Source organism: Eretmochelys imbricata, chromosome 1, assembly GCF_965152235.1.
Source record: "Eretmochelys imbricata isolate rEreImb1 chromosome 1, rEreImb1.hap1, whole genome shotgun sequence".
Classification (NCBI taxonomy): Eukaryota; Metazoa; Chordata; order Testudines; family Cheloniidae; genus Eretmochelys; species Eretmochelys imbricata.
In genome coordinates this window covers 109,458,429-109,746,786 of record NC_135572.1, presented here as the reverse complement: position 1 = coordinate 109,746,786, position 288,358 = coordinate 109,458,429, and the positions used below count along the sequence as shown (strand labels likewise).

Genomic DNA, 288,358 nt, shown 5'->3' with positions numbered 1-288,358 from the left:
AGTGTATGAATCAATGGCTAATTCTCATACTGGATAAGGTTAATATTGGGTTGGCTCAGAGATCAGTACAGTGAAAAATTTCTGTTGTGCTGTCACCAAGCAAAGCCAATAAGAGGTAGCAAATTAATGATAAAAAGATGTCAGAAAATATTACAGTTCATTACCAAAAAGGTACAGATCCTAAAACTTGTTGGAAATTGGTGATTAGCACTTATTCTCCCCCCCACCCACTCAAACCTTAATGTCGTTCTACCATGCTGCAAAACCATTCAACAGTGTTATGCAATTATTTTATTCAAAGTTCTCATAATGTGAGAAAGGGTCCAGTTACCATCTTCACCTCCCTGGAATAAATCCACTTGCCATGGTCCAGACTGTGCATCTACCTATGCAAAAGGTGATATGCGACTGGGCACAATTGCTCTCTGTTCATGCCCCCTAGAGCGCAAAAGGATGGGAAGTGAGGGAATAAGTTGGGCTGAGTATTTGGCCAGTGGCATACAAAGCACAAACCCAAATCCCTGGCAACAGAACTCAGACCCAAATTACTGTTAATACTGTAGCAGTAACAAACGAACAAATGAATTTATAAGTAAGTTAGCAAAACTTTATAACATGCTAAAAATCTCAACTCCACAATAAAGTCTCATGTCAGTCTCTAGACTCCTGCATGAGACTGGAGAGGTTGGAGAGGACCCCAATTCACCTTCCAGCTATCTGTGTGGGCCTCTAGCAATGAAGCCTACCAGGGTTGTAAAGTGCGTGGCTATTCACCAGACACCTGCCCAGGCCAGGCTGTACTGGGAGCTTGGCAGGAAGCCCAGAGAACTCCCTTCTTTATTCTCTAGACCCCTATAAAAGGCCAGGAAGCAACAAGATCCTGGTGAAGAGGACAGGAAAAGCTCCCTTTTTCATTTGCTGGGAGGTGAGGGCACTGTGAGATAAATGCTCAGGTCTTTCCCAGAAGGCACTGTTACAAACATGGCTTGGTATATAGGTTTGACTAAACAAACTTAGAAGACATATTGCTGTATTGTGGGAAAAACGTTGCTGAGTGGAGACACAATTCAATTGTGTTTGTTGTAATTCACTTAGATGAGAGTGTCACAAACTGGCTACAAAAAGTCAGTTGTACTTGTTGTACTGACAGGCCCTAAAATGAGGCCAAACAATATGAAAACTATGTTTAAACATGACCCACGGTGGCTGGCTAAACCAGGTTAAAAATCAGTTTAGCTGGAACCTTAACTCATTTTGATAGTTTCTTAACTTCGTCTGAGTCCTGATAGGGATATGCACGCTTCCGTCCTTCAAAACTTGGGAACACGACAATTTCCTGGACAAGAGCTGTTTTCTATAGCTGAGGGAAGGAAGGCAAACTATGTGCTCTGTGAGGAGAGTCTCTGATTTTTAAACATATTAACATTTCAGAGCTATATTCTGCTTCATTAACACATTCTCAAAAGAACTATAAATGCATGCACGTATAATTTATGGCATGTGATGGTCTTTTGTTAGTTTCTTGTGTCACTTATATTGTCAGATAACTCTCTGAAGATCAGGGCTTTATTATTCCCTTTACATGAGACAACTGAAGTAAGAAACAATTAGAGAATATGAATAATAAGCATGAAGAAACCTGGTCCCAGGGTCTTAGTCACAAATTGATGTTTCTGAAGAAATAATGGAGACTTTGCAATAACATTTTTTTGCCTTCATCTCAAAATGCCAAATGAATGAATTAAAATAAGGAGTGCCCCCAGTGGCAGATTAATTGGCCCCGGCCAATTTGGGGGCACCCAGCAGGAGCACCAAAGCCTGGGTAGAAGTGTGGGGGTGGACGAGGCCCCACCCTCTCCATGGCCCAGCTCCCTGCTCTTCCTCTTTCCCCCAAGGCCCGGCCCCCTGGCCAGGCCGGAAGCTGGAGTTGGGCCATAGTAAGAGCCACCCAGGGAGCACAGCCACTGTGGGGAGCCCCAGACCATCCATCTGCCCTGGGCTGGGGGCCAGGGTGCCAGAGAGGAACCTTTGGCCCATGTCCCTGCCACCTGGGGGTGCACCACCCATGGGAGGTAGAGATTCTGGGGCTCCATATATAGCGGCCTGGGCTCCCTGGGTGGCTCTTACCATGGCCTGGCGCCGGCTCTTGGCCTGGCCATGGGGTGGGCCTCAGAAGGGAAGAGGAAAAGCAGGGGCCAGGCCACTGAGACGGACCGGGCCTCATGGTGAGGGGGAACTCAACCCACCCCCCACCCCAGCTGTCCACCAGGAAGAGGCTGGCACTCCTGGCAGGTGCTGTGCTTCCTGGTGGGGTAACTTTGTATTAATGCATTTTGGTACATTTGTGTTTTAATGGGATGTGGGGAGGCTAAATGTTCTTTGTGCCCAGGACCCCCATGCATTTTAATTTTCCTCTGAGCAGAGCAAGAAAGAATATATAGAACTGCTCCTGCTAAAATTATTAGAGACATTCTGGGACTCTGTCTCAAAGACATGAATGGGTTTCTGACCTGAACTGTCATGCATTTGTTATACAGTAACTCCCCGCTTAACATCCTGTCGCTCAACATTGTTTCGATCTTACGTCCCTGTTCAATTACAGAACATGCTCCATTTAAAGTTGTGCAATGCTTTGCTATAACGTTGTTTGGCTGACTGCTTTGTCCACAGCTGGCAGGCCACCTATCAGCTCCCCTACCCTCCCCCACAAACAGTGCCTTCCACCAGCCAGCAGACCCCATGGATCAGCGCCTTCCCCCGCCTCCCCCCGCCTCCTGCCCGCAGCAATCAGCTGGCTTGTGGCATTCCGGAGGGAGGGGGGAGGAGCGAGGACTCGGCACGCAGGCTCCCCCTCCCTCCCCTGCCTCTTGAACGCTGCAAACCAGCTGACTGTCACGGGCAGAAGGCAGTGGATGGAGGGGGAAGGCTGCGCGCCGAGTCCTCACTCCTCCCTCCTGCCCTTGAACGCTACAAGCCAGCTGATTGCCGTGGGCAGGAGGGAGGGGGAAGGAGCGAGCATGCGGCGCACCTTGCCCCTCCCTCCCTTGCCTCCTGCCCGCGGCAATCAGCTGGCTTGCAGCATTCAGGGGGCAGGGGAGGGAGGGGGAGCCTGCATGCCATGTCCTTGCTCCTCCCCCCTTCCTCCTGAATGCCACAAAGCAGGGGGGGAGGGAAGAAGAGACAGGTTAAGGGTGGGGGCTTGGGGGAAGGAGTGGAGTGGGCGGGCCGAGGGTTGAGCCCCCGCCCCTGGTGCTTGCAGAGTAGGAGAAGCTGCCACTGCTGCTGCACAATGTGCTTCTCCTAGCCTACAGCACCTTCAGCCTCCTTGCCTGCCTCATTTCCAGTGCCAGTGGGCTGTGCCTGTGTGGGGTAAGGTGGGGGCACCTCCCAACTAGAGTACTGTACTGTATGGCAAAAAAACTTTTTTCCTGGAACCTAACCCCCCCTATTTACATTCATTCTTATGGGGGAATTGGATTCGCTTAACGTCGTTTCGCTTAAAGTCGCATGTTTCAGGAACAGAACTACAAGTTACTGTATATGTAGCTTTGGGTAATTTAACAAGACAGACTAGATAGAAAACTATGGGAGAAATGAAAAAAATTAAATATGTTAGTTACAGCATATATCAGTTGCACTCTGGAATTGATGAGATCAATTTGCTTACACTCACATAAAACAGTTTTGTAGAGCAGTATGAATTGTAGCGACCCATAGGACCAATTTCTGCCCTGATACATACTCTCTGTGACCTCATGAAAGGCTCAGATTGCACAAGGTTTGATCATGGCTCAAATTTTACTGGGGGCAGATTTTTCCTTTATAGCCCTGCTGTGGTTCTAAGAATAAGAGTCCCCTGATAAAACTCCCTTCTAAAGAAACCCCCCTTCATTTTTCCTCTGTTTTTATTCCTCTCCTCATCATGCATTGCAACTGTTAAATGACTTTAAAGCCCATCGTCCTGCTTTTTAATCACCCTAGGAACCCGCATCAGTGTAGCAAGCAAGAAACCAGAACAAGAAATTGAATAATCAAGCCAGAGTCTACTGTAGAATACTACCACCAGGCTAGTCCGAAGGAAAATGTTTTTGATATCCTCACAGCAATTAGAAATTGGAAGGAATCTATTATGCCATCTCCCACAATAGGAGCTCAGTGTGTGCCCAGTATCGCTAAAAATCAAGTCACCTGTTTAGGTGCTCACCCTTAGGTATCCAAGTTTGAAAATTTTGGCCTAGGTTACTATTTCTTATGATGGTTTTTTTAAAAAAACCTTTAAAATGTGAACAGAATTGAAATTGATGTAGTGTTGTCTTCTTGAGTTTGTAAATTGACAGCTTAAAACAAGAGCTTGAAAGTACTCCATGTGTGTTGACTCTGAAGCCTAATGGCAACACATACTTTAAATGTCAACATTAACTCCTTTAGTGTTGATCATTTTAGCAGAAACATCCTGCTAATGTGCTTGTTTTCTGTTGTTGGATGCAGTGGTGGATAATAAGGATGGAGGTGGTGGGACAACCGTTTGGGCAGATGGAAATTTAGCACTTCAAGATCCCTCCCAAAATTTCAAATCACTTCAGATCCTACTCACAGTGAGGTGGGAATGAGGAGAGTCATTCCCTTTCCCTTGCCAAAGGCATTATCCTGTGTCCTGACTTCCTGGGTGCCCAAATCTCTAATTATCTCTTATCCACATGCAAAACCACCTGCTATTTTTCTTCTCTGCCCTGACAATTTCTCTAGTGCATTATATATTGTAAATATAAACATCTGCAGTCCATTGAAAACTGAAAATGGGGGCCTCACAAAATAAATTGGAGTTTAATATTCAAATAAATACCACAAGGGACACTTGTGTTATTCATTTTCATATCTGATTCAATAAAACAATTTTTTAATTTACCTGAAGTTGATGCTGTCAAGATTCCTTCCCCACTCTGAACTCTAGGGTAGAGATGTGGGGACCTGCATGAAAGACCCCCTAAGCTTATTCTTACCAGCTTAGGTTAAAAACTTCCCCAAGGTATAAACTTTGCCTTGTCCTTGAACCCTATGCTGCCACTACCAAGCGTTTTAAACAAAGAACAGGGAAAGAGCCCACTTGGAGACGTCTTCCCCCAAAATATCCCACCCAAGCCCTACACTCCCTTTCCTGGGGAAGGCTTGATAAGAATCCTCACCAATTTGTACAGGTGAACACAGACCCAAACCCTTGGATCTTAAGAACAATGAAAAATCAATCAGATTCTTAAAAGAAGAATTTTAATTAAAGAAAAGGTAAAAGAGTCACCTCTGTAAAATCAGGATGGTAAATACCTTACAGGGTAATAAGATTCAAAACATAGAGAATCCCTCTAGGCAAAACCTTAAGTTACAAAAGACACAAAAACAGGAATATACACTCCCTCCAGCACAGCTTATTTTACAAGCCATTAAACAAAAGAAAATCTAACGCATTTTCTAGCGAGATTACTTACTAACTTTATAGGAGTTGTAAGGCTGCGTTCCTGATCTGTTCCCAGCAAAAGGATGACACAGACAGTCAGAACCCTTTGGTTCAACCCCCCACCCCCCGACCTCCAGCTTTGAAAGTATCTTGTCCCCTCATTGGTCATTTTGGTCAGGTGCCAGCGAGGTTATCTTAGCTTCTTAACCCTTTACAGGTGAAAGGGTTTTTCCTCTGGCCAGGAGGAATTTTATAGCACTGTTTCCAGAAAGGTGGTTACCCTTCCCTTTATATTTATGACAGATGCCTAATTTTTTTTTGCCACAAATTCTTCACTGGTCTCACACTAAACTCACATAGACTGATGTTATAATGGTGTAACTCCACTAGCATTAAAATGACTGGTTTAAAGATGATTTTTACCTTCTGAGGGCTTTATTTTGATATTTACTTACACTGATATAAATAAAGTGTCAATAAAGTTATATAACATTTATAATAGTTTAAGTAATCAGAATCAGGCCCTTAAAAATAAAATATCTTTCGATCTCACCATTTCACCACTTTACTGCCTACTGCTTACTTTCAGATACTTTATACCTACTAGTATGTTCACCAAAGCTGTAATTCTAGGTTTATTGTCACACTTGAACTGCAACTTCTGGTTCCAAGTCCTCATTCTCTGGCCTTTTCAGTTATATTCCTAAAGCCTCCAAGAGGTCTCTGTATTTAGATACAGAACTGCTTTTTTGCCTTTTAGTTTGCTTTACATGGTTTTGCTATGCCTCCATGTCACCTGGGAACTCTCTGCATTTCACCCAGCATTTTCTGCCAGGCACTACATTTCCATTTTCTTGACAGTAGTGTTTTACACTGAAAAGTACACTCTCAGCTACTTTTAAAAATAGTTTGTGATTTCTTTTCATGAACTTAAAAATATTTCCCCAATACTCATATTCAGTCAAACCCTGCTCGTTCTGTTCACAAGAGCAGTCAAAGTGAAATCACCATGTAAGGCCAACAGTGTTTGGCCAGAATTCTTTTCTGTTTACCTGACACCGATTTTTGTTTTCATCTTCCAAATCTGTCATGTGACAGAAACATGTTAGACTATAACCACTGATGTTGGTGAGGAAAAATATAAATTTTGAGGAAGAGCAGGGGCAAATAAAAAAAAAGACTGCTTAGTCTGGGGACACACATGTCTTGTAACAGTCCAACTCATGATCCCAGCACACAGCCAAGGGAGGTGGGCTATGTGTTGGAATAATACGTAAAAACATCTTCCTCCCAAGGCTGTGGAGTATCACCGGAGCTACTCTGAGGCCATTACTGCCACCTAAAGGATGCACTAGTCCGTGCAGCAGATGTGTCCCCTTTCACGGGGGATGCCTGGTGAATCCATGTAGTCCTGGACCCCCAAGGCTGGATTTTTCTGTTCCTGCATGGCCATTTTGCACAGCTTGGACCATGGCAAATAGTTGTATTCTGTCCAGAGGTGGTCAGCAGAGAATTCCCTTTGTGGAAGGGAGCCCTCCACTGGCATGAAGCTTGCATAGGCATTCTAGCCACCTTCTGCACCAGCTACCCCACACACATCTAGGGTCGGGAGCAGGGCCATCCCTAGCTATTTTGGGGCCCTATGCAGCCCCCATTCGGGGGGGGGTGTGTGGGGGCAGGCCCAGGCCTCTGTGGGGGGGGGGGAAGCGGGAGGGCTGGCCTCAGGCCTCCGCAGGGGGGCAGGGCTGGCTTGGGGGACAGGAAGGAACCACCCCCCAGCACTCACCGGCGGCATGGCTGGGACCGGGTCATTGCAGTTCCCGCCGCCAGTGAGTGCAGGTCCAGCCCTGCTGCAGAGCTCAGGGGAGTAGGGGCGGGGCTGGGGCGGGAAAGAGGCAGGGCAGGGCTCGGGCCGTGGGGTGCCCCAAATTTCCTGGTACCTTACGCAGCTGCATACTTTGCATATGGGTAAGGACAGCCTTGGTCAGGGGCATGTTGAGAGAGGAAAGGAACATGCTGGATCAGGTTCAGATGGGGGAAGGGTCATGACAGAGCAGAGCTCCACTATGCCTATCCTCCACTGGCATAAAGTCACTTCATAGATTTTAAGGCCAGAGGGACCATCATGATCATCTAGTCTGACCTCCTGCATAGTTTAAGACTCTTACACCAGTGCCATAAAACAGAGCAACTCCTTGGTTGCTATAATTTACTATGAGACTAGGCAACACAAGATCATGGAGCTCTGAGATTCTGCTCAGCCAGCTCCCTGATGCCCCCCACCCCAGGGCCAAGCAGAATCTCTTCTCTCCACAGGAGAAAATTTACCCTTCAACCCCAAATTCCCCTCCGTGCTGGGATGCAGACAGTCCCTGAAGAACATAAGGGTGCATACGTCCTGCTCGGCCTTCCAGGATCCAACACTCATTGCCCTGTACAGCAGTACCTCATTGGTTGTACTACTGTTGATGGAGTGGGGAAGAATTTATCCTCTGTGGGTAACAAAAGAGAAAACACAGCATAAACAGTGGTCCCAGAATAGCAGGGTGAAAGCAAACAATCTGAACAGAATGACTCAGACATTTGGGTCTGGCAGCTCTGCTCAGGGCAGGAATAGAGGAAGGAGGAAGAGTGGGTTCTTCTTTCCCCCATCCTGGGGCAGTGAGGGTCAGGTTCAGCCCCTGACATAGGCTAGACAACCTCACAGTTACTCTAAAATATGTCAGCTTTTAATGGGCCCGTAGATGCCTTTATGCAAATCAGAGATTGTCAGACCCTCATGCTTCTTGTATACCCCAACAAACCCCTGTGCCAGTCAGTTATGCCAGCTGTATGCCTGGCAGGAAAACCCTTACACAAGAGGAATCCCCAGCTGCCCTTTTGTGGCTGCTATCCATGGTGCAAAGGTACATATTGGGGCCAAGAAACAGGTCAAATATCTGGAGTGATTTTTGTGTTGAATGAATTGCAGCAGGGCATTCACTGCTTGAATGTCAGGGTAGTAGATGCCTTAGCAACACAAGCCTCCATGAGAATATAAGGAGAGAAAATGTGATTTAACAGAAGTTATTTGCTCTCACATCCTTAAGGGATATTGTCAACCTCTATGCTTATCAGAAACCAACAGCAAACACATTTTCCAGGACAGGAAATATGATCTTAACAACATCTGACTAGACATGTATTTATTGAACACAGTGCCACTTTGTTGCATTTTATGTAAAATGCCCTTGTAAAGAGTGCTCCAGTAACTAAAAGAACTCCCTGCATGGGTCTCACAGGAAGAGATGACTGAAAAACGACTGCAGCATCTAGTCTGTGCAAGAAGCGACTAGTTTCACTGCCATAAACATATGGGACAAGATCCTCAGCTGGTTTCATGCAGTGTCAATTGCAAGAGGTCTCTCACTCGAAACTTGTTAAATCTAATAGAGTGTGTCCATCTCGACTGAGTTAAGACAGGACTGATCATAGAATCATAGGACTGGAAGGCTGATAGCTTCTTAACGAAGCTTTAATCCCTAAACCCTTTAGCACTCATCAACCCTTAACCAAGGGGCAGGGCTACTCAGGAAGACTAGGGCTTTAAAAAGCCCTCTCCTAAGTGACCAGAGGAGCTAGCGAACAGGAGTGACTAACAGGGGAGTTTTGCGAGGGAGTGTGTGTGTGTGGGGGGGCTAGATACACTTAACATTCTTTAAACTTAAAGCCCCAAACACCCCCTGATAAAAACAAAACATCAGCAAAGGAATGAGCTGCAGGAGTTAAAAAGAGAATGCAGGCAGAAGTCCAGCAACAGAGTGTGGGCTATCCAGTTTATTGCACCCAATACAGCACGTATGATTACCTGCCCTGTGGGCAGATGGTGTATCGGTGCTTTCGGGGGGGGAGGGATAGCTCAGTGGTTTGAGCATTGGCCTGCTAAACCCAGGGTTGTGAGTTCAATCCTTGAGGGGGCCATTTAGGGAACTGGGGCAAAAATTGGGGATTGGTCCTGCTTTGAGTAGGGGGTTGGACTAGATGACCTCCTGAGGTCCCTTCCAACCCTGATATTGTACGATTCCTGTCCCTCAGAGATCATGTATGGGCTTTGGAGACCAGAGTGCCTGAACTGGAGGAGCTAAGGGAGACAGAGAGGTACATAGATGAGACTTTCCGGGACACAGAGGAATGGTCCCACCCCCGGTTTAAGAGCCTCTGTGCTGTTGATGAAGATGAAAGTCTCAGGGAAGGAGAACATCCAACTGGAGAAGAGGGAAACGATCCCATAGTTGGATACCTGTCCGGGGGAGGGAACTCCAGTTATTAGGAAGAGACAGGTAATAATTATGGGGGATTCGATCATTAGAAACATAGATAGCTGGGTATGCAATTACCAAGAGAACCGCATGGTGACTTGCCTGCCTGGTACAAAGGTTTCAGATCTCTCAAGACATCTAGACAGACTTATGTGCAGTGGTGGAGAGGAGCCAGCGGTCGTGTTACGTGTAGTACCTATGACACAGTCAAGGATAGGAGGGAGATCCTGGAGGCCAAATTTAGGTTGCTAGGTAAGAGATTGAAGTCCAGAACTTCCATGGTAGCATTCTCTGAAATGCTTCCAGTTCCATGTGCAGGGCATTAGACAGGCAGAACTGCTGGGTCTCAATGAGATGACAGTGTAGGGAGGTGGGGTTTAGATTTATTAGGAACTGGGGAAAATTTTGGAAAGGGGGATCCTATACAGGAAGGATGTGCTCCACCTAAATCGAAATGGAACCAGATTGCTGGCACTTAAAATTAAAAAGGTCATAAAGCAGTTCTTAAACTAAGGGCTGGGGGAAAGCTGACAGGTGCGGAGGAGCACGTGGTTTGGACAGAGGCATCCCTTAGGGGAGGATCTATTAATAGACATTCTGTATGTCCTAGTAAAGAGGAGAGGATGGAAGATGATATAATATGGGTAGGATCTGATCAGAAACAGTCAAATGAAAAAGAGTCCCATTCAATTACCTTATGTAATAGCAGACAGCTAAAAAGTGACAAGTTTTTAAAGTGCTTATATACAAATGCTAGAAATCTAAATGAAGATGGGTGAACTCGAATGCTTTGTATTAAATGAGGATATTGATATAATAGTCAATGACATCACAAACTTGGTGGAATGGGGATAATCAATGGGACACAGTAATAGCAGGGTACAAAATATATCGGAAGGACAGAACAGGTCGTGCTGGAGGGGGTGTGGCACTATATGTGAAAGAAAGTGTAGAATCAAATGAAGTAAAAATCTTAAATGAACCAAACTGTACCACAGAATCTCTATGGATAGTAATTCCATGCTCTAATAATAAGAATAGAGCAATATGGGATATATTACCGACCACCTGACCAGGATGGTGATAGTGACTGTGAAATGCTCAGAGAGATTAGAGAGGCTATAAAAATTAAAAAAAAAATGGGGGATTTCAACTATCCCGATATTGACTTGGTACATGTCACCTCAGGACGGGATGCAGAAATAAAGTTTCTTGACACTTTAAATGACTGCTTCTTGGAGCAGCTAGTCCTGGAACCCACAAGAGGAGAGGCAATTCTTGATTTAGTCCTAAGTGCAGCACAGGATCTGGTCCAAGAGGTGAATATAGCTGGACGGCTTGGTAATAGTGACCATAATATACTTAAATTTATCATCGCTGTGGCAGGAAATACACCACAGCAGCCCAACACTGTAGCATTTAATTTCAGAAATGGGGACTACACAAAATTGAGGAAGTAGTTAAACAGAAATTAAAAGGTACAGTGCCAAAAGTGAAAGCCCTGCAAGCTGCAAGGAATCTTTTTAAAGACATCATAATAGAGGCTCAAGTTAAAGTATACCCCAAATTGAAAAACATAGTAAGAGAACCAAAAAAGTGCAACCATGGCTAAACAACAAAGTAAAAAGCAGTGAGAGGCAAAAAGGGATGTTTTAAATAGCGACGGTTAAATCCTATTGAGTAAAATAGAAAGGAGCATAAACTCTGGCAAATTAATTGTAAAAATATAATCTGAAGATTATAGTTAGCCAAGGACAGTTAGCCAAGGACTCAAAAAGTAATAGCAATTTTTTTTTAAGTACATCAGAAGCAGGAAGCTAAACAACCAGTGGGGCCACTGGGACAATCAAGATGTTAAAGGAGCACTCAAGGACAATAAGGCCATTGCAGAGAAACTAAATGAATTCTTTGCATCAGTCTTCACGGCTGAGGATGTGAGGGGAATTCCCAAATCTGAGCCATTCTTTTTAGGTGACAAATTTGAGGAACTGTCGCAGATTGAAGTGTCAGAGGAGGTTTTGGAAAAAAATGATAAACGAAACAGTAATAAGTCACCAGGACCAGATGGTATTCACTCAAGAGTTCTGAGGAACTGAAAGTGAAACTGCAGAACTTCTAACTGTAGTTTGTAACCTATCATTTAAATCAGCCTCTGTACCAAATGACTGGAGGATAGCTAATGTGATGCCAATTTTTAAAAAGGGCTCCAGAGGTGATCCCGGCAATTACAGGCCGATAAGCTTGACTTCAGTACTGGGCAAACTGGTTGAAACTATAGTAAAGAACAAAATTGTCAGACACATAGATGAACATAATTTGTTGGGGGAAGAGTCAACATGGTTTTTGTAAAGGGAAATCATGCCTCACCAATCTACTAGAATTTGTTGAGTGGGTCAGCAAGCATGTGGACGAGGGGGATCCAGTGGATATAGTGTACTTAAATTTTCAGAAAGCCTTTGAAAAGGCCCCTCACCAAAGGCTCTTAAGCAAAATAAGGTGTCGGGATAGAAGCATAGAAGATTAGGGTTGGAAGAGACCTCAGGAGGTCATCTAGACCAACCCCCTGCTCAAAGCAGGACCAACACCAATCAAATCATCCCAGTCAGGGCTTTGTCAAGCCGGGCCTTAAAAACCTCTTTAAGGATGGAGATTCCACCACCTCCCTAGGTAACCCATATCCAGTGGGATAAGAGGGAAGGTCCTCTCATGGATTGGTAACTGGTTAAAAGATAGGAAACAAAGGGTAGGAATAAATGGTTAGTTTTCAGAATGGAGAGAGGTAAATAGTGGAGTCTGTACTGGGACTAGTCCTATTCAACATATTCATAAATGATCTGGAAAAAGGGGTAAACAGTGAAGTGGCAGAATTTGCAGATGATACAAAACTACTCAAGATAGCTAAGTCCCAAGCAAATTGCAAAGAGCTACAAAAGGATCTCACAAAACTGGGTGACTGGGCAACAAAATGGCAAATGAAATTCAGTGTTGATAAATGCAAAGGAATGCACATTGGAAAACATAATCCCAACTATACATATAAAATGATGGGGTTTAAATTAGCTATTACCACTCAAGAAAGAGATCTTGGAGTCATTGTGGATAGTTCTCTGAAAACATCCACTCAATGTGCAGCGGCAGTCAAAAAAAGCAAACAGAATGTTGAGAATCATTAAGGAAGGGATAGATAATAAGACAGAAAATATCATATTGCCTTTATATCAATCCATGGTACACCAACATCTTGAATACTGCATGCAGATATGGTCGCCACATCACAAAAAATATATATTGGAATTGGTAAAGGTTCAGAAAAGCCACAAAAATGATTAGGGGTATGGAACAGCTTCCGTATGAGGAGAGATTAATAAAACTGGGACTTTTCAGCTTGGAAAAGAGATGCCTAAGGGGGGGATATGATAGAGGTCTATAAAATCACGACTGGTGTGGAGAAAGTAAATAAGGAAGTGTTATTTACTCCTTCTCATAACACAAGAAGTAAGGCTCAACAAATGAAATTAATAGGCAGCAGGTTTAAAACAAACAAAAGGAAGTATTTCTTCACACAACGCACAGTCAACCTCTGGAACGCCTTGCCAGAGGATGTTGCGAAGGCCAAGACTATAATAGGGTTAAAAAAAGAACTAGATAAGTTCATGGAGGATAGGTCCATCAACGGCTATTAGCCAGGATGGGCAGGGATGGTGTCCCCAGCCTCTGTTTGCCAGAAGCTGAGAATAGGAGAGAGGGGATGGATCACTTGATGATTACCTGTTCTGTTTATTCCCTCTGGGGCACCTGACATTGTCCACTGTCAGAAGACAGGATACTGGGCTAGATGGACCTTTGTTTTGACCCAGTATGGCCGTTCTTATGAAGGGACCTTGAGGGGTCTTCTAGTTCAGTCCCGTGCACTCATGGCAGGACTAAATATTATCTAGACCATCCCTGACAGGTGTTTGTCTAACCTGCTGTTAAAAATCTCCATGATGTAGATTCCACAGCCTCTCTAGGCAATTTATTCCAGTGCTTAACCAGCTATTAGGTGGCTCTCAGTACTGAGAACTTGGACCAACTGTAAATGCAAATGTCTTTTCCAGTTTTCCGATTTTCATCAAGGTCAATAGAGATCTCCCCACTAATGCATAGAACATTCCCTCAAATTTTGCATTGTGTGGCTGCGCTGTTCAAAATTTCTTACATTAGATCTGGACAGACAATCAAACAGAGAAACGCCATCAGATTGAGTGTAGGCCAATGTTCCCTCTAATTTTTCCCGCACGTGTATGGAATGAATTCTCCCATCGACCCAGCACAGTGTAGACACCAAAATAAATTGACCTAAGCTATGTCGACTCCAGCTACATTATTCATGTAGTTGGAGTTGCATAACTTAAGTCAATTTAACCCCGTAGTGTAGACCTGCACTAAGTAATAACTAGACTGTTCCTGAAAGGTGTTTATCCAACCTGTTCTTGAAAACGTTCAGTGATGGAGATTCCACAACTTCCCTGGCAATTTGTTCCAATGCTTAACCACCCTGACAGTTAAGAAGTTTTTCCTAATGTCCAACCTAAATCATGCTCACTGCAATTTAAGCCCATTGCTTCTTGTCCTACCCTCCGAGGTTAAGGAGAACAATTTTTCTCCCTCCACATTGTAACAACCTTTTATGTACTTGAAAACCGTTATCATGTCCCCCGCTCAGTCATCTCTTCTCCAGACTAAACAAACCCATTTTTTTCAATCTTCCTCATAGGTCATGTTTTCTAGACCTTTAATAATTTTTGTTGCTCTTCTCTAGACTTTCTCCAATTTATCCACATCTTTCCTGAAATGTGGTGCCCAGAACTGGAAACAATACTCTAATCGAGGCCTAATCAGCATGGAGTACAGCGGAAGAATTACTTCTTGTGTCTTGCTTACAACACTCCTGTTAATACATCCCAGACCTTCACGTTCACCATGACGTTCACTTTTTTTGCAACAGTGTTACACTGTTGACTCATATTTAGCTGGTGATCCATTATGACCCCCAGATATCTTTCTGTGATACACCTCCCTAGGCAGTAATTTCCCATTTTGTATGTGTGCAATTAATTGTTCCTTCCTAAATGGAGTACTTTGCGTTTGTCCTTATTGAATTTCATCCTATTTACTTCAGACCATTTCTCCATTTTGTCCAGATCATTTTGAATTTTAATCCTATCCTCCAAAGCACTTGCAACCCCTCCCAGCTTGGTATTGTCTGCAAACTTTATTTGTGTACTTTCTATGCCATTATTTAAATCATTGATGAAGATATGGAACAGAACTGGACCCAGAACTGATCCCTGCAGGACCCCACTTGATATGCCCTTCCAGCTTGACTGTAAACCACTGATAACTACTCTCTGGGAATGGTTTTCCAACTAGTTTTGCACCTACCTTGTAGTAGCTCCATCTAGGTTGTATTTCCCTAGTTTGTTTAAGAGAAGGTCATGTGAGACAGTATCAAAAGCCTAACTAAAGTCAAGATATACCACATCTACCTCTTCCCCCGTATCCACAATGCTTGTTACCTTGTCAAAGAAGCTATTGATTTGACACGATTTGTTCTTGACAAATCCATGCTGACTATTACTTATCACCTTATTATCTTCTAGATGTTTACAAACTGATTGCTTAATTATTTGCTCAATTGTCTTTCCGGGTACTGAAGTTAAGCTGATTGGTCTGTAATTCCCCAGGTTGTCCTTATTTACCTTTTCATAGATGGGCACTATATTTGCCCTTTTCTAGTCCTCTGGAATCACTCTCATCTTCCATGAATTTTCGAAGATAATTGCTAATGGCTCAGATATCTCCTCAGTCAGCTCTAGGATGTATTTCATCAGGCCCTGGTGACTTGAAGACATCTAACATGTCTAGGTAATTTTTAACTTGTTCTTTCCCTATTTTAGCTTCTGAGCCTGCCTCATTTTCACTGGCATTCACTGTGTTAGATGTCCAATCGCTACTAATCTTTTCAGTGAAAACTGAAACAAAAAAGTCATTTAGCACTTCTGCCATTTCCACATTTTCTGTTATTGTTCCCCTGTCATTGAGTAATGGGCCTACCCTATCCTTGGTCTTCCTCTTGCTTCTAATGCATTTGTAGAATGTTTTCTTGTTACCCTTTGTCTCTAGCTAGTTTAATCTCATTTTATGCCTTGGCCTTTCTAATTTTGCCCCTACATACTTGTGTTATTTGTTTATATTAATCCTTCGTAATTTGACGTCGTTTCCACTTTTTGTAGGACTCCTTTTTGAATTTCAGATCATTAAGATCTCCTGGTTAAGCCAGGGTGGGATTGCCATTCTTCCTATCTTTCCTATACAATGGGATAGTTTGCTCTTGTGCTCTTAAAAATGTCTCTTTGAAAAACTGCCAAGTCTCTTGAATTGTTATTCTCCTTAGACTTGCTGCCCATAGAATCTTACCTACCAACTCCCTGAGTTAGCTAAAGTCTGCCTTCTTGAAATCCATTATCTTTATTGTGCTGCTTTACTGTCTACCATTCCATAGAATCATGAACTCTACCATTTCATGATCACTTTCACCTGAGCTACCTTCACGTTCAAATTCTCAGCCAGTTCCTCTCCATTTGTCAAAATCAAATCTAGAACAGCCTCTCCCCAGTAGCTTTCTCCACCTTCTGAAATAAAAAATTGTCTTCCACACATTCTAAGAATTTGCTGGATAATCTGTACCCTGCTGTGTTATTTTCCCAACAGGTGTTTGGGTCATTGAAGTCCCCCATCACCACCAAGTCCTGTGCTCTGAATGATTTTGTATAAAAAAAAAAAAACTCATCCACCTCTTCTTCCTGGTTAGGTGGTCTGTAGTGGACCCCTACCATGACATCACCCTTGTTTTTTACTGCTTTTATCCTTACCCAGGGACTAACTCTGTCTCCTATTTCCATCTCAACCTCAGTTCAAGTGTACTGTATACATTTTTAATATATAAGGCAACACCTCCTCCTTTTTCTCCCTGTCTGTCCTTTCTGAGTAAGCTGTGCCCTACTGTACCAATATTCCAATCACGCGTACTAGCCCACCAGGTGACGGCATGCAATGCCAACTATGTCATAGCTGTGTTTATTAACTAACATTTCAAGTTCTTCCTGCTTATTCCCATACTTCTTGCATTAGTATATAGACATATAAGATACTTATTTTATTTCCCCCCTATGTTTGCTCATCTCTATCTTATCCCTGCTATAATGGCCCATGCTCCCCGCAGATTCCGACCCTTCTCCCAGGTCTCCATTTCTTAGATTTACCTGTGGGCTTTTGTCACCTTCCCCCATCGAACCTAGTTTAAAGCCCTACTCACTAGATTAACCAGTCTGTAACCAAATATGCTCTTCCCCTTCCTTGATAGTCTTTGCTTTCTTTGCTGTCTTTGCTTAGCAGTCCTTCTTCCAGGAACAGTATCTCATGGTAAAGGAAGCCGAAGTCCTCCTGGCGACACCATCCTCACAGCCAGGCATTCACCTCCAGGATGCATCTGTCTCTGCCTGGGCCCCTACCCTTGACTGAGGGATGGAAGAGAACACCACCTGTGGTCCCAACTCCTTCACCTGTACTCCCAGAGCCCTGTCATCACTTTTGATCTGCTGAGGGTCGTACCTCACAGTATCATGGATGAGTAGCATGGGGTAGTAGTCAGAGGACTAGATGATCCTCGACAATCCCTCCATAACATCTCAGATACAGGCCCCTGACAGACAGCATACCTCCCAGGATGCCATGTCCAGCCGACAGATGGATACCTCGGTCCCCCTCAGAAGAGAGTCACCAACCACCACTACCCTATGATGTTGATATATAGATCACCATGTAGAACCAGTGGGTCTCTTGGTTGCCATGACAACCATGGGACTGTCCCAGGTAGCTCTGGACTCAGCATATTTAGCTGAGCACACAATATATCTTGGTTTAGGGCTGGTTTAGGGTGGTGGTTACTCCTCTGTCATTGACTGACTATTGCCTCCTTCAGCTTCCTCCTCTGACTGAGGTCAGGATGAATCTCTTTTCTCAGGGTCAATGATCTGCTATTAGTTTGCCCTCCAAGGTTAATGGGACCAGTTGGGGACCAGTTTGATTCCACATAACCGTGGGGAAGGACATTGTATGAACTGACTACTCTGTTAATAGCCTAGAACAACATTTAGAATAATCTTTTGTCTGTTACTCTCAATACTGTGACCCCTACACTATTTCCCGGTCCACCTAGGTTATTATAATGGGAATATGATGGCAGGCAACATGGCAAGACACTCTAATGCCAGTACTGGAAATCCCAGTCCAGTCTGCCTACAACATGCATTGTTTTTGGATTCATATGCCATGGCTATACTATATCCCATCTCCATCATAGCCTCCGCAAAGTTCTGCTCAGTAGAACTTTTCCAGCTGGTGAACAACCTTGTTAATCTGAACTGTCTGCATCAGTAATAATTGTCAAGTGTTTCTTGCTGTGATAAGAATTCAGTTTAATTTGTGAATAGGACCAGTGGTGAGCTGGAGCCGGTTCGCACCGGTTCACTTGGACCGGTTGTTAAATTTAGAAGCCCTTTTAGAACTGGTTGTCCTGCAAGGGACAAACGGTTCTAAAAGGGCTTGTAAATTTAACAACCGGCCAAAAGTGGCCCAGGGAGGCGGAGGTGAGCTGGGGCAGGGGGGTGCAAGGAGGGCCGCCTGCGCTGCAGTAGGTAACTCAGGGGGCATGCAGGGGAACCACTCCCCGCCCCAGCTCACCTCCACCTCCCTGGGCCTGAGTGGGAAGCCACCGCTTGCTTCTCAGCCCTCCCAGGCTTCTCGCGTGAACAGCTGATTCATGGGAAGCGGGGGGAGGGGGCAGAGAAGCAGAGCAGGGCGGCACGTTCAGGGGAGGTGGCAGAGCGAAGGTGAGCTGGGGCTGGGTGCGGGGCAGAGAGCTGCCGGTGGGTGCTCTGCACCCACCAAATTTTTCCCGTGGGTGCTCCAGTCCCAGAGCACCCATGGAGTCGGTGCCTAAGGCGACACTTTTGATGTGATCAGTGGGGGGAGCAGGCGCTCCCCCTGCTCCTGCCCTAGCTATGCTACCCTGCCTCTAGGAGCCAGAGGGACCCGCTGGATGCTTCCCGGAAGCTGCCCCAGGTAAGCACCACCAGGACTCCCCACCTCGCTCCCCAGCAGGTCCCTCTGGCTCTTAGGCATGGTAGGCACCCACTACGGTGGCCCATGAGACCCTCCTGCCCGGTTCTGGGGGCAGTCAGGGGACAGGGGAGTGGGGTGGATGGGGCAGGGGTCCCGGGGGGGCCGTCAAGGAATGCGGGGGGTTGGATGGGGCAGGAGTCCCGGGGGGTGGGGGCAGGCCACGACCCCCTCGTGGGGTGAGGAGGGAACCAGTTGTTAAGATTTTGGTAGCTCATCATTGGATAGGACCACTCAGATTTAGACTGCACTGTGATAGCAGAGCCATATCTTGAAAGGACAGAGGCACCACTGCGTTACTGCAATTGGATGATGAAATCACACTGGTCTAAAACAGAAGTAATGCAGTAGTGAATCAGGCCTACAGAGTCTTCTCTGCTCGAGTTTTAGCTGGTGTCCCGCACTAAAGTGATGGGGGACATGTACGCTGTGACTCACATGTCAGATTGATGCTCCTTCACACCCGATGAAGACTATGTGGGAGGTACTGAGGTCATTGTTGAAGATGATTTTCAGTTCCTTCCTCTGTTAGTGCAAGAGGTCAGTTTTCTTAAAAAACAGATTATCTCTTGTTGCCCCAATCCTTTCCAGTTGTTGCCAAGTGTTCATTCTTCCTTCTTGGGAAAAGGTTATTGGAAAAAAGTGTAGTCAGACAATATGCTGAGTTCTCAGGTCTCCTTGGTCCCAGTCGATTTGGATTTAGGGCTTCACATAGTACCAAAGGTGCAGTGGTTTTATTGGATGATAATTGGCTGTCAGTGCTGCCTTTTGGATCTGTCAGCTTCCTTCTATACTACAGTAGAATCTCGGAGATACGGACACCAGAGTTACAACCTGACCAGTCAACTGCACACCTCATTTGTAAGCAGAAATGTGCAGTCAGGCAGCAGCAGAGACCACACACACACACACACACACACAAAAAAGCAAACATTGTATGACTAAGCAAAATGTCAAACAGTGGAAGTGCAAACGTGTCACACTTTCAGTTGACCCAAAGCTAGAAATATTTTTAAAAACCTCAACAACGGTGTTAGCCTCAGCAACATAGCAGTAGAATATGGTATCGGGAAATCAACCATCATCGATATCGGAAAAAGCCAGGAAAAAATAAAGCAATTTGCAAAAGGAGCCAAAGACATTGGAACAGTAAAAAAGCAGGTGTATTGTACGCATAGCTGCTGCTGGTGCTGCTGATTCTGATAAGGCCGTGTATCTGTGGTTAGCACAAGGGAGATCAAAAGGCACTCTTACAAACCGTGCGATGGTTACAGAAAAGGCAAAGTTACTCTGCTGAGAAATGTATCCACACAAAGGGGTGGGCCATTTTAAAGCAAGCATAGGGTGGCTCTGCCGGTTCAAAAATCGGGATGGAATATGGCAATTGGGGATGCAAGGAGAGTCTCTGACAGCTGACTCAAATGCCATGTGTGAATTTAAAAACACTTTCAAATCTTTTATTGAACAGCATAAATTTACCCGGGACCAAGTGTTTAACTGTGCCAAGATGGGCCTGTACCAGTGCCTGCTTCCAAGCAAGACTCTGGCAGACAGTTCAGGAAAACTTGTGAAGAATTTAAAGCCAGTAAAGATTGGGTCATGCTGATGGCTACTGCTAATGCAAGTGCGGATTTCCGTCTCCCTTTAGTTTTCATTCACAAAAGTGTGGAACCTCGCTGCTTTGCAAACATCACTATGTTAGCTCTACCTGTCCTAGGGTGACCAGATTGCAAGAGTAAAATATCAGAACACATGAGGGGTGGGGGGAACAGCCACAGGCCCGACCTGAGCCATGGGAGTGGGAGGTGCACAGTCCTAGGAAGATGTGAGGGGGGTGTGCTGTGAGGGGGCAGGGCGTGGGGGAATGAGAGTCTGAGAGGTCTGTGGGGGGATGTTGGGCTGTGAGGAGGTGGAAGATGCTGGGGAGTAGGGGTGCTAGGCAGTGGGGGGCCTGTTGGGGGGCGCTGGGCAGTGCGGGAGATCTGCGTGTGTCAGGGTGCTGGGCATTCAGGATCTGTGTGGGGCACTGTGTAGTGGTGATAGTAGGGCTGTGGGAAGGGCACTGGGTAGTGCGGGAGATCTGTGTGTGTTGGGGAACTAGGGACTGGGGGTTCTGTGTGGGGTGCTGGGAAGTTGTGGTGGGGCTGTGGATGTGGTGGGCGCTGGGCATAGCGGGTCCGGGGGGTGCCGGGTGGGGGAGCTATGTGATGCAGCATGGGCCCCAACAGGACATTTAAATTGGTGGGCTTTTGTGTTGGCATTTTTTTTCATCGATAATGAACACTAAAAAAGAAGCAAGAGAAATTACTTAAAATTGAAAAACAGTACTGTGTTAAATGTAAAATACTAAAAAATAAAGGGAAAGTTTAAAAAAAGATTTGACAAGGTAAGGAAACTATTTCTGTGCTTGTTTCATTTAAACTAATGGTTAGAAGCAGAATTTTTCTTCTGCATAGTACAGTTTCAAATTTTTAAATCAATGTTCAGTTGTAAACTTTTGAAAGAACAATCATAATGTTTCGTTCAGAGTCACAAACAACCTCCATTCCCGAGGCGTTTGTAACTCTGAAATTCTAGGTTTCAGAGTAGCAGTCGTGTTAGCCTGTATTCTCAAAAAGAAAAGGAGTACTTGTGGCACCTTAGAGACTAACCAATTTAAATAAATAAATTTTAAATCCTTTTCTTTTTTCTGAAGTTCTACAGTATTGTCCACTAGGTGGTGCTAACACACCTGCAGACCCCAGAAGTAGATCAAGGCATTTTTCAATAGTTCCACCGCTTTCTGCTGAAGGCAGTTTCTGTTCCTTTATAGTGATACCGGTGCCAAAGTGATATTTCAACACAATGGATCACTGTTATGTGCTCTACACCAGATTATGCCCTAAAACCATTGGAAAACTGCAGTTAGTGCAGAACACAGTGAGCCATTTATTAAGTGGCTTATCTGTAGGATATCCATTGCATCGGGGTCCATTGCCAGAATTACCAGGCGGCTGACTGAGGCAGGAGCAGATGCAGGCTGGAGCACGGTCTGACTAGCATGGAAACAGGCCTTGCTAGAGCAGGAGCAGTCTTTTGAAACTACTGGCAATGGGAGCGCTCCCAGCAGGTAGTGATATTGAGCAGACATGGGGTATGTCTATACATCAAAGAAAAACCCAGGGCTGGCCCACGCCAGCCAACTCAGGCTGCGGGGCTGTTTCACTGCAATGTAAACATCCGGGCTCGGGCTGGAGCTCGAGCTCTGGGATCCTCCCACCTCACAGGGTCCTAGAGCCTGGAAGTGTATACAGCAATGAAACAGCCCTGCAGTCCAAGCCCCCTGAGCGTGAATCGGCTGGCACGGGCCAGCAGCAAGTTTTTCATTGCTGTGTAGACGTACCCTAGAGAGACTGGTTCCATTAGGAGCCTATACACACTCCTTGTGATCAACTGAGAGGGGCTGAACCCAAGTTTGGCTGAACCCAGCTTGAATGGCATGGGGCCTATCACAAGCCGTGCAGGTAATTGTCACACTCTCTGGCTCAGGGATAACTCCTCAGACTTAAGCGGGCTCAGACACAGGTAACTCAGGGTTGACTCACCCAGTTTAAGTAGGCTGAGGCTCAGAGATAACTCGGGTTTAGGCAGGCTCAGAGATACCACATCCATAGCATGCACCAGTTTTCGCTGCCAATTGATTTGAATGTGACGTTTATAGTTTGAGTCCCCGTGTGGTTTGGGTGCTGGCTACCTTAAAGACCGTCTTTCTCAATGCATCACAACATGGTAACTGTAATCAGCAGAGTCACTCAAGCTAACAGCCTGCTGGTTTGGGGGTCTTCATCTCTAGAACTTGTTTTTCCCTTTGGTCCAACAGTCCAGATGTAAAAACTTTCAGGACACGCTGTAAGGCTCATCAGTTTCCCAAAGCTTTTCTGGGAGTGTCAGCTGAATAGGCTCATAGAGGGGGCAGCAAGTGAGTTTATTTGTGTGGCACAAACTATCCCCAAAGTATTCAAAGTTAGGAGCTTGTAGGGGCCTTGAGAATCATTCTGTGAGGAGGAACATAGGAAAATTACAGGCAGGTTGTCTGAGTCTCCTTCATGATAACGTTGTGCACAGTCATGAGGCTACAGGGAATCGAAAAGTTGTTCACAGGCACTTCTAATAAGCAGAACGAGTGATCAAAAGAATCACTTACTGCTTTCAGATGACTGCACGAAAGTACATATGTAACTAACTGCTGAAAGGGTTCTCAGTAAACATGTTTAAATGTCTCTTTCATCCCATACTACTCCATGCAGCAACCTAACCTGTTTAGTGTGGTTCTTCAAACTAGCTAACTTCCCACAAGTTCAAGGGGCCAAATTCTGCTCTTGGTTACACTGGTGCTATCTCAATGAAGTTGCATTGATGTAAAAGCAGAATTTGGTCTATGTTCTCTCAGTCCAGACGATAAGGCCTGATGGAGCAGAACTCCAAAATATTTAAGGACCAGCACAAGTTCTAACTGAAGGTTCTTCACAAGTTCTGGCAGAGAAGCAAACTCCTATATTTAATTATTAGTTTCCCACAACAAAACCACATGCCTGTATTGAGAAACGATGAGGTTTATAGGATTCTCAGAAACATATAGGAAAATGCTTGCTGCCACCTTGTGGGGCTTTAACTGAAACAAATATTGAGTATGCAAAGCTGATACTTGTGTCTATGTGAAACTTGGGAATAAAACAAGAAACACACACTCAAAGGACCAGAAAACACCAGGAGTGCCAACTCATGGAATTCCCTCGGAGCAGGTGAGTTTGCCTCCCTTGTGGAACAGGCAGTGGGCCTGAACTTCCTAACCTGCTAATGTTCTGAGATTTGCAGGGAGATCCTGCAGATCACAGTGCACCCACAGAGACCAGAGGCCCAGGGCATCCTCAGTACACTCTGCTATTCCCCCATCGCTCAAACAAAAGCTATGCTCTCATTGGCTCCCCCTGGCTACTACCCCAAAATTCCCATCAAAGGGTTTCAATATGTTGAGAAGGAATCAGTATAAGATAAAGATGACAGATTCAGCTAATTCCTGATATTGTAACTTTACAGTTCAGCTGCTCTGAGACTGTGGGAAGGGGTCAGGTGAGACCATAAAGATTTTTCTCCAGCACCCCCAAAACCACATGCCAGTATCTTTGACAAGTTAGACAGTGGTATTTGGTACTGCAGGAGGTATCTCCTGATTATCTAGTTCTGTTTGAGACCAGGACTGTCTTCCTATGTGTCTGTACAGTATCTAGCACATCTTGGGTACCACTTTAATATAAATAATATATAAAATAATACACACAACCTCTGGTTGATGAATATAGTTTTCTAGGAATGACTGCCAAAAAGTCATTAAAATATAAGATAGATACTTTTTCTGTGTGTGACCATGTTTCAGTATTAATTCCATGGGAGTCTTGATGTCCATATTACCTTTGACCAATGAATGTTTTAAGACATTATTTAACATACATTAAAAGATTACTGCCTGTTGCATAAGACTTTGTACCAGTTAAAATCATGTATTAGGCACAAAGCATATCCTCTTGGGAGAATTTGGAAATGCCCAAAATTTCAGCTAGTGGAATTTCATCTGAACCATCTCATTGCATGATTCCATCCCTAACAGAGCAGGCAGGGAGCATGGCTTTCTTCATTTATGGGTGCCCAAGGTCCATGGGAAAAATTCTGTAGATTTTAAGACAAATATGCAAGATTGGTACATTTGACTGGAGGCCCAGTGCTTCCATGCTACTCCTAAGGGAGCCATGATCACAACAGCTCTGTGCCTGCTAAAATTCCCAAAGTCTTCAAATAGTGGACATTCAAGAATCGAGTGGGAGTCTGCGTAAAAAATTGCCGACAGTAGGCCAGATTATTATCCTGCGGAGGGGATAAAAGGGTCAGAAAAAGCCTTTAGTACAATTTTAGGGAGGTGGTTGATCCTATACATACAGATCTCAATCCCTTCGCCTAAGTAGAAACATGTGATCCTTCCGTGTGTGTGTCTCTCTCCAGGGGCGATGCTGGGGTGGGAGGTGGCAGCGGGGGTCAGGGCCATGGCGAGGTGGGGGTGAACCCGGAGCCGGAGCCTGAGGTCCCACTGCATGGCTGGGGACTGGAGGAGGCAGCAGGGGGAGGGGTGACATGGGACAGGGGGGTGAGCCCGGGACTGGATCCCCAGTGCCGGAGCCCAAAGCCCTGTGGCTGGGGGCCAGAGCCTGCCACCGCATGGCCAGAGCCTGCTGCCTGCCACCCCAGAACCGAAGCCTGAGCCCCACTGCCCCTGGAAAGGTGGGGAACTCACACTGCTCCTACAGTGTTCGTGGCTCCAGAAGGGGGCATGGACCAGACCCTGCTGGCCGTCCTGGGGGAGGGGCCACTGCTTTGTCCCTCTTCCCCCAGTCATCACCCAGGAGGCTGTGGCTGCAAGAAAAGATCCTGGTCACCGCATGCGGCCACAATGCCTGCATCTGAGAAATGCTGGATTAGGATGAGACCTTCATTTGCCCACTGTGGGGTTTCTTGCCCTGACTTCTGACACATCTGAAGCCGATCACTGTTGGAGATAGGATACTGGACTTCTTACCCATTCATGTTGTTGGAAATAATTTTCCTACTAAGTTTATTAAGGTTTACCATGACTCAGTTTCCACACAAGGATTCCTTGATTTAGTCCAAAGACCCCTTGGTATTACATTCAAAATATCAATATAAACATATACATCCTCATATTCTTTATCTTAGTAACAATACAGTGATAAGCACTGACCAACATATTGACAACAGTGAGGTGTCCTGGGAGGTATCTTCAGTCCTGGGAGGTATCTTCCCATCCTGTCATGATTGCAGGGGAGTAAGGAAAGCTCAGACAAAGAAGAGAACATTTGCTTTTTGTACGCTATAATAAACAAGTGATGCTATTGTTAGTCCTTGGATCTTAGCCAAAGTCAGCTGAAGCAATTTAGGGCTGCACTTTGCTCTCTTCAGGGTTTTCTTTTTATCTTATTTTGCTGCATTTTTTCCAACTACTGAACTAAGCATTTCTAACCAAGTAATTATTGCACTTGCTGCCCAATTAACCATGTTTTCTTTATTTCTTTTGCTTAGCCCAAACCTTAAATAAGCTAGCACTGGTATTTCCAAGGGTATTACAAGTTTAACACAAACAATTCCTTTTTCTCACAAGTTTTTCTTTTTGGTCACGTGTTTTGGGCCTATTACTTATGTTAAAATCTATACAATTTAACACTGTAAAACCTGGGCCTATATTCCTACAGATGTCAATGGGAGTTGTCTGCACTTAGCACCTCCCAAGAGGTGCTCAGCAACTTGCAAAATTGCAACCTTTGTGAAGCTAAAAAAAGATTTAAAAAACCATGACTACTGTTAATTGCCTGCAGAATAAATAAAGGAAGGTGTAACTGGACAAGTTCAGTCTTATTAAGGATTTTTACAGATTTAATAATATAAAAATTTGCATCAAGTAATAGAAAAGGTGCTTTTTTGCTTCAGTTTTATTTAAATCACTTAGAATCCATTAATAAACAACAGCACAATTAATGCAACCATTAGGAATATCTGTTACAAAATGAAAGTCTTTATGTTGTGAAAGAATCAGAAATATGCTACTCACTTCTTCATCAGCTGTGGTCATCCAGTCATATAATGAAAGACCATTGTGGCTTGTCACAAGTCAAAAGGAAATTATCTCAGTTCAAGGAAAATCTAAGAGCTAGATCTGTGCCACTATTACTCCCGTTTGTGAGCACTTACAGTAGTAGTCCCAGTGACTTCAGTGTTACTGCTACAGCCAGTAAATGCTCACCAATATGAGTTCAAGTTGTTCTAAGTCTGCTAGAGGTACAAAGCAGTTTCAATTCTGAGGGGTGTGAAATGTCAACAAAATAGCTGTCATTATTAACATACAGCTGTCATATATTAACATAATGAAACATATTTTACAGAAGCTGAAGAAGGTGGTCTAAAGCAGTGGCTCTCAACCTCTCCAGATTACTGTACCCTTCACAGGAGTCTGATTTGTTTTGCATACTCCCAGGTTACACATCACTTAAAAACAACTGGCTTACAAAATCAGACATAAAAATACAAAAGTGACGCAGTACATTATAACTGACAAATTGCTTACTTTCTCATTTTTACCATACAATTATAAAATAAATCAATTTGAATATAAATATTGTGCTTACATTTCAGTGTATAGTATATAGAGCAGTATAAACAAGTCATTTTCTGTATGAAATTTTAGTTTGTACTGACTTCACTAATGCTTTTTATGTAGCCTGTTGTGAAACTAGGCAAATATCTAGTTGAGTTGATGTACCCCCGAAAGACCTTTGTGTACCCCCAGGGGTACGTGTACCCCTGGTTGAGAACCACTGGTCTAAAGGGACTTTTATTATGTTACGTTGTCTATAAAAATGGAATCGTAATCAAGACTCAAATGTAATATTGTCAGTTCATCCAAACAAAAGTTAGAGCCAAAACTAAGGGCAAGAATGTGAGCTCCTTCACACACATTGGCAAGCAGTGACTCTCACAAGCAGTTACTGTCTCCCATAATTGTAATGTTATATTCTTATACATTACATTAACTCAAAATAAGGGAAACCTTAAGGACTGTAAACAGTTACCAAAATAATAACCTTTTATAAAGAGAAAAAGTAACTCTTTCTTCCTTCTTTCCAACCCCTTTTGGTTCCAGTCACAAACTCAGTGGTGTCAAAGTTGCAAATCAAGTTCACTCTTACGCAATATCCTTTCTCAAAAAACGACCAGGGTTCAGCCTTCTGGTTAACAGTTAACAAAGCTTATTTCAAGTACTTGATATTACGGGGTAAAACATTTGAGAGCTCTGAGTTAATGTTTATTTTAGCCCTTTGAAATATGAATCACTTATTCCAGCTCATGCAGCCTTCTGTGATTTTTACTTGCAAGTGTGAAAACAAGTGGGACAGAAAGAGCCACCCTGGCTTACCCGAGATATCTAAATAAAGAGCTGAACAGAAAAATCTTTATAAATATAGAAAAGCAGACGGAAGAAAGTAATAAAGACTATGATCAATAAACATTATTAGGTTACTGTTATAAAAATTAATGATGGAAAACACATACAGTATTAACCCATCTAATCTGTTCCCCTGTTGGTGCGAGGTTGTTCCCGACAGCATATTCATAACTGCTTTGTCTGATCTAGTTTTAAAGGACCAAATCAACAAGGTTTCTCCAAATTGAAACTTCATCCCACTAATTCAGTCATTGGCCTCTGCTGAAATTGCTAGCGAGGATACTAGCTGCTGGTGTTAATCTGAGAATTGGAATTGTGCCTATAAATGTCTTCCCAGTAGAAAGTGGACAAAGGAGACCTCAACTCATTTGAGAGGCTTAAGTCACAGAAGAGCTGACATGTAGATGAATGTTGTTCTTACCTGCCTGTGTTTTGACTGAATTTGTTTTTTTCAGAATTTGCTCAGTTCCTTGATCTTTAAAACCTCCCCTCTGCATTTCTCTGTTTAAATTCAGTTTGCATTACATTGCCTCTGAAAACCGCCATTGTTTAGATTTGATTCACTTTCATTGGCTAATTGGATCATAATGATACCACCAACATAATGATCCCACAATATAGCACCCTGATGTGCTGTCAAATGTAACTATATTTGGCTGTTGGCAGTTAGTATAGATTACAATAGCCTGAGGGCTGTTCTAGTTTATGGTAGAGACAGATGGGGACAATATCCAGGGAGCAGGCAGTGGAAACAAAGGGTACCTGCTCCCCCTGCTCCTCAGTCCCCTCCTGAGCCATGCTGTTTGCCCCTGGGTTTCCTACCTCTGGACTGAGAGCTCTGCCACCAAGCTATAGAATCATTCTCATGCATGTGCTTTCTCTTACACACACTCTCTCTCTGGCCCAACTGACTGAATGAGAATGAGAGAGAGAGAGAGAGAGAGAGAGAGTGTGTGTGTGTGTGTGAGAGAGAGAGAGAGAGGGAGAGCGCACACCATGAGAATGACTCTATGACCTGATGGTTAGAGCACTCAGTCTGGAGATGGGAGACTAGGAGCCAATCCTCCTACTCCAATGACTCTTTAACTATTTAACCAGAGTGCAACAGCTTCAACAGGAGAGCTCGAGGGAGCCCCTCACATCAAAATATCCCATAACCCAATGGTTAGAGGGCTCACCTCCAGAGGTGAAAGTAAAAGTGAAAACTTACCAGTACGGGGGCTGGCTCTGGCCCCCCAGAAGGGGCGGGGCCTCGGGCAGAAGGGGCGAGGTTGGGGGGGTCAGCGTCCCCCAGCCAGCCCTTCTAGATTGCCTGGCTCGCACCACCTGGGGCTCCAGCAGCAATTTAAAGGGCCCGGGGCTCTGCCCGCTGCTGCTGCTACCACAGCAGCGGCCGGAGCCCCCGGGCCCTTTTAAATCACCGGCCCCGGGGCAGCTGCTCCGTTTCCCCCCCCACTCACGTTGGCAGCCTGGGGGAGCAAAAGGGGCAGGGACGATAAAGCGCTGCCCCTTTTGCGCTCCCCTGTCAGCGGCCCTGCTGCTAGGGACTGGCAGCGCTTTACAGTAAGGCGGTAGGGGCTGGTACCGGAAGCCACTTTTTACCGGTATGCCGTACTGGCCCGTACCACCTTACTTTCACCCCTGCTCACCTCAGAGGTAGTAGATCCCTCTTCAAATTCCCACTCACACAGAAGGGGATTTGAACCAGGGGTCTCCTACATCCCAGCTGAGTACCAAAACCAATGAGCTAAAAGTGATGAGGGAAGCTAGTCTTCTTCCCATGCATCTTGCTCACGCTGTTGTTGTTTACTGCCAAGAGAGAGTTTGCAGCTGAGACTCCCAAGCAGAGATAGATGTCTCCCTGCAGCCCAGACACCTATCTCTGAGACAGGGTCAGGGCAAGGACATCGGAGCCTTCCCAAAAATGGGGGGGCCAGGGCCCCCTGTTCTCTTGAGGCCCCACCCCTCCTCATCCCCCCAAGGCCCTGCCCCCAGCCAAGCCAGAGTGGAGCTGGGGAGTCCTCATGGTAGGGTGGGGCTGAAAGCAGCCCCCTGCCTGTGTCCCCGCTCCCTGGGCCCCCCACGCAGGGCAGGTCGAGGGACCCACTTCCCACTGCTGCCCACACAGCTCTGTTCCTGACCTGGCTCCGGCCAGGGGGGGCCTCAGAGCCACAACCCGGCCATGATAAGAGTTGCTTGGGGCTGGGCAGCTGTAAGGAGCTGTGGCAGACTCTCCATGAGTAGCCCCCGGTGGAGGTGGAGGGTCCGCAGCTCCTTACAGCTGCCTGCGCTGCTCTTACCATGATCGGGCTGCGGCTCTGAGCCCCGCCTGCAGTCAGAGCTGGGTCAGGGAGAGCCGCATGGGCAGCTGTGGGGAACCATCGTGGAGTCACAGACCCGCCACCTGCCCTGGGCCGGGTGGGGAGTCAGGAGGGTGGGGACATGGCCCGGGGCTGCTCGGGCCCCCCGCACCCTGCGGGCAGGTGGTGAGTCTGCAACATGGCTCTCCACATCTGCCTGGGCTCCCGAGTGGCCTGGCCAGGGAGTTGGGCCTCAGGGGGAAGAGGAGGGGAAGGGAGCAGGGTCCACCCTGGCAAAAAGTGGACGGTCCCGGCCTGTCCACTTTCAAAAAGTAGGAGAGCCATGGCCCCCTGGCCCTCCCTGTTCTGGCACCGCTGGGCAGGGCTTACCACACAGCCCTCTAGTTGGCATTTCCCATGGGCTAGCTTAGGCAGCATCCTGCCCAGTAGGCTGGCTTTTGTGAATTGCAGTTTAAAGTGTCTGCCTCTCCCCATTTATAGGAGCTTAGGCGCCTAACTCAGGCCATGTCTACAATACCATTTATGCTGGCAAAACTTATGTCGCTCAGGGGTGTGAACCCATGTGCCCCTCATCGACATAAGTTTTGCCGTCATAAGTGCTCTTGTGCACAGCACTATGTTGGCAGGAGAGCTTCTCCCACCAACGCAGCTACCACCGCTTGTTTAGGTGGTTTTATTATGTTGATGGGAGAGCTCTCTCCCGTCAGCATACAGCGACTACACAAGCGATCTGACAGTAGTGCAGCAGTGTATTGTTACCACTGTGCTGACGTAAGTTCCCTAATGTAGACATGGCCTCAGTCTTTGTGAATGGTAGTGATTTTCTAGGCCCCTAAAAGTTAGACAGTGTGATGCTCAGTGTCCCAGTGCATAACTCCTTTTGTGCCTCCATGCCCAAGTGTCCACATTACAAAGTTCATGGGCATAATTTGTTCTAACTGACATCCTTGTTGGCAGTCTCGAAACAGGAGTAATAGACTGACTGACGGAGAGAATGAAATCCATTCTTATTCCCTAGACCAGTGTTTCCCAAACTTGGGACACTGCTTGTTCAGGGAAAGCCCCTGGCGGGCCGGGCCGGTTTGTTTACCTGCCACGTCTGCAGGTTCGGCCGATCGCGGCTCCCACTGACCGCGGTTTGCTGCTGCAGGCCAAACTGGGGCTACGGGAAGCGGCACGGGCCGAGGGATGTACTGGCCGCCGCTTCCCGCAGCCCCCATTGGCCTGCAGTAGCGAACCGCGGTCAGTGGGAGCCGCGATTGGCCAAACCTGCAGATGTGGCAGGTAAACAAACCGGCCCGGCCCGCCAGGGGCTTTCCCTGAACAAGCGGCGTCCCAAGTTTGGGAAACACTGCCTAGAGGGTTCCTCCAGGTTACAGAAGCCTTCATTTTATAAGCGCTGTGAATCTGTTATCTCTCATGATCACTAAATTCCTTGATAATTTTTTAAAGTACTTTGTGAATTCATATGTAATCTTTCGTTCCTCGCAACATAGAACCTGATCCAAATGCCACTGAAATCAATGGGATTTTCCCCAATGACTTCAATTGATTTTGGATCAGGCTCATTATCTGAAATCCACAAGTGTTCTTTATGATGTAAGAATTATTATAAAGATCCAATCAAACCTCACTATAAATATATTTCAAAGCTTTATGTGATGGAGAAAAAAGTGATTGGTTGGATGTAAGTTATGGTATGCCACTTTAGCGCCTGATCTCTGAATCTCAAATCTTAATGAGACTAATCAGCACCTTCTGGTTTGAGTTACATGGCTAATTTCAGGGATCATGTGCATCTATGTACCCAAAGATGATTTTTTTTCCTTTCTAGTTGCCTCTAAAACTCTGCTTCTATTTGAAGCTGCATTAAGAGCAATTATCATTATTTCTCCATTCCCATTTGTGAAAACAGGATTATTTTCTACTCCCTTTTCTTGCTGTCAATATTCTGTATAACCAGAAATTGTACTAGGCCCAAATTCAGCAAAGTATTTAAGCGCATTCTCAAGTCCACTCCTGTGGACTTTAACATATACTTAAGTCCCATTGATGTTAATAAGACTTAAGCACATGCTTAAGTGCTTCACTGAATAGGGTCTGGCTGCTGAAACGGGGCCCTAGATCACACTCTCTGTCTCATGGAGAATGGAACTATTTCTGAGAACTCGCTGATGCCCTTACTGCTGCAATGTATATTCACAGTTTCTTTCCTTTCACCCTCTTCCCTATTCCTGCAATTAAGATTTAACTTCCCTCTTTTTATGCTTTGCATCCTGTCATCTGTTTGGTAAAAGAAGTTTGTTTCACTCTTTAATTTCATTTGTTGCCTCCATTTAGTTTCATTTGCCCATATTAAATTAATTTTCTCGTTTCTCCCTTTGTTATTCTAAATGACATCAGAAAATCTTGATATTTTATTCTGTAGTAATCTGTTCTCTGAGCTTTTGAGATTTACAAGCTTTTTTATTAAATAGGAATAAGCTCAATTCAATAATAATATCTTGTTCTAACATCTCCAAAATGTTAAGAACAGCCATACGAGTCAGACCAAAGGTCCATCTAGCCCAGTATCCTGCCTTCTGACAGTGCCAGGTGCCCCAGAGGGAATGAACAGAACAGGTAATCATCAAGTGATCCATTCCCTGTCGCCCATTCCCAGCTTCTGGCAAACAGAGGCTAGGGATACCAGCCCTGCCCATCCTGGCTAATAGCCATTGATGGACCTATCCTCCATGAATTATCTCGCTCTTTTTTGAACCCTGTTATAGTCTTGGCCTTCACAACATCCTCTGGCAAAGAGTTCCATAGGTTGACTGTGGGTTGTGTGAAGAAATACTTCCTTTTGTTTGTTTTAAACCTGCTGCCTATTCATTTCATTTGGTGACCCCTAGTTCGTGTGCTATGAGAAGGAGTAAATAACACTACAAAAATGTTCTTGATGGTTATTTATTTTTACCTTTTAAACATACCAGATCAAATCCTGTCTTGATGTAAACACGTTTAAAGTCAATCAGGTTATACACTTTTTACTTCAGGGCTGAATCTGTTTTTAAGTTATAGATTTAGATCAAATAGCCACAAGTATTAATAATTCTCTACCTGAGAATTCCTCTACCTGAGATAGATACAGAAAAGCCTGCATTTTATGTATCTTTTATCGTTCAAATTGATTTGAAAAACCTCCTGTTATTCTGGAACAATTTTCATAGTGCTCTCTTTTTCCATGCTAATCCTTTACAGAGCAATCCTATTTAACAGCTACTTTCCATGTGAGTGACATAAGGCTACCACTCATGTCCATGGCCATTTGTACTGATTAATAAGCTATTGGACCAAACATGACACTGACTTACAACCTCAGCAATTTCACTGACTTCAGTGAGGTCAGAATAAGTGTAATTCAGCCCAGAATTTGGTTCAATTTTTGTATAATGCTTTGAAGATGTAAAGTCCCACATAAATGCTAAATATTATTAATTACTACTAAATGGAAAAAGAAAATTGATAAGTAACTTAGCATCCTGTTTTCCTGCCCCACCCCAGCCTTTGCATTCCAAATGGAAGAAAGAATACAAACTTCAATAGTCTTGTCAGTGCATCGCCAGCACAGAAGCAACCGAGGCAATTATCTCAGCAACTTATTTTTAATAAGGGCAACACATTCATGACAGGTTTCCTTTCGAGACATCTTTCCAGGCTTCCAAGACACCCAGTAGCATCAGTACCCTGATGTCAAATGGTGTCAAAATAGTAGCATGTTTCACAGCAACTCAGAAGTAAATTATCATGAAAAAATAGCACGAGCAATCACAACTTGAAGTTGCATCAGATTTTCTCATGAAGGAGCTACATAAAGGATACTTTTACCATAAGGGGGGAAAAATGTGGAATTCCTGTTTCAGCAAGGGATCAGCTGTAAATGTTTGGTTACTTTTGTCTTAACAGATTTTTTTAAAGTGGGGTTTCACCTTAAACTTAGAAAAAGATCATACATGTATAGGTATATGGGGAAAGTTTTTGAACTGGTTAAGGGCCAGATTCTGCCACTCTTACTCAAGCTGAGTAGCACTTTGCTCTGTAAATAGCTCACTGATGTCAATATGGCTACTTGTGGAGTAAAGTACTACTAAACATGAGCAACAGTGGAAGAATTGGTTAAGAAAGAAAGGGTAAAAGCAAAGCAGAGAGGTTTTATAAAATTCATTACCCGTGCATTTCTACATCCTCAAATTGAAAATGCACTTGAAAGGAAGAGAGAGAAATATGTTCTTGGGAACTTTTTTGTTTAATATGCTGAAATTTGGAAGACTCAGAAAAAGAGGAGATTCTGAATGTAACATCATCATGTAGAACACTCTGCATGTATCACAGTATCACAACAGGTCAGATGCAATGATGTTAGTCTTACATTATGCTTGGAATTGGTATAATAAACCTCAGGTTTTTTAGTAGGGTTTTTTAACGTGTATGTATATACAGTTTCTCTCTGCCTGTCTAGTATATTCTTTTGGCAATTAATCAAAGCGGTACTGATTAATTGTTGTTCAAAATCTGAAATACCACTTCTCTTCCCTGTCATCTTCCAGAACTCTGTATATAATATGGACAGTAACTAGGAATTTCTCTTCCACATTTCAGGGAAAATAAAGATTTGTGTATGGCAGAACTAAAACCACTGTAACATACTACAGTAACAGGATCATTGTATCTGCTTTGAAGGCTAATCTAGAATAAGGCATGAAAAATTGCCACCATATTTTCTCGTCTGAAGACTAGGCCTACTAGTTTAAGTCAAAAGTACCAGTTCTGCTACCTCTTCCCAAAAGCCAAGCCTATTTCATTGATGTTTGTACAATTGAAATCCCCCCCTAAATCATTCACCCTCACTAATAAATAAGTTATGCCACTTCTCACACATCATTAAGCCACCACCACTACCTCTGTTCACTCCAATAAATCAATTCTACCTCTTCAGTTAAATTCTGCACCTTGTTTAGGGACCACCACGATCTGGTGCAGACAGTCCAAAGGCAGACTCATGAATAGCCCTAGATTTTTCAGGAAAAAGGCATTGTGATAAACTGTAAGTCACTGTGGTCAGTTTACATTTTGAAGGTTCTAAAGTTATCTTTGAATTGAAAAGGGACAGAAGTTTCTTTTGTTTAAAAGTGAAAATGGAAATTATCACTTACATTTACAGGGGTCTGAAACTCCGAGGGCACCTAACTGCTGGCTTGGCATATTGCAGACGTGGACAATGCTTATTGGAGGAATGAAGAAGAAAATAATGGGGATCTGAGTGGATTTTCCCTCCCTGCAAAAAACACTTGAAGCGTGGCCAGTCTAGCCACACTGCTATGTGCAGGCCACAATTTGATTCCTGTCTGGACTTCGGCTCTTATTCCTAGCCCAGGACTAACCTTTGTGATTCAGCAGAGATTGATAAGGAACAATATGAGGTGCTTGGCTCCACAGAAAGAAAAGGAGTACTTGTGGCACCTTAGAAACTAACCAGCTTATTTGAGCATAAGCTTTTGTGAGCTACAGCTCACTTCATCGGATGCACGAAAGCTTATGCTCAAATAAATTGGTTAGTCTCTAAGGTGCCACAAGTACTTCTTTTCTTTTTGCGAATACAGACTAACATGGCTGTTATTCTGAAACTTGGCTCCAGAGGAATTTCCTCACCTGGAAGGGTGATGGCTGCAGCTCCAGAGCCTTGATGCAAGGTTTAAAGTTGGAAAAAAGAAAAAAAAATAGTTCCTCAAGGTTTTGACAGGAATGACTTCATGAGGGGGGCAGGGCTCCTTGAAAGTGCAGTTCTGCTCTGAAAAATGACTCTTGTAAACATGGCATCTTAGATTTCCATGTTTATTTTAATGATTTACAGAATGAATTTACAAATAAAATTATGGTTTGTCTAACTGCCAGTGCTGCAAACTCAACCTGGGATTTAAAAGTCAAGCTGTGTTCTTTCTGGCTCACGCATCGGCAATGAAGCTTCTGGCATCAGAACTTAAGCCCCAAACCTGCAATCAGATTCCCATGGTTGAACCCCTGTATGCAACTAGAGCTCATAGGACTTCGCATGGGAGCAAAGATTTGCTGACAATGGCCCCAGTTGCAGGATTAGGATGTTAGTTAACCATTCTCCTGATGATATGTGAGCCAGGTCAGACTCTAGCTCACTCTCATATCATTAAATATGCCTTGCAGTGCCAACAGGAATGAAAAAATAATAAAACGTAGTGTAGGCACCAATCCTGCAAATTCTGTGCAGGCTGCTGTATCCACACAGAGCCCAATAACTTCAATGAACATCCATACAAAAATATTGGAAACATGTGTAATCTTTAACAGCAATGGAAGCTGGAAAATTCACAAGGGAGGCAGCTATGTGGACCTTAACATATCCCATTGTACCTAACAAACACAGAGTCATCTGACATTCCTTGTGCTGGAATACCATGAAAACTAGATGAGATAAGGAGGAAGCAAGAGCCCTAATGAATTTTGTTGTTTGTCAGTCTCCTAAAATGTGATTGCAGTTTGGGAGGGGAGGTCTATGTACAGCTCACACTTCCTCACTGAGGCTATGTCTACACTGCATTTTTGTTAGTAAAACTTTCGTCAGGCAGGGGTGTGAAAAAAAACATCCCAACCGACAAAAGTTTTACCAACGAAAAGCGCTGGTGTGGTCAGCACCTTGTCGGTGGGAGACGCTCTCCTGACACCACTTGTTGGGGGTGGTTTTATTGTATCAGTAGGAGAGCTTTCTGCTGCCGACAAAGAGCGGCTACGCGGTGTGCTTTACAGTGGCATGGCTGTAGCAGCACAGTTATGCCACTGTAAGGTGTTCAGTGTAGACATAATCTTAGAGAGACGGGTGAGGTAATATCTTTTATTGGACCAACTTCTGTTGGTGAGAGAGACAGGCTTTCGAGCTTACATAGAGCTCTTCTTCAGGTCATTTCACCTACCTCGTCTTTCTAATATCCTGGGACCCATATGACTTACAACAGCACTGCCTACTTACTTAACAGAACTGCTACTCTGTGTATTGAGTCATATCTGCTTACTTTAGTGATTAAGGCACTTATCCAGCAATTTCTTTGATGTCAGTAGACTGTTCCATGCCCCCAGAGCTCCATAAACTCTATGCAGCTGTTCTTCTGTGGTTCACTTTTGCAGCCTAAATACTTTCTTTTAACATCTTTTTTTGGTAGTAATTACAGCAATCAGCCTAAAAAAGGTAGCAAAGAGCTGACTCGCTCATATACCACAATGATGGATGCAGCATAAGAACCAGTGTTACCAACTCTTGTGATCTGATCACATCTCTGGATTTTTGGTGAATTTCTTATAGTCCCAGCTCCTGAAATCAAGAGACTGCATGACAATTTCAGCTTTCACTTAAAAAATGTAAGTTTTTAGTCCTCTTAGTTGTGAAAATGTGAAGTGAGTGTACCCGAAAAAGGTTCAGAAATCAAAAGCCAATAAAAAGAACTCCACATTTATTAAATAAAAATCTCATGGTTTTTTTCAGCCAGTCATGTGATTTGGGGGGGGCCTGACAAGATTTTTGAAGGCTTGGGGCTGGCAATGCTGAGAACTTTAATAAAACAGGAAAAGTAGGGCAATTTGTACACTATGGGCAGAGATCTTGTGCGGAGAGAGTTGAGACCGCAGCCCATTTATGACATCACTCCCTTGTTGTTTTTAGGGCCTGATCCAGCACCCATTGGATTCAGTAGCTGTCTTTCCATTGGCCTCTATGAATGACACAGTGATAAAATTAATTTTTTTAAATTTAAATATAAAATAGTTAGTTAAGCAATCAGGCATTACAATAGAATCACACACTGTATTGACACATTCTAAGATGAAATGATATTTGTAGGGATGATCAGTTCCTAAATGAACAGAGTGGGTATAACCCTTTCTCTAATGTTTCCTTGATGGTGGATGGGCCCTAAAATTAGCAGGCTACTCTTTTTATAATCTATTATAATAACACTCCTTAATTAACAATAAATCCACCTTTTTACCATGATTAAATATTTTCTACTTTTTCATTGGCTGTTTAAGATTAAACGTCATCTTAATTAACATCTGCAGAAATATCATGCCAAGAACTATCAATACAGACCATATTTTCCTAAACATTAACAACATATCTAAAACAATTGTAAAAAACAGTTAGGACCAAAACAGGTTTACAATATGACCTGGGAGTTATGTCCTCACTTATCTCTCTAACTTGCCTCTGAGCTGTCTCACTTTACTTCACTCATATTTTACCAGGCCTCACTTGACTATTGTCAAGCATATTTTTTAGGAATTAGATTTTTGGGCCTACTTACATTTCAACATATGTCTATATAACATAAGCAAGCATCATCTTTATAGGCTACAGTCTCCACCTTTGACCAAAAAGTCAACTGCTTTACAAAGAGAGACAGGACATTTGTAGAGACTTGTTTGGAAATGAACTGGTGAAGGGGTTTCTATGTTAAAGATTCAACAGTGAAATTCTGAAGTGCTTTGGGAGCCCTCTGGTTGCAAGGTTGCCAATTCTCAGAATATTTGTTGTTTTTCTTACAGTCCCAGCTCCTGGAGTCAAGTGATTTTATGAGAATCTCAGCTTTCATTAAAAAGTAAACTTGTATCCTTTGTGGTAGTGAAAAAAAGTAATAGACATGCAGAAGTATACCCTAAAGATTCAGATTTTGAAACCAGAAGGCAAATATAATAAATTTATTATTTTAAAAATCATGATTTTTAAGCTAATCTTATGATTTTTGAGCACTTTGGGTTGGCCACATGGCAGATGAAAGGTGCTCTACATAAATGTAAGATCCACACTGGCAGTACAATGCTTATGTGCAACCGTACATTAATAAACTAGTGTGCAAAGGCCACATTGATGGGACTGAGCAAAACCCTAAAAAAGCAATCCGATGTGTGCATAGACCATATGCACCAATTATCCTTATGATAAAGTAGCCAAGATACACTACCATTGCACACCAACTCATATCTGACATTTCTTGGGCCCCTGATCACTGTAATTCCTCTCCCCAGATACAGGTCACCCATGACCTTGGGAAACTCTGTATTACAACAGCTTAGTTCCCTGGGTTTCTACATCTGAAAGCAATTTACAGGCTCTTGTTGTCTTCCAGAGTTTTTTCAGATGAGCTCTGTAATTATTTTAATGGTCCTTATTTTGTTATACAGCATCCTGAGGTTCTGGGTGTAGAGAAGAGAAGGGCAAACATCCTGTGCTGTGCATGATGAACCTGATCTCCTGAAGTCAACAGGAACTGAAGGTACTTAACACTTCACAGGATCGAGTCTTTTGTTTACCTGAGCGATGCTACCACACATTACTGTTTTTGTGAGGGCCTTCCTTTTTCCCATGGTTACCACTTACCTCTACTGTTGTGTGTCCTCACAACCATCTTCATATACAGCCAGCCATCCCTTCCCACACCTACTCCATTGTTAATGATTGATGATCACAGAGGAGTGAAAATGCTTTTAAATGACAGTAGGGGATAGAGGGTATAAAGAAATTTAAAAACTCACCCCACTGCCTGAATCAGCCTGTAGTGCTAGTATCAAGGTCCAGCTGAACTGGATATTGGATCAGAGGGATCTACAATCTAATTGCAAAGTGCCAAGGTTATGGTTGGCGTGATGCATGAGAAACATCTAAAGAGCTGAGTTACAGGGACTATTTGTGATGTTGCACCCCATAATGTTGCACTCCTTGGCTATGAGGAGAGGCTGAGGGAGCTGGGATTGTTTAGCCTGCAGAAGAGAAGAATGAGGGGGGATTTGATAGCTGCTTTCAACTACCTGAAAGGGGGTTCCAAAGAGGATGGCTCTAGACTGTTCTCAATGGTAGCAGATGACAGAACGAGGAGTAATGGCTTCAAGTTGCAGTGGGGGAGGTTTAGATTGGATATTAGGAAAAACTTTTTCACTAAGAGGGTGGTGAAACACTGGAATGCGTTGCCTAGGGAGGTGGTGGAATCTCCTTCCTTGGAAGTTTTTAAGGTCAGGCTTGACAAAGCCCTGGCTGGGATGATTTAACTGGGAATTGGTCCTGCTTCGAGCAGGGGGTTGGACTAGATGACCTTCAGGGGTCCCTTCCAACCCTGATATTCTATGATTCTATGATTCTATGATAATGCTTTATAGAAATGTGCTTATGAGTATAAATATGACATAATTGGAATATGTTTTATGCTAGATATGCCATGTAACATATATTTGCAAAGGTTATGTTCTACTGAATGTATTCATCCCACTTGTATGCATGTATCATTTTTATATCTGAAGTTATGAGTGTTGGCTCTATGCTTGTATTTAAAGTGTTTGATGGAGAAGGCACCTAAGGCAGATTTGATCAACATAGTGTGAAGGGGTTATTCAAGTAAATGGAAGTACTTGGCTAACAATGGACATTGATAGACGCCAATCGACAACTGAGCTTTCCTGGGAACGTGTGGGCAATGGCTCGGCCAGTAGAGAACTGAGTTATGCATGGACATGTGACTTGCCCATGTGACTCCAATACTCCATCTTGTAGCTGTGATTCTACACAGGGGGAGAGAGGGGTTTCCACCCACAAGAGAGAGACTATATAAGCCCCTGGAAATCCCTCTATTTTGTCTTCAGCTGGCTCAAGAGATAGCTTCTCCACCCCAAAGAGACTCCTGAAAGAAACTGGAACAAAGGACAGTAACTACAGGGGTGTGAGTGATTGCTGGACCCTGACTAGGAAGGAGTCTAGTCTGGCAAAGAAGCTTATTGGAACATCTCTGAGGGTGAGATTTACCTGCATTTAGTTTCTTACTGTATTAGGCTTAGACGTGCGTGTTTTATTTTATTTTGCTTAGTAATTCACTTTGTTCTGTCTGTTATTACTTGGAACAACTTAAATCCTACTTTTTATATTTAATAAAATCACTTTTTACTTATTAATTAACCTAGAGCAAGTATTAATTCCTTGGGGAGCAAACAGCTGTGCATATCTCTCTATCAGTGTTACAGAGGGCAAACAATGTATGAGTTTACCCTGTATAAGCTTTATAAAGAGTAAAACGGATTTATTTGGGGTTTGGATCCCATTGGAAACTGGGTATCTGGATGTTGGAGACAGGGGCACTTCTTAAGCTGTTTTCAGTTAAGCCTGCAGCTTTTGGGGGACGTGGTTCAGACCTGGGTCTGTGTTTGTAGCAGGCTACCATGTCTGGCACAACCAGGCAAGGCACTGAAGTCCCAAGCTGCCAGGGAAAATGGGCTCAGAAGTAGTCCCAGCACATCAGGAGGCAGTTCCAAAGGGGGTTTCTGTAACCCAATCCGTCACACTATTCACTGTCAGTAAAAATTTGTTGATGTCACTTCTCCCTGATCTCCCTGAATTGCTGTGACAGGTTGAAATACATGAAGTGCTGAGATATTGGTATCAGTTTCACACAACCACAGAAGCTTGTTGCAGATACAGCATTTAACTACTTGGCTGCATGTGATCTCTCCACCCAACATCGATATCAAAGGCATAGTATCATAGTGATATCTCCTTTTATAGTTTACTTTATTTGTTAAAACATAAAATCCCCACTATGGTTTCAGATGCATATGGTATTCCAACCACTTTCTGCCCTAACTTCTGAGCAGCATTGTAAAAAGTCTGTGTTAAACATCTGCACTATCCTACCCCAGAGGCATCTGCATTTCAGTAGTAGGTAAAAAGATCTCCATGTGCAGCAGAATCTCACTAAGCTGCAAAAAATAATCTCACAAAAACACCCAAAACACATTGGTTTCACTCCAATTAGCAGTCATGATTTAAGGGCAGAGACATCAGTTACTCAGGACTCTTACTTTTCATTACATAGGCAGTAAGTGAATAGGACAACATGCATGAGTAAGGATATGTGCTGCGGATCCCTTTACAGATTCAAGATCTCAGAGTATGGGATCCTTGGGGAAGGCACCTTTGTTTTCTTACCTGTCTGCAAATAACCTATCACTTCAATGATATACAACTGTATATTGTATACTGTGGTTTGAATAAAGTCAAAACAAAGAGGACTCACTCAGTATGTACAAGACTAAGTGGGTGGTATATTTTAAAGGGGAACAGGTACAGTTACAGTCTGGTCCAAAATGATCTGTCATTATTTCGCAAGGAAGAAAAAGTGTGAGAGTTACTATACAGGTTAACAAGCATCCATCCATGCAGAACTAAGACCGAAGAGAGAAAAAGTGGGGAAGAAGGGGGATAACAGAGAAAGAAAGAGATTAAGGCACAGCATAGAAAGCAAGTGTGAGAGAAGAATAAAAAAGTGAAAGGATACAAACTATAGCAATACAGTACTCTTGGGTTCTGCTTACCCCGGCTCTGCCAATGACTCACTGTGTGATTTTGGGCTAAGTCATTTCCCTACTCTGCACCTCAGTTTCCCAATATGTAACACAGGAATACTGACTTACGTACTAGGGTGGGCGTGAAGATTTCACAGACCTCCTAATACAAATTAAACATTCTACTGTACATAGGCTACAGTTTAGTACAGGTGTTTTTAATAAAAGTCATGAACAGGTCACGGGCAATAAACAAAAATTCACGCCCCGTGACCTGTGCATGATTTATACTAAAAATGCCTATGATTAAATCTTGGAGGTGGGGTGCTGGGGGGAGACACTAGGGGAGGCACTACTGAGGGGCGCCAGAGCCAGGGGCACCAGCTGCCATCAGCGGTGATTGCTCCGGGCAGCTGGCCACCGCCACGGACCGCAGCAGCTCTGGCTGGCCACCCAGGGACCACGGCCTGGGGCCACGGACTGCAGCTGTTCTGGTCAGCCTGGGATAGCTTCCCGGGGCCACGGACCGCAGCTGCTCCAGCTGGGCAGGGACAGCTGCTCAGGGCTGCACCTGCTTTGGCTGGCCAGCCGGGCAGGGACTGCTGCCTGGGGCCGCGGACCATAGCTGCTCCAGTCAGCCAGGTGGGGTCCTCTGCCTGGGGCTGCAGACCGTGGCTGCCCTGGCCGCCCGCCCACACGGGGGCCATTGCTGGGGGCTGTAGACTGCGGCTGCTCTGGCTGTCCCGGGACTGCTGCCAGGGGCCACCGGAGCAACAGCTGGTGTGGCTGTCCCGGGTGACACCTAAGCAGCTGGCCCCGGAGCCAGCTATTTGGGCAGCCCTGGGGTCAGCCACACTGGCCCCTGCAGAAGTCATGGAGGTCAAGGAAAGTCACTGAATGAGCTTCCTAGTAATGAGCTTTGTGTAACCAGGGGAATGGTCCCACTATCATGGGGAACTTTCCTGGCTTATGCAATACCCCAGTGGAATTGGCTAAGGAATGGATCTGAGTCCTTGTTCTCACTCCCTTTACCCAGAAGCCTGCCTGACCTTGAGGGCTCTCCTTCCACTCCCCTGTGCAACAGAGTCCTTGTAATCCCAAAAAGGCTGGGCCCAGGATTCCTGGGGGTTAGACCCCCAATCTTGTTGTGGTCACTTAGGACAGGGGTATTCTCTCTGCTCTGGATGCTTCCCTGACCCACTAATCATTGTGTATAGTTCAAAGCAAATACGATTTATTAAACAGCAACTAATTAAAAAAATAAGGAAAAATGGGAAAGGTTAAAGGAAAACAAATAACCCTGCTCTGTGGACATGGGTGAACCACAAATAGCCATCTCTGGAATATGAAGGAAGTTCAGTCTTCTCCTCATACATCCTTGGCCCTCTGCCCAGGCCCCGGCTGTGTTCCAGGGATGCAGTGGGTCACACACTTGCTCTGGCAGTGGCCATATGCCCTCAGGCTCCAGGGAGGAGGATACTTCCCCCTGTCAGATGGGGTTACAATCCCTCTCCAAGTCTGGCCTGCGAGGCCTCTTGGCTGGTGGCATCTCCCTGACCTGGGCTCACTGCCCAGGGTCCCCTCGCTCTCCCTAGCTGCTCACCACATTGAGCTCCGGCCTGCTCCAGCACTGGTGCTGCTGTTCTGCCTCCAGCACAACCCCCTGGGCACCTCTGCTCCAGCACTGGTGCTGCTGTTCTGCCTCCAGCACAACCCCCTGGGCACCTCCTCTGGCCCCTCTACTTCTGGCTGCTGCGGCTCTACTCAGCTCAGGCTGCTCCTCTCTAACTCTGGCCAGCACAGCTCTGCTCCTCAGCTCGGGCTCCTGCTCTCCCCTTACCTCTGCTCGCGCTCTGGACCTGGCAGCTCCAGCTCACGTAGTGAAAAAGTGAAACTGTTCGAGCAGCATATTCCAGAAGTCTTGAGGTCTTTCTGAGTGTAGCCTTCATTGATTTGAGATCTACCATACCATTCTCTCACTAGAAGGGAAAACCTATAATGGCAGCAGGCCGTAAAAAAGACCCAGTTTGGGAATAAGAACCATTCAAGAAATATATGTTAGCTGATGATGTTTTAAAGAAAGTCACACCAGTGAACTGGTGGAAGTCACTTAAGCACTTGGATACAAAGACTGTTGAAGTGATAATCTCACTTTTAACAGCAGTAGCTTCTTCTGCCGATGTAGAAAGAATAGTTTCTTCCTTTGGACTAATTCATTCCAAATTGAGAAATTGTTTGGGACCTGAAAAAGCAGGAAAGCTTGTTTTTCTTTTCCAGATTATGAACAAACAGGAAAATGAAGGTGAAGATGATTGAGTTAGGTGCAGAAGCCAATATTTTAAGTTTCTTATGTTGACCTGGCTGACATAGTCGATTTAATTTTTGTTTTGTTTTTTAAATATTTCTTTTAACTATTTTAGTTAAAAATAATTTTAACAAAAACAAACCTGATTTTAAAAACTTTAATGTTTAACTAAATTCAAAAATTCATATGCTTGTTTTGTTAAAATATTATATGTTTGCTGTTGAAGAAAAAAAATCCAGAATACATAACATTGTTGTTTTAGTTAAATAAAATAATTTAAATGTCTGTCTGGTGACATTCTCCCTCCTAATACAGCATGGCAAGAAAATCCTCCAAATATTAATAATTAACCTGTTGAATTGGAGATCGTTAACCTCCCAATGACTTCATAAATATCTGCTTCTATTACCTTTGGTAAATGAAATAACCAAACAATCATTCATTTTCTGATATAGCTGTAAAACTAATCTGAAAAGTTTTCAAAATAAATCACTTAAAAATGAAACCTACATCTATCTCTGAGTTGTGAAGAATATGTATTAAGGTTATAACAACCACCAAGAATGCACTTTTGTGTAGAAACCCATGATTAAATTGAGTCTTCCTGACTAGTGATTTAAATCAATTTGATTTAAATCAAATCTACTCTGCCGCCTGCCCTATCAATCAGGCTGACCTGGAGCTTTGGCCTCTCCCCATTGCTCCTGGGGACTGTCAGTCTCAGGGTCCTGATTTCTCAGCAGTCCTTCCCCTTTCTTTTGTTACTGGGAAATGGCCAACCAGAAAACCCCACTAAGTAAGGGCCAACTGTTCCCTTATATTTGGGCAAGTTTGTGAGGAAGGTGCTCTATATCCAAATGCATTTTCCAGAAGTCACAAGACCCACAAACAGTTCACTCCTCCTGCAAGCAACATGAGAATGGCAGGGCCTCAGTTGTGTAAATCAGTGTGCAATTCCAGGGTTGTTGAAAATGGTTCAACTGCTAGTGGAGACGAGACAAAACCATTCTGAGCACTGTTATGGAAAGCACAGTTGAGACCATGTTCCACCAGTTCTGACTGGTGATTCTGTGTATTAACACTGGAAATAGTTTTGTCATGTCCACGCGAGCAGCTGAACCATGTTCAGGGGGAATCCTATTGCTGACAACCAGGCAGCTGTGGGTCATTTCCTTGTGTAGACAGACCCTATGTCTTTCTGAAAGAATCCAGACCATGCAGAATGAAGCCATAGAATCCTAACACAGTATAAAAGTTCCTGTCTCAGCGTGAATCCTTGCTTATTTCATTATTTCAGATATAAGAAGAACACAGGCTAGCTTTCCAAACAACTCATTAGTTTGCCATTGTGTATTCTGACTAGCTGGCAGATTCCTGTGTTAATCCATCACTAATACAACATTAATAGCATGCTGCCTTGCACACTTTCCTTGTAAGTTGATTTAAAAAAAATCTCTGATTCCATTCTTCCCACACTTTCACCTTGGAGCTACCAGACAAAAAGCAACCACATTATGCTGCTTGGAAAAAGCACATGATTCAGTGAATTACCCTTTCCAAAGACAAGCTGATAGAATCTGGGCAGGAAATGGGAACCAGTCGGGAAGGTTATTTTCTTCATAGCAACCCCAACCCCCAATATTAATCAAAATGAAAACAAAAATCCACTGCATATTTCACACATAGCCTTGAGTCACATTCCACATTAAGGACCTCCTGAATAAGTTTTTAAAGTTCTTTAGCCCACTTTCCCTCTTCCTTGGGTATTGGTATGTCCCGGGGACAAATGTCTTCAGATCTTCAGTATTAGGGATGTAGCTAATACCTAAGTTAAATTGTGTATCTCTGGGGGGAAACTTTGCAAGACCAAGAGTCTGGGGGTAGCATAAGCAAAGTTCCTTGTTAGTGATAACAAACAAATAAACAAAAAAACCACCAGCCATGGAACTATTTCCTTTTTAATAGGGAAGGTAAGTGAAAAATCAAAACTTTCTGTAAACATGAAATCTAATCTTCTAGCTAGAAGAATGCTAGCAATTTCAACAAGAAACATGTGACTGTGTACATGGGATCCCTTGTTATTAAAGAGGTTGCTGTTTTCACTTGTGCTAGGGAGAGAAAGAAATTAGCAACTAGCAAGTTACCTTTTAAAAACATTGTTGCTTTCCCCCGATGATTTAAAAAAACCTGAACATACCCTAAGTTTCAAGAAAATATTGATGATCTTTTGAAATGTGCTTTTGAAATTGCTTAACCTTAGGACTGCAAGAGAGATAATCAAAGATGATGAGCCAGAGCCTCAGGTAAATTAGTGTAATTTAACTCCACTAATTTAAATGGTGCTAGGCTAATTTACACCAGCTGCGATCTGGCTAAATGGCTCTGAAAATTTAAAATTTGCTACTTGGAGGCCCATCTAAGAGGAATACAAAAATCTGTCACTTAAATAAGGTGGAAGGCTCCTCCTAAACTGATACCCACAACTCCACCTGGAAATTCCTAATTCAAGCTAACTCTCTTCTCTTTAGTTTCCACACTGCAGAGGAACAAAAGGAGGAGGAGTTTGGATAGTGTTAGCCTGATTTCCAATTTGCTACCTAGAGGCTGGTGGCAAAGGAAAAAGTTCCTCAGTTGTGTGAGCACAAGAAAAGCTCTGAAGTAGGTTAAGCCCGCCCACCCCTCCATTTCTAATTTTAGCCTTTATTCTTTAATGACTTAATGTGTGTAAAGCCTCTGAAAACCTCAGGGACAGATCTTATTTAATTAAATGCCCCCATACTATTGTTTCTACTCCCAGCCTCAGCGCAGCACACAGGATAGCCAGTGGTGCTTACTGAGTAGTTAGGTTTCAGAGTAGCAGCGGTGTTAGTCTGTATCCGCAAAAAGAAAAGGAGTACTTGTGGCACCTTAGAGACTAACAAATTTATTTGAGCATAAGCTTTCATGAGCGATGAAGTGGGCTGTAGCTCACCAAAGCTTATGCTCAGATAAATTGGTTAGTCTCTAAGGTGCCACAAGTCCTCCTTTTCTTTTTACTGAGTAGTTAATCGATATTTCTTTTTATGCTCATTATTCAATACGGGGCCTTATTTACTGCCCATCGTCCAGACTCTGGCCTGAGCACAGAATTGCCAGCTTCTTCGTGGGTCTTGGGAACATCCCAAGCCATGGTGATGAGCGAGAGACGGAGATCGAGCGAGACGGGAAGAGCAGGGGGCTGGAGCCTGAGCGGGACCCCGCGGATGGCCGCTGGGTAGTGCTCCCTGCTTAGGTTCCGCCTCAGAGGCAGCCACCGTGGCGGGGTAGCTGAGGGGCCTCGGCGGCAGCAGAACTAGTCCTGCCGGCCAGAAGGAGGGGCTGACTCTGGGCTGCGGGCAGCCCCACGTGGCCGGCTGGGCTGGATCCCTGCTCCGGCTCCTCCTGGCTTCCTCTTCCGTCCGGCCCGGAGCCTGCCGCGGGGGACGGGGCCAGGCGGGAGCCTCTCCACTGTGGGCGAGCCCGCCCCCTCGCTCGCGGCTCCGCTCGGCCGGGCAGGCATGGGCCGGGCGGCTGGCTGCCCGCAGTAGCTCGGAGCGGGGGCAGGGGGCGGCCCGGGATGCGGGCGCAGAGCCGAGGCCGCTGAGCTCCGAGCGGGGTTTGCGGCGGAGGCTCCCCGCAGGATGAAGCCCGACGGGAAGGTGGTGCTGCTGGGGGACATGAACGTGGGCAAGACCTCCCTGCTGCACCGCTACATGGAGAGGCGCTTCGAGGACACGACCAGCACGGTCGGGGGCGCCTTCTACCTCAAACAGTGGGGGCCCTACAACATCTCCATCTGGGACACTGCAGGTAACCCCCCCCCCCTCCGTCCCACCCCCTTTCTGCGGGCCACGCGCCTGGGGCAGAGGCTGCCGGGGTGTCCTGAGCCGAGCTGCGCCGCGCGGGGGATTCCTGGAGCCCCGGCACCCTGGCCGCTCCGGGCTGTTGCAGTGCTGTGGCGTCAACCAGACGGAAAAGTGAGGTGTCTCCCGCCGCCCCCCCCCCGCCACCCCATGGACGAGCGGCTGGAGAGGATGTGTAGCCCGGAGCTGGCTCGGCTCGGCTCCCGAGGCTGGGTTCAGGGACAGAAATCCGGCGTGTGGTGGAGATGGGGTGTGGGTGGGTTGTGTTTCTGCAGAGCGCCCTTTGGTGCGATGGGAGGGAGAGCAGCTGCATGAAAGCCTGTGGGCAGCGTTTGCCGGCTAACCGACTGCTCCCCCGCGGCTGAGCTTGGCCCAGGTTTTCAAGCGGCCGCCACATGATGTAGTCTCATGTCTCAGATGGGGGAACTTTCTCATGGCTTTAAGAAAAAAAAAGGGGGGGGTCGATGTCTTCGTGGCACGAGTGGCTGTTGTACGTGTTACGTTGTTGTAACTTTAAAAAACACTTCAAAGGGGCGGAGGGAGGGAGGGGAATGCCTGTAACATAGTCTAGTACAGCGCTTCTCAAACTGTGTGAGTGGGGGCCCCGAGGTGGGGCGCAACCCCATTTGAATGAGGTCACCGGGGCTGGTGTTAGATTTGCGGGGCCTAAGCCTGAACCCCACCAGCTGGGGCCGAAGTCCAAGGGCTTCAGCTCTGGGCAGAGGGGCTCCAGTTACAGGCCCCCCAGGGCAGCGGGTCTTGGATTTGGCTTTGCCCCGCCTCCCCCATCTGGGGCAGCAGGGCTCTGGCAGGCTCAGGCTTCGGTCCCCACCCCGGTCATGCAGTAATTTTTGTTGTCAGAAGAGGATCAGGCGGCACAGGAGTTTGAGTTAATTCTTCTCCGCTAAGTTCCAGGACTCCAAACGGGGGCACGACAGTGGGGAGAGGCCCTGATGTGTTCATTCTGTTGCCATGTTCAGTAGGGTAGCTTCCCCCCAGTTTTGGAACAGGAATGTTTTTTCCCCTATATGTCTGATGCCTAGCCCATTTGCACACTCAAGTCATATAAAAACTTAAAATAAGTAGTAAGTCTAAAATGAGATGTATTTATGATTGACTTATATGCATTTGTAAGGTGCTTGTCACTGATATTTGGGGCACTCTTTACAAAATTTAGATGAAAATTAGGGGGGGTGGCGAATCTCCTCACTTTTGTCTAGCTGTAGTAGTGGTCAGAACACTTTTCCTGAAATGCCAGTGCCAGACACTTACCCATCCACGGTAGGAATTACAAAGACATTAAAATACTCCTAGCTAGTTAGAAGCTGGGGCAAATTTTTATGTTCTGTAGCATGCTCCAGGATCAGATATATGCACCCTATGGATAGTAGTGGAGAGATCTGGTTTGAAAAATGACTCTCAAGTTCAGTGAACACTCTTGTATGTTTAATATTGAATCATTCTTTAGAACAACTTGTGCAGGATTCAAGAACTTCTGACAACATCATCACTGAAGCAAGACCAAGGTTTTATATTTAATTGAATAGTGTCCAAGGAGGAAAAAAAAAATGAAAACCTCTAGTACGGTTCATGCTTGCAAAACTTTGCCAGAAATGGAGAACTACATAGCATGTAATGCCCTAGTTTCCATTTGGTGACGCTTAGGCATTAACAGGAAAGTCTAGTGACTTTCCGCATGTTTCATCAATACCAGTGCAATAAATATACTGTCCAGCTGACACAGACTTAATTATTTCATCAAGTCCTATAAAGTGGCTTTTGCTGAACTGTGTGTGGAGAAGAAACTACTGAAATTTCTTAAGGAAAAATATTTATTTGGATAAGTGATCAAACATTGTCTGATTTATTTGTTTTTTCTACATTTGTGTTTCTAATTTTACGTAGCAAAATGCAGTTAAATAAAGATGATTCCATACCAATAGCTTCATGTATTTGAAGCTCCTTATCTCTCCTTTTTGGAGTTTACTCTTCTCCCGCTCCTTTCCTTTCTTCCCTTCCCTCCCCCCCCCCCCAAAAAAAAACAAACAAAAAAACAAAAACCCAAAACACCTTATGAAACTTAAGAGCCAGTTACTGAACTGCTTTTCTTAATGTGGTAGTGAGGAGTATGTGGTGTTGGGGGTAGCTGATTGTCTCTGCTGTGACAGACCCATGTAAATGTAGGTAATTGATAGATGGAATTTGTTTCAACAGAAGAAATACTAGTTATAGCTTCAGTAAGACAGTCTCCACTTATTTTTCTCAGTTTTCTTCTGCATCCCTGTCCTTGAGAGGAATTTTGTTTTTAAATAAAGATCCCATCTAGCCCTACACTTCTATCACTCCCTCCCACCCTTGTCTTTTCTAGATTTTCATAATCTCCACACCTAGTTTTAGTCCCACATTGTATCCACTAGTTTTGTTAATTGAGGAATGGGAAGAACTTTTTTTTGGGAGCTTGGTTAAAGCCCCAATACCACCCCTTTAAATATGTATACAGTAGGAAAGGCAACTCTTGAGCGACTCAAGGCAATTCCTTCTTTTTCTGCTCATGGACTGTTTTTCACCTTTGCAACACTTGCAATTCCTGCTGGCCTACAAATGGAATTGGGTTAGTCCACTAGTAGGTTCCATCTCAGTTGCTGCATAAGCAAGCCCCTGGACTGAAGTCTCCAGCTGATATGATTCTAGGAAAAAGTTGAAACACATTTATAGTGACAGGTTTCAGAGGAGCAGCCGTGTTAGTCTGTGTCCGCAAAAAGAACAGGAGGACTTGTGGCACCTTAGAGACTAACCAATTTATTTGAGCATAAGCTTTCGTGGGCTACTGTGGTGGCTGAAGTTGCTCTAACGTAGATATATCTATATGTTCCATTCTGTGCATCCGATGAAGTGGGCTGTAATCCACGAAAGCTTATGCTCTCATACGTTTGTTAGTCTCTAAGGTGCCACAAGTCCTCCCCTATTTATAGTGAGTTAGCTTCCTGTATAGCATCACTGATTTTACCTCTACCAGGTGAATGTTGAATGAGCTTTAAATCTGTGTCGTGAAGATGTGTTTAAAACTCCCTTTGGCAGTCTATTCCATTACTTACCTGATCTAAGAAGTTGCTTGTTGCACGCTGAACTCATATATCTTATTTTAGGAGTCAGAAATCAACTAGCAGTAAATATATTTGCAAATATGCACATATCTGGAAAAAGACAAAGCAGAAATAGATGTTGGATGACATTCCTAGGAAGGCCTCAGAAATTAGTACTCAGGCTTGGTCTACGCTACCCAGCTAGATTGACGTAAAGCAGCTTACATCGACCTAATTATGTCAGGGTACACACTACAGCCTTGCTCCCACTGATGTAAGTGCCCTATTCCACCCCCTTGAGAGGCGTAGGGCTTATGTCGGTGTAGTTAGGGCGACACAGTGTCCGTGTAGACACTGCGTTACTTACATCGACTGGCGGCTGTCGTTCTTGTCAATTTCACAGCTCCATGCTGGAGCTGTGAAATTGATAAGAAACCTCTGGCTCGCGGTTGGCTCCAGCTAGAGCTTGGGTGCCCGTCATCCCAGCTCTCTGATTCCAGTCAGGCTGCTGCCTGTGCTTACCTCTGGGAGCCGTGCTGCCCCGGGCTCTTCACTCCCAGATGGGCTGATGCTTGGGCTCCCCGAGAAGCCCAGGCGGTTGCCCCTCCTCTCCTGGCAGGGAGATGTGCGAAGCTGAGAGCCCTGGCTCTCAGCCTGCTACACTGCCCCTCTTCAGTCAGTGGAAGTGCTCCTTGTGTGGACGCACACCACTGACAAAAGGAGCGTAGTATGGACATACAACCACTGAATTAATAACTGTGGTGGCTGAAGTCGATCTAACATAGGTCGACTTAAGTTTGTAGTGTAGACATGCCATACGTTTTTGTTTTTTTTGTTTTAAATGGAATCTGGTTTCTGGAGCATGCACTGAGCAGAGCACTTGCTTGGTTGTCTTGTCTTTGGGTATGTCTACACTGCACACTAAACCCAGACTCTGACTCAGCTTTGAGCTCAAGTCCCTCTTCCATCTACCGTTGGATCAGTCTGAGTTGGGTCAGCAAGCCCTCAGGACCCTAGTATGGATGTGGGTCAGAACCCAAGTTCCACTGTGACTCAGGTCCAAGCCTTGTCATTTTGCAACGTGGATGCAGGCCAAGCTGCAGAAGGTCTGTGTGGTGTGGTATGGATACATTAGCACAGCTGAGAGACCCTGGTCCAGCAGTTGTATACCCAGGCTTACATTGCAGAGTGGACGCTCAAGCACTGTCTTGGAAGCACCAAGTCCACAGGCCCGGGTCCCACAACCTAGTGTGCAGCGTAGACATTTTCCAGTGTTGCCAAGTAGATGGGCTGTTGCTTCCTGGATCAACTGAAGCTTTAAGGTTGGAATTATCATCACTAAGGATAGTGAGTGACAGCAATCCTGTCTAGAGGTCACACAAACTTGAACCACTGTGGCCGAGACAGAGTCACATTAGGATGGCATAGGTCTCCTAGCCAGCCACAGATTGATGTTTTTAGCAGCTGTAGCTATTTGTGTGTCCAGCAGCACTGAGGTGCTAGAACAGAGGAGAGCAAACTATGGCCTGCTGGCCACATCCAGCCCGCGGGACTGTCCTGCCTGGCCCTTGAGCTCCAGGCCGGGGAGTCTAGCCCCCGGCACCTCCTCCACTGTCCCCCCTCTCCCGCAGCCTCAGCGTGCTGTGCTGCCAGCGCTCTGGCCCACTGCTCTTCCCGGGCGGCGGGGCTGGCTCTGGCAGGGCTGTGAGCACCTGCTGCTCTGAGCAGCATGGTAAGGGGGTGGGGAGTGGAGGGGTTGGATAAGGGGCAGGGGGTTCTGGGGGGCAGTCAGGGGACAGGGAGCGGGGGAGTTGGATGGGTCAGGGGTTCTAGGGGGGGCGTGGTCAGGGGATGGGGAACGGGGTGGGGTTGGATAGGCGTGGGAGTCCTGGGGGGTCTGTCAGGGGGCAGGGGTGTGGATAGGGGTCGGGGGGGACAGGGAGCAGGGGGGGTTGGATACGGGGCGGGGTCCCGGGGGGGCGGTTAGGGTCGGGGGGGAGTCCCGGGAGGGGGCAGTCAGGGGACAAGGAGCAGGGGGGGTTGGATGGGTCGGAGGTTCTGAGGGGGGCAGTCAGGGGGAGGGGGCGGTTAGGGGGTGAGGGCCAGGCTGTTTGGGGAGGCACAGCCTTCCCTACCTGGCCCTCCATACAGTTTTGCACCCTGATGTGGCCCTCTGGCCAAAAAGCTTGCTCACACCTGTGCTAGAAGGACTCTGGAAAAGCTCCCTTTCATAGACCAGTAGAATTCATGGGAATTGTTTATCTGAAATCGTCTTTAGCTAACTTTGAATTCTGTAGCTTTGTTAAACCCTGGCATACAAATGTCAAACACCATAAAATCTTGCCATTGTTTTTATAATAGTATTTTTAAATGAGCAGTATTGTGTGGTGACAGCAAGTATTTTTAATGTTTAAAGCAATATACACACTGCATATCACTACAGTCTATGAGTTTGAGATGGGAGTCAAATTTAATAACTATATGATAAAACAAATACCAGGAAAAAAAAGAAAATAGAGGGAATAGTGGGAAAAGGTGAAGGGATCCTCTTGGCAGTATCACTGCTCATGGCAAAACTGTGGAATTTCACACTTACACCTCCATGTTAATATTTGAGTACAAATAATATACTGCATGTACCTATAGAATCTGTAGACTATCCCAGAGGTTCTCAAAACAAATTTTTTGGTGGCCTCAGAGTGCAGCCACCAACTCTTGCTGGTGGTCACTCTGACAATTTTTGCTAAAATACTTAATTAACTTTAGGAAAAATAAACAAATATGCAAATATCCATGTCCAAATCATTGTCATTTATTTATGTAGGGTTTTTTTTTTTGCAGACTCAATAATAAAAGTAATGTACAGTTGTCTCTATTCACTATTAGACCTAAACAGACTAGAAACACAAATAAGGCGCTTTGCATGTTTTGCTTTTTTTGGTTGGTTTTTTTTTTTTTTAGATGTGCTAGGTAGTAAATCTGCTACTGTGAAAAGTGATATTTGTGTATTTGTTAATATCACTTTTCACAGGAGACTTAATTTGTCCCCCAGCTTGCCGGGGATGAGTAAGCCCTAGGTGGGGAGGGAGGCAGGGAGGACCAGGGACGATGTGGGAGTGAGCCTGGAGCCCTGCGGCTGGGGGATGGAGTCTGCTGCCACATGGCCAAAGCCTGCCACCCAGGGTCAAAGCCTGAGCCCCACTGCCCCCAGGAAGGTTGCCTGGTCCTACAGTGTTTGTGGCTCCAGCAGGAGGCAAGGACCAGCCCCTGCTGGTGGTTTTGGGGAGGGGTGGCTGCTTTGTCCCACTTTCCCCCCATCACCACCCAGGGTGCTGTGGCCACAAGAAGAGCCCCTTGTGGTCGCATGTGAGAAACGCTGGACTATCCTAATATGTAGTTTAAAAAAAAAAAACACCCAACAACCAACCTAAGGAAGTTTTGGGTTATGAAACAAGAGGGACGAGAAAGTAAATTGACTGATCACTCTGACCGCAAGAGTAACACAGATGTGAAAAGTACATACTGCTGCCATGTCAAGTTTATCACTGATCTCCTGAGTCCCTTAAAATATGTTTCATGTTGATCAGGCAAACCTGCACATCCTGCATTGTTACTAAAGCATACTTTGGCACAGAACTAATCAAAATATCTGTTTCCAGGAAAGAGCTGAATTTTCATGACAGACAACTAATGATAACAGAACATTGAGTCAAACCTCTAAAATGTGACACTATCAGTCTTGTATATAGCATCATCGCAGCCTACCGAGTACAGGTACCTTGTTTTACATGAATCTTTAAAAGCTGTTGGCTAGAAACGCTGAAACTCTAGTTTGAAAAATTCCAACAGTCAAAGGAAGTTTTACTGAAAAATACACCAGTTCTTACCTTCTCTTGCTGTACTCACTAATCTCTTTGGCAGGTTCAGCCTGAGAGGTCATGGACCTAATTCAGCACTCCCATAGACTTTAAGGTCAGAAGGGACCATCATGATCATCTAGTCTGACCTCCTGCACATTGCAGGCCACAGAACCTCATCCACCCACTCCTGTAATAGACCCCTAACCTCTGGCTGAGTTACTGAAGTCCTCAAATCATGGTTTAAAGACATCACGTAACAGAGAAACCACAATTTACACTTCATGTGACCCAGGTCCCATGCTGTGGAGGAAGGGGAAAATCCCCAGGGTTTCTGCCAATCTGACTAGTGGAGAAATTCCTTCCCGACTCCAAATATGGTGACCTGTTAGACCCTGAGTATGTGGGCAAGATCCAGCAGCTAGTCACCTGGGAAAGAATTTTCTGTAGTAACTCAGAGCCCTCCCCATCTAGTGCCCTGTCTCCAGAGACTGGGGAGCCTTGCTACTGGCAGTTGCTAATGGGCCACATGCCATTGTATCCTGTCCCATCATACCATCCCTTCCATAACCTTTTCAAGCTGAGTCTTGAAGCCTGTTAGGTTTTTTGCCCCCACTGCTCTCCTTGGAAGGCTGTTCCAGAACTTCTAACCGTCAGAGAATGAAATCTTCATCTAATTTCAAGCCTAAAACTTGTTGATGGCCAGTTTATATCCATTTGTTTTTCTGTCTACATTGGTGCTTAACTTAAGTCATTCCTCTCTCTCCCTGGTATTTATCCCTCTGATGTATTTCGAGAGAGCAATCATATCTCCCCTCAGCTTTCTTTTGGTTAGGCTAACCAAGCCAAGCTCTTTGACTCTCCTCTCATAAGGTAACTTTTCCATTTCTTGAATCGTCCTAGTAGCCGTTCTCTGCACCTGTTCTAGTTTGAATTAATCTTTTTTAAACATGGGAGACCAGAATTGCACACAGTATTCCAGGTGAGGTCTCACCAATGCCTTGTATAATGGTACTAACGCTTCCCTGTCTCTATTGGAAATACCTCGCCTGCCTGATGCATCCTAGTACTGCATTAGCCTTTTTCACGGCCGCATCACATTGGTGGCTTGTAGTTATCCTGTGATCAACCAATACACCCAGGTCTTTCTCCTCCTCTGTCTCTTCCAACTAATAAGTCTCCAGTTTATAGCAAAAACTCTTGTTATTAGTCCCTAAATGCATGATTTTGCACTATTAAATTTTATCTATTTCTATTACTGCAGTTTTCAAGATCCTCCATATCTTCTTGTATGATATTCTGGTCCTCCTCCATATTGGTAATACCTCCCAACTTTGTCACCTGCAAATTTTATTAGCACAGTCTCCCGCTTTATGCCAAAGTCAGTAATACAAATGATTGGTCCTAAGGCTGATCCCTGAGGAACTGCACTAGTAACCTTCCTCCAGCCTGATGGTTCATCTTTCAGTATGACCTGGTGTAGTCTCCTCTTTAACCAGTTCCTTATCCACCTTTTAATTCTCATATTAATCCCCATCTTCTCCAATTTAACTAGTATTTTCCCATGTGGAACTGTATCAAGTGCCTTACTGAAATCCAGGTGGGTTTGTCTAAATAAATCAGTTATCTTCTCAAGGGGGAGATCAGGTTGGTCTGGCTGGTGCAATGTGCCAATCAATCAGTCAGTCCCTATGCGTACACTTTAGTTTACCATGATTCAGCACAACACTTAAGTACATGCATAAATGCTGTGCTAGACTGGGGCCTAAGAGCAGGCCAGGTGATTCTGGGTGAGGCTCTGCTGCTCCCATCCCTCTCCAGTCCTTTGCACTCTCATTCTTACCTCAGAAAGATCAATTGCTAAGTTAAGTCCACATCTCTTATGTTTTTCTTTGTACATGCACTTTAAGATGGGAGAATAGAAACTGGAAGAAAGCTGGGGAAAAATTTTTTTTTCATATAGGATTTTTCACAGTAAATAACCTTTTACTGTTGAACTCATATGTCTGCTAAAATAATTAGGCTTTGCTCTATATAGGTAATTGAATATTTGTGTTTTAACAATATTAAAATATCAAAAAACAGAATTACTTTACTATTAAAACCTAACTCCATGCATTAATTTTTAAAAAGACTCTTTAACTCATGAGAATTTTCTTCCTGAAGCTAGTAACTAAAGTGTGAACTGTATGTCTACAAAGTATTACACTATTTAAAAGGTAATACATTGCTGGATTGGAATTTTATTTTCAAAACACGTAGGCCCAGATTTTTAAAAGTATTTAGGCATTGCAGCGCTCAGTAACACCTAACTCAGTGGTTCTCAAACTTTTTTTTACTGGTGACCCCTTTCACATAGCAAGCCCCTGAGTGTGCCCTCCCCTTATAAATAAAACATACGTTTTTATATATTTAACACCATTATAAATGCTGGAGGCAAAGTGGGGTTTGGGGTGGAGGTTGACAGGTCGCGACCCCTCCCATGTAATAACCTCATGACTTTCTGAGGGGTCCCAACCCCCAATTTGAGAACTGATTTAGGAGCCTAAGACCTCCTTTAGAATGAGATTTAGGCTGCTAAACTAGGTAGGCATTGGAATGCTGAGTGCTGCAATGCCTAAATACCTTTAAAAATCTGGACTTTAAGCATGTACTGTGTTGAGACCTCCTTGGTAGTTTGTGCAAAAAAAAAAAACAACAAAAAAAACCAAGCAACAGAAGTGAGATCCTCAGCAAAAGGATCTTTCTCTGTCAAAATGGTTGTAGAATCAAAGGCTGGAGAATGAAGGATGTTAATATATATTAAAATATAATTTTTTTTTCTGGCAGCTGACAGCAGTCATGGAATATAATGAGTTCTTCCTGTTGTGAGTAGGCCGTGCGCTGCTTTGAGTTAGAGCCCATACCCTTTCGTCTTCTCCAGGCTGGAGTTCAAATGCAGATTGAAATTCTGGTGGCCTTACAGGAGCCCGGCTTGTTTAAATGGAAAATTACCATCTGGTTTGTGAATTAGTGTTTTAGCGGCTGCTAATTTCTTTGTGGAATTTTGTCTCTATGGTAAATTTAAATGACTTGCATTTGTACCGTTGGCAGATTAGAAGGAATGTTCAGCAACAACAAAACTTCTCAATTACTAGCTGTCTCTTCTAGACGTTTTGTCTAATGCTGGCTCATTGTCAAAGTAACAGACTTGCAAGTTAATGGAAAGTATTTCACAAACTGTATTTGCTGAGGCAATAATAGTATTTTACAAAAGGGGCTGGCTAATGAATTTACCACCAGACAGTCATGTGTTTGCATAGGAATGACAAGGTGTGATGGTTAGAACTGCCGCCCTCCCACCCCCGTTTGGTTTAGCTGTGTGCATATGAGAACAGACTCCCCCACAGCAAAAAATAATTAGCTATGAACCAGTTGTAATGCTTTCCTTCAGCATCTGCAGATTTCTTCCATGATGGGGAGGGGGAATCATAAACATGCCCTGAATTGCAATGTATCCTCTTTATTTTGACAACAAAGCTGACTTTTCTCTGAAGAATGAGCTCACTGCATCTGAGCGCTCTCTCTCTCATGATGATCATGGGGGTGGGAAATGGAGGCAAGAACAGAAAGTTTGCTTTAAAAAAAAATCCATGGAAACATGGTTTTTCTATGATTATAAATCTTTTCATCTCCGAGATTTGTCTGCCTGGGCACAGTACAGACAGTGGGCTGGTCTAAACTACAGCTTAATTTGGTGTAACTTAAATCACTCGGGGTGTGAAAAAGACATCCCCCTGAGCAAAGCAAGTTACGTTGACTTAAGCGCTGTCCACAATGGCGCTATGTCTGTGGGAAACGCTTAAGGAATGGGATGGAAAATACTGTGTGCCCTACTGGTCACCACATCTCAGAAGAGATATTGCAGAATTAAAGGCAGTTCACAGAAGAATATCCAAAAATGATTAGGGAAATGGAAGTTGTCTTCTATAGATAGGAAGCTTCTGCTTTCCCTGTCCCGTAACTTGAGGACATTCAGGTAAATTAAAAGCTTGCGAATTCAGAACTGATAAAAGGAAATACTTTTGCGCACTGTGTGTAATTAGAATGTAGAAACTAATTACAACAGTAAGTTGTCGGGGCCAGGAATTTAGAAAGATCCAAAAGGGATTGGATGCTTACATGGATAATGAGAACATCCAATTAATGGTAACAAATTTTGGAAGAGATGCTAAAACTCATGTTTAAGGGATTAAGCCAACATTTACTAGAGATCAGGACGAGCGCTGATGTGGGGGCCATGTTACCCCACATCTGCCTACTTTGTGGTTCTTACACTTTCCTGTGAAGTATCTGGAACTGGTCACTGTGAGAGACAGGAGACTGCTTTAGATAGATCTTGTTGGATCCAGTATGGCAATTCCTGTTTTCCCAACTCTGAGTTTAAATCCATACTTGGTTTGAGGTATTTAAGAATACAGTGTAAAAAAAAAAAAAAAAAAAGAAAACCCAGCACTGTTCTAGCATACACTCACTGAACTATCATGTTATTTCTCATGTCTCTCTCGACTTGTTCGTGACTGAAACTTTCCAGAACCAGTAAGTCAATATTTCACAAAAGTCATAACCAAGGGAAACCGCTTAGTGTCCACACACAGTTCAACTTCAGTAATTGAAGACTCCTTCCTTTTTGGGTTTCTAATTTTGAGAGGAGGCAGGAGGAGATTTGTGAAGATACTCTGTCATACTCAGACGATTATAGGGGTTAATTTTGATTGAGATGTCCTTGAAAGAGGGGGAAAATACACTTGTTCAGTCTTTGGAGAACAATGTTTTAATTTGGAAACCTGCTATTTAGTATAGAGGAGTTTGAAAAAGTCTGAGATTAACCTTGGATTGAGTGAAGATGTATAGTTTAAGACTTATTCTTTCTCTGGTTGAGTACCAAACTGAGGTTGAGGAAGGTCTGGAAAAAATAGCACGCTCTTCCCTATGCTATGTCTGCAGTGTACCCTTCCGCCCTTCCCCAAGAATGAATAAAGTATTTAAAGAACTTGACTAATTTAACAATTTACAAATGGTCAATAAAATTTCAATTCAGTGTCTAATAACCTTGTAAGCTTTCTATAGCTAGTGGTGAAATATCAAGGGACTGTGTGTGTGTATTGTGGGTTTGTTTGGTGTGGTGTTTTTTGTTTTTAACTACAGTGAAAACTTTTTGGTGGGGACAGGACTTGCGGGAGAGAAACTGATGGACTGTGGGATACGCAATGAGGTATGGAGTCTTTCATTTCAAAGTCACTGATTTATAATTTGGCTCAGTTTCATCACAAGCAGAAGCTGATTGTTTCACTAGTTGTCCAATTGCCATATGAAAAGTATAAAAAATTGTCACCCTTGTTGGCATTCTCAGGAAATGGGCCAAAGACTGATTTACCCTCCTTGGCAAGGTTGAGGATGTATTAACTGGGCAGTGTGGGGAAGCTTACACAGCTGTTGCCTGTACTGTACTTGTTCTGTTCAGGAATGCAAAACGTCAGCCTCCTGGACCGCCTTTCACAAACATAAAACTCAAAGTTAAAATGTCTGTTGCAGCTTTGTAAGATATTTTTCTTTTGTTCCTGTGCGAACAATACTTTCTCTACTTGAATATTCTCTCCATTCTTCTGTGTTGAAAACCTTGTGAAGAACAGTGAATTTAGCTTAATTAACTGCAGCATAAAGAAGAGTATGTAAACCTGACTTCACATTTTATGTGCCCAATAGTAATTCTAGTTGTCTAAGTTTTATGCTAATTGGATACCAATTTGAGAATGGATGCCAGATATTTACTTAAATGACTTGGCTATCCTATGTGATATTCCCATTGAACTAAAAGCAAAGTGCAGTGCATTCATTTTTATGTTCAAAGGACATGGTATTTTCCAGCAGTAGTGTCTTTGAGTGCTCAGGAAGAACAAGTACTCTGCTTATTGTACATTGTATACGGTTCATGGTCAGTGAGCCTCCCTCTTGAGGACAGCTGTCTAATACAATAATTAGTTCATCTTCTAGGTGAGCTGATGTTTCATTCACTGCAAGTGCCACATCTCTGCAAGTTTTACCAAGTGATTGATGTATGTTGTAAGAAATTGAAACAAGCCCTTAAATGTAGTTTACGAAACAACCACTAACTGCCACTTTTCTAAACTTCTCCTTTTAAGTGACTTAAGGGCCTGATGCAGGATGATATCATACCCTAGAGCCGTATGAACTTTCAAGCAATTCTAGCAGTGCCAGCATTTCACCTTCAGTTGAAATTGTAAATGTAGTAATTCCTTGTTTGAGTCACCCTGGACTAGTGCAATATATTAAAGACGACATTCTTTGTACGGCGTTTCATAAGAAAAGGCATTGATTCAACAATAAAGAAAAATATAGTATTTGCTCTCATTATAGAAAATGTTGGGAATGAAAGGATCCTATTTCTTTTCCCTGAGTCCCAGTGACCACCTGTGTTTTCAGGGAGTGCTGAATGGGATTCTCTTGGGATTTGATCAAAGCTTTTTCTATAAATCCTATGTTAAGATTCTTTCTCCCACTGCTGTGGCTGTAAGATTCATCTGCAGTGACTGAACGATTACAAGTCTGGGAAGCAAGACTTGGACAGGGTGATTAACTTTAGGTCTTGCATGTGGCACTGCAGAGCTGGCCAAAGGAAGTGGTTTTTTTTATTTTTTAATTTGAGTGAACTTTAGCGCACATGCAATTTGGAGACCTGCAGACTGAAATTTTTAATAGCAGGCCAAACTAGGCAGTGGGAGTGCAAGCTTTTCCTACCCTGCCTCATCAGTACTTCTCTCCTGATTTGGAAAAAGCAATTCCAGAAGTGAAAATATTAAGTCTCCATGTCTCTTTTGAAGTTTGGGCTCTCTCTGCCTGTTAGAGGCTGGGACTGAATGACAGGATGGATTACTGGATAAATTACCCTGTTCTTTTCACTCCCTCTGAAGCATCTGGCACCAGCCACTGTTGGAAGACAGGGTACTGGGCTAGATGGGCCTCATATACTTATTACAATAGAGCCAAATGTGGTAGTGCATCTTACAATGTAGACAACTTGCTTCACATAGGCCATCATATGTCTTGTGTGTGAAGAGCTTTGGCTGCTAGTTACTAATTTGGACCGTATTCTAACTAGTGACCTGAAGGTGGGCTCCAATATATGCGTCTTGTGACATAAATGTGAACTAGGATGCACTCAACAAGTCTGAGCTCTTCACTTTGATTTTACATTCTTTTTGCAGATAAAAGGGAAGTTCACAGTATATTGCAAATTACTGTTAGAGCCCTGTGAGAATTTTAATAGGACCCTATACAGGAACAGAAATTTAGAATCCATTAATTTCATATCACTAAAACAGACTAAAGACTGTACAAATACTTTACAGCGAACCAAAATTTCTGTATTTCTGAGTTCTTTCTTCTGTCTTCTTTCATATTCAAAAGGAGTCATATCTCGGAGAAGCAAGTACCCATCTTGGATTTTTCATGAGCTTTTCCATCTTGAAAACACCCCATTAATCTCTTGCGCCACATCGTGTTTTCAGACAGATTCCTTCCTCTTCCAAAGTTCTGCCAGCCCATAGTTTGATGCTGTCAGAAGATGAGAGCAGCTTTGTTTAATGGAGTAGATAAGATTCTATCAGAGGGACCCAAAAGCACTTCCAATGGATGGATTAATATATCCTTTTAGGGGGGGAAAAAACCCCATTGAGACTTAAAATGTAATGAATATTCCTGTGCTTTGGGACTGACTTTCCTACCAAATATGGATAGTATGCCTTTCATACTATATGCTGTCCAGCAGTCATCCAACACACTCTTGTACAGTTTTTCCAAAAATAGTGATGTAGGGTACTGCTGAAATAGGAAGTTATGTTTTTATTTACTGTTAACATGTCTCTCCAGTATTTGAGTTCTCCATTATGTGTGGCAATGTGTCAAAAAATTAAGAAGTAAAATAAAATCCCAGCTATTTCATTTCACTAAATCATTGTGTCTGAAATAAAGGTCCGGGTTGGTGAGAACTGCCGATGAATGCCTTACCCTCAGAGTTGTCATTATAGGACTCAGTGAAGCATGTTGCTAGCAGGAGCAAGGGAGATTAATCTGTAGGTCACCTTGAACAAGGGAACTCTTAAATTTTGTTGTGCAGTAATAGCCTTCAAAATGGAATGTAAATGTATATCTGACTTACGCTATATAATAGCTGTTTACTTGGACACCATCCAAGTTTCACAGTTACTTAAACTTGCCAAATCCACTATCCTTCCATATAGAGGAATTAAACCACGTGTGGGCTTTGTGTCTGGGCTGACTAGACCAAAGCACAGTTGTGGCAGGTAAGACCTCCTGGCCTAAGGTTAGGAATGGGGCAGGTGAGGCTCCCTGGCCTAGGGCCATTGTCTGCTGGTTGCTCTGCTCAGACTGCTTGATGAAAGAATTGTCAGGATCAGTGCTGCAAATTTTTCCTGCTTTTCTATGGTCGGTTAAAAGTGCCAAACAAACCAATAACGAAGACTCTATTTGAATGACAACTTGACACTTTATGACTGTCTGGGATTGAATAAAGCAGTTGTTTGTCTCTTCAAAGACAAATGAGGTTAGAATAAATTATTTGTATATCTGTCTGCACTCCCAATTCAGAGTCATCACATAGCATATTTTTAAACGGTTTACTTTGTCATGAATCCATTTGGGTGTCTTTATAAATTTAATGGCTCCAAGGTTTTACCCCACTTTACTGGTTTGTGTTGGCCTCCAAAAATAAAAAGTAGAGACTTATTCCCTTCACTCTACTCATGTCCATGTTGCAAGGCTGCAGCCATATTTCAGGACTCATTAAGAACTGTTTAAAATGGACCCAAAAGGGAAACCAGCTTATGCCTTATTTATCTGACCTTAACAGCAGAGTTTCATAATCTAGTTAAAAAGGAAAGGAGGACTTGTGGCACCTCAGAGACTAACAAATTTATTTGAGCATAAGTTTTCGTGAGCTACAGCTCACTTCATTGGATGCATGCAGTGGAAAATACAGTGGGGAGATTTTACATACACAGAGAACATGAAACAATGGGTGTTACCATACACACTGTAACAAGAGTGATCAGGTAAGGTGAGCTATTACTAATGGGGAGGGGGCACCTTTTGTAGTGATAATCAAGGTGGGCCATTTCCAGCAGTTGACCGGAACGTGTGAGGAACAGTGTGTGTGTGTGGGGGGGAGGAGTAAACATGGGGAAATAGTTTTACTTTGAGTAATGACACATCCACTCCCAGTCTTTATTCAAGCCTAAGTTAATTGTATCCAGTTTGCAAATTAATTCCAATTCAGCAGTCTCTCGTTGGAGTCTGTTTTTGAAGTTTTTTTGTTGAAGAATTGTCACTTTTAGGTCAGTAATCGAGTGACCAAAGAGATTGAAGTGTTCTCTGACTGACATCTCTTGATGTCTGATTTGTGTCCATTTATTCTTTTACATAGAGACTGTCAGATTTGGCCAGCGTACATGGCAGAGGGGCATTACTGGCACATGATGGTATATATCACATTGGTAGATGTGCAGGTGAACGAGCCTCTGATATTCTGTCTGATGTGATTAGGCCCGATGATGATGTCCCCTGAATAGATATGTGGACACAGTTGGCAACGGGCTTTGTTGCAAGGATAGGTTCCTGGGTTAGTGGTTCTGTGGTGTGGTGTGTGGTTGCTGGTGAGTATTTGCTTCAGGTTGGGGGGCTGTCTGTAAGCGAGGACTGGCCTGTCTCCCAAGATCTGTGAGAGTGATTGGTCATCCTTTAGGATAGGTTGTAGATCCCTGATGATGCGTTGGAGAGGTTTTAGTTGGGGACTGAAGGTGATGGCTAGTGGCATTCTGTTCTTTTCTTTGTTGGGCCTGTCCTGTAGTAGGTAACTTCTGGGTACTCTTCTGGCTCTGTCAATCTGTTTCTTCACTTCAGCAGGTGGGTACTGTAGTTGTAAGAACACTTGATAGAGAGCTTGTAGGTATTTGTCTGAGGGGTTGGAGCGAATGCGGTTGTATCGTAGAGCTTGGCTGTAGACAATGGATCGTGTGGTGTGGTCTGGATGAAAGCTGGAGGCATGTAGGTAAGCATAGCGGTCAGTAGGTTTCCGGTATAGGGTGGTGTTTATATGACCATTGCTTATTAGCACTGTAGTGTCCAGGAAGTGGATCTCTTGTGTGGACTGGTCCAGGCTAAGGTTGATGTATGACCATCGCTTATTAGCACCGTAGTGTCCAGTATGACACTACGGTGCTAATAAGCGATGGTCATAGCCAGAAGAGTACTGCTGGAAATGGCCCACCCTGATTATCACTATAAAAGGTTCCCGCCCCCCACCCCCACTGGTAATAACTCACCTTACCTGATCACTCTTGTTACAGTGTGTATGGTAACACCCATTGTTTCATGTTCTCTATGTATATAAAATCTCCCCACTGTATTTTCCACTGCATGCATCTGATGAAGTGAGCTGTAGCTCACGAAAGCTTCTGCTCTAATAAATTGGTTAGTCTCTAAGGGTGTGTCTGCACTACGAAATTAGGTTTAATTTATAGAAGCCATTTTTTTAGAAATCATTTTTATATAGTCGATCGTGTGTGTCCCCACACAAAATGCTCTGAGTGCATTAACTCGGCGGGGTGCTTCCACAGTACCGAGGCTAGTGTCGACTTCTGGAGGGTAGCTATCCCACCGTCCCGCAGTCTCCGCTGCCCATTGGAATTCTGGGTTGAGATCCCAATGCCTGATGGGGCAAAAAACATTGTCGTGGGTGGTTCTGGGTACATGTCATCAGGCCCTCCCTCTGTGAAAGCAATGGCAGACAATCATTTTGCGCCTTTTTTCCTGAGTTACCTGTGCAGACGCCATACCACGGCAAGCATGGAGCCCGCTCAGCTCACTGTCACCGTATGTCTCCTGGGTGCTGGCAGACGTGGTACTGCATTGCTACACAGCAGCAACAACCCATTGCCTTGTGGCAGCAGACGGTGCAATAGGCCTGAAAACCATCCTCATCGTGTCCAAGGTGCTCCTGGCTGCCTTGGTAAGGTCGGTCAGGAGCGCCTGGGCAGACATGGGCACAGGGACTCAATTAGGAATGACTCGACCAGGTCATTCTCTTTAGTCCTGCAGGCAGTCCTATTGCACCCTCTTATGGTGAGCAAGCAGGAGATGTGGATGGCTTGCAGTCCTACTGTACCGTCTGCTGCCAGCCAAAGATGTAAAAGATAGATGGAGTGGATCAAAACAAGAAATAGACCAGATTTGTTTTGTATTCATTTGCTCTCCCTCCCTCCCTTCCTCCGTGAAATCAACGGCCGACAATCGTTTTGGTGAGGTCTGTCAGGGGCACCTTGAAAACTTCAATGGAGATTCAGTCCTGCCTGAAATACCAGAGGGAGGGATAGCTTAGTGGGTTGAGCATTGGCCTGCTAAACCCAGGGTTTTGAGTTCAATCCTTGAGGGGGCCATTCTGTGTGACAGTTGTTTTTGTTTCTCCTGGATGTAAAGCCACCCGCTTTGTTGATTTTAATTCCCTGTAAGCCAACCCCGTAAGCCATGTCATCAGTTGCCCCTCCCTCCGTCAGAGCAATGGCAGACAATCGTTCCACGCCTTTTTTCTCTGCAGGCGCCATACCATGGCAAGCATGGAGCCCGCTCAGATCACTTTGGCAATTAGGAGCACATTAAACACCACGCGCATTATCCAGCAGCATATGCAGCACCAGAACCTGGCAAAGCGAAACTGGGCAAGTAGGCGACGTCAGCACGGTGACAAGAGTGATGAGGACATGGACACAGACTTCTCTCAAGGCATGGGCCCTGACAATGTGCGCATCATGGTGCTATTGGGGCAGGTTCATGCTGTGGAACGCCGATTCTGGGCCCAGGAAACCAAGCACAGACTGGTGGGACCGCATAGTGTTGCAGGTCTGGGACGATTCCCAGTGGCTTTGAAACTTTCGCATGCATAAGGGCACTTTCATGGAACTTTGTGACTTGGTTTCCCCTACCCTGAAGCGCATGAATACCAAGATGAGAGCAGCCCTCACAGCTGAGAAGCGAGTGGCGATAGCCCTGTGGAAGCTTGCAACACCAGACAGCTACCGGTCAGTCGGGAATCAATTTGGAGTGGGCAAATCTACTGTGGGGGCTGCTGTGATGCAAACTATTTGTTTCTTCTTGATGAAACCCCCCGTCCCTTGGTTCGTTCTACTTCCCTGTAAGCTAACCACCCTCCCCTCCTCCCTTCGATCGCCACTTGCAGAGGCAATAAAGTCATTGTTGCTTCACATTCGTGCATTCTTTATTCATTCATCACACAAATAGGGGGATAACTACCAAGGTAGCCCAGGAGGGGTAGTGGAGGAGAGAAGCACCAGGAGGGGTGGTAGAGGAGGGAAGGACAAGGCCACACAGCACATATGCTGGAGCATATTAGTTTGATCTTCCAGCAGCCTCAGCATTGAATCCTGCCTCCTCTCATCAAGCTGCCGCCACCTTTTCAGCTTCAGCCCTCTCTCCAGCCCGCCACTTACTCTCCTCAGTCCGCCACCTCTCCTCCCGGTCATTTTGTTCTTTCCTGCACTCTGACATTGTCTGCCTCCACGCATTCATCTGTGCTCTGTCAGTGTGGGAGGACAGCATGAGCTCAGAGAACATTTCATCACGAGTGCGTTTTTTTCGCCTTCTAATCTTCACTAGCCTCTGGGAAGGAGAAGATCCTTGAAACACATGCAGTTGGTGGAGAGAAAAAAAAAAAGGGAGAGTGGTATTTAAAAAGACACATTTTATGGAACAATGGGTACTCTCTTTCACAGTAAACCTTGCTGTTAACATTACATACATAGCAGCACATGTTCTTTCATTCCAAGATCGCTTTTTGCCTCCCCCACCATGTGGCTAGCCCCTCCCCACTCCCCGTGGCTAACAGCGGGGAACATTTCTGTTCAGCCACGGGCAAACAGCCCAGCAGGAACGGGCACCTCTGAGTGTCCCCTGAAGAAAAGCACCTTATTTCAACCAGGTGACCATGAATGATATCTCACTCTCCTGAGGATAACGCAGAGAGATAAAGAACGGATGTTGTTTGAACACCAGCAAACATACACTGCAATGCTTTGTTCTACAATGATTCCCGAGTACGTGCTACTGGCCTGGTGTGGTAAAGTGTCCTATCATGGTGGACGGAATAAGGCTGCCCTCCCCAGAAACCTTTTGCAAAGGCTTTGGGAGTACGTCCAGGAGAGCTGCAAATGCCAGGGCAAATTAATCATTAAACATGTTTGCTTTTAAACCATGTATACTATTTTAAAAGGTACACTCACCCGAGGTCCCTTCTCCACCTGGCGGGTCCGGGAGGCAGCCTTGGGTGGGTTCGGGGGGTACTGGCTCCAGGTCCAGGGCGAGAAACAATTCCTGGCTGTTGGGAAAACCGGTTTCTCTGCTTGCTTGCTGTGAGCGATCTACAACTTCATCTTCATCATCTTCCTCGTCCGCAAAACCTGCTTCTATGTTGCCTCCATCTCCATTGAAGGAATCAGACAACACGGCTGGGGTAGTGGTGGCTGAACCCCCTAAAATGGCATGCAGCTCATCATAGAAGCGGCATGTTTGGGGCTCTGACCCGGAGCGGCCATTTGCCTCTCTGGTTTTCTGGTAGGCTTGCTTCAGCTCCTTAAGTTTCACGCGGCACTGCTTCGGGTCCCTGTTATGGCCTCTGTCCTTCATGCCCTGGGAGATTTTGACAAATGTTTTGGCATTTCAGAAACTGGAACAGAGTTCTGATAGTACGGATTCCTCTCCCCATTCAGCAATCAGATCCCATACCTCCCGTTCGGTCCATGCTGGAGCTCTTTTACGATTCTGGGACTCCAGCATCATCACCTCTGCTGATGAGCTCTGCATGGTCACCTCTGCTGATGAGCTCTGCACTCACCTGCAGCTTGCCACGCTGGCCAAACAGGAAATTGAAATTCAAAGGTTCACAGGCCTTTTCCTGTCTACCTGGCCAGTGCGTCTGAGTTGAGAGTGCTGTCCAGAGCAGTCACAATGGAGCACTCTGGGATAGCTCCCGGAGGCCAATACTGTGTAATTGCGTCCACAGTACCCCAAATTTGACCCAGCAAGGCCGATTTCAGCGCTAATCCCCTTGTCAGGGGTGGAGTAAGGAAATTGATTTTAAGAGCCCTTTAAGTGTTTAAAAAAAAAAGGGCTTTGTCGTGTGGATGGGTGCAGGGTTAAATTGATTTAACGCTGCTAAATTCGACCTCAACTCCTAGTGTAGACCAGGGCTAAGGTGCCACAAGTACTCCTTTTCTTTTTTGCAGATACAGACTAACACGGCTGCTACTCTGACACCTGTCATAATCTAGTTGTAACTTTAGAGAAGTCACTTGCAGCTGTTATTTGTCCAGCCAGCCCATCAGCCTGTGCTCAGTATTGATTCTTTTATCTTCTTTCTATATATATCTCTATAAATAAAAGTCTATATTACAAGTTAACTTGCAAGACTCACTTCTTGGTTTTTAATACAACTGAGACAGGTCACTTGTGACACCAACTACCATGATGCCATCAACTGATAGCAATCTCTCTAGCTGTTCCTGCCAGATATAGCCTCTTGGTTTGTCCAGTGATTAATCACTGGGGGAAGAGGAAGGACTATGGTTTGTTTGTATTTTTAGGTTTTTTTTTTTTTTGGTGTGGTTTATTCTTCTGTATTTGTACAGCTATCAGTATTTGCTGACCAGCTTTCTTGCCCCCTGGCTCTTTATGGTCTAATTCCTTGATAACTTTTAAAAGAGGCAATTCAATTTGAAACACTGCCTTCCCACTCCTGTAAAAATGGAAAGTGACTGCACTGCTAAATACTTACTTTGTTACTTTAAATGGTGTGCACCTATTGGTGTAGCAATGTACTTTATTTCACCTTGTTTGCTTTGGCTTGCAATTCATACTCTTCCAATGGAAACATGACCAATTTTTAAAATGTAAGCTCTTTAGGACTGCCTTCCTATGTGCGTACAATACCCAGTGAATAGGGCCTTGATCCTCATACTAAATATTTAATTTTGTCATGCGCAAGGGTAGGGGAAGTTTGATAGTGTCACTGCTGTATTAAAGAAGTGTGGCAAAGGGAAGCCTAAAATGAACTTTATATGTGTTCACGTGGCTTTAAAATTCAGTGATGCAAGCCAATTTCTGATAGATGAAGGTGGAAAAATAGTGCATTGTAAGGGTGGATGCTACCTCTGTGCCATGGCACATATATCCTGTCCTTTCAGTGACATTTCTGAAGATTGATTGTGTGTTTTAAATACCTAGTACTGAGCTCAGATGCCCATTCCCTTGTCTAGGGAGGACTAATATAGATGGAACTGTGGTAGGAGCATTACAGGATATATGTACAAGTCAGTGCTCATTTCCTTAGTTTTCAGTATTGGTACTGATTGTAGGAGAGTAAGAAGTTTTACCCATAAGGGGATGGTGGAAAATAAAGCAGGGTATTACAAGAAAACAAACTGGTGGTGGGTGGGTAAGTTGAAAGAGGAAATGGTTTTATTCAAGTTCCTATATGGTAGTGCTTACCATTGTGCTTTCTAGAAGTTACTCAAATACATTAAACTGTGTGGCTAACCATGGCTTTGTGTGGCTCTCTTTCTCTTCCTCTTCCCAAGGGGAAATTGTGTGGGAATTTTTAAAATCTATTTATATTATACAGTACAGAATATACATGCAGTTGTGCAAGCAAAAGCAAGGTCATAGAAATACGTCTTGTGTGTGGAGTGGAAGGTGATGTTTGTAGTGGTTCTTAGACCCTGCAAGAGTTGGTTGAACAGTCTTGAACTGGCTCCTGAGAAAGCTGTGTGTCCTGCACAGGTGACTTTCATCCTTGTGCCTGAGGAGCAGAATTGTTGATCACAGACTTCATCCCAGAACTATTAGGTGATCTTTAGGTATCCTGGGCCCAAACTGTTGAGTGCTTTGAATATAAGAACGGAGACTTTGAATTTGACCCTGTATTCTACAGGGAGCTAGTATAGAGAGCAGAGGACAGGTCTGAAGGGGTTACTGTAGGGCTTTGATGGGCTCCTGTTTCTGTGAGACTCACTACTTCATTCTTGACTAATTGGAGTTCCCTGAGAACTGACTGCCTCATGAGTGTAGTCCAGTCAGAGGGTGGCAAAGTTGTGTGGTACTTGATTGTCTACCAGAGTGGGATGCATTCTCCTAACCAGCCATAGATGGTAGACTGCATTGATTGCAGATGCCGCTATGTGAAAGCTTAGCATCAATAAGGACTCCAGGGATACTGCTAAACTCAACTGACCAGTTGTTGTGCATCTTCGAGCAATGGAGAGTACACTGGCTGCTGAAAACTCCTCCAAGTGTCTTCCGCTACTAATTGGAACAACCTGTTTCGTGCTTTGGTTCAGCTTCAGCCAGCTGTTCTTCACTATGAGCTGATCTCAGTCAGTCATGGGAACAGCTTAGTGATGATGTTGGTTGTTGTGAAGGGTAGACAGAGCTATGGATCAACTGCATATTGTTGCCACTCAGGTCCATGATAACTCTCCAGTTTTCTTAGTGGATGTGTGTAGAGGTTGAATAGTACCAGAGCCACTAAGGAAGTAACCATGAATGCAGTGGTGTTGTAGTCATGTTAGTCCCAGGATATTAGAGAGACAAGGTGGGCAGGGGCGGCAGGCTTGTAGAAATTTTGGTGGTGCCCATAGACTGCCCCCCCCAAACTCCGCCCACCACCTGCCTAAGGCTCTGGGAGGGAGTTTGGGTTGGGGAAGGAGGTCTGGGGTGCGGGCTCTGGGAGGGAGTTTGAGGGCAGGAGGGAGTGTGTGGGAAGGGGGTGGGGGTGCAGGCTCTGGGAGGGGTGGAGGGGTTCGGCACTTACTTGGGGCTCCTAGGCAGGGCGGGCCGGGGGTCTCAGCACGCTGCTACCCCCAGCCACTGTCCCCGCAGCTTCCCATGGGGCGCTTGGGGCGGGACACAGACTCACCCTGCCCAGGGGCTGCAGGGAGGGGCCGGCAGCCCTGTGGAATGAGCAGGCAGGAAGCTGTTCCGCTCTGCTGCGCTATTGGTGGTGAGTGGGGGGGCCCTGGGCTGTTTTAAATGGCCCGGGGGCAGCGCTGAGGGAGAGACCAGTGCTGGAGCCTGGCCCGTGGTGCCTGGGCAGCAGGAATATTCCTGGTGCCCAGGCACCACCGGCCCATAGAACTCGCCACCCATGAAGGTGGGTGAGGTAATATCTTTTATTGCACCAAGTTCTGCTGGTGTGTGTGTGTGTGAGAGAGAGAAGCTTTCACACTTGCACAGAGCTCTTCTTCAGGTCTGGGAACCCTACTCAGAAAGTCACAGCTAAAAACAAGGTGGAACAGATTGTTCAGCATAAGTAGTTAACACTTATTTCAAGAGGAGATTCATAATGAAATGGCAACAAAAATCAAATGGTTGCTCTTTACTTTCTAGAATGCAGTCTCTTCTTGGTGTTCTTGCCAGGCTGATAAAACTGTCTGGATATGAATAACTCAGTGTGAATATGTTACAAACAAGATTAGTATCTCGTGTAAAGCATTTCATCTCAGAAGCTTGAAAGGTGTTTCACAACTTTCAACAAAATACTTCGGGATCTCTTAATTCGCTACAGAAGCGTCACCACTTCTGGGGTGAAACACTTCCCCTGTGCGACAGCCATCCCCACAGCCTCCAGGCTAGAGGAAGTGAAGAGGGCTGCATCAAACCATTACAGGGGAAATTTTAATAGGCGGAAAGTCACTTCTACATTTAGAATGTTCAGGATACAGGTGCCACCGCCTCTACTAAGTGTTGTCAGATACTCAATGCTTATCTGAGGTGAGACTGCCACATCTCTTTTTAATGTTTATGCCAAAAGATGGACCCTTTGACAGCACAATTCCCCCCCCCCCCTTCTCCCCCTCCAGCCCACCATTCTGGACTGTTAGTGGGTACAGAGTTAGAGAAAAGAATGCTACCTACTGAATCATCAACATCACTTCCTAGGGCACCTAGGGACTTGGTGGAGATTCTGCCTTGGGTACTGTTTTGGGTTATCCCTGTTTAGACTGACAAGGTGGGTGAGGTAATATCTTTTAAAGGACCAACTTCTGTTTGGTGAGAGAGACAGGCTTTCGAGTTTACACAGAGCTCTTCTTCACGTCTGACAGGGACCTCAAAATAAGGTTGAATACTTCACCATGTCTCAGGAAGTTCACCATGTACAAGAAGTATGCACAGGACACTTTTTGGAGCCAGAGGAAGGGAAAGAGGATAATGAATAATGAATAATGAAAAGAAAATAAACTAGGTTTTAATTTAGACCTCCTTTCTGATTGACATTATCCATCTGTTAATTTGGTGTGGGTTACTTAATTTAGCTACTGAAAACACAATAGTGTCTTCCACTATCTTTTTTTTTCCCCCGACCCAATTCTATTCTAAATTAGTCTGATTATATAAATATTGGGGTCATTTACCCCATTTAACTAAGGAATTATCACTAGAATCTTGAATTCTCTTATACCTTCTGTTTCATTGTCAAAATGAAGATGGACTGTAGTTAGCCTTTAGTTTAGGAAGCTTCCTAAATCATTAGGAATCATAGGAAAGTAGTCTCCCTAACAAAGACTCTTAAAAACATAGGCGCCAACTCCATGGGTGTTCCAGGGCTGGAGCACCCATAGAAAAAAAAATTAGCGGGTGCTTAGCACCCACAGGCAGTCAAGTTCTCCCCCTCCCCCCATGAGTGCCTCCCTCCTGCCAGTGGCCCTGTCGATCAACTCTTCCCTCTCTGTGCCTCCTGCCCACTGTGATCAGCTGTTCTGTGGTGTGCAGGAGTTGCTGGGAAGGAGGGGGAGGAGCGGGGATGGGGCACACTCAGAGGAAGGAGAGGAACTGGGCGGGAAGAGGTGGAGCGGGGGTTTGGGGGAAGGGGTAGAATGTGGGCGGAGCCTCGGGCTAAGTGGGTGTTGAGCGTACCCCAGGGGAAATTGGAAGATGGTGCCTGTGCCTAAAAAGCAAACTATTTAATCCAGATGCTGAAAATTAAAACTAAAATAGGAAGGATCCTTAATCTGTGAGGCAGCTGATGTTAACTGATTTGCTAAATCTTTTAACTGTAGTAACACGAGAGCAGTAACAACAAGATAATTTCTGCTATACTGACTGAGTAGAGAGAGGGATTTAAGAATGGCTATTTATTAAAAGAAGAAATGATGTCTTGTAAAGTGACTGCCCCCGAAGAATGTTAGTATCTGTGTGGGTGATTGAGCAGGCAAAGTTCAGATTGCTAGTTACTTGTTTGTTGTCCAACATACTACTGTACTAACTAGTGAGTGTTCTTTTGTGTCCTCTGAATTAATGCTAATCTAACTGAGCTGATCTTGGGTTGCAAGTTTATTTTGAGCAGAAGTAGGAATTTCTAAATTTAAAAGTAGACAAGTGAAGCAGATCTCCCCTACTGAGCAACTTGAATGGAAACAAGTTAGCCCAGGAAGGTTTTGTTAGCAGGATCTTTGCTGCTACTGGTCACTCTTTAAGGGTGGAAACATCAGAAGTGTCTGTCCTTCTCTAAAGCAGACCAAAAGATAATTTGAGGTAGAAGAATCTGTTTCCAAGCACATATTCACACTATTGCAAAGGAAAGCAAACTTTAAAAACTCAAAAAGAAAAGGAGTACTTGTGGCACCCTAGAGACTAACAAATTTATTTGCATCTGAATGCATCCGATGAAGTGAGCTGTAGTTCATGAAAGCTTATGCTCAAATAAATTTGTTAGTCTCTAAGGTGCCACAAGTACTCCTTTTCTTTTTGCGAATACAAACTAACATGGCTGCTACTCTGAAACAAATTTATTTGAGCATAAGCTTTTGTGAGCTACAGTAAAAAACTCAGTATTTTAATTAAAAGAACATTTCGTCGTTTCATATTGCTGGTTTCTCTTCAAAGAATTGGATCAATATTCCAGAGGACATTGAGTGTTTATGGTTAAAGCATGAGTAGGAACAACACAGACTTGGCTGAAGTGTCTTATGCAGACTATGATTTCATCAGTCTAAAAGAGGACTGTCAAGTGATTAAAAAAAATTAATCACACGATTAGTCGCACTGTTAAACAATAATAGAATACCGTTTATTTAAGTATTTTGGATGTTTTCTACATTTTCTAATATATTGATTTCAGTTACAACACAGAATACAAAGTATACAGTGCTCGCTCATATTTTTATTACAAGTATTTGCACTGTAAAAAAACAGAAGAAATAGTATTTTTTCAATTCATCTAATACAAGTACTGTAATGCAATCTCTTTATCATGAAAGTTGAACTTAGAAATGTAGAATTATGTACAAAAAAAGCTGAATTCAAAAATAAAACAATGTAAAATTTAGAGCCTGCAAGTCCACTCAATCCTACTTCTTGTCCAGCCAATCGCTTAGACAAACAAGTTTATTTACATTTCCAGGAGATAATGCTGCCCACTTCTTGTTTACAATGTTATCTGAAAGTGAGGACATGTTCTCATGGCAATGGTGGCTACAACAGTGCAAGATATTTACATGCCAGATGCGCTAAAGATTCATATGTCTCTTCATGCTTCAACCACCATTTCAGGGGACATGCATCCGTGCTGATGGGTTCTGCTCGATAACCATCCAAAGTAGAGCGGACTGATGCATGTTCATTTTCAGTCTTCTGCTGGTGACATCTGAATCATGATGATGATTTTCTTTTTTGGTGGTTCGGGTTCTGTAGTTTCTGCATTGGAGTATTGTTCTTTTAAGACATCTGAAAGCATGCTCTACATCTTGTCCCTCTCAAATTTTGGAAGGCACTTCAAATTCTTAAGCCTTGGGTCGAGTGTTGTAGCTATCTTTAGAAATATTACATTGATATCTTTGAGTTTTGTCAAATCTGCAGTGAAAGTGTTCTTAAAAGGAACAACATGTGCTGGGTCATCATCTGAGACTGCCTATAACATGAAATATATGGCAGAATGTGGGTAAAACAGAGCAGGGGACATGCAGTTTTCCCCCAAGGAGTTCAGTCACAAATTTAATTAACACGTTACTTTTTTAATGAGCATCATCAGCATGGAAGCAAGTTCTCTGGAATGGTGGCTGAAGCATGAAAAGGCATACAAATGTTTGTCTGGCATGTAAATAATTTGAAATGCCGGCTACAAAAGTGCCATGCAAATGGCTGTTCTCACTTTCTGGTGACATTGTAAATAAGAAGTGGGCAGCAGTATCTCCTATAAATGTAAACAAACTTGTTTGTCATTGGTGATTGACTGAACAAGAAGTAGGCCTGAGTGGACTTGTAGGCTTTGAAGTTTTTGCATTGTTGTCTTTTTGAGTGCAGTTATATATAACCAAAAAAAAAAAAATCTACATTTGTAGGTTGCACTTTCATGACGAAGATTGCAATACAGTACTTGTATGAGATTAATTGAAAAATACTATTTCTTTATCATTTTTACAGTGCAAATATTTGTAATAAAAATATACACTTCGTTTTCAATTACAACACAGAATACTATATATATATGAAAATGTAGAAAAAGATCCAAAATATTTAATAATTTCAGTTAGTATTCTATTGTTTAACAGTGGCGATTAAAACTGTGATTAATCGTGATTAATTTTTTAAATCCTGATTAATCGCAGTTTTAATCGCCACTGTTAAACAATAGAATACTAATTGAAATTATTAATCGCCACTGTTAATCACATTAGTTAACTACGATTAATTGACAGCCCTAGTCTAAAGATAAAAGTATGACTCTGTAACTAGCTTCTTTGTATGTGAACCAACAGTTAATATTTGAGCGTTCAGTCAAATTGCCTGTTACAATAAGTTCTTGGGTTCTGCCTGAAGTTGCAGCTCTGATCAGAAATAAGTTCTGCTGTTTCATCTATATTGGTTTAAACAGCATTCTGTTCCAAAACGTGTGTATCAAGGTCATCGGGCTAACGCCTCTGGATTTAGGCACAACTTGTTTAAGCAGTCAGTATTCTGTCAAAGAAAAAACGTTGGTAGTTTTTGCTCTACAGCAGTTAAAATGTAAGCATCAGTGTAACATTCTTCTGCAATTATTTGTTTCTAAAACATAATCTCTGAATGTTCTCAACCTACCCTGGGAACTACAGGCCAGTCAGCCTCACCTCAGTCCCTGGAAAAATCATGGAGCAGGTCCTCAAGGAATCTATCGTGAAGCACTTACATGAGAGGAAAGTGATCAGGAACAGTCAGCATGGATTCACCAAGGGAAGGTCATGCCTGACTAATCTAATCGCCTTCTATGATGAGATTACTGGTTCTGTGGATGAAGGGAAAGCAGTGGATGTATTGTTTCTTGTCTTTAGCAAAGCTTTCGACACGGTCTCCCACAGTATTTGTCAGCAAATTAAAGAAGTATGGGCTGGATGACTGCACTATAAGGTGGGTAGAAAGTTGGCTAGATTGTCAGGCTTAACGGGTAGTGATCAATGGCTCCATGTCTAGTTGGCAGCCAGTATCAAGTGGAGTGCCCCAAGGGTCGGTCCTGGGGCTGGTTTTGTTCAATATCTTCATAAATGATCTGGAGGATGGTGTGGATTGCACTCTCAGCAAATTTGCAGATGATACTAAACTAGGAGGAGTGGTAGATACGGTGGCAAGTAGGGATAGGATACAGAGGGACCTAGACAAATTGAAAGATTGGGCCAAAAGAAATCTGATGAGGTTCAACAAGGATAAGTGCAGGGTCCTGCACTTAGGATGGAAGAATCCAATGCACCGCTACAGACTAGGGACCGAATGGCTAGGCAGCAGTTCTGCGGAAAAGGACCTAGGGGTGACAGTGGACGAGAAGCTGGATATGAGTCAACAGTGTGCCCTTGCTGCCAAGAAGGCCAATGGCATTTTGGGATGTATAAGTAGGGGCATTGCCAGCAGATCGAGGGACGTGATCGTTCCCCTCTATTCGACATTGGTGAGGCCTCATCTGGAGTACTGTGTCCAGTTTTGGGCTCCACACTACAAGAAGGATGTGGATAAATTGGAAAACATCCAGCGAAGGGCAACAAAAATGATTAGAGGTCTGGAACACATGACTTATGAGGAGAGGCTGAGGGAACTGGGATTGTTTAGTTTGCAGAAGAGAAGAATGAGGGGGGATTTGATAGCTGCTTTCAACTACCTGAGAGGTGGTTCCAAAGAGTATGGTTCTAGACTATTCTCAGTGATAGAAGATGACGGGACAAGGAGTAATGGTCTCAAGTTGCAGTGGGGGAGGTTTAGGTTGGATATTAAGAAAAACTTTTTCACTAGGAGGGTGGTGAAACACTGGAATGCGTTACCTAGGGAGGTGGTAGAATCTCCTTCCTTAGAAGTTTTTTAAGGACAAAGCTCTGGCTGGGATGATTTAATTGGGGATTGGTCCTGCTTTGGGCAGGGGGTTGGACTAGATGACCTCCTGAGGTCCCTTCCAATCCTGATATTCTATGATTCTATCTGAAATCCCTACTTGCTACGTTTTTTAATCAACTGAATGGCTTGAATAAAACAGTTCTCTGATTTCTTGCAGTGATTTTTTTTTTAAATTTGATTTAGAACCAACATCTGTGCAGTGTTTCATATAAAGTCCCGATGGTGTAGTTTTTTAAAAAGCATAGGAATGCTCTGTGAAGTTGGGATCCTGTCGTTTCATTCTACACTAGTTGCTTTCACCAGACTTCAGTGTTAAGATAACATTTCTTCATTCATCTGAAACCTCACTGTGGGTCTCGTAGGTGGGGTATGTAAATATTAGTTTCTTTCTCTCAGTTTGTACTGTAAATAAACTACAAATAGAACTGTCCTCTCCACTGCCAGAGATGTAGGTTTAAGATTATCACTCTCCATTGGCTATTGCTATATTTTTCCAATACCTGGGGGTCCTGGAGCCTCCAGAAGGAAAGGGAAACTTGAGTCTGAAGTCTCTCAGATGCTTCCTTCCATTTTAGAACCTGCTTTTACAACTAAGGCAGCAGCCCATGAAAGCTACTTGTCAAAATGGGTAGCTTGGGACAACGTAAACACATTACCATGCTAAATAAAAGCGACTTTTTCAGAATGGTGTAAGGGTCAGTTGGAACTTTGGCAGCAAATGCAGTTTTCTACTGCTTTATCCTAAGTCTTCACTGGCTGGAAAGATGCCATGGAGGGAGAGGGTAGGAATATTTGCTGAGTAGTAGGTCACATTACCTCCCGTCATACCATATAATTAAAGACTCATCATAATGCGTACACGGAAAAAGTGGAAGTAGAATTAAAGTTTCTGTGGGCACTTAGACTTTTTGAACTCAGTGGTATTTGTGTGTTTAATAGCTCAGAACTTAATATTTCATTAGTGTAACCTTAAGCCTACCTTTACACTCTTGAACAGGAAATTATTTTGGTGTGTTCAGCAAAATAGTTGACTGATGCTTCTACATCTTAGAATGCGGAAAAACACTCTTCTTGTCAGGTTCCTTGGTGAGCAGACTTCTGGGAATAGCAGTCTTCTTTTGTGTCTGTAACCATGCTTGCTGTTCATCCTGTTTTCTCTTCTCTATCTGTGGCCACAGTGTCCTCTTAGCACACTTTACAGAGGATCTTTGCAGTTCCCTTGTCCAATGAGTAGAGTCCCTTGGGTTTGTTTTTGGCCCAGTGCTATTCAGTATGTTGATCACTGAACTGGAGGAAAACACCAATTCATTGCTGGAAAAATTTGCAGATTACACAAACTAGTGGAGTTGTAAATAATAGTGTAATAATATAATAAATAAAAAATAAGTGTAATAATAAGAAGAGTGATCTGGATCACATGGTAAAATGGGTTCCCTTGGGTGACATGCCTTTTTAAAAAATACAGGTAAATGCAAGGCTGTACATCTAGGAACCAAGACTATAGGTCACACTTACAGGATGGGGGGCTGTAGTTTGGAAAGCAGTGACTCTGAAAAGGGTGTCAGGGTCATGGTGAATAACAAGCTGAACAAGAGCTCTGTGTGGTGCAGTGGCTAAGAGATCAACTGTTGTTCTTGGAAGTATAAGCAAGGGGTTATGCAGTAGAAGTTTATACAGCAGAAGAAATGTAATGAACATCAGTATAGCCAGTGAAGAAAAAATGTGGAAAACACACAATGGTTATTTAAATAGGCCCTACTGAAGAACATTTTCATTGGGCTTGGTTGGGAGGGTCGATTAAACATTTTCTGGGATTACTTTTAATTATTCTACAGTTGAATAATTCAAGATATGAAAATATCTTGAGCTGTATTTGCTAAACCTGAGACAAGAGTGTGTGTGTGTACTCCAGAGAGAGATTTGCTGAACTGCTGTAAGGTTTAACTATAATTAAGCTTTTCTGTGTAAACGCTGCAATGTGGCTAACTCTTTTCTAGTTTGCCATCGTAAATGATATCCTTGTACACCCTGTGACCTATCTCTGTATTTGAGTCTTTATATATTTCAGTTTTTGATAGCTGCTGTGCTGTGACATTGCACACTTTGAAGGTGGTGCTAATGGATCGCTCCATTAGCAGATTCTAGCTAGCTCTGTGTGCGTGCACCCACACTTTAATTTAGCAGTCTCATGGTTTAAAAAATAGTGACCCCAGTTGCTATCTGGAGAAACAAAACCAATTTTAAACAAATTCACATTGCGTTAATGATTACTCTTTAAAAAGCTAAGCTGCGTGTTCAAAATGTATGCGATCTCAGTTGTAATGTTCTTCAGTGTGGACTTTGATCTAGGTGTTTGTGTCTTGACAGTTCTTTCTCTGGAACAGCAGAATATTGTTATGGATCAATTGAGAGGGGGCTTCTGCCAGCATTTGTCCTTAAAAGAAAATCATTCCTGAGTGAATCTGAAATAGAACGGGTTTCAGAGTAGCAGCCGTGTTAGTCTGTATTCGCAAAAAGAAAAGGAGTACTTGTGACACCGATGAAGTGAGCTGTAGCTCACGAAAGCTTATGCTCAAATAAATTTGTTAGTCTCTAAGGTGCCACAAGTCCTCCTTTTCTTTTTTTGAAATATAACTGCAGCCCTGTAGCAATATATCTTAAAGCAACTGCTCAGTAAACCAGATCTTTGAGAAAGTAAGTGGATAAAGAAAAATAACTGATACTCGGAAGCTTTTGGGCTGCACTGTCGGTTGTATGACAGCCCTAGCATGTGCTGTGCAGATGTAATTTTTTTTTTATTAATTGTGGGGAAAAAAGATTTTCTGAAGAAAGCACAAAACGAGATAAACTAGGATGCACAAATTTAGCCTTGAGGAGCTCATATGTCACTATCCTTGTCTACTAGTGTGTGGCATATGGCTCTTAGTACAGCATATCTACATTAATTTTGCATGTGGCTCAATACTAGCAGTTTTAAGAATTAATCCATTCAAATTGGTTATTTTATACAAACATTTTGTATTAATCTTGCCAAAATATGGCTTATTTTGCACCTCTTGAGTGGTTGTTCTATAGCAATTGTTGAACAGATGTTAGTTGCGCCAGTTGATTGAACTGTCTTACCCAAATGTACACAGTTGTTTGACAATAGAGTGCTGGCCTCTGAAAAGGCGGAAGGACCAATGAGGCGACATGGGTAGGGCAGTCTGATAGTCCCCTCTGCATAAAAGGGAAGAATACAATTCTATCTTAGTAAAACAGAGTTCAGTTGTGGCCATAATAAAAATGTTTGGTTTTGTTTTAAACTGAAGAAAGGGGAAGCAAAGCTAAGGACACTTGCTATCATCCACTTTTTGTTGTTGCTTTGCAATTAACTCTATTGCTTTATTTTTCTTTTAAAAACAAAAACAAACTGAGAATAAACAGCCATGCTTCTATAAGGAACTACATTGGAACACTTCTGTTTTTTTGTGACTTTGCTCTAATTCTGTTATGTTTAGACTGAAGAAGTCTCATGATACTTCTGTTAACGGGGAGCTTTATTTATTTATTTAAAGTTCCAGCCAATCTCTTCACCCACCCACATCCATACAAAGTACAGAATCTTCTCCGTGCTCCCCGTTTGACAATCTCACTTGTAACAAATCCTACAAATCTTATTGATAACATGTCAATCATTTAGCTTAGTAACGTTTATATTGGGGCTTTGGAATCAGAATATATTAGTCTCGGCTATATTTGAGTCTTCTAAGGCCACTGAGTAAACTCTCTTTTTTTCCTTTGTGCTCTGTCTCTTCTGTCTAGTAGTTATATGCTGACATATTATGGTGGCTCTTTGGTAATGTACATTAGTAAATTCTGGCTCCTTCTCAGGCTCAGGTTGGCCACCCCTGAACTAAAGGAACTTTGGGTAGTGTGCATTTTATTGGCGGTTGAATCTGTTACCTATTTTTTTATTAACCAATATTCCTAAGGTGGGCAAACTATGGCCCTGCCTAGCCCTTGAGCTCCTGGCCTGGGAGGCTAGCCCCCGGCCCCTCCCCCACTGTTCCCTCTCCCCCACAACCTCCGCTCGCTGCGCTGCCCACACTCTGGCCTGCTGCTCCTCTCGGGCTGGCTCCGGCCAGGCAGCGTGGCTGCGAGCTCCTGCTGCTCTGAGCAGCATGGTAAGGGGGTGGGGAGGGGGGGGGGTTCGATGGGGCGGAGGTTGGGGGGGCAGTTGGGGGACAGGGCGCAGGAGGCAGTTGGATAGGCATGGGAGTCCTGGGGGGGGGGGCTGTCAGGGGGCGGGGGTGTGGATAGGGGTCAGGGTAGTCAGGGGACAGGGAGCCGGGGGGGTTGGATAGGGAGTGGAGTCCTGGGGGGCGGTTACGGGGCAGAGGGAGATTGGGGAGCAGGGGGAGGTTGGATGGGGCGGAGGTTTGGGGGGGCGGGGAGGGGAACGGGGGGGTTGGATAGGCTTGGGGGTCCCGGGGGTCCTGTCAGGGGACAGGGAGCGGGGGGGGGGTTGGATGGGGGGGGGTCCCGGGAGGGCGTGGTTAGGGGACAAGGAGCAGGGGGGTTGGATGGGTTGGGGGTTCTGAGGGGGGCAGTCAGGGAGCAGGAAGCGGGAGGGGACAGATGGGGGCGGGGGCTAGGCTGTTTGGGGAGGCACAGCCTTCCCTACCCGGCCCTCCATACATTTTGGAAACCCCGATGTGGCCCTTGGGCCAAAAAGTTTGCCCACCCCTGCAATATTCCTAAATGACGCTATCTTTCTTCCTATAATTTTGCCAGCTGATATCTCTGTAGAGGTATGTATTTTCCTTTCCTCCTCCTCCTCTTTCCTCCTACATCAGATACTACCGATGTGGTGTCTTGTAGTAGTTTCTTGGAAGTTGTCAGGCCCTATAGCTATATTTTTGATGATCTCTGTGAAAAATAAACACACATACATACCAAGTACATTGTATGACGGGTCTCTAAAAATTTGTAGATGTTAGAAATTCTTTTTTTTTTTTAATTATTATTATTCTATAACTAAGGGATTTTTACATACCAGCTCCCTTTCAGAATTTAGCTAATTCAATATTTACAGATTAGACTAAATTCTAAAGAATGAATGAGAATTCCTAAATTTATATTTAATCTCTGTAAAACTTCTCAAGTATCTCCTCCCAGGAGCTGAGAAAACCATATTAATTAACTTGACATGGGATGTTTGTATTAACTCTGCAATGAGTACCAGCAGAGTTTTGGGGGGAAAATGATAATCTTAGCAGGCTAATCAGTTCACTGTATCTATGCTGCTCAACTAAGAGCTGGCGTACTCTAAAATGATGTAGAGCTTGTCTACACAGCACCTCAAAGCGCATCACAGGGGTGTGATTTGTAAAGTGCTCTAACATATTACGCTCTATAAGTGCCTCGTATAGACCCTGCTGCACACTCTAAATGGTACCTAGTTTGAGTTAACATAGTCCTGTTAACACAAACTGATACCTTTTTAGAGCATTATCCAAAAGATTGCATAAAGATGTTTATAATAGTTTCTGTGTTCTCTTTCTTTTGAGAGGAGAGAGTATTCGATTTGACTTCCTGAATTCCTAACTTGGGCAGGGGTGGGATTCAGATGATGTAGATTCACTGCATTAATGTAAAGATCCCTAATATCAGGCCCATAGCTAATAATATGATATAAGGGTTTGTTCAAACCCATTTCCATGAGTAGATTCTAGTGGATAGATGGATTGGTGGTGGGTTTTGCAGCTTCTGTTCAACTTGTTTGATGGTTGTTTGAGGTGGGAGTTCTACTGATAGACATCTCATCATCACTTCCCTTGCATTCCTTAAAGCTCATTGGGATAATACCTTTGTCTGTCATATTATTGGGTAGTGGTCTAAATTATCATGTCTGGGTCATGTCATGTGGACAGTTTAGTCTAGCTTTCTGTTGAGAGCTCTCTTTTTTGTTTTTTGTTTTGTTCAAATAAACTATTACTTCAGTTGAAGCATGATGTGACCGTGTGATATTACCATGTGGTGTTTGTAGTCTGTCAAAGGAGATGATGATAGATTTAATTATTATTACTATTTCAGAAAGTTTAAGTGAATGCACTTTTTATTCAGGTGCAGCTGTTTCAGTCCAACAGTCCTCATGCTTATAGAGATAACCAATGTCCTGGGTTTGTATCCCTCTCACTTAGCATCTGCAGTAAGAAGCTTTAGACTCTAGAGTTCCAGACACCTTCAGAGTGTTTGTTTTAAAAACAAACTTTGGTTTTTTACTTTGGTTGGGGCCATAGACTGTTTGTAACTTTCCTACCATCAAAATCCCCTTTTATGATAAGATAGGTGTGTTTGACTTGGTTTATCAATTAAAAGCTAGTGTGTTTGGAAAAGAAATTGGTTGAGAGATAATGGCCTGTTACTCTTCAGTGCTAGAGACTTGTCCCAAACATTTTTTCCTTAAGGTCACTTTTTCTTGTCCCTGTTTCAAAGTGTTTCCTATGGACATATATATAGTAGGGTCTTCTTTGGTTTTGTATTGACTTTTTTTGTGTTTTTAATCCTATTTAGTCCTTTGAGTTAAACTTCATATCTTCTACTGTAGGTTTTTACCTCTTTTCACATAGATAAAAGTAAACCCTTTTGGGTATTAAGATAAGTTTTTAATACTAAATTCTAATGCAGCCAAAGTACACTCTGCTATATTAATTTGAATTGATTTAAAACAAAGATAATATTTTCTGAAACCACTTCATAATGACTATTGTCACTGAGTAATAAGTAACTCCTTGATTTAATAGGATTTAAAATTTTGAGATGTCAGAACTTCCCGCACAATGGAAATTCCATCTTCTGACCAGTTCTAATTATACTATCTAATAAGAGACAACTATTATTGAATAATTCATCTAACTGTTGATTCATTCATTTGTCTTCATTCATTCTTTTCCCCCTTCTCCTCTCATTTTAATCTTTCTGTGTTGTCTTTTACATATTTCTGTCCCCAAACTACCAAAACTATGTACCTAACCTTGCCGTTGTAGACTTCCCACTACTAAAGTGCCTGCCTTCTTGTGACAGGTGTAGGGAAGTGGAAGAGAACCCTTAGAACGGGTGGGCAAACTATTTGGCCTGAGGGCCACATCGGGGTTCCGAAACTGTATGGAGGGCCGGGTAGGGAAGGCTGTGCCTCCCCAAACCGTAACCCTATCCGTCCCGTCCCACTTCCCGCCTCCTGACTGTCCCCCTCAGAACTCCTGACCCATCTAACCCCCCCCCCCACTCCTTGTCCCCTGACCACCCTCTCCTGGGACGCCCTGCCCCTAACTGACCCCCCACGACCCCCGCCAGCTCCCTGACTGCCCTGACCCCTATCCACACCCCCACCCTCTGGCAGGCCCCCCGGGACCCACCCCCTATCCAACCCCCCCTCTAAAGCCCCTTTCAGAATGCAGCCCTGTGAACATGGGCTGAGGACTCAAGAGGAGCAGGGGCAGCTGCGCAGCCAGAGAGAAGCGGCGGTTTCCCCTTCAAAGCATCGCTTCTCTCCGGCTGGCGGCGCGGCCGTCCAGTGCTCCTCCTGAGTCCTCTGCCCATGCTCCCACACTGCCCACCTGATCCCCTGTGGCTGCAAGGGAGTCTCCCTTCCTGCTTTCCCCTGCCTCCGCAGTGCAGCCTCCTCCCGCGCCGGCAGCACAGCGAGCTGAGACTGCGGGGGAGGGGGGACAGCGGGGAAGGGGCTGGGGGCTAGCCTCCCCGGCTGGGAGCTTAAGAGCCGAGCAGGACGATCCCGTGGGCCAGTTGTGGCCGGTGGGCCGTAGTTTGCCCACCTCTGCCTTAGAACAAATAAACTCCCACCTTTTGATAGGCAACTAAACACCTCTGACCTCTTAGAAGTCAATGGCAGAACTCCCAGTGATGTCAGTGAGGCCAAGATTTAATCCTCTGAGTCACGCTATGGGGAGGGGAACATGGGGGTAGAGACTATCAAAGAACAGTATCTATATTTCTTGTGTGCTTATGCAAACAAAAATCAATGTTGTCAGTCCCCTCATTTGTTTCCCCATGGTGTCACAAATGCATTTATTACTTCACTGGTTGTCCTCACACAATTAATGAACAACATTCTGTTGAATCATAGGAGATTAAGGTTGAAAGAGATCTCAGGAGGTCATCTGGTCCAACCTCCTGTTCAAAGGAGGACCAACCCCAACTAAATCATCCCAGCCAGGGCTTTGTCAAGCCAGGCCTTAAAAACCGCTAAGGATGGAGATTCCACCGCCTCTCTAGGTAACCCATTCCAGTGCTTCACCACCCTCCTAGTGAAATAGTGTTTCCCAATATCCAACCTAGACCTCCCTGACTGCAACTTTAGACCATTATTCCTTGTTCTGTCATCTGCCACCACTGAGAACAGCCTAGCTCCATCCTCTTTGGAACCCCCCTAAAGGTAGTTGAAGGCTACTATCAAATCCCCCTTCACTCTTCTTTTCCGCAGACTAAATAAGCCCAGTTCCCTCAGACTGTCCTCATAAGTCATGTGCCCCAGCTCCCTAATACTTTTGGTTGTCCTCCACTGGACCCTCTCCAATTTGTCCACATCCTTTCTGTAGTGAGGGGGTCCAAAACTGGATGCAATACTCCAGATGTGGCCTCACCAGTGCTGAATAGAGGGGAATAATCACTTCCCTCAGTCTGCTGGCAATGCTGTACTAATGCAGCCCAAAATACCATTCGCCTTCTTGGCAACAAGGGCACATGGTTGACTCTCATTCAGCTTCTCGTTCACTGTAATCCCCAGTTTCTTTTCTGCAGAACTTCCGCTTAGCCAGTGGTCCCCAGCCTGTAGCAGTGCATTTACTTCCTAAGTACAGGACTCAACACTTGTCCTTGTTGAACCTCATCAGATTTCCTTTAGCCCAATCCTCCAATTTGTCTAGGTCACTCTGGACCCTATCCCTACCCTCCATCATATCTACCTCTTCCCCCAGCTTAGTGTCATCTGTGAACTTGATGAGGGTGCAATCCATCCCATCATCCAGATCATTAATGAAGATGTGGAACAAAACAGGCCCCAGGACCATCCCCGGGGCACTCTGCTTGATACTGGCTACAAAATAGCAGTGAGCCATTGATGATCACTACCCATTGGGCCAGACGATCTAGCCAGCTTTCTATCCACCTTATAGTCTATTCATCCAATCCATACTTTCTTAACTTGCTGGTAAGACTGCTGTGGGAGGCTGTATCAAAAGCTTTGCTAAAGTCAGGGTATCTTGCATCTACCGCTTTCCCCATATCCACAGAGCCAGTTATCTCATCATAGAAGGCAATCAGGTTGGTCAGGTGTGACATGACCTTGGTGAATCCATGTTGACTGTTCCTGATGACCTTCCTCTCCTCCAAGTGCTTCAAAATCGATTCCTTGAGGACTTGCTCCATGATTTTTCTGGGGAATGAGGTGAGGCTGACCGGTCTATAGTTCCCTGAATTCTCCTTCTTTCCTTTTTTAAATAAGGGCACTATATTTGCCTTTTTCCAATCGTCCGGGACCTCCCTCAATCGCCACGAGTTTTCAAAGATAGTGGCCAATGGCTCTGCAATCACATCAGCCAACTCCGTCAGCACCCTTGGATGCATTAGATCTAGACCTATGGACTTGTGCATGTCCAGCTTTTTGAAATAGTCCTTAACCTGTTCTTTCACCACTGAGGGCTGCTCATCTCCTCCCCATACTGTGCTGCCCAGTGCAGCAGTCTGGGAGCTGACTTTGTCTGTGAAGACCGAGGCAAAAAAAGCATTGAGTACTTCAGCTTTTTCCACATCATCTGTTACTAGGTTGCCTCCTCCATTCAGTAAGGGTCTCCTATTCTTTCCCTAACCACCTTCTTGTTGCTAACATACCTGTAGAAACCCTTCTTGTTACCCTTCATATCCCTTGCTAGCTGCAACTCCAATTGTGTTTTGGCCTTCCTGCGCCCTCAATAAGGCTTCTTTAAAATAAAGCCTGCTCTCCTTAGCCTCCCATGTGATCCTGCCCATCAGTTCCCTGAGGGAGTCAAAGTCTGCTTTTCTGATGTCCAGGGTCTGTATTCTCCTGCTCTCCTTTCTTTGTTTTGTCAGGATCCTGAACTCGACCATCTCATGATCTCTTGCCACCCACTTCTACTTCCCTACCAATTCTTTCCTGTTCGTGAGCAGCAGGTCGAGAGGAGCACGGCCCCTAGTTGGTTTCTACAGCACTTGCACCAGGAAGTTGTCCCCAAACACTTCCTGGATTGTCTGTACTGCTGTATTGCTCTCCCAACAGATGTCAGGGTGATTGAAGTCCCCCATGAGAAGTTGAGAAGTAATTTACTGAACTACTCATATCCATAGCCTGCCCGGCTTTAGTTATATCTACAGATCTTTAGTTATATCTGTGATGGTGCCCCCCATAAGGCTTTATGGAGATATGTTTATCAATGTATATATGACATAGCTAAATATGTTTTATGCTACATATGCCATGTAACATATCTCTGTAGAGGTTATGATCTACTGAATCTATTAATCCTTTTTGTATGCATGTGTCATTTTTGTATTCGAAGTTATGAATATTGGCTGTGTACTGGCTTGATTTTTAAGTAACCTTTGTAAAGCATTTGGTCAGCTTCTTGAGAAAGGAATGTGCAAATCAAGAAGCACTAAAAATACAATGGATCTTGGAATGCTCCAATCCACATAAGAAGTCTACTTGAGGAGGTTCAAGGAAGCATGTGACCCATGGCTGCTACCTGGTAAGAAACTGAGTGTCATGCATGGATATGTGACTTGCCCAGGTGACTCCAGAACTCCATCTTGGAGCTGGACTTTGCATCGGAGAGAGGAGGGGGTCTCTACCCACAAGAGAGAGTCTATTTAAGCCTGTGGGAGATCCCTCCATTTTGTCTAAAGAGAGAGAGCCTCTCCACCCCCAAGAAAGAAACTGGAACGAAGGACAGTATCTACAGGGGGTGTGAGTGATTGCTGGACCCGGACTAGGAGATTAGTCTGTAAAAGGAGGCTTACTGGAACTGGTGAGGTTTTGTCTGTATTCAGTTTTATTAGACAGAGACTTGCAGGTTTTATTTTATTTTGCTTGGTAATTCACTTTGTTCTGTCTGTCACTACTTGGAACCATTTAAATCCTACTTTCTGTACTTAATAAAAACACTTTTTTTTCTTATTAATTAACTCCGAGTATGTATTAATACTTGGCGGGGGGAGGGGAGGCAAACAGCTGTGCATATCTCTCTATCAGTGTTATAGAGGGCGAACAATTTGAGTTTACCCTGTATAAGCTTTATACAGGGTAAAACGGATTTATTCAGGGTTTGGGAGTTGGGTATCTGAGTGTTAAAGACAGGAACACTTCTGTAAGCTGCTTTCAGTTAAGCCTACAGCTGTTAGGGGTCATGGTTCAGACCTGGGTCTGGGTTTGTAGCAGGCTAGCGGGTCTGGCTCAAACCAGGCAGGGCACTGAAATCCTAAGCTGACAGGCCAGGAAAGCAGGAGCAGAAGTAGTCTTGGCACATCAGGTGGCAGCTCCCAGGGGGTTTCTGTGATCCAACCCATCACAATATCTATAGTCTTTTATGATGTGTCTAATATTGTCCATTTGAAGCTCAGTCTCACTGCAGCAGAATTCTTAGGGGATTTCCCCCCTGTGAATGGTTTCTTTTATGAGCTTGACTAGATGCCAGGGGCTGGCTACAAGTGTAGTGCTGCAGCCTTTTCCTTTTTCAGATTCTTCCTCTCATTCACTTAGGATACAAGGTGGTACTTTCAGAGTAGCAGCCGTGTTAGTCTGTATTCGCAAAAAGAGAAGGGGTACTTGTGGCACCTTAGAGACTAACAGATTTATATGAGCATAAGCTTTCATGAGCTACAGCTCACTTCATCGGATGCAAGGTACTTCTTGCCTCTCACAGATCTGAGAATTAAGATGCTGATAAAAAAATTGTATCTGAAGAGAGCACTCTAGTGATATTTTATGTTCCCCTTTCTTAATTCCTCGCTAATACACCATCTGTGTCTCCTTTGTTTCAGAATTGCAGTGGAAAAGTCTTGGACAATCAGTATATGAAAGACAAGTCAGCTACATAGATTCTTTCTTTAGAAAATTTCCGGACCTCTTTCTTGTGTGTTACATTACAGTCAAAAAGCACTATTTTTATCTGGTTCTTCCTCCTCCTACTGAAAAGTTACAAAACCCTATATGCTTTCCTCTATTATTATTTCTTCATGGGCCTCCAGATTAAAGACTTCCTTTCCTAAAACTGGCACCAGCATGGTGTTACTTTTTGCAAGGTTTTCTGGAAGACTTTTCCTTCTTAGGCTGTGTGTCCCCTGTCTTTTGTTTTTAAATTTTTTTTCCTGACAGCTTTGCAACAGCTTTTTAACTTGCTCTGCCGGAGTATGATTGCTCTGGAAGTTCCTCGGAGACCCGCCTCTTATGGACACACCAATTTCTGTGACTTTTAATTTTTGTTTTTGTTTTAATCTCTGATGATTATGGGTATTATCAGAATAATATGTTTCATATAAAAATGGGTTTGCCGTTAGTTTAACCTACTGCTTGAAAAGCTGTGTGTTTGGGTAGGGGTCAGATGATTTGTTACTTTCCCTAGGCTCTAAATGGTCACAGACTAGTAATGTTCATGTCTGTGAAAAACTTGCTTTTAGTAGTTGGATGCTTTTTTGTTGGTGCTGGGACCCTCTCAGTGGCATCCTGTAGAACAGTGGTTCGCAGACCACTTGAAAATTGCTGAGGGTCTCGGTGGACCACTTAATAAGCTTTCCAAATGTTCTTTGTACCATTAGCTAACTATTGTAAAGCGCGTTGGATAAAAGCGCTATATAAAAAAATCCCTTCATCATCATCATCATTTTTTTTGTTCTACAAATAAAAGCACCCAACTCATATTTTAATATCAGTAGTCTTACCTTTCCAATGCAATGGATGTGCCCCCTCTCCCCCGCTGCGGCAGCCCCCGAGCTTAGGCTGGGAAGGAGGGCCATCTCTCTCCCTGGCAGCACAGCCCTGGAGCTGGAGAAAGTCACCTCTTTCTCTGGCTGCCGCAGCCCTGCATGTCCCAAATTCCCCCACCCCCTATTCTCCCCAAAGCCACCACCTCACCTTACATGTGCATCTTTTCCAGGGTCCAGGCACCTAATTAGTGGAGTCATACCTGCATGGCTCTACTAATTAGGTAAGTGGCCCTTCAGTCTCTTGTGTGCGGCCGTTCAGGTGCGCACCTTAGAGGGAACTATCTGCAGACCACCTGAATGGAGCTCTCGGACCACTGGTGGTCCATGGACCACAGTCTGAGAACCTCTGCTGTAGGATAAGTCAGATTTGTTTGATTAAATTATTTGTCTATACTCTATTTCTCAAATCAGGATTGGTGTAATTTTAAGTAGTTAATATTGAAGAAATGTGGCAAATGTCAGGAAGCAACAGATGGTACAACCCAACTAGAAATCAGACATTTTTGCTGTATGTTTAAGTAGATTATGTTGTGGGCTGACTTGCTTTGCCTGTTTTCCATTCCATAGGCATATTTAATGCAAAGAAGGAGAAAAGGAAAGTTACAATAAACTTGCCAGTTCCATTCTGAGTTCTAATTTGAAGATTGGTTGCAATCAACTTCTGGAATTTAACTAAGAAAGTCATGGTTCATGTTCTGCTATACAAGAGAATAGATTAGATTTGCTTATGTATGCCATGGAACAAATACCTGTATTGTTTCAGTGTCGAATGGTTGGAGGTAACAATTTTGAGGCTGAATTTTCTGGCTTAGATAGATGAAGTGGGAAAAGCAGAAATATTTGTGTTCTGTTGTATTTTACAGGCCACGTCGTAAAGTAAGGGTTCTAATGAAAATGATGTGATTATTTTAAAGTGTGGAAAGCAAAACTGGAAATCTAGATCTCTGCAGATATTTCCAGTCTAAACACACTCCAGTTGGTCTGTCTTTCAAATACACATGAGCAAAGAAGTGCACAGCGCACCTTTTAAGCATGAATTTGCTGCTTCTGAAGATTGAAGTCTTGTGAAATACCTTCATTTGTCTTCCTAAATTGGCACATATTGCCTTGTAACCTGGGACATGAAAGTATTAATCTGTGTCCGTGATCATCTCTTTGTAAAGTTCTCATCCCTGAAGGACTGTGGACTTGATTCAAGACCTTTAAAAAGAGATTAGGTGAACTAATGTTTTAGCTGGGGATCCTTCTGTCAGACAAGCTTCCCATCAAAGTATACTGGCTTCTTCCCTTTTTCTTTGTTTAGGTGTTTGAATTGAATAGTTCTGGAAATCATCTAAACTTAACCAGCCCAGTTAATTACTTCATAAATCATCCTTTTTCAGTTAAAATATCTTCTTGGCAACACTTGTATTGCCTGACGCTGGCTGAAGCTACACAAAAATTAAGCACGATCAAGGTATCTTCAATAAAATCTTAGTGTTGCTTTCTCTGGACTTCTATTAAAGATCCTGACTTTTTCTTTCTGTCTGGCCCAAGTACACTGTCGGGTCTCCGTGGAAAGTTTAGACTATATCTAAGATCATCTTGGGCAAATGGTAATGTGAGCATGGAAGATCTTCTCTCTGTTGTTTAATGGAAGGCCCTGATTTTGGGGATGGTACCAGAATTGGTAGGTCATATTATACATAAATCAATGTTGAAAAAGCTAGGGTTGAGGTGACATCCCTCTCTTATTTGAGGGCCTTGGTTGGCATGTCTTGTTTTTTATCCTTGATTGGTAAATAGGTCCACAAGATTGTTTATCCACAATTCCATTTTGTAGCAATTTAAGTTAATGCCTAGATGCTACATTGAGTCAAATGTGTTTGTACAAGTCTGTAAAGCAGTCTAATATCTGACTTTGTACTTTTCACATGATTATGCATCTATGGGACTAAATATGGGGTCCAGTGGGCCAGGTAAAAATTTTAAGAGTGACACACTGAGTGAGGAGACAATGTTCTTTCCTACTAATTACTGAGATTGTATTAAAACTGTGCCACTTGATGGTGGCTGTGGGCAGTATACTAAACGGGGTAATGGTGACAAAACTGGGGCAGGCATCTAAATCCTATAGTAGTAGGTGTCTTACAGATTTTTATAGTGTGTTTATGGAGGGTACCTTGGCATATAGGTTCTGATATCTGGGTGTTAAAAGCTCTTGTCTTGTTAAGGTAACTGTTGGAATACTCATTGAGCTGAAAGCTGTGAAGATGTACAATAAGATTAATTTTGTTTTGCACTATTCTTCTAGAGTCACTGACTTCAGAGGCCAGAATTTCAGAACTGCATGTGTTCAGAAAGCTTGTGTGCCTGGGCTGAATTTGCACACTCAGTCAATTATAGCTGAGTATGAAATCATGGTATCTGCAAACATAAATAGTCAATTAGATGCAACTGGCCAATTACACATACAGAGCCTAGCTCTGATGCTGTGTCCTTTTTGATTTTTGCTTTTGAAGTTTGCTTGTGATAGTATGAAATTTTTATCAGTAGTTTAGTTCAGAGTTCATTATAACTGATTACTTAGCTTAAATGAACTAATATGCACACATTTTTGCTTTTACAACATGCATACAGTTTCTGAAAACATAGCGTCAAAAGCCTTGTTTAATAGCCCATTAGTAAAAGTCACTAGTGCATAAGGCAAGCAGCCTGTGGACTTGGCAATTTGTGTTCCCTGCAATATTATTGCACTTATTAGCAAAAGTATAGAAAAGTTGACAATACTGTAAATGGTAGGCTTTCCCCTTGGGCGCTGTATCCTTTTGATTTTTGTTTTTGAAGCATGCTTGTGAAACTAGGCTTTTTGTTGTTAATGGTTTAGTTCAATTTATTAATTTTATTTTTTTTCTTTGCCAGGACGGGAGCAATTTCATGGCCTTGGCTCTATGTACTGTAGAGGAGCAGCTGCTGTTATCCTTACATATGATGTAAACAACTTGCAAAGCCTGATAGAACTGGAAGACCGATTCTTGGCACTGACCGACACTGCTAGCACTGACTGTATCTTTGCTATTGTTGGAAACAAAGTTGACCTCACAAATGAATATGCTTTATTACAAGAAACAGAAGATGAAAATAGACCTGAAAAGCCTGTCACCAGTTGCATCTCTACCAAGGTCCAAAAACAAGTCTACCTGGATGATGCTGTTGCACTCTACAAAAAGATACTAAAATACAAAATGTTGGATGAGAAGGATGTTCCAGCAGCTGAGAAAATGTGCTTTGAGACCAGTGCAAAAACAGGATATAAGGTGGACTACCTCTTTGAAACCATATTTGATATGGTAGTACCAATAATTTTACGGCAGCAAGCTGAGGGGCCACTACAAACTGTAGACATAACCAATTACAAGTCGGCAAAAAGGACAAAATCTGGTTGTTGTGCCTAAAATACTGATGATGTGGGGAGTGAGGGGATTGTGCCTGTATGTTGTGCTAGTGATCATGAAGCTAGAGATGCTTATAGTTTGAGCAGAAAAGGAAAATCAAGGAATAAATGATCTTGAATGAAGTATGCAGAACAACAAATCCTTTGAAGATTAAAGTCTAATTTATTTATAAAAACAAAAATCTGAATGGAATCATAGGGGAAGACTTGTAACTTTCATACGGCCCTTGGGGTGGAGGAGAGATTATAATGAATGTACAGAAGTGGGAATCGGTGCTATGGTACTGTTTCCATACAGATTGGTACTGACAATCAGTTAAGCACTCTCAAAGGAGTCCTGCTTTATTGTTTAGAATGCATTATTTTCTCCACATTTAGTATGCTACATCTAAACTGTCACTGGATGTAACTTTCACTTTTGTACTGGATATGACTTTCACTTTAAAAAAAATCATTCATTTTCTTCTGGGGAATATTTAGATGCTGGGTACTTTTTTAAGCTTTACACATTATTTTTTTTCCAGAATATAAATTATGTAGAAAAGTCACTAATCAAGCAAATCATTTATCCTTTTGTACCAGATACCACAATATAAGATGTACTATTAAAGTTACTTTGGAAATGAATTGCTCATTCTGAGGATTTATTAATGTACATCCTGCTACCTTAGCAGTCATGCGTTCTCTACATTAACCAGGGACAACGCTGTCCTGTGTTACTTGGAGCTAAAACCTGCAAAGGGTGGTAGGAAAAAATATATTGGTACTTACACTCCTGCTTCATTATGTAGGCGCATTTGTCCCCCACATAAAGATTTGATACACCTCCATGTCCCTATTCCCACTCAGCTGGGGTCAGGAAAAATTGCAGTTCTAATTTTGGCAGGGTGTGATTTTATCATACAAGTTCCACAACCAGGAGGGAAGTGAAGAATTGAGTTTTCTGATGTGAAACCAGCAAGATGACGGTTTTTGGAGGGGAGTGTACAAAAGCCTTTATACATCCTAAAGGAGCAGTAAAGTAAAGTGCACTGATGGGCTCTTTTTTTTTTGGTTGTCATTGCCGTTAAGAGGACTGGTAAGATTTTAATACTGTTCTTAGAGTGTTATAGCACTGTCAAGAACAGTGACGGGTGTAGTCATCCAGTATCTCATACGGAGTCATGACAGGGATAGGCAGGGCCGCACAGAGGATTTTGGAGGCCCAGTAACATCTGAAACTGAGGCCCCTGCCCTTCTAAAAACTTACAAATGAGGGGGGCCCTGGGGGCGTTGGAGAGGCATTCACCCCACAGTGGCAGATCCTGTCCTGGTGGGCTGGGCTCAACTCCCCACTCAGGCTGTTGCAACCTGGTGCGCAGGGTCACAGTGCCACTTAGATTTGGTTTGTCCACCACTGTGTCATGAGAGAGGGGCCTCTGGGCCAAACCTGAGTGGTGCTGTGCCAGGTTGCAATGCTACCCTATTTGGGGGCTGTCTCATATAGGGGGGGCCACAGCAAACTGTCCCTCACCATCCCCACCCCCGAGCAACTCTGGAAATAGGCAATAACAAATGTAGACCCCAATTCTTGAAGTCGTGTGTGTGTGTGACTCCCATGGATTTCAACAGGAGTTCTGTACATGGAGCAGTTGTACAATCGGTCCCCAAAACAGAGATTTGGACACCTACCCACTCACCCACACCAAACCAAGGTTATCCAACACCGATAGAGACAATTTCTGAGTAGCTAAGTGTTAAAAGCTGTTTCCAGATAGTAATTGGTTTCAGAGTAGCAGCCGTGTTAGTCTGTATTCGCAAAAAGAAAAGGAGTACTTGTGGCACCTTAGAGACTAACCAATTTATTTGAGCATAAGCTTTCGTGAGCTACAGCTCACTTCATCGGATGCAGATAGTAATTAAAACCTCTGTAAACATCTGTCCCGCTGAGAAATGTTTTGCAAAGGGGCTAATCTGAAAGTTCAAAGCAGCGTCCATTATTCCCATTACAATGATTTAAAGTCTATGACACATGATGAGGTGAAATACGGTGGCTACATTGACCATTTTAAAAGTTCTGGTCTTGGGTCTGCTGGTCTCCTCCATTACATGTTTTGGAAGTATTTGTCAAACTAGCAGAAACATTAAGTACAGCCGCAGTATATTAAAACCCCGTGCTTTCTTTGCTTACCCACCAAGTTCAAGTGATTCTCTGCTGTCTCCCTCCTCTTGTCCCCCTCCTCCTCCCACAACCTGGAGGGGTTTGTCAGGAGTCTCCATAGCACTGATCACTTGGTGCTGCTTCAGGCTGAAGAGCAGACCATAGGACTTTGCTGGTCTCCGCAACAATGGCTGAAAGCTCCCCCTCCCCAAGGCTGCATAATCTGCAATGCACTGCCTGAAGACTCTCAAAGCAGAGCTAGTGTCTTGTTGTAGGTAGCTGTGAGGTCAGACTTGCAGGAGGTAAGTGAAGTGGAAACACTTTAATTGTACATTTTAAATATACCACGTTATGTAAATAGGCTCTCACTTTTGGGGGCTGTCTGTATTTGGTTCATTTGAGATCTTAAGCAACACACACAAATCTTTCCCAAAAGCTTCAACTGCTCAAACCCGCCCTCACCTGCCTATTGTGTTCGAGTCTACTCTGAAAAGGATTATGTCAAAATCAGTCTTGGATTTCAGGTCTGCTCCATGTGTGGAGTCAGAGCTTCACTTGGTGACTGTTGGGACATAAAAAGCACGTACTGCTTTTTCTTTCTACTCTTTCTCAGTATTGCTGGCTGGATTCTTTACGCTCCAATTGGCTGACCCTGCACAAACCCGCAGCAGACAGTAGGGTAGCAGAGGTGTAACTAAGGCTCATTAGTCATGCAGAACCCTTATTACTGATGGTGAGGGATGAGAAGCAAAGATTAGGCTGACTTGCAGGGCTAGTTGTTTTGTGGGGGAGGGAGCAGAGCGCCACTTGTTAATTTGAGCCCATCTGATCTGAAGTCGCTGAGGCACAAACCTGAAATCCTAATGTGGTTTTTTTAAACCTTCTACAGTTTAGAGTAGAATTAGACTTTTAAAGCAAAGTTCAGAGTATTTTTAAGTTAATTGTTGTGGTAAAGACTTTAATGTTCTTGAGCTTTGAGGCTTTAAGTTCCTGTCTATACTTAACCGCTGTGTTGAGGGATCAGCACTATTCAAAATAGGCAGATGGCCCCAGCCTCATTTCAACTGTACCTTGGGCTTCCTCAAGCCCTTTGCATGACTGAGGAGATGCAGTTCAACCTTCTCCACGGCAAGTCAGAAACATATGGTTTAACAGCAAGAACCCATGTTACATCCTGTCCCCCAATATGGTACCTTTTAATGTTTCTGTGATCAAACATTTTGGGTTTGTGTTTAAGTGCTCTCGCACTTATCAATTCTCCAGTTGCGGGGGACCCCAATCTCTTGTCACTAGTGCGAGCATCAGTCTTTCCGGAAAGCCCTTCATGGACTATATTTTGCTTACTGAGGGGGAGGAAGAGTGAAGCTGTAGCACAGCGACTCGCGGCAAAAGACTTGGCGCTAGTGACCGCTAGCGGGTGTTATGGAAGTAAATGCTTTAATTTCTGTGTGTCCTGAACAAAGCCTTAAACTGACGCACTTGCTGTGAAATAGCATAAGTGCACCTGAGGACTGTGCGGCAAAACTGCTCGGGCTGAGTTCCATATCCGGTTTGGATTCTGCAGGCTTACAGTGGCAAACTGCACCCGTCTCTCTTCCTCCTCTGCTATCAGTAATTCATGGGACACATTGCGCTAAATGTCTTCTGAAAACCGTTTTTCAGAAGCACAGGAGCACTGATCACTTTTCAGAAGTGACTTTGGCTTGGAGGGGAAGTTGTGAAGAAATTGAACCATCTAGTAGAATTATTGCACTTGTTTCCGAGTAGCTGACCCTGTAGGCAGGGACCACCACCACATGGATACTGTAGTAAGATCTGCTTTAGAGAAATAACAGTTATCAGTAGCTAGTCTCGCTTTCTCTCCATACAGTCACTGAGACTGTCTTCACAATATAGCTCAAGTTACTTCCCTTGAGGTAGCCTAGCTCAGGTGAGAGTAGCCAGGCTGCAGAATAAGAGTTGAGCTTCTGTGTCCACAGTGGGGCTGCACTTGCGTGTGGTGTTAGGACTTCTGCGGGCATTGCTCATGGTTCTTTGCGCAACAGTACGCTGAGCCACTCTATAAATTCTTCCCAGTGAATTACAGGAGAACTTGTCTGTCCTGGGCAGGTCGGGGGGGAGAACACATTGGAGGTCTGGGGGCAGTCAAGAGGCACTAGCCTGCATCCACACTGCAGATTGATGGTAGTAGTGGCTGCGTTTGGTTCACTTGAGTGTTAGTTAGCCTATACCCCCCGGCAGGCTAGCCCACTTGAGTTATAACGTAGCTCTACAGTGGAGACAAGCCCTCAGAAGTCTACTATATTCAAACCAGATCTTTAGCTCCAAGACCCAACTTTGTGTTTGGTGAGCAAAGCAGTAGCCCCCATTTGCTCTCCTAGCAGCAGAGCGAACTACTTTATGCACAAGGAGGTCACGTTTATTGCTTAAAATCTGCTAAAAGTTAGTTCTTCCTGTCTGCTTTCAACAAGTCCAGTGACACATTTACCAGATAATTGAACTCGGCGGATTTGGGGAACGCAGCCAAGCTCTCAATCTCCAGTTTCAATAGAGTGCTGCACTAAAGCCCAGAAGAGAGAGATGTTCTCTTGTTTCATTCTTCCAGGCACAGAAGCACGAAGCTAGGTAGGATTATTTTAAAAGGCAGAGTGTAGGACAAACAGCATGTTTGTTTGAAGCAAAGGGTTTCTTAATCTTTAATAAAAGACAGGCTTGTAGCGTGAATAGTCATGTCTACACTCATCAGAAAGACTAGATTATATTATAAGAATTATGTAGAAAAATTGAAAGCCGTCAAAGACATTTGAGTTGTATACCTATGGCTGATGGGAGCCTATGTATTGGAACATTCTTCTATTGGGTGGTTTGTAGCACCTTAAACCCATGGGTGACTGTTAAAACTCTAACTTTGAGGTACCATAGCTGCTTCAAGTATCCTGAGTGACTTTAAGTGTGCAGAAGTTGAAGTTTCCTTAACACAAACCAAGAAAACTAACTACAAAATCTAGCATTCATACAATGGTGAGGCTTAAAAATCAAGTACACAGAACTGAGGATGCACAAAAGTTCAAGGTCTTTATGGCTGTTCACTTTTGGATTCCTTGAAATGTGAACCCGACTTCTCAATTTTAACATGGTCATGCAAATATTTGCATTTAACAGACTTAAGCACAGAATATCTAAAACTGGAGGAAGTTAATATCTGATGTGATGGTTTCTAACCATCAAGGAGATGAGATTCTGGAACAACCTCCCAACTGGAGTTGTCAGAGCAAACAGTTTAATTAGTTTTAAGAGAGAGTTAGGTGAATTTGAGTGCAAGTGTAAGATGGGGTTGTTTGTGATGGTGGGGGGAGGGGCAGGGATAAACAGCCCCGCCGCTCACTCCTGTTTGTTTTATCTTCCTGAAGTGCAAGCTTGAAGAACATTTCAGCTGGCCACCCGCAAGGGTCAGGAAGGGATTTTCTCTCCCCAGTGTATTCTGAGAGGTTATTTTAAATCTCCTTCCTCTGAAAAATCAGGGATGGCCAGGGCTGAAGATGGGACATTGGATTGGGAGAGCCAGGGCTCTGAGGTGGCTCTGAGCATTCACTGTCTCAGGTGCTTGGCTGGATGGTTTGTGCTCACATGCTCAGGGACTAACTGATGGCCATGTGCGGGGTGAGGATGGAATTTTCCCTCAGGTTGGATTGGCAGTGACCTTGGGGGTTTTTCACCTTCCTCTGCAGCGTGTGGGTGCAGATCACTTGGTAATAGAGGTCCTTTTCTTTGCTAACAACTCCCACCTCAGACTTGACAAACTCACTACAGCAAACACGTCTTCCAGGATATTTATCTATAAAGAGTAACATGTAAGATATCTACAGAAAACCTGTGACTTGTCAAAATTCATAATCATTGTATGAATGGGGGTAATTATGGAATAATGTATTTATATCAAAAGTATGCTTTATGGACTGGGGATAAAAATTAGGTACTGGGGATAGTGTGTCTTGGTGACTGCCCATTCGGGCAGGGGGGAGTTGTCACCCTTCCCTGTTTAGTCAGAGTTTAGCCTTGCACAATGCTAAGGCTTTCAATGGGAAAACATCAGAAGCAACAGCAAACACTTGAAACTACTAGAAAGTAAAAAAGAAAAAAAAAAAAAAGAGATTTACAAGGAGACTGGGGTTTGCTTTGGCTGTAAATAGAAACAAAATACTGTTTCAGTATCACAGGGGAGAGGGAAAGAGCCTCTCTAGTCATCCACAGAAGGAGCCCCTTGTGGATAGGGGGAGAATTTCATGAATGTTTGGATCCCAGTTCTTTGAAAACCGCCATCACTGCAACAGCCTTGGGTGGGGGGAACTTACTTTACTAGATAGGAAAGGTAAATATTAATAGGAGTAGATCCAAGTTCGTTTAGTGATTTTTGTTTTCTATTGTAACTTTTATTTCAACCACTCTTATTTCTAGTTAAATCTTTATTCTTTTTAAAATAAATCTACTTTTACAAGTGCTGTGTGCTATATGGGACCAGTGGTTTAAGGTAGAACTAGTGAGCTGGGGTACATGGCTCCTTAGAGGGCAGGGGATCTGGAATTTCAATGAGTAGCCAGTGTCAGGGGCTGATATCACAGGGGAATGATGCAAAGAGACTCGGGGAACTGAGGTGCACCCATCGTTAACCTGCAAGGTGAAAACAGGGCTGGCATAGCCCGAAGGCGAATGCTTGAGTGGCTGAAAGGCTGGTGGTGTTAGATGGTGCCAGGCACAGGTGAATCTCCCTCATGCTAGAGGCAGGGGCTAACCAGGTGATTCTCAGTTCTGTGTATTGTCGCAGTAACTTGCCAGGATTATCTGGGTATATCTCACTTAATCATTTCCCTGCCACAGCAGGGGCTTTGGTCCCTCCTATTATCTACCTCTGGCACATGCTTCTAGTCTCGCATGGGCTGTAATGCTTTGGTTGAATTTCAGCTGATCGGGTTAGTGTGCGGATGATGGGTGGTGCTGGCAGTCCGGGCTATACAGGAGGTCAGACTAGATGATCAGGTGGTCCCTTCTGGCCTTAAAGTCTATGGCTCTATAAATCAACTGACAAATAAATGCTTCTCAGCTACAGTTTCACAGGCCTAAAAACATTCCCTTGTATTGCAAAATTCACTGCAGGCAAAATTCAGGTGAAATTTCTGCCAACACAAAGAAACCGAAGTGGATTTGGTAGCTGATTTTAATAAATATATTAGAGCATCTGTAAACAAATTGATACTATTCCCTGTTGCCTACTCTTTAGTTAGATTCTCTTAAAGCTGTTGGAATAAGCTCTCGCATTAATTGCACACTGCAAAATTCAGAAGTGAGGAGTATTTAGTTAGTTCAGCAGTTATAGTTATTTGCCAAATACTTGAAGAGGTACGTTGATTCAGGGGTGGAACTGCAATATGTAACTTATGGTAATTGTCAGGCATGAGACAGCTTTGGGTGATATTGCCTACGCTGTGTTTACCGTCCTAATGGCTTAATTTAGCTGAAACAAATATTAGGTGGCGTTGTCTGTTGGGGAGATTGGCTCTTGTAGCTGAGTCACCAAAATGGACAGAGGTTGGATACTGGGCTCTGCCATGACTTGGGCAAGTTACTTAATCTGTGTCCTCAGCCCTTGCCTTTCAGATAGGGATAATGCTCTCTTATCTCACAGGGATGTTGAGGATATACCCACAATGAGTAACTTTATCTAAAATAAGAAAATACGTCATTGCAGAAAACACACTAGCTGAGAATTCTTTAAATACACCTATATGTCTACTCTTTTCATCAAGGCGAGGCTCCTCTGCTCTGTAATTTTACAGACCATTATAGATTCTAGGGTTAATCTCCATCCCAGGATTCCACTGAGAGCTTGTCTACATTGTGAAATGCTGCAATGGAAGAATTCTTCTATTGACCTAGAGCTGTCTACCCCAAGGGTTAGGTCACCTTAACTACCTTGTTCAGGGGTGTGGATTTTTCACATAGCTGGGGCAACCAATTTTTTAGTGTAGACCAAATCTCAGAGCTGCATTGCCTAAGATGATAATAGGCAACTGAGGAACTGGTTAAATTCTCTCTCCTTGTAACAATGGATGGAATAGCATCTTACTTAGCATCCTCTCTCTGAAACGGCTTGTGTGTCTCCAGCTGACACACTGAGCAGACCCCTGCTTGGTTAAATGGTTTGAATTTAGATTGAGGAAGCTTATTTGGCCACCTTTTGATACTTCTGCTGACATCCAATTAACATTGTCTCTAATTTTTTTTTTTTAAACAAGCCAAACAAATCCAAGCCCCCAAACTAACATCTATGAAAGTAATCTGCAAATGTAATAGGAGAGCCTGGCATATGTTTAGAGAATTGAAACAATCAACAAGTAGATGTGTAGAAAAAACAAACTTTATTTAAGATAATTACAGCAATGAGGGACCATAATTACAAAACCCAACAATCAGTGCAGCAGGGGGAAGGTGAACTGCATAAGGAGAAGTTAAAACTGATGTGGAGGAGATAACTACCGATTATTTTAAAGCCAGCGCAGTAAGCGTACATAGTGCTTTTCACCCATGCTAGTAAATGTAGCTCCCCTCCCCACAAAAAATCTTGCTGGAAACATTTAAGTGTCATGGTATTTATCATGCTTTTTACCATGCTGCATAAGAGACTCACAAGAAAATAAGCAAGGGGTTTATCATCACGTGGTTCATTCTTCTCTCCCAGGGTCATGCGGGACAGCTTACCCCTGGGCCTAATGTTTTCTTTCTACAGAAAAAGCAGTTAATCTCTGTCGGTGACCATGTAGCAAACCCAGCAGATCTTTTGCAGGAGTCAGGGGCTACCCATCATAGACTCTGTGGATCCTCAGCAAATCTTGCACCCAATTTCCAGGGCCTTTGAAGATAAACTGTGCAAGAAACCCCCTCTGAGTGACTTCTAGCCCCTCTACATGCCCTTCCTAGCGGTACAGCTGACTAGTTATGCTACCATCATCCCTCTGCCCTCCAGTTGTGCACTTCTTCACAGATGAAGTAGACAGCTTGAAGGTTTTGGATCTGAAGATAAGGCTGTATTGAGTAATAATAACTTTAGCTGGGAAATCTGTGCACATAGCACGGGTTTTTCAGGGGCGTATGTTGTATAGTGGCTGCTCCACAACCATATAACCAAATTCATATGGAGCCCTAACCACACAATGTTATTAAGCACATTGCATGGTGGTTAAAGGAAGCATGATGCTCTCTCCCTCTTGTGGTCCCATGTGTCTAGTGGGCATTTGCTCCTTTCTGTTGTGTGGCACAGAATAAAGACCCACTGTAGTTTATCCTGTGATGTGGGGTATAGCTGGAAAAGTGTGATAAGTTTGTGAAGTAACATGCTGCCATTAGTAATGAACTGTTCTCATCGCAAGAAGAAGAGAGTAACACTAAATGTGGCTACCTGAGCTAATTCAGAATGTTTATAAACTCTCTGGTGGTGAAAGTGGTAGGACAAAAAGCATGGCAAAGGCATGGGGAGTTTAAAACAACCTATCTTTCCATTGTAAGTACCCAGGTATAAACTTTTATTACAGTAAAAGGTAAGTTCAAAGGCTGGGCGTGGGGCTCAGATCTAGGAGTACTTCCCAGAGGTTAGCCCCCTGCTGTGCTAACACTTACATTTTACTGTTGTATGTTACCACTTAATTAACATGAACTACACCTGTTAACAATAAACTAAGACAAGACGTACATTTCATTGAATGTTTACATCAGACATGTTAGAGAACAGATCTGCCCAAGAGAATTGATAGATTAGTAACTGGATGGTTTTTTGTGGGTTTTTTTTTTTCATGTTTCAAGGTTGAATATTTGACTCAATTAGCAAATAACATGGTGTTAGACTAGCAAAATATACTGTATGGTAGGAGAAGCAGTCAGCATTTGGTATAAGCCTTTGTGCTTTTACAGAAACTTAACTTTTCATTCAGCTTTTGAGGTAATAAGTTAAATAAGCACCACTGTGATAGGTCTAGAACACTGTAGAAACATTTTCCTTTTACTACTAGGGATATATAATATATTTTACAAATTTTTCATGCACACTTGACATCTGCTGATATGAGTTCGGATGAGACCTGCCTTGAGCGTATCTGCTGAGGGCAAGCTCTGGAATTGCTGGTTAATAGTGGTAAGCCAGAAGCTATACTTGTTTGCATAGTAGTGGCAGGTTCCTCGGGCACCATTGCATTCAATGAAAGGAGTAGCTCTGAAGTCTTCCAGACAGCTCCCAGGAGAAACCAGTGACTGTCCTCCACCTTCATCACCAGCTCCAGTGTGCTATGAGACACAAAGAAGGCAGTGTTCAGATACAGGACAGGGCTACACAAATCACTGCCCTAGATCAATACTGTCAATAATCAACAGGTAGGGGAGGGAGGAGACCAAGGCTAAAATGACTTCTAAATCTGTTACCTGAAGAGTTCTCACTGTAGGACATTCCTACTGAGGCATACATAGGGCCAATCTTGCAAACCTCACCCCCATGTTTAAGACTTATGGGAGTACTATTGTTGATTACTCACAGTAAAGTTTGTAGGAGTAGATTCTTCAACTATCTGGTTTATCTACATTTTCCATTTTAACCCTATCTCCTCTTCTTTACTCCAGACATTTAAGATTTCATATTTTCATGGCAATAATGATACATTAAGACATGTATAATTCACACTCTTTAAATGACATCTCTAAGCAAAACTGACACACAATCATTATTGTACCCCTTTAAGAACTAAATCCCTCCCTTTTAATGGTGTGCTGCTGAAACAAGCACGTAGCAGTGAATATCCCAACAGACTTCTCTCTAGTTTTCCAAAAACATTTAACATTTATTCTCCTATCGCCTTTTTCTCCCATCCCTCAAAACCCTTCAATTTTTAATGTAAAAGGAGAAACCAAATCAACAGGTTTGTTTTTTAATTCATATGAAAACATAGTAAGAATAAACCCTCATTTCTTGCCTTTCACTGCACAGACCAACTGTTGTTCAGCTTGCAAAGCTGTCCACAGATCAGTAACAAAAGTAGAAACTGAGCTTTTACCACTAAATGCTAAATAGGTATGGTATGAATTCCTCTCCTTGCACCGTTCTCTCACTCAGATTGCCATACGGTACCTATGATTCTGGGTAACAGCACCAAAGCTTTAATCTCTGAGGTGTTAAACACTGTTCAGTTTCAGGTCTAGTGCAATACTTAAAATCAGTGTGGTGTCACCAGGGATGAACTTGGCCCTCTTCTCCTTTATATGGGCGGAAATGGGGTGGGCACCAAACCACAATGTCTTAGTGTAACAACGCTCTTAGCTCCCAGACTTAACTCATTTGCCTCCAGACAAATGATGGCCTCCCATTTACATTTTGTTAAGTAGCCTTCAAATCTTTTCACTCACAGCTGAAGCTCATGACACTTCACGTATACTTTAAGTACCATTTGAACAGTGATTCCAGGTTATCCTGAACAGAATCACACAACAGAGTATTTTCAGCTATCTTAATGACCTACCAACTGCTAATGCGCTCAAAAGAAATCTAATTTCTACTCACCAGGGCTCTGAGCCTGCAACAGGATCTGGCCAGGCATGCCCTGTTCTTCTGCATGAAGTCCCATTGACTTCAGCAGGACGCTGGGTGACCCATTCTGATCTCTTTGCAGGACTGGCCCCTAACTCTAACACCCAAGAAGAGTACCATTTTACTGAAACCAAGGAAGTTGTAGTGAAACACTATTGAACTGAATATGCTTTTCTTGAGATTATCAGGAACATCATGTATAACAAATCTTATTCTTCAGTGTTCAAAATCCCACCCTGTATCCTAACCAGCCACTTCACTAGCCTCTGCTTAATTGCTAATGCTGTGGTGCACACACACATCAAAAAACTGAAGCTTTCCTCCTGTAAACACTTGTAGTTTTTGGCACTTTCCTTGGTAGCAAAGGACTTCGTACAGGGAAATCTACCTCTTGTTGCCAAGGCTGCAGCTCTCTCCTTACAAATGCTTAGTATTTAGACAAGGTATTTACAAACAAGCACTCCTACGAGGTGTTCTGTTCTATATAGGTTTTAATACCAGGCTCGTCACCACAGTACCTGAGCATCTTCCAGTAAATGGATTCAGCAAGATGACTAACTCCTGTCACAGGTTGTTTGTTCACTCACCCTCTCCCCAGCTAGGTGTCTTGTTTTGGTAGCAACAGCCATCTTTATATATATAAAAAGATACTATGTGTGTGTTAGAGAAAGCAAGGTCAAAGAAATGTGCCTTGAACCTGGAGCAGAAAGTGGTGAGGTTTGTGATCGTTCTTAGTTACTGGGGAAGTTCCTTCCAGTCTGGGATCAGACCCTGGAGAAAGTTCTATCTGCCACCCAGATGAGCTTTACCCTTGGTGGGAGTTCCATCAGGTCAGAGGAGCAAAGTTGTACACCAGGGTCTATTCGTCCTGAGCTCTACAGAGTCTTTTAGATATACTGGGCCCAGGCCATGGAGTCCTTTGAAGATAAAGAGTGAGACCTTGAACCAGAGGTAACACATGGAGAGGACGTTGGATCACGTCCCACCTCCCCCAGATTTGCTGCTTGGCTTGTACTGAGCACGTTCAGTAACACTGCTGAAGCTGGCAGCCCTCACTTTGTCCTCCTCCCCTCGCTCCCAGCAGGCACGGGTCATCTTTGCCTTGAACTTGATTTGATATTCTATCTGAAGCCAGTGTACAGAGCAGACGTCAGTTCTGACACATTCCCGGTAGCGTGTGTGGCTGAGGAGATGCACTGCAGAGTTTCCTACATATTGACTGTTTCATGCCCAGGTATATTGCATTGCTGGAGTCCAGCTAAGCGGTGACAGGCATGAATAACTGAGGCCAGGTTTTCTTTGTCAGGCTGGGACACAAGTGGAGGTGGTAGAAAGTGTTACTCTCCGAGGCTGCTAGATGAGAGCTCTGTGTCAGCAAGAAATCCAAGAGTACTCCTAGACAACAGACTAAACTAATTTTGGTTGTGCTTCTTCAACCCCTGGAGACTGCACCACAGCTGCAAGCTCTTCAATATATTTTCCTCTGCCCCGCCCCCCAGCATCACCTCTGTCTTGCTCAGGTTCAGCTGCCACCCGCTATTCTTCAGCCAAGCACTGGGCCATCTTGGTGGTAGTGTCTTATGTGATGAAGGATAGATCTGCATATTGCTGGTACTTGAGTCTGTGTCATCTAACCAGTTCACTTACTGGTTGACTGTAGATGTTGAAAAGGATCAGAGAGAGCACTGATCCTTGTGAACTCCACAAGTGAGGGGTCTAGTGGGGGAGGGAAGTTTCTTATCACTACGCATTGGGAGTGGTCATCCAGGAAGAACTGACTATTTTAATGCATTATCCCAGACTACTGCCACCTCTCTCAGGTGAGAGAGCAGAATCTCTTTATCAACAGTACTGAATGCAGAGAGGTTGAGCAGGATGAGAATGGGTTTCTGTCCTCTATCTGTTTACTGGAGGAAATCATTCATTAGTGCCACTAAAGTGGTTTCTTCAGTTTTTTAAATTTTAGGTTTGTAGTTTGAATTTTTTGTTTTGGTTGGTGATTGTTTAATAGTCAACATTTGCTGTGGAAAATGTCAATGAAAGTGAGAGTTTTTTTTGTTTTGGTGACGTTTCCTGTGGGAGGAAAATCCATTTTCTGACCAGGTCTACTTAAATAACCTTCAGAAGGCCAGAAACAAAAACAGTACTAGGAGCTGAGATTAGAATCTAGGTGTTCCTGTCTACACAAGTTCTCATACAGGTTCTCATACAGTACGAGTCACTATGCTTAGCCGAGTGCCTGTGTAGTTCCCTAAGCCTTGGTCAGACATACCTCTCTCTAACTTATCGTACACACCTAGTGGGATATTACTTATTCTAGGGAGAATTCTGCATTCCGTCGTTGTTACTTCTTGGTACTTCCTGCAATGCACATATATTCTCTGTAATTTTATTTTTTCAAAGGGCTGTTATTCTAGTTTTTTCACTGGTTTTTGCATTTCATAATTTTATTTCTCTCTTATGCTTAAATTTAATTCTTTGAGTAGTGAGTTCTAAAATGCCTAACCTATCCTGCCTGGGTTAATTATCCCTATGGTAACTTTTAAAAAAAACAATTATATCTAGGTTTTTTGTTTCTACTGGTGGCGCATATCCGCACATTACCTCGATATCGATGCACATAACAAAATTCATTCTGCACATGGATGGAAAAAATTAGAGGGAACATGTGTCTTAAGGATGAATAATTTTCAATTTGAAAGCTGGGACAAACCAAAAACATCATGAAATGTCAAGTTGCTTAAATACAGCTTTTGTTTGTTGAAAATAAAGTAATCTTCACTCTACTACTTAGTATTTTTGACTGACAGTCTAATTCTCCCTTTTTGTGCAGGTCAGTGATTTTGTCAGATCAATTACTTACCATTGTTCCTGAAAGACCTATTACCTACTCCTCAGCCTCTCTCTCGCTGACAATGGCTTAGTGGGCCGCCCTCCCCACCTCCGTGCATAAACTCTAGCTGACATTTTATTCTTAGCTCAAACGTCTTTTTTGTTTGGAGGGTCCATTTTCTCTACAACATAAAGTGGATCATATCTTCTGCTGTCAGGTACAATTTGTCACTTGGAGCATAGTCACTCGAACCTCCACGTACTAATCTGGTTGGAGAGAAACTGTTGTCCCAGCCCTTCATGTAACTTTAATTGGCCTCCATGATGAGGGAGAGAGCAGTTTTCCCCACACATTTCTCCTCCCTGCTTCTATGGGAAGGTTCAGCGCGTTTGGATTTTTAGCAAACCTGAACCTAAACCTGAACAACTTGGCCAATAGGTGGGAGCCCAGCTTAATGTAACTTTGTGCGATACTGTCAGCAAATGTTGAAAAGGACAAATACCATGAGGAAGGAATATCCAATCCATAAACTGCGCCACCCTTCAGGGCAGTGCGGAATAGAAACATCTTGACTATGGACAGCAATTGCAACAGCTGGGGCTTCACAGACGGAACAACGACTGATATATGGTCTAATTTCTTCTTCTGCCACGGGCATCATTGGAAGAGGTGCTGTGGTTGAGAGCCAGTAGGATTTATCATTTCTGTTTGCATAATAACAGACATCCCCAGGGTTACAGTAGAGGAAAGGCATGGTACTAAAACGAGCCAAACAGGATCCAGCCAGCCCTGTAAAAAATAAACCATCACAAATCTTTAGCATGTGCACATTCAAGTAATGATTTTTTTTAAGCTTAGTGTGCATACCTGCATAATTCAGTAACATTTATATTTGTATTACAGTTCCACTCAAACTTCAGTAATGATCTGGAGAAACCACCTCCAGAGGGAGATGAAAGAAAGATATTTAGTTCCAATCTGCTGTCATTTCTAGGCATCCTAGCCTAATATGCACCGAAGCCCAAATTTTCTATAGAAATGGTCTATAATTTTGTGTGCCTCTAGTTTTGAGTGGCAAAATCAGATTGAAAGTGTCAGATGTTGAGATGTTAAAGAGCCATGTACATACCAAGGTCCTGGTTATGTGCTTTTTCCTGTCCTTCAAAATACAGTAGACTGTAGCCACTCCAGAGTTTGTTCATACCAACTGGGCACATTGGCTCTTGTTCAGACTGGCTATGCTTCACCAGAAGGTACCCAATGTTAACACTGCGACCTGGCATACCTGGTAGCCCAGGGTTACCTGGACGGCCTGGTTCACCTTGGGGAAAAATGGAAAGAGACAATAAACAGTAACTGGGAAATAGCCATTTTAGACTTGATTCTGACCAACAGGGTGGAATTGGTAGTGAATCTGAAGATGGAAGGCAATTTGGGTGACAGTGATCATGAAATGCTAGGATTTCATGATTCTAAGGAAAGGAAGGAGTGAGGGCAGCAGAATAAGGACAGTGGACTTCAAAAAAGCAGAGCTGGTCGGTAAGGTCCTGTGGAAAGAAAAATCTAAGGAGGAATTCAGGAAAGCTGGCAGTTCCTCAAGGAGACAATATTAAAGGCGCAACTGCAAACTATTCCAATGCAGAAGAAAGATCGGAAGAATAGTAAGGGGCCAATATGGCTCCCTCAGGAGCTCTTTAATGACCTAAAATAAAAAATGAATAATCCAAAACATGGTCAACTTGATAAGGAAGAGCACAAAAGAACAGCCCAAGTATGTAGGGACAAACTCAGACAGTCTAAGGCACAAAATGTGTAACATCTGGCAACGGTTATAAAAGGGAATGAGAAAAGATTCCTTAAATACGTTAAGATCAAGAGAAAGACAAAGGGAAGTGTAGGTCCTCTACTTAGCAATGAAGGAGAGCTAATAACTGATGACACGAAGAAGGCTAAGGAGCCTCAATGCCTATTTTGATTAAAAATAAAAAGGTTAATGATAACCTGAAGCAATCTCGGCACCCTTAGCTATTATCTTTGAGAACTCCAGGAGGATGGGAGAGGTCCCAGAAGATGGAGAAGGGCAAACACAGTACTTATATTTAAAAAGGGGAACAAGGAGGACCTGGGGAATTATAGATCAGTTGATCTAACTTCAGTATCTGGAAAGATACCGGAGCAAATTATTAAACAATCAGTTTGTACACACTGAGAGGATAATAAGGTTATAAAGAATAGTCAGCTAATCTACATACTGGGATGGGACCTATTCAACATTTAATTTTATTGCATGATATTTATCTTCTCTTTATGGAAAGCTAATGTAGTCAATCAGCTACACTTCTAGGACTGATCCAATTCTGCTGAAGTCCCTGAGTGTGTTGGATTGGGCTCTCTAGATTTTAAGTGGAGAATGTGATTCAATACTAGAGCTGAGCAAATAATTCACAAATAATTATCTGATGACTTTAGCCTCTTTCTGCTCATGCAATATAGGCAAGCAGTGATTTTCTTTTAAAATTTATTCTTCATCTAAAATTACCTGCCAATTTTTTGGGTGACTTTTTTAACCCTATAAAGTGATTGATTGTGAACAATTTTCCGCAAATATTCAATATTTGACATTCTTATTTGGGCTGGACTGATTTGTGGTGTTCAGCTAATTCATATGGTAAAGTTTCTGGTTCCTAACTGGATGTGCACCCAACCACTTGTACCACAACTGCTCATCTATTTACCTTACGTAGGAATTTGAAATTCTGTTTTCATGAACATTCCTGTTTGTAAAACCTTATTGTTGGTGTGTTTACTGAAGGCCAGAACAGAAGGGGCACAAGCATTAAAATAAATTAGTTTAAAAATCTGAGTGAATGTTCATGGAAAACATGTGCACTGAGATCTAGTTACAACACTTAGTTTTAAAGACTGTTTAAAGCTATTTCCATGAAAACTATTAATCAGCAAAACCTAGTAAGAGCATTGGTATTTGATGTAAGTGGAAGTCAGGAGAGTTGCTTCAGAAGGGTTGACAATTGTACAATGATAAAGTGCTAATAACAGAAGATTAATAGAATGAAGTGGGGAAAAGAAAAAATAATAATAATGCAACGTCACTTACCCTCAAAGCCTGCTAGACCTGGGAAACCTGATGGTCCTTGATCTCCTCTAAAACCTGGAAGAGCTGACATGCCACCTCTTCCTTGGAACCCTGGTTTACCTGGTGGGCCTCTAAAACCTTAAAACCATCAAGTTCAACATGATCAGACAGATTTTATTTTATTTTTTTAAGTACAGAAAATAAGATACTCAGAGTGAAGTTCTGTTCTGAAAAGTTACCATATAAACCTAGCATCTACATACTCAACAGATCTGGTTATTATAAACATGTGTGTTCAGTCAGACCTGCAAAGTTTGTCACCTAAACTAAAAGCAAGATCCTATGATGCTTGCCTAGACGAAGTTCCTCACTGACTTTTTAATGAGGAATTTTGGCCAAGAAAGAACTGCAAGATTGGGCCCCATAATTCTATTATTTTTCATGCCTGTTACCACTGCAGATCCCATATAAACTATAGGAGAAGAATGGAATTTAGCTCAATGTATCTCACCAACAGAACTGTTGTTTGAAGTTTGAGGTCAGATTTTGCCCTCAATGACATTTGTATACCTCAGGTCATGGAGTCAGTTTGGATTGATCTAAGATGACAATCGGGACCAGTGTGTGGTTCATGGTTGTCACAGAGACTTGCAGTTGGTTAAGATCTGCATGTTGCACAGCTTCATTTTGATTGCTCAGGACTCATTTTTGCAGGGGTGGCAGTGAGAAAATTTCCCTTGTGACTTCAATTACATTTAGAATTAGTGAGAAATAATAGGTAGGGAACCCCCCAGCACTACTTTTACAGAAGCCCTATTCTGAACAGCACTGCACTTCAAGTGTGAATGCACAATTCCTACCTGGATCACCTGGTGGACCGTGGGGCCCCATCTCACCAGATATTCCTTGGGGACCTATATTTCCATGTGGGCCTGCTGTACCCTGGTGAGTGACCAGCTTAGGGGGGACTGCAGGCAGCCCAGGAGACCCTGGAGGTCCTTGAAAACCTGTATTATAAAAAGAAAAAGTGAACTCGTTTTCAGACAAAACAACTCCCTTCCTTGGTGTGCTCTGTCTGTCACTCAACGAGGTACTAAGGTTGGACATTTTAGTTGACTATTAATATTAGAGATGTACCCTGAGCCATAAAGTTCAGCTGCAGATCTGGGTTTGCAATTTCCAAGGGTTTGGGGAGTAGGAGGTCACTTGGCATCCTGGAAGGTGGGGAAATCATTCCAGGCCTCAGGGGTTGTGTTAAAACAGGTAAAAATACATGAGTGGAAGGAGACAAAGGGAGCAAGAAAGCAGAAGAGTGGGTAGAGTGTAGCTTGTGATATCCAAAGTTGTGCAGTGTTCTAAAAAACTAGAACGAGATATAGCACTGTCTATTTTTGTAGGCTTTTAAGGAAGAGGGAGGGTTGGTATTAGTGAGGCGTAGGGTTTTTTACATTTCCAAATATCTTTTCTGTTGGTCTACTCTGGTGGGCTGAGTAAGGAGTTGTTATAGTTTGTATGTGCTTGGCATTTTAAAGGTTTTTGAAAAGCACCTAAAGTTTGGAGTTGGCCCTTTTCATTTATATACACATTAAAATCAATTTTAGATGGGAGCCAAACTTCACAACTGGCCCAAAGTTCATTCAGGAATGCAGCCATGGGGTCAGTTTGAAGGCAGGTGTGGTGGCTGCTGAGCAGGTAAGTTTTATTTGTTTAATGATGGAAAATATAGCACCTGAAGGCTCTTACTCACCAGTAGGTCCTCTGTCCCCCTTGGGTCCAGTGGGCCCTGTGTCACCAAAAGCTCCCACTAAGCCAAGAGTACCCATGAGACCTTGTGCGCCTTTATGCCCTTTAATGCAAAATGTCACATTTGAATTATTGTATCTATGCACAGATAATATAAATGGTCACTTCCAACATCTACTGTAGCAACAAATAACCATTTCTTTTAAAAAAGGGTTCATTTTTTGCCAGCTGTACCTTTTGGTCCAGGGTACCCTGAAATTCCAGTTCTCCCTGGCGGTCCAGGGTCACCTCTAGGTCCTTTTTGACCATCTTCTCCAAGCACACCTATTTGGCCATCTTCTCCTTTGCTTCCTCCTGGAGCTAAAATTCCAGGTCTGCCCCGTGGTCCTGGATAGCCTGTGAGAGCACATATTAAATTGGAATCTGTGTTGAAAGGCAGAACCGACAGCATGGACATGGGGGGAAATTAACAGTGTCACCTCATGGTGGAGCATGGGTCCCTTGCCAGGTTTCAATCACTGAGCCTGGGGTGGGGAGAGGGGTAATGCCCATGGGACCCAAGAGACATAAGAATGGCCATACTGGGTCAGACCAAAGGTCCACCTAGCCCAGTATCCCGTCTTCTGACAGTGGCCAATGCCAGGTGCCCCAGAGGGAATGAACAGAATGGGTAATCATCAAGTGATCCATTCCCTGTTGCCCATTCCCAGCTTCTGGAAAACAGAGGCTAGGGACACCATCCCTGCCTATTCTGCAGCCCTGATGTTAGATTGAGACATCCTACACTATGGAAGGAATTAGTTACCTTAGGCCTTCAAGTCAAAGTTTCTTAAGCAGGGTTCATGGAAAGGGAACCAATAAGGGCCCCTTCATAGTATTTGTTTTTCCTGGCTTTTACTACTTAACAGCCCAGGTGCACAGGTCTAGAAAAGCCCTAAAACTTGGATTCAGGAAAAGTATCAATGGAGGAGGAAATGCTGATGCAGAACTTGACAAAGGCAGTTTGTAATGTGTCTTCACTATGTGACAAGGAGTCTGTGGAGGGTTTGCTATAGCTGTCATCAGTAGAGTACAACCACAGTTCTTCCTATGAAACTACTACTTGTCTAGTGGAGTATGACTTTTACAGAAGGGAGCTTTTTGCTTTGAAAGAATTAGGCTTCTCAGATGCAACTGACTATGCAAGGGGATGAGGTGGAAAGAATTAATTTAGCCTGAAGGGATGGTATCTACTGAATTTTCCTCTTCGCTGAATTCCTTTAAAGTAATGCTTTGGGATTCTTCTAACATCTTTCCAGCAGCTGGGGAAGCCCATCAATTTTAAGAGCTTTAAAAGAAAGAACCACTTGGCTTGATTTCAAAATTATTACAGAACTCTGAGAACAGTTCAGGTTCAAAATAAAGTCTATCTGAATACAGACTTCTTCTTTTACAGCATGGCTTTTATTTATTTTTTAATAAAAAGTGTCTTTTGTAAGCGCTTGCAACTTCCCATCCTGGGAGGAGGAAGGGAAAAAATATCCCTATGTTCAAAAAGTGGCGGGAAAATGATAATTACTTTTAAAGCTTAAGGACGGGATTTTCAAAAGCACCCAGCAATGATAAAACTCCCCTAGATTTCAGTGGAAGAAGGGCTAGGCCAGTGGCAAGAGAATTTGAAAATCCCACCCTAAAGCTTTGTCTTGAGTAGACTAAGCAAATCAGCCAAAATTTTCAAACCTCATTTTCAGAGGTGCAGAGCTTCCACTGAAGTTAGAATGGAAATAGGGCCCAGATTTTTAAAAGGTATTTGGCGTTGTGCTCAGCACTACAATGCCTAGCAGTCGGAGACTATCTGATTTTCAAAAGTGACTTAAGCACTTTGGAGCCAAAATCCCATTGAGTAGTCAGGAAGCAGTTAAACCAATAACACAGGGAGAGGGTAAAAAGAAGGAAGATCTGAGCACTCAGCACAAAATTGAGATGTTAAGAACAAAATAATGAAGGAACCAAAGAATACAAAGAGAAGAAATTCTTTAATTGCCTATAACCTAATGCTAGGAGTCTGGGTAACAACCAAGAGAAACTGAAATTGCTCATTTAGGAGAGTATTTCAATCTAGCTGGTATTATTGAAATCTGGTGAGATGATTGACACACCCGGAATGTTAAAAATCCAATGGTTATAACCGAGGCAGGAAGAAACGAGTGGGCAAAAGGGGAGGGGGAGTGCCATTCTATTTAAAAATGGCACTCTCTGTTTCCAATTGACTGATAACTCAAAGAAAATGATCTTGGATACTTATGGAGCAATGTACTAACAGATAAAGCATAAGATGGTGTATTAGTTGGTGGCTGTTACACCCAAATCACAGTAGGTAGCAGGATGACTGCCTCCTTACACATCTATCTCTAATGTGTAGGGGGCAAGAACCCTGTGTGATCATGGGGGATTTCAATCTGAATGACATATGCCAGATGTCTCAAGCTGACAGTACAAAAACACCCTTAGAATGTCAAAACGTTTTAGATGACAATTTCATAACTCAATAAGTGTGGCAGCCAACATGGCGAAATTCTTTATCAGATTTTCTTCTAAAGAGGAACTGATCACAGACCTAAAAAATTAATGGTAGTTTGGGTACAAGTGATCATGACTTGATTACACTGGTTATGTGCAAGCAGAATAAAGTCCAGACCAGTCTTGTCACCTTAAGAGTGCCAGTTTCACAAAGCTGAAAACAATTATGAGTCAAAACAGCTGGGAGGAAGAATTTAATCAGAAAAACATGAATTATAATTGGGAATCATTTAAGAACACCTTACTAGTTGCCAAATAAGTCACGATCCCACAATGGTGGAAGAAGGCAGTGCTGGTTTGAAAAATGGACATGGTTTAGAGGAGAAGTGAATGCTGCTATAAAAAGTAATATAAATGTGTGTGTGTGTGTGTATGTATGTATGTATGTATGTATGTATAATTGATAAGGAAAGCAAAGGGATACAAGGAGAGATCTGTGGACAGCGGCGTTAATGAAAGTAAGGAGTTTAAAAAATATATTAACAGCAAAAAGAATCCTGACAATGATACTGGTCAATTACTAGTTGGAAATGGTAGAATTCTCAAGATGGCAGAAGTGTTCAATAAATATTTCTGTTCTGTATTTGGGGAAAAGATACACAATATAATCTTATCATATGGTGATAACTCCCCATTTCACTAGAATCTCTGAGGGATGCTAAACAGAAGCTACTAAAGTTAGACCTTTTAAAATCAGCAAGTCCAAATAACTTGCATCCAAGAGTGTTAAAAGAGCTGGCATTGTAGTTTGCTGGACTGGTAATGTTGTTTTTTCAATAAGTCTTGGAGTACTAGGGAAATTCCAGAAGGTTTGGAGAAAGCTAATGGTGTGGCAATTTTTAAAAAGGATAAACAGGATGACCTGGGTAATTATGGGCTGTCAGGCTGACATCAATCCCAGGCAAGATAATGGAGTGGCTGATATAGACTCAGTTAATAAAGAATTAAAGGAGGGTAATGTACTTAATGCAAATCAGCATGGGTTTATGGAAAATAGATCCTGTCAAACTAATTTGATATCTCCTTTTGATGAGATTACTAGATTGGTTGATAAAGGTTACAATATTGACTTAATATACTTAGACTTCTGTAAGGCGTTTGACGTGGTACTGCATTACATTTTGATTAAAAAACTAGAATGATATAAAATTAACACGGCACACATTAAATGGATTCACAAAAAGAAAAGGAGTACTTGTGGCACCTTAGAGACTAACCAATTTATTTGAGCATAAGCTTTCGTGAGTTACAGCTCACTTCATCAGATGCATAAAGTGAGCTGTAGCTCATGAAAACTTATGCTCAAATAAATTGGTTAGTCTCTAAGGTGCCAAAAGTACTCCTTTTCTTTTTGCGAATACAGACTAACACGGCTGCTACTCTGAAACCTATTAAATGGATTAAAACGTGGCTAACTGATAGGTCTCAAAATGTAACTGTGAACGGGGAATCGCCATTGAGAGGGTCTGTTTCCAGTGAGGTCTTGCAGTTTTTTCATGACCTCGAAGAAAACATAAAATCATCACTAATGAAGTTTTCAAATGACACAAAAAGTGAGGGAGTAAATAATGAAGACGACAAGTAACTGATTCAGAACATTCTCAACTGCTTGGTAAACTGGGTGCAAACAAACAATATGCATTTTAATATTGCTACATATAAATATTTACATCTAAGAACAAAGAATGTACAGGACTCTATCTTGGGAAGCAGTGACTCTGAAAAAGATTGGGGGTCATGGTGGATAATCAGCTGAGCATGAGCTCCCAGTGTGATGCCATGACCAAAAGAGTTAATGTGATCCTGAGATGCATAAACAGGGGAATCTCAAGTAGGAGTAGAGAGGTTATTTTACCCATATATTTGGCACTGGTGTGAGTGCTACAGGAATACTGTGTCCAGTGCTTGTGCCCACAATTCAAGAAGGTTGTTGATAAACTGGAGAGGGTTCAAAGAAGACCCACGAGAATGATTAAAGCATGCCTTATAGTGATAGACAGAAGGAGCTAAGTCCACATAGCTTATCTAAGAGATGGTTAAGGGGTGACTTGATTACAGTCTATAAGAATCTACATGGGGAACACATATTTAATAATGAGCTCTTAAATCTGGCAGAGAAAGGTATAACAAGATCCAATGGCTGGAATTTGAAGCTAGACAAATTCAGACTGGAAATAAGGCATACATTTTTGACAGTGAGGGGTAATTAACCACTGGAACAATTTACTAAGAGTCATGGTAGATTCTCCATCACTGACAATTTTTAAATTAAGTTTGGATGTTTTTCTACAGGATATCCTCTAGAAATTATTTTGGGGAAGTTCTATGGCCTGCGTTATATAGGAGGTCAGACTAGATGGTTCCTTTTGATCTTGGAATCTATGATGTTGGATTTTAGCTCTTAAGTGCCGAAATCCCTTTGAAAAATGAGATTTAGGCTCCTTATCCATTAGGTGTTGCATTGCTGAGTGCACCAATGCCTAAATACCTTCGACAATCTGGGCCTATGTGCCTAACTCAGGCACCCAAGTTTGAACTGTTGGAGTACTCTAAGGGCTGGTCTTCACTACTGCCGTAATTCAATGTAAGTTACGCTACTTCAGTTATGTGAGTAACGTACCAGAAGTCAATGCAGCTAGATCCACTTACCTTGGCGTCTTCGCTGTGCTGTGTCGATTGGAGACACTCTCCCACCGATTTCCCTTACGCTTCTCGGGAAGGTAGGTACACAAATTGATGGGAGAGTGTTCTCCCATCGATCTTGCATGTCTTCACCAGACTCGCTAAATCAACACTGCTGCACTGATCGCAGCAGTGCCCATTTAGCCAGAAATGTAGATGTGCCTAAACAACAAAGTAGAAGCCTGCCAGTCACTGGAGGGGCTGCTAAATATCCCAGTAGAGTCATTGCACCATGGTTTATTCTGGTCCTTCTTTTGTGTGTGAGAAAGGTGGGCTCATGGACCACCAGCTGCAATTTTTGTAGAGTGGAAAAGTGAATGTGTTTTCACAATACAAACTTGACAGCCCAAATAACTTAGTAGTTCAATTCAATACACTCAAGTTTTGCGAGCAATTTTAAGTGATTATTTTTTCACTGGTTTAAGTTAGCTTGTCACAGACTTGCAAGCCTCAGGGATATTAAATTTAAAAAAATGTAAATTAATTAGTGCTTTTGAAAGTTGCTAGTCAACCCTGGAGCATTAAATCTATTTATCTGCAAAGCAAGCCCACCACTATAATTCAACAGTAACCTGTACAGACCACCTCTGGGGGTGTGTGTTGAAGGATCGTTTTATCTCCATTTTATATCTCACGAGTTTTCTTCAAAATTAGGTTCCTGATTTGGAAAGCATCTGGGATGCTTTAATTAATTAGAGCTAATATAAATAACAGTGACAAACACTGCTAAACATCTGTGTTTAAATATTCACTCTTCATCTGCTAATGCACACATGGCATATATTACCTGGCACTCCATCTAGACCTGGAGAACCCACATCACCAGGTATTCCTGATATGTTTGAAACTCCAGGAAAGCCTGGAATTCCATCAGACCCTAGGTTACCAATTGGGCCTCGTTCCCCTGCAAAGAAAGTAAAGACATAATTAATACTGCAGAAAAAGAGCATAAATTACCAGATGAACCAGACCTTGTACTCTGTGATTTTCAGAGGTGCGGAGTAGTCCCATTAACTTCAGATGAAAGTGTGGGTGCTCAGTGTGACACTGTATAAAAAAGGAGATCGTCTGCACTATTGTTGTCACCAATGTTACAAAATTGTGATAAATCTTGTACAAAGCATGCCTTGTAAGATATCATTGGAATCTGCTAAGTATTATTATCCTGTTGAAACGTGTGTATCACCATTGTATGAGAAGTTATGACATTTTACTGTATGCTTGTTACTAAATGTGTTCTGGGGTAACACCAATAAGACAGATTTACATCAAGACTAGCCAGCCACGGTGTTGATAGGCCATTCAGGAGAATCAGCTCTTCCAGTGGGATCTTCCTGAGGACAATGGAGGCCCAGTGATTCAGCAGGGCACGTAGAACATGTGATGCATGGCTCGATCTCTGAGCCAGTATTTTTCCATGCCCATGGACTGGGGGTATAAATTGGAGATGGGGACATTACTTCCTTGCCTCATTCCTGCTCCACATCTCTGTACTCTGATTTCTAACAAAGGGAGCTTTGAACAATGGACTGAGGACCCCAATAATCGGGATGGACCAGAGAGACTTATTGCAAGCTAGCAGATTTAACATCACTACTGATCTACAGACTCTGAAATCAACTAATTTCCACCTTAATTGAATTGGCTCGTTAGCACTGACCCTCCGCACTTGGTAAGGCAACTCCCATTTTTTCATATACTGTGTACTTATACCTCCCTACTGTATGTTCCACTCTATGCATCGGATGAAGTGGGTTTTAGCCCATGAAAGCTTATGCCCAAATAAATTTGTTAGTCTCTAAGATGCCACAAGGACTCCTCGTTGTTTTTGCTGATACAGACTAACACGGCTACCACTCTGAAACCAGTAATGTATATAATTCACTTTAACCTTTTAATAACTCTTCTCTTTTTTATATTAATAAACCTTTAGTTTTTAGTTTACTGAAGGATTGACTACCAGCATGGTTTTGGGGTAAGATCTGAAGTATACTCTGACCCTGGGGTGAGCGGCTGGCTCTCTGGAGCTGGAAGAACCTAATGATTTTTGGTTTTAATCATAATTGAAAACAGACATCTGTTTTTTTTTCTGGGTGTTGTATGACGGGCTAGAGGGCCTGATGGGGACTGACTGTGGCTTCATAAAAACTAATATCGTATTTTGGAAGTACACATCTGTTTCTAGCTTGGTGAAGTCTTATGATAGAGTACAACATTGGACTTGGGCATAAGCCCTATATTCGGGCAGTCTGACCTGAAATTGGCATTCTTAGCTGTGTCCCATACCAGGCAGTATGACACTCAGCACCCTGAAAATGAGGCTCTAAGATAGATATAACTTTGTTTTTACCAGTTCCAAAGCAGGTATGGATAGTTAGTTATTTCTTACCATACTGGGTGCTAATAATCTTGTATGTGCCAGGTGCTCTATTATATAAATATTGTTCCAAGCTAGCAAGTACTTGAAACACACTGGCTCTGCAGCAGAAGAGCAAACACCACTGTACCAAATGTCCTACAAAATCAGTGGCTATTGATTCCTTTAATTTTTCAATTAAAAATAGAGATATGTAGAATCCAGAGGACATTCTCCACAGATCCTAAGTTTTTAAACAGTTGGAAGTATGGGCCATAACTCCTTGAAACTATCCATTTAAGTCGGATAAAGTAATACTATTGCAAATAGTCTCAGGAAGCCATGAAAATATTTTAAATCTATTTTTTCTTCAGTAAACAATTAACACTAACAAACAGGAACGATATTAGCAAAATAGCACCATTTCTAGGAGGAAAGTTGAGAAGGCACAATGTATCTTAGTGGCCACAAGAAATCAGAGTATAACTGAGCATTTCCCCAAGGGAGCAGAGCTAGAGCCATCAAAGGGTGCAGGGAAAAGAATTAAGGGCCTGATTAATTAAGTGGGAATTTCAGGCCCTAAATGTTGGAAAGTCTTCAAAACATACAACTAACTAGTTTATATGGTTATTATCATAGATGAATTTATGGACAGAGTGTGCTTTCATGGAAGGGCAGTTATGAGGGTGGAAGTTAAAATGGAGTGGGGCTGCTACCCTTAAGGGGGGCTTGGCAGGGGGCCACTTTGATGTCAGAGAAGTGGAAAAGATTTAAAAAAAACAACTCATCTGCTCAGCTACTCAGTGTACCAGCTGTTTTTCTCTGCTTTTAATAAAATAGTTCCATAAGATACTGATTTCATTAACAACTTCAGAAGACTACATAATACTTACCTTTAAACAGAATAATCAATGTTTAAAAATTTTATTCCTTTGGTGTAAATGCCACTGATGGGAAAATCCGTTTTTTATACACCTTCTAGCTTCTGAGTGTTTAAGGGGCACTCAGATCACATTTTCAAGCTTTTTTTCTGCAACCAGGAGAGCTAGAAACATTTTATGGGCCTATATTGATTTAGTTCAACAAGGCTGTGATAAGAACAAACAGGAAGGCAATACTATGGCTCTCCAGATAAGAACATCCTGGCCTTGACTTGAAAAGTCAACGGGAAAAGCTATTAGCTTTAAGGATCCTACAGCCTGACTTCAATGATGCAATCCTTGTTTTGTCAGAGTGGGAGCTTAGAAATCAAATGGACACCCTCACCAGGAATGGTCAATTGTGAAGAGTTGTCCAGGGCGGGTGTCAGAAAAGGACACTAGGCCTTCCACTGATCCGGGGAATGAATTAGCTAAGCTTTAGGGCTGCAGTTCTCAACCTGTGGCCCAATTAGCACAAAGCTTCAGCCCAGCTGTGGGCTAAAGGCCCCCGGGGAGCATGGGGTCTGAGTTCCTGGCTGCCCCGCATGGTGGGGCTGCCGGCCGGCCCTGCATGGCAGGGATCCAGACTCCAAGGGTTGCCCCACGGGCAGGGTCTGGGCTGCCGCCCGACTGCCCTACCACACAGGCAGGGTCTGGGCTGCCGCCCGGCTGCCCTACCACACAGTCAGGTCTAGGGTCGGGGCTGCTGTCTGGCCCTACACAGCAGAGTCCCTACTGCCTGGCCCTCCGCTCAGGGCTCCACTCTGCAGAGGGGTCTCTGGTCACATGGGGAAGGTTTTGGGTAAGGGAGCGCTGTGGTTCTCAACCTGCGGCCATGCGGCCCACAATGATAAATAGGTTGAGAACCACTGCTTTAGGGAAAGGCAAGCATGCATGTAGACTGGTTTATTATTTTAAGACCGGTTTTCTCTGAAATGCTGCTGTTCTAAATGAATATTACTTTGCTTTAAGCAGCCTATCAGGTCCCTGGATACCTCTCTCATGGCTCCTGGAGGGAAACGAACTGCAGGTGCTGAACCCAACTCAGGCTTGTGGAAGCAATTGTGATTAGCACCTGGGCTCGTAGCACAGGGCCCAGACTAAGAGTGGAGAATTGCGTGATTCCACCACAGAAGAGAGGAGCAGTTTGAGGTTCAAGACCTGAGGGACGCACTCAAAGAGACCAAGAGTGGTCAGAGGTCCAGGTAGCCAAGTAACTGTGACACTGAGGCTTTAAGGAAAACACCAAATATCACAAAACTCACAATAAAATCACAAGAGTTGGCAATATTGGAACCTTCTAGATCAGGGGTTGCCAATCTGAGCTTGAGAGAGAGCCAGAATTTATCAATGTACGTTGCCAAAGAGCTGCAGTAATATGTCAGCAGCCCCCCATTAGCTCCCCCTGCTCCCAGCGGCTCCCGCCCACCAGCAGCCCCACCGATCAGCTCCTCCCCCTCCCTCCCCACACCTCCCGATCAGCTGTTTCGTGGCATGTAGGACTCTCTGGGGGGGAGGAGCGAGGGCATGGCAGGCTCAGGGGAGGGGGCGGGAAGGGGTGGAGTGGGGGCAGGGCCTGTGGCAGAGCCAGGGGTTGAGCAGTGAGCACCCCCCCCCGCCCGGCACACTAGAAAGTTGGCTCCTGTAGCTCCAGCCCCGGAGTTGGTGCCTATCCAAGGAGCCGCATATTAACTTCTGAAGAGCCGCATGTGGCTCCGGAGCCAGAGGTTGGCCACCCCTGCTCTAGATAGTGTAGCAATAGCTCTATGAACATCATACTTCTGTATCAGCTTGAAGTACCTGTGTGAGGCTTGGAAATGACAAATAATGAAAAACTCTAATTTTCAATACAGTTAATACTTGGCATAGATTGAGAACTGCTACCCCCACTAGCAGCAGGGCCATAGCTGAGTGAAATGGCTGTAGATTTCTTATAAACAGCTCTAACTTAAATTGCATTGTGTGAGAATGTATGCTAGCACACTTGCTATGCTCCAATATAGAATAATAAAAAATACAACACCCTAAACACTGACCTGGATTGCCTCTCTCGCCTTTCTGGCCTGGTGCTCCTCTGGTGCCTTCAATACTGCTCGGTTTGCCTGCTTCCCCTTTGTCACCATAAATACCTGGGAAACCTTCAGCCCCATATGCATCTGGACCTGTTTTGGAGTTAGTAAGAGTAAACTGCCAAATATCTCAGGATTTCATAATGCTGCTATACTACATACTGAAAACTGTATTAAAATAACATTAAGGCTCTTAATACCGATTTAAACCTGCCAAAAGGAAAGGGATTATGATTTAAAGATTTGTCCCTAATCACCTAATTTTGATTAGGTTGCACCATTTAAGATATATTACTTTTTGCCAATCCTGGAATATCCACACAAATTCCATCAGAGCCTATTGTTCACATGCTAAATTTCAGATGACTATGTTAAGAAATCATATACAAACCCATCCCAAATGGAATTTATAATAGAATAGCCAAGATAACCTGGTGCCTTTATAAAAGGACAGAATAAGATTGTCACACATACCTGGGGAGCCTGGCAAGCCCCTACTGCCTGGCAAACCATCCAATCCACTGATTCCTCGGAAGCCAGGTAAACCTGTTAAACATTTTACTCATGATTATCTTATACATAGGTTCAATGAGTTGTTAAGATTCTTTGGTTGGTAGAAAACGGATGCGTTTGATGGAAAATATAGCTTCCTGTCCCAAAGGTAGCCACAAAAAAATTGTATTAGGATTTGAATTTACACACAAATGTATATGCTTATCACAAACCTACACTCAACTGTGTATTTTCCTTTGTTGGCAAATGTATCTATTTTTCCCGATATGATTATCCAGTAAAATCATAGCCTTATTTTTAAGAAGCAGCTCCAATCTAACTGGTAAAAGTTACACCAAGAACCAACACAAACAAAAGAAAACCAACCTGCCATTAATTATCTTCTTACTACCCTAGCTTTGATAGGATTCATCTTTATACCTTTTTGTAGCCCCTAAAGCAGGATAACAGCAAGGTGGCCACACATCCTTCAAGTTCTGTAAAAAGAATCTCAAGGGGAAAAAAAAATCACTGTGTGGGATTTTAAAAACCAATCTGAAAAATGCCTAAAGCTTGCTGCTGTTTGAAATGGGGCATTTTCTGCCCCATGCCTGGAGACGAAAACTTACATGCTTTAATTTATTCAGGGGCAAGGGGGCAATCCTTGGTTTGGTAATTAAGAAAGTTCACTGTTTTATTTAAAAATATTATTTATATCTTGACAACAAAGCTCTCAGTGTAGCGTGCCATAAGTCATTTACTTTTCAAACCATGTATTCAGTATCAGTGAACTCTACTGCATCTGATGATTATGTAAGATGAATTGCTCACTATCTAATGCACTGTAGGAAATGATATTACTCTCTGCTACATTTGAAAAAGAGTTGATCACATTGTTGAAAATTAATTTGTTTTGCAACCATCATGCAAAATTAAAACAGTTCCTGTAAATTAGGTTCTTGACATATCAAAAACTCCCCCTTCAGTCAATGTGAGAATGCAAGGATCCTTATAATGCAAGAAAATTCAAATCATACAAGTGTACATTTATGCATCTGAGATTTATAGGAAACCAGCATTTATTGGAAAGAGAGGTAGAGCTCTGAAATGCCAATGATCCTCTTTCTTCCTCACCCCAAAATGCACAATAATGAAATACTTAGAGTAAAATGACTTAATTAAAATAGTTTTATAACCTGCTTTTCCCGCTACACCAGGCCATCCATGACTTCCTTTTTCACCTAGAAATCCAGGAATACCTGGGTCTCCCTGTGATCCTGGTGGTCCAACCAGTCCTGGGAAGCCTATAGGAAAAACACATCATTAATTCTGGGTGTCCATGAAATTGATCCTATTGTATACCATAAAACATGGACTGTGCTACCTTCAGTCTTTCAGATAACCAGCATGGGCAGCCTTATGGATAAATAAACAACAAAGTCCACTACAACGAAATTATGAAATAAAGAGCTAGTGTGAAGTATGCTATGGGGGAAGAAACACATACATCCCTCTCCCCACCTTCCCCCCAAAAGAGCAGTATGAGACAGCAAAAAATGCATTGTTTTACTATAATTGCAAACTTCACGCCTCCAGCTACCTGAGAAATGCAGACATAGACAGTGGTGGGTTTCTACTGCTATTAGAAAAAACAATTTGAATATTTTAGTCTAATTGCTGTGCCACCTTGGGCAAGTCATTTCCCTTCTTTGTGCCTCTGTTTCCCCTTTCACTCTGTCCGCCTGGTCTGTTCAGACTAAGCTCTCTTTGAGCCAGGGACAGTCTCTCACTACATATTTGTACAGTACCCAGCACAATGGGGCCTGATCTTGGTTGGGGCTTCTAGGCAATATACTACTAATAAATATATGGAGCAACATTTTTTCATGTTCACCTAATGGTAACAGATTTCTCAAGTTGCCAATTTGGATCCAGAGCAGAATCTGACCACTATCTGCCTTGTATTGTTAGCCAAAAGAACTAGTTCAAAATACTGTGGCTGAAGGTCCTTTGGGGTATTTTCCTATCTCATTTAAACTAGAGGGAAGGGGAAATATTAGAATGCTCCCTTCCTTGTGTATCATCCAAATACTCTCATCCCTTCTTGTACACTGAACACCATTGCACTAAGACTGTATTACTGTAAACAGGCACGTCATCTTAATTAGTTTAATTAATTAATGAGAGCTCATCTAAAAAATCTGAATATGAATTTTTTTGGGTAAATTTTTCTTTTGAAAATTTTCACATTTTTAAAAAACTGTTTTTGACCAGCTTATTGAGTGGTCAAAATTTTTCAAAAATTTGAAATTTCAGTTAAAAGAATTTGAATAAAACTTTGTTTTTTTATGCACTTTTCAAACCAACTCTACTCCTAATCTTAGGATTGCTGCATAGTTAAGACAGAATGTAAGAAATATTTCACCTTTTTGCCCCTTTAAACCAGGAAAACCTTGGGTGCCTTTTAGGCCTTCAATGCCAATAAAACCAGGATCACCTCCTTCACCTTTATCTCCTCTGGTTCCTTTCACACCTGCAACACCAGAAATGTTAATAGATTCCCTAAACAATCAGCATATATATGCCAGGAATATTTGAATAATTATCAGGAATAACTGAATTTGAAGTTGCCTATTTAATGAGGCAGGATTCCTAAGAAAGCCCTTGCCTCATTGCATAAAGAACCCACTCGGAGCTGGTCTACACTGGGATCTTACATTGACATAGCTCAGTGGTTCTCAAACTTTTGTACTGGTGACCCCTTTCACATACAAAGCCTCTGAGTGCGACCCCACTTATAAATGAAAAACACTTTTTAATATATTTAACACCATTATAAATGTTGGAGGCAAAGCGGGGTTTGGGGTGGAGGCTGACAGCTCGCAACCCCCCATGTAATAACCTCACGACCCCCTCAGGAGTCCTGACCCCCAGTTTGAGAACCCCTGGCATAGCTACATCTCTCAGGGGGGTGTGGCAGTCTATATTACTGCATTCACCCATTTTACAAGACTATGTTAAATTTGTACAAAGCATACTGTGTATGGTATCATTTGAAAACTCATGATTTGCTTGCTAATCATTGTCCTGATAAAGTATGTGTGGTAACACTGTATGTAAAGATATAAGATTCCACTATATAACATTACCAAGACATGGGGCTGAGCAAGGGGCGGGGCGATCCTGACGGAAAGAGATTCAGTTAGTAAGAGTGCTGGACCATGTGGTGAGAGACCTCTTTGCTTTGTATTCACTTCGCTTGTTAAGTTAGGTGTTAGTTGCATTTTACCTTTTATTTCCTTGTAAGCAATTCTGATTTGTGACCTCCAGAAGAAAAAAGGGGAACGTCCATGTACCAGCAGGGCAGATATAGGTAAGCAACCGTTTTCATGTTCTCTCCACAGGTACTAATGCGGAGAGTGGACCAGATGATACGTCTGAGGGAAAGGAGCAGGAGACTCCGCCGATTGGAAGGCATGGGATGCACTGTCCTAGGGTTGGGGGTTCCACGACCACCGCTCCCAAGAGAAGGAGGCGGGTGGTGGGTGGTCAGGGACTCTCTCCTCAGGGGGACTGAGTCATCTATCTGCTGCCCCAACCGGGAAAACCGAGAAGTCTGCTGCTTGGCAGGAGCTAAGATTCGCGATGTGACGGGGAGACTGCCGAGACTCATCAAGCCCTCAGATCGCTACCCCTTCCTGCTTCTCCATGTGGGCACCAATGGTACTGCCAAGAATGACCTTGAGCGGATCACTGCAGACTACGTGGCTCTGGGAAGAAGGATAAAGGAGTTTGAGGTGCAAGTGGTGTTCTCGTCCATCCTCCCCGTGGAAGGAAAAGGCCTGGGTAGAGACCGTCGAATCGTGGAAGTCAACGAATGGCTATGCAGGTGGTGTCGGAGAGAAGGCTTTGGATTCTTCCGATGAAGTGAGCTGTAGCTCACGAAAGCTTATGCTCAAATAAATTGGTTAGTCTCTAAGGTGCCACAAGTACTCCTTTTCTTTTTGCGAATACAGACTAACACGGCTGTTACTCTGAAACCTGTTCCAAGGAGTGCTAGGCAGAGACGGGCTCCACCTAACGAAGAGAGGGAAGAGCATCTTCGCAAGCAGGCTGGCTAATCTAGTGAGGAGGGCTTTAAACTAGGTTCACCGGGGGAAGGAGACCAAAGCCCTGAGGTAAGTGGGATACCGGGAGGAAGCAGGAGCGCATGAGAGGGGAGGGCTCCTGCCTCATACTGAGAAAGAAGGGCGATCAGCAGGTTACCTCAAGTGCCTGTATACAAATGCACGAAGCCTGGGAAACAAGCAGGGAGAACTGGAAGTCCTGGCAAAGTCAAGGAATTATGATGTGATTGGAATAACAGAGACTTGGTGGGATAACTCACATGACTGGAGTACTGTCATGGATGGATATAAGCTGTTCAGGAAGGACAGGAAGGGCAGAAAAGGTGGGGGAGTTGCACTGTATGTAAGGGAGAAGTATGACTGCTCAGAGCTCAAGTATGAAACTGCAGAAAAACCTGAGAGTCTCTGGATTAAGTTTAGAAGTGTGAGCAACAAGGGTGATGTCGTGGTGGGAGTCTGCTATAGGCCACCAGACCAGGGGGATGAGGTGGACGAGGCTTTCTTCCGGCAACTCACAGAAGTTACTAGATCGCAGGCCCTGGTTCTCATGGGAGACTTCAATCACCCTGATATCTGCTGGGAGAGCAATACAGCAGTGCACAGGCAATCCAGGAAGTTTTTGGAAAATGTAGGGGACAATTTCCTGGTGCAAGTGCTGGAGGAACCAACTAGGGGCGGAGCTCTTCTTGACCTGCTGCTCAAAAACCGGGTAGAATTAGTAGTGGAAGCTAAAGTGGATGGGAACCTGGGAGGCAGTGACCATGAGATGGTCGAGTTCAGGATCCTGACACAAGGAAGAAAGGAAAGCAGCAGAATACGGACCCTGGACTTCACAAAAGCAGACTTTGTCTCCCTCCGGGAACTGATGGGCAGGATCCCCTGGGAGAATAACATGAGGGGGAAAGGAGTCCAGGAGAGCTGGCTGTATTTTAAAGAATCCTTATTGAGGTTACAGGGACAAACCATCCCGATGTGTAGAAAGAATAGTAAATATGGAAGACGACCAGCTTGGCTTAACAGTGAAATCCTTGCTGCTCTTAAATACAAAAAAGAAGCTTTCAAGAAGCGGAAGATTGGACAAATGACCAGGGATGAGTATAAAAATATTGCTTGGGCTTGCAGGAGTGAAATCAGGAAGGCCAAATCATACCTGGAGTTGCAGCTAGCAAGAGATGTTAAAAGTAACAAGAAGGGTTTCTTCAGGTATGTTAGCAACAAGAAGAAAGTCAAGGAAAGTGTGGGCCCCTTACTGAATGAGGGAGGCAACCTAGTGACAGAGGATGTGGAAAAAGCTAATGTACTCAATGCTTTTTTTGCCTCTGTCTTCACGAACAAGGTCAGCTCCCAGACTGCTGCACTGGGTAGCACAGCATGGGGAGGAGGTGACCAGCTCTCTGTGGAGAAAGAAGTGGTTCGCGACTATTTAGAAAAGCTGGACGAGCACAAGTCCTTGGGGCCGGATGTGTTGCATCTGAGAGTGCTAAAGGAGTTGACGGATGTGATTGCAGAGCCATTGGCCATTATCTTTGAAAACTCATGGAGATCGGGGGAGGTCCCAGATGACTGGAAAAAGGCTAATGTAGTGCCCATCTTTAAAAAAGGGAAGAAGGAGGATCTTGGGAACTACAGGCCAGTCAGCCTCACCTCAGTCCCTGGAAAAATCATGGAGCAGGTCCTCAAGGAATCAATTCTGAAGCACTTAGAGGAGAGGAAAGTGATCAGGAACAGTCAGCATGGATTCACCAATGGCAAGTCATGCCTGACTAATCTAATTGCCTTCTATGATGAGATAACTGGCTCTGTGGATGAAGGGAAAGCAGTGGACGCGTTGTTCCTTGACTTTAGCAAAGCTTTTGACACGGTGTCCCACAGTGTTCTTGCCAGCAAGTTAAAGAAGTATGGGCTGGATGAATGGACTATAAGGTGGATAGAAAGCTGGCTAGATTGTCGGGCTCAACGGGTAGTGATCAATGGCTCCATGTCTAGTTGGCAGCTGGTATCAAGTGGAGTGCCCCATGGGTCGGTCCTGGGGCCGGTTTTGTTCAATATCTTCATAAATGATCTGGAGGATGGTGTGGATTGCATCCTCAGCAAGTTTGGAGATGAGACTAAACTCGGAGGAGTGGTAGATACACTGGAGGGTAGGGATAGGATACAGAGGGACCTAGACAAATTGGAGGATTGGGCCAAAAGAAATCTGATGAGGTTCAACAAGGACAAGTGCAGAGTCCTGCACTTAGGATGGAAGAATCCAATGCACCGCTACAGACTAGGGACCAAATGGCTCAGCAGCAGTTCTGCAGAAAAGGACCTAGGGGTTACAGTGGATGAGAAACTGGATATGCGTCAACAGTGTGCCCTTGTTGCCAAGAAGGCCAATGGCATTTTGGGATGTAAAAGTAGGGGCATTGCCAGCAGATCGAGGGACGTGATTGTCCCCCTCTATTCGACATCGGTGAGGCCTCATCTGGAGTGCTGTGTCCAGTTTTGGGCCCTACACTACAAGAAGGATGTGGAAAAATTGGAAAACATCCAGCGGAGGGCAACAAAAATGATTAGGGGACTGGAACACATGACTTATGAGGAGAGGCTGAGGGAACTGGGGATGTTTTTTAGTCTTCAGAAAAGAAGAATGAGGGGGGATTTGATAGCTGCTTTCAACTACCTGAAAGGGGGTTCCAAAGAGGATGGCTCTAGACTGTTCTCAGTGGTAGCAGATGACAGAACAAGGAGTAATGGTCTCAAGTTGCAGTGGGGGAGGTTTAGGTTGGATATTAGGAAAAACTTTTTCACTATGAGGGTGGTGAAACACTGGAATGTGTTACCTAGGGAGGTGGTGGAATCTTCTTCCCTAAAAGATTTTAAGGTCAGGCTTGACAAAGCCCTGGCTGGGATGATTTAGTCGGGGATTGGTCCTGCTTTGAGCAGGGGGTTGGACTAGATAATCTCCTGAGGTCCCTTCCAACCCTGATATTCTATGATTCTATGATTCATTTTAATTGAATTTTAAATGAAGCTTCTTAAACATTTTGAAAACCTTGTTTACATACGACAATAGTTTAGTTATATCATATATAGACTTATAGAGTGAGATCGTCTAAAAAATGTTAAAATGTATTATTGGGACGCAAAACCTTAAATTAAAGTGAATAAATGAAGACTCAGCGCCCCAATTCTGAAAGGTTGCCAAGCCCTGGTGTAGGTAGTATCTACGCTGAAGGGTTACAGCTGTGCAGTTGTACTGCTACAGTTGCTCTGCTATAGTGTTTCAAGTGTAGACAAACCCTCAGTGGGCTTGCCCAGCCTGAGAAAATGATTCATGTTGTAAAATGTGTTAGATGACCCATATCGATTAACACGTTTTTAAACACTGCTTAGTATCTAGTGAAGACAATAACTGTGCTGTTTAAAAATCCTGGTCAACCCTGGTTTTAAAACACCACTATTTTTCTCAGCCTAGACTAGTCCAAAGAAGAGGTAGGCTCAGCACTCTCCACCACGCACAGTTAGGGCCAAATCACGATCCTACTAGAGTCAATGGCAAAAATGCCATTACAAAGCAGAACGCAATTTTTTAATTTAGGTGTATGCTGTTTGACTATACATATTGTCTAACTTTAGTGCAGCATATTCACATTCTCAGCGAAGAGGTGATACTGCATACTTTCACCTCGACGTGGAAAATGTAACAAATGTATATCTCCAAGCACTGTGATAAGGGGACTGTGAGACAGATTCTGCAGTCACTGGAGGCACACAACACCCCTTTTCCAAGCAAAATGTCTATTGACTTTAGTGAGAGTTCTGCGCACACTAGAACTAAAAGCCAAATCCTGATTTTCCCTTACATGGAACTCTTGGGCTGTTTAACCACTTATTCCTCAGTACTCCAGTTTCACCCAGGCATTTACTGCAGTGGGACCTGTTGAATAGCTCATCGTGCCAGAGTTCATACAAATGAGCTTCCCATCCCTATGAGCAACCCTCCATGGACTGTAACATGTAGACATTTGAAAACAATATATAAAGAACAATTCTGATGGTCAATGAAATGAATACCCAATGATCCAGTTACACCAGCTTCTCCTTTCAGACCTGCGCTTCCTGGTAAGTTTATAGTATCTCCTCGATCACCTGTTTCAAGCAGAAATAAACAAAGGATGAGCCTGGACTTCAATTCTGAATACAAATTCAATTTATTAGAGTTTTGAAGAATCTGTAGCCTTCAGAGAAAAGTGCAAAACTCACTACTGTAGCTTAGCTGTGCCCCAACAACAACAGTGGAAATGATAAAACAAACAACAAAAAAGGAGGAGGAGATGTGCAAAAAAAGTCATGGCCCCTCTGAAGGGGGAAACTAAACAAGACTATATGGACTTGATCCAATGCTCAACAGGCACTGGATCAACTGGACCACTGAAGTTTTTCCATTGACTCCAGTGTAGTCTGGATCAGACTCTATATGAAGGACTTCATACAATGCATATGAAGGTTTATATATGAGATTAGTACAAATGGATCAATGGATGAGATAGAAGCAGACTCACCAGTTTGCCCAGCAGAGCCAGGTCTACCATAATCACCTCTGATTCCTTCAATACCCTTTTCACCCTATCATATGGTTAAAAATGGACAGTATTTAATTAGAATGAACTTTTACTCAGTCTTTAAAACAGCATTGCTATTGAGACACTATAAAATGCCAAAATACTTACACTTCTGAGTTTCTTTAGCACTTTATAATTGATTCCTTTGGCTGATGTAGCCAGACTACATCAATAATAATGATAGGCTGCATTTGTGAGCACTATTTCCTTTAAAATTGGGAACATGAATTGTGTGATATAATTCAATTTATTTTGGCAAAATCCTGCAGTCCTCACTCAGACAAACTCCCACTGAAGTCTAATGGGGAGTTTACTTAAGAAGGGACCATAGGATTTTGCCCTATACAACCAAGTGTAGTGGATGATTTTTCTTGTTATGCCCTTTGTGAGTGGAGTTCTCCCGAGCGTGACTTATTTTGTTGACAAAGTATGCACGGAAATTGCTGGTAAATGAGAGTTAGGGCTAGTCTACACGAGAATCGCTACAGCAGCGCAGCTCTACGGACGCAGCTGTGCTGCTGCAGTAGCGCTAGTGTGGACGCTCTATGCCGACGGAAGAGACCTCTCCCGTCGGCATAATTACTTCACCTTCCCGAGCGGCGGTAGCTGTGTCCACGGGAGAGCATCTCCTGACAACATAGCGCTGTCTATACCAGCACTTAATATCAAAGTAAGCGCTAGTGTGTATAAGCCCTTAATGTTGATCAGCCTACTTCTGTGGGAGAGATTGATTTGATTCTCTGACCTGGCCTCTTGCTCATGAAATTGGAGAGCAAGGTGGGGTTTTTTGGTGCTGGCACAATCAGCCCCATTAGGAAGGGCAAGCCTGACGTAAGACCAACTTTTCCTAGCAGATTCAGTAGCAGAATTGAGAAGTCCCAAGGAGGATTTGGGTACCACATCAGCAAAAAGATGATGGCTGGACTTTGGTGTCATGTGGAGAACAGGAGAAGGAGAAAATCATATTGGCATTCTCAGGATTCTGTCCAGAGAACAGTGGAGGCAGAGTGTGTTTTACAGAGATGACATTTCATACATTCAATTTTTATTGATTTCTGATATCTTTGTATTTCAATATTCCAACACAATTTTAATGGTGTATAAAACCCAGATTAGACAAGCTTAATGATGGCCTTTTAGTTGAAAAAAAGAATCCCAATGGACATTAACTTACCCTGATTCCAGTGGTACCAGGGAAACCTCGTATGCCAGGAGGTCCAATTGTACCAGGATACCCCTGAACACCTGTCACTCCTTTAATACCAGTATCTCCTGTCTCACCTTCAATGTGACTAGTTGATCCAGGCAAACCTGGAACTCCTGGTTTGCCAGGTAAGCCTGGCATTCCTTTAGTACCTGTAAGAAAACCAGTATGAAATGTAAGGGGAGGTTCACATGACAGGTAATTCCATCCATGTAAAAACTTTCAGGTCAGCAGTATGTCTTTAGACAAAAAGATAGAGAGCCAGACAGTGCCAGGACTATACAAAGAGGCAGCACATTTTAAGGCCATAGATACATTAGATGTTTCTTACCAGATTAGCCTATAAAAAGGAAAATGTCAAAATCCCTTTGAAGACAAAAAGAAAAGGAGTACTTGTAACACCTTAGAGACTAACCAATTTATTTGAGCATAAGCTTTCGTGAGCTACAGCTCACTTCATTGGATGCATAAAGTGGAAAGTACAGTGAGGAGATTTTATATATACACACAGACCATGAAAAAATGTACATTGTAAGGAGAGTGATCACTTAAGATGAGCTATTGCCAGCAGGAGAGTGGGGTGGGGGGAGAGAAAACCTTTTGAAGTGATAATCAAGGTGGGCCATTTCCAGCACATTTCCAGGAGTTAACAAGAACGTCTGAGAATCAGGGGCGGGGGGGGGGGAAGGAATAAACAAGGGGAAATAATTTCACTTAGTATAATGACTCAACCACTCCCAGTCTCTATTCAAGCCTAAGTTAATTGTATCCAATTTGCAAATTAATTCCAATTCAGCAGTCTCTCGTTGGAGTCTGTTTTCGAAGTTTTTTTGTTGAAGGACAGTCACTTTGAGATCAGAAATCGAGTGACCAGAGAGATTGAAGTGTTCTCCGACTGGTTTATGAATGTTATAATTCTTGACATCTGATTTGTGTCCATTTATTCTTTTACGTAGAGACTGTCCAGTTTGCCCAATGTACATGGCAGAGGGGCATTGCTGGCACATGATGGCATATATCACATTGGCGGATGTGCAGGTGAACGAGCCTCTGATAGTGTGGCTGATGTAATTAGGCCCTATGATGGTGTCCCCTGAATAGATATGTGGGCACAGTTGGCAACGGGCTTTGTTGCAAGGATAGGTTCCTGGGTTAGTGGTTCTGTTGTGTGGTGGCTTGTGAGTATTTGCTTCAGGTTGGGGGGCTGTCTGTAGGCAAGGACTGGCCTGTCTCCCAAGATTTGTGAGAGTGATGGGTCTTCCTTCAGGATAGGTTGCAGATCCTTGATAATGCGTTGGAGAGATTTTAGTTGGGGGCTGAAGGTGACGGCTAGTGGCGTTCTGTTATTTCCCTTGTTTATTCCCCCCCCCCCACTGTTCCTCAGACGTTCTTGTTAACTCCTGGAAATGTGCTGGAAATGGCCCACCTTGATTATCACTTCAAAAGGTTTTCTCTCCCCCCACCTCACTCTCCTGCTGGTAATAGCTCATCTTAAGTGATCACTCTTCTTACGTATATTTTTTCATGGTCTGTGTGTATATATAAAATCTCCTCACTGTACTTTCCACTTTATGCATCCGATGAAGTGAGCTGTAGCTCACGAAAGCTTATGCTCAAATAAATTGGTTAGTCTCTAAGGTGCCACAAGTACTCCTTTTCTTTTTGCGAATACAGACTAACACGGCTGCTACTCTGAAACCTTTGAAGACAGATGGTAAAATAATGATGACAGTGGAAAAGACAGCACAGAACAGAATTAAAGATTCTGGTCTTGCTCTAACTCCATTTAAGTCAGTGGGTCTGATTCTTGGCTCTCTCAGGGCTTGTCTATCTGGCAAGTTAATGTGTAGCATGCCAGGGGATGAATCCATAGCATGCTAGCTCACTGCTCACTACTTCTCTGGATAGACAAGCCCTTAGACCGATAGTGCCATTGAAGCAATAGAGTTACAGTGAGAATCAAGCCCTCTGTTTTCCTTGCCAGCTCAGCTCTGTTGTGCTGTAATACAACAGGAGGTATTACAGACTAAGGATATGGAGAGGAAAACTGAAAAGCTTCTAAACATCAGGACAATACTTAGTACCTGCTAAGTAATCATGAATATTAAATGATTGTTTTGTTGTTCTTACCTTTAAAGCCTAAACCTCCTTTTAGGCCAGGCTCTCCTATATCTCCTTTCTCACCTTTAACCTCAGACAGCATGCTTGATATGATCTTTGGTGGTTTTCCTGCTGGACCCTGGTCTCCCCGGTCACCTAAAAACAATAAAGCCTAGTCAACTCTACTGTATTGAAAAATACAGAGAAATAAATTGAGACAAAAATCTCGATAGTCAGAGCCAGCATGCTAAGAAAACTGTTTATAATATTAAATAAAAATACCCTAGACTAATGCAGCATGAAGGCAGCATACTCAAACACTAGAAGATATGAAAAATAAAACTTGAAGTGGAATGTACAAGCTTAACTCTGCCCTCTTGTGCATATTCATTCTGTTGCAGTCTGATTACGTGAGCATAAACTATTTCTCAGGTAACATGGGAGAAACCTGGGAGCCCAAAGTCAGTCTAAGTAAGAATGGCCTATTTTTCACAGTTGTTGAGCACTCACAAACCACACTGAAGTTAATGGGAGCTAGCAGTGCTGACCACCTTTGAATATCAGGCCATTTTTACTTAGGTGCTTAACTTTAGGCAACAAGGTTTGAAAAATTGGCCTTAGATAATATGTGATCATGAACTTAAAGACCCCTGTTACGCACAAGCAAGAAAGGACAGAGCTATGTTATTCATTCAACTTTTACTTTCACATTTCCTGACTTTTGAGTACTTTTTTGTGTAGTCTTCACACTAAAACTACATCAAAGCATTGGTGTTTGTTAAAAGAAAGAAAAAGGTCCTCATTTCTATAACTAAATAGACACAAACTGAACAAGGCCAACTAGTGTCTGCCAGCATCATTAGTTAGGTATGCTCTTTGACTGACTGATACTTATTCAGTCTAAAGCACTTTCATCACGGCTTTGGCAGCATCCCAACTACTTGTTCACTTACACTGTGGGGCTTAGGGGTTGGGTTCCCTCCTCCCTCATTTAAACCAAATTTAGGGCCTCAAACCACAGAAATCAGGATTGATTAGATGTTGCATTACATCTGCACTGTCCCTAGATTTTTCAAGCACTTTTGCTCAGTCTCTATATGCGAGATCCTTGTCAGCCTCCTGTTCATGGTCTGAGCCTGGTTCACAGGGAAATGTCACTTGCAACATGTCATATGGAGTGAGTCACATAGTTCATGACTGGAGGGAGGGATAACTCAAGAGACACCATTTACTGTTGGTTACTCAGAGAGAAGCGCTGTATGTTAGTTGTACTCTTTGATCTAGAATGTGTTATTCTGAGAGCAATTTTTTTCCTTTGGCCATTTAGGCCAATATACAGTAAAAGCTTTTTTATCTGGCATGTTGGGGAAATGGGGGGTGCTGGTAAATGAAAAATTCCAGTTAACTAAAAGGGAAGGAGTTTGCGGGGGGTAGGGGGGTTTCGGGATGCGGGATCCAGGGGGTGCTCACCCCGGGCAGCTCCCTGAAAGCGGTGACCTGTTGCTGATGCGCCTAGGCGGAGGCACGTCAGGCAGCTCTGCGCACTTCCCCCTCCCCGCCCTGCCCTGAGCGCTGGCTCTGCAGCTCCCATTGGCCACGAACTGTGGTCAATAGGACCTGCAGGGACGGCGCCTGTGGGCGCAGGAAGCGGGGACAGCTTTTACTGTAGTCTGGGATTAATCTAGGGTGCAAAGTGCATCTGTCACAAATAACAGATTCTTTATTCAGGTGACTATTTGGAGTTAATTAAGAAGATGAAATTGGTGATACACACCCAGAAACTTTATGAGCTTTCATTAATACAGACAAACATAATTGAAATCATATGAAAAATCAATATAAATAGAATAAGTAAAGTAAAGTGGTTTCCTGCATTGTTCATACTTATAATGTATACTTATAACCTTATAGAGACCATTAGAAATAAAGACTGAAGAAAAAGTAAGCGGAGATCACTCCAAAAGGAAGGCACTAGGCCAGGCTTCCTCCTAGGTTGTACTATGCTGTTGTTCCCATGTGCCAAAAACAGATTGGTTAACAACATCTTTTGTACCCCTTTTCCTGTTTCATTCACATATGTGCAGGACCATATCGGATCGAGCCAAGTCTCAGCCCCCTATTCATATCTGGAATTCTGGGAGACCAATTTTAAGGTTCTGGTTGTCCATAATAACATCTTCAACAGTTAGCCCAACCATTTGCATTAGTTCCTCTCCCAATAATTTTAATACGTTAATGTGGTTAACTCTTTTTGCAAGAAATCCCGAAGATGCTACCATCTGTTCATTTGTAGTTTACCTGTATATCACCAAATTCATTGCTAAACTATCACAAGATATATATTGCTAAATTTTATAACCTTAGATCAAGCTCATGCCATTCCATAACCTGTGGTCCAGCACATAATATGCATGATATTTTATGCCCACTGCCAACTTCTAGTAGGCCTCACTCTAAGCCCTTAACACATAATGCTGAAGACCTATGACCAAACCAATTTTAACACATATATTTTGATTATTCTACTTGCTGTTACAATAACTTGCAATAACTGCAATAACTTCCATTATTATTTCTATAAGCATGTTTAGCAGATAGATTCTATTTTACCCAAAATTATAGACCTTCCAAGATCAGGGATCAACAGGCAACACTAAGAAAAATTAGAACTTCACCAATTTAACACAATTTATCTTAAAAACAGCTTGAAACTCCCTCTTCCCACTCCTGATATTGCAGGCCATCAATTCATAATGGGTTTATGTAACAAACAACAGCACACGACATAGAGGGTACTTATAGCAGACATGCACTGGGATGTATTGCTCCTCAGGAAGTACTAATATTTGGTATAACAACATATTAAGCCACTGCCTGTCAGAATTAGATAAACAAGAAGCCAGGAGATTTTTCTTTATATATATTTCAGAGTGAATTAATACAGTTCAGTTTGAAGATCTGAAAAAAAAAGTGTTTATACTTTATAATAACCATGAGGACACCTAGCTAACTACAATAGTAGGAATGGAACTATGTTAACTGCCATTCATTCAAGATATAAGAAGTCCTGGACTAAATTTAAGTGCAGGAAGGCCGGGCCTTTTCAGGACCTCCTTTGTAGTAATGATAGAATTCCTGAGTTAAATTCACTATGTCAAAAATGTATTGTTTTTGCATTTATATCCTGGCAGAATTCTCTCACACACGTAAGAAACAAACATTCAGTAACATTAGAAAATGCAGATGTAAATACCTTTATGGCCTGGTTCCCCCTGTAGACCTTTAAAACCCAGATTGCCAAAAGAGCCGACTTCGCCTTTGATTCCTTTGAGTCCTGGTTTTCCTTTCTGGCCTAACATACCTTTGAAACCTCCAATACCAGGTGAACCTTTAGCACCTTTAAAGAAAAGGGGAAGAGAAATTTTAAGCCAAACCAAAACCAACTTAATCTATTTTCCATAACGAGTAGCTGTAAACTAAAGACATACTCCCATTCCTTATCTCTACTAATAAAACCCCTACCCTCCCAATAACCTTGCCTCACAGCTTTAATGTTTTTTCCCTCGGCCTTCACATCCATATTCTTGCTAAATTTTGTTGTTTCCTTCTCTATAAAACCTTTAGAAATCTGTTCTTTTTCTCCATTCCTACCACTAAAACCTCTCCAAGCCTTGGTTATCTCTTCCCTTAACAAATGTAACCCGCTCACAGCTAGTCGCCCTTTATCTTACCTTCCTTTGGTGTACCCAAAACAACACCGCTAAGGTCATTTTCCTCTCCCGCTATTCTGAGCACACTGTTCTCCTTCCAGAATTCCTCCACTGGCTTCCCCTCTCCTCCTGCATCAGATTCAATCTACTCATCCTCATCTTCAAAGCTTTGCACAACTCCACCCGTGTTGTCTAAGCCAACACCCATTGAAGTTGATAGATACTTCCATTGCCTTCGCTATGCATTGGGTCAGACCCTTACTCTCTGCTCTCATTTCTGCCTTACTCCCACTGATTCTACACACTTGTCTATTTCTTTTCTTTCAAATTCTCCTTTTTTTTTTTTCTTTCTTCTTTTCCCCTTCTCCTACTCTGGGGACACCCTCTATGCTTAGAGCAGCCCGCTGGTCTCTGTATATCCGCTACCCTCCCAATCTTTTTTTCAATCCCTTCTTAAAACCCATGTCTTTTGTGAAGCTTTCCTATGCCAATCTCTTCAGTAGCGAAGTATCTTTGTGCCTGTTTTCACTAGAGCTGTTGTCCCATGTTCAAATTTAGGCCTAAAAGCCTTGCCCCCTTAAATATGTGTAAACTTAGATTCCAAAGTCTAAAAAAGTAACATTCAGAGAGTTGTCAGAGGTTTAAGAAGCCAAGAACTTGAATAAGATGAATTTAAATGTGACAGCTATCTCATCAGCTAGTGTAAATGGTATGAGTAACTAGCTCTGAATCCGTACAGCAAGGAGAACACCTCAGCTAGGGATCCAGCTGAAGGATGGCTGAAGCTCAGCTTCAGAAGGAACAGTACGGTGTAGCTATGAAGCACATTACAATAAGCTATTTTAAATCATGGTAGAACCCAGAGACATTGTGGTTAGACAACTGGTACCAGATAAAGTATCTCAAAAGCAAGATCTTTGCTCTAAAAGGAAAGTGGGCCTGAATATTCTTTGTATTCATTGACACTGTGGTTACAGGAAAAAAATATCCCTTGACTATTCAGTTAAGTTAAAGGATTTTGGGCCAAGTTGTGTCTTTAAGGCACTGGCAGTCATTAGAAATGTAGTACTGCAGTGCCCATAGAAGCATAGTACCGCAGTGCCCACAGAGGGAGCTCCATGAGGGGATGTGCCTCCCTCCCCCAGGTCCCTGGCGTGCAGGTGGTGTTCATCTGCTTTACTGTCTATGTGGAGGATGTGGCCTGATTCCCACTGTCTTTCCGGCCAGCACAGAGGCCTTGCCTCCTTTCTTTCTCCTTTGGCATATATTTGCACTCCTGGCAGCAGTTCTGGTGTTGCTCTGAAGGATGGGACTGCTATTGTGCCTGGCTCTTGTGTAGGATGCTGTAAGGTAAGTAGGGAGGCTTCGTATAGCCTACTCTGACCTTCATACCCATACTAACATCAGGCACAATCTGTCTGTTCAGGTTAGTGATCCTGTTGAATGGAAGTTGATTTGATGTCCAAAGTAATGCCAGAAAGAGAGTCCTATGCTGAGTTTGACCTCCCCAATGCACACTGTGACAAAACTTGTGTTTTGCTTCACCCTACTCCACAAGGGATGGAATTCCGTTTTGACTAGCTTTTTCTAATAAAAAATACCTATTGTTGGTATACAATGAACTCTTGATTGGCTAGTGAGAACTCCAACTTTTCTATGTGAAAGGAAGTGCCCTGGTAAACCTGAACATTGTCTCAATGGGACCGCTTCTGTGGATGGCATTGCTTGCTAGGTGCATACCTGCCAACACGTGAAAGCTTTGAAATAGGGATTGTGGGGAGAAAAAATAGAGAGAACCCTTTTAATTTCATTGAAATAAACTGGACTGGGGGTGAAGGAAAGGATTTTGGAAAGAATGAATCGTAAATAGTACCTATTTTTCAAAAGGAAAAGAAAAAAAACAGGTATTGTCCTCACACCGAGCTTCATCTCACAGGCTCTCTCTACCCTCAAGCTTTAACTGCCAAGTGCTGGCTGAGAAGAATAGTTACGGTGTTTCTGAAATATATTGAACCAAATTCTCTGTGGGCATAACTCTATTGACTAAAGCAGAATTACACTTGTAGAGAAATTGTTTAACAGAGACACGCTCTAAGCTATTGTATCTTTCTTAATGTATCTATCATTTTAAGATTTTACCTTTTAACCCTGGAAAACCAGGCATTCCGTCTATTCCCGGGAGACCAGGCACCCCCGGTGTTCCTTGTACTCCTTTGTTACCGAGTTCTCCTTTGTCACCGGCCAGACCTTTCATGCCCACTGGACCAGGAAAACCTTGGTCACCTTGATCTCCTCTGGCACCAAGTGAACCTGTAACAATCAACGGGAATAGGAAGGTTAGATGTAAGTTTTTGGACTTGAATGTCATTTTTACAAGTTGTGAGGAAAGCTGAAAGAATTCTGTTTGCTCAGTGCAGATTTGCAAATTTAGCTATGAACAAAGTGCAACTAATTACAATTAAAACATTTTTCTTAGTAAAAATGAAAGCCTGATATTGCAGAAGAGATGGGGCCAGCTCAATGTACAGATGTCTCCAAACACTGCTTCATGGACAGACTTCTAATTCAGCCTGACTCTGTACCCAAGTTTCCCCTTCTTTGCCTTCTCTTTGGTCTTCTAAGGATTAAACACTATTTCCATTGTGCATTTCCCATTCCAGCAGCTGTGCTTTCTCTAGCAACCTCTGTTACTAGAAAGACAGGCAGCACTGAAGAATGGCAAAAAGAAGACAGCAGCCTTGTCTGGAGGGATACTAATATGGCTCCCATTGCTCTGGTAGCAGTGTACCTCACAAACATTAGTGGAGTTAACCTCATAACCCATCTGTGGGAAAGGGAAGTATTATTTGTCCCCATTTTTCTGGTGGGGAATTGAAACACAGAGAGATTACATGACTTGTAAAGGTCACACACACACACACACACACACAGAGTCTTTGTCAGAGCCAATAAATGAACCCTGACCATCTAAGTGCTAGTCTAGTGACTTAACCACAAGACCATCCTTCCTCAGTGATAGAGCGTAACTCTCATAGGCATACAGTTATAGGTTAACATGAGAAAAAGCAAGTCTGTTCAAGATAGAGAAGCTTACAGGAAAAATTCCTCACCAACAAATCCTGGTGAGCCAGTTCTGCCGGAAGGTCCTTGCTGTCCTGGAAGCCCTGGGAATCCATGCAATCCTGGTCGTCCTGGCAGGCCAGGCAAACCAAGAGGACCTGGGGGTCCTTGCTGTCCTTTGGATCCTGGCAAACCTGGAGTACCACCAGCTCCTAAAATATCATACTAAAGTAATTAATTCTAGGGTTCCGATATCTTCTAAAGTATAGGTTTATTAGACAACATTTGTATTAATCAATGTGCATATACCTTGCACAGTACAGTTCTCACATTTCAGAGCTAATTATTTTCCATCAGAAAAGATGACTTTGGAAAAATCAAATTAAAAATAGATTATTAATATTTTAGTAATTTACACTGAAAATTGACTAGCTACTTCAACTTTGGAACAGTGCTGCACTGGTAGGGATATGGACTTCATGATCTAATAGGTCTTTTCCATTTCTATGATTTTGCCATTGCCTGTATTCCTGTACCTGAAATAACTGACTGAAGCACAAAAATAACATTCAGTATAATTTCTAAAGTAACATTTATGTATTTTCAGAAGTGGACAAAGTCAGTCTGACAATGGCTCCTTGGTTCATGCTGTTGTTCAAGGATACTGCAGCCATCTGGGAAGGTCATGGTCATTGTTATGAGATTTGTACCATACACAGACACAATAGGCCTGTTTCCAGTGCCTGGTGCATTGTGTGGCCATTTACACCTCTGCAAGATGAGAGCAAAGTGGGTGTAAAATCCCCACCAGGACAGAAAGGTAGCATTTTACACGCACTCGGCAGCAGAGTAAAGGACTGCAGATTACAAGGCAATAGTGAATCAGTCCCAGTGGATCTGCTTTTCTCTTACTTACTCTGGTTACATATCCATGTAACTCAATAGACTTAAATGGAGTTACTCTTGCTTTACATTGGTATTACTGAGAGGAAATTCAGGCCCCAAAGTGAGAGTTTTATTTGTGAGATAAATAAGAGAGATTTCCTCTCTGAAGCATTATCAATTTAAATCAGTGGTGGGCAACCTGCAAGACACAGCTTGCCCACCACTGATTTAAATAGTTAAAAGCCATCAGGAGACCACTGACATCCGCCACTGTGTCCGTTTAACTCTCTAGCCCAGGGTGCCTTTTACATGGCTTTGCTTGTGAAAAGCAGCCTCTCCAGGCTTGGCTCACACACAGCCATTAGCATGTAAAGTCACTCCTAGCAAAGTTACATGAATGCTTTCCCAGACACTCATGAACTACATACAGGGTGAAACCTGCAAATTCTTAGTCCCAGCCTTGCACCCTGAGAAATATGCATCTGATACTGTCCAGCACACTACTAAACAATGCAAACTCATTAATAGTCCATAATTTCATCAAAGGAAATGATTATGCACCAACTTCGGTTAATCCGAGTAGAGATTCCCCAAACACTTCAACCAAAACACACTAGTTTAGATAAAACGATAAAACACGTTTATTAACTAGAGAAAGATTCATAGATTCATAGAGAAAGATAGATTTTAAGTGATTATAAGTGATATAGCATAAAGCTGTGAATTAATTACAAAGGAAATAAAAGATAAACATGCAATCTAATTCCTAAACTTTATCAAGCAAAGTAAGATTTGAAGCAAACAGCTTTCTCACCCCACCAGATGCTGCGGGCAATTCAAGGTTCTTAGTTAACAGGTTGGATTTCCTTTCAGACTGGGACCATTATGCTTAGTTCAGAATCCCTCAGGTATTCATTGATGTTATGAGCAGAGATGGAAGGTGAAGAGGAGAGGTAATTTGAGTGTTGTGAGTTCTCTTTTCTTATGCCTTTCCCCACTCTTTGAAGATTACCCCCAGCTGGGATTCAGGAGACAGTCAGTCTGTTTGCACTGGACCTCCAGTTGTTTTCCATTGCTAATATGTAAAGTTCTTGATCTCAGCCCCCTTCCTGCCAAAGGATGACCGCTTATCTAGGTGATAGAGGTGATAGTCTCTGATGTTTATTTGATTATGCTGATACCCCAGTGCGTCTTTGACTCTGAAAAACTAGTTTGAGCCTGCTTTTCTAACTTTGTAATATGTTACAGTAACATCATTTCCATACAGTAGTTACATACAAAGTTGCCACACATGTTTTACCAGGATAATAATGTTCAGTAGATTATGAGTTTCCAAATGATACCTCACAAGGCATACTTTGTACAAAATATTTCATAACCATATAAAAGTGGTGAATATGGGGTACTGGGTGTCACATGGGGTACAGGATATAACAATAACAAACAAGGGGTGAGGGAAAGGGACTGTGGGAAGAAAGAGGGTTTGTAGCAGTGAAAAGTAATGAAATACACTGATTATTAAATACACATTTAATTAGTTTTCTCTTTATTCTGGGCAATCCTTATACATGCTAAGTAACATTTACTCATGTAAGTGATTCCATTTGGTCTTATGGGAAGGTATTTGAAAACTTCAGTGGAATTATTCCTAATTTATACTTTTGTAACAGAGTAGAATTTAGCTCTAAACCTTAAAAATGGCTAAACATTTTAAAATTTCATACAGAAGAGTAAAAAAAGGAAATCACTCACACATGAACGTTTGTATGTTACATTTTATGCTTGAAACAATTATGTCAGTATTGCAAAATGGATGGAGAATAGAAAGGCTGACACTGCATGTCCTTTACAGTAATTACTTTCTCTTAATACTGAAAATGTCACTTTTATATAAATAATTATACACAAAGTCTAAAGTCACTGAACTTTTCTGTTTTCCATCCCTTCTTTAACTTGAATTTTGGCCTTCTTTACAGGAAACCTACTTATGAGTTTTGTTGACTATTTTCTTTTTCTCAAATGAGTCTAGTGCTTATGAAAGGTGCCAGATTACTCTCTTCATCCATTTCTCCTACAAGCAAATTTTTGCCTTGACTGGAGACTTTCCCGCAAATGGAATATCCTCTCCAACGCTGATCTGCCAACTCACCTCTCCTCATTTAAATCCCTCCTGAAAACGGACCCCTTCCACAACGCCAGGCAAGAGTGTTTGATTTTGTATCTTATCTGCCTTATTTTTCATACATATTTAAAAAGCAAAACATAGGGACATAGGACCTCCTGAATCATGGAATCCAGTTTGCTACTGCAGGCAACCCCCTTATACAATACTATACATAACATTAAGAAGGTGCTTCTTAAAACTAGTGCATTACTCCAATTGGGCGCTGTACCAGAACCACACTCTGTTGATTAGAAACCATCTTATTTCCAGTTTAAATTTATTCATGACCAGTTTATACCCTTTTGTTCTTGTGCCAACATTAAACATGTAGTTTAAATAGCTCTTCATCCTCCCTGGTGTTTACCCTGCTGAGCCAAGTATAGATAGCAATCATATCCACACTCAGCCTTCATTTTGCTAGGCTAAACAAGCCAGGCTCCTTTAGTCTCCTCTCATAAAATAGGCTTTCCATTTCTTCGATCATCAAAACAAAAACTCCTTCACTGAACCACTGTGCTGTGTACCTACCTAAATAGAGTGATCACAGAATTATGTTGCCCTTGTCCTCCTTCCCTACAATCACCCCTCATTCCCTTCACATCTAAAGGGGGGACTTTCAAACAAAGGGTAGCTAAGTGCCCAAATGCTATTGAAAGTCACTGGGAGTTGGGTGCCTAACTCCCATTTGTGCCTTTGAAAAGCTCATCACAAAATTTAAGGTGTTAGCTCTTTAAATAGCCTCAAAGATATTTAATATCCTAACTTCCAATGAAATCAATGGAAGCTAAGATGCTAACTGCCTCTGAGGAGCAGGGCCCATGTCTTTTTTTTGTCTTCAATAAAAAGCTCAGCATAATTTTTGTTCTCTATGAAATAAAAAACAACACACAAAAAATTGACAGCAGTGAAAGCTGGATTCATAAACAAACAAATACAATTAATAAATAAAATATTTATCTACCGAGTGAGTAGCAGCAATACATATCTAACTGCCAAACTAGCATGCTTAAACTTGATCAGAAGTGGCCACACACTCAGGGATGAGTGGGCAGCACTAATTCCATATTCTGTTCTGTGCTTTCTGCTGAGTTTACCAGCAAGGGTTTCCGCTGTGATGTGGAGACCTGGGAGCTGAGACTGTCAACTCTTTCCCCACATAGGACTCTGAAAAGCCATGAAAGAGTAAAGACTTGTGTTCACTACTAAACTAAGACAGATTTGAACTGCTGACATAGAAATAAAAGCCTCAATATCTCATTATCAAGGTTTATGTACTGTGGGTTAAAATTAACTCAAATTTGGCATCAGCAACCCCTAATTATGTGGCACGCTGGGGGCCGCAGACTGGAAATTCTGTCAGAGCTTCAGGTAAATTCAAACCCCAGAGTGTGACAAACTGTACCCCGTGTTCACCACTTTTACAAGACGATGATACATTTTGTACAAACTATGACTTTTAAGGTATCATTTGAAAACTCATAATCGGCTGAACATTATTGTTCTGGTAAAATATGTGTATCAACATAGTATGTAAAGTTAAGATTCTGTTGTATAACATTCCTGTAACATGCTCCAAGTTCTTCAGCGACAAAAGACACATTGATGCCCAGGCCAGGTATCAGCATAATCAAATGGACCATCATGAACTATCACCTGCCTAAACAGCCATTCTTTGGCAGGAAAAAGGGTGGGAGTGAGAACTTTATATATTGGCAAAGACAGAACTGGGGGTTTCCATGTAAACAGACTGGCTGTCGCCTGAAACACAGCTGAGATAATCCTCCAAGAGAGGAGGAGGGTAGAAGAATGAGAAACAGAGGTCACCAAATCACCTCTTTCTCCCCTCATCTCCACTCACATCAGCAACATTTGGTTTGAGAGACAAAGGAAACGTCAATGAACTTGGGGAGGGTCCAGTCCTGGCTGAAAGATACAGCCTGACTACTGTAAGCTTATGGTGGGAAACCCTTTTTGCTTTTAAGTTCACTTAGCTTGTAAAGTTAGGTATTAGTTTGCATATTATCTTTTTATTTTCTTTGTAACCCAATTCTGACTTTTATGACTCATTACTTGTAATCACTTAAAATCTACTTTTCTGTAGTTAATGAACTTGTTTTATCTAGACCAATGTGTTTAGATTGAAGTGTTATCTCCACTTGAAATAACAGGGTCTGTCATTTTCCATTGATAAAATGATGGACTTTCTATTAGCTTCTATTGTCCAGAAGGACAGTACAAGATGCACGTTTCTGGGGAAAGCCTGGGACTGGGAATTTGCTGGTATTGCCCTGTATGTAATTCATGAGTGACTGGCAAGAGCATTCATGTACTTCAGCTGGGAGTGATTTTGCATGCTAGAGGCTGTGTGTGAGCATGACCAGGGATGGCTGTTCTCACAGTAAAGCAGTGCAATTCTCCCAGACTGGAGAATTGAGGGGACACAACAGTCCAGATTGTATCCTGGGGAATGCCATACAGAGGTTTTTATTGAATTAAACAGGAAAAGTGAATGATGGAATCAGTGCTGTATCCCTTCTGTTATTTATTATGGGCCAGACTTTATCACCCTTACTCCTGTTGAGTGGTACCATACTTTGCAAGTCAGCCCATTCACATCAGTGGGACAACTTGTGAAATATTGTACCCTCTCTACTTCATTAAGACTGGCAGAATCTGGCCTTTTGATATCACATTTTAGTTGATTTTACTGTGTCCTGAGTTTTCAGTGTGCTGCATTGTAGAAGCTGCTGGGGGAAGCTAGAGGTTTTGGCACCTATGGAGGGGACACTTGTGTCTTTTGGTACCTATGGAAGGTAAGGGAGCTAGTTTAGGATTGTGGGATAAACGAATTAGTTGGATGTACTGCTAACCTGATCAGCAGCTCTTCTGCATACAAACAGAGCCCTTCCAATTAAAGCTTTGCTGAAATCTGAAATCTGCTTTTCCTTTTGCTGAAACATTACTTATTTAAAATAACATTTACCTCTAATTCCTGGTACTCCATGATCTCCTTGTAGGCCTTTCAATCCTGGGAATCCAGATGGTCCAAAATCCCCTGGGGTGCCCGGTGCTGCTCCTAAAACTTCACCTGCAATTCCTTTTGGACCTGCAGGCCCTGGGGCACCTGGTTTTCCTGCACTGCCTGGATTCCCCTGTAGCCCTGGTAGACCTGGTGGGCCTCCATCTCCCCGGGATCCAGTAAAACCTAAAGGCAAAATGACGATCACCACGTGGCTAACCATGACCAAAACATTGTATTAGATATTAAAAGTGTCAGATGCACCATAATAATGTAAAATATTGTGTCAAATAATTTTAATTTGTTTAATCCCACAGACTTTTTGCTGAATGCTAATGCAGGAAAGTGTGTATTATTGAAATATAAAGCAGTTGTAGGGCATATAAACTGTCAAATATGAACAGTGGGTACATTTATAAAGCACCTCATTGACCTACGGGCTAGATTCACAAAGGAACTTGGGCACCGATCTGCCTCTTTAGGTAACTAGATCCAGCATTTAGGCATCACTGACATTCACAAAACCACTGCTCAGCTGCTGCCTGTGTATGTGCCTAAATCCTCACAGGTGCTTAAGTTTCCACTCATGGGCAGGCAAATAGTCACCTCTACCCTGATGCTGCCCCATATCTAAACGGACTTCTTACAGCTTTGCTCATGCCTAAGTCCTAGCCAGATTCTCAAGTGAGGCATTCCCTGCCTAGCTTGCCTGCAGGGTCTGATCCAGGATGCATGCTTAGAGCATGCCTAAGTCCACCCAAAATAGAGCTAGGGTGATCAGGTGTGAAATTTTTGGGCTGGCTTACAAACAGATCACCCAGAATGTCCAACAGCCCAGTGGTTAGGGCCTTATCTGGGAGGTGGAAGGACCCACATTTGATCCCTATTATTCCTGATTGGAGCATGGACTTGAGCCTGGGTCTCACACATCCCCGTGGAGTGCTGTGACCAATGGGCTATAGAGTTAATTTTTTAGTTTTTCTTTTTTGGAAAAGGTTCAGAAAAGGGCAACTAAAACGATTAGGGGTTTGGAACGGGTCCCATATGAGGAGAGATTAAAGAGGCTAGGACTTTTCATCTTGGAAAAGAGGAGACTAAGGGGCGGATATGATAGAGGTATATAAAATCATGAGTGGTGTGGAGAAAGTGAATAAGGAAAAGTTATTTACTTGTTCCCATAATATAAGAACTAGGGGCCACCAAATGAAATTAATGGGCAACAGGTTTAAAACAAACAAAAGGAAGTTCTTCTTCACTCAGCGCACAGTCAACCTGTGGAACTCCTTGCCTGAGGAGGTTGTGAAGGCTAGGACTATAATAGGGTTTAAAAGAGAACTGGATAAATTCATGGAGGTTAAGTCCAATAATGGCTATTAGCCAGGATGGGTAAGGAATGGTGTCCCTAGCCTCTGTTTGACAGAGGGTGGAGATGGATGGCAGGAGAGAGATCACTTGATTATTACCTGTTAGGTTTACTCCCTCTGGGGCACCTGGGGTCGGCCACTGTTGGTAGACAGAATACTGGGCTGGAGGGACCTTTGGTCTGACCCGGTATGGCCATTCTTATGTTCTTGCTCTGGCCCAATTAATATTTAATTATCTGTACAAAGTGGAGCAGCTCCACCAGGAGAGACTGAGAAAGAGCTACCCAAAATACCCCAGAGCCTGGTGGTCGGGCCACCCAGCAGTTTGATTGTGGGAGATCTGGGTTCAAGTCCCTGCTCTAAATCAGGCACAGTGGGGGTTTGAAAACTGATCCCAGCTGAGTGCCCTGATCACTGAGCTATTGGCTATAAGAGGGTGAGGGGATGTCTCCCTCTGTTCTTTTCCTGAGAAAAGGCTGACCAGCACTTTTGTGGATGTGGGCCTAAGTCACACTCCTCTGCACTGGCTAGCTTAAGCAACTCCCAGCTCAGTTTGGGGCTTCTGTGAATCCCTTTCTTAGGCACCTAACTCTCCTTATACAATTCATGGGGAGCCTGAGTGACTAACTCAGGGCTGTGAATTCCACTGGGTGGCAGGGCACTTAGGAGTTTGGCATTCCAATGCTTAAGTCCCCTTTGTGAATCTAGCTAGCCCTTAGGGGCCCAAGTCCCACTGAAAGCTATGTCACTTGGGCACTTTTGAATATTTTACCCCGCATCATCTTAATACCATGGGGCAATAAAACAGTTATTGTAAACAAAAAAGCTGGTTTGCTAAGCAATATGGGTGGGATTTTCAATTGCACATACATGATTTAGGACCACAAGTAAGAATGACATTAGGATTTAAATTTCTAAAACCACATAGACGTGAAAATATCACATTATGTCTTTTTTTCCAGTGAATGCTTGACTAAAATGGTGCAGATGACTTTTGCAGAGTATTATGGGGAAACTCCAGTCCCCACTTTCTCCTGCCTGATTATCTTGGCTGAGCACAGTCTGTCTCAGCAGCAGGGCAAGAATACTCCCCTCTAGGTTACAGGCCAAAAGAAGATCTTCAATGAGGAAATTCCAGGCAGGTTTCAGGAACCTTAGTGAGGAGGACAACAGGATCCACATCACCCCACATGACCCTCCTGTCTTGCCCTTTCATCCTGTATGCGCCATGTAGGAAAGCCCTGAAGAACTGGATTCTCAGCAACACAGGAGGAGTGCACTGCCAGGGCTGCCACTCCCACAAATCTTGTTCCTCGGGCAACGGAACTGAGTTGTTTTCACTGCCAGAGCCCCTTCTCACCTTCAGAGGTAGGGGCATGATTTGTTCTGAGCTGCATTTAGGTATCCCTCACCAAAGGATGCATTATGCAGTAGTTTTGTTTTAAAGCTATATTAACCGTCAACCACTCTGACTTACGACAAGCCCCTCATACCAACATTCCCAAGGAAACCAAAATAACTAAATAAAAGTATATTTAATAAATACAAAAACAGGTATTTGATGCATACTTAATACAATACACATAAAAGGTGTTGTAGGTACTATACACTTGTAAACACTGTACTTCCAAATGGGGATATATTCAGCGACCTGTGGGCGGGGTGCATATTTAGCTACTGGATTGTGAACCTAAGATACATATATGTTCTTGTCTTGGTGTGTACAATGTAATTCATGTTTCTGCTACTAAGAGTTAAATGGATGCATTCATAAGTGCCTTTTCTTCACTTATGCATTTTGTTTCAGAAGTGTAAGTATGAATATGCTCCAGCTGGAGTGTGAAAATCTCATTATTGAAGTATCATTGTTTAAAAATCAATGTCATGGTATTTTACTATTACCTTTATACCTCTGCACTAGGGGGGACTTGGAAAAGAAGAAAATGGATATTCTTTCATAATTATGTACAAACAACATTTTCCAATGAGAGAAACTTTTGGCTTCACAAGATACCTTAGGTTGATGTTATATTATTGTCTGAATGCTGAAGGGAAGACAAATTAATATTTACACCTGGACTAGCGTGTTGAGGTTCCCATGACTACTGCAAACAGAGCAGAAGTACTCAAAGAATAGCTAGTGACTTCAAGATACCTCGAGGACCTGGAAATCCTTCACGACCTGGATCACCTTGTGAACCTTTTAGCCCTTGGAATCCATCCAGACCTGGTTCACCTGGAATCCCTTTAGCACCTTTTGCACCTAAATTATGCGTAAAAAAGTAACAAATCAGATCCAAACGCAAAGTAAATATATGCATAAATGCAGACAAATATGCTAATAAATATCATAATGATGTATCTTAAGATTTATGGATCGACTTTTATCACATTTTGTCTTCAGTGGAATTTATGCACAATCTTTGAAATATTTTACACCTTAAATTTATCATTATGAACTACAATTTACTTTGTTGTCTCTTATATTGCACAGTAGTTTTTCTGCATTAATTTGCTAGCTCTGACAAAATAGGATGATGTTACTTAGATGAAGAACCACTTTACCTTATTTATTGATAAGAGATTATTACTGATAGCTAAAGGTTTTTTATTTCTAGAGTTGTTGACTTTAAAATTCAAGACTGTTTTATGATTGCTGTTTGTTTTGTGGAAAGTTCCATTAAAAAAAAAAAAGGCCAGGATTAAGGAGCACTGTCAGAACTGTGCAGCCTGAGTATGATCTTCCTAGTGCCAGCACTGTGCCAACAGCCTCTCAATGTTATGAGCAGAAAATTCACTTAATTTAAAGAAAAATACTAGAATTGCAGGTAGAACTGCAAAATTTAAATGTGCCTGTTACCCAAATAGCACTGTTAACATTTAGTTTTGTTTTCCTTCCATTAACTGTTGTGCTAGACAAAAAGCCTCTCTCTATAAAGTAGGCAGCAGGTACAGAGGGCAACAAATATCATATTTCAGTAACTGATTATATTAGGGTAGCTAGTTTTAACATTAGCACCAAACAATAGTAAGGAAAATATGTTTCATTTCACAACCCAGTTTAGTTTAATCCAAGCTTTGCCAAATCTATTTCAATGTATGGTTGCAAGCGAAAGCAGGAAAGGCAGTTTGAGTATCCTTTTTAAAGAAAAGTTACATGGGCCCTCAGGACAGAACTTAGGACAGGCTGTTTGAGTCGCAGGACAGAATTTAGGGCAGGTTGTTTAATACAGTGTTAGGAATTTCACAGGAATAGAGGACTTAAGGACATGAGACGACAAAGATCCCTTTTTTCTGGCTATACTGTGTCATTGGTGCATAGATCACCCAACCAGTTCATTAATTGTACATGGCACAGTTACAGCCTAGCTGAAAAAAGGCAGGAAACCTTATAACCAAAAGACAATAATGAAAGGTGACATAGCATAAATTAGACATGGGTAATTTGGTGAGAGCATAAATGAATGTGACTTTGTATAATACTAAGGGGGTACAAGGACAGAGTTATGGCAACAATGGGTTGTGGAAAAGTATAAAATAAAGCAGGACATTTACTCCTCCTAGTGTTCAATATTCATATTCCTTGGGGTTGAGGGAAACAATGCCATGGAGACAGAATTCATTGCCACAGATCAGCAGGGTTCTCTTCCCCCCTGCCTCTGGAGCCTGAGGGGATGGTAGCAAGCTCTTACAGTTATTGAAAGATGCCAAGATGCATATTCAGGGGATGGCAGCAAGGTCTTATAGTTATTGAGATGAGTTATTGAACTGATGAAGATGTTTATCCAAGAGATGGACACACAGATGAGGAGCTTTGTTTACAACAAAAACAGACCAATGCCTAAAATAACACACACATGAATCTGATGGCATGGAAGCATCAGTGTTTAGAAGGATTGTGATTGAGAAGTAAATCTGACTTCATTCAAAATCATTGGAAAGATGAAAAATTCACATAAAATTACATAGGAACTGAACCATCCTAATGAGTAACAGATATACCAAAACTTTCAGAGAAAATCATTTTGCACAACATTAAAAACCACCTTCAGAAGCACTGATTACAGTGCCAAAGTACATAGTCAAATAAAGAAATGTAAATCTGAATTATTCAACATGCTGCAGTAACAAGAGATAAAAAATAGCAAATCCCATTAAGAAATATGAATGAGTCATTACTTAAACCATAACAACAACAACAACACACTTCATATTTAGTTTAAAAGGAAAATTTGACCTTAAACACGGTAGCCCAGATCTTTGGCCAGAGCTGTGGCCCAAAAATGCAAGGCACAGTTCGGGAAGGCTGTAAAGAGGGACTTCAAGCTCCCCTAACACTAAAGGCTGCTTTAAGTTATGTCAGTTACCAGTGTTCCAGGGGGTTAAATACAGCGGCTGAGGATCAGCAGGGTTTGGAAAGCCCCAGACCGTGCCTTCTGCTGCCCCCACCAAAAAGCACTGAGGCGATCCTCCTAGGATTGGATAGACCAATCTTGGAAACAAATATTGCTGGGAGCGCTGAGCAATGCAAACCCACTGCATCAGATGATCTGGGCCTACTTATTTAGAGTTCCACTGAGACTTTAGGCCCAGCCCTGTTTAAGAGGCTGTGTATAATTATAGGACCCCAGGAGGAGCACTCAGAAGGCATTATGACAATTCCTCCACTACATCCACTTGCTTCCAGGGCTAGTAATTTATTACACTCTTCTAGGGATTAGCATATTCCCTGTAATGTGCCCAGCCAGACTTTAACCCCACCCCGCCTCTGTTTGCCCCCTGGCTCTTGGTGTGGAGAGTACCAAGTAGGGAGCAGCCACTGCTCTCCCCACTGCCGCAGAAGCTTCAAACCATGAGGTTCCTGCACAGCTCCTCAGGGAGTGAGGGTGTAGGGGTGGGGTGGGGATGATAGCGCCTCAGTACTCTCCTATGCACCGCACAGAACCAGGGCAAAATCCAACCTTTAGTGGTTTTATTAAACTGTGAAACTCCACTGATTTTTTAAAGGCATATGGTACAGTTGAAAGAAACATGGCATTGATGAGGAGGCTGCATGGAGAGAAGAATGAACTGGGTGATTGAATAGAGGACTGTTCCATCTCTAATATCTATTCTACTATAGAAGGCATATATCATCTGGCGTGTTTATTTTGATTTTTGCCACTTTCTTAAAAGACAACTGCTTAAAGCCCCACTGACTCCTTATACCTGGTTGTCAAACGATAGTCACAAACAGCGTGGATTTGTGACTAAATGTAATGACTGTTCATAGAGAAAACCATTGTTGGTGGCTGGTTTTGTTACGGAATTGAAATTCATGAGTGAGAAGAGGATTAATGCATGTGGTGCAGCCATTATGTATCATAAACATTGTATCTATTTTCCTTTGTCAGTCTCACCCCCTCACCCAAATTTTAACTTTAAAGTCTCCTTTATTCTCATTTTAAAATATATTTAGTCTAAGGACACAACTAGAGTCAGGTTTAGCAAAAGCTAATTCCAAATGTAGTGTGTAAGGTAAATAAATGTTTCAAAAGTAAAGGCACAACATTACCCATAGCTCCTGGCAATCCTGGCTTTCCTGGGGCTCCTTTTGGTGCTCTCACGCATTCTGCCCCTACAAATAAACATGATCAGTGGAGTTCCACTTACTCATCTGCTGTGTATCTCATTGTTTTTGTGACTTACAATAACTTTACTATGATTAAAGCTAGCAATTATTTCCCTTAGTAAAACGATAAAAATCAAAAGTTTTATTTAATCATTTTATATAGCAATATGCAGCATAACTCATGTTGACAATGAATTAAGAAAAGTTGTTCATTTTATTTCACTGGAACCTTTGCTGTGCTAATAGCAGTGAAGAGATCAGACGTTATTAAACACTTGTATGGCCAAATTTTCAAAATGGCAACTCACTTTTTTCTGGAAGCAATTTAAAAATCAAACAAATGAATTCAGTTGCAGGTGAAAACTAGAATACTTGTTCCTTTAAATACCAAATTGCACTGATACTTTTTACCTAAACATAGAGTACTTCTCACAAATGGTTTGCTACATTGTACTTGTGAAAGTTTGCTTAAAATCTCTTTGGAATCTAATTTCAGTTGTTTTTTGTAATTTCAGATAGTTATTACAAACCACATGATAATTGTTTTTTTTTAATCACAATAAACTCAAGGGAATAATGAACCAACTAATTTTTGGTCTGCAGAGATGAACACCATTAATTTAAAAACACATGCTACAATCAAATTACTGGTTAGTTGTATAGCACAAGTGTCATTATTCGTGACCTGAATTTTAAGCAGTTTTACAGATGGAGTTATCTCCAAGAAATGGCAACATCAAAATTAGTCACCAGGAATCAGTAAGCACGTTGTCATGCTGTATGTGCCCCAGAGATCGAAAGATTAAAATGTTTCCAAGCCATCTTATTTCTGTACTGTACCTGACCAAACTGTCTTGGTGCCATCTCCCCTAGAAAGATCTTCAGTAACTTGGTTACAATCTACCCGGGAAGTATGAGAAAAGAGAAACAAGCAAGATAGACTCTTAGCATTTTAAACAAAATGTGAAAAATTACAAAACCCAAACTTCTCAGTTCTAACTGCAGATGCCTATTACAGCATCAGCTGATGCACTGTGTCTAAATTATTGTGCACTGGATAATTCTCATAAATTAAAGAATGAAAAGACAGCCACTAGTTTTAAAATACTTGGAAAAATGGTGAGCCGCATCTAATTCTAACAAAGGAGAGTTCATGTAATGAAGTAAAATATTTGTTTTTGATATACAGTGAGAAATAAGAAATGACAGATCTTCCTCTCCCTTCCCCTTACACATGAAAAGGCTAGTATACTGAGACCAGCCCTGCAGTCTAGCAACGGCACCAAATAATTGAGGGACCTCTGGTTGGGTACCAAGATCCCAGTCAGAGAGCTTTAAAGGATCAATATTTATGCCCTGATGAGGAGCGGGGCGGGGGTTGGGGGAGGGTGTTCACACTTCTCTCTTATCTCTGGTCAATTAATGGAGTAGGTTTGATTGGGACCGACCCAAGGAAAGACAGCCAAAACGCAAGGTATGTATAAGTAATATGTTCTTTCCCCTCACTCAAAAAAGTTAAGGTTTTACTAGCTAATAGTGCCAAATTTGTAAACTTTATTTAAATATCTGAAAGGAAACTATTGAAGTATTTCTGTTCGATTTCTGACCAGATAATATAACAAACTCCTTCTTATTCATACAGACTCACTATACTGCCTTGTCAGTGAGTAGATTTACATGATGTTTTGCATATGACCCAGTACTGATCCCTAATGACTTTAACATAAGAGACATGTGATCACACATACCTAATTGGGCAGGTGTACCTCGAGGACCTGGGGGACCTTGAAGCCCTGGATTTCCATATGTTCCAGAGTCACCTGGAGGGCCATGGTATCCTTTTGGGCCAGGTAAGCCTGCACCTGGCAGACCAGTTTCTCCCAGAAAGCCTTTTTCACCTTGTGTTCCTGGATAACCAGGGTCACCTGGTGAACCTCTTACACCATCACCCTATGGGAAAACAGATTAAATATACAGAGATGGGCACTTTGACTTTGCATAAGAATAAACCTCACCCAAACAATTAAACAATTTTTCTTATTATTAGTAATTGGTAGATGGTCAGTTTCCATGTATCATGGCCATTTACAAGGGTGACATCAGCAAAAAAATCTTAAACGTAATAAGGTAACATGTTAACTTAGATGTGTGACATTGCACTCCATATACTTTATGGAAGTATTCTTATGAATATGACATAACTGGAATATGCTTTATGCTAAATAACCCTTGTATGGTGTCATTAAAAAGCCTGTAATCTATTAGGTGTGTTCATCCTATTTATCTGCATGTATTATTTCTATATCTGGAGTTAGGAGAATATGATATAAACTTGTATCACTGATGTAAATATATTAAGTGGAGGCTATTAAGGGTGCTCCAGAAATAATCAGTTGTAAATGGCCTTAGTTACTTGAAAGTCTTCCTGTGTACGTGTGGGCCAGCCCATGGGGAATAGAGACTAGGGGTTTTACAGTGACATGTGATCATGTCACCTGATAATGAAATCCATCTTAAATCTGGTACTTTTCCATTCAGAAGGTAGGGTGGGGACCAAGAGAGACAAAAGATTCCCGTCTTGTGCCAAAGTTATAAAAGGGGGTGAAGCAGGACAAAGGAGGAGGCCAGTCATGAGAAAACCCCATCTTACCACCTGAAATATCTTCTGGATCCAACAAGGACTGTACCAGGAGAAAGGACTGGCCCAGACTAGGAAAGAGTCTAGTCTGTGAAATAAGCTTATTGGAACATCTCTGAGGGCGAGATATTACCTGTATTCAGTTTCTTAATGTATTATGCTTTGACTTGCATGTTTTTGCTTTATTTTGCTTGGTGACTTACTTTGTTCTCTCTGTTATTACTTGAAACCACTTAAATCCTACTTTTTATACTTAATAAAATCACTTTTGTTTATTAATGAACCCAGAGTAAGTGATTAATACCTGGGGGAGCAAATTGCTGTGCATATCTCTCTATCAATGATATAGAGGGTGAACAATTTATGAATTTACCCTGTATAAGCTTTATACAGAGTAAAATGGATTTATTTGGGGTTTGGATCCCACTGGGAGCTGGGTGCGGGAGACAGGTAACCTGCTGAACTGTTTTCAGTTAAGTTTGCAGCTTTGGGGGCATGGCCCAGACCCCGGGTCTGTGTTGCAACAGGCTAGCATGTCTGGCTCAACAAGGCAGGGTTCTGGAAGTCCCAAGCTGGCAGGGAAATGGGCTCAGAGGTAATTCCAACACATCAGGTGACAGTCCCAAGGGGGGGTCTCTGTGACCGAACCCGTCCCAAGTTGTATAAACGGGGATGGTACCAACAAAACAAACATCCATTGACAGAACATTCCACTAGAGAGGGCTAAGGCTGGTGAATGCACATTGTTTGGGCTATGTGAACCAGTCATACACCACCTGTGGCTGTAAAGCTGAATGTGACTTTTGGGGAGTCTGTAGGTTCGATCTGAGAGCTGCTTACTCTGCCAAGAAATGCGTGGCAGGCCAGGTAGCACTGTGTAAGTTGATCAGAGTGTGACCAACATCATTTCACATCTCCCCAAGCAATCAAGTAAGGAGAAATAGGAGAGAGGAGAAACAGCATGACCCCTTTCTTAAAGAAGGCAGAACAACTAGAGCAGAAAAGGCAGGAGAGCGTAGAAAGTGTCAAATGGAGTTGTAGAGAAAGAGTAATTAACTGTGGAGTGGAATCATTACAATTAGAAATGGGTCAGGCCTGGTGTTTGAACCCAAATTAGATTTAGGCTGGTATAACAGTTCTGAAATCTTGGGAGCTTTCATATGATTTTGTTACAAAATGACAGATATTTCTTAATCCGCTGTTCTAATGACATTTCTGCCATCTTGAGCCAAAATATCATGAGAATAACTGTTCTTTCAAGATTGGTGTCACAATGAACCAGAAAATAGGTCCTTTTCAGATTTAGATTTGACTGATGACAACAATCATAGGCATTCAGATTTGATGTTCTGGGTCTGGCCCATTTCTAGTTATGATGTCTGAGCCCAGTGCTGTGTCAATATGTGATGACTTTATGTTTTCAGGATGCATCACCCTAGTGCAAGCATAATATGCACTGTCAGGCAGCTGATCTGCGATTAATTTTTGTCTCTCCATAACTTCATTTTATAGCCATGTAGCTCTCAAGAGATATTCAGTGTGAAATAACTTTATGTAAGTTTAAAAGGAGGGAAAACCAATAATAAATCATTGATGGAACAAACTGACCTGTCTGGGATATAAACTGGTATTAATTTGCTTAAATAAAATGGGAAAAGAATGGAAAATAATTAATATAATATGTAAATCTGATATGTGAATGCATCACCAACCAGTGAAGATAGGATAATAATTTATGATGGAGGCATGAAGGACAGCTCGGTTATGAGATGCTGAACTAAAGAAGTCTGTAATTAAATATGGTAAGCAAATATTGGATATAGTTGTTACTTACTGGAAGGCCAGGAAGCCCTGGTAAGCCATCTATACCATCTTTTCCTGGAAACCCATCTTCACCTTTAATGCCAGATAGTCCAGGACCTCCTGGGTCTCCTTTGGTACCTAAAGAAGTGCTCTCAAATGTGAAATTACTCCTGCATTGGACAAAACGCTTATATGTAATTTGCAAATTGCCAGGGAAGTAGATTGCTTGCTTTACCTTTTGTTGTAACATATCTAGAATCTCCTTTCTCCCCTTTTGGCCCAGGAAATCCGACTGCACCGGGAAATCCCTGTTGATATCCATTTTAAATAAAGTTAATCAGAACTTTATTTAGGAAACAAATGGAAAAGCAATAGTTAAAAGTAAACCTGTGCACCAAGTGACCCTCTGTTCTTCAAAAAGCTCCTCAAAATGCACTTATTTCACATCTCTTTCTATTAATCATTTTCTCTATGGTGTTCCCATTCTTGTGCCTGATGTTTAATTAGTGTGTTGACTCTCTACTTTAGATAGTAAACTCCTTGGAACAAGGAACTTGTCCTCTTACATATATGTAAGATGCCATGGACTCCTCTGGGAGAATATAAAATAATAGTGGTCCAGATTTGTTCCTGCTGACGCAGGCAGGTGCAATGTACATGTGCCTGGCCCCATAACCCCAGGGAGGTTGATCAAGAAGGAGAATAGGTAGAAATACCACTATCTACACTGTATGCAGGATTCTGAGGGGTAACGGCAGTTTTACAATTGCCAGGGACTCCTATGGAGGGGCAAAGTCTACTGAGGGAATACACCAAATTACTTATAGTTATAGTGGGAAGTAAGATAAATTCTGCAACCAATTCCCAGAGTAGGAAAACAAAACTGAGAATTTTTATTTATTTATTTGTGGGTTTTGCTCAGCATCATACTATGTGGAGGCCTCACAACACCTGTGTGATGTAGAGAAGTATTATTTTCCACATTTAATAGGTGAGGAGACTGAAGTATAGGGACGTTAACTGACTTGCCTTAAGTCACACAGAAAATCTGTGTCAGAAGTAAGAATAAAACTCAGATCTCCTGATTCCTGGTCCTTTGTCCTGATTACAAAACCACTGTAGCCTAGGATTAATCTAGAGTGCAAAGTGCATGTGTCACAAATAACAGGTTCTTTATTCAGGCAGCTACTTTGAGTTAATTAAGAAGATGAAATTGGTAAAGCATACCCAGAAACTTTATCAGCTTTCATTAATACAAATATAATTGAAATAATAGGAAAAATTATACATAAGTAGAAGAATGAGTACAAGAAAGTGGTTTCCTGCATTGTTCACACTTACTACCTTATGGAAACCATTAGAAACAAAGATAAAAGTAAAAGTAAGTGAAGATCACCCCAAGAGGAAGGATTTGGGCCAGGCTTCCTACTCAGTTGCCCCATGTCGTCATCCTGGTGTCCTAGTTAGGATTTATCTGACAACCTGTTATACATCTTTTCCCATTCCACCCATATACATCCAGGACCATACCTGATCAAGTCAGCTCTCAGCCCCCTATTCACATTTAGTATTCTGGCAGACCAATTTTAGAGTTCTGAATGTTCATCTGCAGTGTTCCGGCTGACTATAACTACATTTCCGACAGTTAACCCAACCATTTGCATCAATCCCTTTCCCAATAGTTTTGATACATCGATGTGGTTAGCTGTTATTACAAAAAGTCCATAAGATGCTACCATTTGTTTGTTTGTGGTTTACCAGTTTATCAACAAATGCATTGGTAAACTATCACAAGATATGTACTGCTAAATTATATAACCTTAGGTCAAGCTTGTATCATTCCATAGCTTTCAGCCAAGCACATGATACTGTGCTGTCTTATACCCACTGCCAACTTCTACTAGGCCTCACTCTAAGCCCTTAACACTGAAATTCCTTAAGTCCTGTAACCAAGTCTATTTTTAATAAATATATTATTAAATACTTGCTGTTACAGCTTCAACAACTTCCATTCTTATTTCTATAAGCATGCTTAGCAGATAAGATTCCATTTTACCCTAAACTATAGGCCTTCGAAGATCAGGTCAGGAGTCAACACCACCCTGATATCCACCTGAAGCTGCAAGTCAGTGATCTGGAACCAAAGCCCATCCCAAGGAAGTACGGCCAGCATGGTGACTATGGTGATTTAAGCCACGGGGACTTAGTTTAAAGGCCAAAAATAAGGCAGGTGTTGGGGCCTGAAGGCTATAGATTCAAACATTTTCTGCACCAGTAGATGTTCATATCACTGTTTTTTGTTGTGAGAAACATATTATTGCTGAATAGTCCAAGAGCAATGTCTGATGGATTTCCCTACCTTCCTTTTACTTTGTGCCAGGGTACACAGAATATAAAGTAAATTGTCCAGTTCCATTTTAATTTTCTTAGAAGACTCATGTTCCAAAGTGAATTACTAGTTCTTGGCTCCAAAATAGACATGGAAATTATTTCTCTGCTGCCGAATATGTGCAACATAGAGATTCACACTTCCATAAAGTCTTGTATAGACCAAATCTACGATAAACAGAAGCTGATTTCTCAACTCATATTTACAAGCTGCATTTAAATGTATGGCAAGCTTTGGTATAAATCTACCCCATGCTATCCTAGAAGTTCCATAATGCACTTAGATCTACTCCACTTTCAACTGGGAATAGATCAGAGTGCACTACAGAACTTTAGACCAGGGTCCACATGATACTTAATTTGTGGAAAGTTAGTGCAGGGTAGATTTAGACCCTAGCTTGCCATGAACTAAGCATTTGTACAGGCAAGCCCTTAGATATCAGTGTAGAGATGTGTATTTCAGATGTTCTTTTTTAAAGGCAAAGGAAGCCCTTGAATCTAATGTGAGGCCAAATTCTGACCTCAGTTAAATAGTTGTAAGTCTCGAGTAACTGCATTATATTAGTGAAAAGAAAAGGAGTACTTGTGGCACCTTAGAGACATCAGAATGCATCCGATGAAGTGAGCTGTAGCTCACGAAAGCTTATGCTCAAATAAATTGGTTAGTCTCTAAGGTGCCACAAGTACTCCTTTTCTTTTTGCGAATACAGACTAACACGGCTGCTACTCTGAAACCTGTATTAGTTAAGTGATTTTAGCTTTTCTATGTTTTGCTTTGAAAGATGGTATATAATGTATTTTAGCATTGGGTGCTTGCCCAAAGTTTTACAGCTAATTTTTCTGTTCCTTTCATGCTCAACATCTTCAGTCACTTTGGGTCAAATTCAGTTTTCACTTATATTTATAGGTTTCAGAGTAACAGCCGTGTTAGTCTGTATTCGCAAAAAGAAAAGGAGTACTTGTGACACCTTAGAGACTAACCAATTTATTTGAGCATAAGCTTTCGTGAGCTAGAGCTCACTTCATCAGATGCATTCAGTGGAACTTATCCGATGAAGTGAGCTGTAGCTCACGAAAGCTTGTGCTCAAATAAATTGGTTAGTCTCTAAGGTGCCACAAGTACTCCTTTTCTTTTCACTTATATTTATTTTAATCAGGACTAATTCTAATGAATTCAGTGTCATTCAATATAATTGACTGAATATATCCAATGAATTACGGAGTTACTCCTGACTTTGTTGCAACTGACAGTAAAGTCTGGATCAAAGTTATTGAAGATCTTCAGTTATAAAAGAGAAATATTACTTGTAAAAGTTTGGGCAAACTCCTACAACTGGTTGAAAATATTTTAGTCAAAAATATGTTTTGAGGGGTGGAAATTTTCTTGTAAAGAAAATTTTTGAAGAAGACTCAAAAGATCAGTTTTGTTATGTTCTGTTTAGGACAACCAATAACCAAGCCAAATTTTGGGTTTTAGTTGCTGTAAAACCAAAAAAAAAGTTTTGGTTGGGTTTTAGTTTTCCATCAAAAGCCTGACAAATTCCATTAAAAATTTGATATAAATGAAAAATCATCATTTTCTTTGAATTTTTTTGTTAAAATAAACTACATTTTTAACCAGCTCTACAAAAATTCCATTGCTAAAACAAGAGTCTCAGTCTCATTGAGGATCCAGTTCACAAAGCCCAATTCTGCTTTTATGTAGAACACTGTAATCCAGAAGTGGTTATTAAAACAGATGTGTAACAGTGGTGTGAATTTTAGTGGGAGCAGGATCAGGCTTGTTAGGTATGTTTCAGAGTAACAGCCGTGTTAGTCTGTATTCGCAAAAAGAAAAGGAGGACTTGTGGCACCTTAGAGACTAACCAATTTATTTGAGCATGAGCTTTCATGGTATCAGAACTTCCAGAGTGAAGAACAACAAAGCTAGTTTGGTGAGAATCACTTGTAAAACAGTTACAATATATTCCCTTTGAGTGAAAAAAGAGATCTTGGAGTCATTGTGGATAGTTCTTCGAAAACATCCACTCAGTGTCCAGTGGCAGGAAAAAAAGCTAACAGAATGTTGGGAATTATTAAGAAAGGGATAGATAATATGACATTACCTCTATAAATATTGTCTCTATAAATTGCAATATTTATTGCCTCTATAAATCATATTGCCTCTATAAATCCATGGCACGCCCACATCTTGAATACTGTATGCAGATGTGGTCGCCACATCTCAAAGACGATAAATTGGAATTGGAAAAGATTCAGAAAAGGGCAAAAAAAATTATTAGGGTTACGGACAGCTTCCACATGAGGAGAGATTAATAAGATTGGGACTTTTCAGCTTGGAAAGGGGGGATATAGTAGAGGTCTATAAAATCATGACTGATGTGAAGAAAGTAAATAAGGTGTTATTTACTCCTCATAACACAAGAACTAGGGGTCACCAAATGAAATGAATGGGCAGCAGGTTTAAAACAAACAAAAGGAAGTATTTCTTCACACAATGCACAGTCAATTTGTGGAACTCTTTGCCAGAGGATATTGTGAAGGCCAAGACTATAACAGGGTTCAAAAAAGAACTAGATACATTCATGGATGATAGGTCCATCAGTGGCTATTAGCCAGGATGGGCAGGGATGGTGTCCCCAGCCTCAGTTTGCCAGAAGCTGGGAAGGGGTGACAAGAATGGATCGCTTGATGATTCCCTGTTCTGTTCATTCCTTCTGGGGCACCTGGCATTGGCCGCAGTCAGAAAACAGGATACCTTTGGTCTGACCCAGTATGGCTGTTCTTATGTTATGTTCTTAAACAATTGTTGGTAAGGTAGCTATTTTATCAACAACGCAAAAATATTGATTTGTGGCTTTTAAGAAGACATAATATCACAAATAAGATTCTCACAATTCAGCAACTAGACACATGCATTTTGTTAGAAACAACGTTAAAACCCAGCCCTACTGGCATTATCATCATCTTGTCAGCTAGCAGTAGATTTATTAGAGTTGGTTGAAAAATTTTTTTTGAAACATTTTTTGATGGACAATGATTTGATTTGCCAAAAAATCTGTTTTCATGAAAAACATTTGGGTTTTCATAAATATTTGAAGCAAAAATATGAATATTGAAGAAAAGTTTCAGTGAAAAGAAGCAATTTTAAGAAAAATATTTTTCCTGACAAGCTCTAGTATGTCTCTGAAAAAAATGAATTAAAGAAATAAATAACTTACTTTTGCACCAGAGAAGCCTGGAAGACCATGCTGACCTTGATCTCCATTATCTCCTTTCCGCCCAGGATGTCCAGTTGGGCCTGGAAAACCTGGTGGACCAGGTGGACCAGCAGGACCCCGTCTGGCTTCCTCACTTTCAATACATTTACAGTCCCCTGTTTCACCTGCAGAAATGTGGGAGGGAGGAAAACATAGAAACTCATTGAAAACAAACATTTGGAAGAATTTCTTATGAGAAATCTTAGGTGAGATAACTTTAATACATTGGGGTTCATGGCCCTGTTGAAGTCGATGACAAAACTCCAATTTATGTTAGTGGGACCAGGATTGATCCCTAATGAAGACATAAGTATATAAAAAAAGAGCTTTATGGGGAAAAGAAATAGCCCTATGAGATATTTTTCTTATTGTGTTAGCACTAGGTCAAATTCTGCAGTCCTAGTTCAGATCATGCTCAGGCAAAATTCACCCTGAGCACAGCGAGTGTTTTGGATGAATAGGGACCTCTGGATTTGGCCCACTATTTGTTCTGTTTCAGAGTAGCATCCGTGTTAGTCTGTATTCGCAAAAAGAAAAGGAGTACTTGTGGCACCTTAGAGACTAACAAATTTATTTGAGCATAAGCTTTCATGAGCTACAGCTCACTTCATCGGATGCAAAAGTGATGCAAATCCGATGAAGTGAGCTGTAGCTCACAAAAGCTTATGCTCAAATAAATTTGTTAGTCTCTAAGGTACCACAATTACTCCTTTTCTATTTGTACTGCCTTACCTTTAAATCCTTTTTGTCCTCGGAACCCAGGGAAACCTCGGCTGCCTGCCTCTCCTGGATCCCCTTGACGTCCCTTCAGTCCAAAAGGATAGCCTATGAGGTTAATGCATTTGAAATACAGCATTAATGTCTTGTATATTTACCCTTCCTGCCCTCCTTCCCATCTTTATCCTGTTTTGAGCAGCACTGCATCTGACTCTTCTCTCTCCCTGTGTGTTCTTGTCATCTACCAGCCACCTGACTCCTTCCCATCAGCCTTTCTCTCTCATTTTTAATCCTGGCGCTCTGTCTTCACAATGTCCCACACTCCTCCTTGGTGACTTCAGCTTCAATGTTGGTGACTCATCCCACCCCTTAGCCTCCCATCTCCTCACCCTCACCTTTTCATTTGACCTGCAGCCCCAGTTCAACTCTCACACTCACCCAAAGTACCATTTACTTGACATGGTCTTTTCAAAGCACGGCTCACTAACCTCTCTATTGCTGAACTGCCCCACTCTGACCATCACTGGTCTCTCTCGATACTGCCCATTTTCCTCCCACCTCACCGTGCCTGGCCACCTGGTTCTTTTATGATTTCCAGACCGTCGATGTCATTGACTTTTTCTCTGCTCTCAGTTCTCTCCTCCCTGCTCTGTCTTCCATTGATATGGTTTTTGATTCTCTCAATATTTTCACTCTTTCACTCTCTTTTTGCCACTCTCTCTGTGTCTGCCTTGTCCATCCCCAGTCTAGGCTCACCCCTAACACCCGCTTCCTCTGCTCCTGCTCTTTTGCTGCAGTGTGTCTCTGGCAGAAATCCCGAGACCAGGTTGACTTCCTCCACTGTACATTTCTTCTTTCCTCCTTCAGTTCTGACATTTTCCTAGCAAAGCAGCTCTACTTCTCAAACCTGAGTCCTGCACCTGCAGTCTCAGCCATCTTTTCACCACCTTGGACTTCTTCCTCCACCCCCTCCCTTCTCCCGCCCTCATCTCCCTCTCTACTCTGGGTCTCACAGATTTCTTCAAAGAGCAAATTGACAAAATATGACATGACCTTCCCCTTCCCCTCTGCTCACCTTCCCTTCCTCTCCTACCCTCTCTCCTTCTCACAGATACAGAAGTTTCTCAGCTGCTCACCTCTAACTCCTCCAATTCCCCCAGAACCACATCCCCTCTCCTTATTGCCCTTGCTTCCATTCTCCTCCCCTCCCTTCCCCTTCACCTCTCACTCTCCTCTTCCCATACAATACAAGGGTGCTTTAGTCTCTCCCACCTTATCAAAATCCTTGACCCACTTGCCTCTTCAACTATCACCCTGCTCCCTTCTCCCTTTAGTCTCTAAGCTCATAGGACATAATTTTACAATTGCTGTCTGGAATTCCTCTCCTCCTATTCCATCCTAGACCCCCTCCAGTTGGGCTTCTGCCTCTTGCACTGCACTGAAACTGTTCTCACCAAAGTCTCTAAAGACCTCTTCCTAGCCAGATGCTCTATCCTCATTGTCCTTGACCTGTCAGCTGCCTTTGACACCATCAACCATACTTTTCTTGAAATCTGCCCTTCCTCAGCTCTCATGACACAGTTCTCTCCTGGTTCACTTCCTACCTCTCTAACTTCTCCTTCAGCATGTCCTTTTGAGACTACTCCTTATTCTCCCTCCACAGAGTTCCCTCCTTTGCCCAGGGACAAGAGGTAGAGAGAGAAGAGGAGAGGGCCATCTCACGCACAAACACAAATTCAATCATCATCTTTATGCTGATGACTCTCATCTGCCTCTCCACTCCAGATTGATCTCTTCCTTTCCAAACTAAAAAGTATCGGCCTATGTGACGTTGCCTCTGGGATGTCCATCTGTCAGCTTAAACTCGACATGGCCTAAACACAGCCCTTGCTTGCATCCATTCAAAACATGATCATTTTGCTAGCTCATTGCTTTGCATCCCTTGAGTGGCTCCCCCTTCCCCATCACATCAAATGTAAAACTACATGTCTTCATTTTCTAGGCTCTTCACAGACTGTCCCTCCCACCCCCCCCATCATCTCTTGCAGGTTATCTAGTTGTCAACTTTCACCTCTGCTCTGACAGCGTCACCAGTTGGCTTCATCACATACTTGTTTAATTTTAAAACTAGCACCTTTGTGCTTTCTAACATGTTAACCCTCACACTTGGGGTGAGCTCCCTGTAAGCAACAACAAAGCCACCTCATTATCCTCCTTAAAATTCTTTGCCATGATGCCTATAAAAAAACCTGACAATGGTTATGCAGCTGGTGTCCTGGGACCCCTGCCTATCATGTTGATCAGTGTTGTCTCACTGGTTCCTCATGCTGCCCTGTCTGTCTGTATCTACCAGTTTTCTCTCATCTTGTACTTAGATTGTAAGCTCTTTGGGCAGGGACAATCCTTTTGTTCTGTATTTGTACAGCACCTAGCACAATGGGTTCTGAGGCTCAGAGGTGCTACCACAATTCCGTTAATAAATAACTGCAGTATTATTGACATGCAGTATTGGCTGTACCACATTTGACATAATATAGTCTATCTAAAACATTTCTAAATACTTAAAACTTAGAATTCCACAGGGTATATTAATGACAGCCTATTTACAATGAGTATACTGCATGGGTTTACTCTGTAAATTCAGTCAATGCATAAGCCTATGTCCCCAGCTGTGCCAGAGTTTTGCTTGGTTCAGTGGAAAGGTGACTTTAAGATATCTGGTTCACAATCCTTTACATCCCCCTCCTCAATCTCTGGGATTTCCATGGTCTGTTTCAACCCATGGTATATCTTGGAGCAGCTTCAACACTGCTTCAAATTTCACTGGCTAGCTGAAAGAACATCACACTCTGGCCCTACCCTACTGCCTCAGCATTCCAGACCCTCCTCCTACGTTGGGGGTGCTTTGATGAAGTAGTTATTCCATGTTAGGGGAACGCTCAGCAGACTACTTAGGGCAGTTTTATGGTACCTACGTGAAAGGTCTACTGTATCACAAGCCAGGATCTAGTCCACAATCCTTTCATCAATGAAAGTTTAAAAAAATATTTAAAGCCATGTTTTTGTGTTCACTCCTAGATCAGATTGCTGGATTATTTTCTTTTAGCCATGGAGAGATAACCATGCTAATACTGCTAGATGTTTTGGTATCTTTCAACAAGACTGATCATTAGATACCACTCATTAAGCAGAGACATAGTGGGATTGGACAGAATTGAGATCAGCTGTTTTAGACCATTCTTCTCAGGTAGCTCACAAAGAGTTAAAACAGGCACCTTTTCCCTGACGTCTTCCCATGGAGAAATCACAAATTCTTCATGGTCAGTGTATACATAAGATCTCGAAAGGAGATGATGAGACACTACTGTCTTCAATATAGAACAGCAACATAGGTGCAGGAACTGGGGGTATTGGTGCACCCCCTGGCTTGAAGTAGTGATAACAATCCAAAGACACAGCTTCCCCTTCAGCACCCCCACTATAAAACTTGTTCCAGCTCCACTGACCAGCAATATATAAACGATATCCAGAACCCTGACTCAGCTCTCCCAGTACCTGAGTGAATAGTGCCTGGATGAACAGCTGCTAGCTAAAATGTAACCCAGGCAAGGAAGAAGTGACATTGATAGAAAAAAGGAAGTATCAGGAAGGTAGATGGAGCTAGCAGTTTGCTACTCATCAAAGGAATCAGCTCTGTGATTGTGGCTGAAAGTCCCAGGGCCCTCTATTGGATTCCTCACTGCTCAAAGACAGACAACTAAATAATGATCAGTGTCAGCATTTTAAAAAATCTTTGGCTGGCCAGAAGGCTGCACCCCTTCCTGTCCAATGCGTATCAAGACCAATGGCTCATGTTTGCCACCTTCATACTCAACTATGGACCCAACTATTTAAAATAGTTCAGGAACAAAAGGAACCCTAGCAATGAGGGATGCCTGTTGCTCAAAACTTGAACTATGCAAAATTTCTCTGCTGAAAAATCCAAACCATGAGAAAAAACACAAAACAAACCAACCAGACGTGTGTTCCAGGTTTTGTTATTAATGTTTGAAAATCAGGTGAACACAGCTTTCTCCCTGTGTTTCTTTGTCCTTTTGGCACCCTCCCTCCTGCCCACGTGCATACGATCACTCCTCTACATTCTCCTCCCATCATTGAATGCCCATTCCTCTCCCAATCTGACCTATTAACTTGACATGCCAAAAGCCTTGTTAGAAAATGATCAAACAATGACATTTCTGATACCCTAAAATTAAACCTGCTAATTCTCCAAACACCTTACGGCTTGGCAGCATCTCTAGCCACTTACCTGGAGTTCCTGGAGGGCCAGGTGGGCCAGGGAATCCTGGAAGTCCAAGTTTACCATCACTACCAGGTGGACCTGGCTTTGTTGCTAGAAAACCTGGTTCTCCACTAAAACCTTTGGGACCCATTTCCCCACGTAAACCTCTTCTTTCAGAGCCATCTGAAATGGGAACACATCACCCAAGAAATTGAGAATGATCTCTTAAAGATGCTCTCAGATTAAGAGGATAGGCATGCTAGGTTATAGAGGGGAAGCAGGCATAACTACTTCCACCATGTGAGGAAACAATGCAGCTATTCTGTATATAGTGATAATATCACTTTTCATCTGAGCAATTCAAAGCACATTACCAAGGTGGATAGGTATCATTACCCCTGTTTGCAAGTGACTTTGCCCAGAGTCACACCAGAAGTTAGTGGGAGAAACCGGAATGGAATCCAGGTCTCCTGATTACCAGTTCAGTTCCTTATCCACTACACCACACTGCTTCTTTCAGCACTCTGTGCTCCGTATGTGTCTTCATATGTACTCCTGCCCGCCTCCCCAGAATAATTCTGACTAAAATTGGAGCACAGCGGATTGTTGTGAGTCAATATTTAGATCATGAAATGTCAGAATATTACCAGGAAAGCCATCTGACGAGCCAGGAAGGCCAGGAAGGCCAGGATCTCCTTGGTCCCCCAGGTCTCCTGCAGGTCCAGGAACACCTGGCAATCCTGGATCACCTCTTACACCTGAAATACATCCCCATCCCCAGGAATACAGGTTAGTCTGCTGATCTTTGCGACACACACAAGCAGCACTGCATGTTCTCGATTGCTCAGCCAACCGTAATTCTTGAAAGATAAATTAGACTATTCAGCTACTTCATTTGGTGACACAAGTGTTCTATTAGAAGCCGCAGTATTCACAGCAGCACAAGATCCACACACAAATACCTGTAACTTGTCAGACAGAAATGTTTAAGAAGAAGTTAGGTTTGCAGAAGAAAATATTTAAAATTAGCATTATTAAAAGTTACATCATAATATCTGGATTGCCCTATTAAAGTTAACATTAGCAGAAAGTTATCATTTTAAAGAAAACACAAAGGTGAAGAAAAATAAATCTGCATTTACAGTTTCAACAGCTGCATACCTCTGCTGTGTATCCCCAGCCACACTTAGCTCTGGGCTGGACACACCTGCCAGCTGCCACCTGAAACATAGGCCTGCCAGTATGAATACATAAATCCCCAGATTGTGCTTCTCTGAGGATATAGTGGTTAGGGTTCAATCATGCCCATGTTGGGAGTGGTGTGGAGTTTCCTTGCACTAAAGGGGGCAGATTTACTTTCAGAGCTCCCAAGTGTGAAGTGGGAGTGCACCTGTGACTATACCCATTCACAGGAGGTGCACTAGGTCACATGGAAGGTTCCCTCCTCTTTTGGTGGGTGCCTTACACTCTAGTGCAGTGCTACTCAAAGTGGTGGTCCGCGGACCGGTGCCGGTCTGTGAGCCATCGGCTGCCAGTCTGCACACACATTGGAAAAAAAAATTGCTGGTCCCCGACATCAGGACAACCAATAACCAAGCCAAATTTTGGGTTTCAGTTGTTGTAAAACAAAACAGCCTTCCTCATCCTTCCGGTCCGAGCCAGGAACTGACTTACTCAGGGCCTGCAGCTCCTTTTATCTGAGCCTGCTGAGCTCTGATCGACTGCTTCCAGGGAGCCTTTCTAGGCAGGTCTGGACGACCCACCTTTACTGTTTCTTTTCTGGGGCAGGATGTGGTAGGACCACAAGGCTTCCAGCAGGGGGCCTCAAAAGGGCCAGTACAGCCCACCACAGTGCAAAAACCAGTTGTGTGCCTGAATTTATAAATGGTTTAACTCAGTGAGCTGCTATTCCAGGACAGAATAACTCCTTGTAATTTGGGAGTCTGGGGTAGTCCACTTACAACTTTTAGTGAGGTTATATAGTGTTTCATGTTAGCCATGCAAACGATAATGTATATGTATTTGGGAAGGTTTTTTTAAAGCAGTGTGGAGAAATGTTTATATGTGCAAAGCCTCCCCCGTGCAGAACCTCACATTTGTGTTCGCACCAGTTTTGCTGCCAGAACAATAAAGCAAGCAAGTAGAGAGCTGTGTTTCTGTCAGCTCCCTATGTCTGTATCTATCTCCTTCTCTGCTGGGTCCAAATATAACAGTGAGAGACAGAGGTGATGCATAACCGTTAACAGTGGGGGGCACAATTTAAAGGTTCTGGGGGGCATGTGACCGCCCCACGGGTCACCTCTGAATTTAGAACAGAGGTTTTCAAACTGTGGGGCACACCCCTCTAGCGGGGCACAGCGGAAGGTTCGGGAGGGTGGGGAGTGGCTACAACAGGTGGCTTAGGAAGGGAGCCCTACCTCCATCCCCTGACTCCCCTAAGTGGACCACCCAGACTGTGGGGTGAGCCAAGGGGTGGAGATGGCGCTCCTTGCCCAAGTCCCACTGTGTGGTGCCAGCCTGGCCCCGCTGCTGCGGTAAGTCGGGGATGGAGGTGGAACTCCTTCCCTGAGCCCTGCTGCAGAGATGAGTCAGGGGGTGGAGGTGGTGGTCCTTCCTCAAGCTCCACCGGGCGGCGCTCGCCTTAGCCACCTGGCATTGTTGCTTACCCCCCCTCGGAAATGTTTCTTCATGCCCTGCCTCCCCGCCCCCAGTTTGAAAACGTCTGTGTAGAAGCTGTTGCTAAACGGAAGGCAGAAATCAGGTAGAGCACATGACCCTGCATTTACACACACACACACACACACACACACACACACACAAACACACGTCGCCTCTGGTGAGAAACATGTTCCTTTCAGACATTCCTATCTGCCTGGTTATATACAAATTAAGTATTGTATATATCACAGTGGATACCCATCTACAAACTAAGCCACCAACTAATCAAGATTAAGAATTTAACAAGAGGTCAAAAAATCTACAGGAAGGAATACACAGCAGGAGGATGTCCAGTTTATGAATAAAGATCAAAGGACTGTTTTATTATATCAGGGTTTTTTATGGCGCACTCTCGTATCTTTTTACCTACAAGTAAGGTGACAGAGGGCTTGTTTCATGAACCGATTATCACAGTCACAGCTGTGCTTGGCTGTAATATGCTGGAAGGATTTTGGGTGAGCTTTTGCTCTTATGACATAATAATGTCCTATTTGTTAAGTTTAGGCTCTACTATGCATGTTATGGCTTTACTTTAGATGTAATCTTTTGTTTCCAATACTTCTGCTTGCTATCATATGAATCTCTATTCTTTGTTAAATATGAGCTATGTTGTACAATGTAACTGGTAAACAGTGGGGTACTGTTCCTTAGGGAGCAGAAGATCTGCAGTTCTGTGAGTGGATCAGGGGCTGGGTACTCCAGTGAGTTGCATGGAGGACTTGGAGGTTGGAACGTGCCTATCGTTAACTTGCAGAGGGACAGCGGAGCCCACATGAGCTGTGAGGAAAGTGCTTGTGCTACGTGTGGCTGGTGGTGACCCCTGGCTGGTACAGGCAAGGCTTCCTCATGTTAAGGGCAGGTAGTAGCGAGGTACCCCACAACCCTGGGATCCCTTGGGACGCATCACAGTAGATAAGCCCTTGATTAAGCTCATTTAGGAGCCCAGACTGCAGGAATCTTTCTGAACATTTAGTTTAAAGCTCTGGCTATGGAAAAAATAATCTGTTTCTTTTGGCTGGTCTTCAAGTACACCCATCAGTTGCATTTTAACAGTTTGGAATATTGATTTCACATCAGTCTGTGGCTCACCTCACCTGTCATGTTACCAGTGATTTTTTTTTTTTGTTAAATTGTCCATTACTGCATGTAAATGTCACAAAATACTTACTGTAATGTTGGCATTTTCTTAGCTCTCAAGGCTTTGTCTTCACTAGGGGAAAAAAAGGAGTGCTAACATGAGTTAGCAGGTTGAGTTAAAGACTAGTCTAGCATCTTTAACCCAGCCTGCTTACTCATGCGAAAACTACCAGCTGTCCTGTCTTCACTTTGAGATAGCTAACTCGAGCTAAAAACACACCTTTTTTTCCTGAGTGAAGACAAGGCCTAAGAGGGATACGGAATAAGATAACTTCCCTGAAAATAAGATAACTTTACACTATTTGTACGCTATTGTTTGAAATGAGTAACACATATATAGATCAGTTTTACTAAAGGAGCAGAGTTCTTTGCATTTTGCGCTTTTGCTGTGTGGGGAAGATGGAGAAACAAGGATAAACTATCAGCATCACAAGTATTCTGAGCCATGAAGACATACCTTTTCTTCGAATGGGATACTGAGTATAAACAGGTGGTCCTTGAAAACCTCTCTCACCCTGCTCTCCCTGTATAAATAGATAACGAAGCATCAGATACATACTCAGAGTGTGCCTATGCCATTTTGTGGTGAGGCACAATTTGAGCATGTGGGTCCGTTGCACAAAGGGCCAGATTTTCAAAAAATATTTAGGTTTCAGAGTAGCAGCCGTGTTAGTCTGTAACTGCAAAAAGAAAAGGAGGACTTGTGGCACCTTAGAGACTAACCAATTTATTTAAGCATAAGCTTTCATGAGCTGTTGCATCCGATGAAGTGAGCTGTAGCTCACGAAAGCTTATGCTCAAATAAATGTGTTAGTCTCTAAGGTGCCACAAGTCCTCCTTTTCTTTTTGTGGATACAGACTAACACGGCTGTTTTTTAAAAAAATATTTAGGCACCGTAGCAGCAGATAGGCACCTAATAGAATTTTCAAAGTCCCAATGATTTTGATTTCAATGGGAATTAGGCACTTAACCTGCATACGTACTATAGAAAATCCCACTGGGTGCCTATCTTCATTTCTAGGCACTAAATACCTTTAACATCTGGCCCCAAGTTGCCAACAAAATCCTTGCATTTCTCTTCATTCACACCACCTCTCCACTGGTTCTCCCACTTGTTATCCTCATTCTACTTTTTTCTCATTCATCCATATTCTCCCACTCATCCACTCTCTTCATCAGTTGGGGACAAAGAAAATATTCACACACCCCCCTCCCCATAGTAATACAGTGTCAGTTAAGCACATATTGTGAATTTTTACACCTTCCTCTGAAGTATCTGGTTACTGACAGAGGCCAAGCAGCATAGACAACTGCCTAGTCAATTATGGCAACAAACACTTATATTTTTATTCTAACGAACAGATACAACATAAGCAAAATTATGTCTGGTTTACTAATTCTGACAAATTAAATTCACTTTTAGTGCAGGAAAGTAAAGAAGTACCTTCATTCCTTTAGGACCACTGCTGCCTGGCATGCCATCAAATCCTTGAAAACCCTGAAATATATATCAAAATGCTTGCCTTTTTCTAAATCAGACAAAGAGTGAAAATATTTTGTTACAGGATTTTTCAGCAGGCCAGCTTGTTGCCATTATTTTAATCTGTCACAGCAGTCATTTTAAAAGCATGAGAATGGTGGTTTCCTCTAACACAGTTAAGGTGTGTGAACCATGCAGCAAAGCTGAGAAGTTTGTCACCCTCAGGATTTACTCTTGGGAATAATAATTTAGTTCTACCTTTCAGGTTTTTTCTGTTACATATTTTGTATATTGGGTCAAATCCAAGCCTTGGTACAGCCCTGCCACATAGCCTGGTTGGAGGGCTATAGAATGGGCAGGAAATGAAGCTGTTGAGCTCTCAGAAGATCTTGCGATGGGAACCTGCATTCTGGATTGATAAAAAAAAAGGGGCAAGGAGAAGGCAAATGGCCCATCCTCTCTAGTCCTTGGAGATAGTGTCATGAAGACAATGCACATGCACAGTGCCTCTTTTACTCTGCAGCACAGTGGGGTTTTCTCCACATGTCGGTCAGCCAGAGAAACTTGTCTAGAATATACCAATGAGCTACACCCTAGAGGTGTCATTGTTATAATAAAGTCATAGTTATACTTAGGTTGTGAGCTCTTGAGGGCAGGAATTGTTTCTTTATTATGTGTTTGTACAGTATCAAGCATCCTGGGGCTGGGGCCTCTAGGTACCACTGCAATACAAAATGCACTACTGTTGCAGATTACATAACTAAACTATCAATATCCGTAAGAATGTTTTATCACAAACATATCTCTACAGAGCATTTTAATTAATTGAATGATTTATTCTTTTAACTGAGACAATGACACCTCCAGGGCTTGCCTATACCAGCTTTCTGGTACATGTCTGAAGTGACTTAAATCTGAAGCCTGTGTCAGCAGGGTGCAATATATCGTATCCCATTAGTGTATATTTCAGCTGATGGAGCTGTGCATATGAAAATACCAGGCTTAAGTCTCCTCTCGTATGCATTGGTTTTACACCAGTGTAATTCCATTGACTTCAATGGAATTATTCCTGATTTATTCAGGTGTAAGGGAGAGAAAAATCAGCACTATTCTATTTCATTTAAAAAAATTTCTAGAACTGAATTCTAGATACAATGTCCACGTGTACTCAAGAAAACAGAAATTCTAAAAAGTTAAAGCATTAAAATAAAATAGTGGCCAGAGCCTCAGCTGTTGTAAGTCACTGTGGATCCACTGATGTTAGTGAAGCTGTGCAATTTACACTAGCTGTGGATCTGAGCCAACATTTTTATATACAGCCTCTAAAACTGAAGAGTGTAGTGAACTCCTGAATAGAGCAGATATTTCAATAATTGGCTTCAGAAAACATTTACACAGTTTTAAAGCATTGCAACACACCACAACACTCTCCAAGATATCACAAACTGACCCCCAGGGATCAAAGATGTTATTCACAATGGAAATATATGTCAAACATTGTCAGAAAACTAACAACTGTTATGCAATAGATGTAAAATCTCTTTCACACTAGGTGGAGCTGTATATCTAAAAAGGAAGCCAGGAGTTTCCTAACTATCTACTGCTTACTTTAAGTACACTGAGAGGATTAAGCTATAGTTCTTCCTTCTCTCAAGGGAGTCAAACAATTAATTTAAAAAAAATGTTTTTGCTGCTGAATAACATATTGGGAAACCTACTCCTTCAGATGTCATGATTTACCAGTTATATCTCATTGAAATAAATGTACCCTTTACTAAAATTTTGTCGGGACTCAAACTCAAAAAGGGACAAAAGGGGTGAATAAATGATTCTGACATGGGTGCAGATATCAAGCCTACTTAAGTAAAAGGAAAGAGCCCTTAATGTACATATTATTGACAGTTTTCTCTCTTCTGGACTAGCCGTTTTGACAGTAGTTTAAGAGCTGTGGATTTCACACAAGGATTAGTATTCCTTGCTGCCAAATTCCTTAGCATAATCAAGAAGCACAGAGAAACCATTTATTCCTGTATCCATAGACTTATTTGAATATCTTATGGGCATGGTTTCTAACACTGATAGAAGCAGCCATTTTCTGCACACAAATAAAAAGCACGAGAGCTTCCAGTTATGACAACATTTTCTTTTAGATATTATTGAGTGTTTCTATGGACACAGAGAATCAGCTAGGATTTTTCTCAGTTTTTCCTCTCTCTCCTTTTGGTTTGTGCTCAGAAATTCAAGATGGCACATGGACCACAGACCTCTAAAACATCTGATGAAAATTATCTAAAAGACAACACATTTCAGTATGGTATAAAAGACGTTACAGAACTCACGTCAGCAATGATGGGAACTGTGAATACACTTCCATAGCTCTCTGAAAACATATTCCTAAATGGCAATACAGGCTTTAATTACCAGACCAATTTCCCCCCCTCACTTTTAAAATAACTGGGATTCCCCAAAGAACAAGGACGTCACCTGGTCCATAAAATCAAGTTGATTGCCGTTGGAGAGTCCAGACAATATTCTGATCTTATTTACAAGGTATAACTGAGATCAGAATTTGATACCTATAGTATGTGTAGAATACACTTTGATTTTCAATTAGTGAGTCTAAATATAAAAGTCAAGCATGGAATATTCCAAAGGGTTACTTATACTGTGCAAAACTGGCTCTTGGTGATGTAATTTGGTAAAATGTTAAATGAATATGCATTTCTTATGTACTGTTATGCCCACTTAAAACTTAAAGTTCTAATGTCTGTTGTGTAAGGCATGTTATTTGTCTGGCACATGTTATATGTTATATAGTGCTGTGTACACTTATAGCATTGTGTAAATAATAAATTAGAATGTATCGGTTAGAATAAACTCTGTATTGATATTATGCTCTGTCATTTTCCAGGATAAAACATGTATTTTTCTATAATCTGAAGATGTCAGTTCCATATGTTAAAAGCAGTGTGCTAGAGACAAAATCTGATTTTTGTGCTAAATACTCACTTTTTCCCCAGCAGCTCCTGGGATGCCATTGATACCAGGTAATCCCTATGAAAGTACAACATCATTTGCAGAATAAAGTGAAACCCTTTTAAAAACTTTTTAAAAAACTGACCATAACAAGAAGAATTTATAGACTCATTTTCTAATAAGTAGATGCACAGTACAAACAGAACAGGCTAATCTCTTTCTTTCTTTCTTTCTTTCTTTCTTTCTTTCTTTCTTTCTTTCTTTCTTTCTTTCTTTCTTTCTTTCTTTCTTTCCAAGATGTTGTAAAACCACCATAAGAATGTTATGATTTCTGAGTGTTTTTAGAAATATTTATATTGCCTATGCTTTCCACCATATTTGTTCATTTCAGAAACAGTAACAATGAGGACAAATGATATGGAGCAGCACCAACTGTGTGCTACAAGATCTTTGCACCCAAACAGGTTTATGTTTTCTATTGGGGTGTAGATGAATAAAAACAATAAGAGTGACAGTCAGTATTCCCTTACCCATTAATTTGGCTTTGTGAGGATAAGAAGGGGATGGAGAAATGGAATCCACCCCTGAAACCAGCAAACAGGTCATAGAGTTTCAGCACAGACTTTTATAGTTGCTATAGGCGGCAGTATTGGCTATAGACCCCAATATGGAGGGGGTCCAAGTCACTTCATATGCATGAGTGTGGAGCCAGTGGATTCTCCCTTTGCCTGTCTCAGTGGCCTCTCCCTTTCCAGTCCCACTAGGCACAGATAGGTTGCACAACCACTCCCACACATAGCTTCTTCACCTCTGACTTGATCTGACGGCCATATAACAGGTGTTAGATGGCTCTCTGCCCTGGGGTGAATTTCATCTTTAATGAACCACTTACCCTTAGTCCTGGAAAACCTATTATTCCTTCTTCTCCATCTTCTGCTGAATATGCGGGTAAACCCTAGGAAACATTGCAGATGCACTTACATAGACCGTTATGTTTACAGACTGTATATATGAATGTATCTATGAAGAGAAGAGCACTACACTGCATGCAAAGGCTGATAATAAGCACAAGTGAAAACACCGTGGCCTGTGTAAACATCAGACCTGAACCTGTAGTTCATACAAGAGCTAAAATCTCCTCAGTTTTGTCTGTTTGCATAATCAGAGTGCTAGGATCAGGCCCTTAGAGAGATGAATCCACCGCCCCATAGCCTTTAAAAAAAACAACTACTTTTGTAGTTGCTACTCTGAAGAAAACCCAAAGCAACTGTTTTTAACTGTATAACCAGTTAGTTATCTCAGATCTCATCCAAATCCTAGTTTCAAATAGATAATGAGAAAACACAGATACTCCACCATCCAAGTTTAATAAAAATGAGATAGGCATAGGCCTTCTTCACTTCGCTACAGGCATAAATCCAAAGTAATTCTACTGAAGTCAATGAAATTATACCTGTGTAAAACAAGTGTGAAAGCAGATTAGGATTTATAGAGCGTGTAATCGACTGTATACTAAAGGCAACACAGCTCAAATTGCAACCTTCCCCAGGGGTGTCACATACCAGTTGAACAGGAGGGTTGAGAGAATAGAGCCTTACAGAACCCCCTTATGGGAGATCCTGTGGGCTAGTGATTAATTGCTCAAAACTACTCTTTACGACTGCTCAGAAAGTAGGAATGGAGCTAACCAAGAGCAAAACCATCCAGCTAGTCCAGGTTCTGCAGATGAGTTAACAAAACCTCACAGTCTATGGTGTCAAAGACTGCTGACAGCTCTAAATTAAAGGACAAACCACCTGAGTATTGTCCACTTGACTACTGAATTCATCAACCAATGAAACCAAAGCTGTACCTATGCTATACCCAGGCTGGAGGGCAGACTGGAAGGGATCAAGAAAATTGCCGTATGTAACCATTTAATGGGATTTTAAGGAACGCTATGTACACCAGACATAGTAACATTTAACCTGCAAATTAAAAAATTGGTTGTGAGAAAGGATCTCATTTTAGTTAGCCCATAAAACTTATTGCAATGGGCGTTCCATCCTAAATATCATAGAATCGTAGGCCTGGAAGGGACCTCAATAGGTCATTTAGTCCAGTCCCCTGCACTCAAGGCAGGACTAAGTAATAACTAGACCATCCCTGAAAGGTGTTTGTCTAACCTGCTGTTAAAAATCTCCAGCAATGGATATTCCATAACCCCCCTAGGAAATTTATTCCAGTGCTTAACCACCGTCACAGTTAGGAAGTTTTTCCTAATGTCCAACCTCAACCTCCCTTGCTGGACTTTAAGCCCATTCCTTCTTGTCCTATTCTCAGAGGTTAAGGAGAACAATTTTACCCTCCTCCTTGTAACAACCTTTTATGTACTTGAAAACTGTTATCATGTCCCTGCTCAGTCTTTTCTTCTCAGACTAAACAAACCCAAGTTTTTCAATCTTTCCTCATAGGTCATGTTTTCTAGACCTTTAATCATTTTTGTTGCTCTTCTTTGAACTTTCTCCAATTTGCCCATATCTTTCCTGAAATGTGCTGCCCAGAACTGGACACAGTACTCCAGCTGAGGCCTAATCAGGGCCATATCGTGGCATGATATGGCCTGCCATGATTCATCAAAGGGGTATGAAGAGAAAAGTTGATACATCCTGTTAAGTTGTTTTATTTCTATCCCATACCATTTCAAAGGTAGAATGTACCAATATTAACCACAGAGCTTGACTTATTTGTCTTTGGTTTTCTTCAGTTGACTTACTTGAGTTCCAGGTTCTCCTGTTTCTCCTTTTATTCCCTTTTCACCCTAACAATGAAAAAAAAGAGGAAAGATTACAACCGTTCAAGTATGTTGTGCTTTCTCAAATGCATCAAGTTTTGTAACATGAAACAGCAGGTATTTACCAAGAGAAAAACCATTACTATTGAGTTCTGGTCAATAATATACTTGTCTTATAAAATGCATGAGTCATAAGTAGCTTTAGTGTTTTTTATTTGATAATTTGTTGGGAAATGCTTTTTGATGTATTTTTTTTCTAAAAGAGATACGTTTCTCCATACTGCTCAGATTGAAAAAATGTGCAAGTATCCCCACCTCACAGTACAAGGCTTAAATCAGACTTGTTTATGAGGAGATCAGATTCTGTGGTTATGAGCGCCACAGAAATGCCTGCAAATAAATAGAAATATTCCCAACTCTATCCACTCCAGAGATGAGCTTAGTTTAGACTTTCTCTCTTCCTTTGCCTTATTTGAACTGTGATCAGCCTCCTCCACCTCCTTTTATTTTATTTTTTTCCCTGAGAGATAAAAGTTATTTTGACATCACATTTTCTTTCCCAACACCATTCACTGTGTTTCCTAAGGCAGTCCAGGGAATGTGATGTGTAACACTTGTTATAAACCCGTCTTCAGCACGGATGAGCTACTTCCCAGGAGCAGGCCATTTGCTCATCACTTTGCACGAGGAAATAAATCATCCAGTGGAGCAGTGGCTACGCCACAACCCATTCTACGTTGCTCAGGACTTAACTGCCCCCTGCTGCGTTCCTCCAGGAAAAGGCAGAATGCAGTGCGGAGAGTGGGTGATTCGAAGACCCAGCAAAGATACTTCACATGCTATTCTTCCACTTGAGATTATCGATCTCACAGACTATGAGTAACTGCCATGATGCAGTTACTCCTGCTACGGATGATGGTATTGCAGGGTAAGACCCAAGGAGCTTCTTATGCCAACTGGCAGAGGGCACAGAAGATGCATAAGAGTTATAGGGATCCCCTGGGCCTGTTATTTACATTCTAGTTCACCAAAGAGTGTCATGTAAGGTTTCTACTGAAAGCCTGTGTCACACAGGTCAGAAGTCTATTAGCATACTGAGTCAAATGATAATGAAGAGATTGAAGGGATTTCAGAATGAAAATTAACAGGAAGAGATAAACAGTGGGGAATTGTGGAAAAATTCTATTTTATAAGTGAAGAACAAAAAATTGGTCTGATATATGAGGAGTGCAGAAAGATGCCCTGGTTCCTTCATCAGAGGGAGACAAGTTGCCAGAGGGCTTGATCTTATGAAAGGAGGGTCTCAGCCATCATGGTTGAAAAATGCTGCAGGAAGCACTTTAGGGTAAGCGGTATCTTATTAAACAAGAGGGCATTTTGTTAGTGGAGTTTAGGCTTTAGAATGCATGTTATGATTTTATTTTACACGTAACCCTTTCTTTCCAATATTTCTGTTTGCTATCATATGTACAGTCTTCGGTAAATAAACTTGTAGCTGCATTTTCTACAAAGAAATCTAAGTGCAGTGTTGTTTTCAGGGGAGCTATGTTCTAAGGTGAAACTGGTAAGCTGTGGTGTACTGTTCCTTTCGGAACAGCAGGTCTGGCAATTCTGTGAATGTCCAGAAGATCCGGGGCTGGATGCTTGGAGGACTGAGGGATGGCAGAGCCTTTGGACTGAGAGGGGAGTGTGTGTGTTGCCTGTGGCTGGGAGCGTCAGGGGGCTGACCCCTGGCAGGTACAGACAATGCTCCCTCATGCTAAGGGCAGTGGTGCGAGGTGTCTCACAAACATGGGTGCCCCCAGGAAGAGTCCTAGGGCTGTTTAAAAGAGGCCACCCAGGTCAGAGTTAGAGGGAGAGCTGCCCTAAGCAGGGGATGGAATCATTTTATCAGTTATGGGACTGCAGAGTGGTTACTAATTTAATGAGTTTGGTAGGGGGTCTAGCCATGGGGTGTTGAAGTTTCAAACAAATATCTATATACTACTTGGTCCTTCAGCCCAGGGTGGAGAAACAGTGCCTGAGCCACCTGACCTCTACTAGTCTCAGATTTGGGACAAAAAAAAAACCAAAACAGATTAGAGGTTGGTGATTGATGCAAAAGGCGCCAAATTCAGGGGAGGGCACATCTTCCCTGCGTGCAAAGAGCCATTTATGTGAATAGGCTGTGTCATAAATATAAAGGGAAGGGTAAACCCCTTTGAAATCCCTCCTGGCCAGGGGAAAGCTCCTCTCACCTGTAAAGGGTTAAGAAGCTAAAGGTAACCTCGCTGGCACCTGACCAAAATGACCAATGAGGAGACAAGATACTTTCAAAAGCTGGGAGGAGGGAGAGAAACAAAGGGTCTGTGTGTCTGTCTTTAGTCTGCCTTTGTCAGGGATAGACCAGGAATGGAGTCTTAAAATTTTTAGTAAGTAATCTAGCTAGGTACGTGTTAGATTATGATTTCTTTAAATGGCTGAGAAAAGAACTGTGCTGAATAGAATAACTATTTCTGTCTGTGTATCTTTTTTGTAACTTAAGGTTTTGCCTAGAGGGGTTCTCTATGTTTTGAATCTAATTACCCTGTAAGGTATCTACCATCCTGATTTTACAGGGGGGATTTCTTTATTTCTATTTACTTCTATTTTTATTAAAAGTCTTCTTGTAAGAAAACTGAATGCTTTTTCATTGTTCTCAGATCCAAAGGTTTGGGTCTGTGGGCACCTATGCAAATTGGTGAGGCTTTTTATCCAACATTTCCCAGGAAAGGGGGGGTGCAAGTGTTGGGAGGATTGTTCATTGTTCTTAAGATCCAAGGGTCTGCGTCTGTAGTCACCTAGGCAAATTGGTGAGGCTTTTTACCAAACCTTGCCCAGGAAGTGGGGTGCAAGGTTTTGGGAAGTATTTTGGGGGGAAAGACGCGTCCAAACAGCTCTTCCCCAGTAACCAGTATTAGTTTGGTGGTGGTAGCGGCCAATCCAAGGGCAAAGGGTGGAATATTTTGTACCTTGGGGAAGTTTTGACCTAAGCTGGTAAAGATAAGCTTAGGAGGTTTTTCATGCAAGTCCCCACATCTGTACCCTAGAGTTCAGAGTATGGGAGGAACCTTGACAGGCTGTGTCTTACTACAGGGGGTTTTCTGTGTGCAGAGGGGTAGGCCCTGACAGTCACTCTAAGGACAGGATCATGCCTACATTTTATGGATACATACAGTAACGCAAATTCTCTCCTTCAGTATATTTACCCATATGTTTCTGTGACAACATGACAATATCACTGACTGTTGGACAAATCATCAATATGAATGCTTTCTATATAGAATTTTGTGATAATAAATGAGAAAATATTAGTGACATTAAGTAGTACAGAGTTAGGATTTGCTTGAAGAAAAGGAACAAGTTTGTCTAGGCACTTCAAGGGAAACATAGTAAGTATGACTGTGAGCGATTTTAGCTCTAATACTCATAAGTCTTTCATCCCAAAAGGAATGGCAATCTTGAGTAGCAAAGGCATTTGACTTTGTGTTTGTATGGTAATCTATTGCACGTTCTCTCTCTCTCTCTTTTCCCTAAATTCACTATTATGTTGCAATCCCCCCACCCCCCCCAAAATCCCCACTCTTGAATAAGTACTTAGCTTTGTTTATCTGAATTCAATTCAATACCCCGTATGCTTTTACACAATGTTTTTAATTACCTTGTATTGTTCTGCTAGGATTGTGTCTGGGGAAACTATCAGCTCCCTCGTAGATGGAAGACCAGGAGGGCCCTGTGGACCTATTTCACCCTGTAGGAAAACCACAGAAATATGTTTAGCAGCAGCTAAAATAACTCTTTAAATTGTAGACCTGCATTGGGTGCACAATTTGCTACTAAAATTTAGGACTAGATCCTAAACTGGAACCAATCGGACCAACATGGACTTACACCAGCTAAAAGTTTAGCTGTAAAAGTCTAAGGCTATGTCTACACTACAGCCTATGCTGGCAAAACTTATGTTGCTCAGGGGTGTGAACATTCCACCCCTCCTGAGTGACATAAATTACACCGACATAAGTGTTCGTGTGCACACCTTCTCCTACCCACATCGCTTATGCTGCTTGCAGAGGTTGGGTTTTTTTATGCCAACGGGAGGGCTCTCTCCGTTGGGCATAGAACGTCTTCACCAAATGCACTACAATGCACTACAGCTGTGCCACCGCAGTGCTATACGTATAGATGTACCCTAAACAAGGTTATGGCAAGAAAAGAATTAGATTCATACTAAACTAAGAGGTGACAACATTTTCCATTATACTAAATGCTTCTAGAACAAAGTTAAGATTCTTCTTTCACTCTGATCTAACTCCATTGATTTCAATAGAGTTTCTTCTGATTTGTACTGGTAGGAGAGCACATCAGACCTAGACATGTAAAAGACTATTTGGCTACAACATTTACTATTGTGCTTATCATCACTTCAAAGTGAATGAATTTTTACTATAGTATATCACCACAAAATAATATTAGACAGTAATATAAACAAGCTCTTTTATAAAGTGTAAGCGTCACCAATTTATCTTGTCATACCCATACTAATTCACTGGTTTTCCTTTACCTTTTCACCTTTTTCTCCATAAAAACCAAGGCCCCTGTTGCCCTGCAAAGACATTAAGTCAGCATAATATAATTATACAATACTTCTACAGAACAGCTTTAAATGAAAGGAGCTCCAGAAGTACTTAACCAAAGGAGTGTTTCAGGGTAGAGATTCTTAGGACATCATTTCAGAATTGTGATCACATAACAGTCTAGCTCTAACTCAATAAATCATTTTGGTTTAGCATTTAGAAAGACGGCTGCAATTAAAATCTCATGTTGACAGCACTTCTCCAGTGTTTCCTCTGACAGGCATTAAGTCTGTCTTTTCTCTGAGTAAAAATGTGAAAAGACTGCACTTTACATCTGTGGGGGCTTTTTAATAAAACTACATGTTAAATAAAATTACCTAAGTACACTGCATATTGGAACTAGGAACTCATGTATTTTCTCAGATAAAATATAATCTGAGATATATGGACAGATTCTTTGATCTGGGGAGACTGCTGTGCTCACACCAGCAGTGTAATCTGGCTCTAAAGCAGGTTTAACCACCCCAGAGAAGACTTCCCCAGCGAAAGGTTGATTTAAAGGGTATGTCTACAAACCTTTTTGAAGTGAGTGGGAATGAGTCTCCCAGATCAAGCTAGTTGGTCCACACTAGTGCTTTAAAAATAGCTGCATAGACAATGCTTTGAAGGTGCACTGGGGCTGGAACTCAGGTTTTGAAACCACCCTTCTCCCTGGGCTTCACAACTCACAACATTTTCAGTTTACTAGGTATGTCTGTAATCACTATAGTCTGCAGACCTGAAGAAGAGCTCCGTGTAGCTCGAAAACTTGTCTCTCTCACTAACAGAAGTTGGTCCAATAAAAAATATTACCTCACCCACCTCTTCTCTCTATAATAATTAAAGGCCTGACTGAGCACATCAACTGAGATCAGTGATATCTGTCCATTGACTTGGCTCAGACCCTATGAACCCAAAATGAAATATATAAGGACAGCTCTTCAGAGAAAGACTTACTGGTGGTCCTGGGGGTCCCGGTGGCCCGGGTGGTCCCTGTACAAATACAATTGCAGAGAGTAAATTACCACTTATTAGTGCCTTTTCTATTAATACTGTTTTGAGAACATCAAACACTTTACATGTGAAACATAAGGATACATTCAGAATGTACTGTATTCATTTAGCATTCAGACAGTCAACAATACTTAATATATTAACTACCTTTATTGTACCGTATGATATTGAAACATGCTAGCTTAGCGCATTTGATCATCCTCCTGGCCCTAATGGGATACGAGGCTGCTAATTACCTGGAGCCAGTGGAGTTACTTCTGTAGCTCAGTAGGAACTTGTGGTTTTCACAAGACAATATAATTGCAATAATACAGGCGATACATGCTGAAAGTTCTTGATTCTTTTTTGCAATGCTGATCCCTGGAGAATTAGTGTAACATACTGCCTTTCACTTTCAAAATGTAATGCCCTCTTTGGTTTTAACAATACCTAGTTGTCATACTTAAACCTGTTAGCTACTGTACAACTACTAGCTCCGAGTGTACAAAAAATTAGGTCCTGTTAGCATGATACTTCTGTCAGGATAATTTCATAGAGTACATATTTTAAAAATACTTACTGGTCTTCCTGGATTTCCTGTTGGACCAATTAAACCCACAACACCGAGAGCACCTTGAGGTCCCTAGAAATACCAAAAATGACTTTAAAAAATGAAACAAACCAATAGTGGATGTTGTTTTGGTAGCTGCTATTATTAACATATTGATAAATCATCACATTTGGTGAACAGCAACTTACTGGAAAGCCCAACAATCCCGGCTCACCAGGCTCTCCCTAAAGAAGACAAAAATAGTTAAAGACACAGTAAGTACTGTGTACGACACTAAACAATACATCTTCTAGCTCAGGGATTTTTAAAAAGCCATTCCTTCAGTCATATCAATTATTTTAAATAATCAGACCGTAGCATAAAAACATGACACAAAAAGTTTAAATAAAGATAAATTCAATATAAATATTGATATAGAAAATCAGTTCAATTTTATTACATGTTAATTGTATACTTTCTATGTACAGTACAGTTATATATATTATGGCTGGGATTTTCAGAAGGTGGCTAAGGGAGTTGAAATGAAATGGGAATTGAATGCCTAACTTCCTTTGGAAATCCCAGTTTATAAATTTAGATGATGTCTAACCAGGATATGTATGTATCCTGAATTGAAAGAAACTAGTTAAATGCGGATTCTCTCAATACATTGCATTTAGAATTACAGTACCAAATGATTGTTTCTTTGAACATTTCCATCTTTAAAAACCACATTTTTGACTGTAGAACATGTTGAAATATATTTGGAAGTTTGATCCAAAAACCTTCTGGGACAACAGTTCACATACCCTTCCTCATTTTGTACATTTCCTTACTACTCAAATATCTCCACTGAAGTTAGTGGGACGATTTATGGAGCAAGGTAAACCTAAAAGGTGTATGGCTGTCATTATCTAACTGTTGGGTATCAGATACTCGAAATGAACTAATACAAATGATTAATTATTAGCACTATTATTAGATTTCAGAATTATTCTAGAAGGAAAAGAATACTCTCTGATTGAAAAATACAAGATACCTATTAACATATTATCAAAAATAATTTCCAGCACACCCATAGTCAACATGTAGCTGGAGGTTCTTTGTTATGAAGAAATTGGAAAGGTCCCACTTTCCTGGAAGTCAGCTAGGGTTCATAATACTCAGGAGAGTGAAAAGTAACAGCCCTGTTGCAAAATGCATGTAGAAAAATCAGAAACTTGGCTTAAAGATGGAAAAAACCCCACCCCTCTACCAAATCCAAGAGACGCTGCACATGAGAGCTCATCAATTCACAAGTGATAGATACGTACCCTGAATTTGCTTGCTAGTTCAGGAGTCATTACAAAAGGTTCCCCCTTCTGACCTTTTGGTCCCTGGATTCCCTAAATTGATAAGACAAAAAGAAAAAGGCTTTTCACATCTATGACTATTTATATATTTGCAGTGATGAGCTGCCAAAATCTTAACTGGTTCCCTATAAAAAGTTCTGATTTAAGGGATGTGCCCCAGTATGTATTTTTTCTACCAACAGGGTTACCATACGTCCGTATTTTCCCAGGAGGAATTTTTAAAATTTAAAAATTCCTCCCAGACGGTGATTTAAGAACCAAAAAGCCGGACCTGTCCAGGAAAATACGGATGTATGTTAAGCCTGCCTAAAGTTCTTTTTTAAAAAGATGGGCCTGAACTAGAAATGAGCTCCGTTTCACATGTGTGGGTCCCCGCCTCTCCCTAGAGGTGTGCTAGGGTGACCAGATGTCCCGATTTTATAGGGACAGTCCTGACTTTGCGGTCTTTTTCTTATATAGGCTCCTATTACCCCCACCCCCTGTCCTGATTTTTCACACTTGCTGTCTGGTCACCCTAGGGGGTGCACATGTGGGTCCCACCTGCTCCCTGCCCCCTCATTGAAGCAGGTGTGCAGGGTTACTGCCCTGGGAACTGCAGGGCACCAGTGGACGTGGGGCCAGCTGCAGACAGGGGCTTGGGGCAGGGCTAGCTGGAGGCAGGGGGTGCAGGGCTGGCTGCGGGCAGGGCAGGGGGTGTGGAGCTGGTTGGAGACAGGAGGGTGTGGGGTTGGCTGGAGGCAGGGGGTGCAGGGCTGGCTGCAGGCAGGGCAGGGGGTGTGGGGCTGGTTGGAGACAGGGCAGGGGCTGACTGGAGGTAGAGACTGGCTGCGGGCAGGGCAGGGGGTGCGGCAGGGGCTGGCTGTGGGCAGGGGTTGCGGGGGTGGCTGGAGACAGGGGCTGGCTGCGGGCAGGGCAGGGGGTGAGGCAGGGGCTGACTGCGGGCAGGGCAGGGCAGGGGGTGCGGCAGGGGCTGTTGCAGGCAGGGCAGAGGGTGCAGGGGTGGCTGGAGATGGTCTGGCTGCAGACAGGGCAGGGCAGCGGGTGCATGCGGCAGGGGTTGGCTGGATACAGGGCAGGGGGTGCGGCAGAGGCTGGCTGCAGGCAGGGGGTGCAGGGCTGGCTGTAGACAGGGCAGCGGGTGCGTGTGGCAGGGGCTGGCTGCAGGCAGGGCAGGGCAGGGGGTGCAGGGCTGGCTGCAGGCAGGAGGTGCGGGGGTGGCTGGAGGCAGGGCAGGGGGTGGCTGGAGACGGGGGCTGGCTGCAGGCAGGGGGTGCAGGGCTGGCTGCAGGCAGGGTACCACATGGCTCCCGCAGCACCCCAGGCCGCTGGAGGAGGAATTACATCACTTTCCGTCCGGAGCCCATCAAAGCCTCAGCGCCCCCTGCAGGGAAACGGGTTAACAACCGGTTCTAAAACTGCTTCAAAATTTAACAACCGGTTCGCGCGAACCAGTGCGAACTGCTTCCAGCTCACCACTGCATATTTGAAGTTGTGAAATATATCCAACAGCAATTTCATATGCATATACACACTAAAGTGTGTGAACAGTGACCATGCCTAATGGTGGAAATTCATGTTACATGTAAAAAGATGAAATCATCAGGATCATATGGGTGAATTGTGCAGGAAGCAGGCAAAGAAATTTGCCCTTAATTAAGAATTAGGTTGTGGGACCTCAGCATAGTCCAGTCTATTGGCTGGAATAATGACTGTGGTCCCGCCATGCTGCTTATGTGGGTTGGTAAAGCCACTAGATCTAAATAATGAACTGTTTTTGTGAAAAAAAGTTGTGAAAAATTTTCCTCAAAATTTTGATTTATTGTGATGAATGATACTCTTTAGTGGATAGAGTATAGAAGCCACCCTGTGGTTCCCTCAAACCACTTCACTGTGGGACTTATATGATGGAGAGGGTTTTGAGTAGACCCTCCAGACCTTTGTGAATTTCATAGTTTTTCATTACTAACTTCTGTGGCAAAACCATATGGGTGTTGCGTTAGGTCATCCCCTGTAAGTGGAGTGTTCTGTGGATAAACAGAGGGTCAAAAACCAAAAGCACTACTAAAAGTCATTAGAAAAAATAGTTAAAACATGAGATAAACAGAGTGGATAGGGAGTCCCACTTAAGATTTTTCCATTTCAGTCCTGAAAATACTAGACTTAAATTAATCAAAATAATCAATTTCAGTTCATTCATTCAGCTACTTACAAAGAAACCAGGTTGACCACTGGGCCCCTGACTTCCTTGTTCACCAGCATCACCTCTGGTCCCATTGCAGCCATCGTGACCTGGTTTCCCCCTTGATCCTGGCTGACCAGGATGACCCTGTAGAGAATAAAAAATGTGTTTATCTATCCATCTGTTCCTAATTTTCATTTTCCAGTGCTTATATAGTTTTTAAACATTCTCATAATCAGCCCAAGGCTTAGATCCATGGGAAACTACAATTTTCAAAGAAAGAAACACAGACAGTGCTGTTTTTTATATAGCTGCAGCTTGAACCAGATGCCCCAGACAGCATGAAAAAAGTCAAAGGCAAAGGAAAGGGTAAGAAAGCTATGCTCAATGCACTTTCTGTTAAACAGAGAGCTTAACCAACTAAGGGCTCTTATACAGGGAGTATCAGGGCTGGGATTATTGCAGAAATCAGTATCTCGGCGTAAAAGTCTGGGAAGAAGGGTTTCTTGCTGGCTTTGAACAGCTTCCCTTCTAGGAGGAAAAAAAACATAGCAATGGTTTTGGAACAGGGCTGGGTGTCATGATGCAGCTGTGACATACACATGGAGAGAGAAAAATAAGCAGCTCAAGCCAAAGGGGTATGTGACATTGTGGAAGTACCACTATCAGCCTCTTGGGATATTGGAAGGGAGAGAAAAGCTGGTCGTTTTTCAGCTCTCCCTTAAACTGGATGTACTCCACTGTGATTCCATTAATTTCACTGCCGTTACTTACTCCTGATTTTCATCAATGTCAAAGAGAATCAGAGCAATCATGTACTTGCTTTGAGCTGCTCTCTACTCTATGAAAGACTGCAACCAGAAAGATAGGAGCCAAGTATGCTCAGAACTCCATCTTTCTTCTCCCTTCTCCACCAGCTGGAGCTGTGATTTCCTTTCCACTCCTGTTCCCTCATCTGAGCAGAAAGAAAACTCCTAATTTCTTGCCTGCCCCCACTAAGCACCAGTATTCTCCCACTATTCATCGGCCTCACGATCCTCACCTCCCTCTTCTTGGCCATCAGCCTCATATCTCTGCACTGAGCCACTCTCGGGTTCACATCAGTTCCTATTTACTTCCAGATAGTCACCATTGGTTCCTGGCCTGAGACAGCTGGCTGGGAAACAACAGCAGGGGGAGGCAGGATACATTGAGATTGCAGGTTGGAGGAAAGAGGTGGAGCTATCTAAGACTCACTGCAGGCAAGTGTCCCAATACAGCCCAATTTTCTTGTAGCCAGAACACCACCCTCCTCTCGCACGGACATCAGCTGTGTGTATGCAAACCCCACTGAAGTCAGTGAAAGTTGTATGCATGGACTCATAAGGACCCTTGGCTGCAGTGCTTCCGCTGTGGAGGGGAAGGAGCCTTTCATCTTTGGTTTTCAGAGAGAAGAGGAAGAAAGAGTGTGAGTGAGAGAGAGAATCTTCTAAAACCAGATTTGGAACATTGCTGGAAGCAAAGAGGGTTAGAGGAGAGTGGATGTGGATGTGCATGTGTGGGTGGTAGAGAAAGTCCCTGATGTCAGAGAGCACTGCAAAGGAAGTCCTGGGAAATCTGTCCAGGGATTCCTGTGACTCAGATTTCTTTGCTTATTATTTTATGCCACAAGATGTAAAGTAGGGTAAGCTGCACTTTGAACTCTTTCCCATGAATGGACTATGGTTTTCATTTTAGGACTTTTCAATGGGTTTGTTACACAGACAGTGAGAATTTATTCAAAGTTCTACAGTACTGAAATACCTATGAAAGCTTTTAAGATCATGTCACTCACAACATATAACAAATAAAATTAATAACCACTCGGCCCCCTTATAACCACTGACATTTTCAAAGCACTTTACAAGCATGAAACAATGAAGGACAGGATTTTGTCCCCCTCCACTGCACGATGAGGGGAGACTAAGTACATGGATCACAGCTCTCTCGTGCAGAAGAGCATGCTTAGCTCAGCAACCCCTATAGACACGCTGCAGACGTCCTCCTTTTCAGCCCTTTTTGTGGGTTTCTCTATGATGGGCAGCAACTGAATCCTAATTATCTGTGATGATGATAGACAAGGCAGAGTTTTCTTCTCAGTTATATGTCTGCAACTGCATTCATTTTAACAAGTCTCACTGACTTGAGTTGGGTTGCCTGCATGTAACCGAGGACAGAATTTGACATATGGGTTTTAATTCAGTGGGGTAGTTTCAGTCCAGGCAAAAATGTTTACAGTGAATGGTAAACAACTCTCAGTAATCCTTGATATCTAATGTATGAAGTGAGTGACTACTTACAGGAACACCATCTGCACCAGGGAAACCAGTTACTCCTCTTAGCCCCTAAAATGAGACAACACAATTAAAGCAAGAATTATCCCACTATTTTCTTCTTTAGGTGTTAGATGAAATATGTGAAGCTTTGAAATTACCACTTCTCCTTTTGGTCCAGTTACTCCAGGTTGCCCTCTTTCACCTTTGTGACCTTTGTGACCTTCTAAACCTGGGATACCCATTAATCCCGGTGGTCCAGGGAATCCCTGAGGTCCAAGTAGTCCTGGTTGACCCTGAGAAAAGCAATAAAAGCATTTCTTCAGGAATGATTGTAATACACAGGGATCACCAATTCATCTCTATTATAATGGAATCTTCCCATCCTCTTAAACAGATGAAAAAAAACACTCAACTCTTCTTACTCTGGTAGGCTGGGTTCTTTGGTGAACATCATGTGACAGCAACACACATAGAAATATACAACAGGGGACTGTATTGTGTATGACAAAGCAAATGCTTTAAAACAAAACAGCACTCATCCTAGAATATTCACTGTTATGCTATGAAAAGAATGTTATCTGCAGAATAAACAGAGCTGGTTTCTGTTGAGCAAGGCCCAAAGCAGATCCAATTACAGTCCACTCCAAGTAACTGAGATGTACTTAATTGTGAAATCCACTTAATTGGGATGTTTCTCCCAAATTGAGTCAGATACTTAACAGCAGGAATTTCTGTTTCTTTGGGATGGTAATTCCCCTTAATTATGATGCCTGAAGATGATTAGATGGGATTCATATAGGAATAGGTACTCAGCTAAGGAATGGTAATCACATAGGTTGAAGAGTTGATCAAAGGCTTCTCCGTCCTCAAAAGAATCTCTTCCAGTGTTGGTTCAGCAAAACAGCATTAATGATGCCATTCAGGCCACTTCAAACTTTGCTTAAAATTCATTCTCTTGAGGCTGGCAGAATTGCAAGGATCAACAAAAACCAACTAGCACTATACTCTTCTATTACATTTAAATTCAAATTGCGGGGAAAAGATCTCTTTGAGACTTAGTCACGTGAATCAGCAGGTTGGAGATTAGTGACATGCAGCATTTTGAGAACCATTCCAAAATATAAAATGGCTTCTTAGGGACTACAGTTTTTGTGTGTGCTGTGTAGTGCCGAGCACTTAACATATAATAATTAACAACAATCTTCTTTTAACTGGGAAATCTGCTTAATCAGGATGACAGGCCATCCAGAAAGGCAGTGATCAATTTGTAATGAAATTGAGCTGGGGCTCAAGCAATTAGGTGCTGGGGCTCTAGCCATTTTTTCACATTCATAACTGATGCAGCAAGCCCCGAGGTGCCGATGCTATGAACTGCCAGGCCTAGAGGTGCCGGGGCTCAGCCTTGGAAAGCCCTGGTACAAATTAAGCACTGTAGCAAGGCATCCTACAAACCATACAACTAAAATATACACAAGTGTGTATAAACGGAATGAAATTATTAGTATAATACAGATCCATCACATATTCCTCACCTCACTTCTCTGAAACCACACCCCCGCAAAATAGATAAAATACATAAGGTTATATATACATCAAATATTCCAATCTTTTGGTCCTGTGAAGAATATTGGTGCCATTTTCACTTAATGCCACTGGGCTAGAGAAAGGAAAAGAAACAAAACTGATACTGGATCACTTTCTTAGATCCAGAAAGTCGTCAAGATGCTTAACAATATGCTGTTGAGTTTTAGGCAATCTTTTGGTTTATTTTTATTTTACACTATGGGCTCTGTCTTGTGACTTGTGTGACATACTTCACAAATTTTCTTTTTTCATTTTCACTCCTCTGTTCATAACTATATTCTGGCTATTGTAGCCCTTCAGAGAAACACTCCAGTAGCTTTAATAACATAAACAAAAACAACCCTCCCAACCAAAATATGATATATGCCTGTGGTATAAAAATAATCAATCATAAATGGTTATTCTTAGATCTTCCATATATCTTTGTTTTCACTTTGTTCACAATTATTGATCAAGACTCAAATTAGGCTTTTCCCTTCTACTGTGGCTTATTCAGAAAAAAAAATATCATCATGCAGGTAGGTTTTGTGGCTAAAGTACTGGCTTTTTCACCCCTACCACAAAAGTGTGAGCATGATTTGTACACAGAATCAAGGAAATGTAGGGAAGGGAGCATGAGAGGTCATTTAATCCATTGTAAGGAAGGACCAAATACGAGACCATCCCAGACAGGTGTTTGTCTTACTTGTTCTTAAAAACCTCCAGTGATGGGGATTCCACAGCATGCCTTGATAACCTATTCTAGTACTTAACTATCCTTTCAATTAAAAACTTTTTCCTAATATCTAACCTAAATTCCCTACAGGAAATCCACTATGTTATTTTAGCCCAGACCATATTGAGGAGCTGACATAATGAAAACATCTGCAAAATTCAGTACAATTTCTGCTTGGAAAGGGGTCAGGAATGAGATGCTTTACAGATGTATTACACTTTATTCCTCTGGATCTAATCACCAGTATGGATCTTTTGCACCTTATTTTCTACCCTGTTTCAATTAATCTAACATAACCAATTACTTAGGAGCGGTGCCAAAGGATACAATGGATCTAAATATTTAAATTGTCATAGTGAAACAGCTTCCATCCTATACATACAACTTGACAAGAATGTAATGCAATGTCCTGTCATTTAGAGCAAGTCTGCTTTATCAGTGAAGCAAAACTGCGATTATTTGGCTATGGGATGTGAATCCTTCTTTTGTGTCAGCATATTAAATAGAAACAAATATACATATAAGTTAAGGGCCAGATACTTCACTGGCAAAAAATGAGGGAGTTGCTCAGATGGACAAAGGGACCAACAAACACCTGAGCAAGAGGCAGCTCAATTCCTCATCCTGCTCACTCCTACCTGCCCTGAGTGTGTCTCTATCTACAAAGACAGCAGAATGACTATAACAGATCCACACACAGGAGGGTGGGCTCTAGGATCAGGGATGTGGAGACATGCCCTCAACCATACCTTTCCCCATTTATATGCTATGGCATAAACTCTGGGTGCATAGGTGTCAGGTCAGGTGGTCACATGCCATGAGTAGCTTGTGCAGGGTACTGATTGATACTTCCAAAGCAGTAGTGTCTCCTTGTACAGCTGTAAGTGCCCATATCCCCTGTTCTTCTGCTTCCAAGGTGCATAGACCAATACAACACCAGACCTTATAGAAATATCTTAACTATTTGTTTAAATTTATAAATACTGTGTGACAGGGTGCTGAGTAAGGAGGGCTTAACCAGCCCCCTGCCACTTCAGGCCCAATCAAGAGGAATAGATTGGGGCTGGTTGAAGAGCCCTGTGCCTGTCTGGCAACGAGAAACAGCTGCCAGCCTAATCAGCCAGGGGCTGTAAAGGCTGGCAAGCAGGAAGCCAGAGGAGGAGGGCACAGGCAGAGGCAGCCCTGCCCTGCCCTGCCCTGCCCTGCCCTGCCCTGCCCTGCCCTGCCCTCTCCTCTCCTCTCCTCTCCTGCTGGTAAAGTTTGGCTGTTAAAAACCTGTACATAGATAGTAAGGTGGTGGTGGGAAAAAGCTGTAAATAAAGAGCACTGGTGTTTGCATCAACCTGAGGCATTCCTGACTGATTTACAAGGGAAGCAGCGGCAGAAACCAGAGGGGCCCAGTTTACGCCTCGGTACACACTGCTTAAAAAATATAATGCTTTATTAAATATTGATGTTTACATAACTGCAAAGAAATAAACCCATAAAAAGGCATAAGGCAGAGCCTCAAATAATCTCTTAAAGTAGATGCAAATCACATGCCAGAAAAAGCAGAGCACCATGCAAACAAAGTTTGCAAGCCACAATCCAACTGTATAGTCACATCACCTGAGTTAGCTCAAGTTTCAGATTACATTTTGAGCAATTTTAGTAAAATGGATCTTTTAATTAAGCCACAGTCAGAGAAATAATGGATTCTATGTATGGAAAATGCTACTTGGTGTAGCCACAGAAATAAATGAAAGCCTGGCTAACCCAAGTAACTTCCACAGTCTAGACAGCTGCGGGAAGGATGTAAACATACAAACACCAGGCTTGCAGATAGAATGCCTTTTGAACATCTAATTACAACTTCCAACAAAACGCTCATAATGGACCAGATCACAAAATGTGCACAAAGCCCTGCGTAGGGGATAGTGTGGTGGCACACCACCCCTGTGGCAGCATCACAGAAGGCACAATTTTGTCTTTCCATTAGTATAACAAAGATTGCTCATCGCTACCAACCCTGTGCTCCAGTCCTGCTCCACAAGCATGCGGGGGGAGGGGGGCGGGCTCTGGGCTATGGCCCTGCCTCCACCTCAACCTCTCCTTGCTACCTTTCCGATGATTTGTTCACGGGTGAAAGGAGGGGGCCTTACATACACTATCTCATGTCAGGGCTCACCATTATACATTATTATGTACAACAAAGGTATTATAATTAAACCTTGAGGGGTCACTGACCTAGTCTAATGAGATTACGAGTTAGCTCCGGAGAATACAGCCTTATTGTAACAATGCACTGATGTCTGCATCTTTATTTTGCCAATATGTAACTTGCATTGTACACTACGTCCATCTTTTCTCCACTTCCTTTATTGGACCCCTGGTGCTGCTCACCAAAGATGTGGCCACCTGTTAACTAGAAAGCTTCAGTCAAATAAAGGTCTCGTCTGTCATGTTTTAAATAGCTGACAAAGTAGGAACAACATTTTCAGATGCTGCAACTCATTTTTTTTGGGGGGGGAAGTCATCTATTTTCAACTTCCTTCGAAACATAACCAATCTTCAGACTTCAGACACTCAGAAACTCTGCTGGCCTTTCAGCTTTTCCCTGGCATGGAGTTTGCTTTAATTAAAATTAGCTTGTGATCTCACTCCTCCTCTTCATACTGATTCTGTCCCCCAAGCCCATCTTACAAGATAATGCTGTCAGCACGGAGTGGTACTATTACTCTTTATTATTACTACTTGCCAGCCCTTGCTACAAAGCACAAAGGTGCTAGAGCAGTGGCGGGCAACCTGTGGCCCCTGGGCCGCATGCAGCCCATCATGGTAATCTGATTGCAGGTCGCAAGACATTTTGCTGATACTGACCATCTGCAGGCCTGGCCCCCCCGCAGCTCCCAGTGGCCGCGGTTCACCATTCCCAGCCAACGGGAGCTGCAGGAAGCAGCGACCAGCATGTCCCTGTGGCCTGCGCCGCTTCTCATAGCTCCCTTTGGCCATGAATGATGAACTGTGGCCACTGGGAGCTGTGGGGGGCCATGCCTGTGGACAGTCAATGACAGCAAAATGTCTCATGGCCTGAAATCAAACTACCCTGATAGGCCGCATGCGGCCCGTGTGTCACAGGTGTCCCACCACTGCTCTAGCACCTTCATGCTTTGTAGCAACGGCTACAGTGATGTCCCTGAAAATTCACCCAAATTTGGCCATGGTATAAACCTTTCAATAAAAATCTCATTTTGTACAAAGAAAAGGAGTACTTGTGGCACCTTAGAGACTAACCAATTTATTTGAGCATAAGCTTTCGTGAGCTACAGCTCACTTCATCGGATGCATGCTGTGGAAAGTGTAGAAGATCTTATTATATACACACAAAGCATGAAAAAATACCCCCTCCCACCCCACTCTCCTGCTGGTAATAGCTTATCTAAAGTGATCATTCTCCTTACAATGTGTATGATAATCAAGTTGGGCCATTTCAAGCACAAATCCAGGTTTTCTCACCCCTCCCTCCCCCGACACACAAACTCCCTCTGTGTGTGTGTGTGTGGGGGGGGGGGTGAGAAAACCTGGATTTGTGCTGGAAATGGCCCAACTTGATTATCATACACATTGTAAGGAGAGTGATCACTTTAGATAAGCTATTACCAGCAGGAGAGTGGGGTGGGAGGAGGTATTTTTTCATGCTTTGTGTGTATATAATAAGATCTTCTACACCTTCCACAGCATGCATCCGATGAAGTGAGCTGTAGCTCACAAAAGCTTATGCTCAAATAAATTGGTTAGTCTCTAAGGTGCCACAAGTACTCCTTTTCTTTTTGCGAATACAGACTAACACGGCTGTTACTCTGAAACCTGTCATTTTGTACATGCTCAGTAGAGGCTTGTTAGAACTTGGTAAGAAAATTCTGTGAAGATTCCATCCACATTGATCACGCTCCAGCTCAAGGCTCCAGGAGCTGACCAGTGCTTCCCCTGCAATTGCTCCTTCTGCCTGCCAGGGACCACTGTGGTGCCAGGCACCACTGTGGTGCCAGGCACCAGTACCGAGAGCAGAAAAACTGGATCCTTTGTGCTCTCAAGGTCTCCATTCTGGCATCCAGGCAGTATGGAGGAGAAGAAGGAAGCTGCCTCACTGTAATGCGAAGCATGAAGAATGTGGGCTGGACAGGACAGGGATAGAACAGAGTGGAGGTGTGGTTGCAGGAACCAGAAGGTAGTGAGGAGCCTGGAGGAGGGGGAAAGGAACTAGTGTTGCAGTGAGTAGGAGCATAAGGCAAGGGGGCAAGAGCTGGGATGAGGACAGTAGGACAGAGACAGGTTGGGGGACAGGAGCAAAAAGTTCTACAAGCATTAGAGCACACTATCCTCTGAATCTGGAATTTAACCAGAGTCCTAAATCTCTACATTCCCCTGCTGCCAGAAAACAGGCTGTAAAACCCATTGCATAAGTGTGTGTCTCATTCCTTCCCTAGTGCCTACTCTCTATAGAGGATACAGCCTACTATTGCTTTCAGTTACTCTGTCAGCTCAAATGGTGCAGTAGATCTAAATGTCCAAACCCTGATGATGATCCAAGTTAGAAATCAATAATAGAATTTTTGGGAGGGAGGGAGTTATATTAGGAATTACATTTCAAAAATCTACGTTAAAAGAATGTTAAGGCTGCAAAGTCAAGCACTCAAATTAGGAAATGTCAGAATTAAGGTTGCCCATGCAACCTTAATTTGGCCCTTTTGTGCATATGTGGTAAGAAAAGTCTTTAACTACATGATCACATACTGTCTTTTTCACAGGACCACTGCCTCTTTCAGTGCACAGAATGCACAGTGCTCTGGGGATGAATCAGTGTTGTGTAATGGAAGAGACTATTGTCCGTAGGACCCCTTATTTTGCAGAAATTCTAAGTTGTGTAGTAAATGAAGCAGGGGGTTGCAGAAAGAGAAATGATGATCGCCTGGTTAAGGACATTAAATGCCATCCTGGAGAACTGGATTCTAGCTCTGCTTCTGCCAGTGTTTCTAAGTGAGCAGTAAGTCACTTAAACCAAAATTTGCACAGGTGGCCACTAATTGTTTTTCTTATATTCTGGGTTCCCAACACAGGATACCTGGGCTCTGATTTGAGGAGGTGCTGAGCACTCACAACAGCAAGTGAAATCAACTGGTGTTGTGCTTTAAACATATAGTATGCTATAAAACTGCTAGGTACTCTAAAAAGTCAGGGCCTATGTGTCTCAGGTTGGGCACTCCAAATTAGTGGACACTTCTGACAATTTTGGCCTTGATTTCTCTGTGCTTCAGTTCCTCATTTTTGGAATGGGAATAATACTACCTAATTTCATAATAGTGCTGTGAAGATAAATTATTCACTGAATGAGACGGGGGTTCTACAGGAAAAATAATATGTAATCATGTAATTAAAGACTGTGTCATAAGGCTTACCCACAAGGGGGGTGAATTAAGGTTGCATGGGCAACCTTCATTCTGGCATTTCCTAACTTTTGAGTGTTCGACTTATACATTTACAGGATTTTATAGCCAGAAATGACCATTAGATCATCTAGTCTGACCTCTTGTATAATACAGGCTACAGAATTGCATCAAGTTAGTCCTGTATTCAGCACAGTAATTTGTATGTGACTAACGTATATCTTCCAGAAAGGCATCCAGTCTTGACTGGAAGACTTCAAGAGATAGAGAATCCACCACTTCTCTTGGTAGTTTGTTTCAGTGGTTAATCACCCTTATTGTTAAATACTAGCATAGATTTTTAACAGTGAGTGTGAGTAATCATTGGAGCAAACTACCATAGAACATGGTGGATCATCCATCTCCTGATGTCTTCAAATCAAGATAGGATGCTTTTGCATCCATTATGTTGACTTTGCAACCATAACATTATTTTAATATAGGTTTTTTGGACGCAATTTCAATAATGACACTAGTGGTAAGTTGACTTACAGGTGTGATTCACATTTTTTATTGTCCACCACCCTCTCTAGGATAGCAATCTGAAATATTGCTGAGGTGAAATGATTTTACTTCAGAAAATAGCTTACATATACCTACTCCTCATCACGTGTAGATTCATGGGTTCACACGAAGAGGCTAACAAAACAGTGTGCATCACATCATCTAATAACTACTTTTGAGAGGGATATGCAAAGGCAAAAAAACCTTAGGAAAATGGCATTCCTTGAAGATTAACAATGGGGTTTACTTCTCCATCAATTCTTACATAAAAATTACATCCCTGTTCAGATGATTTAAACAGTCATCAATGGCAGGATACATTCCTTAAGTAGGCAATTCCTGCTATGTTCTTCCCATGACTTAAAATAACTGGAAGAGGTCTCACACAATTAAATTGTCCAACACAGGCATGTGCAGAATCTATTTACAGTAAGGAGCAAAGGTCAGAAATTCTAGGAAGCCTGGGGGAATTCTTCCCAGAAAATGTTTGCAATGTCTGACGCAAATCGGTGCCTGTTCAGTAAATGAGGTACATGAAAGAAAGTGCTATCAGGGGTGTGATTTAATTTAGTGATAACTTGGCATTCCATAATTAAGCTCCAGAGAATTATGAAAAGCCTGAAAAGACTTCCAAAATTATATTGCATATCCATATGCTTTAGACATTTTTTAACCTCCAATTCTTTTAGGACCACTCAAGAAGAAGATAGCTCATGCGGTGAAGCTTGCTTTCCTCACTGCTAAATTTAAAAAGTTAAGCAAAGGAACAGTTATGATTATGATTAAACATTTACGTTGTGGTAGTGACTAGAGGCCAACCAAGTTGAGGCCCCATTGTGCTAGGTGCTGTCCAAATTTATAGTAAATGACAATCTCTGCTCCACAAGCGATTATAACCCTAAAGACAGATGTCATATGTGGAGGAGACAAATAATAAGGACAGCTTGTGGGTGGGGAGGAGGCATTTAACCAATGATGAGCAGTAATCACACAGTATTAGAACAGTTGTTATAGCTTCACCATACTTGACAACATGCTCCATCATACTTTGTTGTAAGTCTATTTTTTAACACTTTCTGGTATAAAGCCAGGGTAGTGAATCTGATGAGTCATTCTCCCCCACAACAGAATTACCTTATAGTCACAAGTCATCCTAGGGTGGGAGAGAAGAGACCAGGTTAATGCCCTGAACTTTTTAAAGGGTCACTTGTGGAAGAGAAATCTCGCTTCCTGTGACACTGACTATATGTAAAGGCATTCCACCATTTCCTTGGTGCTTATCTGAGACCTTAGTCTTGCCAAGAAAGACAGTCAAATGGGCCTTAGAAATTTGGAGGGAAAAATAATCCTTCATAACAACTGTAAGAAGGATGGCTGGGAGAAGGAAATGGTAGGGAACTCACAGATCTAATGCTAGTAAGTCGTTTGACAGCTGGTCCAATGGGAGGGGAGGCAACAAGCATGATAGAAAGTCATTCACTAGGGATGGGAGTAGAAAGGGTCATTAAGAAAAGAAACAGTGTCAGAGCTGGTGAGGAAGGCTAATTCAGGAAAGAGCATCCCAGTGGGTGCATGAAGGAGAAGCTGCACTGCAAACCAGTTCTAGCCTGGCTAGTAGAAAGCCACTGGTAGGAAGGGGCAGAGGAGATCAGAAGTAGAACATCTCTGAAATCAGAGAGCAGTTCAGAAGGGGCCAAAGCTAGGAAGATCAGCCTGTCAGAGAATGAAAATTACATTGATGCAAGGTCATATATTTACAAATGTAGGTCCTTGTACAACTATTATGTAAATGCACACCTCTGTTGTTCATTTGCTTTGCCAAAAATAGCATTAACAGGAGAAACCAGGCTATATGTTTAAGGATTGTTCCAGCTTTGGGGTAGCCTCCCCCATAGAGGGGAGCTAGAAATAATCTTCTGGACCAGACAATTTGACAGTCGCCCTTTCAGGAGGAGCCCTTAAGTGTGGTGCTGGATAACTATGGACACCGCTAGCTAGAGGGGAAGATGTAATGTAAGGGTCTCAGGGAGAACAGACAATGCCCAGTCACTGGAAAGTCAATTCCAGGCACAAGAGGCCTGAGCCCTAACAGTCTTTCCCCTTTGGGGTTCTCAGCCTAGGAAATAACTTATATATTTTTTGTATCACAATCCTTGCACACCAGGGGTATATGTGTGAACTCTTTCTTTCCTCTCAGCTTTACTAAAAACTTGTTTTTCTGTTACACACACATCAGTGGTTATTGGGAACGCACCAAGCACTAGGGCTGGCTTAGAAAGCATCTGTAGTGCTTGCCTTTGATTGTGTGCTATGCTGGACACATTGTCAGGTACTCAGTGGGATTGTGTCACCACAGCACTTACGGTGACCCAGAAGAGGGGCATTACACTATTATGCCCTAGGATCACAAATGCATTAAATTCTACACTGGTTACCCTAGGTATAATAGTTCTCTCTGTAAGAAATTATACCTTACAATGGAATTAACAAGATGTTTTGTAAAGCACAAAACAACAACAAAATGAATATGCAATCAAAAATGTTCCCATCTGGAATTCATAGCTCTGGAATAAACGGAATAATAAATAGCTCATTTATTGGAAAATTATTTTAGGCATTTCTCAACTATCTGAAATTTAGTTTTAGCATGATTTGAAAACAACCACCACTTTTGCAGTCCCTGCTGCCAGAAGGTCAAACATTCTCATAAGCTTTAGTAAAACTCCACCAGAAAGTTAAATTTAAGTACTGTACTCATGGTGAATCACACTCAACTGTTAATAATGTTAACCATTGAGGAGAAAATACATGGGCGCACACACACACACAAAATCCCATGGACTTTGCTTTTATTTAGATCATCATAAACTTTTACTTTTATAATCAGTACAGCAATAACGATTAATTTTAAAAGACCCCTAAGCTTTGATTTTCAGTACTTTTAATGCAAGCATGAGAATTCAATAATTGCCACTAGATGGCACTCACTATTATCATTTTTGACAATGTACATAAACAACAAAGGTACACATTTAGGAAACACACATACCTAATTTTGAACTCTGAGACTGTCTTGGTAAGAAGTTAGAGCGAGACAAAAATGTGTTGATACTAAATCCCAGAATGCAGGAGAAGTAGGATGTTTTTGCTAAAGTGACCAGCTGTGAAATAGTTAACAATGCTGTACTAACTGTGAAATAGAACTTCCTGGCTTTTATTCATTTCACTCCAAACCATATAGGCTAAAGACTTTGTTAAAATGAAAGCTTTTTTTACTGCCAAAACTGATGAGGCCAAGCCTTTACCATGGCACCCAGGCTTCATCAGACCAATCGTCTTCGTCCATTATGTCTCAAATGCTCTGCTTTTAAGGCTTCATACTTCTTCTTTTTCAAGGGAAAGACACACCTTTCTAGAGAAGTGAGCAAAAATCTTGTTTATTTTCTCCAGCAGCAAGTTAGCTTTAAACTTCACATCAAATACCTACAAAAATTAGTATTCCCGCTCTCCACTGCTCTAAGTCGTATTCTGTTGCTAAACTGGATTCAGCTACTGACGTCATGTGCTGTAGGTCATCAGCCCTTGAGAAAGACAGTGTTCTATGATCTAACTTGCACATCAGATAATGGAAACGGAGCAAATATTTTACATTTCTCTTGAACAAGTCAGCATTTGATTCTACAACATTGGTGCAGTTCTAAGAGATGCAGTAGGCCTAAAAGAATATGACAGAGGCAGCTCTCCCTATTCTTAAATTCCCCTTTGATGTTTTACAGAGGTTTATTTGTCTGAATATTTCACAGCCCATCTTATCTCCTGAAAAACAGACTTCCCTCTCATCTAATAAAAAAAGCTGTTTTTTCACACCAGAGAATAAAGAAAATATAAATTCAATTAAATTTAAAAATAACCCAAATGAACACAGGTTAGCCTATTGGTATGGTAATAATTTGCTGGTCATTCAGCTGTATCATCCAGACATAGGACATTTATTCCTGGGACAGTGGAAACCAAATTACATTAACATGAATTCCAGAGTAGTGATTCAGCTCGCAGAATGTTTTCTCCGAATAAGGAAGAAATAAACATTAAATCTTCATTAAAACCTCTATTAAAGAATGCTTGCCACCAAAACTCAGAAAGCCGCAGTCCCCTTCTGTAGGCAGTAAACTAAAAACTTTGTACTGCTCTCTGTTCCCAAGCTTTAATCTAATTTATGACATGTTTTCCAAAACTGTTTGATCTTCTAGGAAGTTGCTGTGTCACCCTAGAAGATCAAACACTGGTACAAGAAGATATACATTGGAATTATAGGTCAAGAACTCAAAGGATTCAGTTTAAAAATTCTTCATACACAGAATACATGAAAGTATTTGGAGGAATGCTTTGAGGTGTTTTTGTAGGGTTCTCCTCTTTTTAAACAATTTTACTGGGACAAAAACAGCAAAACACCCATAGAAAAGGGCAAGGATAGGCAAAACCCCATAAGGTTTTCCATGCTAAGTTTTCAACAGGGTATTTCATGGCAAATGGGATGGGTAGGGAGTGTTCCTATTTACAGAACCAGTAAGGGGTTTGGCTCCTGGAACTCACAGGTCCCCCAAGAAATTTAAGATAAGGTTGTTGTGGTATATTGCCAGCTCTGCTTGGTGTGTTGATCCTATTGAAGTATATGGCAGTACTCCCAATGACTTCAAAAGACAGAGATTTGACCTTAAATAACCAAGCTTTAGGAGTATGGAGTACAATATATAAGATTATTATTCCATTAAGGATGAGCAGATGACATAAAACTCATGCATGAAAATTCTGTTGTAAGAAAAAGTGCTGAATGTAACATGCATCAGATTATTAAACCACGTTGTCAATCAATGCCACACACATTACTAGTTGTAATGCAAAACAGTAACGTTCTCTTGGACGTTAGGAATGGTTTAGCATAAAAACATGAGATGGAAAATGTCACGACCACTTAAAACGTTTTTTCTTTTTTGTTTAGAGTACAGTGAGTAATTTAAATTATAGCAGTTCCAGATAGCAGTTTATCTCAGTTTCTATTGGCTTCAGATTAATATACCTGGTAAAACTTCTAGACCAGATTTTGGCTCCCTGATACAGCCCCCATACACTACAGGAAATCCTCCAGTGCAGGGCCAGCATAAGTGGTCTATAAATGCCCCCTGTCATAGTCTCCAGTTTAGGCACATGCTGTTTGCGAGAGTGGAAGGAGAAATGCTATCAGTGTAGCTAGTCTGGTTTATATTTGTGTAATCTGGCACAGTAATGCAACAGGGAGTCCAGTCATACAGCAAGGAGTCCACTCATTGGTTAACCCCACCTAAGATATAACTTACCTTTATGGTTATCTAAATATTATGACTTCATGTTCAATCTAAATATTGAGTCTTTATCAAATAAATAAAACCTAATGTTTAATTTGAGTCACTGCTGCCATTTAAATAGATACAGCAAGCTTTTTCAGACTAAGGGTATGCCACATTGCAAAACAAAAAAGTGTTCTTATCTCAGGTTAGCTAACTTGGGTTAAAACAGCAGTGAAGACCCAGGAGATCGGGTTTAATTCAGATTAGCAGCTCCAGCTCAACCTGTCTGTCCTATGAGCTTTTAACATGATCTGCTAGTCTGAGTTATAAACTGAGTTGCCATGTCTTCGCTGCTATTTTAACTCGAGTTAGCGAATATGGTTTATCTTACCACAGTTAAGAAGCTCATTTTTTTAGAAGAGTAGACATGCCCTAAGAGCTAACTGCCAGTTTTGAAGACTGTTTCTATAACACTCATTTATCATTTTAGAATAATTCATTAATATTTGATTAAATTACTCAAAAAAGTTCAGTTGACATGCAACAGCAAATTAATTTAGAAAACAAGTTAATACACATTTTGCCAAATCTGCCCTTGGAAGTACTCAAATATTAATGTGATGGATGTGATAGAAAAGTGGAGGTGCGTCTACAACTCCCATGGTTTCAATGGCAGTAGAGGAGATGTATTAAAGGGAAGAATTTAGCTCACTGGGCCTAAAAAGTGATATATACTTGAATGAATATATTGAAATAGAAATATAATAAATGTATCAGACATTTTTAGCACAATATAGTAGGCTTCCAAAATAGGAAGAAAAAAAATCTTTTCATTCAACATGGGTTTTGAAAGAATTTTAAAGGCTAGACACTCAGGGAATGTATGATGCAGGGTGAAATTCTATCCTTTTCTATTTGCTAATATCTACACCAAAATCTTATTTATTTAGTTATTTTTCATTTTCTCACTTATATTATTAATTGTTTGACCAATGAATTCCCAAGATCAGGAATTTTAGCTTCTGACAAGCCATATCAAATATTAATAACCTGTCAGGCAGTTAAGCCAGAGGTTTGGTTTTTAATAACTATAAACTTGTTGCTTGGTTAGTTAAGCTCTTAAGGAAAACACAACAACCAACACCTGTTTGTATTAGAACATTCAGTAATAGAACTGAAAAGTGATCTGCCAGCCAATTGTTTTAAAATGTTTTTTTTTTCTTTTTTTCAGTGCTGTGTGGGAGTGTTCTCAGGATCTTAAAAATTCAGGAAGTTCAACACAGATGTTTTTTGTCAGTGGGCGTTGGAAGCACCAATAGCTACATCTGTTCATTTTTTATATTTGTGAGAACACTTTTTTTCCGCCAAAACCATCCAGGGTTGAAATTTCCACACTGTGGAACTGGCCAAAATGTTAAGCTTGTTAGACTACATGAGTTTAAGTGTATGTGAAAATTAAAACCCCTATAGGAATTCACAATCTACAGTATGCCAGTTTTTCCATCTTATACTTCTCTTCTGTTTGAACAAAAGTGTAATTATTTCTGTGATGGGAACCACTAGCAGAACTGTAAATAGTTTTTTGATCATTCAACTATCACTTGTTGCGAACTGTTTTGGATTTAATATGAGCATATAGTAGTAGGCCAAGTTGTCCCCTATGTGAGAATCACCTGTGCAGGGGAGACAGGAATTGTTATGAGGTTCCCCCCACAGAATTTTACTGGCATTGTTCCCTCAGCAAGGTGATAAAAAGGCTGCTCCCTGTGCAGAATGAGTAGTGTAAGGACTGACTTCCTCAAACCCGCAGACATGTACAGATGTCAGGGGAAAAGCTGAGGCCTGGAAAAGCTGTATCTGTATGGAAGCTCTCTAACCTTTGCAGCCCTGTTCATGTGGACAGAACTGTCCCTCCAGCATCAGATTCTCTTCCCTCTGACCTGACCCCCATGCCCCACTCACACGTCCAGCTTCTAATGAGATGGCCTCCATGGGGTCAGTGGGAATGGGTAACAATAGTATGGAGGTGGCACTCTGCCCTTCTGAGACCTGCCTGCTATCAGGGAACTGCCTGACCCAATAAAATGTATAAATATATTTTTGTACATCCTGATTTTAAAATGCTATTTGAAATCAATGGGAGGTAGGCGACAAAATACCTTTGAGGATCTGGCCCTCTGTCTATAAAGATGTGATTTGCACTATGAAAACGTTTGGGAATCTCTTACCTTTTTAATTCAAAACAGAATAAGAGCATTGAAATATAGTAGGTGTCCTTTTATATCATGCCTCTGAGTAGTCTTATCTAAGTTCTTATAAATCATAGTGAGTACACTTGTAACGTTTGCAGACAGTACCAAGCTGGGAGGGGTGGCAAGGGCTTTCGAGGATAGGATTAAAATTCAAAACGATCTGGACAAACTGGAGAAATGGTCAGAAGTAAATAGGATGAAATTCAACAAGGACAAATGCACTTAGGAAGGAACAATCAGTTTCACACACACACACAAAATGGGAAATGACTGCCTAGGAAGGAGTACTGCAGGAAGGGATCTGGGGGTCATAGTGGATCACAAGCTAAATATGCGTTAACAGTGTAACGCTATTGCAAAAAAAGCAAACATCATTCTGAGAGGTATTAGCAGGAGTGTTGTAAGCAAGACACGAGAAGTAATTCTTCCGTTCTACTGCACACTGATTAGGCCTCAACTGGAGTATTGTGTCCAGTTCTGGGTGTCACAGTTCAGGAGAGATGTGGACAAATTGGAGAAAGTCCAAAGAATAGCAACAAAAATGATTAGGGTCTAGAAAACATGACCTATGAGGGAAGATTGAAAAAACTGGGTTTGTTTAGTCTGCAGAAGAGAAGACTGAGAGGGGACAGGATAACAGTTTTCAAGTAAATAAAAGGTTGCTAGAAGGAGGAGGGAGAAAAATTGTTCTCATTAACCTCTGAGGATAAGACAAGAAGCAATGGGCTTAAATTATAGCAAGAGAGATTTAGGTTGGACATTAGGAAAAACTTCCTAACTGTCAGGGTGGTTAAGCACTGGAATAAATTGCCTAAGGAGGTTGTGGAATCTCCATCATTGGAGATTTTTAAGAGCAGGTTGGACAAACACCTGTCAGGGATGGTCTAGATAATACTTAGTCCTGCCATGAGGCAGGGTACTAGACTAGATAACCTCTCAAGGTCCCTTCCAGTCCTATGATTCTATGATTATTCCCATCATTATGCTATTGGAAAGCCTACAGGAGAACAAGATAAGTTTGTGATCTTTAAAGTGATTCATATAACAAACCCAGGAGGCATTTTGTACACAAGTAAAGCCCCTGAGTTCACAGTGAGATTTTGGACAGTCTGAAGAATGGGAACCTCAACGATATCTGGATAACAACCACTGCAAACAATATATGACTGTGTTTGACTTTCCAAATCCTCTTTCAGATTCTCAAAATGATCAGTTTATGAGATCTATAGATTTGAAATATTTTTCTCTCTGTGAAGTCTAAAATATATATGCCTATGTATGTATTTGTTCTCCTTTGGGATATTGCCTTCTGATCTTTGTATATGATCCTAACCCAATCCAATAAAGAATCCATGCTTCTCTAAAACAGATAAGAGGCATCCTCCTTGACTTACTTCATCATATAGATATACCAATATTGACTGCACAATTGCCTTTTAATGCATCTAAAATTGCCAATGCATTTTCCACTGAAAGTTACACACTGATATTCACACTGAGGGCTTGTCTTCATTACCGCTTAAGTTGATGTAACTTATGTCCTCAGAGGTGTGAAAAAACCACCCCCCTGAGCAACATAAATTACATCAACTTAAAGCAGTGTCTACATTGCGCTATATTGGCAGGAGACGCTCTCCCGCCAACATAGCTTCCACCTCTTGTTGAGGTGGAGTAATTATGTTGATGGGAGAGCTATGAAGACTGGTTATTATGGATAAAATAGGACTCTGATAGACTCAACCCCACTAAGTGTTTCTGCCATTCACAGTTACTTGTCTCCTTATGGAGATGTGAACAGAAGTACTTCAGACAACTCAGGTTAGTGTTAAACACATGCAAATATTTTGTGATATTTTCAGGATGGGAAACATTTGAAACAAAGAGAATCTAATAGAACAGAGTTTAACAAGGGGAAGCAAAGCTGGAAAAGCATTTAGAATTCTCTTTTGAGTAACGACCTTACTCATTTTCCTAATAGACGCAATGGCCAATTTGTGTAGTAACTCCAAAGAGTTATAATATAAATTAATTTGGATCAATAAACCTAAAAGTGTTTGCTTTTTACAACAAACTGATACATTCTGTTTGTGAATACATAAATACATGTTTCTGGTTGTGCCAGTTTAATGCAATATGTAGCTGAACAAGTATTCACCCAAATCCTATGGAGAAAAATACAAATCCAGCTGTCTGCATATTTTTTTTCCTGAGATTCTGGCTGATTTTATCTCTAGTTTCTACATATGGTCATATTAGATACATTGTAAGAATGGAATGAATTCCAAAAAATTAAGACTCTCATGGCCCCATGGGGATTACTCAAGTAAGGAAGAATTTTAATGAAGCATCATACAGAAGACAGTTGCATGATTATCTAACTATGGTGAGCACTGGACAACGCCATTCTCCCCTATCTAAATCCTGTTTCCTTTCAGCACTCAACGAAATTGTTTATTCATTTGAACAAAACAGGTGGTTTATCATATTTCCCCAATTTAGTTTACTGGTTACTTATACAGACGTGTCCAGCTCCTGCATTTTTGTGATTGTGACAACTTGAATTCATAAACATTTATGTCTGAGTAAGTATTTTGTGTGTGGGGCAGATGTGAAATATTTGTGTGTGTTTGTTATTACACAGGAAAAAGTCCACTTGCTTGATGCTGGGGAAAAAACTCCTATGCTATATGAAAGAATAAGAAACAGTTTGGCAACAATAAGATATAACACATTTATCTTTATGAAAAACAGTACTATGAAGATGACTGGGGAGTTCTTTGGTATTTCCACCTAGCTCCAACCCTCCCTCCAAATTTAGATATGTATATGCAGAAAATTTAAACAAAAAACAAAAGAAAATTTTTAAAGCTCTTTTGAAAATTAAAACGAAGATACAATGGAGAATGTTAGGAACCTATTTTAAACTACTGTATTAGAATATTGGAATTAGAATATTAATTTTGAACCACTAAACTATCAAAATTGCTCTCTAATGTGCTGTTTCTTTAAAGGCATATTGGAAAGAACAGGTTCACTCATTTCTTTAACCAGATGTCTACCTATCCTAGTAGAATTGAGAGATATTTGCGAAAATAACTGACAAAACTTAGGGGCATTGACTGTTGCACCTTGGAGCATCAGTGGCATTGGAAATGCTATAAGTAGTTGAAAGCTTTGTGACCAAGAGGTAGCTAAAAAACAAAAAGTAACAAAAAGTGATAGGGACTGGGAGAGGGTGATGGACCAGACACTGAAATTACTTATAGGAAAGTGATGAATCTATAAAAGAAGCTCAGTATAGGAAGTGAAATGCTCAACTGCAATCTAGTTTGCAGCAAGGGGCAAATTTGATGGGAAAATATCTGAAACAGAACAACACAGACATGGCTTTAGGTAGCCATAGTCTCAGTGCAGAAGAAATTAAGGAGTGAAGCATAAATGATGGAAGTCCTGTTGCTAAGGAATTAGCAGATTTACCTGAAGATAAGGAATGGAAATGTGAGGAAAGTGATGGATAATCATTCAGTTTTCTTGGCAACATAAAAGAGAATGATGATAAAGAAGAATGTGGCTCAGTTGAAAAGGAGAGAAACGATAAAGAAGAATCAGCCTTGCACGATCACAGAAACAGCGGTGAGAAAAATTGCACACCACAAATCAATACATCAGATCCTGCTTTATGGTTGGCGATCCTAAACTCTGCCAATATGGATCATACGATTTTGAATGGGCCAGGCAAAATCGAGGATATGACATTGCCAGTAAATGCATGGAAGCAACACTTCTCAAGTGACACTGTGAAAGAGTGCTTGAGAATGGTGAGAAACTGAATCAGCATAGGCTAGTTTACTCAAAATCAGCTGACAAAGTGTTCTGGTTTTATTGCAAAACATTTGACAAGAATGTCAAATGGTTGCTTGTGCTTTCTGGGTACAATCACTGGCATAACTTAGCTGGTGCTTTGAAGCAACATGAAAAGTCACTAGGCCATTTTATGGCCTATTCCAAATGGATGGAGGTTGAGTCCGGGATCAAGCTGAATAAATTCACAGATGCAGAAAACCTGTACATTATTAATGTAGAAACTCAGCACTGGAGGAACATGTTCGAGCATCTGATCTCAATTACCCTCTTCCTTGCAAAGAATAATTTGACTTTTCGGAGCTCATCAGAAAAGTTGTTCTCTGAACATAATGGTAATTTCCTCAGTTTGGTAGAGTTTCTTGGGAAATATGACGATGTCAGGTGCGAGCACCTATGTCAAGTAGTTTGTAAAGAAGCTATAGACGATTACTGCTGCCAAACAATTGAAAATGAATTGACTGATCCCATGGTAAGGAAGGTGCTTGATAACATGTTGATGCAGCTTGGCAAAGCAAAGTACTAGGCCATAATAAAGGACTGCACTCCTGACATGTGTCACAGTGAAAAGACGTCATTTACAGTAAGATTTGTTGACGACGAGGATGGCTGTATCCAAGAAAAGGAACATTTTATCTGTTTCTGGTCTGTGGATGACTCTACTGGAACAGGCCTAACAGAACTGTTTATGAATGTTTTTAATGAGAATAAAATAAAGCTTCAGGACTGCCGCGGCCAAGGCTACAACAATGGCATGAACGTGAAGGGAAGAAACCGTGGCGTCCAGGCAACGATCCCTGAGCTGAATCCAAGAGCTTTCTTCTTGCCTGGTGGCTGCCATTCCCCTCAACCTGGGTGTGTCCGATGCAGCAGCATCTTCTTTAGATTCAGTATCTCTCTTCGGAGTACTGCAAAGGATATATGTCCCGTTTTCAGCATCAAGTGTCAGGTGGGAGATCCTCATGCATAATGTTACAAATCTGACGTGAAGGCACTAAGTGACACTCACTGGGAGAGACGCATTGACAGCACAAGGCCAGTGAGATACCAAATGACTGAGGTTTATGACACCCTGATGGAACTGGCACAGTTGAATAAAATCGAGACTGGAATCTGACACGAGGCGCAAAGCCTGGCAAACGAGATCACTAACTTCTAATTTCTGGTCTCAATTGTGGTTTGGAACGATATCCTGTTCCAAGTAAACGTTGTAAGCAAGGCATTACAAACTCAGTCAACGGACATCATTACCACTATTATTTTGATGAGAAGTTGCCTTGATTTCATTGTGGCCTACAGAGACAACAGTTTTGAAGATGCCATCATTGCTGCCAAAGAAATGGTGGAAAACTTAGGAGTTGAGCCTGTCTTCAAGGAAACTTTGTATTAATTGAAAGAAAAGACAGTTTGGTTATGAGGACAGAGATGAGGTGACGGGAAGCTTGGAAGAAAAATTCAAGAGGGAGTTTTTTTGCTCGCTCGTTCACACTGCTTGAGTGTCCATCCAAGAAAAGACATGACAAATGAAGCACCACGAAAAGACTTGGGGTTTTTTGTATGACTGTAATAAACTGCTGGTAGACAGGAAAACACTCTTGAGCAATTGTGCAGATCTTCATGAGACACCGACACATGGGGAATGTTCGGATGTCAATGATAAAGATCTCTATGTCGAATTGGACAACATCAATCGCATATTGTAATCTGGGAAGCACTCTCCACTCCAACTTTTCTATTCATTCATGATGTAGAGCTGAAGGATACTTTTTCTAATGTGTGGATAACTTTGATGATTATGCTCATGCTACTAGTGATAGTCCCGAGTGGTGAGCACAGTTTTTTGAAAACTCAGTCTCATTAAAACATAACTTTGATCGATGATGGCTGATGAGAAACTGAAATCGCTTGTTATTTTATCACTTGAAAATGCCACTGAACAGTCTTTGGATCTCTCTGATGCTGTGCTTCAGTTCACGAGGGCAAATGTGAGAAAAGTGACCTTTTGAACTAAAGGATTATGGTTAACATTTTAAGACTGTTTTCTATTTTAATACTATTTTAAACTGGTCCACCCAATGTTGGTTCAGAGTTCAATTTCTTGATGTTAGTACATTTCAGTTATTCTTAAAATCAAAAAGTTTCTATAAGCTTAGAGGAAATGAATGTTTTTATTTGCTTATATATGGCATGAATAAATACAGATTTACAGATCCTAGTGTGCAAATTTATCGTCTTATGTGACAGGGATAAATCATGCATCAAAGTGGTGAAATTGGCTACAAATGCAATAAAAATAAGGTATTCAGAAGTTTAACAAAGGGTGAGGGGTTTGGTGCTGAAGACGCTCCTCATCTGGGTCACCATTTGGTCTATGGCCAGCTCTGTTCTCAGCTACTCTTTGCACAAAACCTTGGATAACAGGTTTTATGCAATAAACTCTTACGGGGTCTGAGGCACACAATTCACCCCAAGTCACAGGCAATATGTCAGACTGCAACAGTGTCCCTTTGCACTGATTTGGGCTACAGAAACTAAACAGGTGGGAATCCAATGGCCCTTTCTCATCCCAGGCTGCACTCCTTGCCCCTTCCAGACCAGTCTACTTTGAGTTGGCTGGAAGCCCCACCACAGAGCATTCAGAATCCTCTGTCTGGCATCTTCACTCAGACTCCTTCACAGAGGATGTGTGGGGCCTTATATAGGCCATTCTGCATGGGGTGAATTTCTGTCAGGTTTTTTTTTTCTATTCTGCTGCTTCAAATTCCAGAATGTCATAAGCAATCTTTCAACATAATAAAATGGGGAAAAAAAATCCATCAAAGCTGTGAAATGAAGGAAGACAAAAGATGCTTGGAGAAATATTTGAGAGGATGGTTTTCAGTACAAATGTCACTGATTTTACATAATAAACAAAAAATATGTGACAGGGTAATAATACATGCTGACCAAAGTACAACAAACATGAAAAGTCATACTGACCTTGAATTTATGCCTTGTTCACTTATGTTTTTCCTAAAACTCATGTCAATTCCCACAATTTTTTTAATTGATTTTTTTTAAAAAGGCAGTTAAAACAACAATCCAGTGCATGGAATCTCAGGCAGAAACTCTCACTCACTGTCCCAGACATTCAGACAGTAATATAAAATCTTGTAAAAAACATAGTTAAGTCACTCATTTTAAACAGAAAAGTAGGAGTAAATACTATCAATTTCCATCATGTCCCAAGGCTTCTGAATTGTTAATCAATGTGTTTCTAAATCTTGAAAGAAACATTACATATACATACATATTTTATATTTAATGTTCAAAATAAAAATGTAACCAGAGTCATAAAAATTAATGACTTGATGAATCTTAAAGTTTGGAAAAACAGAGATTCAGAAACTATTTATGACAAAGGCCAGTTCCTGTGTCCCCATGGACATGCTTAGTGCTGCTATGCCACCCTCCTTCACAGCCCTTGGTGTAGCAGGTGTGCAGGAAGGCTGTGGCTGCAGTGCATTATATTCTGGTGATCCCTGGCTGCTGCAATGGCACCTTGGAGGCCATTTCAGGCAGTCACAAGGGACAATATCTCTCAGACTTCTCTAATTTGTGCTCATGATCAACCTGGCCTTCAGTAACCCAGGGCTCATAAGGGTACAAAGATGGTGTACAGCTCCGTCTCCCCTTTGAGGCTAGTATTAAACATAGCTCCTCCAGACTCAAGGAGCCAAAGTGTGGCATAACGGATACTGGAAAAACAAGTATTTTGTGTCCCTTATAGGATCATCCAAATACTGAAGACATAACTTGTATATTGTTGAAGACAGTCAGTAATATGACCACTGTCATTAATAGAGTACAATTTTGGACAGGAAGTTGTGATATAGAAGAGAAACTGAAGCTGAGTCAGCACACAGGGAAGAAATGGATGCATTTGTTATACCAATAAATTAAAAACCAGCAGGATCTTATTAAAGGCAATAAGACAATAAGGCAATAAGCCACATTTATTGTGAATACAGAAAGAATCATAGTAAGCAGTTAGTTATAGCTATAACATTCCATTCAATCTCATATTTATTCACACATTCATTCATACAAACACACACACACACACACACAGGTTCTGCAAGGTTGTTGTCATAGTTACCAGCCTTAGAGTTGCTCGTGCCAAGCCACTGGCCAGGTGGCCTGGACACGAGGAGGGAGCAGGGCCTTGTCAGATGCTCATCTGATGCTCCTGGAAGTTGGTTTGCAGAATCAGACCCCAAAGTTCTCACTTTCTAGAGTCCATTTTTATAGGATTTGAATCTCCTGGAGGAAATTAAGGGCATGTCTACACTACAAAATTAAGTCAACATAAGTAACGATGACATACAGCTGCCGCAGTAATTAAATCGCCTTTGCATGTCCACACTATACTCCTTGTGTCAGTGGTGCATGTCCTCACTAGCAGCACTTGCATTGATGCAGAGAGCAGTCTACTGTGGGTAGTTATCCCACTGTGCAACTCACCACCATTTGGTGCAGGATGTTTTGGGAAGGATTTGCAAAGCCTCAGGGGGCAAACAAGTCATGCAGAGGTGACTGGGAACATGGTTTCAATGTTCCATGAGTCAGTTTTCTCCATCCCATAATATTATCTGCATCCCATAACGTTGCACCCGCTTTTCAAAAACCCCGCAGACCTGTGCACCCATCATCTTTGTGAGAAGCATGGCTCCTGCACTGCTCTTCAGTACTGTTCTGACCATTGTGCACACAACGCATCTTGTCCCTCAGTATTCTCAAGAACCACCAGAGGAGCCGAGAAGGATATGATGATGCTTTGCACGCTGCCTTGCTGATGGACATAGAAAGTAACAATTTAAGATTGTTGTTGGCATTCATGGAGCAGCTGCAAACAGTGGAGAGCCGGTTCTGTGCCTGTGAAACATGCACAAATTGGTGTGATTGCATCATTATGCAGGTTTGGGATAATGAGCAGTGGCTGCAGAACTTTTGAATGCAAAAGGCCACATTCATGGAAGTGTGTGAGAACTTGCCCCAGCCCTCCAGTGCAGAGACACCAAAATGAGAGCTGCACTCGTGGTGGAGAAGCGAGTGGTGATCGCTGTGGAGAAGCTACTGATTGCTACTGATCAATCAGGAATCAATTTGGAGTTGGGAAATCCACTGTGGGGATTGCTGTGTTGAAAGTGTGCATGGCCATTAATTGCATCCTGCCGCGAAGGACTGTGACTCTTGGCAACATGCAGGATGTTCTGAATGGTTTTGCAGCAATGGTGAGGCGATAGATGGCCTGCATGTCCCTATATTGGCATTACACCACCTTGCCACGAAGTACATCAACAGAAAAGGCTACTTTTCTATGGTATTGCAAGCAATGGTGGATCACTGGGGACATTTTATCAACATCAATGCGGGATGGTCAGGGAAGGTGCATGACACATGCATCTTTAAAAACATGAGCCTGTTCAGAAAGATACAAACAATGACTTTCTTTCCAGCCTGGTGGATTACCATTGGGGATGTTGAAATGCCAGTAGTGATCCTGGGAGACTCAGCTTATGCCTTACTCTTGGGGCTCATGAAGCCGTACACCGGCCACCTCGACAGCAGCAAGGAACACTTCAATTACAGGCTCAGGAGGAGCAGAATGATTGTTGAATGTGCCATTTGAAAGGGTGCTGTCTACTCACTCAATTAGACTTTAGTGAAAAAAAAATCCCAATGGTTATATCTCCCTGCTGTGTCCTTCATAATATCTGTGAAGCAAAGGGGGAAAAGTTTCAGCCGGGGTGGAGCACAGAGGTATTATACCAGGCTGCTGATTTTGAGCAGTCAGATACTAGGGCTATAAGAAGAGCTCAACAGGGAGCTATATGGCTCAGGGAGGCTTTGAAAGGCCATTTGAATAGTGAGCCACAGTAGTGTGTGTTGCTGTAGTGTGCTCTGCCTGGCATTGTTTTTAGAAACCCGGTATGAACCCTGTAATGAGTGCTGCGTGGGGTAATATAACACTGCAAATGAATCTATTGCTATTATCTTTGAATGATGTCAGCTCCAGCCACCATATGTTGTGAACTAATGAAGATGAATTAAGTTTCCATAAATAGACTTTTATTCCAAACAAATGCAAACAAACATAACTGTAAATGAATGAAACTGTATACATTCCAGGGAAACAACTTTTGATGGGGAAAGAATAGTCCTTCTCCTTTCAAAAACCACATACATCAATTGTCTCTCTCACAGGTCAGCGTATGTGCAGCTGAGATTGTGTGTACTCTCCCTCATGGAGGAGTGGTAGGGGTACTGCAGTGGGCCCAGAACATAGGTGGAATTTGGGGGTGTATGTGGTTAGGTAGGTCCTGGAATGCAGTTATCAATAGGCTAAAGCAGGTGGTGAGCACGGTGACTTGAACCTGAAGGTCAAGAGAGTCTCCAGCATGTCAGTCCGGCACTTGAGAAGTGTCATCACGTCCTGCTGCACGTCTCTGTCCTTTTGCTGCATGTTTCTCCTCTCCGCACTCTCCCTTTCCATTCTGTTAGAAAGCGTGCTTCTCCAAGCCCTCTGCTCGGAATCCGCAGCACCAGAGACTTGCAGGATCTCTTGGAACATGCTGTCCTGCAGACTCTTTCTTCTCCTTTTTTTCTGGCTGAACCGCTCCACTGGTGTAGATGGAGGAACCCTCAAGGTCACATTTCTAGCTGCAAAAGACACAATGCACAGAGGTATTATTGTGAGTGTTTTCACTCCCCTTGATCCAAACAAGTTACAAGCACTACATTCTCACTTCTTCTTGGGATTCATAGAACACGGTGGCAATCCCAGCCATGATGAGTGTGGCCCAGGGGAAAGGGGGCAATTTGGGACAATGGGGGGGGGGGTGGAGGGGAAGAGCACACAGGCATTAGTATATGTGGATAAGGCAACTGACTGGCACTGTTTTCCACAGGCAGTGGTGATTTTAGCTGATCTCTCACTCCTGAGGGTAACGGAGGCTGAAAGGGAACAGCTCATGCATGCATCCGGCTGCAGACTGGGTCCGTATGCTGCTAGCCTGTGTGCTGCGTTGGTGCCTACTGAAGTAATTGCTGACTGGTGTGGGAAAGTGTCCTACTATGATGGAAGAAATAAGGCAGCCCTCCCCACAGATCTTCAGCAGAGGATTGCAGACTACCTCCAGGAAAGTTTCCTCAAGATCTCTAGAGAGGATTCATAGGACATCCCGGTGCACATAAACCAGAGGTGGGCAAACTACGGCCCGTGGGCCACATCCGGCACATGGGACCATCCTGCCCGGTCCCTGAGCTCCCGGCTGGGGAGGCTAGTCCCTGGCCCCTCCCCCGCTGTTCCCCCTTCCCCGCAGCCTCAGTGCAACGTGATGCCAGCGCTCTGGCCCGCCGTTCCTCCTGGGCAGCGTGGGCGGTGCGGCTGGCTCTGGCATGGTAAGGGGGCAGGAAGCAGGGGGTCCTGGGGGGCAGTCAGGGGACAGGGAGCAGGGGGCAGTTAGATGGGGCGGAGGTTCGGGGGGGGGCGGTCAGGGAACGGGGGGGCTGGATAAGTGTGGGAGTCCTGGGGGGCCTGTTAGGGGGTGGGGAGATGGATGGGGTCAGGGCAGTCAGGGGACAGGGAGCAGGGTGGGGGGTTGGATAGGGGGTGGGGTCCCTGGGGGCAGTTAGGGGCGGGGGTCCCTGGAGGGGGCGGTCAGGGGACAAGGAGCGGGGGGGGTTGGATGGGTCAGAGGTTCTGATGGGGGCATTCAAGGGGCAGGAAGTGGGAGGGGGCGGATAGGGGGTGGGGAGCAGGCTATCTGGGGAGACACAGCCTTCCCTACCCGGCCCTCCATATAGTTTTGCAACCCCGATGTGGCTCTCGGGCCAGAAAGTTTGCTCACACCTGACATAAACTGTTCTGCAGAGCCCCCATATAGGGGAATGAGAAGCAGATAGTAACTCTACCTCTATTGGTTATTTTGCTACCTCTTGTACCCTAATTTAAAAATAGTAAATGAACGGATGTGTCCCTGCAATATCAAAACAAACTTCATACTTACCAGAGATTCTTTCCCCTGCATCAGGCTCGCCGGTGCTGTACGGTAGGGACTGGTTTGACTGCTCCAGCATCAGAAAAAGGTCCTGGCTTTCTGAACCACTGGATCCCCTGGTAGCCTGTCCCCCAAATTCCTCCTTCCATCCAACACCTACTCCTCAATGTGCACTGCAGGGGTCTGTGACTCCAGCTCCCCTGAAATGTCCATGGGTCTCTTGGCGGTGCTAGTGGGGTCTCCCCCACGGATGGCATGCAGCTTCTTGTAGAAGCAGCATGTCTGTGGCTCTGCAGCAGACTGTTTGCCTCCCTCATCTTCTGCTATGCCTGCCACAGCGCCTTGATTTTCATGCGGGACTGCTGCGTGTCCCTGTTGTAGCCCTTCTCTCCCCTGCCCGGAGCAACCTGCTCATGTATGTTGATGTTTCTAGGCTGGTTTGGAGCTTTGCCTGCACAGCTTCTTCTCCCAACAGACCCAGGAGATCCACCACCTCCTGTGTACTCCAGGCAGGAGGGCGTTCGCTGCATGGGGTTGGCGTGGTCAGCTGGGCGGTTGCTCTGTGAGCTCTCCAAGCCGACCAAACAGGAAATGGCATTTCAGAAATTCATAGGGTTTTAAAGGGGGAGTGGTGTGTTCCCGCATACCTGGCCGCTGGGCAGCGGGGTTCAAATTGGTGACCAGAACAGTCACAATGGGGCATTGAGGGACACTTCCTGGAGGCCACTAAAATTGATGTAATTAACGTAGTATCTAAACTGATACTGAGTCAACCTAACTACATCGACCTAAGTGCTATGCCTCCTGTGGAGGTGGAGTTATTAAGGTGGTGTAGTGGGCTAATTATATCGATGGGAGCAATATTTTAGTGTGGACGCTTACAGAGTTAGGGCGACATGAGCTGCCTTGCGTCTATCTAACTCTGTAGGGTAGATCAGATGATGCATTCACAAAAGGAAGATTTAAGTACTCTAAACAGCTTTCCGGATTTTCTACATATCTGTGCCACCCAATGTCATCTCTAAATATAGCAGGAAATGGAAGCTGGAGAGACAAATTACTTCTGCATTGATATAACTTTGATCTAAACATCAGTTTATTGCTGACAAAGGGATGAATGTTGTAGCAGAGTAAAAAAAATATCTGAAAGAGAGAATAGATGCAGTTTCTGAGGAATGTTTTCCTTAGGCAGAAGGGTTTTGAATTTTATAGATTGGTGTGACAGAATTCAATTTTTATTTTTTTATAATTTAAAAAGAAAATAGTTTATTTTTAAGAATTTTTCCTATTTTTATCAATTTAAATTTCAGAGTTATGGGAAATTAAGGGGTCAGACAATAGGGAATCAGATAATTATTTAATGACAGTAGATGTTGAGATTCAAAAATTTAAAGTTGCGTAACTGTTAAAACACAAATTGTCAACATCACATGTCAAAATGTACAAAGTAAACATTCTTCAATCAGCTCTAAAAAGCTCTCAAGCAGCCTTTTTCTTACTTTGCCTATCTGCAAATTTGGATTATTACTGATGGAAATATTTTTTGTTGGTTTGTGTGCGTGTGGTGAAATCGACATTTACTGATAAAAAGTTAATCCTTCCAAACCTACTTAAAGAGTGGGAAGAGGCATAGCCTTCAAATGATTATTCACTACTTTTGTTGCAGCAGTGGTGGGTCTGCAAGGAATGCAGAGCTTAACTCCACGGATCTGGAGGCCTTCATGAAGACAGTGGGACAGATTCTCAGCTGGTACAAATCAGCCATACTCCTATAATTAATATAGTTTGTTTAATACTATGCTACACCAAACCTCTGGATACTTAGTGGTGCACTTGGTGTTCCTTTAGGGCCTCTCATAACTCAGAGGCAAGTCCTGAAGGCCCTTCATCTGCCAGGTCCTATAAATGCTAGCAGCTGGAGGGTTCTAACATATGATTAGAATGAAGGGATAGTTTACTGGAGCTGACAGAAAAAGACAGGTTGCAGTGATTCAGTGGTTTGAGCAGTTACACTTTAAGGTAAACATTGCTGTTCTTAGCTTGGCCTGTCGGGGGCACTCCAACTGCGGGTTATCAGGCCTAACACCTGACGTCTCCTTCTTCAGTGAGTTCCTCTATTACAGGCAAGTAGCTATTCTGCAAGCTAGGAATCTGTGGTGTCACTCACTGGGGCCAGTCTGCCTGATCATCCTGCTATTGCTGCTGTGCTTCCCTGACATAGTTCCCACTAGCAGGCTGCTGCAATTGTGGCTGGCACTTAGGCTACAAGTCTCTCCCAGAGTCTCTGTTCATATATACTTGTCTTTTACAAGCACAACATCCCCTTCTCTTTGGGCCTGACATCCAGTCAGGGCACACTAACCAATTCCCAAGCTAAACTCCAGTGTCAGGGGCACTTTGGCTGTAATAGCCTTCTGCAGGCTATTGTCCCTTAAAAAGCCTTGGCCAGCCATGGATTCTGTGCTCCCAAGACTTCCTTTTAGGGCCCCTCTTTACTCAGTCCTCTGCCCAGTCTCTGCTGTTTTCCCCACAAGTTCTTCACAGACCAGTATCCTGCTGCAATGCTTGCAAGTTACAGTCTGCGCTGTATGTAGCTTTCCTGTTTCTGCTGCATTCTTGTGATAGAGAGCTCACTTCATAGGTCAAAAGGAGTTCCCACCCCTTCATCCTCTTGGTCTGAAGAGGGGATTGGGGTTGCTCTTGCACTACTGGAAGGTCATACTTCAGCAAGTGTTTGCAGGAGGTAGGGGAAAAGTAGTGAGTTTGCTGCTTAGCACATTCATCACGTCAATGGAACAATGCTGATTTACACCACTTGGCCCAGTGCCACTCCCTAGATTCACTTCTCCTTTAGGTGCCATGCTGCTATTATCTCTCATATACTCCAACCTTCCCTGTGAGGATATAGAAGGCGCAGAATGGGAGTCAATTCTGGTTAAACTGTCGTTAACTCCCACAGGAATTTCCAAGCAGAAGTTCCTTGGGCAAACATGTTGTATAGAGTGACTGTTCCCTAGCTTTGCCTCTAAAACAAAGGAAGCCCAACCACATAGTCCAAGATTTTTTAAAAAAATTTGGAGGCCCAACATGACATATTCAAAATCATTATAGCCACTTTTGAAAAATCTTGGCTATAGTCCAAGTGCTTCTGCAGTCACTCCCCCCGGGAGGTGGGGAAAGGGAACTTCCAGCACAGCTGTTGCTATGCCTTCTTTTACGATAACCTCTCTTTGGACTTTTTTGGAGAGATGGCCACCTGATAGCTTTTGATAGAAGCCAGCTTCCCTCTATCAGGCAGCCTCTGACAATATCCAATAATAGTGACCAGTTTTTCCCAACTAGTCCTCATCAGCCAGGAAGGACATAGGTCCAATGCAAAGGATGTCGAACTAAAAATATTCCTAAAATCTGTAGTACTGCAGTCAGTGACATTGGCCTAAACTCAAGCAGAGAAGACTTTCTTTTGTATCCTCAAGCAATTGCTCTACAAACATTGAAGCAAGTAGTTCACTCTGAATCTGCTCAATTTTCTTCATTAAGTAACATAAAATGTCCTCACAACAGGAAGGACTTGTATCAATCACTGAGTGAAGTAGCAATACATAATGTAAATACTATGAAAAATAAATGTTCCAAAGCCACTTACTATCAGAAGCATGAAATACAGAGCTTACTGTTTAAGTTCTCCTACATCATTCCTATCTACTCCCTCTTCATTATTCCCACAAAAAGACCATTCATTCACTACAACTTGGTAAGATTATTCCAGATCATTTTCTGAAGTTATTCACATGCTCTATTCTGCCTCCTGCAAAATTACTTATAAATGGCAATCATGGTAAACAAAATTTTTTGTCTCACTCCTGTGACTTGTTCCAAAATCTGTGTGCATTGCCAGGGTTCCTAAACCCCCACAAGATAATTGTTTTGTTTTTTATGGTGCTGTTAAAGTGGAAAGACATACACTATCCCTCTCAGTGTGGGTAGAGTGGAAATTGTAACAGGATGAACAGGGGTTATAATTACCCTACTTATTATATTTTTAATCAGGTCATTGTAATATATCCTTTTCAAGAGCCTGATCTTTCAGTCCTTGTTCTGGCAAACCATTGATATCAACAGGAGTTTTGCCTGAGTAAGAACTGTGGAATTGGGAACCAAATAACGTAGCCTATAGATTTAACACTATATCGAACAAGAAAAGATGCATTTACGGGTTTGTGTAGGTTGCTGATACACAAGATAATTGGTTACAACCAGTTTAATGAACTAATGTGATTAAAACATATTTTAGGTTTCACAGTGGCAGCCGTGTTAGTCTGTATTCGCAGAAAGAAAAGGAGTACTTGTGGCACCTTAGAGACTAACCAATTTATTTGAGCATAAGCTTTCGTGAGCTACACGCATCCGATTAAGTGAGCTGTAGCTCTTGAAAGCTTATGCTCAAATAAATTTGTTAGTCTCTAAGGTGTCACAAATACTCCTTTTCTTTTTGCAAACTTATTTTAGTAATTTTTGCACATTTGCATACTCATCCTTTTTTAGTATTGAATGAAAAAAATGAATAAATCATTGATTTCATGACGAAATTTTATTTATGAACAATTTTTTTGGTTCAAATTTTGTTTGGCATACAAAGTGTAAAGAAACAGAAGTCTCTTCTGACGCATTTGTAAGGAAATAGAGTACAAAATATATCTCCAGACAAATATCAGTGTGAGTGTATAAACAGCTTGTGAGAGGAGTTTTCCACCAAATCTCAAGTTGTCATATGATATTAACAGGAATACAGCGTGCTCTTGGCAGCGCTACTCTGAGCAATGTTATGACCATGGATGGTAAAGCAGTGAATAAACTGAAGTCAGTTATGTTCATGTAGCACTGCATCTGAAAACTATATGTATGCCAAAACTTAATTCTATCAAGTGCTACTACTTCTACAGATACTAAGTAAGCCACGTAAGAGCAAGGTGGTATGCAGTGATATATAAGTTGATATGCAGTTTTTAGAAAAGAAATCTCTCATCACTCTTGCAGTTGTTATAAAGCAATGCATGTGTCAGAACACTTCTGGAAATACAGGGATGAAACCGCAGGGCAGCGCTTGGAGCACTGGAGAGGGCAAAAGTGGCTTTCACTACTTGGTTATTTCACAGTTCTGGGGAGAACATGGACCCCATTTGCCCCTGGCATAAACTAGAGTACCCTCAGAGCAGCTCTAAATTGCGCCACCTTGCAATGCCCCCCTAGGGATTTTTATGCTGGTGGGGATTACTGGAGTGTGCTCTGCTCTGGCCAGGCTCTCTCCTGCCCTGTCAGTTTAAAAATAAAGGACAAGTATATTTTTTGGTAATCGAAATGAAGGAAATAGCAGCCTATACCTGTTTTTTATTTGCTTTGATCTGAATATGCTATTTAATTTTAGTTCTGCTTAATCCTCAGGGGAAAATGAAGTGCACACATATTTTGCAAATCAAAACACAGATATGCCAGATTTCTTCTTCCTTTTTTAAAAAGAATTATTAAAAAATACAGTTACGCAAATGGCAGTCCAAAGTGAATGTAATCCTACAAATAGGACCTCCTCCATTCTGCTTGTTATGGCAACTGAGCCAGACGCCTCTTTGGGCTTGTCTACACTTGCGGCTACATCAGCACTGCTGCAATTGATGCAGCGGCGTCGATTTAGTGGGTCTGGTGAAGACAAGCTAAGTTGATGGCAGAGCACTCCCGTCAACATCTGTACTCCACCTCCCTGAGACGTGGAAGGTAAGTTGGCAGGAGAACATCTCCCATCGACTAGGGTTGCCAACTTTCTGATTGCAGAAAACCAAAAACCCTTGCCCTGCCCCCGGACGCGTAGCCAGGTGGCGGGAACAGGGGGAGAGATCCAAAAAAAAGGGGCCACCCGCTGCAGCGCTTTTACTCACCCAGCGGTGCTCCGGTGGCCGGCCCTCACTCGCTCCGGGTGTCTTTGGTGGCACTGAAGGTCCTGCCGCCGAGGTGCCGCCAAAGACCGGGAGCGAGTGAAGGTCCCGCCGCCGAGGTGCCGCCGAAGACCCAGAGCGAGTGAAGGTCCAGCCGCCGAGGTGCCGCCGAAGACCTGGAGTGCCGCTGGGTGAGTAAAAGCGCCGCAGTGGGTCGCCCCTTTTTTTTGGATCGCTCCCCTTGTTCCCTCAACAGGGGAAAATTTAAAAGGTGCCAAGACATTGACAAGGTGCCACTTGTGCTCAGTGGGGCAGCGGCCACTGCCCTGCTCCCCCCCCCAGCTTTGCTACTGACTGCCCCCTGCCCTGCCCCTTCTCTGAGGCCCTGCCCCTGCTCACTCCACCCCCTCCCTCCGTAGCTCACTCTCCCCTACCCTCGCTCACTCCCTCATTTTCACCAGGCTGGGGTTGGTGTGCAGGAAGGGATGCAGGCTCCGGGAGGGAGTTTGGGTATGGGATGGGGCTCAGGGCTGGGCCAGGGGATCGGGGTGCAGGAGAGGGTTCGGGATGCAGGCTCTAGGTGCTGCTTACATCAGGCAGCTCCTGGAAGTGGCCGGCATGTCTGGCTCCTAGGCGCAGAGGTGGCCAGGGGGCTCTGTGTGCTGCCCTCACCTGCAGGCACCACCCTCACAGCTCCCACTGGCCGTGGTTCCTGGCCAATGTGAGCTGCGGAGCTAGTGCTCCGGGTGGGGGTCAGCACGCAGAGCCCCCCAGCTGCCCCTGTGCTTGCTGGCTGCTTCTGTGAGCTGTGCGGAGCAGGGGCAGGCAGGGAGCCTGCCTTAGCCCTGCTGCGCCACCGACTGGACTTCTAGCGACTGGTCAGCGATGCAGACTAGAGCCGCAAGGGTCTCTTCAACAGGGCATTCCGGTCAAAAACTGGATGCCTGGCAACCCTACCATCAACACAGTGTGGTGTAAACACCACTGTAAATCAACCTAAGTTATGTCGGCCTCAGTTACATATTGGCATGCAGAACTTGGTGGTGAAACTCTGCTGGTGGGAGATTCACTGAGTACATCCCCTGGCACTGTGAAAGGAAGCATAGCCTACTGTCCCAACAGGATGACAGTTAGGAAATCTGCTGTAGAGTTTTCTTGGTTTGGGAATATTTTGTCCCTTGATGCATAGACATAACTGCCTGATTAGGAATACAATCTCTGGGACAAATTCTTCTCTGAATTACTCTGGTGTAATTCTGGATTAACTCCACTGAATTCAATGTAGTCACTCCAGGATTACACCAGCGTAACTGAACTGGGAGCAAATTTTGGTCTAATGTTTGCAGATGTGCAATGGGATCACTTCCAATTGCTATGCTTTTTCTTAGAAAGCAATTCATTATAAAATGGTAGTTTAACTGCAATTTCTCATAATTCTGAATCTCTCATGATAATCAGCTTTATGGAAACAGAGGAATTGGAATGAAAGAAACTCACTACTAAAATAATAAGGGATAACACTGCTACTTAAAATACAAACTGGTCCACTGTGTTACATTTATCCATATCCATATTACATAGAAGCCTTCCGTTGAAAGCATTCCAGGAATGTGCCATTCACTATTAAATCAATGAAGTCAAAGAGCATGAGAATGTACTGTTAGATCCCAAAAGAATCAATCCAGATTGTCCTATAGAAAACTTGCAATGTAGAATGAGGTTAAAACTAAGCATGACTTTTTGAAAGGTCTGAAAGTAAGAACCGACTTCATGTAAAGCCTTCAGTGCATACATTCAAACAATCCTATTTGTGAAATCCGACTAGCATTGTGGGAAAAACAAACATTCTGAACACTTAAATAGTGCCTTAGCAAACGTGTATTTTCTCTTATTCCTCACATAAGAGTTTATCTGTATTACAAATTTTGTAATTGTTTAGAAAACAGACCTGCTAAATATAAATAACTGAAACTTATTAAAATACAGAACAAAAGGGGCAATTTTGCAGAGGCATCACACACTCAGCTTTTTCATTGTATACCCCATTTAACGTTACAAAACTAGATTCTCTCATGGATAAATACGATTATTTCGTACACACATTCTTTCCAAGAACTTCTGGCTCCCAGGGTCTAAAAAATATGACAACAGTGTGAAACATTACAGAGCTCTTAGCATTTCATTCTCGCTCATTCAGCAAGCAAAAATAAATCTTTGCTTTTTGTGCTGGTAGATAACACGCAGTGCCAGGAACTGCAAAATCCTTCCCTTTTCTAGTAGTGTCTAGAGCACTAGCCAGAGACTGGAAGAAATGTTAAACAAAACTGCTACTGCATAATCACCTTCTCCCGCACAAACTCTTTCAATAGGTTTAATACTCAGTTGCATTTAGAGAATATATTTGTTGAGATTAATGTGGCATAATAGCTGTGTTGTTTGCGTAGTTTTACTTGAGGTTGCATCACTGTCTCTGTTAAGACCTCCCTTGAAACAGAGAATTTGTAACATCTGTAAAAATTCATTCCAGGATTAAAAGCTCAGGAAACATCTTTAAATTGAATTAAATTTGAAACCCACTCCCAATTTGGCTATTTAAAATATTTCTTAATCGAGTGAGAAAGAGTCAGTTTTTCATAATTAAGGTCCAAATTCTACCTTTGGATTCACAGAAGCAGGTAAGAAGAGGTGTGTGGGTTCAAATTGACTTTTGTAGGTCATCAGTGGGAGCAACCTCTATGCAGAATTTGGCTCATAATGTCTAGTTTTGGCAATGGACTTCATGAAGAGATTGGTATACGGGAGTTATAAAAGGACAACAAACACAGGTTCAGAGCAGAAGAAAAGTTTTGTGGCTAAGGCATTGGAGTGGGACTCTGGAGATCTGAGTAGTTCAATTCACAGCTCTGTCACGGACTTCTTGTGTGACCTTGGGCAAAGCTTTTATGCTAAGTCTACACTGCCCTGCGGTTCAGACGATGAGGGTGTGCATAGTTGTGTGCACCACAGTGCTGCACTATAACTTCCCTGTGTGGACGCTGTTGGTGCGAAGTAAAAGGTTCCTAATTCTCATTAATGTAATCTTATTGGAAGAGGACTACATTAATACAAAACTAGGATTCATTTACTTTGCATCCACAGTGTCCATACAGGGGAGTTACAGAGCAGCACTTTGATGAATAGCACTGCTATTCACATCCCCCTAGTCCAAACTGGAACAGTGTAGACAAGCCCTGACTCTCTTAATGCCTTACTTTCCCATCTGTAAAATAAGGATGACTTCATTTCCTTTCTTCTGCCCTTTGTCCGTCTTGCCTAAATAGTCTGCAAACCTTTCAGGATAGGGTTATCTCTTAAGAATTTATATACAGCAATGTTGAACCAACCTCAGTTGGGAACCTCTAGGCGCTACTGTAACATAAATAACAAAATATTAATATAAGTATGGTTAACTATATCAAATGGCTTTTGGAACTCTTTAATAAAGAAAACCAATGTTTGTCTAATTGCCTTTTTTCATAGCACAACTAGTACCAAAATGAACAAAAAAGTTTCTTTAAAAAAAATTTGGATTTATTTTCTCACCAACAAATGATACAACCCCCCCAGAGCCTTATTAAGCAATGGAACCCACTCACAATGCAGTCCTCACTCTAAATCAAGCAACTTGCAGGTGACCTGTTCTACAGCTGTGTTAGCTGTGAGACACACGCAAACACAGGGGTGCATTTTTGTGGGAGAAGGGAATCAGAGTTCTTTCACAGGAAAAAAGCATTCCTTCATGGTGGCTAATCATCCTCACTGTTTGCTGAGTCACATTCTTCTGAGGTGCCTCTAGAGAGAGAGAAATATGTTCTGGGAAATGTTCTATATTTAGAAACAAGTGAGGATCTCAGCACTGGCTGCGCTGAGTAGCCATTCCTTCTACAATGCCCCGAAGAACACTGACGATTCATTTTCCATATAAGACAGGGAGACATTTCTCATCAACCAAGAGTTGGCCTACTTACACAGACTCCATCTGCATTTGTAGGAGCAAAGCAGTATTACTGAGACAAGAAGACTATCACTGAAAATCTGAATCTGTTTCACTCTCACCAAAGTGTCTTTCTTTATCAGAGTTGAACACCACCCAATTTGCACAGAACACACTTCACATAAACTGGGCCAATTGTTTGTAGCAAGGGTAGCTGATTCCAAGTGGAGTTTTATAAATGCTGTGGTACTTTTGCCACAGGAAACTCAAAAATTCTTCTGCTTGTTGCAAGGACATGCAATTTAAATTGGACCACTTTTGGAGGGGTACGTTCTGTGATCCCACTGCAGCCCCAGGGCCAGAGGAGCTCTGTGATCCTGCCGCAGTCCCGCTGGGGTTGCTAACTCTCCAGGATTGTCCAGGAATTTAAAGATTAATCTTTAACTAAAGATTATGTCATGTGATAAAACCTTCAGGAATACGTCCATCCAAAATTGGCAACCCTAGGCCCTGCTGTCCGAGGAGCTCACTCTCTCCACCATGGCCCCAGGGCCAGAGAAGTTCTGTGCCCCCCACTGATTTCTGCAGGGGCCCATGCTTCTGCTGGCCCCCTCCTAGTGCATGCCCCAGAACTCTGTGTGTTTCTGTGCATATCGATGTATGCTGAAAGGAAATACATGCACATTATGCATCTTATTGGGAAATCATTTTAAGTGTTATGTTTCTTCTTCTGTACTAGCTTCAGTTAGCCATTTTGATTCTTTATCTCAAGTCAAATCAACTTTTGTATACTAAATTGCTTGTTTGTATCCAGTTTTGTAGTTTTATAAGATAGCTGTGTTATAGAAATAATTTAACAGAGACTTGTGGACATGAATTGTCAGTCTGCTTACTCCCATTAAAAGGCCCTATTATTCTTTCACAGCATGTTTTCATCCTATTGAATGGGACATAATTGTAATTCTGGGAGTTTCTGTCAGTGGGATACAGAATTTTGGTGTGAGATTGTTTGGGGGTGATGGTGAAGGAGAAAGAATTGTGAATAGCTGCTATTGTGACACTCATAAGCGAATGTCAGGCGTAGATTTACCTGTGCTCTGTTGCTTTAAGGATTGAAGGTCTGCCATTAAAGTTAGTGGAAAGACTACCATCAATTTCAATACAAATTGGTTTCAGAGTAACAGCCGTGTTAGTCTGTATTTGCAAATAGAAAAGAAGTACTTGTGGCACCTTAGAGACTAACCAATTTATTTGACCATAAGTTTTCGTGAGATGAAGTGAGCTGTAGCTCACAAAAGCTTATGCTCAAATAAATTGGTTAGTCTCTAAGGTGCCACAAGTACTCCTTTTCTTTTTGCGAATACAAATTGGGTCAGACTGTTACACAGTATATACTATACCTCAAGCTTCCAGTCATCTTGAATTACAAAATATAGTTTCTACCTAGCTGGCCTTGCTGTGGCCTGGAGCAGTGGTTCTCAACCATGGGGGGGCCACGTGCAGGCTTCAGGTGGTCCACCAAGCAGGGCTAACATTAGACTTGCTGCAGCCCAGGGCAGAAAGCCGAAGCCCCATCACATGGTACTGAAGCCCAGAGACCCAAGTCCCACCAACCGGGGCTGAAGCTCCAGCCTGAACAACTTAGCTTCATGGGGTCCCTTATGGCGTGGGCCCCAAGCAGTTGCCCTGCTTGCTACCCCTTAACTCTGGTCCTGGCTTTAATATGCAGAAAAGCAATTGTTGTAGCCCAGGTGGGCTGTGAAGTTTTTATAGGATGTTGGGAGGGGACACAGAAAGAAAAAGGTTGAAAACCCCTGGCCTGGAGGGAGCAAGGGAACACACTTGCAGTTGTGTTAACCTGGCATCTTAATGAGTGTGGTGAGGGTTTTTCAGTCATGTTAAGCTAATATAATAAAATATTTTTGCTGTCAAGAGAGAGCCAATAAGACTGCAAGCAGAGTGAAGAACTATTCAGGCCTTCTGATAGTGATTTTGCTGTGCAGCTTTTTTCCTATGTTAACAACTCAAAGTGAAATTTGTTCTGCTGGAATTTCCTGTTTACTCTGATCACGTCCTGCCACGCCAATGTCAATAGTTTATGTCGTTCCCATTCATCAAATCCCTCCAGAATGTTTCCTTTAGGGTACTCTGGGGTTTTCTCTTCTTAATAGTGTATAATCTCAAAGGCTATAGCATTACTTCATTAAAAATACTTCTAGAATCTCAAATTATTTATTTTTATATTTACCCTCTCATTGATAATTGCTCTGATGATAACGTAACCAAAACTGAACACAAATTTCTGAGATAAAATATAAGCAATGCTTTGTACACTAATATTATCACTTGTTTTGTATTTCTCTCACTTGGTTGAGAGAAACAACCAGTACATGTTGGTTGCCTTTTGTTTAGAACAGCAATAGAACATATTCACAGTATTGGTATCAACATTAAAGTATGGTATTTCATATTTGACATGCGTATCTAACCCACAAGAATGTACTAAGACAGGTGAGATATCAAAACCAACTTCCAGGATTTCCCATTGGTAATGTCTTTCCAGCTGGTGCTGTATTCTCTCTATCCTGAAATTATGCAGTTGATCCTCTTTTGCAACTCCACCCTCTGAATGCAAACTACTCATTCATTATTGAACCTCTCCCATTCAGTTATCTTCCCAACAATATCCTCTTCCTCTCTCTCTAAATTTTAATCTCCGATCTTTAAATACCACAGCTGATAATGCAAACATGGGGCTGGATTGCTCCCTCCTGTGGAAAAAACATGTCTCAGTAGGGAGGACATGTCTGAGAGGATTCCCTGTGGAGTTTCTCTAAGTTCTACTAAGAGGATGGGGTTTGCCATGGGTCTGCAGAATAAGCTGTATGGAGGCCCTGTGCCCTCCAATGATTCCCTCGGATCCCCTCCACCCCCACATGTCTTGGGAGAGTGACTGCAATAGAGCTGCCCCCTTTACAGGGAGATCTCCATAGCAGAGGACAGATAAAGCAGTCCAGGAAGGATTACCTCTCAAAGAGAATCTTTGAAGGTGGTGGGTGTGCATCTTCCCTTCCCCCATCCAACAGAAAAACATCCATTCTCCGTCCTCAGCCCACCCATTGTAGGGAGCCTTCCCTGAAGTCTGGGAAAATGGAGGGATGATGACATAGCTGATCTCTCACTCCTTGCACATCGGAAACAGAGCACATATAAAACGTAGCTCAGTGCAACCAGTAATTATTACAAAATCCATAGCTAATTAAAAAGGGCTTAAGAAAATTCCAGCTCATTTTATTTACTACAATGAGATTTATATTTCTAACCTCATTGACTTTAAGTGGTTAGTTGAAAATCTTCCAAAGTTGGTTTGGGGACAAACTAATTTTAGATGAGCACTAATGAAAGTACATAGTAAGAAAGTGCACTTCATTCTGTTCTGCCCTCCTGCAAAGCTCTACAGGTACCAAAGAATCATCTCCTTCTGAGCTCTAATTCATCCTCATTTCCTTTTCTGAATTAATGCGGCAGAAAAGGCCTCCTATGTTCCTTCATCAATATAGTCAAATGGAGAGGCATGAGTACCCATGGGATAACAGAATGGGAATTTCTATCGAACCTCCTATTTAAATCAAGTGCTGGGTGCACATGGTGGGAAAACCACGTGGTGACACATAACACTCCTAGAACTGGTAATAGGATACTACATATTATGCAGAGAACAACCTCAGCTTTAAAGGTCTAGAAATGGGAAAACCCTAGCTTCCAACAGCTTTGTTCTGACTCATAGTAGAGTGCGCATACTTTAATCTTCATTGCAAGGCAGTGCATTCTCTAGGAGTTTGTCATGGGACTATTTACATGCGGAAGGGATTTGTGTTGCCTCCCCGTTTCCTGTTGCTCAGCCCTGCTCCTTTGCATTCCATTACCACTCCTGTCCATGTCTCTGGTCTGTCCTGTTCCCTGATGGTGCTTCACTCCTTTCTCCCTAACACCTGCTGCTTCCTCAGTAAACCCCATCCACAGACCTCCCTCGTACCACCTCCTCTCCACCTCCAAACCTTAGTTTGCTCTTTCCTCAAAACAATCAGTTGGCAAGAAGATACTGCTCCTCAGGTTCATGTTCTTGGGGAACGAAGCACCAGCCAAGAGATGAGGGTTGGGTAGGAGTGGAATCTGGAAGGAGAAAGGGAGAGGGAAAAAGCAAGAGACAGGAAAATGGAGAGAAACAGGGAGTGAATTGTGGGGAGTAGGGAAAAGCTATAAAGATGAAGGAGATACATTTTGAAGAGATTAGCATCAAAACAATGCTTGAGAGTGTACAATGCAACTGGAACAAATTCTTTACTTTGTAGCAGTACCACATGGATGACCAGCTGGGATTTTGTAAAGCATATTGTGAATCAAGAAAAATTGCCCTTCCCATGCTCTATGGCCGGACTCTGGAAGGGAAAGCTATTTCATACTCATGTTTTTTTTGTGGGAAATGCATGTATATGAGGGAGTTGGCTCAAGCAACATGGCACCTATTTAATGCCCATAAGGCACTTTGAAATCCTTCAGTTAAAGACAATACAGAAGTGCAAAATTATTAATGTGGGTACTGGAGTTTTGGGGGGAAGGTATAGAATGGGGTGGTGTGAAGCATATTTAATGTTCGGAAGGCATGTGAGATTCCTCTTCTGAAAGGTAATAATTAATATTAGTATAGTTATTTGTGTGTTGTACGAGTGAGGTGGCTGGAGAAGGAATGTGTTCCTCTTTTATTTTTTAACATTGATTGTAGGTCAATATAAATGAATGAGCTCACCTACCAGGAGAGAGAAAATTCCATTCACATAATTGATTGTAGACTGCCTTTTCTCCACCAAATTTAAACTACTCCAGTAAAGAGACAAAACACAACAAAGTTCTGACTTTATTGAAACAATAGCTGCTAAGTGAGACAGTAATTCACCCCAAAAGTTTTTTAACTGTTGTGTTTTTGCTACATTGTTAGTGAAGTAATTCCATTGTTAGTGAACTTTTTCTCTGTCATTGAAACATTCTAGGGATGTTTTGACCTAAGGGAGATGCGTTCAATCATTTTGATTGATTTGCACTGAATGAGCAAAGTGGTTTGCTTTTTTATTTTGAGTTAGCCTTGTCTTATTTTTTGAAATATTATGGAGTCATGGTATTGTCTTATATGTCTATGTTATTGGACAGGCTTCCAGGTGCCCTACAGAGCTATACAATTCCACACCAACATGTCCATTTTCATACTAATACATTAATTGTGCATTATTTATTGTGATTTAATACCCAGTCATCAAAATGGGTAGAGTGGTTGGGTCAGAGTCCTTTCTGTCCTGTGATCATGGAATGATATTAACAGCAAGTGGGGAAAACAAATTTCTAAAACATGTTGAGTGTGTCTGATTTTGTGTGTGTGCTGCTAAGCTTTTTCTGACACTAGAGGTTGGAATTCCCAGGACCTTCCTGGAAAGACTCAGAAGCTCAGGAGCTCTGGAGAATTGACTTGGGGGGTAAAGGAAATCTCCTTGGGGGAGCAGAAGGGAAATGTCCCCCCCACCTTTGTCAATTCTTAAACATTTGCCGCATAAACAGTTCATGAACCCAGGCTCTAGTGAAAAATTAGCTACCTTAGAGTTCTGTTCTCTCCTCCATAAGCATGTGCAGCTCCCATCATTAACTGGAGTTCCATGGTACTAGGGTTATACCTAATATGTAACTATAATATTCAGCTAAATAGATTTATACAAAAACAAATTAAAATCTGAACAAAGGACAGGGCAAAACTGTGGCCTCTAGAAATGGAAATACCTATTAGGTCATCTTGTCAAACTTTCTGCCTGTTCTGGATTATTGGGTTTTTATACAGTTTCAGATATCCTATCTGACTGTTTACTGTAGCATTAGTACGAGAACATTAGGAAGTGAAAACAGTGCCAAATATAGTCATTGTTTGTTATTTGTATTACAGTAGTATCGAGAGGCCCCCAGTTACACCAGAGCCTTGTTGTACTAGCTGCTATACCTACATATTGAATGGCTGTCCCTGCCCTGAAGAGCTTATGATCCAAACATGCAAGAGACATGAAGATGGGAGAAAGGAAGTATTAATATGTCCCATATTACAGATGAGGAATTGAGACACAGAGAGAGGGACTAAGAAGCAGGTTCTCAGAAGGGCTGCAATTGGGACCATGTTTTCAAGAGATGTCAGATCCCATTTACTCACCTAAATGATGTAACCAGATTGTGAAAAATCAGCACCCAGTGGCTCCACTGACATCACTGAATGTTCAGCACTTTTGAAAATCTGATCCCACATGACTTGCCCACAGTCACACAGGAAGTCTGTAGCAGAGTCAGGAACTGAATCCAGATTTCCTGAGTCCTATCCAGTGCCTTTATTACAAAACCATCCTTCCTTCCTTCCTTTCCTAATCAGCTTCATACAGAGCATATTAAATTGAGATTACTTTTACTACAAGATTTTGCTAATAACTTACTCAGGTTCTCTCATGTTATGCAAAAAAATAGTACTATGGATCTCTCTCTACGCACACATAATATATACATGTATCTCTTGTGTATCAGTCGCCCTGATATCTAAGCATCTGAATGATTAAACTGTTGGACAGCCGCTTCAGTTTACTTTTAATTATTAGACGTTATGATTCACTTTTTGTATCAAGAGAACAAAGCAACTAAATCTAGTCTGAAGATAATTACTTTTTATTTTAAAAAATTAAAGTCTTTGTTTCTAAAAAGTGAACTACCATACTGTGGAAAGGCTAATGATCTTACTTTACATGTTTTGCTCAAGTGTAAAAGTATAATTAGGAAGGCCAAAAAAGAATTTGAAGAACAACTAGCAAAAGACTCAAAAACTGAGCCCTGGTCTACACTAGGAGTTGAGGTCGAATTTAGCAGTGTTAAATCGATTTAACCCTGCACCCGTCCACACGATGAAGCCCTTTTTTTGACTTAAAGGGCTCTTAAAATCGATTTCCTTACTCCACCCCCGACAAGGGGATTAGTGCTTAAATCCACCTTGCCAGGTCGAATTTGGGGTACTGTGGATGCAATTAGACGGTATTGGCCTCCGGGAGCTATCCCAGAGTGCTCTATTGTGACCGCTCTGGACAGCACTCTCAACTCAGATGCACTGGCCAAGTAGACAGGAAAAGGCCCGCAAACTTTTGAATTTCAATTTTCTGTTTGCATGGTCACCTGCAGCTTGCCATGCTGGCCAGAGCTCATCAGCAGAGGTGACCATGATGGAGTCCCAGAATCGCAAAAGACCTCCAGCATGGACCGAATGGGAGGTACGGGATTTGATCGATGTATGGGGAGAGGAATCCGTGCTATCAGAACTCCGTTCCAGTTTTCAAAATGCCAAAACATTTGTCAAAATCTCCCAGGGCATGAAGGACAGAGGCCATAACAGGGACCCGAAGCAATGCCGCGTGAAACTTAAGGAGCTGAGGCAAGCCTACCAGAAAACCAGAGAGGCAAACGGCCGCTCTGGGTCAGAGCCCCAAACATGCCGCTTCTATGATGAGCTGCATGCCATTTTAGGGGGTTCAGCCACCACTACCCCAGCCGTGTTGTTTGACTCCTTCAATGGAGATGGAGGCAACACGGAAGCAGGTTTTGGGGACGAAGAAGAAGATGATGATGATGATAATGAGGTTGTAGATAGCTCACAGCAAGCAAGTGGAGAAACCTGTTTTCCTGACAGCCAGGAACTGTTTCTCACCCTGGTACCCCCAGGGTACCTGGTATCAGTACCCCCCGAACCCACCCAAGGCTGCCTCCCGGACCTGCCATGCGGAGAAGGGACCTCTGGTAAGTGTACCTTTTAAAATAATATACATGGTTTAAAAGCAAGCATGTGAAAGGATTAATTTGCCCTGGCATTCGCGGCTCTCCTGGATGTACTCCCAAAGCCTTTGCAAAAGGTTTCTGGGGAGGCCAGCCTTATTCCGTCCACCATGGTAGGACACTTTACCACACCAGGCCAGTAGCACGTACTCGGGAATCATTGTAGAACAAAGCATTGCAGTGTATGTTTGCTGGCATTCAAACAACATCCGTTCTTTATTTCTCTGTGTTATCCTCAGGAGAGTGATATCATTCTTGGTCACCTGATTGAAATAGGGTGCTTTTCTTAAGGGGACATTCAGAGGTGCCCGTTCCTGCTGGGCTGTTTGCCTATGGCTGAACAGAAATGTTCCCCGCTGTTAGCCACGGGGAGGGGTGAGGGGCTAGCCACATGGTGGGGGGAGGCAAAATGTGACATTGGAATGAAAGCACATGTGCTGTGTATGTAATGTTAACAGCAAGGTTTACCGTGAAAGAGTGTAGCCATTGTTCTAGAAAATGTGTCTTTTTAAATATCACTGTCTCCTTTTTTTACCTCCACCAGCTGCATGTGTTTCAAGGATCACAGGATCTTCTCCTTCTCAGAGGCTAGTGAAAATTAGAAGGCGAAAAAAACACACTCGTGATGAAATGTTCTCTGAGCTAATGCTGTCCTCCCACACTGACAGAGCACAGACGAATGTGTGGAGGCAGACAATGTCAGAGTGCAGGAAAGCACAAAATGACCGGGAGGAGAGGTGGCGGGCTGAAGAGAGGGCTGACGCTGAAAGGTGGCGGCAGCGTGATGAGAGGAGGCAGGATTCAATGCTGAGGCTGCTGGAGGATCAAACCAGTATGCTCCAGTGTATGGTTGAGCTGCAGCAAAGGCAGCTGGAGCACAGACTGCCACTACAGCCCCTGTGTAACCAACCGCCCTCCTCCCCAAGTTCCATAGCCTCCGCACCCAGACGCCCAAGAACGCAGTGGGGGTCCTCCGGCGACCCGGCCACTCCACCCCAGAGGATTGCCCAAGCAACAGAAAGCTGGCATTCAATAAGTTTTAAAATTTTAAACTTTTAAAGTGCTGTGTGGCCTTGTCCTTCCTTCCTCCACCACCCCTCCTGGTGCTTCTCTCCTCCACTACCCCTCCTGGGCTACCTTGGTAGTTATCCCCCTATTTGTGTGATGAATGAATAAAGAATGCACGAATGTGAAGCAACAATGATTATATTGCCTCTGCAAGTGGTGATCGAAGGGAGGATGGAAGGGTGGTTAGCTTACAGGGAAGTAGAGTGAACCAAGGGGTGGGGGGTTTCATCAAGGAGAAACAAACAGAACTTTCACACCGTAGCCTGGCCAGTCATGAAACTGGTTTTCAAAGCTTCTCTGATGCGCACCGCGCCCTCCTGTGCTCTTCTAACCACCCTGGTGTCTGGCTGTGCATAACCAGCAGCCAGGCGATTTGCCTCAACCTCCCACCCTGCCATAAACATCTCCCCCTTACTCTCACAGATATTGTGGAGCGCACGGCAAGCAGTAATAACAGTGGGAATATTGGTTTCGCTGAGGTCTAACCAAGTCAGTAAATTGCGCCAGCGCACTTTTAAATGTCCAAATGCACATTCTACCACCATTCTGCACTTGCTCAGCCTGTAGTTGAACAGCTCCTGACTACTGTCCAGGCTGCCTGTGTATGGCTTCATGAGTCATGGCATTAAGGGGTAGGCTGGGTCACCAAGGATAACTATAGGCATTTCAACATCCCCAACAGTTATTTTCTGGTCTCGGAAGTAAATCCCTTCCTGCAACCGTTTAAACAGATCAGAGTTCCTGAAGACGTGAGTGTCATGTACCTTTTCCGGCCATCCCACGTTGATGTTGGTGAAACGTCCCTTGTGATCCACCAGTGCTTGCAGCACAATTGAAAAGTACCCCTTGCGGTTTATGTACTCGCTGGCTTGGTGCTCCGGTCCCAAGATAGGGATATGGGTTCTGTCTATGGCCCCACCACAGTTAGGTAATCCCATTGCAGCAAAGCCATCCACTATGACCTGCACATTTCCTAGGGTCACTACCCTTGATATCAGCAGATCTTTGATTGCGTTAGCTACTTGCATCACAGCAGCCCCCACAGTAGATTTGCCCACTCCAAATTGATTCCCGACTGACCGGTAGCTGTCTGGTGTTGCAAGCTTCCACAGGGCTATTGCCACTCGCTTCTCAACTGTGAGGGCTGCTCTCATCTTGGTATTCATGCGCTTCAGGGCAGGGGAAAGCAAGTCACAAAGTTCCATGAAAGTGCCCTTAGGCATGCGAAAGTTTCGCAACCACTGGGAATCGTCCCAGACCTGCAACACTATGTGGTCCCACCAGTCTGTGCTTGTTTCCCGAGCCCAGAATCGGCGTTCCACCACATGAACCTGCCCCATTAGCACCATGATGCCCACATTGTCAGGGCCCGTGATTTGAGAGAAGTCTGTGTCCCTGTCCTCATCACTCACGTCACCGTGCTGACGTCGCCTACTCGCCCAGTATCACTTTGCCACGTTCTGGTGCTGCATATACTGCTGGATAATGCGTGTGGTGTTTAACGTGCTCCTAATTGCCAAAGTGATCTGAGCGGGCTCCATGCTTCAGTATGGCGTCTGCACAGAAGAAAGGCGCAGAACGATTGTCTGCCGTTGCCCTGACGGAGGGAGGGGCATGACGACATGGCTTACAGGGTTGGCTTACAGGGAATTAAAATCAACAAAGGGGGTGGCTTTGCGAGAAACTGAATGGCCCCCTCAAGGATAGAACTCAAAACCTCAAGGATAGAACTCAAAACTGGGTTCAGCAGGCCGTTGATTTCACAGAGGGAGGGAGGGAGGAGAAAATTAATACAAAACAAATCTGGTCTATGTCTTGTTTTGAGCCACTTCATCTATCTTTATACATCTTGCTGGCAGCAGACTGTGCAGTATGACCACTAGCCATCGTCAACACCTGGGTGCTCGGCAGAAGACGGTGCAGTATGACGACTAGCCATCATCTTCTGCTAGCTGCAGGTTAAAAGGCAGTGCACTACCGGTAGGACTCAATCGCCATGAGACGAAACAAGGGAAATGACCTGGCTGAGTCACTCCCATGTTTGCCCAGGTGCCCGGTTAAAAGAGCACCCAGGACTACGTTGATGACAGCTACCAGTCATACTGCACTGTCTGCTGCCAAAAGGCAATAAACTGCTGCTGTGTAGCAATGCAGTACCACGTCTGTGAGCACCCAGGAGACATACGGTGACGGTTAGCTGAGCGGGCTCCATGCTTGCCGTGGTATGGCGTCTGCACAGGTAACTCAAGAAAAAAGGCGCAAAACGATTGTCTGCCCTTACTTTCACGGAGGGAGGAAGGGAACGGGGGCCTGACGATATGTACCCAAAACCACCCGCAACAATGTTTTAGCCCCATCAGGCATTGGGATTTCTACCCAGAATTCAAATGGGCGGCGGAGACTGTGGGATAGCCACCCACAGTGCAACGCTCCGGGAGTTGACGGTTGCCTCGGTACTGTGGACACACTCAGCCGACTACATGCCCTTAGAGCATTTGTGTGGGGACACACATAATCAACTGTATAAAAACGCTTTCTACGAAACCTACTTCTATAAATTCGACCTAATTTCATAGTGTAGATGTACCCTAAATAGCAAATTTTGTTTTAAGCACATCAGAAGCAGGAAGCTTGCCAAACAATCAGTGGGGCTACTGGATGATCGAGATGCTAAAGAAGCACTCAAAGAAGTGCAGCCCATTGCAAAGAAGCTAGATGAATTTTTTGCATCGATCTTCACTGTAGAGGATGTGAGGGAGATTCCCACATCTGAGCTGTGCTTTTTAGGGGACAAATCTGAGGATCTAACCCAGATTGAGGTTTCAGTAGAGGAGGTTTTGGAGCAATTGATATATTAAACAGTAATAAGTCACCAGGATGAGATGGTGTTCACCCAAGAGTTCCGAAAGAACTTAAATATGAAATTGCAGAACTACTAATGGTGGTGTGTAACCTATCACTTACATCATCTTCTGTAACAGATGACTGGAGGATAACAAACATGACAATAATTTTTTTAAAAAAAGCTCCAGAGGCAATCCTGGCAATTAGAGGCCAGTAAGCCTAACTTCAGTACCAGGCAAATTGGCTGAAATTAGGCTGTTGATTAATCGCAGTTAAGTCATGAGATTAACTCAAAAAATTAATTGCGATTAAAAAAATTAATCACCATTAATCACACTGTTAAACAATAGAATAACAATTGAAATTTATTAAATATTTTTGGATGCTTTTCTACATTTTCAAATATATTGATTTTTATTACAACACAGAATACTAAGTGGACAATGCTCACTTTATATTAATTTTTGGATTACAAATATTTGCATTATAAAAATGATAAATAAAAGAAATAGTATTTTTCAATTCACCTCATACAAATATGGTAGTGCAATCTCTTTATTGTGAAAGTGTAACCTATAAATGTAGATTTTTTTGTTAAATAACTGCATTCAAAAACAAAACAATGTAAAACTTTAGAGCCTACAAGTCCACTCAGTCCTACTTCTTGTTCAGCCAATCGCTAAGGCAAACAAGTTTGTTTACATTTACAGGAGATACTGCTGCCTCCTTCTCATTTATAATGTCACCTGAAAGTGAGAACAAGCATTTGCATGGCACTTTTGTAGCCAGTGTTGCAAGATATTTACATGCCAGATGTGCTAAACATTTGTATGCCCCTTCATGCTTCAGTCACCATTCCAGAGGACATGCTTCCATGCTGATGATGCTTATTAAAAATAATAATGCGCTAATTAAATTTGTGACTGAACTTCTTGGGGGAGAATTGTATGTCTCCTGCTCTGTTTTACCCACATTCTGCCATATATTTCATATTATAGCAGTCTTGGATGATGACCCAGCATATGTTCGTTTTAAGAACACTTTCACAGCAGATTTGAAAAAATGCAAAGAAGGTACCAATGTGAGATTTCTAAAAATAGCAACAGCACTCGACCCAAGGTTTAAGAATCTGAAATGCCATCCAAAATCTTAGAGGATGAGGTGTGGAGCATGCTTTCAGAAGTCTTAAAAGTGCAACGCTCCGATGCAGAAACTACAGAACCTGAACCACCAGAAAAGAAAATCAATCTTCTGCTGGTGGCATCTGACTCAGATGATGAAAACGAACATGCGTCGGTCTGCTCTGCTTTGGATCGTTATCAAGAAGAACCTGTCATCAGCATGGACGCATGCCCTCTGGAATGGTGGATGAAGCATAAAGGGACATATGAATCTTTACTGCATCTGGCACGTAAATATCTTGCGACACCAGCTACAACAGTGCCATGTGAACACCTGTTCTCACTTTCAGGTGACATTGTAAACAAGAAGCGGGCAGCATTATTTCCTGCAAATTGTAACCACTCTTGTTTGTCTGAGCGATTTGCTGAAGTAGGACTGAGTGGACTTGAAGGCTCTAAGGTTTCATATTATTTTATTTTTGAATGCAGTTATTATTTTTTGTACATAATTCTACATTGTAAGTTCAACGTTCATGGTAGAGATTGTACTACAGTACTTGTATGAGGTGAATTGAAAAATACTATTTCTTTTGTTTTTTACAGTGCATATATTTGTAATCAAAAATAAATATAACGTGACATTCTGTGTTGTAATTGAAATCAATATATTTGAAAATGTCCAAAAATATTTAACTAATTGGTATTCTATTATTGTTTAACGGTGCGATTAATCACGATTAATTTTTTTAATCACACGATTAATTGCAATTAATTTTTTTAATCACTTGACAGCCCTAGTTGAAACTAAAGCGTTAAATAGTTTCCATGTTGGTTTTTCCTGGATCCTGTTCTGAGACAATCTTCCATAGCTGGAAAAGGTCAACACCCTACCATTAATACAATGTTATTTAATAAAAGTTTCAATAAAAAGGATTTCGTAAACAAAAGCCATTTTTAACATGGTGCATTAAGAGCTCTGTTTACTTGCTCTTACTCCGCTAGCACCTTATTATACAGATAAGACCACGAACGGAACTGAGTACATATTTTTTACCATATTCCACATTCAGAATGAAAGAAATAGTTACTAAATTGTCCTCCCAACTTCCTCTCTACAGAGATTTAGAGCAATTGGCAATTTATTATTTCTGAATTTAAATTAAATTTTTTTTTGCTTAGATCTCTCTAAGAAGCCACATTACATAGTGTGTAATACTTTTCCTATTATCATTATCTTCTCTAAAAAACAGGGTATGGTGTTGAGGAACCAATCTGAAGTATTTTAGATAGTTATTAAAATATAACCATGCTGATTTTATCATAGTCTGAATACTAAGAGAAAATCTTTAATATTAACTTCTAGCTCCCTTTTCCCATCTGTAGAGGGGTATTTATGTTAGCTAGCAAACTTCACATAGAAAGTACAGAGCTGTGCAAATAATGGAAGTTAAATTACAGTCTCCATATCTGTCTCTTTTATACAACACTAGCATTGGTTGCATATGGCGTGGTAATGAAGTACTCACATGATATTCTGGCTAAAAAAACATAGCACAATATTCAGAGAATTGAGGGTTTTTTAACACTCATCACTTTTTTTTAGACTGGAGCACCTGTTTTGAGAGCTCATCCATTTGCAATGCATATGATTCATATTTGTTTTCTCCAGAGAACAAATGTGAAAGACTGGTATGTACGATCCAAAACAGGGATCCTTCTACTCCTTTCCTGAAGTCTTTCAAATGCAATGTGGAAAGAATTTCTTGGATAAGGAGTATCAGAAAGCAGGTGTGGTACAATCTTCCAGCTGTTTATGAAAACAATAGAATTAAAAGCATGATGAAATCTTTAGCTTTGAAATTCTTTAATTACTCTCAGAATCAGTTAATCTGGTTGTTTTAACTTGTTCTCTGAAACAGGTGCAGCAGAAACCTTCTGTGTACAGCTGTTAGTGAAAATCTGGTAAAATGAATATTCTGTCAAGCTGTTTTACCAGGCCATCTCACTGTTGAAGTGAGAAGCACAGTGACAAAACCTGCATTAAATGGTGTTTAAATAATGTAAGAGTCTATTCCCTATTTGTGAATGCACAAGTCTACTTAATGTCAGTTGGAGGGTATTAGTGGAAAGAGAGTACAACTACCATACCCTTTCAAAACCTTTTCATGCACTCATGGCTACACTGTGCCCTTGTCTTAGTTAGTCGAGCAGAGGAGCGAACTTGCCCTCCCTTTGCTGAGAACATCATAGTGGATCTTGGTTTGTGTGGTGTGCAGACCCCATTCTGACAACTTGTTCTTTGAAAAATTCTAGCACCTCCAGGCTTTGGGGAAAGGTCTTAAAATTTGGCAGGGAGACACAGGCAACCTTAATTCTGGTATTTCCTTACTTTCCTGTGCTCAATTTAGCAAACCCTAATAATGTTCTTTTAATGTAATTTTTTAGATATAATATCTCTTGTGACAGGGTCAGGCCAGATGGCTACAAGAGAGTGGTCGAAGGTAGATACATTAGCTCCAGGGTAAGCAGGTCCCTTTTCTCTGGGTAAGATAACAAGGACTATTCCAGAACACTCAGGAACTTTCTAGAACTAATTAAGGCAGGCAGGCTGATTAGGACACCTGTAGCCAATTGGGAAGCTGCTAGAATTAATTACGGCTAATCAGGACACCTGGTTTAAAAAGGCTGTCACTCCAGTTAGTGAGGTGTGTGCGTAAGGAGCTGGGAGTGAGAGGATGTGCTGCTGGAGGACTGAGGAGTACAAGCGTTAACAGACATCAGGAGGAAGGTCCTGCGGTGAGGACAAAGAAGGTATTGGGAGGAGGCCAAAGGGAAGTAGCCCAGGGAGTTGTAGCTGTCGCACAGCTGTTCCAGAAGACACTCTAGACAGCTGCAGTCCACAGGGCCCTGGGCTGGAACCTGGGGTACAGGGCAGGCCCAGGTTCCCCCCAAACCTCCCAACTCCAGACCCAACACAGGAGGTTCCACCAGAGGGGAAGGTCTCTGAGCTGGTCCCTGACCCATGTGGTGGATCAGCAGAAACTGCGGGGACTGTTCTTACTCTTTTTTTCCCATGCTGGCCAGTGATGAGGTTATCTGAGTGAACGGCAAATCTGAACCATGAAAGTGGCCAAACTGAGGGCTACTGTGAATCTTTGAGGTGAGCAAAATCTGCCAATAAGCACAGGACCCACCAAGATAGAGGAGGAACTTTGTCACACTATACACAGGTTGGATTGTTCCTACCACTTACACAATTGTACAGGAGAGCAAGAGGGAATAAGGATTTCATCTCTGCACCTGTTCTGCCATATAAGTGCTGTTCTGGGGTGTGTCAGGGGCTGCATATCACATATTCCCCCCAGGAAACAGAAATGAGTGAGGATCGTATGGTGAATAGGGGAAGCAATGGCTTTGCCCCCCTGTGATGTGCCATCCAGAAGAACTGTCTGGATGCAAAGTCAGAGAATTCTGTGTGCCATAAATAATGTTGAAAATGATTCTACTACACTCTCTCTATCTAATGGAACAGAGGAGCTCCCAGGAATAATTGAATCTCTCTGAGGCACAAGACCTCCTTGTGCTCCCCTGGAACAGGGCACCTATGCACTTCCAATTGCTATGGGCTGCGTGAAAATATCATGATCTAACCTCATGTCTGTAAACTGTGGAGACTACAGTGATATTATCAAGAATTAGTTCACATGCTTCATCCAAGAAGAAAGATATTCAGTAATTCAGATCAGAGATGTCAGATAATTTAATTTTCCTTTGAGATGCCATTATAATGCTCTGTTTAGGTTTCAAATTCATATGTTTGGTTAATTCTTACCCAAGTAAGGGCTTCTGTTGAGAGTTCCACATTTTAAGGGGCTTTACATTAGTCCAGGACCCACATAAACCACAATCTGCATAACTTTGAAATGTTAATACACTGTAAAATAGCTGTCTTGATCCTTGGACTGGTTCATAATGATAGGGCTTAATCTTATAATTCTGAAGATTTAGAGAAAAAAGGCAAGCAAGAGAATTACTATAGCTGACTTAGTTGAGTTATATAATAGCACTGGGCACAAACTAAGAATAAAAGTTACTAATTAATGATGGGTAGATATCATTTGTATCTGGCAAGCTGTTCAGGAAATATTTGAGAGTATTAATAAAAACTTATAATCAAAATAACAAGAATCAAACATGAAATATGATGACTGAAAAGGAAAAAGAAGCAGCAACTGGGTTTATAGACTATTAACCTAATTCAAATGTAAATTCAAATGTAAATGTAAAGCAGCACCATAGGGTGATCACCAGCATCCAGCATAGCTAAGGTTAACATTCTGTCACCGTTATTTTTAGTAAAAGTCAAGGACAGGTTGCGGACAATAAAGAAAAAGTCATGGAAGTCAGTGACCTGTCTGTAACTTTTACTAAAAATAATGGCGGGAGGGGGTTTAATGGAGGATGACTGAAGCCTGAGGAGTGGGGATGAGAGCCTGTGCCCTGCTGCAGGGAGGGAAGGCTACCACCCACTGCCTGCAGGGGCTCAGAGCTCCAGGGTCTCCCTGCCACCCACGGTGTCTTGAAGTTTCAAGTCCTCCTGCCGCCCACAGCTGCTCAGAGTTCCAGGGCACCCCACCGCTCGCAGGAGCTGACAGCCCCAGGGCCCCTGCCACTCCAGGGCTGAGGCAGAAAATGTCACAGAGGTCTCTGGAAGTCACGGAATCCATGACATCTGTGACCTTCGTGACATAATCTTATCCTTAATCGTATCAGTCAGCACCTAGCAAAGAGCAAATTACAATTCATATTCCCCAGGCATCAGTGACCAGCAATGTTCACCAACTACACAATATTAAATTTTACTTTCACCACAGAGCACATTTAAGGTACAAGGGGAGATTATGTCACACCATAGGTACACATGGCAGCAGCCTTTGTGAGAAACCTAAGACGTATATGTACTTGGCTGGAAGCTAGTAAGAGAACAATGTGGCACTAGCAGCAAGGTGTTCAATTTGTAGGCATATACATCAAGGACAGACCAGAGTGACCATGCAGTTGAGGGAATGCGCACAGCAGTGGATGCTACCAAACCTCTTGTAAGTATTTATTTTAACCATTTTGGTCCTCCTGAATTTTCAGAAGTCAGTTAGTCAACAGAAAATTAGCAATCTGAAGCTGGCTAGATACGGCTGATTAGACAAGATCTATTATTTGATTTGCTGATCCCTAATATTAATTCAGAATTGACTTTTTTCTGATTTTCATTTCTCCATGACCACATAACACAGTCCTTGCTGATATCAACCAATTCCTTAGTCTCTAAAAACTTCTGGGACAATTCAAGATCTGCTTATTTGTTGATTTTCAAATAATTTCATATACCTGATCCATCCTGTCTTTCTGATCTTAACACTCCGTTGGTCAGAATTATCAGACACATGGATTAATACGATATGTTGGGGAAGAGTCAACATGGCTTTTGTAAAGGGAAATCATGCCTTACCAATCTATTAGAATTCTTTGAGCAGTTCAAGAAACATGTGGACAAGAGAGATCCAGTAAATATAGTGTACTTAGACTTTCAAAAAGCCTTTTACAAGGTCCATCACCAAAGTAAACTGTTATGGGATAAGGAGTAAGGTCCTCTAATGAATCAATAACTGGTTAAAAGAAAAAGGGGTAGGAATAAATTATCAGTTTTCAGAATGGAGAGCGGTAAACAGTGGAGTCCCCTGGGATCTGTCCTGGGACCTGTGCTGTTCAATATATTCATAAATGATCTGGAAAAAGGGATAAACAGTGAGTGGACAAAATTTGCAGACAATACAAAATTACTCAAGATGGGTAAGTCCAAAGCAGACTGCAAAGAATTACAAAGGGATCTCACAAAACTGGGTGACTGGGCAACAAAATGGCAGATAAAATTTAGTGTTGATAAATGCAAAGTAATGCACATTGGAAAACATAATCCCAACTATAGATACAAAATGATGGGGTCTAAATAAACTGTTACCACTCAAGAAAGAGATCTTGGAGTCATTGTGGATAGTTCACTGAGAACATCTGCTCAATGTGCAGCAGCAGTCAAAACAGCTAATAGGATGTTAGGAACCACTAGGAAAGGGATAGATAAAAAGACAGTAAGTACCATAATGCCACTATATAAATCTATGATATGTCCACATTTTGAATATAGCATGCAGTTCTGGTTACCCCATCTTAAAAGTATATATGTTAGAAATGGAAAAGGCACAAAAGTGCAATAAAAATGATTTTGAGTATGGAACAGCTTCCATATGAGGTGAGATTAAAAAGACAGGAACTTTTCAGTTTGGAAAAGAGACAACTAAGAGGGGATATGATATAGGTCTATAAAATCATAACTGACATGGAGATAATGAATAAGGAAGTGTTATTTACCCTTTCACATAACACAGGAACCAGAAGTCACCCAAATAAATGAATAGGCAGCAGGTTTAAAACAAACAAAAGGAAGTACTTCTTCATACAACACACAGTAAGCCTGTGGAACTCCTTGCCAGGGGATGTTGTGAAGGCCAGAAATATAATCAGGCTTAAACAAGAATGAGATAAGTTCGTGGAGGATAGGTCCATTAATGGCTATTAGCAAAGATGGTCAGGGATGCAATCCCATGCTCTGGGTCTGACTGCCAGAAACTGAGAGTGGACTACAGGGGATGGATCCAGTGGTGAGCTGGAGCCGGTTCGCACCGGTTCGCTAGAACCGGTTGTTAAATTTAGAAGCTTTTTTAGAACCAGTTGTTCCGCGAGGGACAACCGGTTCTAAAGGAGTTTCTAAATTTAACCAGCCAAAAGTGGCGTGTTAGGCGCCGACTCCACGGGTGCTCCAGCCCTGGAGCACCCAAGGGGAAAATTTGGTGGGTGCAGAGCACCCACCGGCAGCTCCCCTCCCTGCCACACCCCCGGCCCCAGCTCACCTCACCTCCGCTCCGCCTCCTCCCCTGAACGCGCCGCCCCGCTCTGCTTCTCCGCCTCCCCAGGCTTCCCGCGAATCAGCTGTTCACGCAGGAAGCCAGGGCGGGCTGAGAAGCAGGCGGCAGCTTCCCGCTCAGGCCCAGGGAGGCAGAGCGGAGGTGAGCTCGGGCGGGCAGGGGCGTGAGGAGGGCTGCCCGCGCCGCAGCAGGTAACCCAGTGGGGGTGCGCAGGGGAACCGCTCCCCGCCCCAGCTCACCTCTGCCACCCTTGGCCTGAGCGGGAAGCCGCCGCCTGCTTCTCAGTCCTCCCCGGCTTCCCGCCGAACAGCTGATTCGCGGGAAGCCGGCGGGGGCAGGGGGGGGGCGCAGAGAAGCAGGGTGGGGCGGTGCATTTAGGGGAGGAGGCGGAGCGGAGGTGAGGTGAGCTGGGGCCGGGCGCGGGGTGGGGAGCTGCCGGTGGGGCTCTGCACCCACCAATTTTCCCCATGGGTGCTCCAGCCCCAGAGCACCCAGGGAGTCGGTGCCTAAGGCGCCACTTTTGATGTGATCAGTGGGGGGAGTGGCTGCTCCCCCTGCTCCCCCCCAGCTATGCTCCCCCACCCCTAGGAGCCAGAGGGACCTGCCGGATGCTTCCTGGGAGCTGCCCCAGGTAAGCACCGCCGGGACTTCCCACCTCGCCCCCAGCAGGTCCCTCTGGCTCTTAGGGGTGGAGTGGGCACCCACTACGGTGGCCCACGAGACCCTCCTGCCCGGTTCTGGGGGCAGTCAGGGGACAGGGGTGGATGGGGCAGGAGTCCGGGGGGGGGCGTCAAGGAACGTGGAGGGGTTGGATGGGGCAGGAGTCCCGGTGGGTGGGGGTGGGCAACGACCCCCTCGTGGGGTGAGGAGGGAACTGGTTGTTAAGGTTTTGGCAGCTCATCAGTGGATGGATCACTCAGTGATTGACTTGTTCTGTTCATTCCCTCTGAAGCACCTGGAATTGTCCACGGGCAAAAAACAGGATATTGGGCTAGATGGACGATTGGTTCTGACTCAGTGTGGCCATTCTTATATTTTTATGTCCACTATGACTAATTGACTTAAGGAAATTGACTTCTAACAAGGACTTCTAACAAGGACTTCTGACTTAAGGACTAATTGACTTCTAACAATACTAGCTTCCTTGCATATGTCTACATAGGGGTAAAAAGCCTGCAGCTGGAGCATGGGTGGTAGGTGAACTCCCCCTTCGGGGAGGCTAATCCATCAGCCCCACCCCTTCTGCCCACGTCCTCCCCTGTGGCCAGAGCCCCAAGCCTCCCCAATCGCTGGATAAGCCCCAAACCCCCACCCCACCCCCGGCCACAGGCCTGACTCCCAGGCGGGCTGGCAGGTCTGAGCTCCAGGCCACAGGAAAAGGAAAGGGAGACGGGGCCTCAGGGCACAACCTGGACAGGGCATGGCCTGGGTTAGGGAGGCTTAGCCTGTCCTGGCCTTTGATAGCTGCCGCCCATGAGCTGGAGCCCAAGCCCGGGAACTCTGTGAGGGTGGAGGGTACCAGAGCCCAAGCTGGAGCCTGAGCTTGAACATCTACAGAGCAATTTTTAGCCCCATGCCCACAAGCTCGAGTCAGCTGACCTTGTGCTCCAGGTCTTTTATCCTTGTTTTTTATCCTTTAGCATTGTCTCATTATTAAGCTAAATATTTTGTATGCTTCTGGAAACTAGTCCCTCTAATAACTGAGCCTTGACTTTACTACTTTGTTCTGGAAAGTGATAGGTTAACATTTTAGGAGGGGAATGACCCCATAAATAATTTTCTAGTGAAAGTAAAATTTAAGCAAAAATGGCTATTTCCTATTTCCAGCAACCCTATACCCTGCCCCCGAAAATGGTATTACAGAAGAGTAAGCAGGAAGCTTAAGCATTTCCTTATCAGACCCTTTGGAATTTCTTAGTTAATGCTGTAGATTTGACTTAAAACACCTGGATCTTTCCCTTGCCAAACAAGTAAAATCTCTATGGGATGTTTCTGCCTTGTTACGAAATGTACTGTGCACCCCAGCTGAATTCTTAGATGTTTAGCTCGCTCTTAAAGAAACAAAGTAAGTTTCTTGCCAAATTTTGAGACCTAATCAGATCAGCAGCCATGGTAACAGAGACAACTTCTGAACTAGAAGAGTCTGCCTAATAACATTTTAAACAATATGCATCACACAGAACTGTTTATAAAAAGAGATGGTCCTTGATATAATAATTTAAGCAGAGGCACAGGTGGGTGTAGGAAGTACAAAAGGCTCCTGCCTGGAACTTTTTAGTTGTACTTGGGAGTGGTGGTGAAGGGGTAGTTTGTAACATCCTTTTAAGGGGTGCTGCACACTCCCCATCCGCCCAACCCAGCCAGAAGAGCTAGCTGATGCACAGAGATAGTGGAGTCCTAGCTAAGTTTTATCCCCGTCTGCTTTCTGGAGAGTTGATCCCAATGAGAAGTCTTTATTTCTTTCCTCCTCAGTTGCACGACAACACAACTCTCTACTGTAATTCTTAAATACAAGAAAGGTAACAGAAATTTGAGAAAACACAGACCTATCAACTCCCTGCCTGCAGTCTACAGTGGGGTTTCAAGTAATTAACTGCTGCAGTAGATGTACAAATATAGTCTAGCATTGTGTTGGATTTGATTATGAGCTTTTAACTCAGGAGAATAAGCCTCACTATTAGGAACTGTGTTCCACAAGCCATAGATTAAAGTTATGCAGCTTCTAACAAAACATACCTTACTGTAAACCTATTTAAATAGATCTTCACCAGACTGGATGTATACATAAAGCATTCCGAAATATTAAAATAGAGATAGACCATTTCTTCAAGCACTTCACAATCATCCCTATTTTTTTCCCTCTGATTTAGATGAAAAAGAAAGATTGTGGGTATAATTCATGGTCAGTATTATCTTATAAAAAGAAAGTGTTGATAGAAAATCCAGATCCTGGGATCTAAAGTGAGCCTGAGTACAAAGAAAATCATGTTCCACAGAGACACAGAAAAATGTGGCTCACTACAGCACAGATAAAACAACATATATATTTTGATAGCTGCAGAGTTCAGATGGAGACAGGTGGGACCAATCTAAAAAGGAGACCCAGGCTAAGCTGAAGTCTTTTCTATGAGGTGAAAGATGTGAGGTAGACAACCTCTCGGTGTGGTTCATGCTTGTTATTCCATGAACATGAAACAGAATTTTGACAGTTCAATACACAGATGCATGCACAAAATCAGCCCCCTGGTACATCCTTGATTTCCCTGGAGTGGTACCCGGTTACATCAGGGCTTCAGTTAGCCAATTTCTGTGCTGATTCATACTGTGTAAAATGCTAATAAAGTTAGTGAATACACAAGTAGAGAATACACAAGTTATAAATCAGTACAAAACATTGCCTGTAAAACCTAGCGATAGATAGCAAAGACCACCAAGGAAAATCCTTACAAGGGAGAGGAAATATCAACAATTGTAGGGTCCATGTAAATGAAAAAAGATTGTAGATCTCTGCACCAAATCTAATATTCATATGTCTTTCAGAGTCTTAGAAATATTTTTGGCTTCAAATATGAATGCAAATAAACCCTAGTATTTCTTCAAAGAGGGGCGACTCTTGAGAATGGTGTCTTCTTTGTAAATTATGTAGTTTTTGAAAGTTTTTATTTTTGTAAACACGAGGAAAACAGGCAAATTCAGAAAGGATGCCAAGCAAACATTCAGAGAATATTTACCTACTAAATATGAAAATCCTTTTAGAACTGGTATGGTGAAAGTAGCTTAGACGATGCTATTACTGTATTCAACGCAACAATTATTTTCATGGGTAAACATGTATTTTATGGGCAAAATACTGCCTTTATTGTAGAGGATTGCAGGGGTAGCTGAACAGTATGCCTTTGCAATAGGCATCAGAACCATTAAGACTGGTGCAGGACAGTTCAGAACAGAAGAGCATGCAGTGCGGGTTGCATCTTACTGCTGCTTCAAAATGGAAGAGGATGCAACCCCTCCCTCCCCCATGGCATGTCATGCTGACTGTGTAAGGGGGTCTAGCCATACTCCCAAAATGGCAGAGGACAAGACCTCACTGGGTATGTCTACACTGTGATAAAAAGCCCACAGCACCAAGACTCAGCACCTGGGTCAGCTGACTTGTGCTCAGAGTGTTCAGGCTATGGGGCTGGAAATAACAGTGTAGATGTTCAGGCTTGGACTGGAGCCCAAGCTCTGAGACTCTCCCCCTCACAGGGTTTCAGAACCCAGGGTCCAGCCCAAGCCTGAACATCTACACTGCCGTTTTGTAGTCCCACAGCCTGAGCCTTGTGAGCCCAAGTCGGCTAACCAGGGCCAGCCATGGCTATGCTGTGGGTCTTTTAGACATACGCAATGAGGCCTTCTCTTATGCATTTTCCCCTCTGATACACCAGTGAGACTGGAATAACTCCACTGCCTACAATGGGGTTACAATGGGTAAAACTGGTTTAAGTGATAGGAGAGTCAGGCCCATTGTTTAATGCCCTTGAATTATGCCACAGTGGTTAAACCTAAACATTTAACAGTGAGTCCTACATCTTTAAATATGTCACTCCTACACATAATTTAACACTATTCCAGACAATCTGATGAAGAAACGGAGGACATTTACAAAGTGTTCCAGCTTTGAATACATTTTCTAGTGGGCAGATTACATGTAAAGCACTCCTCCAATAATTTTCTGTCTGGGTCTGGGGAAATACCATTGCCTTCCCTGCAGATCAGGGACTTAATGGTTACCAGTTTAGCGCTAGACTGTGACAATGGCAAAGCTCCTGTGTAAAATGATGTATAGCTGTGTCACTCCAAGAACAGCACAGCAAAGGAAATGTGCCTTTGAGAGGCATAAGTTAGTTTCTTTTTTCCCCTTGCTACTTCTACCAGCAGAAAATTATGATACTTTGTGTGATCAGGGTTCCAGCGGGGCCACGCTGAAATTGCTCATTAGGGCAAACTCCAAAGAACGGGGAAGACAATCCGCAGAACTGGTGGTTATTCTAATACTTAGATTCACCAATTCAGCAACAAAGCAGCTTCTAGAATACCTTACTTGTTATCAGAAATACAGTTCTCTTAAAGCAACCCAGCCTTGAGCTCCCACCCAGACAACCAAGTCAAACATGATGAGGATTACCAAAAAATCTTGTTCATCATATAAAATGTTCTACCAACCCCAAACGATCGGACACATTACCCACCAGGTTAATGAATATCTTAGATCTTATCCAAATACACACTTATAGCCAGTTCTTATTAACTAAACTAAAATTTATTAAGAAAAGAAAAGAGAGAGCGTATTGGTTAAAAGATCATTATACATACCAATATGAATAGAGTTTTTAAGTCAGTTTCACAGTAGAGATGGAGAGCTTTAGAGCTGCAAAATGTCCTTTTAGAATTAGTCCATAGGTTACAGTCCAATGTCCAATATCAGGGTGATCCAGATGCACTGGAGATCTCAGTCTTGTGACTCAAACTTGCCCTGATGAAGCTTAAGCAGATCTGAGATGAAAAGGATCAGGGCCTAGGAATTTGTATAGATCCCTGGCAGGCTACTGTCAGCCTCCTGACAGCAGGTGTTCCTTGGGTGAAGAATAGCGTCTTTGAAGTAACCTCCTATTTCTTAAGCATCACCAGTAATTAGCTACATGGATTAACATAAGGCAGTTGCCTATCTCCTGCCATTTACATACTTCAAAGAGAAATGAAGACAGTGATATCACTACATTCACATGTTAACATTTCCTTTTGATCTCTGAACTAATAGAATACAGCGACAGACAGGAACTGTTTGGCTACATTGTCAACCTCTAACAATAAATATATAAACCATGGATTGACAACTTTTGGCATGCGGCTGGTGGGCCGAGGAGGGTTTGTTTACCTGCAGTGTCTGCAGGTTTGGCTGATTGCAGCTCCCACTGGCTGCGATTCACCATTCCAGGCCAATGGGACCTGCGGGAAGAGGTGGCCCAGCCCGCACCACTTCCCGCAGCCCCCATTGGCCTGGGACGGGGAGCTGCGATCGGCCGAACCTGAGGATGCTGCAGGTAAACAAACCCTCCCAGACCTCCAGCAGCTTTCCCTGATGGGCCGCGGGCCAAAGGTTGCTGATCCCTGATGTAAACACACAAAAACCACAACCATTATCTACTAATATGTCTCTAAAGGTTGAAACTGGGTCAATTAGCCTGCAAGTTGCTTAACCCTTTCTGGCCCCTGTGTCACACTTTGTATCCTGGGTTAACTGTACTGGGCAGCGTGTGGGCCATGAGAATGGAGGAAAAGGTAGCCTAGAGTCAAGGCTATGTTCATTCTCCATCCACTTGCTTGGGTGATGGGGAAAACAACAGGCACGCCACACCCACTCACTCCTATGTGCTCAGACTCAAAATCCAGGTAAACCCATGCATGGGAAGAAGGACAATTCTTATTCTCCTTTACAATTATGCATGTAAGCACAGTCCAAGGGGCAATTTAGCCCTTAGACAGCATACTTCCATGGTGTTCATGAGTCTGTTATACAGAAAATTAGTAGTTATGTATTTCAATGCTGTTTTTCCAAGAGCTTTATAATTCACTTAACTCTTTTACTAGACATGTTTTTCTCTTTAGCCTACTCTACTCAGAGCCATTATCTTTGAAAACTTGTGGTGATTGGGGGAGGTCCTGGATGACTGGAAAAAGGCAAATATAGTGCCCATCTTTAAAAAAGGGAAGAAGGAGAATCCGGGAAATTACAGACCAGTCAGCCTCACCTCAGTCCTTTGAAAAATCATGGAGCAGGTCCTCAAGGAATCCATTTTGAAGCACTTGGAGGAGAGGAAGTTGATCAGGAATAGTTAACATGGTTTCACCAAGGACAAGTCATGCCTGACCAACCTGATTGCCTTCTGTGATGAGATAACTGGCTCTGTGGATATGGGGAAAGTGTGGACGTGATATATTTTGACTTTAGTAAAGCTTTTGATATGGTCTCCCACAGTATTCTTGCCAGCAAGTTAAAAAAGTATGGATTGGATAACTGGACTAGAAGGTGGATAGAAAGCTGGCTGGATCATCAGGCTTAATGGGTAGTGATCAATGGCTCGATGTCTAGTTGGCAGCCGGTATCAAGCAGAGTGCCCAATGGGTTGCTCCTGGGGCTGGTTTTGTTCAACATCTTCATTAATGATCTGGATGATGGGATGGACTGCATCATCAGTAAGTTTGCAGATGACACTAAACTGGGGGAAGAGGTAGATACACGGGAGGGTAGGGATAGGGTCCAGAGTGACCTAGACAAATTGAAGGATTGGGCTAAAAGAAATCTGATGAGGTTCAACAAGGACAAGTGCAGAGTCCTGCACTTAGGACAGAAGACTCCCAGACACGGCTACAGGCTGGGGACCAACTGACTAAGCAGCAGTTCGGCAGAAAAGGACCTGGGGATTACAGTGAACGAGAAGCTGAATGAGAGTCAACAATGTGCCCTTGTTGCCAAGAAGGCTAACGGCATATTGGGCTGCATTAGTAGGAGCACTGCCAGCAGATCAAGGGAAGTGATTATTCCCCTCTATTTGGCACTGGTGAGGCCACACCTGGAGTACTGCATCGAGTTTTGGGCCCCCCACTACAGAAAGGATGTGGAAAAATTGGAGAGAGTCCAGCGGAGGACAACAAAAATGATCAGGGGGCTAGGGCACATGACTTATGTGCAGAGGCTGAGGGAACTGGGCTTATTTGGTCTGCAGAAGAGAAGAGTGAAGAGAGATTTGATAACAGCCTTCAACTACCAGAAGGGAGTTCCAAAGGGGATGGAGCTAGGCTGTTCTCAGTGGTGGCAGATGACAGAACAAGGAGCAATGGTCTCAAATTGCAGTGAGGGAGGTCTAGTTTGGAAATTAGGAAAAACTATTTCACTAGGAGGGTGGTGAAGCACTGTGATGGGTTACCTAGGTAGGTGGTGGAATTTCCATCCTTAGAGGTTTTTAAGGCCCGGCTTGACAAAGCCCTGGCTGGGATGATTTAGTTGGGGTTGGTCCTGCGTTGAGCAGGGGGTTGGACTAGACGACCTCCTGAGGTCTCTTCCAACCCTAATCTTCTATGATTCTATTGTTTTCCTGGGGGAGGGGGGAGGGTTAACATTCTTTCCCATCTCCTTAGATTACAGTTCACCCCAAGGTCTAACATTCTATCTTCGTCAAAGAAAACCTCCTGTTTTGTACCAATTTGCTTCTTAGTCATACTCCCATTATTGATCTAGAGAACCTTACTATTCCTTTACAAAATATTTTACTTTCTATCTACTAGCTGATCTGCAATATTCTGAATACTAAAGTTTATTTTGTCTAGTTTTTCAAACCAGCTTGTAAAGATTTTGACAGTTACAGATCACTGCATAAGATGATATATTTGCTAAGTATAATGGAAGTGATTAAAACGCATGGTCCTCCTCCACACTGTAGTAAGCACAGCTTCACACCATACAGACCTTGTCACTTGATTTATTATAACCTGACAGCTTTTAACAAAATCAACTCAATAGGTCTTTGAAAGAAATAAACCAGCTGAGAGAGACTTGATCTGAGCAGAGGATAGTAAGTCAGGAAGTCTTCAGAATTCCCAGTTTTGACACTGACTCCCCATTCTGTGACCTTGGGAAAGCTGCTGTGGGCCATATTCTTTCATCCTTGCTCATACTGAGTAATACCTTATTCCATGCATAGCTGCATATATTTCTTAATTGGTATATAACCAAGTAGTACTACCCAATGTGGGTTAGTTTGGCAGAATCAGGCCTTGAACTAGTGATGTGGAAATCCTGCAGTTTGGTTTGCAAGAGTTAGAAGTAAAAAATCAAAACCAAAACACATTGCAGATTTACCTAGGGATCTGTTGTGCCATTTAGACACATACCAGAGGAAGGAGTGCTGCAGAGACAAATCACCCCCAGGGGAATCCAAAGAGGAACACTCGTGCATGCAAGGGGAGCACATCCAGTACTACACCCCTTTACGGGTTTTAACCTACAGCTCTGCATGCTGGTCCCACTCCACAGGCTCATGAGAAGCATGGGACTATAGCTGCTCTTTCTCAGGCCTCTCTCTGAGAGTGTCTTTGCAGTCTTGGAGAAGCAGTGACAGAGCAGTCCCAGAGCACCCCATCTGATCCTTATGCAAGCCACACAAGGCATACGGGAAGGTTCTTTACAACCTCTGCCATTATATATGGGCAAAAGGACCAGGAAGGATCTGGGCCTTACAGATTTCAAGTTTAACAAACAATAGGAACCGACCCTCTACCCCACAGCCTATCCCTGACAAAAAAATATTACTGAAAACCTCAGGATTGTGTGCACAGTGGAGTTACAAAACATTTCTATTGTTCAACGCACAAAAAGGGTTCTAGAACTGAAAATACATAATGGTGAGAGGAGTTAATTGTACAGTTACAGGAGAATAACTTGGAGCTAGAACAGTTATATTTGAACTATTAGTGTTTCCCACAGAAAAAAATATTGTGACTACAAACTAGCAAGCCAATTCACGTGCCCACTAAATACCAAACCAAGCTAACTGAATCAGTATGGAACCAATACCGCCAGAATGGTTCTAGAGGGCATTGTGCTGTTGAGTTCTTGTCCTGTAGAAGGATGCTGAAGTCCTAACCATTCAGATTCAACTTTTGTTATTGTTATTTGTTAAGCGCTAACAATGTTGTTGGCACAGTACAAGACACAAAATGCCCCACAGAGCTCCTGCCTGCCCCAAAGAGCTTACAGCCTAAGCAGACAGACATAGCATACAGGGAGAAATGCAGATGAAGGAATGACTACATTTAAAAAATATATATAGCTTATTTTATTAACTTATCTTCTGGGCAACATGGAAGAAGTGAGCCTTAAGGTTGGATTTAAATGAAAAGAGGTTAGTAGGCTGGCAGACTGGAATGTAGAGGATATTTTATCCATAATGGGGTGGTTTAGAGTAAGACATGGCAATGCCTGAGAGAAGCTAACAAATAAGGCATCAAGGTTAACATAGATAGAGCGGAGGGTGTTGAGCTGATGTAACAAGAACCAAGGTCTCAGATGCTAGTAAGGATGAGAAATTCAACCAGTGACAGTAGACAAGGAAGAACCAGTAGAGGGATTCAAAGAGGGTGGTAATAATGTAGTCAAAATGATGGACAAGGAAGATTATTTTAGCAGCTGCATTTTGAATGGACTGCAGGAGGATGATATGAGCAGTGAGAAGGTTGAGGAGGAGAAGGATAAACTTTTGGATTTTAAATCAGTATTAGGCTCTGCCACTGAAACTGCGGCCAAACCTACCAGTTTTTAGAAAATCAGTAAAGACCTAAGAGGTATCTTTAACTAGCAAGGTTATATTTGCAAGAATAAATTTAATAGAACGATAGTATGTGTATCTATAGAGACAGTTAAATATTGAATTTCATATTTAAGAGTGGAAAAATACAGCCATATGAATGCTGGTAAACAAAGACATCTTTGTGTTATATATCTGGGGAAGTGCAAGACAATAGGGAAGCTGAAAGACTAAGTTGTTTTCATAGACAAATAATTTTATTTCAAAGAAAAATTGGTTTACGTTTCAAATAGTTTTTAATTTGCTTGGCCTTGCAGATTCCCCATTATCCAGCAATGTCTCCAATGCCTAAGACAGAAAGGTACTCCAATAATAAGTGCTTTAATTCTAGTCTGTTTTGATGCCTATGCTAACTGCAAGTTAGTATATTTTAAGAGGACAGCAACAAGTTTACTACAACTTGAAATAAAAATCTCAATAGAATGCTCATCTTGAAACCCTTGATTTGTGTTTAAAATCAGATCCAACAAACAGTATAAATGATGAGACATTTAAAAAAGAAAGAATCTTAGATATACACATTCTCCCCAAACTGAAAACTACTGTGAACACTTGTAAATGCTTCAAACTTATATAGGCATTGAAGAATCTTTCCAAAGCAGATACAATGACAAGATGACAATATTGAGAAACTAATATACATGATTTCCCTAGAGAGATAACTGTTCATTATGACAATCCCATTCCCACACTCCTGATTTGTCAGGGTCACAGACTCAAGAGATTCTGTTAATGGTTTAATAGTTACGAAATGAGAAAAAGGGAAAATGGGTCAGTGTTGCTTGGTCCCATGTGACAAAAATGAATAAAATAGAAACAAGCATCATACTGAGAAACTTCTTGTAAAACCTTAGATACATGTCATGAGAAACCACGTACACTCTGGAGGTGTAATATTGTAATGTCAGAGCTAAATTATAACTGGGACTATCCCTCCTACACCCCTGCGTGGGCTACCCAATCACAGTCTCAGGCCCTCATCCTGTAATTTACTTGCTCTTGTAAGTAAATACTATTCAGAGTGAGCAAGGGTTGCAAAACAGGACCCAGTGTGAACTAAGTATTTCTACGCAATAGATCCACAATTAGGTGGTATTATAATGCCTAAAGCCAAAGCCTTAGTGCCTAACCCCTTGAGAAATGTAATTACCCTGAAACATGCTGTCTGGATTGTATCAGTGCCATAACCAAGTGTAATTTATACTTGAAAATAGGGGAAACCAATCTGACCCAAGAATTTACTGAGCTCTATAGACATCACTGACCACTATGAATCAAGAACTTTCAGTTGATTGTATAGTTGTGAAGTCATTTCATAAATTTAATTTTATATTTTTTGTTTAGGAATGTAAAAAATGATGTTCTAAATGTGTATATGAAAAACAGTAGGACAAAGTTCTTCACTTTCTGTTATTATTGGGCAGAAAACTATAGTAACAGTTTTAAATGATACTGGGTAGAATCTGAGGAGCTTCTTACTCATTTTGAATGCCAGCTTCAACTGACTAATCTTATTCATCTTTGTGATCAATTTAGCTTTCCATTACTCATCTTCTCTAACAAGATAGTTGACATTTTTAAAGGCTTTTTTTTGTTCAACATTATTTCCTCCTACAGTTAAAGAAGCCTTGCTTTATCCTTATCTGGAATGAAATGGCTCTTGATTTTTTACCAACAAAGTAAGTTTTGTGTAGTTTCATTGTCCATGTCTCATTGTATTCATCTTAAGGATATACAGATGGCCACATACCAACTACAAAAAAAAAAAAATCTAGCCCCAAAATAAAATCCTAAAATACCAGTGAAATATCTTTTCCTCCTAATGACTTTCTTCATTATAAGTTTCCTACTTGAATGTATTATCACAGGCAGTCCATTAATAGAACACATAGTTAACCAAGAGTATATTCAAGGATGTAAGAATCAGATACAATTAGACCTAGGTGAATAATACAAAAATTGTGATTCTGGAATATCTCTTCCAATGTGAATTTTGATTTATCTATATTCACAACTCTTGTGCTCACAACTATTGCATATACAAATGCTTGTGCTTTGCAAATAAAAATTCTTGTAAAAGGCAGTTATGTTTGCATATTCACCAAATATTTTCAAACTGCATAACAGCAATATGATTTTACAATTCAATAGGAAATTTGCACTGTTTTGGTACATATATGATCAACCAGGAAACAGAAACAATACCACCTGATTATGTAATCACTCAACATAGTGTGACTTTCAAATTTTGAATATTTGCAGTTCATGAATGATCCACGTGCCAATGATGATTTGCTGAAGAAATGAATATATTTGAGAAACTCGTGTTTGTGAAAATAAAAAGAATAGGGCTGTCAAGTGATTAAAAAAATTAATCGCTATTAACCGCATTGTTAAACAACAATAGAACACCATTTTTTAAAATATTTTTGGATGTTTTCTACATTTTGAAATATATTGATTTCAATTACAACATATACTACAAAGTGTACAGTGCTCACTTTATATTATTTTTTATTACAAATATTTGTACTGTAAAAAACAAAAGAAATAGTATTTTCAGTTCACCTAATATACGTACTGTAGTGCAATCTATTTATCATTAAAGCTGAACTTACAAATGTCAAATTATGTACAAAAAAATAGCTGCGTTCAAAAATAAAACAAAGTCCACTCAGTCCTACTTCAGGCACTCACTCAAACAAACAAGTTTGGTTACATTTCCAGGAGATAATGCTGCCCGCTTCTTGTTTACAATGTCACCTGAGAGTGAGAACAGGCGTTCACATGGCACTGTTGTAACCAGCTTCGCAAGATATTCATGTGCCAGATGCGCTAAAGATTCATATGTCCCTTCATGCTTCAACCCCCATTCCAGAGGATATGCACCCATGCTGATGATGGGTTCTGCTCGATAATGATCCAAATCAGAGCAGACTGATGCATGTTCATTTTCATTATTTGAGTCAGATGCCACTGGCAGAAGGTTGATTTTCTTTTTCGGTGGTTCAGATTCTGTAGTTTCCACATCTGAGTGTTGCTCTTTTAAGACTTCTGAAAGCATGCTCTACAGCTCGTCCCTCTCAGATTTTGGACAACACTTCAGATTCTTAAACCTTGGGTCCAGTGCTGTAGCTATTTTTACAAATCTTACATTGGTACCTTCTTTGCATTTTGTCAAACCTGCAGTGACCGTGTTTGTAAATCAAACAACATGTGCTGGGTCATCATCTGAGACTGCTATAACGTGAAATATATGGCAAAATGTGGGTAAAACAGAGCAAGGGACATACAATTCTCCCCCAAGAAGTTCAGTCACAAATTTAGTTAATGCACTATTTTTTTAATGAACATCAGCAGCATGGAAGCATGTCCTCCGGAATGGATGAAGCATGAAGGGGCATACGAATGTTTAGCCTATCTGGCACGTAAATACCTTGCAACACTAGCTACAAAAGTGCCATATGAACGCCTGTTCTCACTTTCAGGTGACATTGTAAATGAGAAGCAGGCAGCAGTATCTCTCGTAAATGTAAACCAAGTTGTTTGTCTGAGCGATTGGCTGAACAAGAAGTAGGACTGAGTGGACTTGTAGGCTCTAAAGTTTTACACTGTTTTGTTTTGAGTGCAGTTATGTAACAAAAAAAATCTACCTTTGTAAGTTACACTTTTCATGATAGAGATTGCACTACAGTACTTGTATGAGGTGAACTGAAAAATCCTATTTCTTTTGTTTATCATTTTAAGGTGCATCTATTTGTAATAAAAAAGATAAAATGACCAGTGTACACTTTGTATTCTGTGTTGTAATTGAAATCAATATATTTAAAAATGTAGAAAAACATCCAAAATATTTAATAAATTTCAATTAGTATTCTATAGTTTAACAGTTCAATAGCGATTAATTTTTTTCAATCACAATTAATTTTTTGAGTTAATCGTGTGAGTTAACTGCAATTAATCGACAGCCCTAAAAAAGACATGGAAGTCATCAAATAAAGTATATAATGCTTTATATACTGTGACAGGGTTGGGCCAGATGGCTATAGAAGAGTAATAGAAGGCAGATATATTAGCCCCACGCTAAGTAGGTCCCTTTTCCCTAGGTAAGGTAACAGGGAAGGTTCCAGAACCATCAGGAACCTTCTGAAGACAATTAAGACAGGCTGATTAGAACACCTGCAGCCACTCAAAAAGCTGCTAGAATCAATTAAGGCAGGCTAATCAGGGCACCTGGGTTTTAAAAAGGAGCTCACTTCAGTTTGTGGTGTGTGTGAGAGGAGCTGGAAGCAAGAGGCACTAGGAGCTGAGAGTGAGAATGCATACTGTTGGAGGACTGAGGTGTACAAGCATTATCAGACACCAGGAGGAAGGTCCTATGGCGAGGATAAAGAAGGTGTTGGGAGGAGGCCATAGGGAAGTAGCCCAGGGAGTTGTAGCTGTCACAAAGCTGTTCCAGGAGGCACTCTAGACAGCTGCATTCCACAGGGCCCTGGGCTGGAACCCGGAGTAGAGGGCGGGTCCGGGTTCCCCCCAAATCCTCCCAACTCCTGGTCAGCCACAGGAGGAGTTGACCTGGACTGTGGGTTCATGAAAATGGCCAAACTGAGGGCTGCCGTGAAGCTCCAAGGCGAGCAAATCTGCCAGTAAGCGCAAGACCCACCAAGGTAGAGCAGGAACTTTGTCACAATACTCATATCTGGATGCCAAAATCATTCATTGTGCTCTTCTTGCATCTTTTATTACATTTTTATTGCAGGCACCAAGGACTGGTGCCCATTTTGCAAGGTGCTATTGTGGTGGGGCAGCTGCCAGTTCCCCTGATACTGAGGGAGACAGAAGAGTGGGGCACAGGCTGTGCCCAGAAGAGGACACTGAAGTCCGGGGAGTGATGCGGGTCACAGAGTGGTGGAGACAGCAAAGCGGGAGTAATGGCATGCAAGACACCACCGCAGGAGAGTGCCCTGTGGAAAGAATTGAGCTAATTCAAGAATGGCCAACAGGATGCGCCATGGTGATGAGTCTCGCTCCGCCACAGCTATATAAACACGTACGAAGACACCCTTTACTCCAAAGAGCTCACGATTTAGGAAAATAAGTGACATGTGAAATGTGAGGGAGGGGAATACAATCTTGGTATATTATTAATTATTCCCATTATGCTAAAATGCACAGACATAGAACAGAAGACTTTCCCTGCACCAAACAGTTTACATATTACCCCAGCAGAGGGAATCTGGCCCTATGTATCCAAAAGAATATAGAATATTTTGGAAATAAGTGGATTGTATTATTCCATATTATTGTTGTGTAGCTCAAACAAAGAACTGGTTAAAGTTAAAACTCATCTATTCAGTATGAGTTACAGCAGTTCAATTATTATCCAGTTTATATGTTTAATTTAGTCCTAAGGGGATGGAAAGGGAAAAGAGTACAAAGGTTAGAACAGTGAGATTGGCTGGTTGCTTGGTCATTTTGCAGGCTCTGGGATAGGTTTTTTTTTTCATTAGCTAAAATTTGTAATATTTCAGAGTGTGGTAGTAGAGGCAGAGGGCAGGGCATTATACAACAAAGACGAACAAAGGGGAAGAAGAGGAGGAGGAGATAGGAGGGGGAAAGAAGGCATGTATGTGTGAGAGGAGGACAATGAGAAATATGATGGGCTGCAAAAGGTGTTTGGTGGTAGGAAAGAGGAAGGATGAGTGTAGCACAAACAATCAAATCAAACCAGTAAAGCCCAGGGTTCAGATTTCAAGCCAGAGTTAATTAGATGGCTGTTCTCTTTGCTGCTATTCTGGCCAGAGAATGGTAAGCCCTGACACCCCTCACCTTTTATACACTACCCCCTCACATTCCTTCTACTTCCCATGGGAATGATGAAAGACGATCTCTGTGCCTGATATACCGGGTTGTCTAATATAGTTTTAGTAACATTATATAGATGAGCTTTGAGACTCTCAGCCAAATTTCAGAATGTCCCCAAAACTATATGCAGTATCCTAAGTAGGTGCAATTGTATAGCTCTAGTCTAGCACAGTAACATTTGTAAGGTTAGCACATCAGTGCTTGTTCTGCTGGAGATCAGGCGGTGTGCATGGAAGGGTTTTGAACGCTGAGGGGTGGGAGGTAGAAGGAAAAGTGAGATTTCTCTTTCCACCTCTTCCTCAGCCAAGCAACATCCCTTCCACGCCTTTGTTGCCACACTATTGATTTGGCTAGGTTTTAGAGAAGGCCTGGGTTTAGAGCTCATGCAGAAGAAGGGGAGTGCAGGAATGTCATCATGTGACAGCTCTAACAATAGGGCAGTCCTTGAGATGCACATGCACTCAGCCTATCATCAATTTCACTGGTTCACCTTCTCCAGATGCCCAGTCAGCATGGTTACAAAAACTGGGACAAAATACTGTTTATTACATAATTGACTGAGACAGGCCCAGATTTCCAGGTACATCCTAGTTAACATCTTTGTATGTTCTACCCCATTCACAGTTAACTCATGTTTACATAATTTTAAGCCATTCTCTTGGCCAATACAAAAAAATTGACATTATGCATTATTCAGCAAAACTTTCCATTGATCATCCCTTACCCTTAGATCTTATTGATGTAAGATGTAAAGTATGTTCACTTATTTCACAGGAATACTCTCTAGAAAAAAAATCTAGTTTAAAAGAACTGGTATTGGTTGAAAAATGTATTAAAAGCATGTTTAAACACACAGCTAAAACAGAAACAAATGTGGATTTCCATTTATGATCGTTATTACAAAGGACTTCAGTAACTCAGCCAGAAGTTAGGGGTCTATTACAGGAGTGGGTGGGTGAGGTTCTGTGGCTTGCAATGTGCAAGAGGTCAGACTACATGATCATGATGGTCACTTCTGGCCTTAAAGTCTATGAGCCAAAAAAAAAAAAAATTCTAGCACTTATCCAGGCATCATGAGCTCCCGCTACCAGACTGACTGATAGTCACTGGAGCCCAGTTAAAGCAGTTTTCACTAAACAGAGTGTGAGGGCATAAACAGACATGAAATTTCAGATAGACTAAAACCAAGTTATTTAAAAACGTAACATGCTGGCTGAGTGTCATGTTCCCCTCTGGGGATTATTTTACACAGAATGGTGGTTCCCAAACTTTTTAGTACAGATAGCCCTTACAGATATTTTAAAATTAGATTCAAGAAGGTCACTAGAATTTGGACAACTTTATTCTTAGGAAGTCTCTTTGCTGACGGCTCCCTGCAGGAGCAGAGGACACAGAGGAGCTCCCAGCCCCAGCAGCAGCATAAGACACAAACCCATAGATAAGATGCAGCCTAGTTTAACAGTCTGTTAATCAGGAAAAAATACCCGTAATGGACATTGATTATAATTTTTCCCAAATAGTCGTGGCTCCACTGTGAACTCTTCTTGGTTCCTCACAGGAGCCATAGCTCACTGTTTGGGAAGCACGGGCAGATGATCAGGCCCAGAGCCACAAAGGTATGAGGCAAACCCCAGAGTTAGGCATGTAAATCCCATTTTTAGGCACCACTGTGATCCACCGAACCACCGCTCGGCTACCACCTGATCCTGTAGGTGCCTATACCCACTTGGAACCTAGGTGTTTACACTAAAAGCTCCCTGGGTAACTGTGTAATTGGCTTCTGGGCATGCGCACTGTACTCTAGAGTAAGGCAGAAGTGAGCGTGCCCACAGACCAATTACACAGTCACCTAGGCATGCTCAGAGGCTGTCTAGCTCTATGTAAAACAGCCAGGGAGTGGGGATCAAGGAGGAGGCCTCCCTTGTAATTTTTAGACAAGCAATTAGGGTATTCCCCTGCGATGTGGGATTTGAACAGGGATCTGTTGGCTCTCAAGAGAGTACCCTAACTACTGGTCTATAGAGTGATTTTTTCTCTCTCTTTCTCTGGCCAATTGATACTTAATTATTCAATTAAAGTGGAAAAACTTCAGTAGGAGAGATCTACAGCCTACTTACTTCTGAAGGGTTATGCTTTCAGCTCAAGTGAAAGAACCCTGTGCTATTGATCTCTACTGACAACAAATGGTAGGGGCACTGATAAAGGGATGAATGTAAATAAAAATATACATGTGAAAGGGAATTGAACCTGTGTATCTGAGAACAGAATTTAGCTTCACAGCATTAAACAAATCTTTGTGGGTATATTTTCCTAATTTCCACTCTTTTCTCAATGACTAGAGACCACAAGTCTCTTATACCTAGTCTCTTATACCTAGTATTTTGACGAGGCTGAGTCACAGAGGGAATTGCAGCAAAAAAATAACTTGCATTTCCCAAAAGACTGTATTCTTCTGCTCAGCCTTTGTTATTCTGTACTTGATGAGTTTGAGTTATAAATCTAAACCAAAGACTAGCCTCTTGTCCACACAATTCTCATTAGCACCATTGGGAGTTCTGTGCTTAAATCTGCCATTGTTAAACAAAACAAAAACAACCTCCTGCCCATACCCCAGAATCTCTAGCATATCAACAGATTGCAGGTTTGTAATTTTAAATCAGTGACATTTCAAAGCTATTGCAGTCAGTGGCGGATTAGCCACTGGGCTGACAGGGCCCATGCCCAGGGACCCCTGAAAAAATCCGCCACCAGGCAGCAGAAGCCCAGAGCTCCGGCCGCTGGGCAGATCAGGGGAAGCCCCTGCACCCCGACCCCACTCCCTGGCAACAGTGCCTGACAGGTGGGATAGGAGAAGCCCCTGCGCCCTGACCCTGATCCCTGGTAGCAGTGCTGGACAGGTTGGGGGAAGCCCCCATGCCCTGACCCTGCTCCCAGACAGGTGAGCGTGTCAGGGGAAGCCTGAATACCCTGACCCCACTCTCCGGCAGAAGCACTGGGCGGGGTGGGAGAAGCCCCGGCGCCCTACCCATGCCCATGGCAGAAGCTGCAGGGTGGCAGGGGAAGCTCCCAGCAGCCCCTGACTCAGGCAGAAGCCACGGGGCGGCAGGGGAAGCCCCCACACCCAACCCCACTCTCCGGCAGAAGTGCAGGGCAGGACAAGCCCCAGCACCTCAACCCTGGTCCCCCGCAGAAGCATGGGGGTGGTGGGGAAAGCCCCAGCACTCGGACCTCTGCTGTGGCCCTGGGATTGGAGGAACTCTTGCTACCTGCTACGGCCTCAGGTCTGGAGGAGCTCTCACTCCCCACTGTGCCCAGGGCATGGAATGGGGACAGAGCTTCTCCGGTCTTGGGGCCACAGTGGGGGAGGGAGCAGAAAGGAGCAAACAAGTTGCAAGACCACAGTGTTGGGGGGTGTGGAATGGGGAGGGACCATGGGTGGAACAGGGGCAGGGCCCCAGGGAGGGGGCAGAAAGGGATGGGACCATGGGCGGGTCCCCAGTCAGAAGGGGTGGAACAGGGGTAGGACTGTAGGCAGCAGGCGTGGGGACGGGTCCCCCACTTGCTCTGGCCCAGGGCCCCAGGAAACTTTAATCCACCTCTGATTACAGTATTCATTTTGTGTGAGAATGAAACTTGTCATTTCAGTACAACAGTAATTATGTGATAACCAATTATTCCACCAATAAATTTAAAAATTCAAAGGACTCTCAAATTACAGCAGTAACATATAGTACAGAAAACTTTTGTAATTGGTTTAGACATTTTTCCAGTACAGTGGCAGACTATTGGTCAATATAAGTAATTTGTTGTAGTTTAGTAAAACATAGCTAAAGATAGAACACAAAACTGGGAAAAGTTATATGAAACATATATAAACCTATAAAAAAGAGAGGAAGAACGGTCTTGTGGTTAAATCACTGGATTGGGACTCAGGAGATCTATGTCATTACTGGGTTTTGCTAAAGACTTCTTGGGTGACATGATGTTTGTATTTGCTGACTTCCTTTTTATTTATTGTATCGTTGGAATTTTTTTATAAAAAAAGCAAGGGAAGAATACTTTTTATCCTTCCCAATAAAGTAGCATCAACTTTCAGAGTCTTATCTTTTCTTTAACTTCATATCAGTTTCTAGTGAAAAATCTGACAATTCTTTAAAGAGTCATTATACATTTAATTCTAACTCAGGGTGTATGTTTGTAAATTAACAATAAAAAACCCCACAAGAGCTAATGGGTCAAATTCTCTGCTGGTATAAATGGGCACAGCTTCTGTGATGTGAAAGGAATTTATTCTAGCTAAGAATTTGGTCCACTATGAAAATAAATGATTACCGAATTGAAAAAAGTCAATAAAATAGTTTTGGGGAAAACCTTGCAGTGGTAAGAATCCAAACAACTTGCAAACATCTACAAAGATTTTTTTATTTCAAATTTGGGGGAAAACCCACTTCTACACCCAGTCCCTATATGGCAAGCTATAAACTTTAAATAAGAGGCGTTTCTAAATTAAATGCCAGCACGAGCTTACCTATTGCAAAGCAGCCAGAAGAAGGCGGCTGATGTGATATATGTACTGTTGATAACTTACTACTGGTCTCTTTCTTCAGTTAAAGAAACATAATAAATTTCTTTTAAAAAGTTTTAGATACACCTCATGTTTTGTGAATTATTCCCTCCAGACTTCTAGCTTCATTAAAATAAAAAAGTCTGAGTGATCTGACAAAAGAGGCATTGCTCGCACACTGAACTATCTTTACCGCTCATGGTTTCTATTACTCCAGTCCACTATAAAAACAGTGACCAAAGGGTTCAAGCACTGTTAGACTCATATGAAAAGTACAAAGTGAGGTTTCAATAGGGAGCACTTTCTCACTCTCTACAGAAAGAGCAAAATGTTTCCTTCATTTCCATTTTCCATAAAGCCTTCTAGGTTGACTTCTAAACAAGCTAAGGATGCAATAGGCCCCACAGTTGATTATTATATTGCAAGCATTTATTGTTGTTTCCTACACAGTTGCATTAACCATTTAAAAATTTAAATGACAAACTCCTTTGTCCAAGGTATTGATTTATGAAAGCTATTTTTTAAAAACTTCTTAAACTTATAGAATTACTACAAAAAACGTGAGATCTGGAAAGTGTGTTTTCATGGCATAATAAACACCAAAAGATATTGTTTTCTGTTATAAATGTCTCTGCTTTACTCAGATCCCAATTTCTCATGCAATCCACATCTCCGTTCTGTTTTTCAAAAAGGACCAATTCACACAGTAGTTTATATTCTAAAACTAGTCTTTGACAACTAGCAAATATACAAATTATTTACAACATAAGAACATAAGAATGGCCATACTGGGTCAGACCAATGGTCCATCTAGCCCAGTATCCTGTCTTCCGACAGTGGCCAATGCCAGGTGCTTCAGAGGCAATGAACAAAACAGGACAATTATCGAGTGATCCATCCCCTGTAATCTACTCCCAGCTTCGGGCAGTCAGAGGCTTAGGACACCAAGAGCATGGGGTTGTATCCCTGAGCATCTTGGCTAACAGCCATTGATGGACCTAGCCTCCATGAACTTATTAAATTCTTTTTTGAACCATGCTGTATTACTGGCCTTCACAACATCTCCTGGCAATGAGTTCCACAGGTTGACTGTGCATTGTGTGAAGTACTACTTTCTTAGATTTGTTTTACGTCTGCTACCTATTAAATTCATTGCATGACCCACGTTTTCTGAGTTTTGTGAAGGGGTAAAAACTTCCTTATTTACTTTCTCATCACTATTCATGATTTTATAGACCTTTGTCATATCTCCTCCCTTTAGTTGTCTCTTTTCCAAGCTGAACAGCTCCAGTTGTTTTTAAAATCGCTCCTCATAAGGAAGTAGTTCCATACCCATAATTTTTGTCGCCCTTTTCTGTACCTTTGCCAATCCTAATATATCTTTTCTGAGATGGGGTGACCAGAACTGCACACAGTATTCAAGGTGTGGGAGTATCATGGATTTATATATATACACACACATACATACACACATATACACACATACACACTCTCTCTAATTCTGTGCAATGTTGCTTATATTCAAACTATGGAACCAGCCCTGCAGCCCTTACCTACCTGAGTAACCTTTATTAAGGGCCAAATCCAGAGGGGTGTTGCCCACTCACTCAGAGATAGAACTGAACACCTCCTAATAGGTGCTAAAGGTCCTCAAGATCTATAAAAATCAATGGAACTGACTCCATCACTTAACCTACTAGCTGACAGATTCACTGTTCTATAGGAACATTGCTGTGGTGGAAGGTCATAGTAATGGAGAGAGAGAGAGAGAGAGGTGATTTCTCAGATAGCAAGATCTAACTGTACAGAGAGCTTTGAATATCAGGACGGAGACCTTGAACTGGGTTCAGTACTCCTTGCAAAGAACAGAGCCATGGGTTCACAACAGTGTGTGGTGCTAAACAAACAGGCTGCTGTGTTGTGTAGGTGTTCGTGCTTTATGAGAACATGTGGCTTCATTCCTATTTATAATCCTAAACATACTTTAAACTGTTGGTTTCTTTAAATGAGTGGGCTAACTCACCAACCCCTGTACCAAAGAACATCTCCAGCCATAGGACTTCAATGCCTTTTCTTCCAAGTGTTTTTTAGTTAGTTAGTTTTAGTTAGTTTTAGTTCTTCAATAGATTACTCACATCCTTTCCCTCTGATCTGGGGCCTTCTGCAAGACCCCGTCTAGTCTCTATGGGGTTACACTCCACAGGCCATCCACCTGGGAGACAGGACAAGCCCCTCTGCTCCCTTCTCCTTCCCGGCCTTTGCCTTGCAGGACTACTTCCACAAGTCATCCACTTAAGAGTCTCTCATAAACTGGGGTCTTCCTCCAACCTGAGGACTCCTGTTTTCTACAGATCAACTGAGCTTTTGCTGGCTTTTGTGAGGACCAGGTGATCTTCAGGCTATCAGCTCATCCCTATCCTCACAGTCACAGCTGAGAGGTAGCTGATTAGTCAAGTGGGACTGAGTCCAATTATCTTGAAGAGCCAGACACCCTGTGATAGTTCCTGTGCAAAGAATATCCATGTTTAGTTGATGCGCAGTCTGACTGCACTCAGACTTCCAAAGGACCAGCCAACAGAGAAAAGGGAGAAGGGAATAAAGGAGTAAACACTCCAAAAAATTCAGAGGAACTGGCTCAATCAAAGTTCCCTTTATCCTCCCCTCCAAAGATTCAAATTATGAGGCCAGACAGGAAGCAGTCTGGCCCGCAAGAGCCACAATTTTGAGCTTTCACTCATTTAAGAAGAAAATGTATATTTGATTACGAATTGAAAATGTAACCCTGAGCCATGCCCTGCAACCTTTAAACTGAAGTGTTTGAATCAGACCTGTCACAATGGGGAGGTGGTAGAGAGGACTCATGCCTAAATCCACAAAAGAACTTGTGTGCCTAAAGTGAGAGTTAGGTGCCTAAATCCAAAATTTAGGACCACTAAGATCCTGAAACCCCCTGCTCATGTGTAAATGCCTAAAATCCCTCCGCACCTACAATTTTTCTGCGAAGTCCCTGAGGCACCTAAGTTTCTGCCTCTGGGCACACACACAGCTGTCTCTGGGAGGCATCCAGACACCTCTCTCTCTTTCTCACCTAAGCTCTCTCTCAGTCCAATGCGACCCTCAAACCAGGAGAAGAGAACTGGGGCAACACCTCTCCTCTTCAAGGGCCAATCCAATAGGTGTGCTCAGAGCACACCTATCTTCACACAAAAAAGCTGGAAGACCTTTAATCCAATGGTTGGGACTGGGAGACCCTCGTTCCATTTCCCCATCTGCCTGAGGGACAGAAAGGATTTGAACAGAGGCCTGCCCCCCCTCCAGGGAAGTGCCATAGCCCCTGGGCTATAGCATCACTCTCACTCGCCCAGTGCATATTTAATTATTCATACAAAGTTTATGACTTCAACAGGAGAGCTCGAAAGTGACCCATTCAGAATATCCCATAGTTCACTGGTTTGAGAAACCCCTGTTCCGACTGCTTCTTCTCATAGAGCAGAGGAAATAATTGAACTGGAGTCTCCCATATTCCAGATGAAAGCCTAATCACTGGGCTAAAGGGTATAAGGGAGGCCCTCTTATACAAAAAACCTACTCCTCCCTCTCCCGGCCATTTTATGTGGAGTTAGGTGAGTGCTGTGCTGTTCTTGCAAGAAATGGCTTAGACATCTGACTCAGGAGAGACTTCACTACTGTGGATCCCAAGCAGAGATAGGCACCTTGATCTAGCCTGGATTTGGATGCCTAACTCTCAAAGAGGGGTACAACTTAAGACACACCTATCTTGTTGGCATCTACTATTGATTAGCTTAGGCAGCTCCTCACCTAGTGTGCTGGCTTTGTGAATTGCATTCTCAGGTGACTCTCTTCCCCATGCATTGTATAAGGAACCTAGGCACCTCATCAGGGTTTGTGATTCCACAGGGCGGCTAGGTGCCTAAAAGTGAGGAGTTGCAATGCCTAAGTTCCTGTACAGATCTGGGGCCCCACTACCTTCACAATCACCTCCTGTGCAGCCCCAGAAGCAGCTCTGATGTGAGCAAAGAGCACTCTGAGCAGCTGGTGTCTCTTCCTTTTCAGCTGCTCAGCAGGAAGTCCACTGGTACTACAGGGGAATAAAGATAGTGGCTCTGGCTCGTTCTTTATCTGCTTCCCTGCAAGTCTGCAGGAGCTCATCTGACTCTCTTTGACCCTAGGGTAGCCCTTAAAGTATGGCTTCTGCCCTCACACGGCCACCTGGAACAGCCATGAGAGAAGAAAAGGAGGAAAAGCTGAAAACCAGCAATCAGTGATAGCTCCTTGGTTCTTTGCACAAGATCTGCCAATGGTTGCTCTAACTTGTGCCACCTGGCAATAGTTTCATAGGAACCATACACCACAACCAGTAGGCAGCATGCTCCAGCAACTCCTCCCCATGTTTGGCATGGTTGGGGGGATGGAGACCTAGAGCTCCCAACTGTCATCCATGTCACATGATATTTATGCCTCTGGCAGCCCTGGCACTCATTCCTGCAATCCAGCTGGATCCTCATTCATCAAGCCAGATGGTTAGCAGGAGCTGTACTAGCTCCTCTGAGTCACTAGGGGCACCTACTCTTCAGGAAGCCTCTCTGGCACCTGCTCTCTTACATCTGCTCCTGGCCAGGTACCCGTACTAAGCAGCATAGAGGCTCAGGGTGGAGGAAGGGAGGAGTTGATTGTGGCAGGAGCTGCAAAGTAAGGCAGAAAGGGCTGAAACTTTATATATGTAAAATTAATGACAAGTTTCCCTTTAGATCTTGCCAGCCAGCACAGATGTTTTCACAATTATTTGTAAAGTTGTTAATGTACTGATGAATTAACTTCAGTCAGAAGTTTTTGATGTATAGTCATTAGCAGCAATCCAAAGGCGTGGTACTGCTTCTCTGGCTTGAAAGACTTCTTATTAAGAAAGAGTTCTCCACCAAATTCTAAATTGTACCCAGTGGCAGCAATGCTAATTAGCATCAGAGCTTCAGGTTTTCTTTATCCAATCGTTTGTTGACTGCACTGAATTCCAAATACCCTTCAAAGTAAGGCTGATTATGCCAGCCACAGCTAGTCACGGGACAAGCAGACTCCATGCAACTTCTCCAGACTTCGTTGTGAATGACAACTAATAGGCAACATGCCTATTGTGCATGTAGTGAGTCACCTCAAGAACAGAAAATGAGCACTGGGCCAGTTTATACTGAGGTTTTGTTTGAACAAATATTCCCTCTGAGGACTATCATGAGAGCAAACTCTATGCCAATTTAACCAGAGTCTCTAGTGGCAAAAAGTTGTTGCTTAAACCAGATGTACAGCTGAGTCTGTGACAGCCGAAGAGGCCAACAAATACTAAATGCATCCAATGCACACGGTGTCAAAGTGATGTTTTACAGAACTAAAAATAATTTTGTAAACATGTTGTGAAGTTCTTTGAATAAAATAAAATATACCCTTTTCCATTATTCACACATTTCTAATTAAAACTGAACCACAAATAACAAAATAAATGAGGAAAGTATGTTTTGTAATAGATCTTCCTTGGCTTTCAATGTTTGCTTGACCTAATGGCATCAGGAGCCTGCTCAACTCTCAGTTAAGTCAAAGGGAGTTGAGGGTAGTGAGTGCTGCAGAACTGCCCTAATTTGATAGTTTTCACAAATTAATTTGTAGTGGGCTTCCACTCACTAGGGCACATTGAGTGAGTTTCTACTTTGCTATTTTAATATTTTCAAGTTTCTGCCCTACACAGGTGTTTGTTTGGTTGCTCTTTTCTCCTCTTGAATAGATTCAGCAACCTGTGAAATAAGGGTTGGTCAGCCAATACAAAAATGCAAAATGTTTTAGTCACAGTACTTGGCAGTATTTCAGCAAGTAACTCTTTCCACCATCTCTAATGGCTATAAGAAATCTGATACTTGGCTTCTGTCACAAAGATGATAATAAACAAAATTACAAAGGAAAAAAAAGTACAACCCACCCAACTTCATGAATCCTTTTACCACCACTAAAAGTTTTATCCTACAGTGCACCAAGAAGGATGTGCAGGGAAGATGCACACCTGTTGAGCGAAGCACGCTGACTGAATAGGTATAGAGGCAGTAGCTGCAGAGGGAGTAATGTGCACCAATTAAGTCAGTGGCCCCTGCTCCCAAATCAGTTTCAACTGGAGCAGGATCTAGTCATTGTAATTAAAAGCACTTAATGACCTTGCACATATCCCCTTCCATATGGGGGCTCAATATCCAAAAGGCCTCCAGGGGCATGGTGACTGAACATGACTACTACACTGTTCTTCCGTCCTAATCCACTATATGGTAATGAGGCGTTCTTCTTATGTTGATATGGGCAATCAGTACTTCTGCTATGAGCAGGAGTACTGCTGGTAATGTGTTGCTTCATCATCTACGTCCCAGGACAGCAAGTAGCAACACCCTATGCAGAGGAGGCCCGACATCTTTTGTGGCCTATCACCCTTCCTCTGCTACTGTCATGCAGAGTCAAGCCCAAGGACTGTAACAAGAAATTGAAGTGGCACAAACTGAGTGGAAAGTGGAAAAAGGGAGCTCACATGGGATTCAAGACAGCAGCAAGGATGTGTGGCCTGCCTCTCTTAACCTTTTCTTAGCAGTAGGGGGCAGAAAGGGCTGAATTACTGTATCAGATGTAGCAGAGTCTGCCATTTAGGGCTCCTAAATCATGCAGGATTGGATGTGCACCCTTGCACAGGTTAGGAGCTTTGCATGGCAACTGCCTCATCCTGCAATCCTTTACTTGCTCCCCTCAAAACACTGCTCCAGCCCCTTCTGCTTCGTGCCAATGCATTCCACACAGTCCCAAATGGCTCCCCTCCTGTGGAAGTTCTAAATCCCACAAGCCTGATATTCTTCTGCTTTAATGCAAATAATGAGGACTGAGTATACATTTACCCCCATGCCCAATTTTTAGAAACATTTTGATAAAACTGAAGGTTACTGAATGGTTTTATAATTGCTTAACATTGCCATATGATCCAGGCCAGCTTTGCCTCATAAAAAGCCAGGGAGAAGTGGTTTGCCATATAACTTAGTTCTAATACGCTGCATAATGAAAGAGACCTTTGATAATAATCCTGTAATCCTCCATGCAAGTGCCATGTACTGCGTTTTGTTCCAGAATGTTTCTTTCTTAATTAAATCTTAGTTTCAGATGTGCATTTAGTTGCTTCATTCAAACAATCTAAAAACTGCTATAGGAACTATAGTGAAGTCAAATAATAAGTTATTCTTTTTCAGCAAGAGTATTATTTAACATACATAACTCCTACAGACTGATCCAAAGTTCACTGATGTCAGTGGGTTTTGGATCTGGTCTCTACAGTGCAACATACAAGTGTCTGGATAGGAAGACATTGGTACTTACACGGCCCCCTTTTTCAGGGAAACATTCACATCCCCTACTACAGTCTCTTCCTCCACATGGTCCTGTGTAAGATTTTCCACCCTGAAAACAGAATGCACACAAAAATGTTAAATGAAGTCAGCTACAGTACATAGGAGAAAATAGTAAAACATATACTTGGAATGGTAAGCTCACTGGGAGTTGTCCCAAGCAAAGACTAGGCCTTCTTAATCCATTCATTCCAAGGAGGAGGATTAGTAGATTTCCAGTTCCTAGTTATACACATTTTAGCAAAAACCATAACAACCTAAAAAAGCATTGAGTCTAAATTTTAGGAAATTTCAAAACTGTCATTAGGGGATTAACACTACGAACTACTGTGACAAGATTTTCTACACGGATATAGAATTTCTAAATGTTGTTATAACTCCACATTGTGAGTAGTATGTCTCATACATCTTTTTGATGCCTCCAGCAAACATCTGTATTACATAAGCACAGCTGCTGAATTCTTTGGGGGGGTATTGTATAAGTCATGTATATCAATGCAGTGGGCCATTCAATACCTGGTATTAATTGTTATTGTATTGTCAAGACATATCCAGTATAGTCTAAGTTTTATTGCATGCAATAATTTAGATTCCCAAAGCAAACACCCACATTTGTTGTGAGGCTCTCATGGCTCTCATACATTTAAGTTCCTTTTTTGTTAGTTTTAAGGCATACAAGATTTAAATTAATTTGGATTCAAAGTTTTCCCCAAGTTTGATGAAACCTGATAGCTAAATTGATAAAATGTGTCCTAGGAACTGAAATTGTGCCTTCAGCTTCCCAAAAGATTTCATATTTGTTTCAGAAAATAATCTCCCAGACATAATACTCCCCCACTTCATTCACGGAATTCTGCACCATTTGAGAAGGAGAATATGTTTAGACTATACCATACAGGAGTGACTAAGTCATGGCCATTTTGTAATCACTAACAACAAAGAGTTTTTCTCTTAATTGGTGGTGTGGGTTTGAATTTGGTAAACATTATTGCTAAAAAGAAAATTCACTGGAAATTTGGAAGCTGGTGTATTTGTTTACTTGTGGGGAAAAATGCAGTTGTTTACACATGTATTGGAAAATGTTCAGGGGCTATGGTTTATGTGACATCCTTCCTTCCAGCTTTTAATTTGAAAGTTGGAACAATACTCATAGCTAAAGTGGTGACACCAATTGTTTGCTTCCATAATTTTAGGAAGTTTTTAATTTCCTTTTCCTCTTTTTTATGTCCTTTAAGTAGAAAAATTCTTGGGATAACCAAAAGAAAAATCTGGAAGGTGTATCTAGAAGGTAGAGAACCCAATGGGAAAATGTTTGAGACTGACACTAATTTTCCATTCTGGATTATGGTTGGGCTCTTCTTGCCTGGGTTTGGCTTTTTGTACTTCTGAGTTTTAGAGGTAACATTTTCCACTTTTCCATCTATAAATGTTTATAATTCACTGATGTAGTGTTACTGCATTGCCATTTATTTTGAAATTATTATGAAATTGTAACATAAGGTTCCCCCCCCAGTGTTCAAGTGTAAATTTGTAAAAAAATTCTTGTTAAAAGGTTACGTAAACAATGCTATATATATATACACACACACACACATACACACACGATGGAAGGGCAATCAAGTTAGAGTATGACATAAGACATTGTCATTCAAAAAGCCCCAAACTCTAGGGACAAAAGTTTAGAGATATACAAAGTATTTTTTATTTGATTTCTATAATTTTTGAGAAAAATGTATTTAATTGTTTATGTGAATAAACCTGACTTATTGAAAACTGAGCTGACTATCTTAAAACTGTGTTAACAATTAAATGACATTTCAGGAGCTTGTGCAATTAAATTGAAGGTAAGAACCAAAGCTGTAGCTTAAAATTCAAGAAGTCTGCTGAAGAACAATCTGAGGTCAGAGGTGGCATTAATCTCTCATATCTTGGTGATGGTCTAGGACAATGGTTCTCAACCAGGGGTCCGAGGGCTGCTGGAGGGCCATGAGCAGATTTCAGGGGGGCTGCCAAGCAGGGCCAGTGTTAGACTTGCTGGGATCTGGGGCAGAAAGCTGAAGCCACACTGTGTGGGGCTGAAGGCCCAGGCTCCCAGCCCTGCCACCTGGGGCTGAGGCTTGAGCAACCTAGCTTTGTGCGGTCCCCTCTGGTGTGGGGCCCCAGGCAAGTGCCCTGCTTGCTACACCCCAATGCTGGTCCTGGCTTTTATATGCAGAAAAACAGTTGTGGCACTACCCAGCCATAGAGTTTTTTTAGCATGGGGGTGGGGTGGGGGGGGAGCCTCAGAAAGAAAAAGTTTGAGAACCGCTGGTCTAGGAAGTTTCTTGCAATTTCTTGTCATTAAATAGCAACTATTATCTTAAGGCAACTATATTCTTTTGAAATCCTAAGTCTTGGTACAGTGAAGATTAATTACAGAAAGTGCTTTGAGATCTTCAGGTGGAAGGTATTACACCATAAGTGCAGGGTGTTTTTATTTGTACAAATATATTCACTCAATAGCCAAGAGAGAGTTTTTACAGTGTCTAAACACAGTCAGACCAAGGTACAGTGAGAATTATAGTTTGTAATCAAGTTAAATCATTTATTGATCAAGTTTTATTGTTTAGTCATTACTACTAATCCTTCAGCTCTTCATTATTTAAACTGATTCTAAGTCATTTTCTTCATCACTAGTCATTAGCTATCATATGCATTACACATTAATGACTTTGGCTTTGCACAGTTATATCATTGAAAGGTTGATTTATTTGAGCATTATTCTTCAACTCTACATTGAGCTCTGTTCGGATACTCACATGAGTAAGGGCTCAGTGTGAGTAAGGACTGCAATATCAGACCTAATGAGTATGCAAAAGCAATGACAGACTGGAGTTACAGACTGGGTTAGTATGTACTGGATATTAGACACACAAATAATTTCCCATGGTATGTTGAAGACCATTTAAAAATAAGTAATTTAAGGTTAGAGTGATCTTTTCCTTATACTACATGCAGAGCAAGCAGTGAAATTCTTTTGGAGTGTATTGTGCTCTCCTTAAGTGCAGGTGATTCCTACTAATGTCAATGGGAGTTACATATGTTTGGAGAAGGGAATGGAGTTAATGTGTAACATTTTGCTGCAGATGAAGATAGACTTTACTATTTATGTACAAATAAGAGAATGTGAAACTGCCAGTAATGTCTGTGAACCTTGTGAATAAAACATTAGCATATTTAATATTAATCAAATGTATGTAAAAATGAAAGTATAAAGCTCATGTGTCCCAAAACAAAGAATATTTTGTCCTCTCTGTTCTCAGACGTTTTGTCCCAAGACAATATTTCTTATGCCAGTGCATGTCCAGCCAACAAAAGGCAATTCTCTGCAGAGAATTTGGAGAGACTTTCAGTTTTGACCTGAATCCGGTTTTCTCAAGCAAAAATCATTAAAACAACAACAAACACTCACTAACCATTCAAGCTTCTGTATGTATTAATTATTTTTTTTATTGCTAGCATTTAACACAAAATAATCCACTTAAGTCATTGTCATCCCTGGATGCCCATTCAAACCCCTAACAGTTGGTATTCTGACAGAGAACAAAGCCAAACACAGAACAAGGCTCCCAGTACAATTCTACTAGTATATCAAAAACAGGAAATATAGGCCATTTCCTTACATGCAGCTTTAAAAATTAAGGAGATTATAATCAAAATATTGCAATATGCTATCAACAGATTCTGCATGCCCCATATTGTCTTTGATACTATTGCAGAATTTCATGTTATACCTCGGCAATAACTGTACTCGCTTGCTATCAACTTTATTCTTTCTCTCAGTCACAGCATCTGTCAAGGTTCCTCCCCAACTCTGAACTCTAGGGTACAGATGTGGGGACCTGCATGAAAAACCTCCTAAGCTTATCTTTACCAGCTTAGGTCAAAAATTCCCCAAGGTACAAAATATTCCACCCGTTGTCCTTGGATTGGCTGCTACCACCACCAAACTAATACTGGTTACTGGGGAAGAGCTGTTTGGACGCGTCTTTCCCCCCAAAATACTTCCCAAAACCTTGCACCCCACTTCCTGGACAAGGTTTGGTAAAAAGCCTCACCAATTTGCCTAGATGACTACAGACCCAGACCCTTGGATCTTACGAACAATGAACAATCCTCCCAACACTTGCACCCCCCCCTTTCCTGGGAAATGTTGGATAAAAAGCCTCACCAATTTGCATAGGTGACCCAAACCCTTGGATCTGAGAACAATGAAAAAGCATTCAGTTTCTTACAAGAAGACTTTTAATAAAAAATAGAAGTAAATAGAAATAAAGAAATCCCCCCTGTAAAATCAGGATGGTAGATATCTTACAGGGTAATTAGATTCAAAAACATAGAGAACCCCTCTAGGCAAAACCTTAAGTTACAAAAAAGACACACAGACAGAAATAGTTATTCTATTCAGCACAATTCTTTTCTCAGCCATTTAAAGAAATCATAATCTAACACATATCTAGCTAGATTACTTACTAAAAGTTCTAAGACTCCATTCCTGGTCTATCCCCGGCAGAAACCAGCATATAGACAGACACACAGACCCTTTGTTTCTCTCCCTCCTCCCAGCTTTTGAAAGTATCTTGTCTCCTCATTGGTCATTTTGGTCAGGTGCCAGCGAGGTTACCTTTAGCTTCTTAACCCTTTACAGGTGAGAGGAGCTTTCCCCTGGCCAGGAGGGATTTCAAAGGGGTTTACCCTTCCCTTTATATTTATGACAGCATCTATGCCAGGCTAAGATTTACAGAGGGATTTAGAAAGTCTGGGAGCTTAATGTAAAGCTAAGTTTGACTGGTAGTGCCGACAAACCTCATACTTGTGTGGTATGGCAATGGGTGGCATATTAGGGTATCTGACCTGAGATTCTGGCTTGAGAGTTAATTTTGGATTCCAAACACGCCTTTGAAAGCAGAACATTATAGCATCACCAGTGAGATCTGCTAGTTCATTTATAAGCACAGTTTCAGGGGATTTACACTCAGCTGTAAAATCTCATGCTGATCTGAAACATTGTCTATAAAATCCGAACCTGGAAGTGTTTCTTTCTTTTGCTTTCTTTAAAGGAAAAGAAAAGAAAAAGAGCCTGTGCATGTGTTATAGAGAAAGAGGACACCTGGGCATTTCAGTGGTTTCAGATGAATTACTCTGTATTACAAGTGTAATCACTCAAAAATGGCTTTATTTAAAAAAGAATACACCTTGTGTCCTGGGCATGCCAAATTATTCTCCTAGCAAAATGTATAAACAAATCATTCAAAACCAGCCTGGAAAGTGTTGCTGGTTGGGTGCCACGGATTACACCAGCACTGATCTGCTTGTAATCAGGTTAGAGGCTGAGCCCTGACCTTTGCAGGCAGTCACGCCGCAGGGACTGTCGGGGTGTGATGGGAAGCAGTCACCTGAAGCTCTGGCTGCCTTCAATCCAGCAGCGACTAAGAGTACTGGGCAGTAAGTCTTCTATGAAGTCAAAGCTTAAGACCTTAATTGGCCTGGATTTCCAGAGGATGGGGAGATGTAGATTGGCAGCCGTCTGAGAGGAAGGAAAGCATGTAGGTGTGGATATACTCTCCAAATATTCTGAGAATTGTTTGGCTAAGACAGCCTCTTTTTTACCGAAGAAAGCCTGGTCTTTTTTTATTTGATGCATGATTACCATAACTTCAGCGCTTGACCTACATATCAAGGGCCAAATTCTGCATGTTTACAATTCCCATTGAAACTAAGGAGAGCAACATGTGTCTCTCTCATTGGAAAGAAACTGGAACCTACATTTGTACACATTTGGGGAAGGACTTTTCACAAAGAACAGCCCTGGCCACCAGCCATATTTATAGAGCAGGTGGTTTTGAAAAACTGTTCTGTGTATTCTCTACAATATATGCAAAATGACAGTGCACCCTTCTGAATATTAAGATTCAATCATATGTTCACTATCATGTAGATCTGATTATTATTTTTTCCTAATGTAGGCCAATGTGAAAATATTCTTTGATCCAGAGCTATGTTGATCAAGGTGTGTGTGGGGGGGAAAGGGGGGGGACCATACTCCCTCTCCAGCACAGCTATGCCAGCAAAAGACCTGTGCAGACACAACTATGCCAAAAGCAGAATGTTTTTGTTGGTAAAGCTAATATCATTCAGGGAGATGGTGTTATTATGTTGGCAGAAAAATTCCTTCTGTTGGCATGCTGCATCTGCCCTGGGGGCTAAGCCGGGAT

General features: G+C 42.5%; 2 protein-coding genes across 2 annotated transcripts; one reads left to right on the top strand and one right to left on the bottom strand.

Annotated features, from left to right (window-relative positions):
• The first annotated feature begins 48,681 nt into the window (after positions 1 to 48,681).
• Positions 48,682 to 96,000, top strand: RAB20 (RAB20, member RAS oncogene family). The gene is made up of 2 exons (XM_077807067.1): positions 48,682 to 48,850; positions 95,234 to 96,000. The coding sequence occupies exons 1-2, from the start codon at positions 48,682 to 48,684 to the stop codon at positions 95,764 to 95,766; spliced, it is 702 nt and encodes a 233-aa protein (XP_077663193.1). The 3' UTR covers positions 95,767 to 96,000.
• Positions 96,001 to 105,978: 9,978 nt separating this feature from the next.
• Positions 105,979 to 287,787, bottom strand: COL4A2 (collagen type IV alpha 2 chain). The gene is made up of 47 exons (XM_077807549.1): positions 287,540 to 287,787; positions 287,117 to 287,195; positions 282,076 to 282,156; positions 196,454 to 196,588; positions 196,320 to 196,364; positions 194,032 to 194,148; positions 191,784 to 191,855; positions 190,680 to 190,715; positions 190,501 to 190,563; positions 189,885 to 189,920; positions 188,876 to 188,917; positions 187,976 to 188,065; positions 184,279 to 184,323; positions 182,416 to 182,478; positions 181,557 to 181,601; positions 178,512 to 178,565; positions 177,524 to 177,590; positions 173,859 to 173,969; positions 173,239 to 173,376; positions 168,945 to 169,037; positions 168,174 to 168,337; positions 162,800 to 162,872; positions 162,596 to 162,702; positions 159,872 to 160,073; positions 158,964 to 159,023; positions 158,067 to 158,129; positions 154,668 to 154,775; positions 151,113 to 151,334; positions 145,131 to 145,292; positions 144,160 to 144,330; positions 141,564 to 141,707; positions 138,341 to 138,466; positions 136,181 to 136,362; positions 134,947 to 135,010; positions 134,459 to 134,533; positions 128,698 to 128,805; positions 127,469 to 127,576; positions 126,255 to 126,326; positions 125,748 to 125,873; positions 121,223 to 121,339; positions 115,429 to 115,590; positions 115,199 to 115,297; positions 114,312 to 114,458; positions 113,473 to 113,589; positions 111,487 to 111,678; positions 110,860 to 111,146; positions 105,979 to 106,233 (listed from the first exon to the last, which is right to left on the bottom strand). Exons 1-47 carry the CDS (start codon positions 287,785 to 287,787, stop codon positions 105,979 to 105,981), a joined length of 5,373 nt encoding a protein of 1,790 aa, XP_077663675.1.
• Between the last annotated feature and the right edge of the window lie 571 nt (positions 287,788 to 288,358).

Excerpts from the sequence above, each read along its gene's own strand:
- RAB20 (XM_077807067.1), top strand. The coding sequence starts at position 48,682 with ATGAAGCCCGACGGGAAGGTGGTGCTGCTGGGGGACATGAACGTGGGC. Across the intron at positions 48,851-95,233 it reads CTCCATCTGGGACACTGCAG|GACGGGAGCAATTTCATGGC; the intron begins GTAACCCCCCCC and ends TTTCTTTGCCAG.
- COL4A2 (XM_077807549.1), bottom strand. The coding sequence starts at position 287,787 with ATGCATCAAATAAAAAAAGACCAGGCTTTCTTCGGTAAAAAAGAGGCT. Across the intron at positions 162,703-162,799 it reads TAGATATGTTACAACAAAAG|GTACCAAAGGAGACCCAGGA; the intron begins GTAAAGCAAGCA and ends GCACTTCTTTAG. Across the intron at positions 136,363-138,340 it reads AGGAGGTTTAGGCTTTAAAG|GTACTAAAGGAATGCCAGGC; the intron begins GTAAGAACAACA and ends GTTTTCTTACAG.